At 40.0% G+C, this 262,370-nt stretch overlaps 12 protein-coding genes and 2 long non-coding RNA genes across 27 annotated transcripts in view; 7 read left to right on the top strand and 7 right to left on the bottom strand.

Annotated features, from left to right (window-relative positions):
• The first annotated feature begins 9,079 nt into the window (after nt 1-9,079).
• On the top strand, nt 9,080-16,974 carry LOC112848084 (uncharacterized). Its single transcript, XR_003222029.1, has 3 exons — nt 9,080-9,124; nt 16,445-16,587; nt 16,789-16,974. It is a non-coding gene; the product is annotated as an uncharacterized LOC112848084 (long non-coding RNA).
• A 33,004-nt stretch (nt 16,975-49,978) lies between these two features.
• On the bottom strand, nt 49,979-70,932 carry cxxc5a (CXXC finger protein 5a). Of its 4 annotated transcripts, XM_005472154.4 has the most exons (4): nt 70,593-70,932; nt 62,973-63,075; nt 62,066-62,878; nt 49,979-51,670 (listed from the first exon to the last, which is right to left on the bottom strand). In XM_005472154.4, the coding sequence occupies exons 3-4, from the start codon at nt 62,858-62,860 to the stop codon at nt 51,626-51,628; spliced, it is 840 nt and encodes a 279-aa protein (XP_005472211.1). In that variant the 5' UTR covers nt 62,861-62,878; nt 62,973-63,075; nt 70,593-70,932; the 3' UTR covers nt 49,979-51,625. The 4 variants fall into 4 exon arrangements, with proteins under 4 accessions (XP_005472211.1, XP_005472207.1, XP_005472212.1 ...); XM_005472150.4 differs by having other exon boundaries at nt 62,066-63,075; nt 70,593-70,931; XM_005472155.4 differs by having other exon boundaries at nt 49,979-51,667; nt 62,066-63,075; nt 70,593-70,927.
• A 9,003-nt stretch (nt 70,933-79,935) lies between these two features.
• On the top strand, nt 79,936-112,443 carry ppp3ca (protein phosphatase 3, catalytic subunit, alpha isozyme). 3 transcript variants are annotated; one of them, XM_005472140.4, is made up of 14 exons: nt 79,936-80,222; nt 87,056-87,256; nt 92,107-92,231; nt 92,329-92,440; nt 92,915-93,060; nt 93,151-93,290; nt 102,253-102,330; nt 102,461-102,555; nt 104,562-104,687; nt 104,802-104,879; nt 105,935-106,019; nt 106,181-106,278; nt 108,353-108,403; nt 109,985-112,443. In XM_005472140.4, exons 2-14 carry the CDS (start codon nt 87,088-87,090, stop codon nt 110,161-110,163), a joined length of 1,482 nt encoding a protein of 493 aa, XP_005472197.1. In that variant the 5' UTR covers nt 79,936-80,222; nt 87,056-87,087; the 3' UTR covers nt 110,164-112,443. The 3 variants fall into 3 exon arrangements, with proteins under 3 accessions (XP_005472197.1, XP_019219353.1, XP_003446877.1); XM_003446829.5 differs by lacking the exon at nt 79,936-80,222 and adding an exon at nt 81,776-82,196; XM_019363808.2 differs by lacking the exons at nt 79,936-80,222; nt 108,353-108,403 and adding an exon at nt 81,773-82,196.
• Nucleotides 85,889-92,100, bottom strand: LOC112848042 (uncharacterized). Its single transcript, XR_003221922.1, has 2 exons — nt 87,283-92,100; nt 85,889-87,210 (listed from the first exon to the last, which is right to left on the bottom strand). It is a non-coding gene; the product is annotated as an uncharacterized LOC112848042 (long non-coding RNA).
• Nucleotides 112,444-113,959: 1,516 nt separating the features above from the next.
• dnajc18 (DnaJ (Hsp40) homolog, subfamily C, member 18) lies at nt 113,960-124,126 on the top strand. Of its 2 annotated transcripts, XM_003446830.5 has the most exons (8): nt 113,962-114,479; nt 115,166-115,334; nt 117,448-117,593; nt 118,136-118,342; nt 118,574-118,686; nt 118,960-119,069; nt 119,187-119,359; nt 122,208-124,126. In XM_003446830.5, exons 1-8 carry the CDS (start codon nt 114,353-114,355, stop codon nt 122,330-122,332), a joined length of 1,170 nt encoding a protein of 389 aa, XP_003446878.1. In that variant the 5' UTR covers nt 113,962-114,352; the 3' UTR covers nt 122,333-124,126. The 2 variants fall into 2 exon arrangements, with proteins under 2 accessions (XP_025766654.1, XP_003446878.1); XM_025910869.1 differs by lacking the exon at nt 119,187-119,359 and having other exon boundaries at nt 113,960-114,479; nt 122,208-123,280.
• Nucleotides 123,846-144,988, bottom strand: brd8a (bromodomain containing 8a). 5 transcript variants are annotated; one of them, XR_269527.4, is made up of 21 exons: nt 144,584-144,988; nt 144,247-144,357; nt 144,093-144,159; nt 143,522-143,591; nt 143,298-143,347; nt 143,063-143,185; nt 142,893-142,973; nt 142,704-142,768; nt 140,781-140,923; nt 137,096-137,281; nt 136,583-136,673; nt 136,048-136,197; nt 135,658-135,833; nt 135,102-135,549; nt 134,949-134,992; nt 134,548-134,816; nt 133,920-134,012; nt 133,769-133,837; nt 133,348-133,680; nt 126,621-126,665; nt 123,846-126,475 (listed from the first exon to the last, which is right to left on the bottom strand). XR_269527.4 is itself a non-coding variant. In XM_005472147.4 (21 exons), exons 1-21 carry the CDS (start codon nt 144,600-144,602, stop codon nt 126,416-126,418), a joined length of 2,643 nt encoding a protein of 880 aa, XP_005472204.1. In that variant the 5' UTR covers nt 144,603-144,988; the 3' UTR covers nt 123,846-126,415. The 5 variants fall into 5 exon arrangements, 4 of the variants coding, with proteins under 4 accessions (XP_005472204.1, XP_025766652.1, XP_025766653.1 ...); XM_005472147.4 differs by having other exon boundaries at nt 133,398-133,680; XM_025910867.1 differs by having other exon boundaries at nt 133,398-133,680; nt 135,667-135,833; nt 144,584-144,986.
• Nucleotides 126,666-130,170, bottom strand: LOC112848041 (uncharacterized). Its single transcript, XM_025910870.1, has 2 exons — nt 129,877-130,170; nt 126,666-128,677 (listed from the first exon to the last, which is right to left on the bottom strand). The coding sequence occupies exons 1-2, from the start codon at nt 130,139-130,141 to the stop codon at nt 127,938-127,940; spliced, it is 1,005 nt and encodes a 334-aa protein (XP_025766655.1). The 5' UTR covers nt 130,142-130,170; the 3' UTR covers nt 126,666-127,937.
• On the top strand, nt 144,364-153,065 carry gng8 (guanine nucleotide binding protein (G protein), gamma 8). The gene is made up of 4 exons (XM_003446831.5): nt 144,364-144,509; nt 150,224-150,381; nt 151,118-151,215; nt 152,422-153,065. Exons 3-4 carry the CDS (start codon nt 151,132-151,134, stop codon nt 152,548-152,550), a joined length of 213 nt encoding a protein of 70 aa, XP_003446879.1. The 5' UTR covers nt 144,364-144,509; nt 150,224-150,381; nt 151,118-151,131; the 3' UTR covers nt 152,551-153,065.
• Nucleotides 152,996-157,494, top strand: tmem45b (transmembrane protein 45B). The gene is made up of 6 exons (XM_003446832.5): nt 152,996-153,149; nt 154,865-155,062; nt 155,142-155,348; nt 155,457-155,641; nt 156,210-156,352; nt 157,235-157,494. Exons 2-6 carry the CDS (start codon nt 154,873-154,875, stop codon nt 157,344-157,346), a joined length of 837 nt encoding a protein of 278 aa, XP_003446880.1. The 5' UTR covers nt 152,996-153,149; nt 154,865-154,872; the 3' UTR covers nt 157,347-157,494.
• Nucleotides 157,495-157,529: 35 nt separating this feature from the next.
• Nucleotides 157,530-166,599, bottom strand: nfrkb (nuclear factor related to kappaB binding protein). The gene is made up of 26 exons (XM_003446833.5): nt 166,515-166,599; nt 166,030-166,171; nt 165,718-165,919; nt 165,499-165,626; nt 165,237-165,408; nt 164,947-165,051; nt 164,693-164,766; nt 164,520-164,601; nt 163,915-164,110; nt 163,676-163,787; nt 163,463-163,589; nt 163,280-163,357; nt 163,108-163,184; nt 162,923-162,969; nt 162,718-162,778; nt 162,447-162,621; nt 162,239-162,345; nt 161,798-161,921; nt 161,210-161,289; nt 160,912-161,105; nt 160,523-160,790; nt 160,249-160,428; nt 159,234-159,962; nt 158,574-158,680; nt 158,266-158,401; nt 157,530-158,134 (listed from the first exon to the last, which is right to left on the bottom strand). The coding sequence occupies exons 2-26, from the start codon at nt 166,153-166,155 to the stop codon at nt 157,997-157,999; spliced, it is 3,825 nt and encodes a 1,274-aa protein (XP_003446881.1). The 5' UTR covers nt 166,156-166,171; nt 166,515-166,599; the 3' UTR covers nt 157,530-157,996.
• Nucleotides 166,600-166,670: 71 nt separating this feature from the next.
• Nucleotides 166,671-225,720, top strand: LOC100708262 (ryanodine receptor 1). Its single transcript, XM_025910866.1, has 112 exons — nt 166,671-166,820; nt 168,278-168,350; nt 172,901-173,020; nt 173,111-173,209; nt 173,344-173,364; nt 173,525-173,599; nt 173,691-173,769; nt 173,855-173,967; nt 174,050-174,149; nt 174,218-174,314; nt 175,375-175,449; nt 175,552-175,708; nt 175,813-175,977; nt 176,061-176,182; nt 176,301-176,487; nt 176,608-176,743; nt 176,869-176,964; nt 177,183-177,301; nt 177,431-177,564; nt 177,661-177,902; nt 178,422-178,614; nt 178,731-178,947; nt 179,020-179,124; nt 179,223-179,326; nt 179,410-179,493; nt 179,598-179,757; nt 180,186-180,333; nt 180,460-180,665; nt 180,745-180,919; nt 181,001-181,209; nt 181,300-181,658; nt 181,759-181,888; nt 182,054-182,214; nt 182,318-182,480; nt 182,672-182,758; nt 182,872-183,098; nt 183,183-183,621; nt 183,748-184,317; nt 184,410-184,610; nt 184,849-184,960; nt 185,044-185,187; nt 185,449-185,722; nt 185,829-185,943; nt 186,065-186,197; nt 186,296-186,390; nt 186,464-186,599; nt 186,713-186,899; nt 186,984-187,095; nt 187,175-187,295; nt 187,486-187,655; nt 187,754-187,974; nt 188,057-188,147; nt 188,238-188,378; nt 188,519-188,682; nt 188,772-188,850; nt 189,019-189,108; nt 189,191-189,331; nt 189,429-189,506; nt 189,580-189,655; nt 189,743-189,866; nt 190,402-190,517; nt 190,609-190,676; nt 190,768-190,889; nt 191,034-191,083; nt 191,271-191,331; nt 191,423-191,549; nt 191,628-191,739; nt 192,039-192,120; nt 192,206-192,336; nt 192,427-192,747; nt 192,830-193,070; nt 193,213-193,300; nt 193,389-193,481; nt 193,949-193,963; nt 197,427-197,597; nt 197,705-197,764; nt 197,874-198,008; nt 198,956-199,068; nt 199,267-199,363; nt 199,443-199,552; nt 199,667-199,718; nt 199,824-199,916; nt 202,781-202,880; nt 202,952-203,031; nt 203,123-203,199; nt 203,288-203,361; nt 204,114-204,131; nt 207,438-207,518; nt 207,616-207,704; nt 207,897-208,025; nt 208,107-208,211; nt 212,246-212,327; nt 212,424-213,745; nt 213,852-213,934; nt 214,243-214,402; nt 214,496-214,582; nt 214,697-214,969; nt 216,823-216,953; nt 217,071-217,113; nt 217,194-217,327; nt 217,411-217,471; nt 217,550-217,696; nt 217,778-217,912; nt 217,995-218,151; nt 218,374-218,438; nt 218,511-218,611; nt 220,204-220,255; nt 220,353-222,160; nt 222,928-223,186; nt 223,437-223,470; nt 224,411-224,585; nt 224,675-225,720. The coding sequence occupies exons 2-108, from the start codon at nt 168,303-168,305 to the stop codon at nt 220,446-220,448; spliced, it is 15,267 nt and encodes a 5,088-aa protein (XP_025766651.1). The 5' UTR covers nt 166,671-166,820; nt 168,278-168,302; the 3' UTR covers nt 220,449-222,160; nt 222,928-223,186; nt 223,437-223,470; nt 224,411-224,585; nt 224,675-225,720.
• Nucleotides 225,721-229,205: 3,485 nt separating this feature from the next.
• Nucleotides 229,206-234,731, top strand: sms (spermine synthase). Its single transcript, XM_003446835.5, has 11 exons — nt 229,206-229,361; nt 230,264-230,384; nt 230,955-231,042; nt 231,383-231,447; nt 231,527-231,702; nt 231,862-232,016; nt 232,185-232,274; nt 232,508-232,622; nt 232,717-232,796; nt 233,016-233,131; nt 233,677-234,731. The coding sequence occupies exons 1-11, from the start codon at nt 229,316-229,318 to the stop codon at nt 233,705-233,707; spliced, it is 1,083 nt and encodes a 360-aa protein (XP_003446883.1). The 5' UTR covers nt 229,206-229,315; the 3' UTR covers nt 233,708-234,731.
• A 2,662-nt stretch (nt 234,732-237,393) lies between these two features.
• LOC102078283 (adhesion G-protein coupled receptor G2) lies at nt 237,394-253,506 on the bottom strand. 3 transcript variants are annotated; one of them, XM_013272291.2, is made up of 31 exons: nt 253,121-253,506; nt 252,156-252,235; nt 251,481-251,555; nt 248,464-248,534; nt 248,058-248,376; nt 247,316-247,850; nt 246,512-246,551; nt 246,392-246,429; nt 246,181-246,311; nt 246,016-246,094; nt 245,820-245,878; nt 245,109-245,159; nt 244,932-244,999; nt 244,770-244,813; nt 244,629-244,668; nt 243,997-244,031; nt 243,744-243,877; nt 243,511-243,625; nt 242,962-243,401; nt 242,670-242,871; nt 242,113-242,269; nt 241,343-241,507; nt 241,059-241,181; nt 240,687-240,732; nt 240,495-240,598; nt 240,271-240,395; nt 239,769-240,140; nt 239,364-239,647; nt 238,671-238,772; nt 238,023-238,169; nt 237,394-237,923 (listed from the first exon to the last, which is right to left on the bottom strand). In XM_013272291.2, the coding sequence occupies exons 1-31, from the start codon at nt 253,210-253,212 to the stop codon at nt 237,820-237,822; spliced, it is 4,377 nt and encodes a 1,458-aa protein (XP_013127745.2). In that variant the 5' UTR covers nt 253,213-253,506; the 3' UTR covers nt 237,394-237,819. The 3 variants fall into 3 exon arrangements, with proteins under 3 accessions (XP_013127745.2, XP_025766869.1, XP_019219702.1); XM_025911084.1 differs by having other exon boundaries at nt 237,395-237,923; nt 247,316-247,676; nt 247,746-248,376; XM_019364157.2 differs by having other exon boundaries at nt 237,396-237,923; nt 247,316-248,376.
• Nucleotides 253,507-255,686: 2,180 nt separating this feature from the next.
• gabrr3a (gamma-aminobutyric acid type A receptor subunit rho3a) overlaps nt 255,687-262,370 on the bottom strand; it is a 9,929-nt gene continuing 3,245 nt past the window's right edge. Inside the window, exons 3-9 of one of the 2 annotated variants that reach the window (XM_003446836.5) lie at nt 261,938-262,005; nt 261,616-261,839; nt 260,285-260,367; nt 259,489-259,626; nt 258,520-258,672; nt 256,495-256,688; nt 255,687-256,376 (exon numbers count right to left, since the gene is read on the bottom strand). In XM_003446836.5, the coding sequence (XP_003446884.1) occupies nt 256,080-256,376; nt 256,495-256,688; nt 258,520-258,672; nt 259,489-259,626; nt 260,285-260,367; nt 261,616-261,839; nt 261,938-262,005 (1,157 nt within the window). In that variant the 3' untranslated portion in view covers nt 255,687-256,079. The remainder of the gene's footprint in view (nt 256,377-256,494; nt 256,689-258,519; nt 258,673-259,488; nt 259,627-260,284; nt 260,368-261,615; nt 261,840-261,937; nt 262,006-262,370) is intronic. The other variant, XM_019363465.2, reaches the window with a different exon arrangement.

Below are 262,370 nucleotides of genomic sequence, written 5' to 3'. Positions count from 1 at the left end.
ACATTTGAAATCATTTGATTATTTACTTGTAAAAAAAGAAAAGAAAAAAAACCCTGTTAAAAAAAAATAAAAAATAAAATTCTGTAACATGTAGGTTGCAGCTGGTGAACTGAGAATATCTGCCTTTTTTAGATGTCCAGCCTCAGCAAATATACTTGCATGCTTCACCAGGGTCAGTGTAAAATTTTAATTTCAGCAGCACAACAGATACACCCACACGCTTATTATCGCTGCGCTCAGACATTTCTTGCTTAATTTCCAGTAATGCTCTCCAAGCCTGCAGATGAAATTCAAATCTTTGCAAAAATTGAGGCATATTTTCACATTTGTACCTGCGATTTCCATTGCAGATTGCAGTTGCCTTGGCTAATGTTTGGCACCTGGCTAATCTGTTTAAAGAACATCCCCTGTAACAAATCAGCCAACTGGGGGTGAATAACAGCAACATTCCAGCACCTTTTAAGTTAATGCACCACTCACTTATTAATGGTGAGTTGCAAATTGCCCTCTGATACCCTACAGTGCCATCATTAACAACATTTAGACAGGAAGTGTTTTGTCCAGCAGAATAAAGTCTGGCACTGGATTTTAAGGCAGGAGTCGCAGGAGCACATGAGATGGAAGTAAAATAGCATGCTAGTTTGGGGTGACAGAATTTATGTTTTTGTAATGTCTGGATAGGCAGCAACATGCATGCACAGGTCTACAAAGCAGAGCCCATGACTCAGCATTCGCTCTATACTCTACAAAAGACACAGTGTAAGGGTGTCATGACGCTGCTGATTGATCGAGACTCCTTTCAAACATAAGTGCACACTGGCACCATTTTAACAAGTTTCATTACAAGCTATTGTATTAATTATACTGAATACGTCAGAGTTTTTCACCTGGAACCAGATGTGCCTCAGATCCCTGAACACCTTGGAGAGACCAGCTTCTGCCTTAATGATTGTGATGACTTCAGATAGTAGGGGGGGGTGTGTGTGTGTGTGTGTGTGTGTGGGTTTATTAACTTGAATTTAAAACTGTTACAAAAATGGATAATGTAGGAAGACTGCATTCACTCTGCCTTAAACACTGCTTGGACTTTTAATCACTTAATCTAAGAACAGCAATGCAGTAATCAACAGAAGATAAGAAAATATTGGTGTAGAGCATTGATTACATTAGATAAGCATAGGTAATTTAGATAGTATGTCTATGAAAAAGTGACAATATTAAAGTAAAAAAATATTCTTTATATGTATTTAAAGAATATTTGAAACTAAAGATGATACTTAAAAAACATTTACTGGGGAGACATTTCATAGAGTGATGACTTATATGCTAAGACGATATCATAATAAAATTCGTGTTTACCTAGTCTTGGTCACCCACTGGCAAATGCATTTAATGTCACTGTGTTTGTAGAATGATTTTTGCATCCGTCTAAGATATTATAGGAGAGAAGCATGAATTCCTGAATGGAAGTCTTTTGGAAAACTCTGCGACAGCAAAGATGGCCCTCCCCTCAAAAAGCATGCAACAGCTGAACCAATAAACATGCAAGCCCGCTGTGTTGTTGCGCTGACACATGCACACAGCAGAGGTTAATGACAGTTTCAGCTAAGCAGTGGCAAGCATATCTGCTTGTTTCTGTAGCAAAGAAGTAGCTAAGTTTCCTTCTCATTTTTCTTTGCAGATACGTAGAAAGGCAAAAATGCCTTTTAATCCTTATTATGGGGCAAAATAAGGAAACTTCTGAAACTTATTTTTCCTTCGGATGATCATTCTGTACATAGTCTTTATGCCTGATGACTACTGAAATTTAAGTTATGGCTCTCATCTCATTTATTCAGATAAGGGCTAATATTTATTAGAATGTGACTATTTTGTGAAACCAGATCAAATATAGCCTTAGGCCTTTGCTTATGAATCTGTTCCCACCTGATGTCTTTTGGACCAAACAATTTTTTTTCTCCTGATTATGACTGTAAGATAATTTTCATATGATATGATGGGCTACTCTAATATTCCCATCTGGCACTGCAAAGTCATTGCAAACAAAACACTGCTGTCTAGACTGGTGTGGATCTTGTATCTGTGTAGGCCCACACAGAGGGCAACAGTGTTCTCTCCTGCAGGAAAGTGCTTTATAACTTGACAAACGACCTGCGAGTCCACATCCTCAATCAGGTCTCATCACCGAGGTCTTCTTTTAGGATTTACAGCACAACACGTCATGTAGCATACATAGTAGGTTCTATTGTTCACGCTCTAGGTACTTGTGCAACACAGTGAAAGTGCTGAAGCACGCAACTGTGCAATGCCGCCTATAGATCTCCGTCCCTCAATGAGCCTAACAATGGCTGTGGCTGTTCTCTGATGCGCAGAGACATCGTCGAGCAGTTTCCAGGAGATATCTGTGGCGAGTCCCTTGGTATGCCCCCCACCCCCCTCAGCCCCACACACACACACGCGCGCACACACACTTTTCTCTTCATCCACCGAGCGCGGCCACTGCTGTCGTCAGGGCCCTCCGATGGGAGATAAAAAAGAAGCTGTTGTTGTCTCCTTGCAGGAGAGATGGACGCCTGTTTCTCTCTCTCTTTTTCTTTTTTTTTCTCTGCCTCACTTGTTCCACACTCACACAAGGGGAAGTGAAGAGATGAGAGGAAAGAGAGGGGGAAAAAAACGAACAATGTGGAGGAAAGAAAGAAAGCTATACTGCGTGCTGTGGCGTTCCACCACACCACCAATAACTCCCCCTCTCCTCCAGCACCAGCCCCATCCACAGCAACCCTAGTAGAGAGAGAGAGAGAGTGAGAGAAGAGAGGGGGGCCAGGGCCATGTGATATGGAGAGCATGCGGGCACAGCTTCACCCCCAGGCAGAATGAACGGGGGCCTGCTGTGTCTCTCCTGCATGATTAATCTGGCTGAGGGGCAGGAGGACTGCCACAGCCCTGCCTGCATTAACTCCCTACTCTCCAGGTCTGCACGAACACACACACACACACAAACTCACACACCAGCCTTAGAACCATGGCAGGATACAGGTTGCTAACCACACAATGCAGTATGTGTGCGTGTGTGTGTGTTTGTGAAGAATAGTGAGTGACAGTGAAGCAGATTCCTGTTGAGGTATCTGATTCTGAAAGTTGAACTGTATATTTGTCTGTGGCCAAGGGGCAGCGTCTCACATGTTATTCATGCACTGACATGACACTAAACCTTCTGCCTGTTGCCAAACTGTAAAGACCACCATGATGCAAGGGTCATTGGTTTCTAGGTAGTTCTGGGTTTCCGTGAGTCATAGTCTCATGTGACCTCTGTCTCCCAGGCAACATTGCGGATGTTTCCTGGTGTCGGTCTTGTCTTTTTGTGTAATTCACATGAAGCAGATGGTCCAAGAAATGCGGCTTGCTCTTTAAAATTCTCCCTAAGAGTATCTGGCGTGTAAGTGGTCAAATTTTCAAATAGCCGTGACAGCTTCTTCATGACAGTACAGCAGGTCTGTGTTGTCTCTCAGTACCACACTTTCGGCTAATGTAGACACTGTAACCGTCCTTCCCGAGGTACGCAGCACTTTCTTTCATAGGAATGTTTAAGCCCTGGACTGCTGTAAAGCAGGAAGTGTTGGGGAGGACCGGGTATTGTGCAACAGTGGAGACCAAGTACCAAAAGGCAGGCAGAGGGTTAACATCCTGCAGTACGCTCCACATTAACTGGAAAGGAATGAAGTGTCAAGCATGTTTTCACCACAGCGAGACGGTCAAAACCCTACCCCCTCCTCCTCCCACCAACCAGTCACCCCTCAAACCTTCTCCCCCACATCACCCGCATGCCTCCCACTCCCAACAGCCTCCCACAGCCATGACCAAATTATTTTCCAGCCTCCCGAGATTCGCCTTGCCAGACAAAAATCTGCAGCGCAGTCCTGAATCGGTGCGCGAGCACACTCAGCCTCCCTTGTCTCTTGTTGCCTCTCTGCCACCACGAAGAAAATAGGTCTTCCTTTTGCCAACTTGGTCTGTGCATGTGTTTACTTGCCAGATGTAAACAGCTACCAGCCAAATGAGTAGCCTGCCTGCGCTTTTACTTTGAACAATGACGCGTTCAAAGTGCTGAAGTGTTTTGCAAAGGATTCATTGAATACAGGTATGAAAGTGCTGAATGAGCCGCAGAGACACAGAGAGGGAGGAAGCGCAAGACAGAGAGAAAGGACAGGCGCTCGGTGATTGAGAGAGTAAGTGAAAGGGGGGAGTAGAATGAGAGAGAAGAGAGACAGAACGAGGGAGGGAGAGAGAAAATAAGCCCCACCAGTGAGCAGGCCACACAGCCCTGCCAAACTGCTTGAAAAAAAAGCCCCCTCTGTTTTATTTATAGTGCACTGTATCCATGGCAACCAGAGAGGTCAGGCAAGCTGGGCCTGCGCTTCACCCTGCTCTGGGGATTAGGATTTCACAGAGGTTCTCAGATGTGAGGAAGGTGGGCTAGAGCAGCTTGCTGCTCGCCAACGCAGTCCTCCTGCCTTTTGGTGAAGTCTGGGCCCTTCGCGGGAAGAGAGGGGGAGCAGCAGAGAGTCATGGGAATACTGTGGGAACGGTGGTTTGTGGTGATGGAGCTGGGAAGAAGGAGACTAGCACGGAGAGGAAAAGTACACGCATGTTAGCAGTTGCATGCAGAGGCTGTTTTCACTGAGTACCTTCTGTCACACCAAAGCTCAGCGGAGTTTGTTCTGTTTTTTCGGTTTGCTTCTTAGAGCAGAATATAAAAGGTCATGCAAGGTCATGGGAAACTTCACTTTTGGCAGGATACATAACACTGTTTTATACATTAAATCTGAGTCTCTGGTAATTGGCTAAGGTATTGCAAGATTATTTATTTTGTTAAGATTTGTTTTAAATGTCATCTTTACCCAATTTAATAATGGTTCATGATATAATATTCCTATGCAGTGTGCACCTTTGCCATGTGTACAGGCCACAGGGGGACGTTTACGGTTGCTGTTCTGAGCTCTGTTCTAGTGTTTGTGTTTTTTGGTACAGACTTCTAATAAAGCCCACTGGTTCTGAGGTCGATGCTGTCCCCAGGTTCTTACTTACCTTTGACCTGAAATTGATTTAATTAAGTGCTAGTCAAAAGTAATGTATAAGTACAGGTTAAAAAAAATTTAAAAAGTGAGGCAATGTTGACAAGAACAGCCACCTGTGATCAAAAATAAGAGACTTTAGGCCGGAAAAGCCTGGGCTTTGTATTAGTTATGTTCTTAGCTTTGCTTTTTGTTAATATTTCCCTTTTCCAAAGCTATTTACGAGAAACTAACACAAAAAAATTGTTAGAATGAAGAATATTCACAAGAGAAACACAAAGACATAGGCCAGGAGTGAGGGAGTCAGTGAAGAGATGAGGAAAAAGCCGATTGCCCTCCAGGAAATGCATGGTACAACTACAGCAGAGGCCTCCAGATTCCTCCTGGGGCAGAGGACCTACGTTGCTAGGAAATGGCTCTCGGGCTGGTGTTTTGCCATGTGTGGAGGCTGTTGCCTGCCATATTCGAATGCACAGGAGAACAAGGATTCAGTGCACTTTCAGGCAGCATGCTCAAAAAGACCTTAAGAGCCATGAAAAAACCCCCAAAACAAAACCTGTGGTCCATCGGCATCATCCAAGCGCAGTACTGACTTCCCCTGTCTCTAGGGGGCACCCTCACCACCTGAGTCACAGGACCAATTCAGCCAGATTTTTTCCCCCCTTGGAAATGTGACCAGTCCAATATGTGTGGCTGCAAAAAAAAAATGGATGTCACAGGCACATGATCATTGGTGGTGATCAGTCCATCCTCCATAGACAAGTGTATGGTTCATTAGATGGATGGAGGATGAGGTGTCAATGTGCAAACAAAGAATGAATTCAAGTCGCTTGAAAATTGCCTAATGGGCACGGGCTATGCTGCTATTAGTGGCAATGACAGAGGAAAAACTAGCCGGGCTTGTTTATCACCAGTCATTGGCTCTGGCTTTAGACTGTCATAAAACACACAGCAAGGTAGAAAAGTTCTGGCTCAACAATACGAAAGTTACAAAATACTCGAACATTTAGAAGCCTACGTTATTTTTTAACATGTACCTGTGAATAAACCTCACGCGGAGCAGATAAACTCAATAAAAACCATTTGGGTGAACAAACAACTTGACTGTAGTAAAGATAAACTAGACTTATGCTTATTGTTGTTATTGTCAATTCCGTTACATTTTACTCAAGATTGTATTGCTGTTGTCAAATGAAAATGAGCTGTGAGTCTGTTTTTACCCCATCCATCTCAGGAGGTTTGTGGTTTATCATGCTCACATTCTATATTTAAGGTATATAAAGCTTTTACTTTGTTTCTACAGCAGCAAACAACCTGAGTGTATAATAATCAGTCCAAAACACTGCACCATAGCGTAGCAATGCAGATACGATGGGGTGTCTCTCTGTCCGAAGAGATAATTATTCCATGGGTTGTAATGATATTTACACTCACCCAGGCTCACAGGAACTAAATTATATTGCACATTACTGTAAATAGGTTTTCAGGAGAGTCAGTGTACAGAGTTGGTTGTGAAGCAAGTCTTTCAACCAGAGCAGCCAGGTTCAAGCCCTTCTGCTGTCAAACAGACCGCCTACTGTAGCTAACCCTGTTGTCGAACTTTAACATCAACAAGGATTTCACTTCTCAGTCCATTTTTTATTTAAGTAAAGGGTTTGATATATAGTTCCCATGTAAAAACTATGCACATTTTCTAAATAAAGTAATACTCTGGGAAATCTTGGATCCATCCATCTATCACCATCTAGGTGACCAGTTTAAATGAAGACACCCAGACTTCCCTCTCCTCAACAATCTCCACAAGCTCTTATGAATGGACATAGAGGTGTCCCCAAGCCAGCTGAGAGACACAATTTGTCCAGTGTTTCTTGGTTCTTCCACGGTCTTTCCCCAGGTGGACATTCCTGAAACACCTCACCTAGGAGGAGTCCAGGCGGAATTTGGTTCAGATGCCCAAATTACCTCAAATGGATCCTTTTGATGTTGAGGACAAAGGCTCTATTCTGAGACCCTCCTGAATGACCATCTCCTCTCCCCATCTCAAGCTCACGCTGCTTCAAACTCAGGTGCATAAGAGCTGGAGGTCATCATGATCAATCAAACAGGATCACATCATCTGCAAAAAAGCAGAGCTGAGCTCCTGAGACCACTAACCTCGACACCTCTCACCACTAGGTTACATCTAGAAATTCTTTCAGGCATTCATGTGAATGTGATGTTGACATACCAGCCACTTTAAAGACTTCTGCAAATCAAGAACATCCCAGTGTGTGCCACCATACTGCTCAGGGACAGCTAAAGGAACACGACAATGAAATCTCCCAATCTCCTAAAGTCCCAGTGCCAGACACCACCACTGGCTTTCTGTGTCCAAGCCCTGATGGGTTAGAGTTGTGGCTAATTGTTGTAAATTTTTGCATTTCACTTTTTAAAGGCTGCTTATTTTAACACAACAATAGCCCATTCAGCTAAGCTTTAACCATTGTTTCTTTTGCTGTTCTGAACAAACAACTAATATCCAGTACACAGTTCATGTTTATTTCTGGGAATGATCCTCTCTGTTGCACTAGAACTCTTACATTACCAGAAAAGAAAAAACAGCAGCTGTTTGTTTGAAATCAATACAAGACCTCAGCATGCACACTCATAGACACCTTGAGCAAGCAAATGAACAGACTGGTTACCTGCAGAAAGGTAAGTTTCAACAGCCCCAATACAACAAAAACAATGTCAGTATGGGTCAAATAAGATATTCTTTAAATGCAGTGAGTGGCAAGAACCTTGCAAGCTTTGAGGGAACAATGAGTGAGAGAAAAGTTGTGGCCTGCTTGTCCAAACTGATTCTCGAATGTGTTGCAATAGCAGACTAAATGCTAGGAGGTAACAAAGAGGGGTTGGGGGGCAAACATGGATTTGGTGGGTCAATGGGGTGACAAGGTCATGCAGATCCATTTATGAAAAACTAACAAGATCTTTTATCTACTCAGTCTTTTTCTAATAAGTAGTATTTTTATGATCTACTCTTACTGAAGGCACATAACTCTGTAGAAGTACCGTAATGCAAATAACACTAGCTGTGTCTGAAGAACTGAAAACTTGGACTGTAATCGTAGACAGGAAAAATGCATTGTTACTGGAATATTATCTCAAGAAGTAGTTACTGCAAATATGTGTGCAGATGTGCATCCAGAATAAAGAAGCAAACATGGCACTTGTGAACAATGACAGTACTAACTATAATCACTAACAAATTGTAAGCACTGTCATTAGGCCTGGACTGGGACAAAAATTGGTCCTGGCATTTTTGGTCCACAAGGTGTATGAGCACACAGGGAAGGTGGGAGAGGGGAGAGATTTGAAATTTGATTGGGCAATCCATTGTCAATAATGACAATGAACCAATGGGCTTTTATCAGTGCTTGTGGGGCCAGTGTATAGTGGCCCTTCAAGCCGGCCTGTAGGCTATATAATATATCGACAAAGAAAATAAATGCCCACAAGTGCCCCGGCCCACCGGGCAAATGTCCGGTATGTCAGATTACTAGTCCAGCCCTGACTTTCATCATAGTGCACTTATATAACTATAATCACATTACTGGGATCTCTGTCAGGCATAAACAAACTGAAAATACAATATGAACAATAGTTTCTATAATAGTAGTAACAACAGGCACTGAAGACCAGAGTAAAAGTGAGAAAAAATAAATAAGCCAAGACCAAGACAAGCAAGGAATGTTACAATGTAGAAAAAGGGTTAATTCAGAGCCCGATGTACTGAACTTACAAACACTGAAACATGTTTTAGCAAGTGACCACCTTGGGGCTTAAAATTTAATCCATGAACCAAGTATCAAAGACTGCCAGTTGAGGTAGGCTCAAACCCAATATACGCCCACGTTTTAATACACTTGTACACACTAATATCTTTATAGATTAATACGTTTTTTCATGAAAAAGTGTACAACTATCCCACTTACCAGTTCCAGTTGCACTTGGGCTCCAATCAGCTGATTTCAGTTGTGTGTGGAAGGAGGAGGTCTTCAGTCTACAGCGTGAGTATGGGCATAACCTTTATTTTTATTGCACAAAAGGAGAAGAGCGTGATGGTAAAGTGGAAACTGCATCCAGGACAGAAACAGCTGCTGCTAACACAACTTCAGCTCCTTGTAAGCATCTGCACAGACAGCATGCTAATGCTAAGCTACCTAAGAACCCAGAATGACGTTAAAGATGAGTGAATGGCAGGCTGCTGCCTCTGTTTCTACCTGTTCATGTTTCTACAGTAGAATCACTGTGGGCATTGCTTTAAAGTGTCTTTGTGCTGGTATTCATTTTTGCTTTGTGTTCATACCTAAATACTAAGAGAAAAATTATTTGTGTCCTCATTAGGATAGGCAATTATGTTGGTGTGTGCGGCTGTAGCTTTGGGTTATATTGATGTCTTTCAGCTATTTTACAGAGTAGCATGAAAGTAAATGTGACATTTGTAATAACTGTTTTTGTTGAGTAACGACTCCAACACTGATCACAACAAAGCGGGAAAATACCTCAAAGATGGACAAACATTTCACCCACAGCATGAAGTTAATTTGCATGAGTATAATGTCACTGATATGCTGCTTAGTGATGGTGACCACTCTCAAAACAGAGGCAGTTAGAACATAATGAAAATCGATAGGAGAATCGATATTGGATCAAATTGGTAAGTGATATCAATTTGATATCCATCACTAAATTCATATCAGCTCCCATCCCTAAACAGGACTAAACTCAAGTTGTCATGGCAACACAGGAAACAAAAGTTTCATTATAAACTGCTCAAACAAAACTAACAAAGGACCAAACAAACTAGAGTCAAAGAGAAGCTTGAATCAGACTGAACTAGATAACTCATTACAAAGAATCACGTTTATCTGTTAAATACTTACTTTACAACTTTAAAGCTATAAAATACAAGAAAATAAGAAAATATCTAACTTAAAAGTCAAAGAAAATGAGCAACATAATTTAAGGTAAATAAGTTACCCCACTACCCTCAGTTGTGTAGCAACATTTGGCATGTCCCAATTAACACTTCCTGTTTTGAGTAGCGTTGAAAGGCCCAACTTTGGCTCTTAAGAGGACATCTTCTCAGCTAACAGACCACTCAGCATAGGCAAAACAGCACAGATTTTTTTTTTAAAAAGGTATGAATTAATACAAAATAGAGTAATTTAACAGAGCTGAAAAAACAAGATTTAACAAAAAGTTGACTAAATGTGTGCACTACAGAAATAGGAAATAAGCACAGTACAGAAATACAGTAAGTTGCACAACTTTACCTACTTATTTTTGAGCATATGCATAGATGGATGTCTTATTTATGGTAAATGCCTTGTAATATATACACACACACATATATATATATATATACATTCCACTGTTATGTACTTCTACTGATAACTACAACTAAAAGAAGTAAATAAGGCAATAACTGCTGAAGGTCACTATTCATTCAGTGACTTAACTACACATAAATGTACAAGTCCTTCATCACAAGCAGTTCTGGACAAATTCTTTACCATTTACTTCACTTTTATTTAATTTAACAACTGCCCCAAGAGTTTGTATCATTTGTTTGTTACATATTTGTTTTTACTTCAACTCTGACAAACTTAACTCAACTACAATTTCTGTTTCACTGTTTGAATATTTGTAATATCTATGTTTTTGTGTTTCCGTTCAATTCTCTTTATTTTTGAATAATTTCCTAATTATTTTCCCCCCATCCTCAGACACTATATCTGTCTATTTAAAAAAAATAAGAAGTGAGACATCTTGTCACTGCGTGACTATGTGTAAAATGTCCTGTTTTCCTTGTCATATTGGCCACACTTTTGACCATGCTTTTCCGCTGTCCATCTCTGTTATTGGCATTGTCCAACCATTCTGTTGATGTCTCTCTCTGTATTTTCCTCTCCCAACACTGGGTAACTGGGGACTTGTGTTGGTCTGTGGAGACAGACTGTAGCCAGCACTGTGAGGGGCTCAACTTGGTTCTCCTCTGGTTCTGGTGCTGGCTGACCAGCAGGCCTCCACAGCTCAGGCCCAACTCCAGGACAGGCAGTGGTGAAGCGGACAAAGGACTTCATTCTCTACTGGATGTGCGTGTGTGTGTATGAGGGGGGGTTATAGGATGAGGAGGCGTTAGGAGATGAGGAAAGCAAGAGAGGAAGGGGGGGGACTGGCGCAAGGGTCTTATCCTCCCGGCTCAAACACATGCCACCAGCTGCTGCCCCCTTCCTGTGCTTTCATTAAAAAGCCTCCCTGTGTTTCGCTGGGGTAATCCACATGCTTTACTGAAAAAGTGTGCGGTAAATTCTGTTTGTCTATCCACTGTGCTATTTTGCCATCTCTTTCCCTTTGGTGCTCCCTTTTTCAATCTTTCTATGATGTGCTTTGCTGGCCAGTGGAGAGCGGTCCATTCTCTGCATGTCTGTGTGTGTGTGTGTGTGTGTGTGTGTGTGTGTGTGTGTGTACCTGTATGTGCGCCCATGGAGTCTGTCAGACTCTCAGCATTTCCAGCACTCAGCCCAGAGCCAAGGCAAGCATTGCCAGAGGGAGTGCCTGCAATGTAGGGCGCCCAGCGAGCTGGACGCAGGCAGAATATCAACGCCACACGGCAGACACTCCTCCCAGCAGCCCACCTGCTGACTTACGTGATCCAAATTTGAGGAGGAGGGGGGGGTGTTTTGGGGAGAGAAGGTGGTGGGGGAGGATAGGCTGCAGGAAATTGCCAGGTAGTTTCCAGACCCACTTCCCTGCGTTGCGCCCAATTAATCAGGGCTACATCTGTGTTGGATGGACCTCTACCCCAAGGGGAGGGGGTGGAGCAGAGACGCTGGTGTTTTTTGTCTGTAAATGCACATGCATTTGTGTGAGTGTGTGTATACTACCTGTGAGAGTGCACAGTGTGTATGTTGTATGGAAGCGAAGGGGGTTTTGTGTGTTTTGTATTTACCAGCAGAGATGGGAGGAGGTTGTTGATGCCAGGCTTGTTCTAGCCTTGCAGTCAGAACTAGAGTCATGGGTAACCTTCTTCGGTCCACTGTCCTCTTTATCCACATTATTCTTCCAGTTTCAGTTTCGGCTATACCCCCACTCATTCCCCCCAACGCATACACAGACACACACTACACACATATGCACACTTCCCTGGGTTTCTGTGCCTCACAAGGAAAAGGGTCATTTTTCAGCACCTGCGTAGCTCAGTGTCTGTATGTTTATTTCCTGAAGCTTCTGGCACACCTGGACCTGAGCTACCCCTCCTTCTTTCATCTCTGCTCTCTGTGTTTTTTCCTCTTCTCCCTGTGTTTGGCCGTTATGTCGCAAATCCCTTTCCAGGTTTGTTCATATGTCTAACAAATAAAATAATATAAAGCCAGGCAGTGTGTGCAGGCTTCCACAAAAAAAACAAAAACAACTCATATTCATTTTTTAAAAATCGTCAGTTAAACTGATAAATCCCTCTGTGAGAAATAGAAAAAAGGCTTGTAAAGGGCTTGGAATAGACAGGACAGACTCAGTTTATGAAGATGGATGTATAAGCGTACTCTGCTATTACTGGGGGCTGTTTATATTTTTAAGAAACACCAAATATACATGAGAAAGATTTAATGAGCCCTCGCTTTCACATATGTGTTTCATTTGACTGCAGCCTTTTGAAAGATGCCATCGGAGCAATTCGGTGGTCTGCATCACCTGATTAAACCATTCGTGAAAACCTTTTTGTTTAAAAACTATGAAGACACGTCCCATCGTGTTTTGATGTGTTTTAATGCTAGCGTGCATGTGTGGCTCACGATCCTGTGTGGAGGCCTGGCATAGTGTGGTGCAGTGCAGAGTGGAGAGGAGAGACAGCTGCCCTGACAGATGCCGGGAGGCAGGACCCCACTGGGAAGCAGAGGGAGGGAGCTGGCACTGTCTCACCCCAGCGGAAACACCATAGGCTGCAGAGGAAGTGGGCAGGGGGACAAACCAGGGGCTCAGTGTGTGTGTGTGTGTGTGTGCGTGTGTTTGTGTCTGAGCTACTTTAAGAGGACCTTGGCAGTTGTTCATGTATGTATGTATGTATTTACATCTGATGCACCATAAGAGCAGAAATCCAACTAATCAGGCAGGCTACACACTCCATGCTGCAGCCATGTTATTCCAGCTCACTGTGGCTTTTTGCAAGAAAAATGGATCGCAAGTCAGCTTGCAGCTGCGTGACATTAAAACTGAAAATAACTTAATGAATCCTTAATGAAAGTACATTAACTACATTTATATACTGTGCTATTATGCTAAACGTTGTTATTGTAAGCACCTTTCCTTCTTAATGTTGTATCCTGGACATGTTGCTGAATCGATAATTCAAGATGAGATACATCATTCAGGTGTAACCCAACAGGGTGTGGAAATGGCCCAATTAATTTTAATGGAGGGACACGAGTGTTGGTCGACTTCAAAAACAGAAAGTTGGGATCAGATGACCGTTTTTTGTTTTTTTTTGATGGCCGTGATTCTATTGATGGTATTGCAGTTCTACAAAATCATCCAGGATCAGTTTCTTACGCTCGTTAAAAATAGTTGAAATGGCAGTAAATGTACTATGATGCTTTAATGTCTCTCATAAGCTCTTTAAAGCACGATCAATACTTAGTTTCAAACTTTAAGCCTGGATTAATTAGAATATTTAAAAGAATATATTTGAGCTTTATTTAAATTTCACTTTAAAGTTATACTTTGACCCTTATGTGACCTTTAGGGTCTTTACCTTGCAGTTGCCATTGTGTACAATGAGCCTATTTGGATCAGACAGCGGTGGTGGTTCTTAGTTCTGTAATCCTTGCACTACTGTGTATTTGTGGCATTTTGGATTCACTTGATTCAGTAAACACAGAATATCTCTTTTGACTTTTTTGTGTATTTCAATAAAGACTTTTTTTTTCTTTTTCAATTGATCGCACACAAGACTGCATACACCACTGTGGCTGAGGCACACATTCACATATTTTTCAAGTGACTGTATATGTTACAGAATGAAACAGACAGACCAGTTCAAACCACTGTTGAACCCTGTGCACCTGGCAGAGAGTGCAGCTTTGGCTCGTGATCAATATATTTGGAAAAATGACCTTGTCCCCTGCCTGTCTCATTTGAATAGCTTCTAATATTAGCAATGTGTTTTCAAGAGAAAAAAATGAATCTGAAGAAGTTCAAAGAGGCTTTATAGAAGCATTCATACAAATAGGTTGGCTGAGTTTAGCTGATACTGTGTCACACATGTAGTTAACCAGAATCATGTGTTTTATACAGTTTTCAGTGGTAGTATGAGCTCTCGGAGTGTTCACTATATACAGTCTTCTTTGTGCTGGTTATTTGTTACTTCCTGCGTTATTGTAAGATGCGCTTTACTATTTCTGAGTGTTGTTTTGCTGAGCCATCTCTGAATTATTATTTTGGGAGATGAATGAAAGCATCGTCTTTTAATCAATAGGCAGAGAAGTTGAATTCTTTATCCTGCTAAAAGTGTTGCTTCTGTTGAAATCTCAAACATCAGTCCTATAAATGTGTCACATTTTTTCCATCTGGAACATGCTGAGCATACAGATTTATGGAGGAGAGTGGCTAGTTTGAAGGCGCTGTTTGAAAAATTTCTGTTGACATTTTGACTCTTTCAGTGTGAAAATTTTGGATTTCATGCCTGACATTTATGACTACTTGATGACTCCCTTTCTTCTCTAAAGGAGAGTGAAAGAGGCATGAACAGTAGGATAAATTTGCAAATAAAGACATAGCAGATATGTACGTGCTGTAGGTTAAGGTTTTAAGAAATCTAAGTTGTATTAGGTTTCAATATCATGTGCGTATTTACGTATTCACCAGTTAACTGCAATCAAAGTGCAGTAAATCAAGAGAAACTACATGATCATTACTATTAGTTCTCCAAGTGCACATTTCTTTAGTGTACTTAGCGAGTAGATTGTTCCAAGCTTGTTGGAGAACTGTCCTTTTTTTTAATTTAAGCTTTCTTGCTGTTTCTTGCTGTCTTCTGCCTCTTCACATAATTAGACCCACCCACTGAGTAGACAAGGGGTCTATTTGGATCCATACCATCTGTTCAGAGGACAACTTATTCTTCTTGTTGCTGAAGATAGTTTTCTGTGACTTGCTGCGCGTTCATGCAGCAGAATTCATTTGCGATCAATCAGATTTCTCCCTGATTGTACTAGCAGAGCCTAAGCATCTTGGTCGCCTAAAACCTTTGCACAATACTGCACATTTTTACTCAGAATTTGATCCCAAGATGTATTTTTGGTATTTTCCCCCCTTTTTTCACTGCTAAAATATCTCCTTTGGAAAAAGAAGTCAAATATCTTTGATACAAATTATAGACTTTAAGTCAGGAACACATGTTGTGAGCCATTTGCTGCACAAAATGTTACAAAGCTTTCATGTGGGTGCAATGTGCTCTGCTCTCCAGGTTGTTCTCCGTGTGATTCTGAACAGCTTAGGCGCCATTATAACAATACATTCATATGACAAAACCCAGTAGATAGTGCTCATTTTGTAATTCTACCTATAAAGGCCACAAACATGTACTTGCAATGACATTACTGATTAATGCTATGAAAGAAAAGTGAAGTAGCTCGCTGTTAAAAAGCCAGACTGGTGCATGCAGATACTGTAGTGCATATTTTAGTTCATGTATGGAAGAAGAGTGTAAGACCTGCTGAGCACACACATCTTATAGCCACAGAAGATATAGCACATAATTGAGCTGGTATAGGCTTAAAAATCAGATTTTTAAGATATTGCCACAGCATAGTATGCCACAATATTAAGCAGAATCAAGGCCAAGTACCTTAAAGGTGACTTTATTCGTAATGTTACATTTTTAGAGAAAAAGTATAACGGGTTTTTAATGATTTTCTGGCCAGATAGCAGCAGGTGGCCCCTCTGGTCTGAACCGCAGAGGCAGTAGTATGGCTTGTAGGCAGCTGCTTGTTCAGTGTCACTGACCAAAGACCCCAAGCACTTTGAACAAAGTACAAAGCACTGATTCAACTCTTTATCCTTCATCTTTGACAAGATAAATTCATGAGATTCACAAGATTGAAAACTAAAGCTCTATAAAAGAATTCCTGTTGTTTGATGCTTAAAAAAAACTTCACTCTGAAATTAATTCCACAGAAATAACTCCCGCTCATAATAACTGCCAACAGCAGAGATAAGTATGGAGTTTTGAGAAAACTAAATGTCACTGTAGCCAGCTGTTTTTGTTCTAATTATGTATGTGCATACATACTTGTGAAAAAGATGTGTTTGTGGGTGTATGTATTCTTTAGGGTCTCTTTAGGAATACTGGAGTCCTGGTTTGCATGCTGTGTGCAGAAGACTAATGCAGCTGCAGGGCCTGCACAGTGGGAAGTGTTGCCATGGTGAGCTGGGTTATCGGGCCCTGAGAGAGACCGTCCACACAGTCCTCATGGTCAGTGCAACTGACTTTACTGGTAATGCAAATGGTGTGTGCATGCTGTCTGTGCTAGTGTATTATTCTACACAAATATTCACAAATAGTGAATATGTGTCAGTGTGGTTTAAACCCTTGCAACAGAGAAACAGCCGTAGCGGTAATGTTCAAACCCAATAGCTACTTCAAACTGTGCTTCCTCCTTTTTCCTTTCTTCAGACACAGCAGCTGACAGAGTGAGACGTCCACAGGGATCATGTCCACTGGGAACAGTGCTGTGGAGGCAGAGCCTATGGAGAGCCACAGTGACAGTGTCCAAGAACAATGTGTCTGCTAAAGTCATCCATGTGTGACGGGCTAAGGAAGAGGGATCTTACGAGGTGTTTGTTTCTCTAAGGGCTGTCAAAGAAGGTAGGGTAGTGAGCAAATATGTGCAAATAGTTATAAGATTCATTGGACATTTGGGGAATATCCTCATTTGCTTTTATCTGAAGAGTAGATGTGAAGATTGACACGACTCATAGCTGTGCTAACTATGCAGTTTGACTTAGCAGTCTGTTAGCTTAGCATAACAAAAGACTCCAAATAGTACCTAGCCTGGTTTGTCCAACTTTAACAAACTTCATCTAGCAATATCTTACAGCTGACTAATGAATAAATAACATCTAATTTGTTAAATATGAAAATCTGTTGCTGTTAGGTGGGTGTTGTTGTGTTGTCTTTCGGCCAGCTTTCTCCAGCCAGTTTTTTTCCCTCAAATCGGATCATTGTACATTAGAAAAAAAACATTTGGCTGCAGGTTCTAACTTTATTTTTACTACACATAAACATTAGAGAGGTATCACAAATTTTCATTTAAGTATATATGCCAAAATGTTGAACTGTTAACTTAATGGCTGAGAGTTGTATTTCTGGAAGAGAAAGATTCATTATACAGGATACTAATACAACACTGCTTAAAAAATGAAAATAGATACAAACAAGACTAAAAATCGAAAAGAAAGAAAGAAAAGAGGGACAGAGCTTGTAGTTTAACCTTTTTTACAGAAAGTAATCTGTACTCAAATCTAATGGGTTCTTTCATTCACCCAGCTGCATGTCTCGGCCGGATTTCATGAAATTCAGCTTTTTAAATTTCAGCGTGAGCCACACAAGTATTCATATTATGGACAGGGCAGAATAATTTGGGCCGGGCCTTGTAACTACAGACGTTAATACTTTTAATCCTACACCTTCTATATATTATTGCTGGTAAAAGTGTGTGTGTAAATTAAGAAAACAACAACCAATCTATCATCGTCATTTTTGCTGTGGATTGTGAAGACCAATACACGCTATCTGTTCACTTAAACACTGAAATGCAACGTGTAATTAAGTAGATATCTTATCCGCAGGATTACTGTCACATAGATGAGAGAAACAAAAAGCCTGCTGGATGAGCGACACTGTGTCATATCAACAGAGAGAGAGAGAGAGAGAGTGATGCACTGTGCTGTAAATTCATTAACTTATCTCAATAGAAACCACCTGTGCTTTCAAGGAGAAAGTAAAACAGGCAGACAGCTCTGACTCCTGTCTGTTCTATAAGTTCTTCTACTTTGAACAAAAAAAGACTATTTGCTGCAATCAGTGAGTTCATCCACACTGATTAACCCATTACCCACCTTCTGTGCAGCCAGAAACTGAAGGAATATTTCTACTGTAAAACAAAAATAATAATACATTATAATAATAATTACACAGTGGCCAACAAATGGTGTAAACTGGGGAAAGCCACACAGGTTGAGTACAAAAATCACATCTGTATACAGTGCAAATTAAGCTAAGGAATTTTTCATCCTCAGCCACCTCTGAGCCATGGTGTGTTTGCTCAGATGTAGCAGGTGTTGGTCACTGTGAAACAGCTTGTTGCGATTGGTCAGAATTTGCCTGTGATAACCTAATAGGTTTGCTGTTTACTTATTTAGAAAGACAAACACATTAGTAGTATTTTGCTTACTAATACTACTAATGCTTCTCATGGGCAGTCAGGATGGGCCTGTCGGGTGGTCCCTGGCCCCTTAGGCCCACAAACAATGCTCCAGTATCCATTATCTTGCTGATAGACAAATTCTTGCTTAGCTGGAATAAAAAATATTGAGAATAAAATATTCTCAAATATTGGCATAAAATATTATTTTTCCTCCAGTAAGTGATTCCCAGAGATCTGTTAGCTGAAAACTTAGTATACTGTATCTCAGCATGATGGGCAGCGTGCCGTTAAAACAAGAGGAAATTGGACAAGTAGAGGACAAAAGATGAAGTGGCTATCTACAGAAGATAAACAGTAACTGAAAGTCATGGCTTTAAACAGAAAGAAAATCCATTTGAGTGATGAATCCAAATTTCCAAATTGTCTTCAATATGGACAGAGCAGGTGAGGAGAGAGGTACAACAGTGAGCGTCTACGGTCATCTGTAAAACACGGTGAAGGCTCGGTCATGGCTTGAGACTCCATTTCAGCCACTGGTGTTAGGAATCTTATTTGAACACAGAAAAATACCGTCCAATTTCACCCACCATGCAATACCATCCAGAAAGCATCTGATTAGTTATAGCTGCATTTTTCAACATGACAATAACCACAAACATTCTGTCAGCGTATTATTAAAAGCATACCTGGATAGAAAAACAGACAGTGGAGCACTATCAGTTATAGATCAGCCTCCCCAGAACATCCAACGAAGAGCTTTGAATGTCCTTCAAGAAGCCTGAAGACCTCTTCCTGAATAGATTTTTTTTAATTACAAGAAGCTTGACTAAGAGAGTTTAGGCTGTGTTGAAGAATAAAGGTGGTCATACCAAGAATAGGCTTTCAAGCTTGTAAGAATTGTACAAATTGTGGTTTGTTGTTGCACCTTTCCTAGCTTATATAAGAAAATGAAATGGGGCTCAAGACTTTTGCACAGTATTGTAGGTTTCAAGTACTTTACTTTACTGTAGAACAGCAAACTTGAGGTTAGTTACAGGTGGTGAAAAATATTTCAAACACTTCCTTGCACACTGCTTTTTAAATGCTGTCCTAATCCTTAGATGCAGAGGATAAAATAAAATATATAAAAGATATCAAGTCTGGCTCTCGGTAGCCAGGTCAGTGGAACAGGCTGTGCTCTGCTGAAGTTTGATGATTGAGATTTCTCTAGACATATCTGCTTTCCTCTGAAAAAAGAGCTAAGCGCATACCACCCAACTATTGTGGCTCTGATTGAAAAATAAAATGAACAGCAAGTGGGACTGAAACTTTCACCGGCTTTCAATCAGAAGTCACAAACTTTTGGCGGTCTTGTCACGATATTATGGAACCGCATTGTTTCTCATCGATCAGTCAAAGCCTGTCATTTAGTGTGGAAATTATTTAAGACTTCACAGCCTGAGTGCAAATCGTCTGAAGCTGTAGCTGCTGCTGCTGATGATGCACCCTCTCACAGTATTTCCGTGTAACAGCATGAAGATTTGTCAGATCAGACTCTTTTGTACTGGTGAGCAGCCACAGTGTCCTGTGCGTCAGATTTAGACATGCTACGACAAAGATGCTGAGAACTCAGTACATGACATTATCGCAATTTCAGGTGAAATTTGTCCGTCCTGGCAAGACTTTAAAACATGACTCATGCTGACTCATCCTCTTGCCTCTTTATTCAGCCATGATCTGCAGAGGGTGTAGCCCCAGTGTCTGCAGAACTCCTCTCAGAAATCAGAACATCTCAGTGTAAGTTTGCGTTGTCCTTTTATTCACTTTGCTATGTTTGTCACAAATGTGGAGTCTTCTAAAGGCCTCTGTTAGAGAAAAAAGCCAGTGCCGTGATATAATGTATTGTTTTTTATTAATTATATAAAGACTGAATTTGTGTTACATGTTCGTCATGTTTGTCTCCATGTTTCACTGTTTGTTGTTTGGTCTTTAGGTACTTCCTGTTTTACTTTTTGGAACATGTTTGTAAGGAGAACTGCTTACACATAACCTTGCACGTGTGGTCTTCCTTTTATTCATTTATATGGGCAAAAATTGACATTTGTAGGACTAATAACTTTCACACAGACCTTTAAGTGCATATAAAATCTTGATATACTGTACACCCCACCCCCCACACACACACTTTTTGTTTTTGGTTACCAGTGTCCTGTAGTGTCCAAAGTGTTCTGCCTCTGCTTCCATTTAGCTGAGCTGTGATACGAAGCTCTCAGGTGATGTGACGTGCCTGAGCAACTGGCTACCACCCAAGCTTTCTGATGCGTAAAAATTAACATGGCAACTGCTACCATGTGCAAAATCTTGCAGTGCAGTGCAGCTGGACCGGGAACAAGTAATGACTGAAGGTTCTTCACTAATCATCTCTATTTGCCACATAAGAAAAAAAAAAGAAGCTATAACGATCGAGCATGTCTTCCAATTTTATAAAATCAAGTTTAATAAACTCCAAGAGATCTTTTGATAGCCTCGCTTTTTTGCGGACAACTCATAATATAACAGAATGTGATGATATAGTTACAGTGTTAACAGTGACTCACTGAGGCATCAGCTCTTTTGTAAGCATACAGTGCATCCAGAAAGTATTCAAAGTGCTTCCCTTGCACCACATTTGTTATGTTACAGCCTTATTCCAAAATTTTTCACCTAGAAATTCCTTACTTGAAATTACTGAAAATTTATTAGAAACATGAAACAAATATATAACATATATAATATAATCATTTACAGCTTTGCCTTGACACTCAAAAATGAGATCAGGGGGATTTGGTTTCCACTGATCATCTGTCCAATGTTTCTACAACTTAATTGGAGTCCACCTGTCGAAATTGCACAGTTGTGATTTGGGAAGGCACACACCTGTCTGTATAAGGTCCCACAGGTAACAGTGCAGGCCAAAGCTCAAACCCAGTCATGAAGTCCAAGAGATTGTCTAAAGACCGCCAAAGCAGGATTGTATCCGTACAGATCTAGAGAAGGATACAGGAAATGTTTTCAGTATTGAAGGCCCCAGTGAGCACAATGGCCTCCATCATCCGTAAGTGAAATAAATTTCCAACCACCTGGACTCTTCCTAGAGCCAATCTGAACGAAAGGAATAGAAGGGGTTTAGTCAAAGCTGCAGTGTTGCTCTGTGGAGAGATCCTCCCAAAAGGACAACCATTTCTGTAAAAGTAATCACATGACAGCCCACCTGGTGTTTGCCAAAAGGCACCTGAAGGACTTCCAAACTGTAAGAAACAAAGTTCTCTAGTTTGATTACACAAAGATTAAACTCTTTGGCCTGAATGTCTGGAGGGAACCAGGTACCGCTCATCACCTGACCAATACCATCCCAACAGTGAAGCATGGTGGTGGCAGCATCATGCTGTGGGGATGTTTTTTGGCAGCAGGAACTGGACGACTAGTCAGGCTCTTGAGGAACCTGGTAACCTTGATGATAACCTGCTGTGCAGCACTCTAGATGGTGTGCCAAGCTTGTAGCATCATATTCAAAAACACTTGAGTCTGTAATTGCTGCCAAAAGTGCTTGAAAAACATGTTGAGCAATGGCTGTGTCTTTTTTCACTTTGTCAGTATGGGGTATTGTGATTAAACTCATTTTTATTTGAGAATAAAAATGAGTTTAATCCATTTTGGATTAAATAAAGCTATAACATGACAAAATATGGAACAAGTGAAACAATGCTGTGAATACTTTACTAATGCACTGTATGTGGAACAGCCTTTGACATGAGCTTACAAAAGCAAGTGGAGATTTTTTCACAGGATGCATGAAAATCTGTGTCCCATCATTCTGACTGTTGCTTTTCATGTATTTCTAGTGGTTTCAAAGGTCATAGACACTTTCCAGAGTGATACTGAATACAATTCCACTTAAACTATTAATATAGTGTCAAAAGGCTACACAATGAAAATTATAAGTGAAACAGAAAGCAGACTCCACAAACTGAGCAATGTTGAGATCCAACATATGCATAGCCCAGCATGAGGCTGAGTACTAATTCAACCTGACAAAATCGTTTTTATGCTGATCTCAATTGGAAACAAAGTGCTTGTTTTCTTGAAATCACAGAAATGTCAAACACCCTGCTTCAAGCATCAAAGTAGCCACCTTCTTAATGGTGCCCATTGTGATGTAAAGTTATCCATTGTGATATAGGGGTGCATGCAATCTTGTATGGCCATTTGCTCGTACATTAATATGCAAGAACAAGTACATTTCTTTGTTTTTGTCTTCAGATAGAATGAAATTGAGCCTTCATGACAAAAGGAGAAAAAAAAACAAGACCAGTGGAGCTGGAGTTAAACAGCTGGGTAAAATATATAGTCTCCAATTAATTTGCCAGATGGATGCAAGCGTAACACATGCCAAAATCAAGGTTATTAATACAATTTTACAACATGTAAATTTAAAACAATTATTTACAACATTTAAACTTGCTATATTTTGTTTAATTGCAGACAGTTTAAAAGATTGATGGTACTCTTACATCTGTGAGTAGAATAAACACAACTTAGCCATTTGAGGGTGACACGTCACTCCCTTATGTATCATTTCTTTCACTGGCTAGCTGCTTGTTTTCTGTCTTCATGGTGAGATATAATTATGCCCCTTGTTCTTTTTTTAATTCTCTTTTCTTTTACTTGTCAGCTCTGGAATTGTTACGTTAAAAATATCTGAAAATAAACATAATAAAATCAAACTGGCTAACAAGAGGAGCCTATAGAGATTTTAAAGAGCTCTTCTTGCAAGCAAATGTATTTCGCACAAACATACATGCAGCATACAGACCATGCTTCTGCTTGCTAAAGCTGCCGGACAGGACCTGAATAAAGCAAACGTATAAAGTATATCCTCTTAAAATTTGATATCATATTTAGATTTAGATTTAGATTTATTTGCACTGTTAATTAATGATTAATTAATTAAAAATCAAGCAGTCAATTGCCTCATCTGTATCTGATTTTGAGAAATATATTTGTAGCACTAAATGATTCATGGCAATGTTATCCCCGTATTTATGTTTCTACTGTAGATAGATAGATAGATAGATAGATAGATAGATGTCGTCAATTGCTTGTTCCTAAAGAGTCAACTGATTGTTGAGGTTTTCTCTGTATTATTATAGGATCATTACCTTACAATACAAAGCGCCTTGAGGCGACGGCTGTTGTGATTTGTTGCTATATAAATAAAAATGAATTGAATTGAGTTGAAATGGATCCACATGGGAAATTGTTGTACTGCTCTGTCTTTTGTTGCTCCAGAAGGAGCTGAACAAATCTGATCAGCTGACTAAGTTCACTCAGCGTTTGTCTAAAATGGAAAAAGGAGAGGAGTCAGAAAGGTGTGAGCCTACCAGAACTCTGTTGCCTGCTCCTCTTATCTGCTTGAGGCCAGAGGCTACATTAGGCGCTTCTATCACAGAACAACTGAGTTGTCACTGTGGTCAGGTTGCATTGTGGGTAATGTAGGCCTTAGGTCTTTGAAGCGAAAGAGACTAAGTAGGACAATCTGCAATATGATTTTGATTTTGGCTCTTTTTTTTCTATCATGAAATGAGCGAAACACTTTTTAGACAATCAAATTCTGAATTGTGTCTCATTGCGTCATTAAAGAAATTCCACGTGACCATTGGCGACCGGACATATCAAGTACAAAACCATAATTACGTGTTGCTGTTCACTTGGCGATTCCTTGAGATTTTCGCTGCCAGCCATTCTTTGTTTGACTGTGGACTCATGGATGCCTGACTGTTGTGAGGAAGGACAGACTGCAGCAAAAGTATTGTAGGGACATTCACACGCATCTCCTCCCTGCACTCCTGGGGGAGGATCCATTCCCTTCCAAACACACACCATCGCCTGAGGGGCAGAGTGACCGCTCAAGCAGTGCCTGCCTCAACACTTGCACACACTCAAACACACACACAGACACAGAGGCATGTTCATGTTAGACCGTTGCAACATCCTAGCCAATTGATTAGACAACAATGAATGCCTAACGGACTGACTGCCTATTAATGATTAGCAGCAAACCGAGATATGTGTGAAGGATATGCTGCTCTCCAAACAAAGGGTGATTTTAGTTTGACTGCTGTGAGTGCTCACACTTCTCCTTCTTCTTCTTCTTTCTTTTTTTTTGTATTTTAATGCAACACCCTTATTCTTCCACCCTTTATCTTTTTTTAAGTGAGACCACATGTTCCTGTCTGTATTTCTTTGCTTTATACAACTATCAGTCCTATCAGCCCCCCTCCACACACACACACACACACACACACACACACACACACACACACACCTACTTTAAGAACAATGCTCTACTCTTCTTCCCTGCAGTCTCTCATTACCCTGCTGTTTATATCTTTGTCTTACTTTCACTTTCTAGCTCTATCTTCCTTGTGCCTCGTACTTCTTTTTCATATTATATCCGTGTCCCCGGTCTTTTCTTTACCTCATCCTCACTGGCATGTTCCCTCCTGTCTCCCACCCTTTGTGGGTCTTATGCTTGACACCTTCCCCAGCCCTTTGACATGCTCCACTTCATATTATGAGTGTCACATGCCACCTTGTTAGGTTTTGTGTGTGTGTGCGTGTCTGTATGCACACACTGACTGTTTTCCGCAGAAGGTGAGAGTGAAGCAAAGAAAAAAGAGAATGAACAAGGAGGAAGAGTTTACGCATTTAGCCCGAGTTTGTTAATAATTAATGTGTCACAGGTTTGCAAAATTGCCTCACGCTCCCTCTGCTCAATCCTCCGTTCTCCCTCTCTCCCTCTGGCTTTCCTTTCTCTCCTTCACTCTGTCTTCTTCCTCCACCTCCCTCGTGGCGTTGGCTACCTCGCCCTCTCCATCTCAATCTTTCTCCAAACACAATGCTCACTCTGGTGTTGCTGTGTGCCTCAAGGGAAGATGAAATGTTAATACACTCGTGGGGAAAGAGGCACCAAGCGTCCAGCTAAGATGCCCACCATGACTCCATCTTTCTGACCAAAGTCGTGGGCAGTCCGGGTGACAGTGTGCTGCCATAACAACGGGGGCACATCCAGCTCACAGTGGATTTTGGTAGCACTGTCAGTGAGAATTTACTTGCTTTTACTGCCTCGTATGTTTTGAAGACCCTGCTGATGCACCGCTTGTTGCCTCCCGGTTAATTTTAGACATGAAACGAACCAGTAATTTGTATTATTTTTAAAAGCTGATCAACGAAACTAAACGAAAGACTTTCTTCGCATGTTTCTCCCTTTCTCTCCTCTCACTGCAGTGCCCGTCACTATGCCAGCCGTCTAATGCTTCAGGGTGCTGGACTGCGCAGGCGGCAGGTGACACGGATTTCAATAAAAGGGATTATAGATGTGGGGACTGCAGAGAGGGAAAAACAACACATTCATATACACATTTGGGGCAAAAACATGGCTGCAAATAGGCAGTGTACACACAAGAAAGCATTTTGGCTTAATAATTTTAAGACTTATAGAGAACGGTCTCATTTTAAAAGAAAATCTGGGATAAAAGTGCCACCAAAAAAGCAATATAAGATCCTGGATTCAGTCATTCAATCTGCTGTTGTAGTTACAATATGAATGTAAAAATCTGTGGACAGTTTTAGAACCAGCACCGAATGAATCAATTTCAATGGACCTTTTGTATAACAAAAAGTTTTGTTAAAATCAGGATTTTTTTTTTGCACACAGTGTGAAAACATTTAATTTTTAATGATAGGTACACCATCTTAATTATAGTTCTTAATCCACTGAAAGAGGTGTCTTCCATTTATAGTGGAAGCCAAACATTCAATTATATAAACACAGATGCCAAGTGACAGAAATTTAATAAGAGCCTCTCAAGGTTTTCTCATATTTGAAACCTTTTACAGTGTGTCCATTGTCAGGTGCTGGACGTCTGTGTCTCAGTAGGTGGACAGAGGACCACAGAGTGACCTGCTCAGGACAGCTGCTGACATAATGAGGCCAGTAAACAAGCATCTGTCTCGCCCACTGAAAGGCAAACTCACTCAGACCAGGCCAATTCTCTCCCCTTCTTTCTCATTGTGAGTTTTAAGCTGGGATTCTGCAAATGGTCAGACTGGAGACAGTAAAAACATAGGATCTCCCATAAGCCTATGGCTATAATGTAGAGATGAGAGAGGTCATAGTAGTATTTAAACCCCTCTCCTTACTGTTACACAAATGCAAATATTTAAGATGATTTATCAACTATACAAGGAAAAGATATATCAACTAACGCATGTTCTTTTTTCAGTAATGATCGAATTTGTGTGTACTCAATTATATTCAGTTCATTTCTGCCATGTAGCACTGCCGTCTGATTGGTTGCCCCTGATTTGTCGTTGGTTCGTTAGTGGTTTTTGGTTGTTTATTGGTAAAGTTTTCCAGGATGATTTTTAGAGGCCTGGACAGGACTGATGCTGTCCTCATCTAGAAAACATTCAGTTTTTTGTGTAAGGTCTGTGTAAAGGTTACAATTTAAAACTTAGACCATGTTTTTACACTTAAAAAAAGTGAAATTACAAGAGTCCAACTTGTAATTTGAACAAAAATTTGTAATTTTTATATGGTGAACATAATTATATCATGTAGGATCTGTATAAAATTAAACAGCTTAATTTATTCTTGTTGCAATGATGTGATAAAATCTAGCAAGAGTGGTTACTTGCCTGGACTCGCCATATCACAAGATCACACAAGATTTCAAACCATGGGAGACTTACTGGGGTTATAAGAGGCAGAAACCTGTCGTCACAAAATCTAAAGAGAATTCTCTATCAACCCTGGTAATGATAGTTATCCTTCTTTTTTAAAGTATGGATTGACGTCTCAGTGTCGCAGTGATTAGCACTGTTTCCGTACGGCAAGAAAGATCAAATCAAGAGTTCAACTCCACCAACTAGCCGGGGCCTTTCTCTGTGGAGTTTGCATGTTCTTCCTGTGTTTGCATGGGTTCTCTGGCTTCCTCCAAGAGTCCAAAGACATGCAGTTAGCGTGGTTAGGTTAATGAATGTGAGTGCCTCTCTGTGTTAGCCCTGTGATAAACTGACAACCTGTCCAAGGTGTACCCTGCCTCTGACCCTGTGACAGCTTTTGTGACAAGCAGATGGATGGAGTGACAACTATGTGAATTGTAGAGGGAAAAAAGATCCACATGAGAAGTTTTATGTCAACACAAAATGCACAGGTTTATGAATATTAATAACTTGTGTTAATTTAACTCAAGTTAAAATTGCTTCCAAAGCAAAACATTTGTGTGCAACCAATGTCCACTAATGAATTAAGTAAATCCAACATTCTTTTTTTTTCTTTTTTTCAGTGTAGGTTATAACAAATTTGTATTTTAAACCAAACATTGCTAACCTGGTTAGCAATCTTTTACAAATGCTAACCTGGTTAAAAGTTGGGTGTGTTGGTGTGCTGCTTCTACACTACCTGCTGCTTGATGCTGGCTTTGTCCTTTTAAAGTGGAAACACTCCTATGTGTCCTTTTAGGGGTGCTTACAAAGATGTTTCAGACAGTAGGAACAAACTACCATTGTTATTAATTTATCTGGAGGAATATGCTTTCAGGGAGTATACACTTCTTAGGTGCTTTGGAACAAACAGTTCTGGGGACTACCTGAGAGTAAGTACCCACACGGGAGGTCCCTCATGAACTAAATAATTTCCAAGCCCTTTTTTCCCCTATTTTCTTTTTACACCACTAATAGGAACTTTGAAGTGCAATCTCACCTCTGCTAGTGTTCCTTTATTTTCTTGTTTCGGCTTGTTTCATTTCAAGTCTACATCTCATCGCTGTGTGCTGGATGCCTTGTAGCAAGTTGGGGGAAAATTAGTAAAGAGTTTTATATTGTAATCTAATGAGTTAAAATGGTAGAACTGCATATGGGCCCAGCTGAGCTGAGACTCCAACCAGCTTTTGTGGTGCATTCATTAGAAGCTGGAAGTTCGAATTTCCAAATTTCCAGTCAGGATTTTAAAACTTAAACGCCCCGTTGGAAGATGGACTTTCAGCTCAGAAAGTTAGAGCAGGTAAAGCTTAGTAAAAGTGTAAAATCAGCCACTGTTGTGTATTTGTGACTGGAAAAATGATCCATATGCAAATATTTGACCTGGGTCTATTTGTGAATGCGCTTCTGTATTTTTTTACCGCACAAAAGCAAGCAGTGCACTGTATTGTTAGTAATACATGAATGCCTCTACTTTTCTAAGGAGCAAAATAAATCCTGATTTTTCTTGTCTTTACTTCTTCGCCATGCTCAAATCAGGAGTGACGTCACTCCCGGCTCCGACATTTAGTTAATGGCCTGCTGCTTACACAGCTAATGTTTTACCAATGTTTACACTTTTTAACTCATCTGGCTGAAGGACCGATGAGCTAACGCCACGGAGAGGCATCCGCCTTCCTTCTATCCATTCACACTTCAAGGGAATCACTATTCCTCCGGCTGCGCTCGTCAGATTTTAGTGAAACTTACACAAAGTGATCACCTAATGGTTCTTTACCCAAACAAAGCTCATTGTCAAGGTCACATTTGTGGTTTTACAAGGAATAACCTGTGAATTCTGATTCGTTAGCTGGATGAGCTACTGCAAGATTGATGTCTGAGTATTTAATTAATGGAAATTGCCAGTGCTGTATTTATGTGCGCTTCCCTTCTTATTTAGTCTGATTATCTTGTTGGACGTATGATTTCAAACCTTCTTCCTATATTAACTATGGCCAGTGAGAACCAGTGAGGGATGTAAACTCACAGCGAAAGCAGACTATTGTAAAGTATAAGGGATTGAGTGATATGCCAACATTTCACGACCTAGAGTTTGGTGAGACACACTAAATGTAAAGGAATGAACCATTGGTTGAGAGGTTACAAGCCAGCAAACGCTTAGGTAAAAATGTTTATTTTGGTAATAGCCATAAAATGCAATCCCATATCTATATCTCTATCAAATGGGGGCTTTCAGATTTTTTTAAACATGTAATTTTCTGTATTAAATCAAGGTTATTAAATCTGCTCTCACTATTTCACTCGTGGTCCGACATCTCAAATAACAGCAACCATAAGCTACTTGGAACATTGTAGTATTAGTACAAAGAACAGTATCATCAATGCACCAGATAGCATCTAAAATGACTTGGAAGACAACTTACTAAAGCTAATTTCCATAATCACATTGTCTCAGCTGGGAAACCTCCACCCACATACCCAATGATGCAGTGGCTACAATACATACAAGATTCGGCATTAAAGCTTATCCTAACAATTCATGAAGAAAATAAAACAAAAGGGAAAAAATTAAGAACATTTTAGGAGACAAACATTAATACTTTTCCACAGAGAACAAGTAACTCAGACTACATTAATATTACTCTTAAATGGGGTCTAATGACCACACCCATTTTTGACAATTGCATGTGTTTATATTCCGGGGGGGGGGGGAGAATTGTGAAAATTTATAATCAAAGTCATCAAAATCTTCATCAGCAGGTTTCCTTTATGTTAGCTGGCTCGACAAAACCTAAAACTACAGACAGAGAAAACTTTCTTTGTTAACAGCTGCTTTCTTCCTCAGACTCTGTGCACACTCACATAAATAGGGGGGTGTTTTACAAGTCATTTTACTCTCCTTCCACTGAAAATGAACCGCTTGAGTGCCGCCTACTTCAGTCACAAGGTCATCAAGCGCTATGAAGATATATAGCAATATATATTCCTGAACACTATTAAACTTTAAACTTGATAGATTTAAACACAAGTCTGGAGAAGTGCACGCAGGTCTCGCTCTGTCTAATGAGTGAGACATGGAAATCTCTGAAGGTTCTGGTCAAACCAGAGTAAAATCATTTTTCTTGAATATATCAGTGAACACTAATCCATTTTCTAATGCGCGATTGTGCCGTGATAGCACACAGACAGACTCAAGAGGTGAAAACAATATCAGCCATGCTGTCAGTGCTGGTGAAAACTGTGACAAGACTAGACTAGACCTTCTTTAATGCGACATTTATTGCTCTTCCACAGTTTGCCTTTGCTGTATTTTAACCACTGGTAAGGTTTTATAAGTACTGAAAAGGACTCCCTAAATCACAACATAAATCATTTTGTTTTGTTGCGGAGTGCTACCAAAGCATGTATATAACAGCATGTTATATTCTTACAGCGCAGGTGCTGTCAGTGCAAATGTCAGGCAGCGTCCTGCGGTGGTAAACTGCACTGGAGTTTGCATTTCAGCTACACCTGCATGCCTTTGTATGAAGAAGGCATACGTGTGATACACATGTAAACATGCTGCCACTGATGATACAAATTACATTGTCTGCATTTGCATAGAGAAGGACAGGAATGAGGCAGAGGAGAGATTTATTGCTCCATAAGACAGTAACGGGGGTTGAGGTTGTTGGAGAGTGAGGGTAAGGAGAACTGTTGAGTCTTTTCCTGTAGTATGAGTCATTGTTGGCAACCTGACTCTCCAGTCTGATTGCCTTGTTGAGCTCGCTTTTGGCATGGTGGCGCTCTCACTATATCCTCTCCTGAGCGCCTGATCCATGATATTCATGAGGTTTCTAAGTTCCCCGCTAATAGCTGTTGAAGAAGTGGTGAATGTCACATTTTATCGTCTTTGAAATCGCGTTATGGAGTTTTAAAAATAGTTTCCAAGGTAATTGTATCTTTGTATCAAGACGAGTGCAAATTTGTTTTGATTAAAGCGTATGGTCTATAGTTCCTTAATTTTTAGAGATATGTAGGGTGAGACATTCAACAACAGAAAAAAAAAAATGACGGTGAGGTGTAAAGTAGAAAATATACTGTAGAACAAATCGAAGCTGTTTAGGGTCAATCTTGCTTCCGTAAAATGTCTTTTTTTCCCCCCCCTAAGAACCGAACGCAGGTCGTGGCGGCTGTTCAGACTGTAGAGAGAAGGTTATTTGAGCATTTGAGAAGCAGGATAGAAGAGCCAGGGCTCAGTGGAGTGCTGACCAGAGAAGGAAGGGCCAGGCAAGAGAGGGAAGCAGAGCGTGGAGTACGAGCAGTGTGCAGTGTTGGAGCATTGCCTGGAGGTATGGGGGGTGCGGCTGCCTCGGCAGCACTATGTGCCTGCACCAGGGTTTACAATCCATTACGAACAAACCACAGGCAGCCAGTGGATTGAGTGATGCACAGAAATCGACATCACAGGAAGCAGCGAGGTCTGCCAGTCTACGTTTCACCAAAAATGTGATTATATCTCTGCTATGTACAACATCGTTAGGTATAAGATCTGCAGTGGCCTCTTAACATGTAGTGTTGTTCAAAAAAATTACTCAAATTTTTTTATTATTGACCTTTTTGTTAAATGTTTTTATGTAAAAAATCTGATTTGCAGCTTTCAGCTTCATTTGGGTGCATATTGTAAACAAGGTTTAAACTGCCTGAGGTTCTATACTCCAGCAAATGAATGACGATCCCCCACAAAATCACACATTTCCTATCTTGTTTCAGCAGTACTCCACTTCCCAACGTGACACCAAGTACTATGTGATTGCTTGAGAAGCTCTTCATTCATTTGCTTCATTGCCAAAGCTTGTGCAGTCCTGCAAAGCCCTGCGCATAAAATTTGATGAATTTGGACTTTTTAAAAACATTCTACATGTTCACACAGGAATTGATTGAAACAAAATGTAAAATGTGATATTTATCTAATACACACTATTATTTTTATACCCATAAAGCCTTACTAGACCATATAAATGTTCCTGAAGATTACATTTATCACAGGCTAGTTAAAAGTATATTAGCGAGTATATCATTAGGGCATGAATTGTTGCTACTACAGTGTAACAAGGAGTCTTTTGGGTTTGTTTTGTATCTGAGTGTTTTATCATAAGATAATACCTCACACCTCTGGGAACTTCACTGCACTATTTAATCCTGCTGGGCTCTTCTTGTTAATAAAATTGATTGTGCATATTGCATCATTATTTAAAAAAAATGCTCTGACTCATGCACGTCTCACTTCAAAGCAACAAGTGCAGCATGCACAAGAGAAACTAGAATGGATACATTGTGTGTTATTTGTCATATTGAAAGACTTTATATTCACAATTTTGATTTTAGCACACTTTATTACTTTTTTGTGAAGTCATGTAGTGCTACTAGTCCTAGAGCTGTACAAGTTTAAATACTCATAAAAGGACAATCTAGAAAAGTCCATTGTTTGTCAGTGGTTCATTGTTTGGCGGGCAAGGTAGGACCCAAATACAGGACTCACTCCAGGTTAAGTCCAAAGATACGGACAGATGATAAAATGTTTCATTGTTTTGGGGGGTTTTGTTACAATATATTTGCAACCACAAAAAGCGCAAAGGTGTCTGTAGCATGGCTCTTTTTCATCAAAATCCAAACCATTTTAGTGTGAGGAAATAATAAATACAATGTCTGAAAAAATTCAATTTTCCATGATTTTATCCTTTAAAAGTAAGTCGACACTTAATATTGTGCTATCTAATTTAAACTTCTGACTCATGTGATTCGTTTTGCTGTGACAGAGATGAAAAATAGTTCGATGATGAGTTCTCCTCCTGATGCTGGAATGAACCAGGCCAAGTCTGCCAAAGGGCCAAGGGTTAGAGTCATCAGAAAAATATAATATTTATAATAATAGCAGAAATAAAATGTATTTTATGTTTCTCTTAAATGAAAGAAAATGCTTCAGTAATTTCTCTTCTTGGTCAGTCACAATTTGTGAGTGTATAAATACGTCATATCTTCAAAAATTATTTATCTATTCTGCAAAACACACACTGGAAAAACAGCTAACCTCTTATAATCAGTGCCTACCTCTATAAAGGCCAGTTAGCCATATAGTTGTGCAAAATAGAAACCTTTCCATATATCTGTAGTAGTATTAGTAGTAGTAACTATATTTTTTGCTTGTATATTGTTGTATTTTTACACAAATATCAGCCTAATTCATTTTGTCAGGCATACAAACTGTCTGTACTAAAGTTTATGGGCATGAAAAATGTGTCTGAGATTTCTCAACAGCATAGTGGAAAGGACACTGCCCTCCCCAAAGCCCCGCCATGATCTTGATCTCATTCTTGTTGTGAAATTGACAGAACCTGTTTGTTAGCAAACAAAACAGCAGAACCTCCCAGCAGCCTCTGGCTGTTATTTTTACACCTCAGGTACAATTAGTGCTCCCTTTGCCAAACTAAAAACCTCCATAAGTCTTTCTTCATTCTTCACAGGGCCTTAGTGAGAGTTGCACAGACACGGGGAAAAGGCCAGAGATGCAACACACAGTTTTCCCACTGGAGCGAGACATGGAAAAATAAGTTAGACAGAGCAAGCGAGAAAGGAATTGAAGCGAGTTGAAATGGAGTAGAGAATGATAAAACCCTGTTGGGGACACAAAAAAGAACAGGATAGGGGGCATTTCATCGGGGCATAATTGGCAGTCTTTGTCAAAGGAGGCCCTTGATTTAATAGGCAGGTCTGGTGACTAAACCACTGGAGTGCAAACAGTGGAGAAAAAGCTGTGGCAGATCTGGAGTTTCCTGACCAGCCGCCCCTCCCCTCCCCTCCCCTCCCCTCCCTGTCTCTGTAGACAACCAAGCAAGTAGCTCACAGCCTGTTTTCCTGACTGCTTGCACCCAAACCACACTGCATATCTCACCCTGCCACCATGTGCGGTGCACACTGCTACACACATTCACAACACAGCGCCATTATCAGCTCCCCACCATATTAAGATTTCATCCCTTCATTGACAAGAGGGAGAACTAGAGACCAGAAATTTTATGTGATCAGTGCAGCAGCAGCAGCAGGTGCGTACACCTTAGTGTGGTCTTACCGTGTGACAGAGCAGCCTTTACTCAGTCTACAAATGGGATGTGATACCCTCCAACCTTACAGTAGACTTAGCACAGCACAGATGAAGGAGCGTCTATAACTTCCTTCCTGAAACCTCATCAGGTACATTACAGCATAATACCAGCTATTGCAGAACTATATGGGGCCATGTACTTGCAGCTGTATGCTCACTCCCCATCAAAGCACCTTTTAACTTGAAGAAAGGAAGATCATGGACCTGATATGTAACAAAAGCTGGATTTCACTGCACATGGAGCTGCAGCGGGCTACCTTAGGCTAGCCAAATGCACAGAGTAAGCATACTGTAGTGAGATTTACATATGATGTACAGTACTGCCGGATCACATACAACTTGCTAGACATTGGTCTAGCACAGTCAAAGGCCACAAAAAGATAAGCAGCCGGAGGGCAATTTTCACCTATTCAGCATTAGAAGTGATGACAAAAGAAGTCACACCTTATTAATTTATTTTAAGGGTGTTATCCCCAAATTATCCCCAAAATAATTGCTTCTAACTGTTGCAGATTTAACGCTGCTGAAAAAAAACAGTATCTTTTTCAATTAATTCATGCCATCATTAAAATAGACCCTACATGTCAGGCTTGAAAAGGGTAGATTAATATTACTTGATTCACTACATGCATTTAGTTCAACTAAATGCATGTAGTAAATCAAGAGATAGCGCATGCAAAGCTGCACAGGTCTCATACATGTATTCCACCTCCTCTGGCTGTGGCTCACGTGGTACAGGTTCGATGCCCAGTACCACAACGCGGTGAAGTGTCCTTGGACTGAGGAACAGCTAATGCTAAAAGCTCTGATAAAAGTACAGAGTCATTTACAATTCCAACCAGACCCTGCAGTCAAAAATAGATAGATTTGCTGGTAACTGCTACAGGGGAGATATAAATAAATCCAAATCAATGCACACATTTTCTCACATTACAAAGCTTATATCTAAATCAGGAAATTCCTTGTACCGGGTATTTCCCACAGTACAACTGGTCAGCATTTAGGGGGTTAAACATGGATGTCTATACATTACATAACTTCATCATCTGAAACAGAGAAGCACGTCAAAAATCTTACCTTGTCAGAGTTTTGGTTTCAGTGCACCTTGTGGTCAAAACTGCCGGTCATACATCATTCATTGCACACTCAGTCTTATCTGAAAGGAACTTTCAAAACCACCCACAGGTTATGAAGTCTAGGCCAGTGAATAAAAGCTTGAGGAATAGAAGGAAATGATAGACTGCACCTGAACTGACCCAGTGAAGTTACAAAACCCAAAGCTTTGGTAAATTTGGTCCTTTTTTTCTCCTCCAGACAGCTAAAATATAAGTTACAAATTTACATTTCCTGATTTTATGTAATGTGATGTGACAAAGAACAACATAAAAACAAAAGAAACGATACATAACAACCCCCAAAGATTAAATATGCTTCCAAAATACACAGTTATGATACAAACCCATAATTCTGCATACAAAGCCCTAAAATTTGTTTTAAAAATCCAAAGAAAATAGTGCAGTGTAAGATAAAGATATCACAAAAACTGATTTAAAAATGCTATTATGTTTTGTATGTGCTCTCTATATGTCTGTTTAGTGCTCGGAAGGAATTAAGGTGCTAAAAGGTGTGACAGAGGAAGGTTAGGTGGGGATGTGTGGCGATGGAGGGGGGTGGGAGGGCGTGAGGTTGCGTCAATGCTATGATTAGCGCGGACCAAGCTATGCTGTTATTGATTGGCACAGTGGAGACACTGGGCTGCCTTCCACTACACTCTAATGAGAAGCCCTGACCTCCACTAGTCAGCAAGGTCACCAAAGCCTACTGTAATTGCACTTTCTCTAATGGCGTCAGTCACGCACGCACTCCAACCCCAGTAATGACAATTACCATAATGTCACCAGGCTCTGCGGGGGCCTTCCAATCATCTGTCATTTTGGGAGAGGGGATGTTAGTCAGCTGCTGCCAGAGATTCAAAGGGTGCAACAGTGTATTTGATTATGATACCTTCACACACTGAAACCTGTTTCTTAATCACCAGGGTGCACCAGATTTTATACCGGCCATGCACACACATGGGTGCTGCCTTAAAAAACCAAAAATATATTAATCTCGCATGCAAAATAAATGGCTCGCACTACGTTTAGCTACAAACTCATTTCCACGTGCAGCCTCTGGGAAAGCAGGACACCAGTGATATCGATATTTTTTCTTATTACTAATTATTTTTGTCCTGCATTCTTTGTGTTCTTCTCCTTTGTTTGTTTAATTGTTTCCTTTCTGTAGGTGAAAATGGTTTGTCTCAATGTCAGAGACTTCAAAGACCTCAAAGACTCACAAACTAGCCAAATACTCCTCTTCCATTACATGAAAAACACCCCTATTTTACTATATACTACACTATACTATACTATATTTTATATGTATTTATCGCCCAGACTCATCAGAAAAATGACAGCACTGATCAATTGTTTAAGGGGGTTAAAACAATCAGTGTTGACGTGCATGACCTCTTAAGAGCATGCGGATGCTCTATGCGTCAATAAGCTAAGCTCGGTGCATGTTTTAACCCCTGCTGAAGAGGTCCATGTTACCAAAGAAGTCATCTTGAAACATCAGAAAAGAAATTGCTACATTTATTACTGAGATTTCTTTGGGAGGTGTCAAAAACCTACAAAACAATCCAAACCACAGATGGTCAAGGGCCGCAAACATCATCCACTTTCCCAGTACGAAAGTGTCAGTGAAACCTTTGTCTGACTTAAAAATTCTTTTTTATGTGTTTTTGATGATTAGGCTGGAATTTGAAGAGTATTCTTTGCAAGTTTCCATTGCATTAACTTCAATAGTTACAGTTAGGACCATATGATTCTTGACAATGAAACTTTATTGTGTACTTTTTTTGGGGACACAACCATAGTTAATGTAAAATTTTTCAGTGTGTGATTAAAGTGCAGACTTGTGACCTGTATTGAGAATTTCTAAACACAGTCTCCCATTTTCAGAGGCTCAAAATCAATTGGACAGTTGATTGATAATCAGTTTCATGGTCAGGTGAGGCCTGTTTCCTTCTTATTAAATGACGCTATTAAGCAGATAAAACATGTGGAGCTGATTCTAAGTGTTGATCTTGTTGGTAATTGTTCACTGGAACTCTCGATACAGGAACAATCTAGTGCGCTCTTAAAAAGAATGAATGCACTGGCTAGCTCAGTAACACCAAAAAGGCCTGAAAGAAGACCTCGAAAGCGCATGATGATGGAATTATTTTCATGGTTAAGGAAAACGACTTCACAAATCTATCCAAGTTTCAAACACTCTTGAGGAGGTGGGTGTATCATTGTCTCAATCTACAACCAAGAAACACCTTCATGAATGGAAGTACAAAGGTGATTTATAACAAGGTGCAAATCACTGGTTACACTCAAGAAAAAGAAGGTCACACTTAGACTTTGCCAGAAAACATCTCAAAGAAGCGGCACCGATCTGAGAAAGACCAAGTTGAACTTTTACCAGAATGATGGGAAGAGAAAAGGATGGAGAAGGAGAGAAACAGCTTATGATCCAAAGCACACCACTTCATCTGTCAGACATGGTGGAACCGGTTCACTAGTGTTTATTAATGATGTGACTGCTGATAGAAGTAGCAGGATGAACTGTGAATTGTACAGCGCAATGCTCTCTGCTCATATTCAGCCAAATGCTGTAAAATTGATCAAATGGTGGCTCACAGTCCAAATGTATAATGACCCAAAGCTTACTGTAAAAGCAACCCAAGAGTTTCTTGAGGTAAAGAAATGAGGTATTTTTCAATAGCTAAGCCATTCACCTGATCTCAGCCCAACAAAGCATGCGTTTACTGAAGTTACTCTAGAAACATGAAGACGGAGAGAGACTTAAGTCATTGACTGTTCTTATATTTAAAACAATGCTAATTTGTTCAATTACTTCTAAGCTCTGAAAACTTGTGTCTGTGTATAACAATGGCTGTAATTCCTAAACATTTAATTCAAAACTTGTGTTAAGTCCCTTGAAGTAAAAGTAAAAGTCTGGACTTCAATCACTTCTTGGTTGTTTTTTTGTTTTGTTTTTTAATTATATATCATGCAGAGAGGGAAAATTTTAAAAGGTGTGTCATTGTCCAACAACTTGTTGACCTTACTGAAAATCTGCATGTCTGAAACTGCGAGGTGACTGTGACAAAAACAGAGCACAGATCGCTTAGTGTCGTTATTATTGAGGGGTCAAAATTTGGTCAAAATACAGTTTTAATACAGTTTGTTTGTTTGTTTATCCCCACTTGATTTTTCTCTGCAGAATATTGGGTTTCCAGTAGAACAATGCCAAATGGCTCTGTGGGTGTTTTTAATAGCCTACTGTGTTTGGCTTGTGTTTGCTGTTCAGTGTTGAAAAATCAATCTTCCTTCTACTTTTCCCCGTCTCATGAGTACTGTCGTGCATTACAGTGATTCAGTTTGTTTTAATTAGAAATGCAAAGAATAAACTTTTGTTTTCTAATATTTGTGTTCCCTTTATTTCTTTCTATATGATTAACATCTGGTGGGTAGGTGTGAGCCGCCTGCTGCTGAGATTTTTTCCTACCTCTACAAAGAGTTGCATTGTGGTAAAAACTGTTACTCTTATAATGGAATAAAACTGCTACAGCTAATAATATGATATTTTTTATAAGTAGAGCAGCCAAAGTTAAGACTGTAACACAGGTTTAATCTTAGCTCACTGACCAAATCCTTCTTCATGCGCTCATATCCAGCAGCTATAGTTAGCATTAAAGCTGTAGCATCTTTTTTATAATGACGCTTTTACACCAATATCTCATGTTTTACCCCTTAATAAAAACTAATCAGGCATTGATGTTTTCAATAAGTCACCCTTTAAATTTTGCCTTGGTTGTCTTTTGTCAACCTCAAACTGGACCATTCAACTGTATTTGTTGTCCTTTTGTCTTTAGCAACATTTTAATGCAGTTGACCAGCAAAAACTATGGTTTGATGATTTGTTACTTTTACTCAGACATTATCTAATAAATATCACTTAGCATGAATTTGCATATGCGTTTGTGTCTGTGCGTATGTGTCCGTGCACCCATCTTGGGTAATAACTTAGCACTCCACATGCTCATCCAAATATGGTAACCTCTGGCTCCAACGAAACTGACACAGCACATATCAGTGCTAACAGTGAGGCTTTAGAGTGGGACCTTCACAAACCAGCAGCTACATCTTTTATGTACAGTATATGTATAAGACACGTTCTTGAGATTTAGGTGTCCTTCGCTGTGTATTATACCTGGATTCTTTGCAACGTTATGATGCATAATAAGAGATCCATAATGAGATTTTAAATGGGACCTATTTTGCTTTTCTTTATTTTATTTCAAATACTCATATACAAGCTTGGGCAGCACAGACTGCAGTAGTTAACACTGTCGCCTCACAGCAAGGTCTTGCTGCTAGTGCCTTTATGTGTAGAGTTTATATGTTCTCTAAATTGGCCGTAGGTGTTGTCTGTCTCTCTGTTTTAGCCCCATGATGGATTGGCAATCTATGGACTGTTGTATCCAGGTGTATCACCCTATGAGAGCTGGGACAGACCCTCAATTGGAAAGAAAATGAATGGATGGATGGATACAAGTATTCTTACAGTGTTAGATGTTCATATTAAAAATGGGCAGAAAATAATCCCTGTGAGGCAAAAGCTAATGTTTAACTCTGCTCTAAATGCTCAGTTTCAGACTTCTCCTCTCAGTTGCTCCCTTTAGGGGTCAATGCAGTGGACAATCTGCCCCATCTAACCCTATCCCTATCTTCTTCTGTCACACCCTCTGCATGTCCTCCTACACTACATCCATGAACTGTCTTTGTGGTCTTCTTCGTTTCCTCCTGCCTGGCAGCTCCATGTTTAACATCTTAGCTCTCTTATGTCTGTTAGGATGTTCTGAATATTGCCAACTGAGGCACAAACTCAAGCCCCACTCATATGCTGTTTAAATCTTTTTGCTTGTGAAGCGCGGCCAATCAAAGGAAAGTGACCTTAAATGATGAGGAAGGGAGCTAAAATCTCTTATCTTAGTGACTGAAATGGGAACATTAGAATTATTTTGGACCAGAAAAGCTACTCCAGTAACAACCAAGCATAAAAACATGATGCTGGAAATGAGTATTAAAGACCAGGACCTCCTCTAAAACCCAGTCCCTCTTCCCACTGCAGTATTTTTTGTGCAATCCCTTAAGAAATGGCAAGGGGCTCAAAGCCTTCCAGGATTACAAACAATGTGAAATATATTGTATTGACAAAACTGGTCCAAAAGTCACCAGATACCACCAACAGACTGTTTTTGTGAAATGGTGCAGGAAAGAGTCACAAAAACCGATCATGAGCAGCAGCAGCGTGAATGTGCTTCAGGAATGAGTGTGAGCCACGTTGGCTTAAACAGACCGACTTATTGTCAGTCTGATTGTAACTTGGCTGCTCATGGGTCAGCTGATAGCATGCATGACTGAGTGTCCTATATGAACCGCTTCAAGCTTGACTTTGAGCTTTCAAGAGTGGACTTTTTAAACTCAATCTGGCCCCACCTACACGTGAAGCGAAGCAAAGTTCATTATGTAGTTGGCCTGAGCCAAAGCCATTAAATGCAATAATCACTGAGTAAAGACTGTGTTTAGCTTTAGTTGTACTTCATACTAGTGTGATTCATAGCGTCTCTCTGCAACGTGAAGATGAGAAGACGTTTCCGCAGACAATCGGCCACTATGCGTTCATCTGCATGCGTGATGAGGGGAAAAGGTTTATGCTATCTGGCAGAAAGCGTACGCGCTTTCCTTCAGATTTACTGCAGCGTGTCTCCAGTTTTAGGAGGTTCATGTATTTAAGTGAGAGCTGGGGTCATAAAAAAAAGTGGGAGTGAAAAAGAAAAAGTTAAAAAAAAAAAAAAAGATGGCCAGGGTAGGTGGTTGCTAAATCAGTGAGAGCACAAAGAGGCAGGCGTCTGAGAGGTATTGACCCTCCATTGATCGTCAGAAGCTGCGTGGTGGTATTGACCAGATAGAGGAGAGACCCGGGGAGGCAGCACACAGCTCCACTGCTGAGAGAGAGAGAGAGAGAGGGAAAAAAACAGAGAAAAACAACCATATACACTGCCTACTCTGACCTTGTGGGCCGTCGCTGTCCTACAGCCCACACCACTCTACCCCCACCTCAAACAGAAAATGTGTGTGTGCGTGTGTGTGTGTGAGAGAGAGAGAGAGGCAGTGGCCCCTGCAGAGAACCATGCAGAAAGCTTGGCTTTATCTTACTGAGGCCATTTCCTATCGTGTCTCTCAAGAATCTTCACTGTAACGCCGGGAAACACCGCAGCAGATAACAGTCCGCAAGGGCCTTCTTCTGCTGCCTCTGCTACAAAAACACCCAGTCGTGTCCGTATGTAGAGCTGGACCTCGGAAAAATCGCTGAAATTGGTCAATATACAGTATTTGTTATGATCCTGATTTGATGGTTCATTACTTAGTAGCAGACAGTTTTCACACTGTAAACAGAAGGTGGGGGGCAGTGGATTTTATTCTAATGTGTTACAAAACAAAGCAATGTCTCCAGTCAAATATGAATGCAAGTAATTTAAAGAACACTTATCTTTGCCACAGTTGAAGCAGTAACTGGGAAAATGTGGTGCTCAAAGAGGCAGGCAAAACCGCCCATGGTAACCTGTAGCATAAGCTATAGCATTGTTGATCTCAGCAATGTATGCTTCCAGAGGTGAAGGAGGGTGGAGACGTGTGGTGACAAAGAAAAGGTGCATACAGTATTTTGTCACCGTCGGCTGTGATGTCAGTCAACACAACATTTTTTTAAAAATTTGCATACATGAATGAATAAGATGATATCAGCATCATGCAGGCACAGGACTCTGTGCTCGGGGCTCCAAACTCAGGAAAGTCATGGGGTAAAAAAAAAAAAAAAGGAAAAGGTGGAGGGGGGGGGGTCATTAAAGTGAAAACCAGGAGCCACATGGGAGGCAGAATTTTAAATGACTCCCCTTGTAGCAAGACTAGCCCAACAGAAGGACTAAACCTCTCTCCCTCTCGCTCTCTATCCATCTCACTCTCTCCCTCACAGAGATGCAATTAATTCGGATGGAGCGTGCCAAGTGTGCAGAGATAGAGCGAGCGGGATGCGCCCTCGCACATGCCGGAGGGAGGACAGTTTCACATTCCCCAGAACAAATACAGATTTGGGGGGCTTTCAGCCCAGCGCGTCACGACCAAACTTCATCCCATCATTTCCACCTCGTCTCTCCTGAGTTCCTCCTCACTGCAGCAAGAGCACCACCCAAGCTTGCTTCACATCTATCACGCTCGCGAGCTCGTCAGCTAATAAAAATGCTACACAGCCCAGAGTTTAAACCAACTCTAAAAGAGAGCATGGTGTGGAAACATTTGGGTCGTTCACATGCTTGCTTATACCCCCTCCTCCAGAACACAGTTACCCAGCTGTTGACATTTCTCAAGGCCAGGATCGGAGGACTGCAGGTGGTAAAAGCCCGGGGTTGGAGTGGGTGGGGGTGTTGGACGTGGTTGAGTGTGAGTCATGTCATGGTACACAAAGCACGTACCATGCAAAGTGCAGGAGGGAGTGCAGCTCGGGGCCAGGGAGGCCATCGATACCAGGGAAATTGATTGTAATCAACCAAGTTACAGAGACTGAGCAGGGATTGGCCGACGACCATCTTTCCCCTCTTCTCCTCACAGTCCCTCCTCCTCCTTTCTTTTCTCTCCTCTTCTTCCTCCATCTTATGCTGTGGTTCCTCACGCCGGTTTTACCCAGACTGAAGAATAATTGCTAGTCAGCAGATGGAAACAGGTTGCACAATGTAAACACCAAGAAAAAAAATAAAAACACGTAGGAGCAGGCAGGTATGGTTAACGCAGGCTTTTTATTTAAACGTTCCAACTTGTCTGATAGAATTATCTTTGTCCCGGTCTCTGTGTGGGAGTGCATTTGATCAACCAAATCAAAAAGAAATCACACGGGAAGAAAACAAAGAGTTCTTGAAAATCAGTTGCATCTCCTCTGCTGTGGCTCCACTGTAATTTCTCATTTGAAGACAGTGGCATACCTGGCAGTGCAGCTGCACCGTTAAAAACGCTGCCCCAATTATAGCATAACACCTAGCCTTATGGTTTCCATGGCTGCACGATGCATTTTCCCGCAGGACGCACCGTGGAGAAACGAGTGTCTTATCAACCATCACCCTGGTAATAACACTCCCTCGAGCCTTTGCCGCATGTGTCAGACCTTAACGAGAACCCTGGGTGAAATCTCTCTCCCAGTCCAGCCACAGCCATTGATTTGGACTTAATCTGTTCCTACGTGTTCTCGGGTGTGTGTGTGTGTGTGTCTGTGTGTGTGTGTAAGAAAGAAAGAAAGACTGTCTTTGTGTCTGCTCAAAACTGTGTGTTTATGTGTATATTTCTGTTTGTATATTAGTGGTTGTGCATGCTCAAAAGTATTATATATATATAATACGTGTATAATACATCAGGTGTATATTATAGGCCTGTTATATTGAACTGAATTGTTTCATGTTAAGTGTTAAAATTTTTAAATATACTAAGTTGGTATAAAAAAAATCATAAATACATATCAAGTCCAGTTTTATTATTGCCATTTAGGATTCAATTCTATCTTCAGAGAAAACACCAAAACTACAAAGGGCTTGTGAGGCTCAGACCCAGACTCTGTGGCTGTTGTATCATTGTTGGAGCATGATCTTAGCAGCGTGCACTGCTGCAGGAGTACATCCCAACCTGCCCAAGCATACCAAAAAACTGCGTTTTAAAGCTTTACACAGAGATGGCTTTATCCTCATGCTTGTCCCAAGCAGCGTCCCTATCAGAGTTGACATGGACATGTCTTCAGGGCCTGTTTAATAGGATTTTTTTTTTCAAAGTTAGATAGAAATTGTAATGGGTTGCGCAAGATTGTGTCACTGTGCTCATTCACAGTCATTTATGTGTAAAAAATCTGGCCTAGTGTTGTTCAACTCACATCCTATTCACCCCCAACCTTTTTAATCTCACAGTCTGGCCAGTGTCACAGAGTCATTGGTCTGTGTGTCATCTTAAGAATGTCATACATTTGTAGCCTCAATTGTTTTGTTTTTAACTGTATATGTTTGGAAAAACTTTTTTTTTTTTTAAGTACAAAATGACTTAGAGGTTCCCCTGAGCAAGGTCACTTTAAATTGTGCTGATCCTCTGTAATTTTCCTAATCATGAACATGCCCTTAGTCAGCCCTCTGGTTATCAATAATATATTTAAATCCTAGAAACTGGTGGTGAGATTTTGACAGATGAACTTTACTCAGTTCTTTTGCTTCCCAGTTTTAGATAAATGAAAGCATAAATCTGATGATCAAAATTGCTTTTAGATCATTTATTGCACATAACAATGAACCGTACTTTCATAATCCAATCCATTCTCTGTAATTACTAAGAATGGATTGGATTAGCAGACTCATTTAACAAGTCTCAAGCCTTATATAGAAAATGTGGTGATTTGTCCAAAGGTAGAGTTTATGAATGAAGTTTGATTATATATTACAGCAGAGCAGCATGAAGTATTCTTACAGCTTCTCGCAGCAGCAGCTTTTATTGTAATAATTTCAATAGAAAGGTTTCATTTAGAGCTCAGCGTGGTTTTTTTTTTCTTTTCTTTTTTTTGGTCACCACTTAGAACAGAAGAAGTTAAAAATACTGCACAGTGCTCCATTAAATTCAGCCACCAGCTCATATTTTAACGACATTTGTGCTAAAACACCCACAAACAGACTTTCCCTGATTCCATCTGTGTAGAGTTTCAGGTTAAAAAGTTACAACGGATCTTCAGTCTGACTCCAACAATTGAGACTCTGCTTAACGCATCATTTTTATTTATGAAGACGCAGCTGTTGGCTTTTGTTTAGTTTACTTAGACTTCAGCAGGAAGCACCATAATGCCTTTGGTGAGCGAGTGACTTTTACATACTTGTCGAAGCAGCTCAAAGTAACTTTGTTCCATCCACACGTGTCAAGAGGACAGGGCTGCGGTGGCAAAGGAGAAAGTGACTATTTTCCTCATTTATACCCAAAATGAGGTGAATCCTTTGCTATGCTTGATTCCTCTCTGATCTTATATGTGTTTATTTGTGCAAGTTATTATTTCACACATACGGGTAGTTTGCGAAAGTTTGATTCAGCTGCACTCCCTTGGTGACAAAGCGTTGATTTCATCACATCAGCTTTCTGTAAAAAGCAAAAAATGGGACTAACTTTAAAACCCTTTCTAATCGCTTTTAAGGCAGTTCGGTTTCACCAAATATCAGAAAGCTGCTAAACTGTTTGGGGTTCACGAAGGTTTCTTCTGTGTTATTGCTTCATTGTCTTTGGTGACTTGATTAATACTTATGTAGTTCTACGGCATGGACATAATAATCTATTTTAAAAGAAGCATGATGAAGGAAAAAACTAAGTATAAAATGTATTAACTGTGATTTTCCTTCTTTTGTTGACAGTTTTTGTTCTTCTTCAGTACAAATATGAGCAACGGCTCAAATGGGATGGTGGTTGATGAGCCTTACAACACAAGTGTCATCTGCTATATTTCTTCAGGTTTTCCTACAAAGCTTAGCTCCCCTTTCAATGTAATTGGTTTTCTAAATACCTGAAATAGCTTCTTTATGAGTCCTGTCATAGCTTTGAGTGTTACCATTAAGCCTGTATGTTATATCTTTAATAGACCTCTAGTAAAAATAATCATAGGGCAAAAGACAGTGGAGACAGATAATTAGAAAACATCCAGACTCACATTTAACAACTGGAGCTTCAGCTGGCTGACATAATATCACTTTGATTAATTTCACTATAGCTGTAGTCTGCTCTGATCTATGACCAAGGGTTTCAAGATTAAACTGTAATCATGCGTTGCTTCCTTCATCATGAATTTGTTCCTTGAGGATATATATTAGCACATACATACGTTAGCATTATCACTAAGTTCATGAGGCAGCACTGGAGAAAAAAACATCAGCTTCATCAGACTTCTTGTGTTTTTCTACTTGAATCAGGTGCATCAATGCAAAGGTAGTATTTTATACAAGGTTTTTATTATTGTACCTGTTTTCACACAAGTGAAGAATCGATTTAACTTAGTAAGTTAGTTTATTTACTAATATAAGCTATTCATAACTATAGTAAAAATGGTTGTGTAGTAAAAGACTCAGCGGGGAGCTTTTTTTGAGGATTTTACAAAAAGGCGTGCACGGTCTTTAAATTGTATATCCTATGCAGAAGAATCACAGAGAAAATTCTATGAAGACTATTTTTTCTTTACCTTTACAATTAAAAAGGGTCTTGAGGGAGTGTCGTTGTTGTTGTGACCTGGCACTATATAATTACATCTGAATTTAATTCAATTTTTTTCAATAGCAATCAACAGTTGGAGTAAGGGGAAACAAATGTTTTGGGAGCATCTAACACTGGGATCGTTTTTTCCAGTGAACAAATTTAATATTAATACGTAAAAAGTCGCTGAATATTTTGTAAGGTTGGAGATACAAGTTCTAACACAGCTGTATCATAAATGACCTTTGTTGCTGCTGTAACTGTTCTGCAGAGCATGCAGTGAGACAAAGAAATGGTCTACCCTAATGAGACCAATTTTTCATCCACGTTCCTGCAATACGCCGAAACAGATAAATAGCCTAAGATAGTTAGAATCGCTTTATTAAAACCGTTTACAGTCCCCCTACATTACATTAAGAGAATATAGAAATAGTCCAATTAATGGGGCATCATATTGACTATTTTTTATAAAGGCTAATGTTGTTTTTTTACACCACAGCTCTAAAACAACAATGTTGTTTGGTGAGATTATGCTTAAAAAACAACTTTAAGGACATATGTCTCTTTAAATAGCCTCTTGTACCTCATTCTGCTTTTTACCGTGACTTGACTTACATTCGGTCAATTACTAAAACCAGGGTTGTGCCTTGTACTTACTTGAGGAGCTTGTGTTTTTCTTCCTGTTAGTCACATTTTACAAGCAACATTCCTCCCCTCGTCAACAATTGGACTGCATCAGTCGCTGCTATCTCCCCCGTTCGAAGAAGGTGGCGACTGAGCTGAGAAGGGGCCAGCCTGTGCAGGGGCATTTGGATGGGGGAAGGGCATGTCTGCTGGCAACAAGGGTGAGTAGATCAGTGCGGCTCAGTGTCTGTGAGGCGGTGATAAGATTCCAGGATTTTCCCAATGTGACAGGCCTGCTCACCAGCCGTACACCCCTCTGTATGGAGACAACCGCAACCTCCACCACATGACCCTCTCACCCCAGCCCTTGGGCTGCTACAACTCAGCAGGCAGGAGCCACTGTCACCTGCAACCACACCCAGAACCTCAGCACTCACGGTGAAAAGATGTTAATCTGAAATCTGCTAAATGTAAAATCCAGTTTCTACGTTACACTCAGATGCTTGCACCCTGTACACAAGTCGTGCTGTCTCTTTCTTTCTCTCTGGCTCACTTCTCTTTCTTTATCTCTGCCTTCTCAGTCCCCCCTCCCCACTCCCTCTCCCTTGGATGGCAGGTCAGGCAGTGAGCTGTGCGGGCTCAGAGGAGGTAAGGACGCCGCGGTGCACATTAATAATGAAAGGCCTCAGCCACCACCCCCAGACACACACACACACACATACACACACACTCCCCCCATCGCCATGGCGATGGCACTAGCCCAGCACTGTCACCGGGGGGGAAGCTGGGAATATAGCTATGCTCTCCAAGTCTCTGCTCACCAAGCTGATCACAAGCTCGTACACAAGCCCACCATACTGGGCCTTCCACCATGGATATTTGCTAATTAAAAACACTCCGCACTTTGGCTGTCTGTATCTACTTCCCCACCTGGATAACAGATAGTGAGTATGAAGCTGTAAAAGTAAATTAATCACAGAATCATTGCATAGCAGGGAATGGAAATCAACTCAGTAATTACACTAAGACCAATGTGATCAGCTCTGCCTTCTCTTATCCGTAGATGAGTCTCAGAGTCTCGCATGCTTCCATCGTTATTCTCGCTATCTTTAGTGCATAAGTGTGTTCACACCAAGAGCCAGCCTCTGGGGCTGGAAAGGAAAGCCAACGTGGAAGCTTCATAATCTTGCAGTTCCTGGAATGGCCACTTGAGGCTTACTCAAAAAGCAAGTCAATCCCCGTAGATTTTTGTGTTCACCATCTTCACAGCCTGATATAAAACAAATTCTCTGTAAGCTGTATACATCTTATTTTATCCTAAAAGTTAGACCACGTTGGCTGAGGGACGGGTGTTGACACAGGGAGCTTTCCACTGGGCTTCTACTTCACGAATTTGAGTCACAGAACCAGACCTCTCAGACGGGTTTGTGGTGTTGGTGACTTTTGGAGTTTTAAAGGAATTATCTGCCAAATAATATGGCTCACTGTGAGGTACAGCCCATCCAAGAAATCTGTGCTCCAGTTTTGGAGAGTCTGCTTGGATTTTATTGGATTGTTATTTAACATTAATTAGTAGATAGCTGTGCATTGGAGACAGACAGTCTCTGGATACCGCTTTTAGCCTTACCTGATCAAAATTCAAAACACACACACATATTTGACAACTTGTAAATTTTCAATAAACTAGTCTATGTCCATGCGACAGGTTATTGCTAGGCAACATGTGATCATAATATACCCTTCATAATAAAGGTTTTGTGGATGGATGTTACTGAAGAGAAATTAAAACCATATGTTGGTTTTGTATGGTGTTACAGGTGCATAAATGCTACAAATGGGTCAATTTTGCCTATTGGTAGGTGGTTGCTAGGCAATGTGATGACATCATAATATCTGATAAAGCGCCTTGAGGCGACTTCTGTTGTGATTTGGCGCTATATAAATAAAATTGAATTGAATTGAATTGATATAGATAAGAACCTTCACGAGCATTAGATGTACCTGTGTGCCAATTTCGGTTGCTCAACTCCAACTGTGTATAAAGGAGTTGGGAGACAAGCAAACAGACAGTGAGTTATGTATTATAGTAAAATGCTAGCGCAACAATTCCCATAAAGTGAACAACTTGCTGCATTCAATTTAAGATGACACTAGTGTGTTTAAATTCACATACTGCATGTATGCAGAGTACACAGTGAACTACATGGAAGTGTTGAGATCCAAACTTTTAAACTCTGTGTACACATGATACTATCAGCGTTAAGCACCACAGCCTAAATAGGTCTGGACACAGAGCTTGCAATCATCCATCCGCAAATATCATCAATTTTCAAAACTTCTGTTTGTGTTTTCTGGTTCTAAATGTCAAGAAGTTGGGCAAATGTCACAAAGATCTTGTTGAGAAAGAAAAATCCTCATAGAATTTTAAAAAAAAAACATTTACATGGAGCTTCAAGAGGTCTCATGCAATTTGAAGAAAAACTGCAAACAAAAAGATCTTATTCAAACATCATTTAAATCATTTTGGTTACATTTTAGCATAGCAAGGGTCCATTGTTCCACTGTAGGCAGATACACTATATGGGCAAAAATATTGATATAAAAAGTATAAAGTGTAAGAAGTAAAGTGGGTAAAAGTCACCAATGATCTGCTGGTTCAATAACTTCAGAGCTCCAAAGCTCTTCTGGGTTTAACATCAGCACAAACACTGTGTGCCAGGAGCTTCATGGCATGCGCCTTCACGGCCTAGCCGCTCCTGTAGGGTTCATGTGTAGATTGCCCAGTACTTTTGTCCATATAGTGTATTACATAGGCAGTAAAAAAGAGATCTCAGTCAACCCAAGAACATCTTAGCGATTCATACCACCACCTGATTTACTTTAATGAGCTGTGTTTGAGTCAAAATTATGCTGCAGCGTCCAATTGTAAAAGAAAAGGAAACTTTTTTTTCCTTCTAATTTGTGGAAAATGTATGCTTAATATTTATTTTGTCAGTCCAACCATTTTTTAAAATCAGCTGTTAAAAAAAACAACATGCAAATAGACAAGTAGACAAACATCAGATTTGTAAATTTTGACACGAATACATGCATTCCTTTTTATTCACAAAACCAGTCCAATTTTCTAAACAAATACAAAGATTGGTTATTTTTAAAAGCTGTAGCTACCCAGCAACATAACTAAATCATGAAAATATGACAAATAAACAAATAAATTTAAAAAAAATGCTTGTCCCAGTGCTTTCAGTAGGGTAGACTCAGAGCAAGTGCTGTCTCTTAGTGCTTTTGCCCTGAGCAGTATTGGCACATGCTCAGTAGGGCCACAGTAACAAGGCTGCCAGTTTCACTAAAGGAACAGTTTGGAAATGCAGAGGAGGGCTGATTGAGGAGATTACAGTAGTGACGGCTCTGGCGAACAACATCTTCAAGCCAGCGAAGAATCTCAGGTGATCTGCCCATTAACATGACTTTTTTTTTTCTTTTTTTTAAAAGTTTCATTACAATCCAAAATGGACAGCACCACAATTTGAAACATTTTCTTGACTGTCAAAGGACAACCACTTAAATCTTTCTGGAAAGTAAAATGAAATCATAAAGAAGACGAGGGCTTTGAGTAACATAATGGTGAAGAATTACAATAATGTTTACCATTAGCCACTAGTTTTTAAAATATAGCTGTAAATTTACATTCTCTACACAAGTACTTTATCTTTCCACACATGAACAACATTAACACCAAACACAGAAATTAGTTGATTGTCCACACTCAGTCCGTCATTTCTGTTTCTGGCAATGAGCAGTTCCATGTTTAAGCGACAGAAAAAACCTGCTGGGATAAGGACAAAAGGTACCAAAATGGAAACATAGAAAAGGGAATGAAAGTTGCCATAGATGCTTTTCTTTACGTTTTCATTTTTGGTTCAAGGAATAAGTAGGTGCATCCATTATCCGGCTGATTTTTTTTCCTCTTTTTTTCTGCTTTTATTAGTTTAGTTTTTTTGTTTTTTGTTGTTTTTTTTTTTCTATAATTTTATTTGTTGCTAGCTTGTTTATTAGCCAGTGTCTGTTCTGGAGACAATCCAGGAGTTGGCATTGCACTTCATGGCAGAGCTTTGGGTAGGGAGCGGAGGAGGAGGAGGAGTCCTACTGGAACCACCGGAACGCCGCTCCTGTAGGAAGCATCACCTTCTTGGAGAAACAGAAGACAAAGAGGGAGGAAAAAGGGGGGAAGGGGATGGGAGAGGAGAGGAGCAGAGAGAAGATGCGGGTGTAGTTGTTAATGAAAAGCAGCACATTCTATTTGGCGTTGCAAAGATAATGTCAAATCCACCACTTATCTGCTGAACATTTTTCGAAACTTGAAAATCGAGGCGTGTCTAATGTTTCCCTCCAGTTAACAGAGAGTTCCTCTGCCTCATTTTTGGGCACCAACCAGTGATTAGTTAATGAAACAGTGATTGCTTAATGCATGAAGAAAAACTGTTTGCTACCAGAGGCCATAGTGTGACAACTTGTTGAGATTCAATTAGCAATCTCACACCAGTCATACAAGAGACGAGGACAAAAAACTCGAGATGAAGGTGAAGTATTTCCAATTGACAATCGACTGGAATGATTAATGTAAATTAAGTTTAGCAGCTAATCAGTCGTCCAACACTTCTATCCCCCACCCCTAGATGACTAGGTCTGAAATCTTCACATCTTTATCCTCGGCAGCACCACAGGAAAAGGCTTCAGTCCTGGCTTCACACAAAACCCAATATGCCACATTTATTATTTAGCCACCACACGCGTTGCTCTCCCACACCATCATCAATGATGGTGCCGTTTCCCGTCTCCCCCACCCCTTCACTCTCTCTCGCTCGCTGTGGTTATCTGTGTGCCTGATTGAACTGAGCAGGAGTGGCACACATGCATGCAGCTGCAGGGCTCAGCAGCAGCCTGCCAGTCGGGAGATAGAGAGCAGCTCGGGTCCCTGGAGCCGCAGCACGGCTGGCGTCCTGTAAAGTGCAACTCGATTCTGCAGCACGGATTCTTCCTTTAGGCCGGCTCTGCCTGGAGCGAGGCAGGAGGAGCTCGGGAAACATTTATGCACCCACACACACTCTCGCACCGAACCAATATGTATTCAAGTACAGTCACACACCTCCACACACAGCGGCACGTTAACCGACACTCACAATACACCCCCGAAATCGCACCAAACAGCGAGACTGTTGAACTAAAATTCTCATAAACGCTGGATTCATTTCCACTTCTCCATCAGTACTCAACAGCAGAAGGTTTCATAAGGAATCATGCATACTGCGAGTGCAAACACAAAAACACATGTGCTTGTGATGGCACGGAAAAGTAAACAAAAGATGCACTAAAGGTGTGTACCAGCCTCATATTTATAGTTCCCCTCAGAACAATTTTTTTTTCGATTCTAATGAAATTCAAATGAAAAAATTATTTGTAACCTGAACATAATCAGACTTGATTTTTTATTTATTTTTTTTCAGTAAACTGTTGTGCAGCTCTTTTTCACAGCTGCAGTGAAATTATAAGTTTTTCAACAAAGGCAGCTCGGCAGCAAATGGCCCATTAGTTCAAGAAGGTTGTTTGAAACCAGAAACAATGCCAGCTCTAATTACTTTTCAGGCCCACTTAAACCATTCCTCTACCCTTGAATCAGCAGTACAGTGTTCTTTTGACTGCTATTGTTCATATCTGGACATGAAACTGAATGACAGCAGGGTTCGTGCTCCACAGGTTTCGTGTACTTTCATTTTGAAAGTTAACTCCCGCTGACAAAAATAAAACACTTTTGCTTGGGTAAAAAGAATTCAAACAAGGTAATTATTCTGGTGGTCTCAGCCAAATATAACCCACACTGTGCTTTATTTGTGATGTTGACTCAAACAGGAATAATCTGACAGAATATCACAGCGCTGCTCGTAGCTCGCGCCTGCCTCTCAACGTCTCAACTTCTCATGTTTACGGATGCAGGCTTGAATTAAGTATAGCTTAAATTTTCCCTACAGCTTTCAGTTGATCCTGTCAGGAAATCCTTTTTGGCTCAAATGAATATTAATACAATCCTCAAACCCAGAGGTTAACAGCCAATGTACATCTAAGATGATTTGATGATCCGTGTGTTAAAGTGTGCTAGCCTCTCATCCATCTCCGTGATGACCTTTCTGTGGTGGTACTCAGCTGTTAAGAAGACAGACAGAGGACACAGCAACATCTGGCACTGTCGCAGATGTCAAAAATCTGGTAGGGGCTAGACTGACCATGACGTAATGTGTGTGGAGGGAAAAACAACACATCCCTCGACCGAACTGTAAACGCCGTTTTTCCTCATTATTAAACATGTGCAATCAATGGAAAAATGGCAGCGTTTCAGGAATAGACCCCTTTTTTCACCAACACTGATTGCACAGGTTCAAACAGATGGGATCTGTGGGTGTGAAGTGGCCAATCACTACAAATCGATGGATGTGTTTTTTCAAACAATGCATGCACATTTGTCTTACCGGTGTGGACTATATCACAAAAGTCAAATGAAATTAATGTTTTTTTTAAGCGAGCTCAGGTTACGCTGCTTATTGTTATGTGTTACTGATCCCCGGAAACCAGTTTAACCTATCATGAAATCATGTTTTGGCCCCAGGGCATCGCTGAATGTTCTGGCTATTGTTTTCATTGCTTTATCATCAACAGTTTTCACTACTTTCTTATAGACACCCACAAAAAAAGGAATGAAACACAAAGCATCTCTGCACACAATTGCACATGTGGGATGTTGCAGCGTCTGTAGCTCACAACGACCAGAAAAGAAAAGAACCTTTAAAACAACTGAGTCAAAAACCGCGAATGACCTCCAGCTGGCATAAAGATTCACTGTTTGTCTGGCTGAGGGGATGATGCATTTTCCTAAGCAAGCGCTCTCTTCCAAGAGTCGATTGTGATTGATTGTAAATACATTTGATACGATTCCTCTTACTTGACCACTAAACACATCTTGCAGCCAGGAGCGGAGTAATAACACAAACACAATCTGATCTATTAACCCAAAGACCTTGAATTTATTATTTATTATTAAACCATACACATGCACTGACATAATCAATTGTTGTCTTCATTGATTTGTCTGCCGATTATCATCTCAGTTACTTATTAATTGTATTAATTTTCTTCTTCAGACATGGAATATGGAGTTGCTAACTTCAGTTAAACTGTTATCCTGTCATTTTAATAGTTAATTTTGTTTTATTAGCCATGCCTACAAAAACACTTTACTAGAGTTCAGTAAACACATCAAACCTTAACTGAGGATTGCAATTTAACTGTAGCTAACAGCTGTTTGCTCTGTAACTACACAGTGTCATATTTGTTATTAGATCCTCATCCATCCTGCCTCCACGTCTGGGGTAGACTAATTTATCAAATACTTTCTCAGGTTTGTGCTACATACGAAAATGTGCACCACTCTCATGGTTGGACCCTACAAGTATGTAAAAAAGCCCAGGGGACTCCCGCAAACTGACTGTCTCCTGTCCCGTCTTCATTTTGGTAAAGATGTTACCCTAAAGGTTGTGTTTTACAGATATCTCACTTTAACAGATGTGCAACTACTAAAGCACACCGTCTGGGGGGAAACTTCAAATAGTTGTAATGTATGCCAACTGAATGTATGCTGCTTGGGGCATCCTCCAAAACAATCATGTCTCGTAGTAAGCCGAGCAGCTCATGAGGTGGCGCAGGAGAGATTTGCAGATACCACGACTTATATCTTAATCTTGTGCGTGAATCGTTTCATGCAGTTCACACCTGTGGTTTGTTGAAAATGATATGTAAATGTCACCCGGTCCAAAGTACCGTGGTTAAATTGCCTTTTGTTGCAAAATAGTTGCAGATCACTTTTCTACTCATCATCTCACGTATCACTTTATCATCTTAACTTTAACCCTTCAGACCCACGGCCATTAATCCCAGATCAAAAGACACATGGACATCTATCTTAAAGCTGGGTTCAAACTGAAAGATTTTTAGAGGCCTCTACATATCGTAGCTGTTCAACAGTGTTTCTAAACAATGATACCTGAAGATTTTGTTGTGTTGTTGTGTATAACATATATGTCTTAAAATAGTTTTAACCAGCCAGCATTTATTTTAAAAATATTTAAAACTACTGTATTTAAATTTTTGAGCCGGACATTGGTATAACCAAGGCGACATTACTACTATTACTACGGGCCCTTCAGAAATATCAGCCATGCATAATTTACATTTACAGCCGACTATAACCACAGACGTACTGATCATTCATCGCGAGTTAAAAAATATTAGACCAACATCAAGTTATAAAGTGTCCGATTTTTTTCTGTATGCGATGTGTACAATTTCGACAATATTTATAGAGATCTGATTGCAAAACCATCAATTTAGACGTCAGTCCTCTCTAGCTCAGACATCTCTATTGTTTTTTTTTTTAGACTGATTATAGCACTGAATGCACACAATACTATGCTGCATTGATTAAATCTGTTCTACTTTTTATATCTTATATTAAAAGAATACTCAGTGGGAAATGCTACAGCAGAAGCACTATTATAGATTGACTTAATAAAATGTTAAAATACAGCCTCCATGGCAATCAGACCTTTTTTTTAAGTATGAAAGAAGCCAGCCTGTTGGTCGGGTTATTGCCCATTAGTCAGTCGGGTAGTTGTATTGTGAAGTTAAAGTGAAAGAGAATGCTGCAGTTCAGGGAAAATAAATGTGGCCTAAAGTTGCAGTAACTGGGATATTCTGTGAAATTCAAGATTTTTTTTGGCCCCCCCGGGGCCTCATGGGTCCTTTTCGCTTATAGCAGCAGTGAGTACGACACCTTGGCTGCCTGAAAACCTCGTCTCTCTCGTTGTACCTACCTCTCCCTTGACTGTCCACTCTAACTTGTCCCTCTGCCCGCCCAGCAACTTGCCCACACGTCCATGTGTCTCTGTGTCAGTCTGCATGCCTGTCACTTTGTGTGAGTCGCTGCTGTCCTGACTGCCTGATGTACAGTGTCTGGGAGCCAGGAAAGACCATGAGGGAATATGCTGCTCCCATATCAGCGTCTGATACTGCCAAAGTGGCTCCCAATGGAAAACACTTGTATGTTTAGGTGTTAGCTGCATCTGAAGCACACAACCACTGAATTTCATAACAGAACACGCTCTTCTATGAGTAGACAAAGACAAAAAAACCCAGCTGGTCTTATCTTTTATGTAGTCCCGACACTCCAGTACAATACGTCCCGAGCACACGATGACATTCAAGTAAAAACAAGGTACCTAACCCCGGCTTTCCTTTTACTTTTTTTATGCCAAACAGCATCGCTGAGACTTACATCACTTGAGGGTATTCAGACATAGCGCAGAAAGGAACTGCCTTCCCACTTATTTCTATCAAATGTAACATTCCCAGAATAAATCCAGACACCTTCAGCCAGTGAGCTATGAGGTGGCAAAGGCCTCAGCATACTGACTCCCCCTCACTTGCCAATTTTACGCTCCTCTTTGAGCTGCCATGAGCTTTCAATGGAAACCGTCAACACCCTTAAAATAAGCACACTGCTGCTGGACTGCACTTGTGTACCGACGTGTATACGCTCATAGGCTCGGTACAAACACGAGAAGAAAAACCTTTCAATGCAAATTCAGGGAAGCGAAGCCAGGATATTTCTGCCAGTCTTTTCTAGCTGCAGCTGCGCGCACACATAGACGAGCCGAAAAAACAGTCAAAACCATCTGATAAACTGACCGCGCAACGTGTTAAATAAGACATAATGCTCCTTTAGAAACTGTGCGCCGAGTATTAAAGCCACAGCAGACGGGGATGTGCTGCACTATCTTTGATTGGAAGGAAATGTGACACTTAGGGGCTGTCTGAGCTACAGCTGAGCCTCACTGCAGCTCACTGTGGACTGTGAAAGCCAGGAGGATCTTCTGTTCTGGCGCAGGTGCTTCCCAAGTTGCCCTGAATATGCATTAACGGAAAGTAGAAAGTTCTCTTCTAAAGCCCGTGTTTAAAAAATAAATAAATTCTGCGTGAAACACATTTTCACAGCATCAAGTCGATACAGACATTAGTGAATTACGCTGAGTCTCTGCTCTTTCTTCTGACATGATTCCCCCCTTGTGAATCTCAGTCTCTGAGTGTGATGTACTGATGACATCACACTCTGACAGTGCAGTTCGGGCTTTAATCTGTGATCTCATCACCTGCTAAACAAGATCTGCAGACTTAAGAACAAAGACAGACAAAAATGAAACTTTTGTAGTACTGGCAGAGCTCTGCTCCAAGGGAAAAGATATCAAATAACATTCAGGGCAAAGGCATAACAGCTCGCGGACCTCTTTGAATTAATAAGACCACTAGGTTTATAAAGCAGCATCAGAGGGATTACCTCAAAAAAATGTGAGTTTGTTTCTCGTGTGGGTAGACTGCCAGTCACCTTAACATGAACCTTTCCCACCTTTCCCCAAATGTAGCCTCGCTGCATCAGTGGATCTGCAGGAATACTCATACATCCAAGGTGGCACTGCAGCATTGTTCAACAGAAGTCAGACTTCATCTGTTGCACAACAACAAAGCACTTGTTGTTCTCTTTAATATCTGATGTACCGGCCAACTTTATTGTGGCATATTCAGTGAAGTGAAAAGTGACAACATTTCATGTTTACTCCGGCTACTAATGGATTAGGTCAGGCAATGCTTGACTTTGAAAGCACACGGCTTGCTCTGGTCAACTACGCTGCTCTGCAGATGCTATCATGAGATGATGTAATAGGAGACGCTGACAATATTCATTATTCTTGTATTGCTGTATTATTTTTCACATTTAATTAAGCGGCAATAAAAGATTAGCCTTCCCATATCTGGTCAGAAAAAAAAGAGGAAACAGTTTGACAGGGTTATTAAATAAATTAGTTGCAAGTAATTACTAAAGTCAGTAATCAGGCTGCGATTCTACTTAAAGCTTTGACAGGTTTATGCTGGTGTTTCTTTCATATGAGGTGGTCACTAGGAACATCAGCAGGCTGCGCCCTTCCAGACAACACGATGACCCGTATTACCGTCAACTACCGTGATTATTCCAATCCCCCCGGGTTTGGCATCCGTGGTGTGAACAACTGGTGTTAGGCTAACTGCCATGACAACATCAATTGCAAATCATAAATTAAAATTAAATCCTTTTCTCTAAGAGACATTGAGCCGCACCACCTACATAGCAAGCTGACACATTTCACCATTTTCAGTGAATCATCGACAAAGACAAATGGATCTTCTCATCAATTTGAATCTGAACAATGCGAGAGGCAAAAGCAAACTGATAATATTCATACAGATCAGTCTGATTTTCAGCATCAGGGAACATCTGGCTGTTTTCCCCTAACAATGGTCGTGTCTGACCAGGTTAGTTTCACACTTTCAGCTCACGGAAGGGCCAGTAATAAGTTATGGCGTGTTTGTAAAAGGTTTTTACTCCATTAGCATTTATGTAAACTTTTTAATGTTGCCAGTTATTTCCTTTTTTACATTTATTTACATGCTGCATAAAAACTATTGCCAAGGATGCTGTCAAAGTACAAATTACAGCTCCAAGTCAGTCAAACCAGACACAATCTCCACTCTGACAGAATCAGTTAGTCCTCTAAGGAAAAATAAGATCAAATCAATGCTGAGTCACTATTCTTTCAAATTACACATACAGTAGAAGCCCTTTTTCAGTCTGACATGCTGACAAACATTGCAATGGATAGGATTTTGGGAGGTTTCCGCCTTGTTATGCATGGACTCTGATCTTTTTTCTTTTTTTTAGGTATTTCTATATCATGGCTATAATAAAAAGCACGTGGTTAGGGTTGGGAAAGACTGAGATCATTGGACAGAGACAGCATTACTGACTGTGATGCTCTAAAATAGGAAATGAGTAGTAGTAGTAAGTCTCTGTGCAGACTTAAGGGGGAAGAATGAATAAGAAAAAGATTCCTGAGTTCATCCTTTGCTTTAGACAGACAAAATTAGGGCCACACAATCAATTCAATTCTAATCTTGATCACAGTTTTGGCTTCCCACCATTCAATGAGCATGACCGAGCAATATTATCAGCACTCAACACGTGCCAATCACAGATGTTCCCTGCACCACGTCGCTTGAAGTTACCTGGACTAGTCTGGACGCGTAACAGTGTACGAAAACAGATAAACAACCTCAAAACCTCAAACGTCCAGCAGGCCGTTTTCTGGAAATACTTTTGGCTTTAGCAGAAGTGAAGTTAACTAGGAAGAAATCACATGCACAGAGCGCTGTGTGTCTGCCCCATAAAGACACACAACAAACTTATTGAAGCGCCTGAGAAGCCACCACAAACTGCAGCGTTTAATGCATATAATTAAAGCCAAGAAAAACAACGTATTGTTGCTGCTAACATAAATCGTCCAGCATCAGCTCAGATGTCTGTGAAACCGCAACGATGTGTCAACGTATCCAGCTCACGGAGATGCACTGAAATCACCAAATATCTTTGGCCAAAGCTGTGTGTCCACTAAACACGGTGAGTAACGACTGTTTCCAGAAAATGATCAAGATACTGGACAAAAGCTACATTATCCCTTCGTGCAATTATTTCAAAGTGGTAATAAATGCACTGTATGCAAAAGTTTAATTCACATCCATCATATAGGAACAATGAATGTAGTGCAAGACTTTAAATTATTTGTCAGTAAAGAAATTTTTAAAGAATACTAAAGCACAGTTTATGAATGTAGTACAATGTAAAGATGATGTTAACAGAATTTTGTTCTATGCACTTTTTTATATATATTTTTTTATATATTACTTGGGCGATCGTGGCTCAAGAGTTGGGAGTTCGCCTTGTAATCGGAAGGTTGCCGGTTCGAGCCCCGGCTCGGACAGTCTCGGTCGTTGTGTCCTTGGGCAAGACACTTCACCCGTTGCCTACTGGTGGTGGTCAGAGGGCCCGGTGGCGCCAGTGTCTGGCAGCCTCGCCTCTGTCAGTGCGCCCCAGGGTGGCTGTGGCTACAATGTAGCTTGCCATCACCAGTGTGTGAATGGGTGGATGACTGGACGTGTAAAGCGCTTTGGACTAGGAAAGCGCTATACAAATACAGGCTATTTACCATTTTATATATTATAATGTTGGTTGCTTAGCAAGACATAATCTTAAAGGGCTAAAGAGCTACATTAACCTCCATTAATCAAGCTAAACTAAGCTAATCCCTTTCTAACGTCACATTAAAGTGTACACACAAGCTAAAAAATGTCTGCATTACTCAAAGTGTCCAGTGAACATGCTATCAAGTTTGACCGTGGATGGTCAAAGTCAGAACATGGAGACTGAACACCTTTAGCCTGCTAGGATGAGGCCAAGCTGTCACCCTCAATCAACATCAGAAAGCAAAGCGAAAGTGGTAAAGCTATTAGCAGTTGGAATCATAGATCCAGTTTGTGTCAATTACACCAGCGGCCTCTCCGCTGGTTCACAGGGTTACATATCTGTCAATTCATTATGTAACGGCAAAGCGACACTATTAGGCATTGATCGCAAAAGTTTATTTCCTTTGAGATGGAACATCTGCTGAGATGGATTCCATGCTTGGTCATTCTGTCACCGCAGCCAGAGTTAGTTAGGCCGCTGAGTGTGACGGCGGAAACAGACAGGAAGTTCAGAGTGCCATTTAGATGAACAGGAGTGTCACAGGAGAGAAGGACAGTGGCGGCGAAGGCTGCCGGGGGAGGAGATGGGGGTTAGGTGGGGGTGCATGTGCCACGCTGACACCTGGTGCTCCAGATGACAGCTCTGTAGCCAGATGGACCTTGTTACATGTGTACACATACACAAAAATGCCCACACATGTATGCTTACATGGATACTGTACACATATTCACAATTACTTCCACTCTGCCTCCACACACCATTTTATTTGCATTTCCTGGCAGTTAAACAGAGGAACACACAAGGCAGTTTTATATGGGATCAAATCCAAAGTGCTCTAGTAAAGGGAACTGCATTAAGTAGCATCATTTTAAAATGACATGCTTGTTTTTTAGCCGGTGAATCAGTCTTCCAGTAAAACAAATGTGGACACAGCGCTTGTTAGTTATGGTGAACAGATTAAAGAGACCCCATGGCATGAACTTACCCACCGCACTCTTCACCACCTGTCATTTTCCTGCTTGTGGAGCCATCACCCCACCAAAAAGCCTCCCTGTACTATCCACATTAAAGGGCAAGGACATTCAGGTATGAATCTCATTTGTGCCTTCCAGTGTGATTCTCAGATTTGTTTGTAAAATTTAAAAGCCTTTGTGGCAACTTTTACAGAGGTTTTGGGATTTTCGCTGCTAACTTCCCAGCTACAAATCTTAAAACCAATAATTACAACTGTGTGGCTCATATTTCTTTACCTTTACAGATAATGAATGGTAAATGCATCCAAATAGCTTTTTAGTGACCTTTTGCATCAGACCTTTTGCATCAGAATGGCCCCCTAAAGCAATGGCACATCATAACAAACACTGTCTTACCTCCAGAGCAGCAGAGGGCTTCTTCTTCAGTTCCTCACATTTGCGAAACTTGCAGATCTGGTGGCCCGTTTTTCGATTCCGGCAGCTGCTGCACTGCTCACAATTAATCCGCCGTCGGCAAGGTGGGCACATCCCACAACGTTTTCGCTTCTTTTTACCGGAGTTGATAGCAGAGGCCAGCTCGCTCTGCACTGGGTACTCGGCCAGGCCGGCCATGTGCAGCGCGCTGTCCGCCAGAAACACTCCAGCCGGCGTCATGATGAAAAGCCCCGGGTTGAAGGGGAAGCCACCCCCTACTCCATATGGGAAGTCAACAGGACCACCTACGGCATCCGTGACAGACGTACCCTCCAAATCGCTAGCCCCCGAGCCTGCGTCTCCACCGCCAACTCCCACTCCCATTCCCCCAGGCAGGAGCATGTGCTCCATACCGGCTCGCTTTAACAGTGCTGCTGCCTGGGCAAAGTGCAGCAGGCCATTCTGTCCTTCCAGAACCTGTTCTAGGGTTCGGTCCAACTTGGCTGCTGTCAGTGCAGAGACAGTGGGTTGGGGCTGCGGGGTGGGCTGAGGCTTGGCCGGGTGGCTCTTAGTCTCACTATTGTCTGTGTGTCCATTGGTGGTGGCAGAGGAGACCGCTGTATACTGGGAGAGGGTGCGGGAGTTCTTAAGGCTCTTACTGAGGGGCTCACTGATGATGCCACTGCGGTTTCGGCGCTCTATAACAGGAGAGTCCTGTTTGCAGCTACTCCGCTCCAGGTCCTCTGTCTGGCCACCCTCCGATAGCCCGCTAGACATGGTCCAGAGCGTATGTGCCTGGGTTGGGGGTGAGGGTGGAAAGGGGGCAGGGGTGAGTAAGGAGGGACCTTTCCTCGGTCCGTTCTGTGCCCCAGTGAGAGCGGTACCTCACCTCGATGGAGCAGTCAGCCAGGCGACGACAGGCAGGCCTCGAAGCCCTCTGTCCCCACTACAGCTCAGCCCTCATCCACGCTCTTCCATGAGCCATCTGGAAACTTTAGACAGGAAGAGAAATGTGTACATTATGCATTGATGATCACTTCTCCGAAACACAAATCAACTCAAAAGTACAAAGAACCAGTATATTGGGAGGGAAACAATATTGACATAACAGCACCTTACACTTCATTTCATATCAAGTTTCTTTTTCACTGTAAGACTGGAGTTCATTTGATCGTGCTTCTGACCACTTGATGAAGTTTACTCTGCGCTCAATCAGCGCGCTTTTCCTTTTGTCTGCACCATTTGCATCTCTTCAAACCCAAGATGCTGCACTGCTCACCAGCTAGAAGCTAAGTGTGTTTCTCAGTACTGCACTGAGAGTGCACAGAGAGTTTCTGCTTTAAAAGACAAAAAAACCCAGCTTCCTTGTGTGGACGAAATGATGTTAACAGAAACCAAAACGGCGACACTGTAGGCCACACAGCAGAGTAATGAGATGAAACTCAGCATAAAGCTCCTCAAGGAGAGCAACAGATTTGAGTGGCTTACTCGTGAACGCTTTTAGATTCTTCTGCTCTTTTCACGTTACAATTTTATATTTAATCATTTGTGCTTGTATTAAAAAATTTTATTGTTACATTAAAGATATCAGGTTCACACGAGATCAGCTGAAGATCAATAAATTAGTAAATTAACAAACCCAACATCCTGTTCCAGGCCTCGCAAAACATGATAAAAATTCACAAAATTTAACAGGAAAAAATATTTTATTAATGTTGTATAGTGTAATATTGTGCAAATAATTGAATTAAGTATTGAAATGTGAACTATTTTTGTTAGTCTTCTAATAATTCTGCTGCTTTGATACATAGTAATTAGCTTATGAGACAATAAATAACACTTCTAATAATATATAAATAAATGAATACCTGCAGGGATTAAAACTCGGATAACAAGAGCCAACTCATTTTCAGTTGAGGCAGAAAAAAAAGAAAGAAAACACCCATCGAGAGGGACCAAAATTTCGTCTCAGTAAATCAGCTTTAATTCTGATTCTTTTCTTAACAAACTACAAAAATCAAACCTCGCAGTTTTGGGCTGGTGAAGAAACACCAGCTCCCCTGGAGATTCTCTGATTGGTTAGCGACAAAAAGAAATTACAAGGTAGGGAGCCAAATCTTATTGTTATCTCATTATTGTCCAATTAACTTGTGCTAAGAACAGAAATTTCTTTGGTAAACAACACAAATTGCAACTCAAAGGTTCATTATACCTTCTTGTTTTTTCATTCTCACCTTAAATACTCTGAAGACCTTTGAAAATATATGAAAATATACTCAGCATCATCATGTTGTCATCATTGCCTACAGTGGAACGGTGCTCAGGTGAACTATATTCAAAGTCGACTTGTTGATCTCAATTATTTTATAAATTATTTTATACTTTTAGGTGAAGGTTGTCTTTCCAGAATTAATCATTACCTTTGTTATGTAAGTACAGGTGCATTTAAAGACCAACCTGGCAGTGAAAGTCAAATAGCATGTATTGACCCAAGCGCAGTTTAGTCATTTAAGAAAAGACTGGATTTATTGACAGTTACAGCAATTTGGTACAAAATATGGGAGAAAATAAATATCTGTGTTATTAGACTTTCTCACGCAGCTCAATATCAGGTGTTTCTGCTGATAAAAATAAGACAGAAATCCAGGCTTCTGTCATGACCGTCCTTTTCATCGGAGCATCCCTTCATTTTTTTGGTTTTTTTGTTGTTAAAGACCAAACGTGTGGAGCAATAAAATTTGGCAAAGTGTTATTATCAAACGGGCAGGTAAGAGATATGAGGAGGGTCACTCGCAGCAGACTGCAAAGTGGATGAGTACACATGCATCTAGAAGCTTTTAGTGCAAGACTCCTGTGACTGCTATGAAAAGAGAAAAAAAACTACGCCGCTGTTCTCCTGACCTGTCCGTGTTCACAAACAAGCACACCACCTCCCACAGAAAAGCTGAGGAAATGGCCGGGCAAGTCCTTATAAGGGAAACAAAGGGAAAGGGAGGGGAAGAGGATTGGGGGGGGGTGTCTGTGCAGTGTGTGGAAACTGGAAGGCCAGAATTAGTGGGAGGTAAAGCTTCAAAGGCAAGAGCACAGCCCCCACATTCTCACCAGCTCAGGGGATGTGGCGCCAGCGAACCAGAGCCAGCGCCGCAGCCCCTCAGCCCCATAGTTTCAGTTTCTCCCACTACAGCACTGACCGGGGTCCAGTTTCCCAGAAGCATCCCCTCACCCCCGCTATCTCTGCTCAGCTGTGTGCGAACAGCACGTGAACTCATCAGAGTAGTGCATGGGAGGTTTGTGGCTTTCATGAAATACTGGCACTGAAGAGTTATGATAGAGGTCAGTTGTGACTCTTCAGCGAGAATCTAAACGCATGATCCCGAATTAAATATGAACAGCTTATTGTAAAACTGAAGAGTTTCCTGGTTAATCGGGGCTGATCTGTTTCAACAGTGCTCTAAATACAGTAAATATGCTAAACGACTTGAGTATCCCACATAATTAATGAACTGGCTCATTTTCAATTGCTGGAATAAATGAGTCCTCAAGCTGAAAATCATTACGCATGAAAATGGCTTCTGATCACTCGTGATGCAACCCAACCAGAACACCAGCTCCAGTAACTGGCCTGTCGATGAAACCATTAGTGTGTTGTTTATTTAAGAAAAGGGAAGTCTTTCAGATAACACATTGGCTGTTTCAAACAGGAGCTCAGTCGTATTAGATATACCACGATACCTTTCATAAGTACTTCTGACTTGCTTTGTTTAGCACCCCTATCCCCCAACACCCACATACAGTATGTTGATACTAGAGTCTCAATAAGCTACTTTCAGCTCCTCCTTTGTCACAAGGTGTCGCTCTACGTATTTGATTTGCCAGATTTTTTATGGCGGACGCCCTTCCCGATTCAACCTCCAAGGGATTTGTGTCTCCTCCATGGATCTTTTACGTTTTATGTGAATGTGTAGACAACTACACTACAGAGCCGCCTTTCAGGAAACAGCTAATGATATTTAATAAGAGGGATTCGTAGGTAAGCATAAGTTCTTTTCGTACTCTAGCTCAAACATCACTTTGACAAGTGTGGCTTTGAGCTAAATCGTCTCCCTCGATGAAGCATGGTTAAAACCACAATTCTAGCTCTGGGTGATGCAAACTTTTGGTATGTCTATGGAAGAATAATCAGTAAAATATGAGTTAAATTATTATAATGGACAACAGCTGTCCTAAGATTTGCAACACAGGAATCAATTATTCAACTAATTTTCGGATATGATGGCGTGCAATGGCAAAAAAAAAAGAGAAAAAAATCAATGACGCTAAGGAAACCAACCCGGAATGACAAACACATGTATGTAGATTTATATTTCACATGTTTAAAGGATGTGTGTTGCCCACCAAGGCACATTTATTACTTTGGTCAACCACATTATCTAAGAAATGACAGCAAGGGCACCTATCTAAAGACTCACCCTCATTCTCCTCTACTGTGTGTGTGTGTATATGTGTGTGCGTGTGTATGTGTGTGTCTATATGTGTACACATCTGCCTTCCATCTCACTGCCCTATCAGTCACACTCTTTCCATCACCATAAACCCTGAGCATGGCATATAGTCTTTGGCTAATCATCCTCCTCCACTTCCAGCGTCATGGCTCTTCAGATCCCCTCACCGCATCATTTACAGAAAAGGTTTATGTCCTCATGTGAACTGTCTGCTGAGCCACAGCTGCATCTTCTACTGAGTAACTATGATACTGCTCAACTTCCTGTGATTTTATTGGCCTGTTGCTGTGATTTACATTATGGACGGCTAGTAGGAATAACCCCTGTTTTTCTTTTCTGATCTAACAAGTTTCTGGCACGTTTCAAGCCTGTTTTTAGAACAACATGACCGGGTGTGCATCAGAAGTTAGTAAAGCTGATCTCTGCCTATACAGCTTAGTAGGGATAACCTCCTCTAATGAACATCAAACCACAGATTTATTGACATATACTAAGGTCAAATGTTGTCTTTAAGGGGGAATGAATTAAAACTTTACATCACAAGTTTCTGTGACTTGGCTTGACCCCTAAACTGTAACTGATAGTAACATATTAACGCCAGCATGAGCCAGATTCCTCCTTTCCAGCTCCTTCAGAATAAAAAAGAAGAGTAAAATGTGGCTTGTCATCTTCTCGAGTCACTCTCTTTCTCTTTTTTTTGTTAATTTATCTTCATGCAACACGCTGCACAGGACTTACAGATAAAGGTGTGAACAAAAATGATCAATAAGGTCCGACAACTACCTGTGTCGCCCCTTTCAGCTTAACCGGTGAGGTCTGCGTGAGATTTCAGAGCACACGTTTATCCTGAGAACTTGCATTTAAACCATCCACAAAAATAATTGGTGGCCTTTGTTTAAATACATTCAGACTTCAACAGGACAAGCGTCACTGTACATCAGTGTGTTTTTGAGCTGGTTTTGGTACACCCTCACTGTTATAGTCAAAACCGAATCGCCTTTTTAAGCTCTTCTTGCACAACTGGGGAAGGATACATGAGTGTAGAATAAATTTTGGTTTCAGTGGTCGGTAAATCATTTAGTGCAGCTGACAAAATATTTACTAGCCTGTAAAGGTACGACACGGGGCGCTTAATGTGATTATAAAGGTTGCTGTTTAATCAGAAAAGACGGTAAAAATCTGGACATTAATTAGAGCTATGTGCACGCTTCGTCATCAGCAGCCGATCCAGTCCACTGATTTGAACTCTATACTTTCATACTGTAATAAACATGACAGTGTGATACATAGAGAAGCTGTTGTGCACTGTCACACAGGGCGTCATGTAAAGATGATTTTTTTCTTAATCCAGATATTCCTGATCTAACAATCTTCATTAAATTCACAGCTCAGTATCAGTGACCTTAGATTCACAGTCAGACTAAACATGTTCCAGATCAACTGTATTTCTTGCTGAGAAAAAGCTAAAAATATCCCTCATGGTTGGGTAATTATGAACCTAGGGCAAGGAAATTATTAGCTTAGCATAATGACTGGAAACAGTGGGCAACTTAGTCCAAAGGTTCAAAAAGTGACCTACTTGCACCTTAAGCTGACGACTTAAAACATTACTTCTTTCCAAAAAAAAAGTGGATGTTATCTACCAGGATGATTTTCTAGCCAAGAAATAATAAGGATCAATAACACAGGTTCCTTCTCACCAGTAAGTGGCAAAATAATGACTTTTTGCTAGAGGTAGCTTCATATTTAGGAGTGTGTGTGTGTGTGTGTGTGTGTGTGTGTGTGTGTGAATGATATCAGTCTTCCCATAACTCTTGGCAAGAAAGCAAACAAGTACATTTCTGGAAATGTCAAACTTTTTTTTTCTTCTAGGCCACACATGGTCAGTACAATCCAATCTTACCTGAGGCAAAGCTGGTCATAACACTGTGTCAAAGCGTTGTAAGAACCATTCAAAAGCCCACATGATGTCAGGTGTATGACTGATCAGCAAAAATCTGGTGCACACAAACCAAGTGGAGTTTTTCAGGGTTTTTTGGAGCCTCAAAAAAAGACAACTTTCAGACTTGAAAATCATTTGTGAATGAAGTAGCACTTTAACAGCGCCATAAAAAAGGGAAGACTAGTTGTCAGCACTGCTGTATGAACATAAACAGCTCATTTAACATTCAGATGCTGCTCTCAGCTTGTTACAGCTTAAAACCTGACTGGCTTGTCACCTCAAAGACACAATTTTAAACTGATTTTTCTTCTCCGATTACACACCAGCTGTTGCGAGAGGATACCAAGAGATCCGTGTATATAAATGAAAGCCGGCCCACAAAACATTGACAGCCAGCTGACTGATGGATGAATGGTTGGCTGGTTCAGTCATTGACCAGTTGGATCAATAGGTGATGGGGGAAAGGAAGAGAGCATTTAGGGCCAGTGTGCGTCTCTCTTTTCCGCTATTTCTGGAGCTGCGCCGTGAAATTATCCAGGTGTGAATCTCTACGGCACTTTGCGTCATCCAGTGATCATTCCTGATTTACACATTTAAAAACTGAAGTAAAAAAAACAACTAACCTGGAAAAAAAAAATCACAAAAAGATGACAAAACGAAGCTGTGTGACACATTCAGGGGCACACGTCCGTGTGTAAATCACGGGCTCTGAAGTGGGCTAACTCCCAGGTAAGTTTCCGTCACTGACGTCACTGCTTGCGCACGTGTCAGGTAATCGCGGTGAGCTTTTTGACAGAGGTGGGGGGATATTGTGTGATTTCCTGCATGGTTATGAATCATTTGGTCCCCCCACGAACTCCGGAGCAGCTGACTACACCTCCAGACCTCCAGAGAGACTGCTTAATGCGTTCAAGCGATGCGCGACGCAAATGCACTCCCTCCCTCCCTTACCTCCCCTTTCAGACGCGCTGTCTGCGGACTCTTTATTTGTCCACGGTGAGCTACACACTCTATTTCTCCTACCTCCTATCGACTGACGCGCGCACACGGGCGCACACGCACAAAAAGGCAGAGGGAGTTAGAAAAGCCTGGTGACAATAATTAGACTCAAGGCTTCATCCATTGTCCACAACCTGCTGCGTTTCTATTCTCCCTAATTAGGCAATGCACACAAAAGTTAGAGGAGAAAAACAACCACGCCGCGCACACTGTGACTTCAAATTATTCGCCAGCATATGGAGGACTTGGAGCTGCGATATCATCGGTGGCGGATTGCAGGCGGTGAGGAAGAGAGGAGGAGGGGGGGTTGACTGTAAAATCTGCAGGTAGCTCGAGAAACGCTGCCGGGGAACTTTCTAATGATGCCCGGAGAAGAAGGGAGGGGGGGGGGGGGGGTTAAGAGATATAAGAATAATATATGTTTAAAAAAGAAACAATAGTCTCTTCAGGTCTCAGTGAGAAACTGTGATATTCGTTTTGCGGTTAATGGTTTGGGATGACTGCTGAATAAAAGTTTCGGTTATAAACAGACAGTCTGATGTCAAATATAAGCGTGACCTGACTCCAGGCATTTCTTTCATTAAGTGTAAGCGTCAAGTTTGGCGCGCATCATTAACAGCTGATTCACAATAAACCAGCGGACTTTTTGCTCCGGTGGTGTGGCGATCCGTATCGGCGCTGAGGGCGACTTGTTAAATAAAGACAAATGACGAATCCTATTGACACTGGCTTCTGGGAGAAGCTTGTAAAACATCTCCTTCAACCTATCACATTAAACTCATCAGCTTTTTCCCCCTTCATCATTTAATCACTAAACAGATCCAAATAACTGGCTTCTTCCCGGACTCTGTTTGAGCACAGCCTATCTGCGGTACCAGCATATGCTCTGCAGTCACACAGAAGCTCCCAGGTTCACCCTGCTATAACTTGATCCTATACAAAGATGACATCCCAACTTTCAGCACACTTCAACAAAGTGTGATTCCCCCCTCCATCCAACCCCTCCTCCCTCCTTTTCTATGTATCTGCATATTTGCAAACACGGGCCCATTTTATTCGCACCTACCAAAGCAGATCCGAGCAGAGGGGAGGGCTCCCACAGTCCGAGCGGTCCGTCTCTCAGCCTGCCGTGCAGAATGGTGACAAAAAAAAAGAAGAGGGCAGGGGGAGGAAAAAAAGCTTCTTCTCCGAGAACACAATCCTACAGAGTGCCTCTCTGTTAATGGTAAATGTGAAAAGAAAAAAAAAATATTCACCGTCAGTTATTTCGGAAAAGCGTACTTTCTCAGAGGCTGAACGCGTGGGTTCCCAGAGCTTTCTCGGTCCTTGCAATCCCACCTCTACATCCCCGCTTGCGGAGAGGAACATGCAAACACATTTCATAGATTTTTGGAGCTTCGCGGAAAAACCGACCTGGACTTTTCGGCGGTGCGCGCACTTCAGCCGAGGCAACAACAAAACGAGAGCGAGGGTTTGGTGTGATTTCAGGACAACTGTGGAGAGAGAGCTGTGTCAAAAATAAATAAACACAGCTGACAGCACCAATCTACGCGACTGATTACTGGCTGTGTTTATCCTGTCTTCAGATACTCGGTATTGGTTATGATAGTAGTATTCCGACATTATAACAATTATTATTTGCTTTTTGCCCAAACAGCAGAGACACGTGGGCTTAATTGTCTGATTTAAAGAGTGATCTCTGTTATCACGAAGGATTCGGGGTAGCTGAGAATAAACGGGGTTAACCTCAGTTCACCAGTTGTGTTTATTTGGAGCACAGAGGTTGTGCAGAAATGACGCTGACATAAATCAGTCTCATCCCCGGTTGCTCTTCCTTTCCCTCAGCTCCAGAGTCCAGTCCGCCTTTTTCGACTGTCCTGTCTGCTGGCAGGCGGCCAACCCAAGTGTGTGGAAATGACACCGCCAGGGCGGCAGAGATTTTCCTTCATTTCTCTCCTTCCCGATCGCAGACTGGCTGACATTGGCTAGAAAGTGGAGCAGCTCGTCAGGGACAATCAATGCGAATCGATCGAGCTTTGCGGTTGAGGCTCCAGAGCTGGAAAATATCGCGGCAGCTGAAGAGAGGGAGAGGGAGGGAGGGAGAGGAGAGGAGAGGAGAGGAGGGGGTATTCGCCTAACTCTGCCCGTAGCCAGCCAACCTCCCTGCAAACAAATAACGCTACGGCTTTCATAAACATGACACTCACTTCGTAAACACTGAAGTCAAAAAGCCGACACATGCGTAATTACGCACGGTATTTGTGCTCTAAACTCGGTTACAATAAAGGTGTCCACCCACAGGCTAGTCCATATTCTGTGCGTGCGAAAACATTGACAATAACGACTTTGTTGAAGTTTTTGCGCTTCTTTCCACAGTACTTGCCTCGTGATGAAATGACTCTGACGTGAATACTTCCGAAACACTTTTCTCCGAGCAGGAAACATTTGAAATAAAATGCCAGGAAACGATTGGTTCCTTTAAAAAAGAAAATCTGTTTAAAAGAGCGTCTGACTTTGCATTCTAACTCCTCATAAATTAAATTAAATCCCCTTCAAGAAGTGTTGGGTGAAGCGTGCGTGTCTGTGTGTTATTTTGACATTAACAGCTTCTCCACTTCAGCAAAGAAATGTTAATGCAGCGGGGATTCACCCTAATGTGACTTGGGATTAATATAATTAAAGGCATCTTTAATACATTCCGCTTTTAGTCACTTTCAAAACTACAATGGACCTACTGTGGACACCTGGAAGCGGCACTTAAACGCCACATGTAATCATTTTGCCCAGTACTCACCAAATTTAATTGCAGACACATTTCAACACACGTTTTCTGGTGACACGGGGATTCAAATATATATAAAATTATAAAAGTCTATATTTACACTATATTGTTTACGTTCTGCCTTTTTACACCTGTCATTGAAAGATTATCCCCTCTTTTGAGCATGAACAATTCATCAAAGCAAGCAACATGGTTCAGATCGAGAACTCAAGGCTGTAGCTATGGTGGCAAAAAAAAAAGAAAATCCAGCTCTGGGTGTCTATCTTCTCTGAGGCTGCCCAAAAATGAACTGAATATCCACTGTTCCACGTGCTCATGATTGCACTCACAGTGAATGAAAGTTGGCTTCGATAAACCTGCTTACACTTTCATCAAACACGTGATAGTTATACTGTAGCTACACTCGAGGAGTAGACATTAAATTAAAGAGAGGCCTTTGCTCTCTTCACAAATTATAGTGTTTATGTAGACAGCATTAATGACTCCTTACTCAGACGTGTTTTTTTTATGACTAACAAAATGTAATGCAGATATAAATGTTAGATGAATATACATGTGAGCACGTCAATGTGTGGCTAATTAACTTTCCAGATAACTTAGCAAAGATGGCTCAGATATGGTTCATTAATCTCCACATTTACAGTTCCAGTGCAAAACAATTGATTAGAGCTTCACTTTTCTACATTTTCTGCATTCAGGGTTTCAGACTATGTCACTGCCATTCTACATTCACGTGGGATAAAATGAAGCGACCATGTTCTTTGACTCTTTTGTAGCAGACGTCCTTCCCTTTTAACCTCCTAAAGTCCTCTATTTGTGTCCGGAAAAAGCTGGAACGTTACACGGCAGCCCGCAATCATACGTGCTTTTCTCGGGTTGAAAAGAGGATCAAAGAGAGAAAGCATGGGTTAGGAGAGTCATGCATGGATAGATGGGTAGGAGTGAGCAGCAAGCTGTGACTCTTGGACATGTTCTGGTGGGTGCACTGAACCCCGGAGGCTGCAGCCACACTCAGCCCTTTGTTGTTTTCACTCTGCACAGGGAGGCAGGGTACTTTCCTGAGCTGGGGTGGAGGATTAGCGTTGCATGGCCTCCATCTCCAGCTGCACACATGACCAGAGCTGTAGGAAAGCCCCCAGTGATGGCCCAAAAAGAGGTACGTAAGTGATGACGGGAGCAAGCAAAGCATGAACATCAGCTTTTTCCAATTACAAGCCCTGTAAACTGCCTAAATAATCATTGTAACACACTTCACACATGCCACCTACGGTATTTCTGAAAGACTGGCTTCGTGTTGAGTGTCTCTCCCATGTTACCATATACAAGTTTTTCTTTTTTCTCTCAGTTATGGATTCTTTAACCTCTCACGTATATCCACATCAATACATGTAATCATGCCACCTAATAATCGCAGTTCACATTAGTCGTAAAAGCACACTTTTATGTCTCCATGGGACCCACTGAAAACAAAGCTCTCTCATACTGGCTGGTCTTTGGTGCCAGGTGACGTCACTTAAAATACCACAGATCATCTGTCACCAGAACTAACCAGTTGTTAGAGCGGAGTGTTCCAATAGCTCTTTCTTTTCCCTTGCCAGGAAGTGGAAATGCTTTGAATTATTGTTTTTTTCCAGTTGTTTGGTTTTTCTCACACATGGAAGCAGCTATAAAATGTCACAGACTACTTTATCTATTTAGTAAAAACTCCTATGTGTCAATTGCAGTCTGCCCCTTATCTCTATGCACTAGCTTCAGCAGGCCTGGAGTCCTATCAGAGACTCCAAGAAGTCACCACAGCCATGGTGAGAAGTAGTTCTCTCTGCCAACTCTTCTTGTTGTTTTCCAGTTACAAATGTTTAATTAGTGAGTCGCGGAGATGCAGGTTGGCATATTTTGGGGGCTCGGAGAAAGACAGGTTGGTGGTTTCCCTCTTTCTTCTTGCTCCTGATCGTCGTGTTGAACTAAACTAAGTGCCTTCGGGCTCTGGCTCAAGAGCTGATGCACAAAACAACTCTTGAGCCAGAGCCTGTGGTGTCAACATACTCATGTAATTCATGCTAGAAAAAAAAACCAAAAAAAAAAACCCTAGTGACTATTGGTCAGAGATTTTTTAAGGTACTCCTAAGGCATAATTAAACATTTTTTGGTGTATTTATACTGGTACTGTGGTTTTAGAAAATGGAAGTGAGGAAGTTTAGCCAAATTAAAGGCCAGTTTTTGGAGCATTACATATGGATGACACAGCTTTCTATCAGAAATAAAACAATATGTATATGTATGTATATATTTACATAAGTATTTCTTTAAACTATTTGGGATGACAGTGAGAGAGACAGAGACAGGGGAATCAGCATTTTATTAAACTTGGGAATCAATAGTATTTATGAAGCAAGGCAAGTTTATGATCTGTATGAGTCACATGCAGCATGGCTTGTGATTCGATGAACTGTCTGTGTGGTGACATGACCAAAGATGCTTAACCTCCAGCAACATTTGTAGTATACTGAAAACTTTATTGTACTTTTAGAATATATAATGTCTGAGATGTTGATAAATAGACCCCCTTTTGGTAATTTCCCCTTCTCCTCCCTGCATTTTGATAGTAGTGCCAGAAAGCCCTAGTGATGTGATTGTGAGAAAATGACTTAGAGCAACTTATGTGGGAGCTTACAGCTGGATAAACTCCAGCGCATAATGCAGCTCCTTTCACAGTACCGTTTTCTCCTACTGTTGCGCCAGGACGGCACGCCAGTAAAAATAATATTTAGGTTCTGCACGTCCAAGGATATGTCATTACAAGACCATGTAATGTTTTTAGGCAGTAAATCAGGATTGGCATTAAGTTTCTGAAAAAATATTTTTCATTTTGATGTTGTTTTTATTTGTTAGTTTTTTGTGTTTAAGTGAAGCAAAAACAGGAACATTGGCAGAAAACCGTCTCCACTCTGTTTTTTTTTCTGTCCTGGTAATAATGAAAACTCCAAGGACATCCCATGTGCAAATCCAACATGCAGTGGACTGACTTTTGAAAAAAAAAAATTCAGTTTCTAATGTGGTATGGATTTTGTGTGCCGTGTTTTCCTGTCCTACTGAATAGGCCTAAATCAGTCACACCTTGTGTGAGCCTGACAGCTGCAAAGGCTTTCTGCCTGATGAGCAACACTTGTTCCATTTCTAGAGATTTATTACTCATCCTGCCACTCATCGCATGTTCTGCCTCATCTGTCAGCGAGGAAGTGCCTCTGTTGTCTTGACTGACAGTATTAGGACAAAAAAGCATGACAAAATCACATCAACAACTGTTTAGCTTGTGCCACTAAATAAGCGGTGTCACTGCCTTCTCAAATTATCACGTCTCATAATGCAAAGCAGCAAATGCTGCCCCTCATGTAACAGTACCAGAGAACCAGCTGTTGCTGCTGCTGCTGCTGCAGTTAAAATAAAGGTTAGAGCTCCATCTAGTGGTAAGTCTTCAAAGTGACGACTGTATAAGCAACCATAAAGTTTCACGTCTAAACCAAATAAAACTTGTCTTGGACAGAGATTGGCATCAACATCTATCCAGCTCAAAATGTTATGAATCAAAATGACATCTGTGAACTCTGTTTCTGTTTCTCTGTTTCATCTGAGATTTCTTTACCTTGACTTTCTTCCAGTTTGTTTGTTCCATATTATGTGGATCTCTCAAGTTCACCCTCAACCTTTACAGATAGAAGTTCAGCAAAATACTTACAAATATAAACAATATAATAAAAATACGTGCACCATAATATAAAATATACACTTAACATAGTAGAAGATACATAATGCTGACACTGTCACCATGTCGCATCTTCAACAGATCCCTGGAGCTGTGTGAAGTTCCCTCCTGCTTCAAACGCTCCACTATCATCCCTGTTCCCAAGAAACCCACCATCACAGGACTGAATGACTACAGACCTATCGCCTTGACGTCTGTGGTCATGAAATCCTTCGAACGACTGGTGTTAGCCCATCTGAAGGACATTACAGGCCACCAGCTGGACCCTCTGCAGTTTGCCTACCGGGCAAACAGGTCGGTGGATGATGCAGTGAATATGGGGCTGCATTACATCCTGCAACACCTCGACCACCCGGGAACTTATGCCAGGATCCTGTTTGTGGACTTTAGTTCGGCTTTTAACACCATCATGCCTGAACTTCTCTCTTCCAAACTCTCCCAGCTCAGCGTGTCTCCAGCTACCTGTCAGTGGATCACCAGCTTCCTGACAGACAGAAAGCAACAAGTGAGGCTGGGGGAGATCACCTCTGAAACTCGGTCCCTCAGTACTGGTGCCCCTCAAGGATGTGTCCTCTCACCACTACTGTTCTCCCTCTACACTAATGACTGCACCTCCAAGAACTCGGCTGTTAAACTCCTAAAGTTTGCAGATGACACCACCGTCATTGGCCTCATTCAGGATGGTGATGAGTCTGCATACCGGCAGGAAGTTGAGCGGCTGGTACTCTGGTGCAGTCAGCACAATCTGGAGCTGAACACTCTTAAAACTGTAGAGATGACAGTGGACTTCAGGAGACATCCCCTAACTCTGCCCCCCCTCATCATATCAGACAGCCCTGTGTCGACTGTGAAGATCTTCAAGTTCCTGGGTACCACCATCTCCCAGGACCTGAAGTGGGAGACCAACATCAACTCCATCCTCAAAAAGACCCAGCAGAGGATGTACTTCCTGAGACAACTGGGGAAGTACAGTCTTCCACAGGAGCTGCTGATCCAGTTCTATACTGCGGTCATTGAGTCTGTCCTGTGCTCCTCCATCACAGTCTGGTATGGTGCAGCCACTAAACAGGACAGGAGCAGACTGCAGCGGACTGTACGGGCAGCAGAAAGGATCATCGGTGCCCCCCTGCCCTCCATCCAGGATCTGTACCTCTCAAGAACCAGGAAACGGGCAGGGAAAATCATCACAGACCCCTCACACCCTGGACACAGACTTTTTGACCTGCTGCCCTCTGGCAGACGGTACAGAAGCCTGCAAACCAAGACCACCCGACACAGGAACAGTTTCTTTCCCCTCGCCATCTCCCTTCTAAACAGTTGACCTGTCACACTGCTCCCACTGCCAGTCTGCAACTGCACCTTATGTACATTCTGTAGTATTCATTCCACCTCATTTCATTTCTGTATTTTATGTACATAAGTTTAGTTATTTATAGTTGGTTTACACAGCTTTGTGTATGTATGTGTATGCATGTGTAATGTATATATAGACGTGTGTGTGTGTGTGTGTGTGTGTTTGTTTTACATTGCTGTGCTTGAGAGCCACCATCTACCGGAACCAAATTCCTTGTATTTGTCTGCACATATACTTGGCCAATAAACACGATTCTGATTCTGATTCTGAATCATGGGACCAACAGATTATATCTTGTTCGCTTATCCAACCAAACTGATGAGGTCATGGCACGGCATCTGCTGTCTGTCCATGCATCCACAATTCACAAGACTCACTAGTCCTACAGTACCGGACTGAGGGCAAGCTCACATCTGTCGTTTTACAGACACTTTTCCATTTTCACAGCATCACCTTTATGCTGCACAGGACTACAATGTCAGTTTCTTAATGTATTAAACAATATTAAACTCAAACCATTTAGCAAAGTCATCAACATAAGATTTTTAACGTTGATACGTTTTGCATGCACACAATGTCATGAATGATAATAAAAACTGAAATCTCTCTTTGCTATACGATACATACCGTTTGTATCCTGTTAGATGGTCCTGGTTGGGGCCTTCATTTCACCATTAGCAGTTTGGTCAGTGCTATGAAATGCACCACATATTTTCATGCTTTTTAAGGCTATATGTGGTCATAACAAGGTTAGTTGCAGGTAGCAGTTAACCAAAAGTAGTTAAAAAAAAACATTTTAGTTAACTACAATAAAAAAAACGAGACTTTTAAAATTACTTTAAACTACCTGAAATGATTTTGTAAACTTGGAAAATTACCTAAAAAAATATACTACAACTAATAAAACAAGAAGCACCTCAAGAGTGCCAAGTACTGCTGCCTGGGTAGTATTTACATTTAATGGAATACTGTTGTATTTTGTTTTCTTTGTTCTTTTTAAATGAACTTTGAGATGTTTGTAGTGCATTAGAAACAAATGCAAAGTGTGGGTTTTTCTTATTTGCCCTTTTGAAATTTATTTTAATATACCTGACATAACTGGCAGAAATAAAACGTAAAAGTGAGGTCAGAGGTCAAAGCTGACATGATATATGATATGTGGCAATGTGATATTTAAAAAGCAGATATCCCAGTATCACTAAGTGTTGCCAATACAAACAAAGGTAGTAGAATTTTAACCATAATTTTAAAGATAAAAGATATTTTAGGAAAGTTTGACCTTGAAGAAAAGGTCAGAGGTCCAAAGTGTATATATATATATATATTATATCATTGATTATATGCCTATATGTTGTTAATTCAAACAATGGCTGTAAGAAACAAAGGTTTAAATAGCTCTGTACAGCATTATCCCCTTTGACCTTCAGCTTAATCTACTGACCTTGAAAGGGAGGTCAAATGTGACATGTTATTTTAAATCTTTATACTAACATATTTACCTTTTTTTTTTTTAAGTCATAAGGCTTTTTGTCACTTTTCAACCACTAAATCATTAAGACCTTGAAGACCTCGGTGGATGTATACGTTTCATGTTTACAGACAGAGTGACAGGCACACATGCAAACGCCACCAAAAACATAATCCATCTTGGAGGTAATAAAGCAAAAAAATGTAGAGGAAATATACTTAGGTTTAGTATTTGTTAATTTATTCAAACTAATCACATGAGAACTTGCCTGAAGAGGCGTTGATCTCCGTGTATATTGACACTTTAACTGTTTACAAGACTGTGAGTCAGCTGCTTTGAAAAAATTCTGTTTTCTTTCTTTTTTTTTACTTGTACTGATTTTTCTAAATACACTAACACTTAAAAAGGCTAAAACTGAAACTGGAACTAAATAAAAATTAAACTCAAAACTAAAAGTCAAAAGTAAAACTGATTAGAAAATACAAAACTAGAATAACTCAGAGTCATAGTAATCCTGGCCTGAAACAGTCTCATTTCTGCCAAAATTGTTCACAAGCCTCTTTGACTCATTGGAGTCTTTGGATTTTAGTTCTAATTAGTTTGTGCAGTGTAGCCAAACAATAACATGAAAACGTATCACTTTCTTTATGGACCTCGCACATTATAATAATCTGTGAATTGTGGACTGTGAGCTGGATAAGCTAGGACTAACAACAGTCTATTAAATAGTAACATTATTATGGAATGAAACCATAACTCAAAATCTACAGAGACGACCCTCACTTTGTCACGGATTCACAAGAGAGGACAAAATTGCAGATCAGGTGAACTGAAGAGAAAGTGGAGCTTTTATCTGACTGTTGCAAAAATCCAGAGAAGTACAAAGTCCAAAAAAGAAAAAGGTGAAACAAAACAGGAAACTAAAACAGGAGCAAAGAGAACGCTGGGAGACACGTGAAGTGCAAACAGACACTCTGACAAAGACACAGATAAGATTATATGCACAGAGAGGGCTGATGGCCCAGTGAGGCACGGGCTGGAAGAGGGCACAGGGGGTAAATATTTAAGACAGGGCAAACAACTCACACAGGAGAAACCATAATACAGGTGGAAACTATCAGAGATGTAGTAGAAAGACAGAGAAGGCACATAACGAGAAACCATGGTGAACCAGGAAGAAACTGCACGAACTTAAACATCAACAATGAAATAAAACACTGAATTGGTCTCGTGTTTCAGAAAGCAGAGACCTAACACGATGGATTCAACTAAAGGAATAATCCTCATTCACTCAGGTGAAATCCTTCACTTGATTTCCTATAAAGAAAATAAGTAAGTAACATTTATTTTTAATCACACTATAGTGATTGTGTAGCTTATGTATGCTTGTTTGTACATTCCCTATCAGATTGCTTGCTGACGAGTAAAGTAAAAATGAAGCCCCTTTCCATCTTTGATTTGCTTTTTGTTCGTTTTGGTTTTTTGCTTTTTGCTATGTTATCAGATTTATTGTGATACAATTTAGTATGTAAGTTATAAATAAGTTTATAAATGTTTATTCTTGATTAATAAGCTTGTATATAATGTGCTCATGGTAACATTTCGAAAGTCTAAGTGATTAAGAAAGTATTTAGATCTACATTTATATACATATAATGATTAAGATATGAGATTTGTTTGTAAGCTCAGTGCATCTCTTTCTCTTAAACCCCTCTTACAAACTTGGACTCTGGTCCTACCTAGATTTCAGTATTCTGCAAACCTCCGGTGGCAATAAATATTTGAGTGTTGTGTATCTCTCTGTGCTTTGGGTGACTCGTTTTTCTGTTGTGAAGATAGCTGAGACTTGCTCAGTCTTGGGGTACTTTAATTTTCATTTTTAAATACCTTAAAAGGCAAAAATACTCCTCACTTTAAATGAGGTCACACAAAAATACTTAACAACTAGTAATTGCCTGAATTAACCATGAATTAAAATATGAAATAAGTATTTATAAAACCTTTATTAACTCACTCGCAAACAATTAGTTGATTAATCAAGAACAAAAATATCTATATTTATAAATTACATGCATGCTAATGTACATGCTAATGTGCGCCATAAATGATGCACCCGTGTTAAGTGTTACCAAACTGGAAAATAATTTTAACTCGATTTTCTTAAAACTCTAAATGTTCTGGCTACAATTTGTGCAGAGTTAAATGTGAAACTAGACTAAATTGTGAGATTAGATGAAAATACAGAACCATTATATGTGTCATGGTTGACAGTATGAAGAGTGTGGTGATGTGGGGAGAGCAACAACACACTTGCCCTTACAGTCTGGTATTTTCATGTGAAGAGTTCATATTTATAGATTGATGAATGATTTTTTTTTCTTAAAAACTGAACTAAAATTCATAATAAGCAAATCAGTCTGAGCATCAGACGACTAGTGTTAAATATCATTCATTTTAAAGTGCGCAAAGTGTAATCACCATACAAGGCGCTAATTTACCTTTCCTGTGTCCAAACGTGATTATCTCATCATTAGGATCCATAGTTAACCATATTAAACATTTTCCTTGAAAGATCCGTGGACTAAGTTGCTACTTTGATTGCTTACTTTGCATAAAACCTGATGGTTTGTCGCCACCAAGTGAAAAGTCTCCGCCAACATTTGCACCCGACTGCTGCTTTTGGCGCACACGTGTGCGCGCTGCGGGAATCAAACCGAACCCGTCTGATTGTGATGAACGTCTAACACGTTTAAGCCGAGGTTCACGCGCTGTCATTATCAGGCGTATAAATTTCGAGAATACCGAAACATGGCGCATCGTGCGTGCGTGGGGGCAACCCCGTCTCAGCCTCCATCTGATGGCAGCATCAGGCAGTCCCGTGAAACATTTGCGTGGGAGTTCCCTTCACCGCCATGTCGGGATAGTGCACGTCTCTCTCCCTCTCCCTCTCTCTCTCTCACTCCCTCTCTCTCCGCGCATCCTCCCCCACATTAACAGCTTAGGACAGCAGAAGCAGCTCCTACAGCATCCAGCACCCAGCATCCATCCCTGCCTGGGGAGCAGCAGTCCTACCCGGCGCAGCACCGACGCACGGAGGGGGCGCATCATCTAAGTGATGCCACAGCATCAGCCGCATTTCGACAACAAATACTGAGAGTACATCCTAAAGGAGAGGGAGGACGAGGAAACAGAAGATAAAATAAAATAATTTAAAAAAAAAAAAGCTTCAGCCTCGAAGACAGCAACTGCCCATGAAGATGTCTAACGCTGACATCGTCTTAAACGCCACGGATCGGGTGGTGAAATGTAAGTTAGCCTATATTTTCTGCGTGCTTATGGCTGTATTACATAACACCCCCGGTGTTTAGCTCTCTGCGGATCGGCAGGACGCGGACTTTATGGACGTGTCGCGCATTAATGGTGCATATGCGGCCATCAAGTTGTGTTCGTGGTGGTGTTGGTAGTGGGCAAGTGAAGCTTTGATGTTGATAAACAATCCGGGTTCCTCTGCTGCACAGCCCCCGCGGAGAGCGAGCAGAGCACACGGGCAGCACCAGGAAATATGAAGTGTAATACATTTTTAATTGTGCCCGCTGATTTATGTTTAATCGTATCTGTCATGATTTGACTGTACGCTGGCTTTCGCTCACGACGGGAGGAGAGGGGGAGTGAGGGGGGGAGAAGGAGGAGGAGGAGGAAGGAGGAAAAAACAGCTGAATTGCCGAGCTTGTGGTAGAAGCTGGAGCAGTGATGCAGCAGGATTTCACGGGCTTAGACGGGGGCCAGCAAAAGGAGGGAGAGGGCATGAAATGGACATTTATTGGGGGGTTTATTTTACCGGTCAGGGTTTAATTTGATTAGGAAAAAAAAGGGTGGTGGTGTGTGGGGGGATTCCAAAAGCTGAATCAGTAGATGGATCAATGGAGGATGATAAAGTGCCCACAGTTGTCATAACTCACTTAGCCCTGCTCATTTTTCCCCCTCTCTCTTCTTTACAGTGGAGCAGCCAACAGTCAGCACTCTGCCTGAATATATATATGTGTATATATATATATATATATACACATATATACATATATAGATATATATATATATCCACATTCCGTATATTATCATAATGTCCGAGCAGCTCAGTCAGCATTAACAACTTTGTCCTTTAGCCTCCGGAGTTTTAGAAACACAGTAATCTGCACTGTGAGATGCACTTACATGACAGTGACTGCAGGCGCACAAATGTACTGCGTGCACTAGCAGTTACAAACGAGCCTTAAATTGTCATTGATTACAGAACGTGAACTGTGTCACGTGAAGAAAATTTAAAAAGGAAACAGACAGACTCTTCCTGAGCTGCCTGAACAATATTGTAGCTTTATTTTAAGTGGAGCTTTATCTAACAGGCCATCTGAATAGCCTCCGTCTCATGCTGCGGACACTTTCGTTTCATTATACTTTTACTGTACTTTCACCTTTTTCACAGGCTATTCGGTTTCAAACAGAATTCTGTTTCCGTGCCGTCCATCATAAAAGGGAGAAGTTGGATTTGATTTGCCGTGCTGTTTTCTGCACATTTGAACACGAATTTAAAGCAGTGACAAAACCATTGTGGTTATTTCCTGGCGCGGCTTCACTGACACCCAGGAATTCAAAAATATGTCAAACAGAAGGTTTATATCAGCGAACGTAACGCAGCCAAGAATTCTGACTCAGTTTTCTGCTTTTGTAACATGGTCATGTAACACTTTAGGATTTAGGAGTTGATAAGTATTGTGTATTTTCTTTCATTTTCAGGCTGTGTGCCCTGGATACTTGTTAAATAGCCTCACCTGTGATTTCTAATACAGATTAATTTGGCTGATCATAGAGAAAGAATTATAATTTTTCAAAATCCTCTTTTTTTTCCATGCTCTGAATTGTCAAGGTGCTATAAAGGTTTGTTATTGCTTGGCCGACACTGGATGTTTCTTTTGTCACTTTTATCTGCTCTCCTATTCTTGCATACCACTTTGAAAAAGAAGTAAAAGCCATTTTTACAATCCCCAAAAGACTGAAAATTGGGAGAAAAAAAATACAAAGAAGAAACTGAATCTTGCATCCATCAGGTGATCAAAGGAAGCTATTGAGGTAGTGGCAATTTTGAGCCAGAAGACTGACATTTCCTGCTGTTTTTGTGTGCGCTGCTTGTAGTGAACTACCGAGCACTGACACTACAGGCTACTCGAAGCTATTTTTATCCCTGCTGTGTACATAGCTTCAACTTAAACCACAGCCAGTTTCTCGCTGGTTCTCTTTTAGTCTTACATGTCTTAATCTGACAGAGCATATTTAAAGTGGTACAGTAACAGTAACTGCTGGGCTGTGCAGTTTGCTTGCTACAGTACCGTCACCACAGGCTGTTTAGTGCAGGTGCACTCTTATATTTCACCCCGAGGTTTAATATGTCAGTGTAAAACTTTGTCACATTCATGTCAGCCTTTGGTAACACCATACAAATACTTGTATTGGCATTAGTAATTTATTAATGGCCATGATGCAGCAGTAGTTAGGTTGAGAGAACAGACCTGCTCTGATAGCATCTAAATAAAAACATCAGTCAGGTGGTACATACAGTAAGACACTGAATATCATACAAAGCAAGCTATAGCAGAGAATATGGGTAATAAACCAGAATACTTATGTCATTGTTTTATTTTATTTTATTGATCTTTTAATTGCACTGTTTACTTTTGTGGAACCATCCTGCACTTCACAAGACAAACTATGGTTAACAAACACATAAACCCACCATACACTTATTAATTGAACAGTGCAGAGAGGCAGCTCTTCTTAGCAGAATGCCTTTTAACCCCATACAGACTCTTAAGGTTTGACCACTGTGTGAGCATTTGCATCACTGTATCTACGTGAACCCCCAATGCAAATCCCAGTTTTCTGCGGAGCACAGCTACTGGCTGTACTCCAACAGTTAGCTGCTGCTGCTGCTGTTGCCCGGCAACGTACCGTATTTCATAGTTCAACTCTGCTCGGGTGCTGAGCAGAAGTCAGCTTTTCATCTCTCCACCATACATCTATATCAGGAGACCGCTCACATGTCTGTGTCAACATATGTGTGTTTCTTTAAAATGTGCCGTTGAGGATTATCTCGAAATAATCTCTGTTGGTTTTTCTGATAGTCGGCTAAAAAAAACCCCACAAAAAACAAACAAAAAAAGAAACAAAACAGAAAAAAACAAAGCGTAATGTTCCTTTTAAAGTATCCACATGAGGCTCGTTTCAGCTCATTTTACAGTCAAATTGCTCTGCTAGTTTGAAGTTTAAAATGAAATACGAACAGTTCCTGAGTGATCTGGGCTCCTGAACCACATTTACCTTTTTACGGTTATGTAAGGTACATGATAGCACCTACGCCAATGTATTTCAACACAGGTCATGTTTTCAATCTTTTCCATCTGTCAGATATGCTACGCTGACTTATGGTAATTATCAGCTTTAAATCAAAATGACATATTTTCATCTGGCCTGCCTGTAGCGATGTCTGGCTGTTCTTGTTTAGAAGGCAGTGGATGTAACTCAACTGGTGATTCTCAAAGCACTTCCAACCATCAACTGGTCCTCTGCATGGGCAGTGGATGGGACAGCAGTAGATAGGCATTCCTATTCACCCAAGTGTAGTCTGTGAAAACTGCAGACCAAGACTTCAGAATATCGTTGCAACTTATTACACAGTCGACCCATGCACTGACTTGTAGCACATCAGGCTGTTAATTTTTAAGTACTGCCACGAGCGCAAGCCCCTCATCATGGGTAGATGTTTGCTTTGGCAGTGATGCAGTGCACCTCAGTATAAAAGTAAATAGTTGGTATTTAAAATTGTTCACGCTGAGGTTTGTGGATTTTTCTTTTTTTTAAGTAACTGGGACATTATTTTTTGGAAGGACACATTGTTGCTGAGTTTTTCACCACAAGACAAGTGCTACTTAGTTCCAGTACATTCAGGAGATGCAGACATTTCGACAGCCTGTGGATAAACAGGTAGGGTGTTTAAAGGTACTTTGCGAGCACTGTCCACATACCCCACAGGCTCACTTCACTTCCTCTCCGTGCTGACTGTGCTGAGTTTGTACTTGCTGGTAAAGTGTCAAAGTACACATTGCCGTCACAGATACACGCTGCACACTGTGAAAAATTGGAGTCCCATTAAAAACACTCGCTGGGGCTTGCCTCATTATACCACGAGCGGCGGCTTTAAGATTCCTCTAGTCAAGCATTCATTATTGAAGAGCATGTTGATCATGTTCAGTTTAAGCCTGAGATTTGAGACTCTTCCTTTGTCTTTTTTTCATTTGGCACTGCTGAGTGGCTCTGTTTGCTATGCTCTGCACAAATCTGGCAGGCTTACCTTTACTAGTACGTGTACTACGGCTGACTGCTTATGTTGTGCGCACCTGTTTGCGTGTGTGTTTGTGTCTAGCTTTTCAAATGAATTCTGCCACTGGACCTCATGTGATTTTTGTTAAGCTAGATGAGGCGTAGATTAACGTAAATACACAGGTCCTGATAGCTTGCAGTTAGAGTACACAGAGCTCGGCACCAGATCTAATAAATAACCTTCGCTGCCACTGAAGTAATGATCTGTGGTTGGATTTCACAGTTTCACAGGCTGTCTGTTGGTAGGTGACTGATGCATTTTAATGGCCAAAGGCTTTAGCGATCCAGGGAGAGTGTTGGATGAGTAGATGGCTTAGATATTTTATCTGGCACTCAGAAAATACAAGTAACCACATAAAGGATAGTTTGTCAGTATGCTAAGATAGATAGATAGAGAAGTCCTTGCATTTTCATGGGAGATTCTTTCAGTTTTAAGGAAAACTGTGCTCTTAAGAATGGTCTTCATGCCAAAGTGCACACACCATCAACAAAGATGAAATGAAGCAGCTGTGCAGTATTGCTTGCAGGCGAAACATGGTTGGGGTTTTCTCTTTTATGATTGCTGCATGAGCTCCTTGATAAAATGTTGTCAGTATCATTCCCGAGTGCTGTTTACTATAATAATGCAGCACAGTGGCAACAAAACAGTCGGGAATTGTGTCGATTTCTTTAAGAGTCGCCATAGTGACCGTGATGTCCCTGTGCTTAAATGTCGCTGCGTTCCTGTGCTCTGTCCTCAGCTGTCCCCTTCCCCTTGAGCCACCGCCTTACGATGAAGGAAGTATTTGACTGTGAAGGGAAACCTCGCGTGGATCTCCTGAAGGCCCATCTCACCAAGGAAGGTCGTGTGGAGGAGGCCGTGGCGCTCCGAATCATCAATGAGGGAGCAGCTATCCTGCGTCAGGAGAAAACTATATTAGACATCGAGGCACCGGTCACAGGTATGAAACCTTTCACAGACACTTACCTGAGACTTAAAGTCAAACTGCAGCATGGCGAGCCTGGAACTTGAAACGACTGAGTGTTCAGATTAAAGATGTAGATCTGTTTGGATGCAGATCAGGAAAAGAAACAGGTGTTTTTAATGTTGGCTCATTTCTGCTGAGTGTTGCAGTAAACCACGACAATGAGGCAGCCTGCGCAATAGCCAGGAGCAAGCTCACTTGACTAGAGCACAGTCATTGCTAATTTAGTTTACTTTAGTTTGATGCCAAGCTAAAATGTTTGCTCAGATATAATATGACATGGGGCTGGCATTTGAGCGTGCATATGAAATATTCTAGTTTTAATATCCTTTATATTAGGAAGTTAGAGGATCTGCTCTGTCTTGATTTTATTGGACAGCTGATATTCGAGAAGAACCGGAAGCAAGTGTAGATAAATAGAATTGAATATGTCTTTTTAACTTTCATCATCGCAGTTCATCCATCATTTAGTGATTGACAAAAGTTTTACATTTTTAATTAATTCAGAAAATATTTAAAGAAAGCAGTCAGAAGTAATAAAGCAAAACCAGGGGATATAATGTCTTGTTGTTTTATTTTTTCCATTTCTCTGGCTATTTTTGATCTGGACTACATTTGCCAGGGAAACTGTTCAAATAAAGCGTATAAAAATGAGTCCTGTTTAAGTTAAAACGGTCTTGACTCTGTATAGTAGTATCATATTATTATGTATTACAAAAAACTTTAAGCTTTTTTTAATTAAAAGTCGTATACAAGTAACTGTCAGTGAGACAAAAATGCAGCTCCTAACTTTAATTTCCTAAACATCAGCAGCTCTGTGACAGTAAACTTGAGCTAGCTTAACCAAGTACGTTTACCGTGTTACATGCTAACATTTGCTAGTTAGCATAAAAGACAGCTGATGCTATTACCCTTATTTGTCAGGTAAGTTAAGACATTTTAATAAATTGTAAGGGGGATCGTAGATCAAATTTCTGCTCCTTTATGATCAGTATTTTTTAAAGAGAACAGAGAGCACAAGTGATTTTTAAAAATAGATAAAGGAGAATTCGTGTGAATACAGCAGGAAGCTGTCACTACCAGGCAGAATCATCATTATCTTGTTAAATAAGTTCATGTAAAGTAGTTCAGCGGTATCTCAGAAGCACTGTGTCTCTGCGCAAATTTCTGGTCTGTTAGGAAGATGTTAATCCCATAATGTTTCCTTCTTTGTCTACATTCTGCCACGCAGCCAGTTAATCGTGTTGGAAAACACTAGTTTGAAATATATAAAAATATATAAGTCAAAGCTTCAAACCTATATTTACTTTAGATGTAAGTAGAGAGTATAAAAGTTAAAACAAATGCTGAGTTTCTAAAAGCCTGAAGTATCTCTCATGTATAAACAGATAAAATCGTTTTTCTGCTGAACACCCTGCAGTGTGTCCTAGTTATGCTCTAAAATATTAACATGCCTCAGCCCGACACAAAAGTATCCTGTGTACTCAACCGTGGCTTCCCATCAAGAAAATTTAATTAAGAGACTTAGTTTTATTTCTTTTGCATCATCTATTTAGCCAATTTTATCTTACTAAAGTTGTGAATATAAATGCATTTCAAATTAAAACTCAATATTGTTTCTTGTACTAGTGAAATGTCAGACTCTGTTGTAGCCGGTTGTGTTTCAGCTAAATTTAACATGATTCTGTCGCCAATATGATAAAGGGGTTATTTGGGGCTCTCACTGGTCTACTGCTTACCACACATACCGTATAATTACAACACCCACCACTTCAGCTTTCAACCTTTGTTGCAAGTAATTTCTCTAACTTTCCCTATTTTCCATCTGTCGCTTTCTTACTTCTTAGTTTAAAAAAACAAACACTGTTTTTCGAAAAAGCCATTTATAGGGTTAACAGAAAATGGTCCAAAGAAAAGAAAGAGTTGTCTGAGTGAAAATGCATTGTTGATGCTAGAGGTCAAAGGAGAATGGCCGTACTGCTTTGAGTTGATAGGAAGCATAGTCCAACCTATATAGGATTTTTAACACTGACTCACATGTTTGGTTATTTAAAAAAAATCTAATATATTGGTCATTCTTTTTTTTCCCAGGCATACAAGACACAAACACATTTCCCTAACATTTGTTATGTACGGTCATTTGTTAGTTCGTACTGAGCTAATGTGACAGTGCAGTTTCAAGAGAATCTTGTCACAGAGTACTCGTTTAGGCGCTGGCTGATTCGGCTCACATCAGCTGGTTGTTGTGTTTGTGGCGTTCAAAGCTCTGGAAGCATAGCATGAACGTTCACAGCATTGTTAAAAGGTGTTTCTCTCATCTTTTTCTTCCTTTTTAAATTTCTCCTTTACCGACCTTTATAAATACAGAGACAGATATGTTGACAAATAGCTCAATTTGCCCAGAATAGCAGCAATATTGGGGTCTAATAGGAAGCTAACTCAAAAAACCACTCATGACAACCAAGATTTGCAGAATCAGGTGAGCTACAGCATCAGAAAACCACTCCTGTCAGCTAAGAACAGGAAACTGAGGCTAACATTCACACTGGCACACAAAATTTGGACAGAGAAGACTGAAAAGACTGGCTGGATTGATGAGTCTCAGTTTTCTATATTCAGATGGTAGGGCATGCATACGTCCTACCTTCTGTCAGACTCATCTAATAGTCTAAGTGATTACTTTGGGCCCCTTAGTAACAGCTGAACATCGTTTAAACATAGCAACTTAGCTGAGTTTTGATGCTGAACGTGTTCATGTCCATTTGTGAGCACGGTGTGCCCATCCTCTGGCTGCTCCCAGCAGGATAACTCAACATGTCACAAAGCTTATATCGCCTAAAACTGGTTTCTTGAAAATGACAGTAAGTTCACTGTACTCAAATGGCCTCCACAGTCACATGATCTCAGCCCAATAGCACCTTTGGGATGTGGTGGAACAGGAGATTGACATTATGGACATGCAGCTGACAAATCTGCAGCAACTGTGTGATGTTATCGTGTCGATATGGACCAAAATCTCCTAGGAATGTGTCCAGCACCTTGTTGAATCGATATCTATGGTATAATTGAGGCAGTTCTGAAGGCAAAACAGGGCCCAACCTGGTACTAGCAGGGCAGGGTGTACCTAATAAAGTGGTTGGTGAGTGTATATTGAACATAAATGTGAATGCACATGTAATTATGCATTTACCTAGCTTCCTATCAGCTTAATGTCATCAAAGATGACAAATGCACTTCAGGAGAAGGCCTCAGCTCAACCTGCATCAGCAAAATGGAGGCTTTATGTACTAAGTATGAAATATGTATGACAAACTAAGTATTATGTCTGCACATTTGTTTATATCTGTGTGAGCGCGAGCAGTGTTTGAATGTCTCTGCAGCCGATTATGCATGTGAATCCTTCCTTGCACGCATGTTTTACGGGTGTTTGTGCATGAGCTTGCATGTATGTGCGCATGTGTGCTTTTGATTGCTTTAGTCACACAAGAAGTCTCCCACTCACATTGCTCTAAGCTTTGAGTGGGCGAAGGCCACTGTGGAGCTGATAGGGGAGACGGAAAAGCGAGAGGAGATGGAGGGTGAGTAGGAGAGAAGGAGACAGAGAAAGATGATAATGAAAAATTGAAGGCAGCGAGGAAATGAGATGTAGGTTTGCACTCCAGTGCCACAGTGTTCACTACGGAAAAGTGTATATCTCCCCGGGGGCTCGAGATTTTTCTAACTCTGGGAGGCGTGAGCGTCTCATTTCTCAGAAGCAGAGGACAGAAGCCTTTCAGCTAGAGACCTTAGAAATATCTCAATACAGCGACACCTAAAGAGGGGAGAATTTCTAACATGGCATCCATCAGATCCAGATGCACACGCAAGAATATTATTCTCATAACATGCCGCTCTGCTGACAGGCCGTGCTTTCTCTATATGTGAGCACTAAAGAGTTAAAAGAATGAAGAACACTTCCAGTGACAATGTGAATAATTAAGTGCTTCGAGTTCTCCATGGAAGGAGAGAAGAAAAGTGCACATAGTAGATGGAGTAATGCAGAGAGCTGATAAAGAAATGTGTAAATGCCCATTTGGTGAAACCATATTTTTCACCTTGCACAGAATACGCTCAGATCTTTATGCTTATGGCATAAGTAGTTATTTTTATTTATGCCTTTGTTTATAGTTACATTACATCCATATTTCACTGTACGCAATACTGCATTATTAACAAGAGCCCGTTCTACGGCTACATTCTTAACTGTTGCAAAAGGTATTACACAACACAACAAACGCGAGACATTTTTATCAGATGCAAATAATCAATAGAGTTGCGATACAAACAGCAGCATCTCCATGCAGCTGCACAGCCTGGCTGTCTATTTATGCAGCTAACCTGGACGCAGAAAATGAAGACACACACCTCTGGTACAAAGTGTACTATTCTGTAACGCCATGAGCTCCTGTCACAGTGGTCTCTGCTGTCTGTCTCTCATCTTCTGTTCTTCAAACCTTCGAAAACAATAAATATCAAGCCTGGAAATGCAGGCGATACATATAGAAACTCACACTTCATCACTGTCGTGTGACAAGACAACAGTGATGAAGTCAGAAGTATCGGTCGAATCTTGAATGTTTTGTTTCGTGACAGCACTGCAATGGCTGCAAATGGTTTTACAGGCTACAGTAGGTATGACCGAAATGATAATGTACTGCATTTTTTTTATCCTAGCAGATGGGAAAAAGATGCGTGCACATGTTGGCAAAGAAGAGAAAAGGATTTTCAGTGGGGGGGGTTTTTTCTTTTCGGTTTCATAACATCTGCCTTTTTGGGGTGTTTTTCAGTCTGTGGAGACATCCATGGGCAATTCTTTGATCTTATGAAGCTGTTTGAAGTGGGAGGATCACCAGCTACAACACGGTACCTGTTCCTTGGTGACTATGTTGACCGTGGCTACTTCAGTATTGAGGTAAATCCAAAAGAATATTATTAAGAACGTCACACAGGAATCCAAATAGGAAAAAAAAAACATCACAAGTAACATTTTCTTGTGCTTGTTTCAACAGTGTGTTTTATACCTTTGGTCGCTGAAAATCCTCTATCCAAAGACACTATTTTTACTTCGTGGAAATCATGAATGTAGACATTTGACAGAGTATTTCACCTTCAAACAAGAATGTGAGTACCTCTCAGTTCTTCTTTCTCTGTCTTACTACGGTCCTGTGTAGCCTGGAGCTAATGTTAATGCTATATCAAGGTATATAAGGGAATGGAATTCACCTCACCCCAAACTGGTCATGGCAGATGGTTTCTTCCTGTTGAAAGGGAGTTTTTCTTTCCACTATTGCCAAGTGCTCGCTCATTGTTGGAGGTTTGTCAGTATTGCTGTAAGGCTTTTACCTTACAATATAAAGCACCTTGAGGTGACTGTTGTTGTGATTAGGTGCTATATAAATAAAATTGAATTGGAATTGCCTGTGAGAAGCCGAAAATGAAGAGCTACAAATGCAACAAGTTAAACAAATTAAAACTGAAAGAACTAAAAGCATGCCTACCAGCCAAAGTTAAACCCAAATAATTACCACTTGCTAACATTTCAGTGTTCAAAAGGTGACTCATTGAACCAAATCATTACTTTTTGTGTTGTGCCAGGTAAAATCAAGTACTCTGAGCAGGTGTATGACTCGTGTATGGACGCGTTTGACTGCCTTCCCCTGGCTGCGCTCATGAACCAACAGTTTCTGTGTGTTCACGGCGGACTCTCACCTGAAATACACACCTTAGATGACATTAAAAAGGTAACAGTCCGGTCACGCCTCACCACTACCATATCGCACTCTGCTTTCTTTGTGTGTGCCTGACATCAATTTCTGAATCCGTGTGTAAAGTTGGATCGGTTCAAGGAGCCACCGGCTTTTGGGCCCATGTGTGACCTGCTGTGGTCCGACCCTCTCGAAGACTTTGGCAATGAGAAAACCCAGGAATATTTCAGCCACAACACAGTGCGGGGCTGCTCTTACTTCTACAGGTGAGCTTTTTCTTTTGCTACCTGCAGCAACTTCAGATCATGTTTCATAGTGGAGGGAACTTTATTCCTCGCTTGCTGCAATCGTTTTTTGAGATATTTTATTTTATTCTAGGTCTCAGCGAAGCAGCATAATCTTAAAACAGAGAGCGCTTCAGCTTTATGGCCTTCTTAATGACGTTATGTAAGATTTGCCAGCAGCCTGCTGGTTTGAATAATGTTTAATACAATTTAATACATGTTCATTACTTGCACCCAAGACCATTTAATACAGTTAAGGTTGAAGCTGAAAAAGTTGTAGTAAAATGGTCATAAATGCCATAGAAAAATATTTAAGTCATATAAATATGTAGGAGAATATGTAGTTGTAATTATAGTCACATCTACTTGTGTCTTAATGTGGGGACAGATATAATGATAAGTCTCTTAGCACATCCGTATTTTTGTCTGTCCTGATTGTGGCTGCACCAAATGTATCACTTTCTATCTCTTTTACATATTTTACACTCCTTAAATCTTAGTTTTGGCTTGTACAACCGCAATTCCAAAATTGTGACTCTCATCTCGAAAGTTGGGACAGGGGCAACAAAAAGGCTGGAAAAGTAAGTTTTACTAAAAAGAAAGAGGTGGAGGAAGATTTAGAGGATCTTAGTGAGGCAAAGTTTCTCAGATATAAAGATGGAAAGAGGCCCAATCTATACAAAATTGTGTCTACAAATTGTGGAACAACTTTATGTCAATATTTGTCAATGTGAAATTGTGAATACTTTGGATAACTCATCTTCTACAGTACATAATATCATACAAAAGGAGAAATCTCTGTGCACAAGGCTGAAACTGGGTGTCTGTGATATTTGGGCCCTCAAGTGGCACTGTGTTAAAAAACAGGAGTGACCGTCATGCATGAGCTCAGCATGAGTTCATGGTGCTATCCACAAATGCAGGTTAAAGCTCCATCATGCAAAGAAGGATCCATATGTGAACTTGATCCAGAAGCGCAGTCTTCACTGAGCCTATGTTCATTTAAAATTGAATGAGACAAAGTGGAAAACTGCCCTTTGGTCAGATTAATCAAAATGTTGAATTTTTTCATCTGGACTAAAGAGGAGAGGAACACTATTACACTGGAAAAACAGTGTTAATGCTGAAAGGTATATACAGCAACATATGCCGCCATCCAGACAATGTCTTTTTCAAGAAAGACTGTGGATATTTGAGCCACATACTGCAACTATTACAACAGCATGGCTTCATATTAGAAGAATCCAGGTGCTGATCTGGTCTGCCTGCAGTCCAGACCTTTCACCAACTGAAAACATTTGAACCTTCGCAAAACAAAGAATACACCAAAGAATCTGAGGGAAGGACTGTTGAGCAACTAAAACCTTTATCAGACAAGAATGAGAATACACTCTTCCCCAAAATGCAGCAGCTCAGTTCCCAGATATTTGCTTACTGTTAAAGAGGGGAGGGTGTCCTAAACAGTACTAAAAATGCCCCTGCCCCATCTTTGTTTTTTGAGATATGCTGCTGCTGCCATCAAATTCAAAATGACACATTTTTTTCTTAAAATGTTGCATTTCCTCTGCTTAAGCATTTGATGTTTTCTGTGTTGTATTGTGAATAAAATGTGGGTCTATGAGACTATTTTTTATACAGCATCCCAAGATTTTTGAAACTGGGGTCACAGATTGTTCTTAGAAGAACAGGATATATCTATATTGCTCTAGATTGGTTATCTGCTGCCAGCATCTCCCTATTTGGAGAAATCTCTTAACCGCTTACAGAGTCGTGATCACAGTTGAGGTTTAGCAAAATTAGATAATAAAAAATACATCCTTGGTATGTTGAACATGACTCCCGGTCTCTAATTGTACTTAAGTTTTAAAGGAAAGACTGCAGCTCACACCGTGAAGCTGTCTACAATAAATCCAGGCTGATATAAATAGGGCAAGCTTAAAAAAAAAGAAAGATAGAAGCACATGTGCTTTGATCTTGAAGTAGGTGGCTATTCATCAATTGTGTGTATGTCACACTCTTTCTACTTGGAGTACAGTTAAGAGATGGAAGAAGATGGGAGGACAGGAATGACATGCTTTTAAAGTTAACACCCTTAGTTATCAGTGTTGATGATCTCATTTAATCTTTCGAGGATAATGTTGGGTGAAATTTGACTGTTGCACAGAACCCATGCAAATGAGCTCTTAATAGCAAAAATAGATGTTAGGATTATAAACTATTAATAGATATCAAACATTTTTTTTTTTATACCTGAGCACAAATCAAATACGGACACAGCTAACATGAACACAGATAGATTCAGACAGATAAGCATATCCCTGACCCTTACGGTGTCTATCAGTGAAGGAGTCCCCATGTCCTGAGGTTAACGTGGTGATAAAGGGGTGGTAAATATGTCAAATAAAAGCTGAGGCAGAAAAGATGCCCTGGTAACGTATCAAGACGATAGGAAGTCAGAGGAAGAGTGAGCGCTGTCCTAATGTTGTTGTGAGATGGAAGAAAGCTGTGGAAGTAGGTGGTGGTGAGGAGAAGAGATTAGGTGGCAGTTATGGTGAGAGTTTTCTTAATGAAGGTTCAGAACAGCACAGAGCCATGCGTGGGAGCTGCAGATCTGCTCAAATCACAGAAAGTCATGAAGACTTGCTCCTCCACCAAAGAGTAAATGGCATTCTGGACAGAGTGTGTAGGATAATTGTAGTTCCCATTATAACCCATCTTTAATTTAATTCCTGTGTATTTTCAGGCACCGACACTAATATCTAAGAAAGTGTCCTTTTTGTTCAGTTGTAACAGTTTTAAAGAAGTGTTATCTACTTCTGAGGCCTAACTTAAAACCGTTCTGACAGTTTTGTGTATATGAGTGTGTTAGAGTCCAATTTGCATAGCATTTACAACATTCCCAAAGCATTTTCATTTTTATTTTTTATTTTTGTTTGAGCTTCAAGAACACTGATTTGTGTTTCGGAGATCACCTTGCTGCAGGAGCAGAGGTTTTCAGATTTTTGTATTAATGTTTCCCCGCAGGATAAAACCAACTCCAATTAAACATATGAGATCTCTTTGCAGCAATAAGATAAACTTGTTTACTGTGGTTGAATTCTCTTATAAAGCAAGTTTCAAATGTCTGAAGGTGTTGATTATATTACAAAACTGAGGTGAACTTCAATATATTATTCTTTGGAAAATGGATAGCAGTTGCAGGTGCTTGAGAATAGTGAAGATGAACAAACAGAAGCCAATAAAGTGTTTTAACTTCTCCTTTCACTCCTGTTAAATGGTCACTGATAGCTGTTCACCAGGAGATGGGAGCTCAGTGAGGATTATTCTGTGGATGTGTGGAGGCTGCTGCTATAATAGTCATCTATCTCCCCGTGGCTTAGTTCCTGCCTTCACTCTCAAACGTACCTCTCCATCATTATGACTCTCGCTAAGCATACAGGATGCATGCTACACAGAGAACCTCATTCTGTATTATTGACAAATGACAAAAAATGTAATAGAAATCGAGCAGGTTAAGAAAAGTAGTGTATCGAAGATGCAGTCGGGTACAGATGAGGACAGAATTATTAGCCCCTCTATGAAAATGTCATATTTTCTAAAAGTATTTCCCAAGTGCTGTTAAACTGAGAAAGAAATTTTATGTCACAGCTTTTTCACATTTTTTACATTATGTTACTTACATACACAAAATTATAAAAAAAAAACCAAAAAACTGCCAGGGTTCAAAATTATTATCTCTCCTGATGCTAACAGTTAATTAGATTTGATGGTCATCTGGTATGGACCTTGGTCTTCAGTTCATGCCCGTTCAATGGGATTCAAATCAGGGCTTGAATCACCCCGTCATTTACGTCGACTTTGGTCTTCTGAACAAAGAGCAACATTTGTTTTGGGGCATTGTCATGTTGGGAGACAAAGCGATAACCCAGAGCCAGTTTTGTTGCTGACTGATTGATGTTTTCTTTCAAAAAATTCACGTCCTCCTTTTTTCGAGATCCCTTCTACTTTGTATTCTAGACACATTAAAGCATTCCCACAGCATAATACACCCACCACCGTGCTTCACTGTGGAGCCGGTCTTCTTTTGACCTCTCCCTTCTTTCTCTAAGCATAAGCAGTGTTTTGGCCTGCTCTCTCTGAATTCCTTGATGATGTTTCTCACAAGGTATCTGTGATACCATCTCCTGCTTTGTGAGCATCGACAATTCTTTTTCTCAAGTAAAAACTGATTTCTTTTGTTTTTGGCACGATGCTTTCTCAAGTGACAGCTCAAACATTTACAAGTTTTTATACTCTGTATAAATTGGAAGATAACCCCTCAGTTTTATTTCACAAGCTTTTGAGCATCACAAAGTTAAAGCACATCATTACACAGCAGTGGTTTGTGCAGTTACTCAATAAAAAGGTCAGTTTTTTCAGGGGGGCTAATAAGATTAACTCTGGGGGTTTTTTTTTCCTGAAATCATTCTGTTATTCTTTGCAAATAGAAATAATGCATGCTTTCTAAAGAAAATTAATAAGAAAAAAACAAGAAAAATATCTTTCTCTGTTTAAAATAGGCAGCACGGTGGCATGGTGGTTAGCACTGTTGCCGCACAGCAAGAAGGTCCTGAGTTCAATTCCACCATCAGGCTGGGATCTTTCTGTGTGAAGTTTGCGTGTTCTCCCCGTGTTTGCGTGGGTTCCCTCCGGGTATTCCAGCTTCCTCCCACCGTCCAAAGACATGCGGTTTGTGGGGATAGGTTAATTGATTAATCCAAATTGCCCATAGGTGTGAATGTCCAGGGTGTACCTCGCCTTTCGCCCTATGACAGCTGGGATAGGCTCCAGCGCCCCCTGCGACCCTGAAAAGGATACGCGGAATGGATGGATTTAAAAAATACTTAAAACTTTAGACAAAATCTTTCAGTTTCATGGGGGATCAAATCATTTTGCACATATAATTATTAGACTTCCCCAATGTGTGTTCCATGAACGCAGTTAGCAATTAAATTGTTTTTTTCCCATAGTTTGGAACAGCATGCCTGCCTTTGGCTCTTCTGTGATACAGTTATCACATACAGGGAAATTTGCTTCTTTTTTTTCTTCTGTTGTTTTTGTTGTTGTTGCAGTCGGATCCTTTTTTGTTCCTCAAGTGACCTTTGATGAATTGCAGTTCTTGGCACTTGTACATTGACTTTATTTTTCAGCCTTGGAGGAAATGCATAAGTGCAGGCTTATCTTGTTCAGTAATGTGATGTAGTAATGCTGCATATGATTTAAGGTTCTGCATTAAATCTGCTGTCTCATACAGTATAGGCACTACATCACATCGTATGTTTGTTTACCTTGGCCTTTTATTCTTGTCAGTCTTATTATTATGATATCAAAGCACTAACTAAACATTTCTCATGCGCCAAGGTGCAATCAGAAAAGTGTGAGTCAGCTAAGCGATTATGGATATGTTTATATGATTTCATAGCTTTTATAGTGGGGGGAAATGAGATTAATGACCACCAGCCTGGCAGATGGATTTTCTAAGGTGAAAGGAAAAAAAACTCTTTCACACTCACAACACGCCACTTCCATCTCTCTCTCGGTCTCTTTCGCTCATACTCACTTGTCAGATTCCTCGCGCTCTCTCACTCACAGGCTCACCGACACATTATTGTGTGTTTTCACAAAGGCAAGAAAAAGAATGTGAGCTGCGGGCAAGCATTGTGTGGGTATTCTTTTCCCTTGCAGTAATCAATAGATAGAGCGGACAAAAGAAAAGGAAAAAAACGTACATCAGTGCATGAGGAGTTCTTTATTTTTATCTTGTTACACGACATGGAAAGAAAACAAAACAGAAAAATGCTGTTTGCAGCTGTAACAGGCTTAATCTTCAGTATGTGTGATGCAAAACTGCAGAAATGCATTGTGGATGTGTTTTTTAATAGAATCTGTTATATAACATTTTTTGAGAACAGCGTTTTGCAGATCGGTAACGGTGCAGCAATAAGGGAAAGGGTTTCAACACGTTCAAGCTAATCCTGTGGTTTGTATATTGGCCACTAAAGGAGGGTTGCCCGTGCGACCTACTTACATATGGTGGATGGCATAGTTTCGCCAGGTGCTTAGGGCACAGCAGTCTCCTTGTTGTTTCTTCCGGCACAAACCTTTGAGCGCTTAAATATTTTAAACACTTCTGAAAGTTTGATGGGTCCAAGGATGGCAGAGACTTAAGGGAAGTGCAGGAGGAGAGGATCGTTGCTGTTGTAGAGATTCGGAGAAAGATGAACGCGCTGAAGCGATTATGTTTACATTTTTTGAATCATTTCAATCAAGCTTTTCAAAGCAGCTACTTTTCTGACGATTATCAGTGTAAAGTGAAGATATTTCTATTTTAGACAAAACTAGCTAACTAGTTATATATCAAAGCATAGTGGAGAGATTAACTAACAATATAGATATAACAGTACAACATGGATGTAGCCAACGTCACATTAAATGAAGTCCCATTTTAAGTCCCGGAGATGAGCGTTTTCGCTCTCTCTGTGTTCTGAAACTGGATGTGATGAGCGAGAGCTTGATCTTATTGGCTAATGACTTGTTGATCACAAGTTGTTAGCCAATAAACACACCCGTTCGGACATTTAGAGTAAGGAGATTTTATAAAATGGACTTCATGTTTTATTCAACAGGCCCCAAAATGAGTGACTGAGACCATAAAATCACCAGCAAAGTTTTTTCATTAAGGTCGAAATCTGTTTAGACTTCTATTGAGGTTTCATACCATGACTTTATGTGCACATTGTTTGAGATTTGTTCACCAGATTAGATGCAGTACAACCACTGGTTGCTAGGGAAACATTCCCCAATTGATTTGCAGTAGTTCCCGGAGGTTGTTGGCTCTCAATGGGTGAAATCAGTTGCAAAGAAGGCGGTGAACCAAAAACCTCCCAGCAGATTGCCATGGTTGCCTGCATGTTTGTCTGCAAACACTTTATCTATCAGCCGAGCAATAATAAAACTTGAAAAAGTGCAAGGCAATGTGGAAGTGGAGAAGGATAACATTCAAAGTAAAATTTGTGCTTCAGAGCTTGTGAATGTTTTAAAAAGCACAGCTTTTACTTTAAAGGCAAATAGTTTCCATTTAATGTTACACTTATTCAAGTTTTAATACAGCTCAGCTCGTAGTTTTACTGCTGTTTGTAGACATGCCTTATTCAATTGAGCCTACATTGTCGCCATGGTTGTCATGTTCAAAATGGCCAACAAGTTAGTGGTCACATGTCTACAAAACCTCAATAGGTCAGGATGTCGTTTTCAACTACACCCCTCATCCCCTAGTAGTTGTTTAAAAGAACTGCATTTGGTGAACATTCGTGTATGAAAAGCTGAACCCACCAACATCTGGGGTCCATATATTGGAGCTGTTTTGTAATGTTAGGCCCTTCGGTATCTACAGCTGTTGTCTGTGATAGGTCAGTGGAAGAACATCAGGGTAAGAGAGAGTGAATGCCAATCAATTAAACTGGAAACAGCCTAGTTTGCGATGTGTGCGAGGTGTGTAGCTGGAACTGAGGGACTAAAATATATCATTCTTGTAACTTCTTGAAAGCAGCAGCTGAAATAAAGAGATCACAAAGGACTTTAAAAAAAACTTTTTAGAGAAGTGACAGATTGAGGTGATGTTGAATCGAGGACAGTAATTGTTGCATTTAAAAGGGCTAATTAAACTGTTCTCTAAAATCCCCTTTTCTTTTTTCTTTTTTTCTTTTTTTTTTTTAAATCTACAAGACTCAGTTTGAAGAGATAATGTGATTTTTGAATGACAACCTTTCGGGTGTTACAAATCTCAGGTGATAGCTGCTAAATGTACCCTACTGTGGTTGGTAGCTGAAGGTGATCCACTTCTCATTATTTCTCCCTCCTGTGTTAGGGAGGTCTGATGCACTGCTCCATGATTCATGGCTATGAAACTCTGGCCTGAAGTGTAACACTGGAAGTCGTGTGTTAGCATTGTTAGTCTCCATGGGACAAATCCTTGTCCATCTGGCTAGAAAAAAATACATAAACAAATAAGGAATACCACTATTGCATACAGCCACATTTTAATTAGTTTTTTGGAAATGAACGTGTCATAAGCAGAACTAGAGAGGTTGTGTGACAGTAAAATCAAGGACTGGATCAAGTAGGTTCCATTTGAGATTATACTCATTTAACATGTTTTTTGTTGTTGTTTTTATAGCTGTAGCTGAAACACATACACTAATAGGCTGAACATTATGAGCACTCCTGCCTAATATGCTGTCGGTCTTTTTTGTGCTCTGGCCTGCTTTACAAGACCTCTGAGGACACCTTACCCAGCACCAAAGTGTTTGAAGCAGATCCTTTAAGTCCATTTATAGTTTTTCCCTCACCAACACTGCCTGGGAGACCCCACATTTGTTATCATTTCTGAGATGTTTGGAGTAATGGCAGAGTGAAAATATCAACTCTAGTTGACAGAAACACCTCAAACACTTCCAGTTCAATAAGGTGAGATGATTATAAGGAATTGAACTCTGATATACAGAATAGTGCACACAAAGATACGGAGGTGAAGCAGCCCTTTTTTGCGAAGCACTACATAGACAAACAAAGCAGCCACAGTCTCAGCTGCACGTTTCCTGTCAGGACGGGGCTGAGAGGCAGGAAGGTCTGACTGCCCCTTACTGGTTTTTATATATTTATTTGATCACACCAGGTAGATATCAGATGCTTTTTCACACACTTGCATCACCCGTGCAAAATTCTTAGAAATCTGAGAGTGACAGACCTGGTGAGTGAAACCAGAAATGAATTAGTAAGTCGCACCTTAAATAAAGTTATACCAAGTCACTCCCATTCTCTGTTGCTAGCACCACTCTGTTATTTTTACCTGGTGTTAAAGTTTTGTTGCCGCCTCTTAACACAGTTTTCATTGACTATCTTTCAGTTATCCAGCTGTATGTGAGTTCCTACAGAGCAATAACTTATTATCCATAATCCGAGCGCACGAAGCACAGGATGCTGGGTATGTAATCGCTACAAAAAGCACGGAAAGACACACCTATGCGCACAAACAAAAATAAATGAATGTTTACCTATTTAAGAGCAATGCTCTGCTTTTCTTCTGTCTTCACCTCCACGTAATGGCCTTGAAGCTACCGGATGTACCGTAAAAGTCAGACGACTGGATTCCCATCCCTCATTACCATCTTCTCAGCGCCAAACTACCTGGATGTTTACAATAACAAAGGTCAGAATATCCCTTCATCTGCTTCTGCCCCATTTTTCATCATCATGTGCAGTTCTGTTGGGAGTTTTTTCCCTGTGTGCGATATTGTGTTGCTTTCTTGCTGCTGTTTTTATTCAGAATGACAAATATGGGTCCGAATTATATTACGTTATGTAGAATGAACATGTTCGTTTATTAAATGTTGCAACAGAGAATAGTAAAGTATAGTGCTGCTGGAAAGGAGAGAGATTCCTCCAGTGGAACACCTGCTACCCCGGCATTTTAGCTGAATCTAGATTGCAACTAACTGATGAAAAATAACAACAGATTTGTAGATCATCAAAAGCACATTTTGGCAAACCTTAAAAAGTGGCCCTACATCTGATTAAAAAGATTGCCAATGGGCTCCTCAGACTTACGTATTAAAATGTTTTTAACAATACAAACTGCAGTGCACGAGTTAGTGCAACCGCATGTAGCTGTGTGCAGGCATAAGAATGCATCAGGGAGGCCCCGTTTGTTTGTGTTCTCAGATCTGTGTCTTGGTTGCCATAGGCTATGTTAGATGGGGAACGTGGGAGGGACTGTCGGCATTGCTGACTATCTCCATGTGGCTTTATTCCTCCTGATATAACAATGTCAGCAGTCCCCTGCCTCTACTAGGCCATCTAGTGGCTGACTTTCTTTTATTTTTCTGCCCTCTCTTTAACATCACTGAGTATAAACATGTTATGGTTCCTCTGAGGACACGTCAGAATGAATCTCAAACTGAAGCTTAATAATTCTGGAGAAGGATATTAACACAACAAAAGTATGTAAATTTATCTCCAATAGGCTTATTTAAATCAAATAATACTCAAGATTAAAACTATTCTATGACTGCTTGAGTTGTGGTAAAGATGTGTTACAGTTATTATCATTAAATGATTTTAATCACAACTGTGATATGCTGTAGTTGCTATGCATCAACGGAGATGCAGAGAAATAAAGTTACTACCCTGTCCAGCAGAGCTGCTCCGACTCCATTGTTTACAGTATTGTCAGGGCTGTGAGCAACACATGTAGCAGAGTGTATCACAGCTGAACAGACAGAGGCAGAGTGCCAAGCAGTGTCTTAACTCTAACTCGCTTGTATGTAGCTGGAAAGTTAACAAATGATTACCTCACTCAGTAGAGTTTTAATATACCATATGTTAAATATTGGCCTTCTACTCGCTACATCATGCTTTCACTGGGCAGCAGTGGCACTACTGAATCTGAAATCTGGATAAGCTTGCTATTCTAATCTAGAAATCCTTATCCTCACATACAAGATTATAAATAATCAGGCCCTTTCATACCTTAAAGACCCCGTAGCACTACCCTATCCTAATATAGCACTTTCCCCCTTTGCCTTCTGGCTTACTTGTGATACTAGGATAGTTAAAAGTAGAATGAGAGGCAAAGCCTTTAACTTCTAGTCTCCTCTTCAGTGGAACCAGCTCCCAGTTTGGATTCAGGATGACATATGCACTCTCTAATTTTCCGATTAGGCTTAAAACTTTCCTTTTAGATCAAGCTTACAGTTAGGGTGGACCAGGTGACCCTGAACCGTCCCTTAGTAATGCTGCTGTAGGTTCAGACTGCTGCAGGACTTCCTATGATACACTAAGCATTTCATATCTACTCACCTCTTCTCACATTTATATACCACTGCAGCATGCCATTAAATCACTGCATGCTCACAGAGGTTCATCTGATTTTTGGGGTTTTCTCTCTACCTTGCACTCCTTGAGCTCCTTGAGGCGACCATTTATGTGATTTGATGCTATATAAATAAACTTCAATGGAATTTTATCAAATTATTCGTTAGACATTTTAATGAACTCTAATCTCTTTTATATGAATACTTCATATCTGCTCTATGGATCTATGTAAAAGGAATTTTATGTTGCCTTCATCAGGTCTATAACTACATATTAATGCCATAAAATGTTATGAGACTTTATGGAAAGTTTTCCTCTTCTGTGTCTCGCCTGCCCCAACAGCTGCCGTACTGAAATATGAAAATAATGTCATGAACATCCGACAGTTCAACTGCTCACCCCATCCCTACTGGCTGCCCAACTTCATGGATGTCTTCACCTGGTCTCTGCCGTTTGTTGGAGAAAAAGGTATTTGTATTTGTCTGGGTTTATTTGGTTTTTTTGGAACAACTTGGTCGGTTTTCTCCACGGCTCGTTGCTCAGTGACTTTACCTTTGTTGCACTCTCTATTTTTTATCCTAGTCACAGAAATGCTGGTGAATGTGCTGAGCATTTGCTCTGATGATGAACTCATGAATGATGAAGATGAGATTTTTGATGGTAAGATGTTTTGTAAATAAACATGCCATTTTTCATTTTTTAGTATTTATTATTGTTCATTTAAACTTTTCATACACTAAACTACAGATGTGTGAAATATTGAAGGAAAGGCTAACATATTGTATCTCATTGTGGTAATATTAACATTGATTGATGAACACAGTAATCACAGGTTTGTGGACAAAAACAGCCACACAGAGACGCTTTAGAGGAGGTAGTGTATGTCTGATTTCAAACATACTTGCTTGTCCTCACGTGGTTTGTATTGAGCTAATGCAGTTCGCTTGGAGTTTCCTCTGTGTGAAAAGAAACAAAAACGCAGGTTAAAGGCTACAAGTTTACAAACTCTTCGACTGATTTAAACCACAGTAAACGAATTCCTGGTGTGAAAATGCCCTAACACGTCAATCTTGAATCTCCAGAAAAGGGTTCAAGATGTGGAGACTGTTAAGGCCATTGCAGTTTTACACTATTTTTAAACTTGTCAATACGATGAAGGTGATGACTCTGAGCAGCTGCGTATTGATTTACAGCAACCCTTCTCTAGAAGGCGACAAGTGGACCCAAACCATGCCAGCAAAATGCACCTTCACAGCATAATAAACCCCCTCGTTGTAGGGGTCGAGGATTGAGGCCTTTCTTTGATTTGTCGCCCTTTTGTAAATCTCCCAGTGAAATGTGGACAGTGGCGGTCAATGCTGGCCTTTAGTGACATTTTATGCAGCCCACGACTCTAGAAAGAAATGAATTTACTGGACATTTCATTCCTTTACAGCTCATCATCAAAAGCTATTAGCCAGCAAAAAAACCCATCACATGTACTCAAATGGTTCGAGCATATTTATATGAACGCTCGCTAAAAAATGTGCATTTTTTTCTGTTTTGAAAACTTGAAAGAGCTCGCTGTAAAGCATGACAGTGACCTAGAACCTATTATAATATCAGTTCACAGATAATTAACAGAACATTCTTTGTGTCTAAAGGCTTCAAACAAGTTTTTCATGCACTGTAAAGCTTTATGAGACCAAAGCCCTTAATGACATGTTCCTTTGCAGCCAACGCAGCTGCACAACGCAAGGAGGTGATCAGAAACAAGATCCGCGCTATCGGGAAGATGGCCAAAATGTTCTCTGTTCTCAGGTACATTATTTACACGTGTATGGAGGTATGATTTTCCCCCCCCAAAAAAATTTTCAATCTAGAGTGCACTCTGTATGTATATCTACTGTTAGTGGGGACATCGAGTAAAATCGTTCAGCTGCATTTTCTAATCTGTTTGCTGGCCTCTGTCTGTCCTGCAGAGAGGAGAGTGAAAATGTGTTGACGCTTAAGGGCCTGACGCCCACTGGCATGCTGCCAAGCGGGGTTCTTTCTGGAGGCAGACAGACACTGCAGAGTGGTGAGTACGAGGCCGGGCCTAAGCCTGTTCGCCATCATTCTCTTCATGACCGACATCAATCCCCTCCATGACTCTTATCTCTCAAACTGTCTCTCTTCTGTCTTTTTTTCTTCTCTACCTTAAATTAAGTTAGCTTTGTTTTAGCCTCTGACTGATGTTCTTAACAGAAGAGCCTAAGTTAACGTAAAGGTCCAGTCTTCCAGTTTTTTTAATAGTTTCACATGATGACAGTCGTACAAATACGCAAGACAACTGCATCAGTGCTCAGAACAAGTTGTCTTGAATTCAAAGTTCAGACCTAACATTTAAGCTGCTGTGCTTTTTTGAGACTTATTTATAGGTGGCAGTAAAACTAATTCACAGCAGCACACCACTTTTATTTTATTTATGTGTTTATTTTGTTCAGAACTGATGTGATGCAAATAAAGTTTATAGACAGGGGTGCAGATAAGTGCAGGTGCACATGCGCTGTCAAAATAAAAGACGCACACCAGATAAGAAGTCGCAGCGTGCGTTTGCGTACATATGAAAGGCACTGTTTTTGTCCGCTAGAGTGGGATTTTCACAGCATATTCTGCTCCATATCTCTGTGCGTTCATCATTTGTTTGAAGCCAGCTCACCTCCTGCAACCACTTCTCCGAGAATACGCCTTCTTTTGCGGTTCGGACTCCTTCTGACATTTTTTTGGAGGTTGGGGAACACCAAAGTAATTGCTTAAAGGAGCTTGCTTCTTCGACATCTTTAAGAGTGTTTATAGACATTGCTTATTTCCAAAACAATGTCCCTCTTTGGGCTTTTATGCCCATGAAGCACTGTAAAGATTTACAGCGTGCAATTAAATTAAATGGCAATACAGTACTAGAAAAATATAGTGTAAGACAGATAAATAATTTAAATATATGGATACGTAAATTCCAAAAATATAAATAATTATGAAATTATAGTATAATTAGTCCTAGAAATGCAATTACTTTCCTTCCTTTAAATGTAGCCTATTTATGCAAGATAATTCATAATTTTATTGGGGGGGTTATATTGGTTGGGTCAGATTATTGAGGGGGGGGGGTCATAACCCCCCTGGAAATTACGCCCCTGGTAGAAATACACTTTGGGGCCAGACTGTTTATACATTTAACAATTAATTTAAGAAAACAGACATGAAACTCTCAAAACTAAGTATTATAATTTTTTAGAAATATGACAATGATGCCACCTAACAGGCTTTTTATCCATTATTTTGAAAGTTTGGTTTTATAAAGGTGATGTTTGAGCTCAGATTGTCATATGGCACAGCCAAGCTGTTACAGCAAAGGTATTAGTTCCAGAAACAAAACAACATGCAAATCTATGTGAAGCCTAATGTCTCACTTTTTGAAGTCACTCCTAAACTAACTACTGGCACAGTCTTTGAATTTTTTTTATTTCACAGTGTATGATTACAAATGACCCTACTGGTCTTTTTTTTTCTGTATAAGATGAAAAAGATTTAAACTTTAAAATTCAGTTTTTTAAATCAGGAAAAACAAAGGAATTGAATATAGTGCTAAGCAACTACAAGTTATTTCTGTCATTGTATCTAATATATAGATAGATAGATAGATAGATAGATAGATAGATAGAGAGAGAGAGAGATATATATATATATATATATATATATATATATATATATATATATATATATATATATATATATATATATATATATATATATATATATATATATATATATATATATATATATTATATATATATATATATATATATATATATATATATATATATATATATATATATATATATATATTATTTTTCTTTCTCAGCCTACTACTTCTGCCATCTTATTGTCCCTCACAGTTTCTTTCTTCATGCCTCTGTCTTAATTATTTTTCATACAATTTTTCTAACCCCAGATTGACAGTATTTCTCTCAGTACTAATGCATGGCGCTCCTCTGAGTTTGGCTGCATTGCCAATATCTCATCCGGCCTAACACGAGCTGCCTTTTTCGCTGGGGCTGCATTTTACATTTGCATGGCTTAATCAGGAGTAACCCGATCCCCTCCTCCCCCCTCAGCCACCATTGAAGCCATTGAAGCCACCGAGACGCATGATGAGGACGGAGAAGGTAAACCCCCACCCATCTCCCACCCCTTTCAGTATATCATCAGGTTCTCCTGGAGTAGGAGCCACCTGCCACTAACACGTTCATGTGCACAACAGCCCACAAAATAATTCCTCCACTCTTATAACTCTTTAATATGGTATGGCTGGCACTTTACTTTGCAGAGATTAGATTAAACAGAAAAACCAACTAGATGATTGGATTTAAACTTTTAGAAGAGATGGAACTTTATAAAGGACCGTGAGCTGGATTTTAACACAGTTGTGTGTAATGTAGACTCTTTTATCACAGGGAAATACTGGCAGTGTTTGCTGGGTGGGGGGCTGGTGTGGTATCATGTTCTTGTAACTCTTGAGTCAGTGCGCTAAGGTTGGAGGGAACTGTTTCACACCTAATGCAGTATTCCTGTGGACAGATGAAAAGACGTTGATCCATGAGAAGTATATATCTAGAGGTTCAGCATCCACAGTGGCTGCAGCATACATTTGCATTTAGTAATTAGAAAGTGGGCAAGAAAGGGAAAAACACTACTTAAAAGAAAGGAATTGCTTTTTAAGGTATATAAGGGATATATATTCATGATAAATTAAAACACTGCAAAGTCAAGTGCTGCTAAGAGATGCATGACTAAAGCCCATTATTTTGGGTTTGGCTTGTAAATGGCCTCCATCTGGTACTAAAAAGTGTTGCATGCAGAAAAACAAGAAACGGACCAGCGCATCAACATGAAATATGCATCCCTGTGTCTGAGTTCCTGAGGTAATCTTAACTCATGAACGAAGAGTAAGAGATTTACAGCTTTGTTTATTCGACACATTATTTGTGCACTTTCAACAAAACTAAAGTAGCAGGATGACTGCCAAGGGACATTGTAGCAAGTGTTTAGAAATGGTGTTCATTTTATTGAGAAAAAAGGGCAAGATTACGAACCATTGACTGATGTCACTTTCTCTACCATGCAGTTTATGACTGGATTATTAAAAAAAAGAGGTATATCACAGCTTGAAGTAACAAACATGCAGACTTGTAGACTTTGTAGACATTTTTTTTAATCCTCTAGGTCTGTAGGCCTTGAGACTGGGTGGAAACTGCCTGACAACGATAGCAACCAAAGCAATTGCGAGATGGTTTTTGGTGCAGAAACCATCTTTGTGACTGATTTCATCTAGTGGCACCCACTCACCAATCATGATTTTCCCTAGTAACCAGAGGTTGTCAGGGGGTTGCTGACCAGTCTCTAGGCCTGTGTGACTGAGGTCTAAGGAACATCAGTTGAGGGAAGGGCAGTTTGACTACAAGAAAGCGGCTGTCACTATTGTTAGTCGCAGAGATGAGTGATTAGCTTATATAAACAGCATGTGACCATGTGCACTTTAATAAAAAAGAGTATACTAATCCATTAATGAAATAAGCTCACTGATTCCTAATAGGACTCACGTACTGAATTTACACATCTTCATTAGTTATAATCCCTGGGAAATCACAACAGCATTTCATGTCTTGGGAGGGTACGCATCATATTAAGAACACTCTGGAATTGCGGAGTTACGTGAAGATCCTGATCCCTTTATTTGTGTTTTTCAGCTATCCGTGGGTTCTCCCCCCAGCACAAGATCACCAGCTTTGAGGAGGCTAAGGGCTTGGACCGCATCAATGAGCGTATGCCTCCTCGCAAAGATGGGGTGAACCATGTGGGTCACTCCATCGGAAAGATGAATATGTCAGAGGCAAACGGCACAGAAGATAACAGCAACATCCAGTGATGTGCTGTCTGAGCCTCAGAACTGCCGGTGGCTACGCAGCAAGAACTTTGCTAAATCCTGAATTCAGGCCTCTGAACATAAAATAAAACAGGCCCTCAGATAGAAAATGAAATCTGCAGCAAATCTAAAATGGCAAAAAGGTCATTTCTTTCATGACACTATGTCATTGCACGGTTGGGGGAGGGGGGAGTTGGGTTCACGGCAAAGGGCAGGCATAAGGAGAGATGAGCAGGCTTCAGCTCGACTGAAAAAAAGTCAAGTGATTGAAAGTTGTGTCTGCCTGTTGTTCCCTTTCTCAATTCAATTACAGACTGAATTGTTGGGGGTTGTTTTGTTTTGAGCGCTGACACGTGTCTGCTCCTTCATCACAGGGCCTGACAGCAGACATAATTGCAGTATCCATGCCTCACAAATCCTTTTAACTGTTTTATAAGGTGTTTATTATGAATCACTCACAAATTCACTTGATGAGGAAAACGATCTTGTTTACCTACATGTTTTGCTAGTATTAGGTCACACCACTTCATCAGAAAGAAAGAAAGAAAGAAAAAAGCAAAATGCGTACCTCTTCAAACCTGCAGTGCAATCTTACTGTTGAACTTTAATTTATTGATTTACCTTGTGGTAAGAAGCTGTTATCCTGCATGGGGAAGAGGACAGGGTGCTTTGGCCTGGCCACCAAAGATCAAACTCCACTTTGCGTACGTCTCCGTAATCTCCAGCACTGCTCTTTTCCTCACCTTCCTCGCTGTCAGCCGTCTCCTAGCAAGACATAACTTGGAGGAGATGTGGGAAGAAAAGGGAGGGGGATGAAAAGAGCATTGTGAAATTTTTATTCCACCTCTTACTGTAGATATCCCAGTATCAAAAATTACATACAGTCCGAAAATGTCACACTACCCCAGAAGTTCAGAAAGTGCAACATTTGTAGGTGAATCTCAGAGGGTTTTATTTTATGTGCTTATATCAGAGTTATTTACTTCATCTTCACTGTCTGTTTACACATTTCACATGAGAGAAGGGCAAAAAATTATACAGTTACTTTTTGGGACATTTTACACCTGAGCATCCTCTGCTGCAGGATGCTTAGTGTCACGGGTATTTCATCTCTTCTTCATCGCTATGACTGCCAACATTGTGGAATTAACACTAATTTCTGGACCTCAGAAGAAAGGTTTTTAAATTGTGGGACATACCCTGCTATCAGACACCACCCGACATTTCTCACCTCCTTATTGCTAAAGATAAAATAGTTGGTGCAGTTAAATATGAAACCAGTGCCCTTTGAGTTTGCAAATTCAGTGAGATTTCATGCCACACACTGAACTGTATACGATGAAGAAATTCTGCAAATGTGCTGTTGAAAGCTTCTCTAAAAGCCACACCATTGTGTCACTTAAAACAAGCAGACTTGGAGCTAAACTGAAACATATTGACATGATTAGCTTGGATGACGAATCCTGACCAGAATTTAGTTAACGGATATTAAATTGTTGGACATTAAATATATGAATCTGTTAATCCTTATTTTTGAATCGTTTTTTCTAATTTAAGTAGAGTAGGGAAGCAGGCTGAGAAAATCTTTAATGTGATCTCAATGAAATGGATTCCCATGGCCAACAATAAGTAAGTAAGTAAGTAAATAAGTTTAAGCAGAAACACTTCGAAATCACGCCCAACACCATTTCTACAAATTCCTATCATACATCAATATTTTTTCTACTTTATATTCCATCTTTCTATTTAATGATAAAGGTATGTGAATTAAGGATGAACAAAAAGTGATTTTTACACACAGCATCTATGGTATGGAACGCATCAATGCATGCAGTTAAGTTCCTAATTGTTATGTGAGATTATAATTGTGATCGTTGTGTTTCAAATAGTAAACTTGAATTTATTTATTTTGAAATTCTATTGTTAGTTTTATTTGTCTTGTTTTATACATTTTATAAATAGGCTTCCTTTAGTTGATTTGGTCCATTTTTTTTTCATTCTGTTATTAATTACCACTGCTTTTAATTTTATATTAGTTTTATTGTATGCAGAGATGCCCTTCTAAGGTGTTACGCATTGTGTTTTAAATTTTTTCTGTTGTACTGATGTACAGAACATGTTCAGTAGTGTGAATGAATATAATCTCAGTGAAAAGCAACTTTCAGGCTGCCAAAGCATGATAGCATGGTTTTCAGATGTAAATGAACTGGACACAAAGAAAATCATGTGTCGCACTTACATTTAACAGGAAACATTGTACTCTGGTTATATTTACTGCAGATATTATTATTGTTACAATTTAGCTTATGGTTACTTTCCTTCCTCTGTTTCTGGGTCTTGTATGGTCTACATGCATATTTCAACAAACAAATATAATGGATTTTATCTTGCAGCATTTTTTTATTATTATCTATCAAAATATGTTTTGGCATTTGACCTCCTAATTAATACACACATTGTAAGCATGCCCTATGGGACAAATCACATTTTTTTACTCTTGAATAAAATATGCATGAACAAAATGTGTGATGTCATTTTTTTTTTTACATCTTACCCATGGAAGTACATTTTAACCTGTCAAATCTTTTAAAAGTTTCATTAGGTATATCTGGAAGATACAATTCACGCAGACTCCCCAAAAGTGGACAACAGAAGAGTGGAAAAATGCTGCGTAGTCAGATGAATCTCAATTTCTGCTGCAAAATGCAGATGGTAGGGTCAGAATTTTGGCATGATCATGAAAACAAGGCTCAGTCCTGCTGGTGTATGCAGTGTTGTGGGGGATATTTTCTTTGCACACACTGGGCCCCTAAATATCAACTGAGCATCATTTATACACTAGCCTACCTGAGAATTGTTACTGACCATGTCCATACCTTGATAACCATAATGTATTCACATCATAGATGTGCAGCTGACAAATCAGCAGGAACTGTGTGATCGTATCATGTCAACATGGATCAAAATCTCTGAGGAATATTTCAAGCACCTTGTTGAAATCTGTACAACATAGAATTAAAGCAGTTATGAAAGCAAGAAGAGGTCCAATCCTGTATTAGGAAGGCATACTTTATCACCATAACAGTAATCTAGCATTAAGACTTTCTTTAAAAACTTTAATTTTCCAATATAAGACTGTTATTTTACAGTGTACCCACTGTTATCTACAACATGTTTTTACTGAAAAAATATTACATTACTCTGGTGTAGAATAATATAAACTATAGAAACTATAATAATATCAAATATTTGGTTGCCATGACATTGCTATTGTCAAAAACAGCTCATTACTGTAAAATGTGTTAAAGTACTGTAAAGCTGTTGCAAATGTTAAGGCAGATTCTCAGTATGCCTTTTTATTTCAATGCTCCAGAATGCTGAAGTCAAATTATTTATCTCTATTAACTAGAAAAAATATGTACTGTATGTACAGTACAGTATTTGATTACGCTTCTTTACATCTAATTAAGTGTGCCTTATTTTATGCCATAAACAAAAGCAATCATGATAGTGAGTCATTGTCACAGATATATAGACAATTATATGTAGTTTTGTGCGTTGAAGCTTTTTGTTCAGAACAACGTACAGTTCAATGTACAGTAATTTTAACGCTTACAGCAGGACTTAGAACTAAACTCCCATTTTTTAACCAGGCAAGGGAGGGAGATGGGATTTTACTCAGAATGCAGATTAATCAAAAAGCTCGACTACCAGAAGTTATTTGTTCAGATGCTTTTCCTTGTGCATATATACACTTGCATGTTTTTTTTAAAGGCACATTTTAAACCTTATTACACCGGATATGACGCCACCACGGTCTCGCCTCCGTCGCTTGTCCATCACTGGACGGAGAGATCCCTTTAATTTGATAAGGTGGCTCTTTAAACGCCACTAAAACAGACAAACAGTCAATTTCAAGACTCTCAGCTTAAATAATGGCGCAGCTGCAGGCCTGTTTGCAGCCTCACAACCACCGCCACCGTCTGCTAATCGGATAGAGACGAGGACTTTGAGTGACTGCAGGATTGCGCCTTGCTAATGTTACGCAGCTGCTGTCTGTAACCAAAGCTAGTCGGCTATCTAACGTTAGCTGAAGCGGCTCCGCTTTGCCATATGATATAGACGCTCAGTGTACAGGGACAAACCTGAGCAGAAAGCGACTTGCTCCGCTAAATAGCCCAATACCGCTGACATGGACAAAGAAGAAGCAGACCGGCTGATAGAGAAGGCCAAGCTGTGTTTACGGTCAGGACGGAAAGATCGGGCGTTGCAGCTGCTATATGAGGCGCAGAACATTTACCCCAGCACCCGGGCCAGAGGTAAAATTAGCTGACGCGCATACTGCAGTCACGGCCAGATTATTTGCTAACGTCGGCCCAGTACTTAACATTTTCCAAAAAATAAACTGTAGTAAACATATATTCAGATGGATGGGTGGATGCACAGAACGGCTATTTTAGATTAGGACTCGCCACCTAGCTTTGATATTATTTATATATTGATACATGCTGATTTGGGGCTTCAAACTATGGGACAGCGTTGTGTTTAGAAAAAAAATCTTTGTGTAACTTGTAATTTTCAGTGGAATGATTATGCTGTCATGGATTACTTTAAGCTCATTGAACATAACGTGTAAGACAGCCCATCTTGCAGCATTATGCACGATGCACAGGTAATGTCACCCTACCCTACATACAGACGAAAGAAAAGACCAAGATCAACAAGGTAAGAAACACTGTGAATCAAACACTGTGACCTTCAAGTTCTCCAATTAAAAACCTGTGGCAGATTTTGAAGGGATTCCACTGACAGCACCTTCATTTTTAAAACATCAATTTCAGCAGGAAAGATGGTCTTCCGTCCCCTGGAGTCTTAGAGATAAATTACCATGGCCACTAACAATAATTTTCCTTTCTTGTTTAAACATGTGCCATCTTCTTTCTTCCCTTTTTTTTCCTTTATCTGGATTTTCAGCTGATTGTCAACTGTTGCTGCTGTTTTGTAGTGCTGATAGATGCCATACTGAGAAATGGAGGCGGTGCCGCTCCAGAAACAAACCATGTGCCCCCACCGACAGGATGGCGAGATGAGGACATTGGAACCAGTGAAACAAATAATGCAAGTGGTGACGAGAAGAAGAGCTACACCGAGGAGCAGCGCCAAGGTGTTCTCAGGTGACTGTTTACTATTTTAAACTTCTATATTCATTTCAATTGTCATCAATTGGTCTTAATTTGCAAATGCATGTGAATTTAAATAAATTGTTGTATTTCTGGAAAATAAAATCCTCCTTGGCTTACAACTCAGATTGTTTACCTGCAGGCAGGTGAAGTGTTCTCAAGTATGATTAGTCAGTCAGAAAACAGAACATTTCCAAAACTAAAAATCTTGTCCCTTTGCAGCGAGATCCTGCATATTTTCCTTTTGAAATCTATAGAGATTCCTGGTACCAGAGCTCTTGTTTATACACTAGATTACCAAAAGTGTTCACTCAGCTATTCACACCTATGGGCAATTTAGAATCACCAGTTAACCTAACCCTCCTAACAGCATGTCTTTGGGCTGTGTGAGGAAGCTGAAGTACTCGGAGAAAACAAACACGGGGAGTACATGCAGACTTCGAGCAGAAAGGCCCCAGCCAGATGTTGGATTTAAACCCATGACTTTCTTACTGTGAAGCAACAGTCTAACCACTGTACCACCATTCTGCCTGCCATAGGGTGAGAGGCACTGTACAACCTGGACAGGTCACTAGTCTCCTGCAGGGCTAAGGAGAGATGGACAACCATGGCGGCTGGGATAGGTTCCAGCCTCCCAGCGACCCTGAATTGAAAAAGCGGAAGAGAATGGATGGATGGATTCAGTCGCCCATTCCAATCATTGAATTCAGGTGTTCCAGTTACTTCAATGGCCATAAGTGTATAAAATCAAAGACTCAGGCATGCAGACGACTACTCCAAACATTTATGAAAAAATGCGTTTCTCTCGGTGAATCCCATCATGATACCATGATAGGATGCCACCTGTGCAACAACCCCAGTCATGAAATTTCTTCCTTACTAAATATTCAGCAGTCAGCTGTGTGACTGGGTATGACAGGCAATCAGCCACGAAGTGGAAGGCCCCATAGGGACCATGTAACGTGAGGCGAAGAATCCTCAAAGGTCAACAACTAAAGACTTCCAAACTTCATGTGGCCTTGAGATTAGCTCAAGAACAATGTGTGGAGAGCTTCATGGAATGAGTTTCCATGGAAACAGCTGCATCTAGGCATTACATCACCAAGCTCAATGCATAGCATCAGATGCAGTGACATAAAGCACGCTGCCACTGGACTCTAGAGCAATGGAGATGCGTTCTCTGGAGTGACAAATTGCACTTCTTCTTTTGGCAATCCAAAAGACAAGTCTGGGTTTAGGGGTTGCCAGGACAACAGTACTTGACTAAACACATTGTGCCAAGTGTAAAGTTTGGTGAAGGGGGGGTTATTGTGAGGGATTGCTTTTCACGAGTTGGGCTTGGCCCCTTAGTTTCAGTGAAAGGAACTGTTAACACTTCAGTATTCCAACACATTCTGGACAATTCCATGCTCCCAGCTTTGTGGGAACAGTTTGGTCATGACCCCTCCCTGTTCCACCATGACTGTGCACCAGCGCACAAAGCAAGATCCATAAAGACGTGGATGAACAAGTTTGTTTTGTAAGAACTTGACTGGCCTGGACAGAGTGCTGGCCTCAACCCGTTAGAACACCTCTGGGATGAATTAGAGTGGAGACTTTGAGCCAGGCCTTCTCGTCCAACATCAGTGTCTGACCTCACAAATGTGCTTCTAGAAGAATGGTCAAAAATTCCCTTAAACACTCATAAACCTTGTGGAAAGCCTTCCCAGAAGAATTGAAGCTTTTGCAAAGGGTGTGCCTACAAAATACTAAGTTTTATGGATTAAGAATGGTTTTTCACTCTACTTCATAAGTGTGTGAAGGCAGAGAAGCAAATACTTTTGGCAGTATAGTGTATTTTCCTTCTAAAACTTTATGGAGATTCCCAGTAACAGAGCTCTTGGTTATATGCTCCTCATCAAAGCTTAACCATGCGCCATTGATTGGTCTCCATCCTACAAAACAATGCTCTGTTAGCAAAACATGCCACTACATTCACTGCTGTCACGTTCCTTGACTAAGTATTATGTTTTACTCAAAGCGGAACAGATATGCAGTAACAGAAAGAAGAGGTCATAAGAAGCCTGGAGATATTTGATATGCATTACAATTCTCCCCCCCTTTGCAGGATAAAGAATTGTAAGGACTTTTATGAGATTCTCGGCGTGCACAAAAGTGCCAGCGATGAAGATTTGAAGAAGGCCTACAGGAAGTTGGCCCTGAAATTTCACCCTGACAAGAACTTTGCTCCGGGAGCCACAGATGCTTTCAAAGGTACGAGCTTTGGCGATAAAAAAGCAAAATGAGCTTTTATTGCCCAGTTCATTGTATTCTACCAAATGCAGAAATTTATAAAGGCTCACCAAAGTTAGAGGTTGTGGTCCGCTCAGCAGCTGAAACCTCGTGCGGGTAGTGTCTCATTTAAAATGGATTTTATCAGGGCTTTAAGCTTTCGCAGCTTTGAAATGTTTTTTTTGTGTGTGTGTGTGTTTTTTAGGCAGTTTGTATTCATTTATGACTGTGAGGTGCAGAGGGAGAGACATGAGACACACTGCAGATATTGATCCAAAGATGAACATTAAAGTCCAGTCAAATCTGTTTGGAAATCCAAGAAAATGTTTCTCGGAGCTCTTTGCATGAGAATCAGCACCGATTTTGTTCACTATTAAATCTGGCTGTCATAACAGCCTGTATGGCCATAAGTACAGGAGCTGCTCATTTGAATCCACTGTTTTGCTCTTTTCCTAGCTCTGTTGCTGCTTATTTTTTTGCTTTGGACTTCATGCATCGCAAATTTTTCCCCTCTCTCCCTACAGCAATAGGTAATGCATATGCAGTGCTGAGCAATCCAGAGAAGAGGCGGCAGTATGATCAGTATGGAGATCAGTCTGCAAGTATGAACGCACCCCAGCAATCCACCCACAGTCGGCACGGACACTACCGCAGCTTCCACAGGGACTTCGAGGCTGACATTTCCCCCGAGGAGCTCTTCAACATGTTCTTCGGAGGAAGGTTTCCCACAGGTATGATGGGAGGGAAGGTTACTGAAAAGGTCACTATTCCAGGTGGCTTTTAGTGGGCAATTTGTAATAAATTTGCAATTTAAATATTTCCAATAGAGCTTCCAACAAATGAAAACACAATGAGCAGCAGTATTAGTATTTATGGTTAATTTTGACTGCTTTATTTTAGGTATATTACATGCTTTTTTTTATGTTTAAGTGCCGATTCCATAGAACTGTGTCTCTCTACAGGAAATATCCATGTGTACACCAACCAGGGAGCCTCCTACTCTCAGTTTTATCAGCCTCGTCGTCGACGTGCTCATGAAAGGCGCGAGGAGGTGGTGGAGGAAAATCAGAGTCAGGTCAGTGACTCACTAAGCATGAGGAGAAATCCCTGTTAAACAGCCTCAATATTATGTTGTTGTCGTCTTTAATTCTTTGATCATGAGTCTACAGAAAAGCATTGAAAGGTTCTGGAATTCCTTTTTAACATGACTGTATCCCTTAAGTTACTGTTTCTGCTCGTATTCCAAAGACGTAGAAATACCGCGCTGGCATGAGTGCGGCGTAATCATTGCAGCCTACATACAGTATTGCATGCTTTGTAAACTGCGCTGATTTCTATCTTCCCACAGAACACCTTCACAGCTCTTCTGCAGCTTCTCCCCGTGTTGGTGCTAATCCTCATATCAGTGTTTACTCAGATGATGGCCACTAACCCGCCCTACAGTCTCTTCTATAAGCCGTGAGTCTGTTTGACAACATATGGGTCTCACTGCTGTGATTTTTAGCCATCCTAAGGGTTTTGACATGCTTGACGCTGTAAATCCACTGAATTAATTTGGTTTGGTTTTGGTTTCAGAGCCATGGGGCTAGTGGTGTCCAGGGAAACGCAGCACATGGGTGTACCATACTATGTAGACAAGGGTTTTGAGAAGGAATACCGTGGCGCTGCACTGCAGGAGCTCGAGAAAACCATCGAGAACGACTATATTGAACACCTGCAGAGCAGCTGCTGGAAAGAAAAACAGCAAAGTAAGCAAACAGGTTCTTTGTTTAGATGGGGAGTATAAACTGCTGGGCCAAAAAAAAAAAAATCCCCACCCGCTTAATATTTAATTAGATTGCCTTTAGCTTTGGTGATGGCCTACATTTGCTGTGGCATAAATTTTGATAAGCTTTTACAGTGTTAAGACATTCATTTCCATCCAGAGTTGCATTAATTTTTTTGCCAAAATCTTGGATTGATGATGGTAGAGTCAGACAACTATGTGGGCTTTCTTGAGCCATGCTTTCAAACCTTGAGCCTAACATTGGTATTACCATTTTGGAATATGCCTGTGCCATCATGAAATGGAAAAAAAAAAAAAAGTCCATTGATTGGGGATAAGTGGTTTTCTTAAGGCTACACAGCTAAATAATTATTTGAGCAGTGAGTTCTGTTATTTTTTTTTTTTTTATTAATAATTTCACCTAACACATAAGTAATCTCTGATTAGATTCATTTATTTTATTTTTTTATTTTGACCCCATTCCTTTCTCAAAGATGATGATTCACCACTATGCTTACAGGTTTTAGTAGTCTTGGACAGTTCTTGACCCAATTTTAGATTGTTGTTGTTTTTTTTTTTTTTTAAATTTAGTATATTAGTATGCAGTAGGGATGGGTACCGGTGTCCGGTGCCATGATGGCACCGGTTCTGACATAAACGGTAGTAGCCAGACCGAAAAGCAGTGCACATTTCGGTGCTTTATTTCGGTGCTTTTTTTTTCCTGAGCCAATTCTAGCCAATCATTTTACGTTTCCGAGGATAGTAGGCGGGGCCAGGTACGTACGTTCTTTTAGAGCAGAGCTACAGATTAAAAATGTCCAAGGAGAAGCGATCAAAAGTCTGGCTGTACTTCACAGCCAAAGATGCAAACTCAGCAGCCTGCAACAAGTGCTTTAAGCTGATACTGTGATACTGTCAAAGGAGGTAACACCTCAAATCTGATGAAACACCTGGCGACGCATAGCGGTTTTTTTTAAAGCTGAGAAATTTGCCGTGTTTGATAGCTTGCTGCGAGACCTCACACCGTGCACATCTACTGCGGGTGTGGTGCCTGTTATCGGACCCGGAGTTAGCAACATCCCCCAAAAACCCGAAGAGTAGAGTCCTGGCCCCTAGCCCTGCCAGTGTAGCAGAAATGATGAGGATGATGATGGCAGCAGCAGCCGTTCTCCTCTGCGTGAGTAGCTTCATGTTGTTCGTGTGTAATTAACGTTGAGTACGCTAACCACATTATTACATTAATGCATGTAAGGTGAACTAGCAAACACCGTCGTAGTTACATGCGGCTGTCTTCTTGTTTGATGGTAGATACTCCCTTCACCCTGGCCAAAAAGGCTAAAATGACCAAAGAAAAAGTGGAAAACAGTTAAACATGAGAGGTTTTTGGACAAAGTTTGTGTTTTTTTTCCATTGTTTAAGCACTGCTTCCAGCCAAGAGTGATACCATATATGCCCTATAGCTGCAGAAAAGGCTAACATTGTTATCTTTTTACAAAAAAAACAGCTGAACATGAGAGGCTTTTGGACCAATTTTGTGTTCTCCATTCTTTAAGCACCGGTTTGAGCACCGTTTAAGCACCGGCACCGTTTCAAAAGTACCGGTTTGGCACCGGTATCGGATAAAACCTAAACGATACCCATCCCTAGTATGCAGGGCAATAATTTTCTGAAACTAAGTATCATCTTCTCCACTACCTCAAGATATGTCTTCCAAAGTTGTTATTTAAGAAATAAGAAAATACTCAGTGAAATAGTTTGTTTAATAATCTACTGCAAACTCAAATATACAAATCACTGCAGTAATTATCTGGAAGGCCCCCTTACTTTTTTGTAAGGGAGGGGCAGTGTACATTACTGCTAATTTGTTAAAGTTCAGATCCTTAACATCCTCAACATTGTATTCAGTTTAAATTGTAAAAACAATCTGAAGCCCAGGAAAATGTAGAGTTTGTCTTTTATGGCTGCCCCTCTCTAAGCCTGGTTCTGCTAGAGGTTTCTTTCTGTTAAAAGGAAATTTTTCCTTCCTACTGTTGCCAAGTGCTTAATCAAAGGGTGTTATTTTATTTCTCTATTATTGTATGGTCTTAACTTACAATATAAAGCTCCTTGAGGCGACTGTTGTTGTGATTTGAAACTATATAAATCAAATTGAAAATGGGACTAAATTTCCATATCTGTGTGATGATTCAACTGCTGCAGAGATTTTTGCTGGTAGAGGATTGTACCTGCTTCCCAGAGTTTCTGCCACACTCCCATGCTGTAGATAAAAGATTGACGTAGCTAATGTTAGCTAGCTTGGTGCATCTATAGACGGTGCAGATGCCTCACAGAGACATAGGGTCCTGCTAATTAGTGCTGACATGTAAGATCAATTTCACAGAGACAAAAACTGAGAGCAGGCTTAACCACATTCAGATCCATGTTTTTTGTCACATGACTATTAAAATGATCCAACAGCAAAAACATGGTCCAGAGGGTTCAGAGCAGTGAATCAGATTAGCTTAGGTGATGCTGATCAGTCATACTTAGCTGCTTGTGCCTGTACTTCCCTGTCACTAAAGCAGCCACACCCCTCAACATTCATGAATCTCCCTTACAGTTGTAATAAAGTACGTTTTTGTAGCCAGCCTCAAGTGACCATTTGAGGAACTGCAGTTTTTTGGGTTTTTTTTTTTTTGTTTTTTTTGTTTTTTTTTGGTCCTGCTCTCGATCTTTAGTAGTGTTTCTCACTGCAGGATAAAACCAACTGTTTCCATCTATTTCTCTGTTTATGGTAAGCTACATTACCAGTCTGCTGCAGCTTCATATTTGTCATTCCGTTTCCTTTGCAGAATCAGACCTGGCAAACCTCGGACAGCTGTACCGAGACGATCGCTTAAAGCAGAAGGCGGAGACAATGAGGCTGGAAAACTGTGAGAAACTGCATCGACTGGTTGGGCGTCAGAGAGGAAAATGAGGACTCTCGGAGAGGAGAAAGTGTTTCTTTACAGACTTTACAATAATGTATTTTACCTAAGTGTGTAATTTATCCAATCTGGCCACTTTGTGAGGAAATCTCTTTGGGTACAGCACAACCAGTGGGAGATTATGCCGCTGGGAACGATGTGCCTTCTCTCCTCATTCGATAGTAGAAAGTGAAGTTGCATGTTAGCTGCCGGCCCTAGCTGTGGTGGTAGCTGTGACAGGTGCGGAGTCACTGTGGAAGCGTGTACAACGTCTCAGAGCCTTTAAACTTTCTTATAGAAATGGCATGACATAAGGGGGCTCCCTTTGGGGTTACAAAGGCAGTTGTATGTTCACACATACATGTTTTATCTGGTTGGGTTTTGTAGTTCACCTGTATTTATTTTGGATGTTTCTGTGTCCTTGCTCAAATTTTAGGTGTATTTATTTAGTAGATGATAGAGGAAACATCCAATTTTCTCTCCTGTTAGAAATGAAGTACAGTGTACTGTAGTCTTTTATTTTTAGTCTGCAACATTTTATTTATGATTGAAACATAGACAAATCACTCATTTGGACCTCGAGCAATAGGAGGCACAGTAACATTTTACAGAATATGCTGTTTTCTGTTTGTGCTGCCAAAAAAAGGAGCTGCTTCCTACAGCAGAGCTTCAGGCTCCCTGCGTCAGCGCTTGCATAGGTGTTTATTGTGTTGGTCATTTAGGAATGGCAGTTCAGCCGAAAGAAAAGGCAGTTCAGTGTTTCCTGCTGTATATGGGAATCTTCACTATAAGCAGTTTGTATAGTTTTATGGAGTTTAAATGGCTTGCAATACAGTTTTGTGTTTGTTTTCCTAACTGAAAGCTCAGATGCTTCCAGAAAAATGGGTTTTCAGCTCAAATCTAGATATTTTATAAATCCGATACCCGTAATTTCTTCTGATCTTTTATAACAATAATGATAATTTAAAAATAAACGTTAAAAAAAACCAACCTAATATATAAGAATTGAATGGTTATGATTAGAAAGCCTAATCCGATAGTGGTAGCTTCAGTCAGTAGTGGCTGGGAGTTTTTCAAAGAAACAAGCACGAAGCTGCTTTGTCTCTTTGTGCTAGCAGTCGTAGTCCTCCGATGCACTGCTGCCTCCCGGTGTCATTTTGTAAATAACGGAGACTGTTAAACTCCTTGGAGACTTTGTTTTCCACAGCTAACTTGTGAGTATGATCATTTCATCCAGACAGAAACCAAAATTGGGATTTTTACTTGCCATGTTCTGGTCAAATCACGTCATCATTAATGTGATTCTAACTTATGGAGCCCTTTTTTCTTCAATATATATATATTTTTTAAATAAAAAAGCTCAGCTCACACAAACCCTATACAGACATTAATACTTGTTGCTGCGCACTAGGACTGCCAGACTGCCTTAGCTGTTGTCATACTTGTGAAATATTCAGGTTCACCTCAAGCACTTTTTAAGTTCATATTAACTCCATATTGTTACTGTTGCATGCATCTTTGTGATTTTTTTTTTTTTTTTTTTTTTTTTTTTTTTTTTTTTAAATTAGTTGCAAATTAAATTTTTGGCTAATACATCTTCATGACTGCTGAAATTATAAATGTCAACTGTCAGAATATATTCAGATCCACACTGGAAATCACAAACATGTAAATGATATTATATTTACTGTGATACACACGAGTCAGGGTTTGGTATTAATCAGTGCAGACATACCCCTTGAGTAAGAACTGCAAAGTTAAGCTTTCAGCCAAAAATACCACAAAATTAAAGAATAATCAGAAAATCTTCTCGGTCTGTCTGGTTTCTTTTTCACGGTGGCTCTTTGAATGCATCACTTCATGTTAAGCTGCTATTTAAGAACCAGCTCTTAATTTCTAACTAATAATCATGGATTTCAAAACTATATCACACAAAAAATATCAAACGGTGAGCTTCAGCTTCACTGTTTACTGGGTCTGAACCTAATTTGCATTGTAGCCGTGATGCAAACTGTTCAAACTGGACTCAAAAAGTCTTCAGATGTTTTCACTTTTTTCAAATGATTTCATTGTAATTTAACTTTGAATTGCTGTATTTTTCCTCTCATTCTTCACTCTAACCCTTATACAGAAGCATATACAGTAAAAGGTCCCACAGTTCACTCCATGTCAGGATAAAAACCAAGTCAGTGGATTCAAATAACTCTGTAGTTTTTAGATAAAATTGTGGCGAGGCTTAAATAGTGACAAAGGTATCGAACTGTTTCTCGAGCTGTCGCTTGTGAAATAGAAACATTTTAGAAACTCTAAGATTCTTCCTGGAGTTCGCCCCACAGCCAAACAGAGAAGCCAAGCAAGAAGGGCCTTCATCCAGGTCGTGACCAAGCACCCAATGGTCAACAGTTTCAGACGTAATCTTCACAGATGGGAAAGCCAGAGTTGCTTCAGTCCACTGACTGTCCTTGAGCGGCTGAGCCAGAACCCAGATGTGACGCTCATGACACTGGTAGAGAGAACTAGAGATGGCAGTTATCCAATCTGATAAAGCCTGAAAGGATTTGCCTGGAAAAATGGAATAACCTGCCTTTATCCAGGTGTGCAAAGTCTGTAGACTTAGCCAAACAGATAAAAAGCTTTTAAAGCTATCAACAAAACTTCTGCAGAGCACTGAGTAAAAGATCTAAAGGCTTTTGTAAATCAAATACTTGTGATTTAGACTTTCAGACAAATTTTGGGGGGGAAAAATCTGGCATGCTTTTGCTTGGTTATGGGAAATTTATTGTATATTGATGGGTTTTTGTTTTTTTTTTTAATCTTGAAAATTAAAAGTGTGGAAAAAGTGACAGGGTCTTAAAATCTTCTCAAAGCACTGTAAACGCTTATCTAAGACGAGTTGTTTGTTAAGCAGACCAAATGTACAAACTGAGAACGTCTCGTACTTTGAATTACATAAAAACCAAACATTTGTCTGCTTTTGCATATTTACAAGGAAGAGCGAGGACAGAGTAGCATCATGAGCTACTAAACCTGGAAATATCTTGGCTTGGGTTCTATAAAAGTTACAAGCTTTATTCATTGGGTCATTAATACTGAACATGATTGAAGAAAAGCAAGTGGGAACGCTGTGAAAAACGCTGCATCTCCTTCGGTGTGCGCACAGGGTTTAGTATTAGTGTTCCTTAAAGCCAGTCCTGAAAAATACTACAAGCTTCCAAATTCAATTACGGTGCATGAAACATCAGCCTCGCAGCAAAAAAGGGGAATTTCACTCTGACAAAAACAAAAAAAGCCAACTGTTCTCACCGATTTGTGCGCACATAGCTTGCATGAGAGTTTGTGATTGGCTCTAACAGTGACCGCTGTGGTCGGTTTTGGGTTGGCACAGTGGAAACGTTTTGTGCAAATTCAAGTATAACGTAACAGCTTTTTTTTTTTAACAGACTTTAAAGTAAACAACAGTTTAGAAATGTAACACTTAATCAAAAGCACTGAGTATGTAGTAGAATAAGCATGTAGGTACTGTTTCACAGAAGTGTCACATTGATAAAATAAATCCAACACAAACATTACAGTAATGCTAAAAAAAAAAAAGATATCAAAGTCTTAAAATTAGATTAAAATTTGTTTTACACCTGCAGTGAAAACACTTCTGTTTGAAATCAACATGCCCCTCTGGCCAGACTTTTTGCCCTCTGGACGCTAATCTAGGGATCAACTTCAAGCCCAGTTAATTCAATTTTCAGCCCAACTGTATAATAGGAGCATTTTTTTTAAAACATCTCTACATCCCCATGAACTTCAGAGCAGGTTACGTCTGAGTGATGTGCAGCTATATCTATGAAAGGTCTGACATGGTCTTTCAGGATGCTCCCACTCTAATCTGGGATTATACTTTATGTAATCCACGACTGTATGGCTGTCTCAGAACAAATTAGCATCTCCACACTGCAGTCTATCCTTTTAATCTAGAGTGCAAGCAAAGGTTACACTGCACCATACGCAGAGCCACAATCTGTGCAACTGAGAGACAATGAGATCAGTCTTTTCACTTTATCTCAGGGACACCATACTGGTACAATATCATACTGATGGTTTCATTTCTTCATTTTGAGGTCAGCTTCTATGGCACTACGGCGCCCTCTGGTGCCTCCATCCTGCAGTGGAAGTGGGGAAAAAAACATTTAGTCTGAACTTTAAGAGACTAAATGAAATATTTTAATAAAGTCTTCTTTGTTTGTTTGTCTTCTTTGTTTGAATATATGTAACTGCAGTTTTAAAGGTAGTAAGGAGGGTACTTACAAAAAGAGAAAGAAGGAAGGCAGGGGAAGACATGGACACAGTGTCCTGTAAGAGGAAAATGACAGATAAGAGCTGCAACTCAGTAGTGTGCTGAAAAATCTCAAACAGGAGCAAAATAATACAAAGAGAGAGACAACACGGTACATTCAGCTAGAGGAAAACTGGAGACAAGCTTTCAAAACACACATTAACTGCTATAACACTAGTACTACATTTACTATGTTTTGTTGCTGCCCTGCCATTAGGTTACAGGACGATGGCACATGTTTAGCTCAGGATCTTTATATCATGTAAGCTACGGATATACGGCACTGCAGGAAGCTTTAGTCATCTCCTACCTTTCAGTGATTTCGAGGTTCCCATTAACATCAGTATGCTATGACACATCATTATTTAACTCTTTAAACTTTCCTATCTTCAAATGGGTTATCTGTAATCAGAATATTTAAAGAAACAGAAAAAGACATTCTGCCATACTAGATGACCTGGAGGAAAAATCCTTTATTTCACCAAATACTTTGGGTGTAAGTAACATTGAAAGCCATTGTTAAAAATGAAAAAATACGTATTTTAGATAGTATGGTCTGTAGCATAAGTGTTTTAAAATCATTATTAGTTTAGCAGTTCTTTATGCAGTGCTTTTGTCACGGAAATGTGATACGTCTTTTATAAATCAAACTAAAGCTGATTGAACAGTAGCTTTAATTCATTAGACCTAATATCCAGCAGTCTGCTTTCATAGTAAACACTCATTGAATGCTGTGGATAAACTATAAGCACATAAAGGCTTCAGACAATAACTTGAGGTTACTCTATTCCGTAACCTCTGTTCTCTGATAACATGAGTGAGGCGTCTCACTGTGGGGAACGCTCTCTCAGCGTTGTCCTCAGAAGCCTCTGTCATTACTCCAGCCAGCATTGGCTGGAGTAATGACGCTTGTGTCAGGGAGGGGCCACCCTCCTCCCTATAAAAGGGTGTGACGCAGCGTCACCCGTCATTCAAGATAAGCTCACCTCTTCCTCGCTTCGTGCAAGGAGGGTGATCTGGTGAGACACCTCACTCATGTTATCAAAGATATGCAGACTCCCGTATTGCCAGGTAAGCCCATCTGAACGACTGACTGCCAACTTAGGTCTCGTGGGGACCCAAACATAACACAGTGTGGGCTAGAGATGGTGCAGTGACATCCAACCTGTAAAACCTTGGTCAAGGTCAAAGGTGAAGCCCAGCTCGCTGCTGCACATATCTCCTCTATAGAGACACCCCTAAAAAGGGCCCAAGAGGTTGCTATGCTTGAATAAGCCAATTGGATTGCCTCAACAATCCAGTGGGAAATGCGTATAGGTACATAAAGCCTTAACTGGACAGACAGCATCTAGGCGCTCCTGTTCAGGGGAGGAGAAAGGAGGAGGGCAAAAAGCTTCCAGCTCCAATGGGGTGCATTGGAGATAAGGATTTTGGGGCACAAAGGCCAGATTTGGCCTGAGTATGACTCTAGAGTTATCCCGCGTGAATCGGGTGCACTGTTTGTGTATCGACAGCGCATGAATATCGCTGATATGCTTCGCAGATGCGAGAGCCAGGAGCAATGCAGTCTTCAAAGACAGGATTTTTATTTCCACCTGGCTTAGTGGCTCAAATGGTGGCTGTGAAACTGCCCCCAGCACCAGGGATAAATCCCATGTGGGGACGAGAGGTTTAGAAACCGGGTGGAGTTGTTGTGCCCCTTTCATAAAATAGCGGACTAGCGGGTGATGGCTCACTGGGCCATCCACGAAGCCCACATGACAGGCTGAAATGGCTGCTAGATATACTTTAATTGTGGAAAAGGCCTTTCCTTTATCTAACAGTTCCTGGAGAAAGGAGAGAATTGTTGTCATAGAGCACTGAAAGGAGAGAGTGTGAGACTTTCCATACCACTCCTCAAATACCCACCTTGGGGCGATCAATATTATTGTTAGCCCTCTCTCTCTCACTGTGGTTAGAGTGGGAGAAATTAAAGCCAGTGGAGGGAACGCATAAAGTAGAGCATGTGGCCAATTGTGAGCCAATGCATCTACCGCTAACTTTCTGCTTCTTAATTCAGATAAAACTGAGGTTATTGTACTCGGCCCTGAAAATCTTAGAACTATGGTATCTAAGCAGATTCTTACTCTGGATGGCATTACCTCGGCCTCCAGTAATACTGTGAGGAACCTTGGAGTCATTTTTGACCAGGACATGTCCTTCAATGCACATATTAAACAAATATGTAAGACTGCTTTCTTCCATTTGCGCAACATCTCTAAAATTAGAAATATCCTGTCTCAGAGTGACGCTGAAAAAGTAGTTCATGCATTTATTACTTCCAGGCTGGACTACTGTAATTCTTTATTATCAGGATGTCCTAAAAACTCACTGAAAAGCCTTCAGCTGATCCAAAATGCTGCAGCAAGGGTACTGACAGGGACTAGAAAGAGAGAGCATATTTCTCCTGTTTTGGCTTCCCTTCATTGGCTTCCTGTTAAATCCAGAATTGAATTCAAAATCCTGCTCCTCACATACAAAGTCTTAAATAATCAGGCCCCATCTTATCTTAATGACCTTGTAGTACCATATCACCCCATTAGAGCACTTCGCTCTCGCTCTGCAGGCTTACTTGTTGTTCCTAGAGTATTTAAAAGTAGAATGGGAGGCAGAGCCTTCAGTTTTCAGGCCCCTCTTCTGTGGAACCAGCTTCCAGTTTGGATTCAGGAGACAGACACTATCTCTACTTTCAAGATTAGGCTTAAAACTTTCCTTTTTGCTAAAGCATATAGTTAGGGCTGGACCAGGTGACCCTGAATCCTCCCTTAGTTATGCTGCAATAGACGTAGGCTGCCGGGGATTCCCATGATGCATTGAGTTTTTCCCTTCCACTCACCTTTCTCACTCACTATGTGTTAATAGACCTCTCTGCATCGAATCATATCTGTTATTAATCTCTGTCTCTCTTCCACAGCATGTCTTTATCCTGTTTTCCTTCTTCACCCCAACCGGTCGCAGCAGATGGCCGCCCCTCCCTGAGCCTGGTTCTGCCGGAGGTTTCTTCCTGTTAAAAGGGAGTTTTTCCTTCCCACTGTCGCCAAAGTGCTTGCTCATAGGGGGTCATATGATTGTTGGGCTTTTCTCTGTATTTATTATTGTGCTATCTACTGTACAATATAAAGCGCCTTGAGGCGACTTTTGTTGTGATTTGGCGCTATATAAATAAAATTGAATTGAATTGAATTGAATCTACCCCTAGCGGAGCCTCCTGGTCCCTCAGGGAGAAATACAGTGGACACTGAGCGTTCTCCCTCGAGGCAAACAAGTCGACCTGTGGCTGGCCAAAGCGGGTCCAGATTTGGGTCACCACCTGTGGATGCAGGGTCCAGTCCCCGTACTGCGGGTTCCCCCTGGACATTAAGTCTGCTCCCAAGTTCAGAGCTCCTGGAATGGGAGTAGCTCTCAGTGACAACAGATTGATGCTGCTCCACATGATCAGTTTGCGAGCCAGCATGTGCAAACAACGGGACTGTAACCTGCCCTCTGTTGATGTACATCACAACAGTGGTGTTGTCTGTTCTAATCAGAACATGGTGGTTTCTTAACAGGGGAAGGAAGTGTCTCAGTGCCAGAAACAATTAAAGCCAGTTTATGTGAGCACCCCTCTGTCGTGAGTCCCAGTTGCCGCTCACTGCTCTGCCCTCGTGAGTGGCACCCCAGCCTGTGAGACTCGCGTCCGTGGTCACCACCTTTCTGGCTGTGAAAGCCCCAGTGACACCCCCTGAGTGAGAAATGTGGGATTTCTCCAACAGTGGAGTGCTGGCGCAATATCTGCTGTCACTCTGATATGGTGGTGGGCATGGCGCTTTCGATTCAGTCTCAGTGATGCAACCCATTGCTCAAACTCCCTCATATGCAGTCTGCCTACTGGAATGACCGCCAGTGAAGACACCATTAATCCCAGCATCTGCAGGCATCTTCTGAATGGGAGATATCTTCCCATCTGAAAAATGCCGGCATGTGATAGCATTTTTTTGACTCTATTCACTGAGAGACACGCTATGTGCGAGGTGGAGTTTAGAGCTATTCCTATGAAAGAGATGGCCTGAGCTGGCTGCAGGACACTCTTTTCATAGTTCATGGTGAAACCCAGAGCCATCAGGTGATCCACTGTCAACATGGCGTTTTCTCTTCCCATTATTTCTGACTCTGATAGCAGCAGCCAATCGTCTATGTATGTTGCTATGCAGATGCCCCGCCTCTTCAATGGGGCTATGGCTGCTTCTGTGCATTTGACAAATACCCGAGGGCTCAGTGAGAGACCAAACGGCAGGACCTGGTACTGGTACATTCTGCCCTGAAACACAAATCACAAGAAGTTTCTGTGAGGCGGGTAAATAGGGATGTGAAAATATGCGTCCTTCAGGTCTATTGATGTAAACCAATCGCCTGGGCGAACTACATGCAACAGAGTGGTGGTTGTCAACATCCTGAATTTGTATGACCTCAGATGCTGATTCAGAGCCCGTAGGTCCAGTATCGGACGCAGTCCCCCTCCCCTCTTGGGCACAAGAAAATACTTTGAGTCAAAGCCGCATTGGCTCTGCTCCTGCGGTATTTTTCGTACTGCTCCCTTTGATAGCAAGGTAGATATTTCTTCTTGCAGAATCCTGGCTGATTCGCCTTTTGCAAGAGAGAAAATCACTCTGTGAAATCAGGGAGGGGTGGTTGCAAATGGTAGCCTCGCTCTAATGTCCTCACAATCCATTCTGGCGTAGCAAGAGCTCGCCATCTCTCTTTTCTTGCTGACAGCGGCCCCAAAGTCAGGCACTCCACAGTAGACGGGGCTTTGGTTCTCTCTTGTGGTGGCATCGGGCTTCGCAGCAGTGTGGTCCTGGAGCTCCGCCGAGTAGGCTAGCAGGAGCGATGAAGCGTTCAATGCCCTCACAGTGGTGGCAACAGATTTATACGCCTTGTCAGCCAGGGAGGACTGCAGGAGTTCGGCCTTGGAGGGCAGGGATGGACCAGATGACATGGAAAGTTTCTGGTTTGGGTGGAGATGAGAAGTAACCAGATTCTCCACTGTGAGAATTTGGAAGATGCCCTTCTCCTTCATTCCAGCGCAGTCAAACCCCGACGCTCCCTGCACAGGGTTGGGTGACAAAAATGGCTTTGCCCAGCAGCGTGTGACCTTGTCCATGCATTCGGGGAAAAGCAGCAGTACCTGCTTAGTAGTGCGCTTTGCTCTGGGGAGCCTTTTACCCTCGTATCGTGAGGTGGAGGTCTCCGTTGTCACCTTGGGCCATGGGATTGCCAGCTTTTCAGCTGCCCGTTTTGCAACGTCAAATAGCTCCATGCCTCGGGACTGTGTGCCGGGGTTATCGGCCCCTTGACTCGCAGAATTCCGACCAGAGGGGGCAAAGAAAACGTCGTCATCCTCATCCGAGACTAGATGTTCCAACGCTCCCTCAGAGGATTCGCTGAGTAGCTCGTCTTTAGCCTCGAGGGAATCAGACAACATAGCTTCGCAGCTGGCCTCGGCATTGTCCACCAGCAGGAGGACGATATCCATCTCATCACCCCAGCTGGAGTCTGGTGTGACTGACTCAGTGTGCTCCATCGGTGCACTGATTGGAGACAGGATTGGGTCTGGCTAGCCTATGATGAAGGCTTTTCAGGGTAAAGCGAGCGCAGTGTTCGCATGAACCCGGTGTTGAAATAGCCACTTGGGCGTGTTGCAGCCCAAGGCACATCACACAAGCGTCATGTGTATCTGAGCCTGAGATTTTGCAACCACAGGGGCAAATTCTGAAGAAGCGAAAAGAGGAAACTGAATGACGGGTGACGCTGCGTCACACCCTTTTATCCGGTCTTTAAGTGTGATGTCATTAGCCGTGCCTGGGCCCAAACTCCGCTGCAGGTCCATAAGTCAAACGATCACTGCAGCATTACTGAGAGTTGAAAAACTGTCTAAATTCTTTCATCTGTAATAAAATGATTAGTGTGGCTGCTCTAGCAGGTGTAACAATTAAGTTTAACATCCAGGCATCCACGAAAACAGAATTTATGAAATTTAAGGAGTTAGAAGTTAGCAGGAAGTTAGCTCACTAGTTTCCATCTAAATATAAGATACCATGTTCTGACTGAGGGATTTATGAAATAAATTAAGACGTACAGCTCTGCCATCACTTCCGACATAAATGAAGACAGGAAAGTAAACAGCAGTGACGTTTGTAGGGTTACTGAAGTTTGGCTAGCTGGTATATAATGTGCTACGTGATCGCTAGCAACACAGCTATGTTAGCATAACATAAACAGTGAAGCTGGAGGACGAACGCTAACGAACGTAGGACTTTTTTCCATTTAATAAAAGTTAACATGAGGGTTCCCAAAGGTTAGGGGCAAATGCAGTCGCATGGCAGGATCCTGTAAACGGACCAAACTTCAGTCAGGAGAAAAACTGAGATAATCCATCCACAATACAAAGTTAGTCATTAAAATACTACTGCATGGGCTAAGCTGTAGTTACATGTAAGGTTTTAAAAACTGAGCTTTAAAATGATTAGCGGTAATAAAAACCGAGAGAAATCACTGACTGGTTTTAGGGGCTTGTTGAGCCAATGGCTACCTAAGAAGAACTGATTTAAAATCAAACGTCATGCTTTGGAAAATGGCCATCAAATAGTTTGGCATCACTTTCTTCTACCTTTGTTGTCTCACCCTTTTCTCTTCTTCTGTACTGTGCTTTTGTCAAAACTCTAGTGAAGCACCTTGTCAGTAGAGTCCTGTTTGCGCGTGCTCTCACGGCCTCTCAGGCTCTTGGCGCTGATACCAGATTCTGACGTCTCCATGATGAGCTGGGTAGCTAGAAACTGTTGGATCTGCTCCAGGACGTCACGCTGCATCTCCAGAGCCATGTGGTACACGTCGTGGTCCAGGCTGTTGTACATGACTGCGTTCTGAAACATCAGCATGATGTCCCTCTGGAACTCGGCAGTGGTCCGTATCAGACCGTTCTCGATGTTCTTCTTTATGGTTGCCAGGTCCATGGGCCTGGAGAACAAGAAGAGAAGACAGTTCTGTCTGAGATGTTTTTCTTCTAAAGCTCCAGTAAAGTGATACAAAAATATTCTTTGCTTACCTGTGCACAATACTGTGGTATCCAGGTGCAATCTCTTCTGTTACTGGCTGAAGGAAGACATTTGCATACCTACAACAGGTTTACACGACGCGTTACACAAAAATATCGGAGACTGTGCATTTAGTGTTAAAGTTATGAATCAGATTCTGACCTGTGATTGGCTGCTGCTCGCCACACAAGCATAATGGCTTTCTTCCAGATTTTGTGAGCCTGTAGAGCCTCCAGATCCTCACTGCACACAGAACTGCATGTTGAAGGTCAAAAAAAGGAAGTCGTATGAATGCAGAAACTGATCTGCTGCAAAGTCAGTATTCTTACACCATCAGCACCATCTAGAGCAGGCGTCTGAAACTCGCGGCCGGAGGCCACTTGCCCCACTTGTGTCACCCCTACTTGCAGCCCGTATATTGACAAATGTGTACACTTATGTCTGGATTTTTATTTTGTTAAAAACAAACAAAGTTATAGCAGAAGTGCTGCCATGTGTCTGGCCAGAAAGAGAGTACCAATTTGTTTATTTGGTAGTTTAATGAAAGGCTTCAGTGAGAAAAAAAAATTCATTCGCATTTGCAGTTTTTTCTTGTTATACAATATTTGACATTTAAAAAACAAACAAAACACCACATTTTCGGAAATATTTGTGGGTGTTTTCTTGTTTGTTTGTTTTGTACTACTTGAACACTAAAGTGGTCCTCCAATGAGATGACAGTGCCAGCAGTGGCCCACAGCTCATTTAAGATTGAGACCCCTGATCTAGAGTATAAATGCATTTCACTTACAACTGCGAAGAAGCTGGACTGCTGGGGATGGAGTCTGCAGTTGTATGGAGCTGCAGTGAAGAGGAAGCCGTATGGAGGCTGTATCCATCCTCACTCTCACTGGCCGCCGGTTCTAGCTCAGTTTCGCCGTCTGGCTCTGATAGGAATTCTTCCACCCCATCACCCACTTCTTCTCCACACACCTCTGGCCCATTAACTTTGTTTTGCAGGTTAGTCCCCGAGGCCTTCTCTCCTCCCCCAACAGTTATTGTGTCCTCCCTCTTTGTCTCCTGCAAAAATGTAAAAAGGCACAGACAGATTCAAACAAAACTGAAAGTGCCGGGTTACTGTGGAGCACACTGCACATTTTAGTACAGCAATTACAAGCATCATGCTTGCTTTGTCCTCATACAGTGCTATACCTTTGGATGCCTTTCTGTCAGTGGGTTATCTTCTAATACCGAGTCTGTCAAGATAGTAGAAATGAATAATAAGGTTTGCAAAATGCATAGTTTGATGCAAACTTCATGTTATGTGGCAAGGCAGTACAAATGCTTAAGCATGGATGTTCGTACCTCCGTGGATTTTTTCAGGGATTTGCTGTGCCCACTTCTCACGTTCACATTTTACGGATGACATTTGGGTTTTTGAGTGCACCGCCTCTCCGGTCTCTCTCACTGCTGCAGACTGTGGAGGCGTTCCACTGCGGTAGTGCTCCAAAATCTTTGAGTCGCATCCAGATGAGGAAGAGGGAGGAATGCTCCTCAGTCCCACAGGAAATCCTGCAAGATGGTTATCTTGACTGTTGCGAAAAGAAGAGAGTGAAGCTTCTGTCCTCTCCTCCAAGCTACAGTGAAGAGATGAAGACTGTATAGCCCCAGTGGGCACTGTGGGGTTGTGTGGCTCATGAGGCTGGAAAGGCCCAGAATCCCAGGCAGCAGACAGAGCGTGGCCATTTTCTTCACAAAGGGACAGAGCAGCCTCAACTGCAGCTGCATCCAAAGCATCAGCAGCTTCATCAGCCTACAAAAACGAAACATACAACGAATACTCATATTGTAAAAAATTAAAAAAAATAAAAACAGGTCTCGTAAATTATTTAATGTAACCTAAACAGTAAGGTTTATTGACTTTTAGAACCTTCTCTTCAATGATGGCAATGATGTCCCCCACTGTCTTCAGGTCCAGCTCATCTCCCATGTATGACACAGTCACATCGTCCTCACTGAGCTCTGACACCTTATCTTCTACCATAGAGGAGACAGGCTGGCATCCAGGAGCCACAGATGGCACCATCACATTTACCTCTGCATGAATGCAACAACTGATTTACTATCTGTTTAATATTTCAACACCATGACTCTAAATTCTTATTTGGTATAGCATTATTACATCTTTGCTAGTTTAGAGCAGGTGGCCAAGAACAGATCTGATCAACAGGTCACAATTAAATCCTCTGTATACAATGCAAAGTTTGTGACATTAAGAATGTGAGGGTGTTGGAATAGAAAGTGGACAGACCTGCACTTGCTGAGATGTTTGATTCAGCAGGAACAGGAGTGGTGGCAGAGAGAGGAACGCTGGAGGCAGAATCTGCACTGACCATAAAACCTAATGGAGGGGAAAACTGGGCGGGGCCTGCTTCCAGGAGACGGGACAACATCGGGGCACCTGTCATGCAAGTATTCACGCACGCATTAACACATGAAGTGCAGAGCTCTGACAAAGCACCTCAGGCTATCAGATGGCCAGAGTATTAGCAAACATTTGTGACAATGGCATCACCAGATAGCACCCATGCATTCAGAGTTCAAGAGTAAAACCAACAATTATAAAACATGTTCAAAGAGCTAAAGATAAGAAGACCTCTAGGACGCTTTTTCCTGTGTCAAAGGGGGTTCTACTGAATGCTTTTTTTACTGGTATGGTAATCTGTTGCTTTGTGAGACATTTCTGTTTATCGAAATCCGAAAAGTAAGATTTGCTTTTGTAACAAGACATACAAAACTCAGACATTTTAACAGAGATCAATAGTGATCAAACACAGCATCTGTACCTGCTGCCTGAGAGAGAGGCTGACAAGGTGGAGCCAGCTGCAAGTCATGTGCTCCTGACACATTACCTGTGGACACGTCACCATCTCCAATCTGAGATAAAGATGCATACACAAATCAAACACGTCTAAAACATGAAGCAGTGCTGTTTAATAATAAATCTGTTACTCATTAACAGGCAGGGCAGAGTAGCTGGTGTTTTTTTTATCCCATCAGTGGTGTCTGATCAGTACTGGATTTTTAAGGCCAGTGCCAATAAAGAGAGTAGGCAAAATGGTTTCTTCTTCACACATCACAGTCCAGGATATGTGAAGTGAATTTTATATATACAGTGATTTTAAACAGAATCCAAATCTAAACGATAACAGAGAACTGTAAGGAGACAGAATGGATAGCCAAATTATTAGACACCCTCTAAAGCAGAGGAATTCTTCACGTGATCATATAAAGGTAGACTGCCCTGCAGTCTTATACAAGTTAATTATTGGCATATATATTAAAGCCCTTCAACACACCAATCTGGAATTTGTGGCCAATATACTGCCTTTCTTCAGTAACTCTGACAGGAGGGGAGATGGTGGTGGTGTGGCTTTCTGACACAGTAACTTCTTTTGGGTGGGGTCCTCTAGCAGGGACCCGTGGTTGATGTCATCATTACCAGAAGGCTCAGTAAATGTCATTAGCCTGGCTGTTCCAGAAGCCTAGAGACAGACAGAGGGAAACGTGAAGTTTTATTAGGATTTCAGATGTAGTTATTATCAAAATATGTTTTCTTTTTTGTCTCTGAAGGGAACATTCAAAAGTATTAGACTCATTTCCAAAACAAAAACAGTCATTTTCTATGCCTTACATCCCATATAGCACTCCTGGTAAGTTACTTTAAACACCTAAAGTGAATTTTTTTTTAGGTATTATGAGCCCGACTTTAGCAAATCTAAATTTGTGGCACACAAGAAACGCATTACATTACATCTACTAGGTATATACTGGACATATAATGAAGGACATTATATCTGCTGAGAGTTGTGGTGAAATAGATAGTTTAAATTTGTGACTATTTAGCAATTTTTCTTAATAGCACACTTTGTCTTGGTGTAAACTACATGTGTGTAAATATATAAATATTAGTAACAGACGGATCATAGCATGGGCCAAGCAGGCACATTCCCAGGAAGACATTTGCATATCTACAACATACCAAAGGTGACTCTTCTCAGTAAGATTTCTTTCATGAATACAGTATTATTGTTTTTTTTCTTTAATATTTTTATAAAAGGATTTTAAAATTCTAGTATGATGATAAAATAGATGGAATGTTTTGTAAATTAGCCAATCAAGTCACAATGACAAATCAAATGTCAATTGGGTGGTTAATGAGGAGAAATCGGTCCGTGGGGGAAAAAGACGCATTTAGCAAGTTTGCAAAGTGTTAACTGGCAGGAGCCATCCTGGTGCTACAGTCGTGATTACTGTAGAAGACCTGGATGCTAAAACTATATCTACATTGGAAATGATTTGCCCCTCTTGCATCATTTTGAGGCTGACGGCTGGACGCCTGCAGACATTCAAAATCCGGCTGCCTAGGTAACCCTCTAATCTACAGATAACGACAGGATTATTAGCCCACCAATGAAAATCTATTAGTATTAGTAAATAAGTAAGTATTTCCCAAGTGCTGTTAAACCTGGAAAAGAGTTTTTAGGACTTTTTAAGAATAAAACACCCACGTTTTATTTATGATCCTTACATTATTTTACTTTAACACAGAAACAAAATTATTTCATAAAAACAGAAACTACCAGGGTTAAAATTATTAGCTCCCCTGATGCTAACGGTCAATTGTGTATCCTTGTTGCTAGATAACAGCCTGCAGTCAACTGTTGTAGTTTTCAGCAAGTCTCGCATGCGTCTCCTGAGCAATCTCAGCCCAATTTTCTTTGGTGAATCTCTCAAGATCCTTCAGATTTGATGCTTTCCAGGCACGGACCTTGGTCTTCAGTTCACCCCACAGATTTCCAATAGGATTCAAGTCAGGGCTTCGACATGCCAGTCAGTTATGTTCACTTTGGTCTTCTGGAGGTAGTTCTTCAGAAGAATTGTTTTAGGTTGTGCTGGAAGGTAAAGCAACGACCCAGACTCGGTTTTGTTGCTTGTGGAGGTTTTCTTTCATAATCTTCACATATTCTTCTTCCTTCATGATTCCTTCCACCTTTACAAGATTTCCAGCTCCAGACGCACTGAAATCTCCCCACAGCGTTTCACTGTGGGGACGGTGTTCTTTGGCTTGTATACTTCTCCCTTCTTTCTTCAAAAATAAGCAACATCTCTGTGGCCAAAGAGCTCTACTTTCCTCTCATCTGACCAAAGAATCAGGTTCTCCAGGTTGCCCTTAGCACACTTCAGTCTGGCCTGAAGGTGTCTCTTTTGCAGAAGTTTTCTTATTCTGCAGCCTCACAGTCCATTCCTATGCAGGGTTCTGGTGGTCGTCTTCTTTGAGACTACAATTTCCAACTTCCAACTTTTTGCAGTTGTTCTAAGGTCTTTAGACACGTCTCTCACTAGTTTTCTTTCCCTAGTCTTTGAAATCTTTCGCTTCTACCTCTGCTGGGCTTGTTCAGTACTGTGTTGCCCTATTTGAATTTCTTGATGATCCCTCTCATTTCAGTTCTTGACACTTGGAAAGGCTGTGATAACCTTGTATATACATCTGCTTTGGAAGCAACAACAATTCTTTTTCTCAAGTCTAAACTGTTTTGGGTTTTTTTTTTTTGCCATGATTTTCTCTCCAGTAACAGCTCAAACCCTTGCTGAAGTTTTTATAGTGTGTGTTAATTAGAAGATAACACTCAGTTTTAAATTGATTTAACAAACTTTTAGCACAAATCTGAAGCACATCAAAGTCTGTTACGCATCAGTGGTTTGCACTATGGCTCAATATGAAAGGTTAATAATACTGAATCTGGTAATTGTTGTGTTTTCAGAAATAATTTTGTTATTGTTTCTATATCATTGCTTCTATCTAACATTCACACACATTTATACTCCGATGGATGCACTGGAGAGCAACTTAGGGTTAGGCCTGAGGATATTTGGCATGCAGCCTGGAGCAACCTGAAAATTTTGACACAAACTTGAAATTTCATTAATGCTCCTATCACAGCTAATTACTGAAGCTTGAAAGAGCTTTTGTAATTTGCATTCTAACTAGCCATGTGTTCATTTTGGCTATGCTGTTAGTGCCTGGACTGCAGCTTTGGAACGATTGATGGACCAGCAGCGCTAGCACTAACAGACAAGGTGCAATGCTAAGCTGATGGCCTCTGACATTTCCTCTGAAGGAAAAAGGTACTTGAATGTGGATTACATTCCTTCTATTAAGCATATTTGACACTTCCTGTCCGTGTCTGCCAAAGGGTCTGTTACTGCTGCAATGTTCAGGATGTTATAAACTAATTAAGGATAACACAAAGACACCTAAACAGCCTGTCACTCAAGGCTATTGAATCTGAGCTCTCTGGAAGCAAACGACTTCATCAATGACTTTTCTTGAAAGAATACCAGAAAAAAAAACCCAATGCTTTAGGCAGGAGTTTTTTCATTGTGCCTTAATTTTTTTAAAAGCAACTCTGTGTGTTTGACTCCTCAAGATGTATATATTGAGCCGCACAAGACATATATAGAACATAACAGGATAGCAATAGTTTAACATGTTAAAATAGCAAATATAAGGTCAATGTAATACGAGCTATGTAAGCTATCTTGTGTTCTTGTGCTTATGATAATTCGCTCATGGTATTAGTGATTAAGACAGAGCTTCAGTATTTTGCATTCTAACTAGCCATGTGTTCATTTTGGCTATGATGTTAGCCTGGTTTTAAGATTTATTTTAGTCTGATGAAAGCTGCAATTTTTACAGACTCTATATGTGGAGAGTGAATTGGAAATAAAATAGAATACTAAAGTTTATTTGTAGTCTACAACCCAATCATGATCAAGTGATAATGCCAGGGATAAAAAATAATTTACCAATTATGTTTTTTCTTATTCCCCCTAAAAGAACATGACAGAAACAAAATATAGTTATAGAATCATTACACCATTATTAAATACTAATAAACACTGTTAAATGTCTGAAAATAAGGCAGGATAACTGAAATGTCAGGCATTGTCATAAGTAACTCTGAGTCTTCAGAGACTTACATTCTTTGTAGATGTAAGATCCAGTGTCAAGCACTCGAGTTGGTCACCTGGGGAGAACTCCTGGCTTGGGGAGCTACAGCCTGAGGGCGAATGCATGGTGACACTGGGTATCCGCTTGGGTGTGTTCTTTGCCACCTGTCTGGCTGAAAGAGGGACAGGCAGCACAGAGAGCCTTATCTTGTGAGTCATACAAAAGCAAAGCTGATGATCAAATTTCTTTTCAAAACAGAGCTCCCTACACGGGAAGTCCAATTGGCTCAACCTGAGTATGAAAAATGCTGACATCTCTTTGACAGGTGATCACCTGGAAATGAAGGATATTTTCTTTGTTTATTCCCATGTTTTCTAGTGCCAACAGCAGTTTAAAGTTTCTGGTCAAACAGTACCCTGCAGAGTGCAATACTTCTAAAATACCTAATCAAGTCTTGATGAGCTTTCTGTAAGACCATTCTTAACCCAGTTTAATTGTCAGATACATCTCAGTTTTTCATATTTTCCTTAAAAGAAGCCAGACTTTCTTCTAATTTACAAAAGTTTTCTCGAGCAATATAATCAGTTTAATAAATTTCAAAGGTTTTCTTTGGACATCGCCTGCTTTTTCTCTCATTTTCAGTACCTGACCATTTTTAGACAACTTTTACTTTGTTTGTTTGTGACCCACTTAAAACTGACCAATAAATCATGAAAGCAAAATTATCCCCATTTCTTTAGTTTAATCTATTTAAAAAAAATGACAAAGACAATACAGTTTTTTTATATACTTTTTTGTCATTTGCCTTTATTTGATAGTGGAGACAGACAGGGCCACAGGTCAGAATCGAAACACGGCCACTGCCTTCTGGCCGGTCACCTGCTCACCCATGGAGCTAAGCTGGCAACCAGATAATATAGTTTGAGGCACAGGCATAAAATTGTACTTTTGAACTAACCAGGGGAGCTGGTTGGTTCAAAAAACAAAAAAGCCTAAAAGAAACAAAATTATTTCATAAAAACAGAAACTACCAGGGTTAAAATTATTAGCTCCCCTGATGCTAACGGTCAATTGTGTATCCTTGTTGCTAGATAACAGCCTGCAGTCAACTGTTGTAGTTTTCAGCAAGTCTCGCATGCGTCTCCTGAGCAATCTCAGCCCAATTTTCTTTGGTGAATCTCTCAAGATCCTTCAGATTTGATGCTTTCCAGGCACGGACCTTGGTCTTCAGTTCACCCCACAGATTTCCAATAGGATTCAAGTCAGGGCTTCGACATGCCAGTCAGTTATGTTCACTTTGGTCTTCTGGAGGTAGTTCTTCAGAAGAATTGTTTTAGGTTGTGTTGGAAGGTAAAGCAAAGACCCAGACTTGGTTTTGTTGCTTGTGGAGGTTTTCTTTCATAATCTTCACATATTCTTCTTCCTTCATGATTCCTTCCACCTTTACAAGATTTCCAGCTCCAGACGCACTGAAATCTCCCCACAGCGTTTCACTGTGGGGACGGTGTTCTTTGGCTTGTATACTTCTCCCTTCTTTCTTCAAACATAAGCAACATCTCTGTGGCCAAAGAGCTACTTTCCTCTCATCTGACCAAAGAATCAGGTTCTCCGGGTTGCCCTTAGCACACTTCAGTCTGGCCTGAAGGTGTCTCTTTTGCAGACCCAGACTTTTGCACAGAAGTATATGTTACTTGTATCACAGTGTCTGTTATATGTTTCAGTGGCGCTAAGCACAAATATATCTAAGAAGTTACTTTTCATGTATATTACTAGCAGGCCGACTTAGCTACACAAAATCTCAGTTTAATAATCATGTCTAAAGCAACTGAAAAATTATACTTAATCTCATTGTTTTTTATTTTCATTATTTATGGATGACCCGTGTAATTACTAAAATATAATTCTTTATGGATGTGTTCCTCAAAAAAGACCCTTGAAATTGAAAGAAATACCTTGATAAGCAGCATCTGTGTTTTTTCTTTTCGTCTCTGCTTCCTCCTCCTCCAGTTTCTTCTTCCTAACAGATGCACAACAAAAGATCATTTCCTTTGTTGTTACAGAGAGGCCAGTGTTTAAGGTTTACAAGAGAAAAAGACATGCATGATTGTACAAACAGGGTTGATAGATTTGTTGCTTCTTACTGCAGAATTTCCTCCCATAGCTCTTTCAGTTTGGAATCCAGATGTCCCGCTTGAATCAGTTCAGCCTCTCTCTTCAGCTTCCTACGAAAACAGCAATATGTCAGCTCATCTCACTGATGCAGTTTGAGGTGTGTGTTTTTTTAGATGAATAATGTGTTCGTGCTGGTTACCTGTGCTTCTCCTGCGTTTCTTTGATCAGCTTCTTTAGTTCCTCGATCCTCTCAGCTGTCAGTCTGCGAACTATCACATCCTCCACTGTCTCCACCACCTCACCTTTCTCACCGCGCTTCCGCCTGAAGGTAACAAAGGCATCAGCTCGTAATGCTGCATATCCTGTAGATGCATTCATCAAACAGGGTAAAGCTACATAAGCATGTTTGAAGTTGAAGTCACTTATGTGCTCACTTTGGGGCCTCTGTCGCTTCCAGGAGCTCTGAGTATTTGGAGGCACAGTGCTGTGAAGATCCAAAAGAGTATCAAGAACAACTTCACTCAAATAGAGTGCGTGAAACCTACTGCAGAGATCATGGATTAAGCTTTTAATGTTGTGAAAGCAGCCCTGCGATAGTCTGACAACTGTACAGGGTGTTCTCTGCCTTTCACCCTGTGATAGGGTGCTTTGGTCATACCTTTTGAGAGAACCAGTCAGGTGGTCGCCCAGGTTCTGCAAATGGTTTTATGGCACGACTGACCGATACCCTGATGAAAAAAGCATAAGACAACCCAAGATAAATACAGTTCTAAAGACTTTTAGAGTTAAACAATGTTCTATTTATGCAATGGTTTATTATATTTATATTTCAGGAACAAAATTATATTAAATCTATTTTTTTTCATTTATAATTACTCTTTTATTTGTTACTTCATGCAAACCTGGTACTAAATTAAAGCCAGCCAGCACTGGGCTGCATCATGTATGCCAGTGTAACAGATAAAGAACGACATGGCTAACCATGGTTAAGTCATCCTATTTGTATGTCACTCTGTACTGTAACAGGAAAGCAGACCAGCAACCCTTTTAAGTACTCAGGCACAGGAATACTAACAGAACCACCCTAAGTGACAACATCTTATCTTAAAACCTAACCATAAGAGAAAGGATACATGTGTAACTAACAACATCTAATGTGCCAGATTATGACTCACACTATTGAGCACAATACAGAATCGCTGAAACCAGCTGAAAGAGGCATGCATTACCAGTTCTGGTCCCCACTCTTCATGACAGATGTGGCCAAACACAGCTTCTCCCTCACTGACCATGGTTCTGTTGGTCCAATGACAAGCAGCTTGTGTTCTGCAGACGTGGACGAAACATAATATATACTTTATGCAGTATATTTTTAATACAGACTGTGTTCTGCTGGACTTCTCCGGCCTGGATCTTGTTTCTTCTTCTTCTTCTGTTTCTTTTTTTGCCATTGTGATCGAGCTAACCACCAGTACCGGCACTTTAAGCATGCAACTGCACACACAAAGAGAGAGCCTTTGATATAGCTGATAGCAAACGGTAGCCACCACCAGTGTAAATAGAGCCGTCAACTCGTGATGACAACCAATAATCCGTGCAGGCTGCCACGCAGGGAGCGAAGAGAAGTTAGAGGCGATAAGATCCAAGTACGACACACACAAACACACACACGCTAACGGGTAGCATGTCATGACATTTGCTATTTTCTAACGTTACTCACTTCCAGCCCCGTTTGCCATCTTCCTGTCATCCCGACATCCCGCACATCTTGGTAGATAGAAACCCGGCGATTAACAACGCTGGCGATATGCGAAGGCTATACTCATAGGCTAACATCAATGGATGTTAGGCTGGATGTGGAGGCTCTCAAGATTTTTCTCACTAGCTAGCACGCTGAATCACCGCTGTTGCCCGTTAGTCTCAGTCTGGTATGCCAAAGCTTTTGGTAATTTAAGGATTAACCAGCTTGCTAGAATGCAAAGACTGCGTCTGTAAAAGAGTCACAAAACGGTCTAATTACGTTAGAAAGAGTTTATGCTACCAAGCGACAGGCAGCCAGACGAAGAAAAAATTTTAGCTTACTGTAGCCATAAACCTTATTTCTCATTCTAGCTAGCAGCGAAGTGTTCGTACACGCCCACCACAGTAATAATAATGTACCACCCTGCAGGCGGCTGAGTTTTCATAATTAAGCAGGATAGCTTGTTTTTTATGGAAAGATGGAACTTAACTTGTGTCAGTAGAAAGATAATTATATGTATAAATGTCAGTCCAGCACTTGTTTTTTCCACATAACTGGGTAAAAGCACTAAGCACAAACAACAAGTTTAGGTCACAAGTTGTTTGCAACACAACTAGCTAGGTTCATATGTAGCATGCTGCGCAGATGTGCTACTACTACTACTACTAAAAATAATAATATTAAATTCTCTATTAATTTGTTATCAGTTTCATGTAGCTTAAAATAACATTAGACTTCAAAAATATTTGTGCCAAAAATTAAATTTAATGGAATCCAGTCAAATAAAATGTACTTGTTTTGTATACATTCAGTCCTTTCCAAGCATGTTTTCCTATATTATTAATTATTTGAACAAATACATTATAATTTGATATATCTCAGTTGCATTATACTCAAAATTGCCAAGAATCATTTTTTGAGTGTACTTTTATGAACAAACACGCACAGTCAATAAAAATAATGCTAAGCTATATGATTTCCAAAAAGCTCTCTGAGTTGAAATGTTGAAATTTACGCTTTTTATGCTGTCTCCTATTGAATAAGGACTACATTAACAGCTAGACACAGCAGAAAATAATATCAGAACTTGACACTTGTACTAAACAATAATAATAATAAAATCACTATTTTCCCCAAAAATGCCCTAGATATGAGGAAACCAAATACTAGTTCCCCCTAAATAATGAAATCATTGATTACAGTATGAGCTATACTCTATGAGGAATGTTTCCAGCACCCTGTTGAGTCTATGCAACAAAGTTTGACAGCTTGGAAGGCAAAATGGTGTTCAACTCGGCACTACCAAGGTGTACCTAAAAAGTATCCAGTCAGTGTATAAACAAGCTTTAAGCACATTTAAAACCACCCCAATCCATCGTTTTTAGATTAAACTTAAAAAAAAAAGTGTCCCTCACTTTCCATATAGTATTGTTTCCCCAAAACCTGGGTCCACTCATGAGCGGCATTTGGTCCATCAGAGTAAGTTTGCATAAAATCTTTTCTGGTTTAACTTTAACCCTCGTACAGATACCTTCTCAGTATATTCAAGAGGAATTTGTGGTCAAATCTGAGACTGGCAGTTATCTAGTATTGACTTTCTCTAGTTTTCACAATGGACTTCCTACTGGCTCAACTCCCATGAAGGTAAACTCTGTGCACACGCTTTCTGATTAAGATACGTGCAGATCCTGTGAAGACATTTAGAATTTCTCCTCATTTCTGGTGGACTTACTTTGTCCCCTTTATTCTTGCCATTGAAGTTGTGTTTGGCAGTATACAGCACTTTTAGATGATTTTCACTTAGGTGGGTGAGTTATTCAAAATGATTTACAGATGAGCTGAACCATAACAAGATCAGGAAATTTCATGGAACTGAAAGAAAACAAAAACAAAAAGCCCTAAGAGCCCCAAATGCAATTAAGATGACTTCTAAATTATAATTACAGATACAGTTTACATGTACACAGGAAAACACTAACAAACCCTGCTGAACAGAATTGGGACAGATTTTTATAATCTTGCATCCAGCCCCCAAGAATCCGTCTAATTCAAGGCTCTCCCAGCCTAAGAGATAAGGCCAGAAACAAGCAACCTATGTCAGTTGGTACTGAGACTGTCTGTCTCTAAGAGATATTCTGCCAATCATAATCTGACTTGTCTCACAACACTTCTTTCCAAACACCTATCAGTGTAAACCAAATTCTAACAAAATGAAAAGAAATCTATCTCCGGGAAGAAGAGTTAAAGCCCTAAAAAACAGGTATGAATTAGCAGAATGTCTGTTAGGTGTCAGAAACATAAAAACAGAGTCAAATTCTAACCTAAAAGAAGGACCACAAACTGGCAATTGAAGAAGGAAGACACACAAGGTTGTGGCAACCGAAAGATTAGAAGAACATGTGATCACTGTTTGAGAGGTGAGGTTGAAAGTGAGACATTTCCTCCTGAAATGTAAATCATTCAGTGAAGTAAGGAACACTTACTTTAGCCACTTCAGTTCTGTAATTCCAAATTTCCAAAAGCTGAACATCTCAGTTGACGGGGCATGTCTGAGCCTGCCATATATATATCAACATGCTACAAACGAATGGGTTGTGAATGACCAGCGCGCGTGCACACACACACACACACACACACACACACAAAATTTTATTAATTTCTATTGTTCCTTTTTCTGTTATTGTTATTTAATTGAACTTTTTTTTCAGTGAAAATAATAATAAAAACAAGTACACGAGAACAAAAGAAAAATCTATTTGGTTTCCAAATTTTTCCAAACCTGAAAATGAATCTTTTGTTGGCCTTTACCTGCATTAAAGATGAGTGTGTCACACATGCAGCGGGAGCAACAAACTTGAAAAACCGGTTTGTTTTCAGCATGATATGGCAAAAATAAATTGTGCATGACATCCAGGAGGACTGGGTCTCTTTTTATAAATTGGTCTGGCTTAGATATGTTTACAACAGTCACCATCATGAATTCAAGGTACTCATAAATAGGTCATTTCTGGATCTTCTTCTTGCCTTAGTAAAGACTATATTTTACAGTCTTGTTTCCTAGCCACGCTGACCTTAATGAAGGTTACAAAAGAAAATGAGAATGTGTAACAGAACTGTTTATGTGTACAGCACACCGTAAGTCACCATAAGGACCTCTGTGGACAATCAGCAGACATTGATTCTACAAGAATCAAGCAGACGTTATGACAACAATTTAGACAACAATTTAAAAGGAGAAAACAGCAGCTAGTCCAAAACTCATTACTGTTTGCATAGTGAATGGCACACTCGCTATGTTTGGTTAGCTGGCAATGCATGCTCTTGGCAAAACACATTATAAATATTAACTCTAGATGAGTTTAAAAACATCTTTGTTGAAGCTGTGTATAGATCTCCTCTCTGGTTTCATTCATCCTATGGTGTAGCATCTATTATGAATGAACAGAATGTCAGAAGAGACATGTTGTTTTGTTGACTGGACAGATGGATTGAGTTTACAAATGTTGCCACTGAATTCATAAGAAGCACAACAGAATCTGTCCATCCATCCATTCTCTTCCGCTTGTCCTTATCGGGGTTGCAGGGGAGGCTGGAGTCTATCCCAGCTACTATATTGGGGGGGGCATCCAGCCTGATGCAGGGCTAACACAGAGAGACAGACAACTATTTGCACTCCCATTCAATTTGCAATTGAGATTCACCAGTTAACCTAACTCTACTTACTGCATGTGTTTGGACTGTGGGAGGAAGTTGGAGTGCCCAGAGAGAACCCACGCAAACTAGAAAGCATGCAAGCTCCACTCAGAAAGGCCACAGCCAAGTCAGGGAGTCAGGACCTTCTTGCTGTGATGCAACGTTGATAACCTCTGCTCCACCTTGCTGCCCAGCAAACACTGATTAGCTGCCCAACAGAATCTGATTACATTTTAACACTACAGTACTGTGCAAACATCTTGGGCCTCTCATTTATTTATATTTGGCCAACAAAGAGCCAAGCTTTTATAATTTTTTTTTTTAAAAGTGGTCTTGTTTGCTTTTATTTGTTAGTTATTATTCGGACATTAGCTGCATTTTAAAAAATTTTCAGTCCAGTCCTTAAACTGACCATTTTCAGATAAATATTTTTTTTGTTTGCTTGTTAAGCCACTTAACATTGATCTATAAAACAAATATCTAACTCAAGAGATGAACCAGAACTGTGTGTTTGCACATAAAAGACGGCCAATTTTAAATTTTACCTTCAGGCACTTTGTTACTGGCAGCCTGTCTCAAAAACATGTTATTCCATTCTCAAAAATATTCAAATTTTGTAGCTGAATCTTAAAAATACCAAAGATAACGCAGTTATGTTAAAATTAAAACTGTACTTTTCCACCAAGGGGGTGAGTCCAAAACTTTAGCATCATTGAGCATGGTGTTCAGTGTGCCCTTAAAAATCTGAGGAAACTGGACAAGTGGAGGACAGAAGAAGAATTGTCAGGCCTAAAAAGAAATCTAACTACAGCAGATGAACAATATCTAAAAGTCATGTCCTTAAGTAATAGAAAAAAGTCCAACAAAGACCTAACACAGGACCCAAGAAATGCATCTGGACCTTCAGTTGTTTCAACTACTTTTCACTGAAGCCTCATCAGAAATGATCTCAGTGGGAGGGTGGCTGTCAAGAAGCCATTCTTAAGGAAGGGAAACAGGGAGAAAAGGCTGAGGTGTGAAATTATATAATAACTGGACTGGCAACAGGTCTTACTGAGTCATGAATCCAAATGTGAAATGTTTGGTTCAAGAATAAAGGTGGTCATTTCAAATCATTCACTTTTGGGCTCATCAGAATGGTACAAACTCAGTTTTAGCCTTATAGTCTGTATTTACATGTACCCTATGTTTTCACATTTTGATAAATAGCTGTACCTATTTTCCATTTTTGTAAGAAAAATAAAGAATTGAGTGGTGACTCATGACTTTCACACATTACTGTATAGACTTTTTAAATGACAGAGGAGGGTTAAATGAACCAGAAGCTTTTTTTGCTATAAAGGCTTATATCGTCCATGAAGCAAGACCAATTACTACAGGGAAACAAATGTTAATGAGGCATTTGACATTTAACTCCATCACACTGCCACTTTGCTCCCTGCTGCTCTGTGGAATAATAGTCAGCTCTACCGGAAAGACTGGCAGCCTTGAAGAGGATCGCTAAAATATGAGACAAATAACTCTGTTTCTGAGAAAATCCTCCCCTTGACAAAAACTCTGTCACTGAACATACAAATTTACCAGAGGTTATATTCAAGTGTTCTTGTGTCTGATAGAATTAGTCCAACTCATTTTAATGTACTCAGTAATTCCAAGAATTTAAGGTTTGACATTTTGATATTTTATACACAAGCATGTTATGCAAAGTCATGAAAAATAACTGCCTGTTCTGTTGAGGTGTTATGATCAAATACACTTTATTCTACACATATTATTATTTCAGTCATATTCCATCTTGTTTTAAAAGCTACATTTAACTCTCTTCGGTGTAATCTCAGATGTGTGAGTGATAGAGAGTGTAGAAATGAAGGTCATACCACATGTTGCCTTTAACTGTTGCACTGCTGCACTGAGCCCATCCCATAGGCAGATCCACCGCTAATTATGTGAAGGTTGGAAGCCCAGTGAAGATATCCTCTTCGTCTTTGCCATTCATCTCACTTCATTCGGAGCTACAAGTTGCTGTGGCGGAGGACAAGTGTACTTTCGCTCCAGGAGCCAGTCGTTTGCTGTCGGTCTTTGTTGTGAGTATGTTTGGAACTATTATGAGTGACTGCAAATTTTTCTTTATCATCGTCATCATCTTTTTTGATCTTTTCATGTGCATCATACAGATGCACAGAAGCAGCCTATTTCAAATATTTCCACACATATCTCAGTGTGTGCTGCATGAATTATATAAGCACTAGAAATTACTTATATTGAATTTCCTTTAAATTATTTCTAGCAAAGTTTTTTTTTTTTTAAAAAAAGCCTTCTGTTGCTGTTGCTTTTATTTACTCCCCTATTATGAGGATCATTAAGTTGGTACTTGAATGTGTCTTTTAAACTCAGAAACATAACAGCATCTACTTATAAAGAAAAGCTGAGATTTGAAAAACAACTTTAAATGTGCACTTTATGACAGACATATTCTGCGATAGCAACATGTTAATATTAGGTGTATTTACAATCTCAGCTAGCGGATGCCGCCCCCTTGGGAGGGCTGCGCTACCTCCGCTCCCCTGCCCTTCTCCTTTGAGACCCTCCCTGTTCCTCTTGCAGCTGAGACCCAGGGAGCAGAATTAACAAGCAAATTGAAACAGACTCTAACCAGCACCTCAGATACTTTCAATAATGTCTCACATTGATAATTTGTGACAATGTTCTTTATATTGCTCTTTATAAGAGCAAACTTGTTTTCTACAACCACATTTCTTTATTGGTAATCTGTACTTTTGTGTCTTGTTTTTAAATTTGCTCCATGATGGCTGATCCAAGTGGGAGAGGGCAGGATGTCTAACAACATGGCCAAGATTGCAGATGCTCGAAAAACAGTAGAGCAGTTGAAACTGGAGGTCAACATAGAGAGGATGATGGTGAGTCAGCATAGACAGTGACTGGAAACAAAGCAAGGGCACAAATAAGGCAGCGTGAATTGAAAAGTCTTCCGATGAGCAAGTATTCACTTCAGTTATGGCACCATGTGTTGTTCCTTTGTACTTCACTGTGTCTCGGAAACTTTCAACAAAAAGTTACATTTTATATGCTTTTATTTATCAGATGTATTTATACTTTTGACAAAGAACCGCTTATTTGCAGCAACCACAGATGTGTGAATCTTTATTATCGTAGATATGTGCTCCAGCTTAGGTTAGACCCACAAATGTTCAATCAGGGTTTAGATCTGATGATGGTACTGTCCACTCCTTTAAACAGAATACTAGCTGACAGCTTCCTTTTAAAAAGTTCTTGCATAGTTTGGAGCTATATGCCCTGGTTCAGTAATTTCACTCCAGCCTGGCACTGCACGTACCATCAAATCATCACACTTCCTCATATCAAGCACTCTTCCAGCCCCTCGCTCAAATGTTCTTTTTGACTTAAAGACCTTAGACTTCAGATATCATTGTGTATAGCACTTTTCCAATCTGCCTCTGCCCAATATCTGTGTTTTCCTGCTTATTTGTTATTTCTTACTGTTATTGGCCAGTCTCAGATATCCTGGAGGGACTTCATGAGTGCCATTTAATGAGCCTGCCATTTGATATCGGGAGACTTTAATCGACTTGTCCTCTTGTTCAGTTATGCAGAGGTCCTCCCACTTCTCTTTCTTATTCTGTGTAGTAAGCGAAGTGAAATCACCAGATTTTCAAACATTTTTCTATGGACTAACTTTAGTCCAGAAGAAACACAACTTATTTGGCCACGATGTGACTACAGTTACACCCACAAAGGCTGGCAATCCAGAATATGATAGTAAAATTTATTGCTACCTTAATAAACACAATTTAGGTGTCGGCAATGGTTTTCTCTTTAAAGCAGACTCTGATCATAATAAACATGATAATAAATAAAAAACAGGCTGTGCATTCAAAACACAGCTATTTCACCAAAGTCATCCCCAAACATTTGCGCTATAGAGTCAATTATATATATATATTGTTAATTTCAACACTACACCGAGTTCTTTTGATTCCTCAGAGGCATATACACACACAATTGGAACAGATGAGCTCATACTTAACATCTTATCTTGCACTTTTATGATCACTGACTCACTTTAACACAGTCTGCTTTTACAGGTATCCAAAGCAGCAGCTGAACTGATGGCTTACTGTGAAGCTCATGCCAAAGAGGACCCCCTGGTGACCCCAGTGCCTTCATCTGAGAACCCGTTTCGAGAGAAGAAATTGTTTTGTGAAATCCTATAACTCTCTTGTGCAAAATACACACACACGCACACACACACACACACACACACACACACACACACCAAAACAAAAACAAAAAAACAATGACAAACACTTTCTTTATTGGATTATTTTCCAACAGCATTCAGTTTTTAATTTAGGTAGCGATTTCCTCACATGTCAAATGACTGTGTGTTAAGCACGATAAGAATGGCAATAAAGATTTATTGAAAAGAGTGCAAAGTTCATTTAAACAAGCCACTGCTGCTGCATCTCCCACTGTGCACACAGTTTACATATTAACAAAACTGCATATTTAAGTTGTCACCGGGTTGTTGCTCGGTATTAATCTCGGTTATAATCTTTTTGTTGTCAAATGAATAGCCGAATAAAGCTCACCGTCTTTAAACAGCCTCTGTTTTTCTGCCCGTTTCCCAGGGGGCTGTTACTTGGTCACTGAAACCTATGCAAACTAGGGGTGGGGCTATGTGTGATCCGTCAGTGCAGGTTAGAGGTGCAGGGATCAGGTGTGCACAGTCTCCAAACAGCAGGGAGCTCTCATTCAAGGCGGTTTGCCAGCATTAATTTGTTGTCTTTGGGAATTAGCCGCAGAGATTAAGGTATGTACATTTTATCAAGCATGTACTCAGTTGAAGATTTACCTCGGTACAGGTGCTGATGTGCCACAGGCTGACTGGACTTTAGATAAACACGTATTTATTGTGTCGAAACATTATTTGGAGTTAGCTCTGATGATGTGAAATCAGCTATCTGCCTCCATACACGTCGACAGTTTTGGAAATGTTGGACAATGTTTGAAAAGTGTATAGTAACATCACGCCAGGCAGGGCTGATCAAGAAAAACTTGTCTGACTAACCGAACACGCGGATCTTAAACACACCCGTGTCTCCAATACTAACATTAACAGCAGGGGGAAGAAGTTTTAAAGTCTGTTATAAACCACCGACTCCCCTTTGAACAGTGGAAAAAAGCCCGTGTTACATGTTCATTTTAGATTTCACTTTAATGGGTCAGTGGCAGAATTTAACCTAAAACAATATAATTGCGCTTTCCCATTTTCTTAGTAACTTTCAGTTAGTCGATAAAGTATTACTTGTAAAACTTTTAATACTGTTTGTTTTTTCCGATTTAAAAGGCTGCACATTTTCTATTCTCTTTCATTTGAATTTCAGTTTTGCAAAACAAATGCCATCTGGACCAAATAACACGCTCTGCAGGCGCCGCCTTAATCAGACAGGATTTTAATATAGATTAATCGCTGCTTTTTCCCCATTGTATGTAGAAAGCAGTTTGCAACACTGTATTTGTTTTTATGTAATGCCAGCTGCTTTGAAAAAGCCCTCTGTGAATGTGGCTATCTATTTTGATTTCGTTCCCTTAAATGCCAGGTTCTTATCTTCTCAGTAAAGCGGAACTAAGAGCCTGCACTTTAACCTCAAAGCTAATACCTTTGAACTTTAAACGCTGCATTTCGTATATACTATATTTCCATTCATCCTAATGTATTAATATATTGCATATTTGTCACACTTATTGTTTTAGATCATCAAATTAATTTTAATATTAGTCAAAGATAACTGGAGTGAATACAAAATGCTGTTTGAAAATGATGATTTCATTTATTAAAAGGGGGGAGCTATGCAGCCCAACCTGGCCCTGTGTGAGGAATTGCTCCCCTTGTGAAATCCTGAATTACCTTAATTACAACATTTATTGACTTCAATTTCTTCAGCCACGCCCAGGCCTGTGAGACATGTTAGATCAAGAAACCTCTCGAGTAAATCCTATCTGACAAAGTGAAGCAGGTTAAAAGTTCTCAGAAAACAACAACGCAATCTAAAGAGACAGCTGAGTCATTGATATCCATCAGTCTGGAACAGGTTACAAAGCCATTTCTAAGGCTTTGGGATTCCAGTGAACCACGGTGAGAGCCATTATATACAAATAGAGTAAACTTGGAACAGTGGTTAACCTTCCCAGCAGTGTTACCAAAATTACTCCAAGAGTGCACTCATGAGTCATCCAGGAGGTCACAAAAAGAGCAAGAACAACATGGAAAGAACTGCAGGCCTCACCTGCCTCAGTTAAGATCAGAGTTCATGATTCAGCAATAAGAAAGAGACATCCTTAGGAGGGGAAAAGATCAGCTGCTGAGCAAAATGAACACATAGGCTTGTCTCAAATTTGCCAAGAAACATCTTTATGATCTCCAAGGCTTTTGGGAAATTATTGTGTGGACTGACGAGAGAAACTTTTTGGAACATTTGAGTCCCAATGTATGACATGACTAAGGCACATTTCTTCTTTTTTCAGGCCTAATAATGGCCAACTTTGGAGGACACGCTATTCCTGGCTCTTTTTTCCTGCTCTATGGCTTCTGGCTAACGGTGAAATACGTTCTCCAACACTACTGGAGGACAAACCAGCCTAAAGGAAGGCAGACTTTGCCGCCAATCTTTAAAAGACTGGACTACATTGAAGGAGGGCTCCAGATATTTGCTGCTTTTGTTGGTCAGTTTTTCTGTAAATACATATTCATCAGTTGTGTGCGTCCACTTGTTCTAATTTCACTGATGCTGTCCTGTCACAGGTATTATGGTTGAGCAGTTTGTGGTGGATGGGCCACATGCTCATCTCTACAATGACGGCGGGTGGATTAAGTTGATGAACTGGCAGCACAGCACAATGTATCTGTTCTTTGGGATTTCTGGAATAGCACTGATTTTAAGTACAAAATTCCAACTGGTGCCAAGAGGAATGGGCCGCTTTGCTCTCTCGTTAGCTCTTTTTGTTGAAGGTAAGCTGTAAGAAAGCCAGGTTTTAGTTGTACAATATTTTTCACCATAATTCCTGGTGGCTAACGTGTATTTGAGCTACATTGTGTGTTTGACTCTATTTCACACAGGGTTTCTGTTCTACTACCATGTGCACAATCGACCTCTTCTGGACGCCCACATCCACTCCCTGCTCCTGGTGGCGGTGTTTGGAGGCTCAGCCAGCATCATGCTGGAGATGTTCATAACAGACAACATTATTTTAGAGCTGTTCGGGTCATGCATGTTCATCCTACAGGGCTCGTGGTTCTACCAGGTGATTAGCCAAATGAGATCCTGATGCAGAACACTTTCTTTATACACCCATCAACATCTATCCACCCATCCAGTTCAGCCCATCTGACACAGGATGACAGACAGGGTACACCCTATACAGGCTGCCAGTCCATCACATAGAGACAGTCAACCACAAACACCGACAGGCAAATTACAATCACCAATTAACCTAACAAGCACGTGTTTGGACTGCGGGGAGACCAAGCAAACTATACACAGAAATGCCCCAGGAGGATTAAACCAGGAACCTTCTCATTGTGCTAAACACTGCATCGCCATGCCACTTGAATACTAAAACAAAGACCACTTAGAGGACCAACACCACTTTTTAAAATATTTACTTGTATAGTGTAATCACATTTTCTAGACAAGCAGTAGATTTCATTAATTTCTGTACACTTCAGGACCAGCTCTGTGCCATCTGTGTGGACTGTCCTTAGATCTTGCTATTTGTGAAAACTTTGTTTTTGTTAACTTACGTTTTTTTATTCATTTGCTAATAATGATAATAGGTAGTTGGCTTCTTCATCACACATTTGTCATTTCAGATTGGATTCGTACTTTACCCACTAAGTGGACCGGACTGGGACTTGACCGAGCACGCCAACGTCATGTTCGTCACAATGTGCTTCTGCTGGCATTTAGCTGTGGCCCTGCTTTTAGTCACTTGCACTGCAGCTGTAGTTTGGTTGTAAGTATCTCATCCTTTACATACACAAATTTTACAACCAGATCAGTGTAATAACCGAGTTTGCACAGACTAGGTTAGAAAACAGAACAAGCGGGATTCAGCAAAACAGGTACAATTATAATCTTGTCACAACATGGCAGAACAACATGTGCACCTGCATTTATGATACGTGTACTCGGGTTATTATTCCCTGTAAAATGCAACTTGATCAGGGTTTAGCCTGCATGTTTTGCTCTGAAATGATGTTTCATTATAGCATAATGTGCCTCAATGGGATAATATCACTAGTTCACTTGAGATTTCAGAATAGCTGAAGCAAAGGTTTTCGGGGACGGTTTCAAGGACAAGTAAACTTCCTGATAAATCACTTCCTGAACATTTTGTAAGCTTGGTGAAAGCCACCTTTTTTTCAATTCTGACATTCAAACCTTCTTTTTGAGGTGTTTACAGGTGATGTTTATATAGGCAACATGTTTTTGTTTACATTCAACATTTCTCATAAATACCCAACAGCTAGTGGCAGCTTATTTTAGTAGTTCTTAACCCTTAAGGAGCTGGATATTTACAGGTAACTTTTAATCTGCATTACTTGTGTTCTTTATCTGTTATTAGTGGGTAACATTTTACACTGAGTGCTGTGATGTCTTGCATCTATGGATCCTCTTGCGGTTGTTGGTAGAAAAAGGTTTAGGTTTAAGAGGCACTAATACTGTTTAAACCTTGTCTCGATTTGGAACTTTTGATTAGATTTTACTGTCCTTTGGTAATAATTATCATTAATAATGATAATTAAGTCATTAATAATTCTTTAGCTTTCAGAAGGTAACAATAACAGTGTTAGTTGTGTAATCTTCATGTACACTTTTGTGTTTGTTCCAACAGGATTGTGGTGCAATTCTCGGCAAGGGGACGAGACATAGAGATCGGAATGCGTAACACATCCTCTGAATTGACCTCTCAGAAAGCTTTGCTTCAAGAGTCAGATGAAGAATGAAGGCATGTTTATGGCTCTTTGATTTCATTTTTCAAATGTTGATCTATTTCATCTGTTTTTAAAAACATGTCTAAAGAAAATAAGATTGAAATCCATGTGAATTAACTATGATTATCATGTTTGTAAATATTAAAAAGGACAATTCATATTTGTGTATAGCCTGCTTTTACAAAAAAAATGCAATATATTGAAGTATTTTATTAACAAATCACAACTTGCTTATATTAAACTGAATTAGTACTTTAATACAATCTGACAAGTTGTTGTTTGAGGTTATCAAGAGACCATGTAGACTTTTCAGTTTTCCCACAAACTTGCGCCTGGAATTTCTATGGAAAGATTATAAACAGGCTGAATTTTCTTATGATATATTTTGTTTATAACAATGTGGAGAAACAAATTTGGGAGGTAACATTTTGTTAATAAATGACCAGAATTTGCAGGTAATACTTACAACTTGGAGAAAAAGAAAAGAAAGCCAACAGGGTTTTCAGGGAAGAATTAGGTTTCTGGCTTTTATGTTTTTTAACTTGCAAACTAAACTAAAACTCTGATAAATATCGGACAAAAAGAAAAAAAACGGTAACAACAATCCTGGCACATATATAGCATCCTTGACCTATGAGTCATTATAGTCTGACAGGATGAGATCACTGTTGTGGAGCCGGTGGAGTATCAGGTGTACATTTTGGTGAAGGTGCTGTTGTGACTACGACTGTTGAAACAGATTTCGGGGAGCCTGCAGCCATGTGCTGAACCTGCTGCGCTGGAACTGTCTGGATCCGAACCTGAAGAGGAAAAGATAGTAGACAATTCTCCGTATTTGTTTGAGTCGACTAAAACAGATAATTGATCTGAACAGACAAACTATAAAATGAAATCACTATATGTGCTAAAAATGAAAAGCATCTACAAGAACCTGTGTGGCCTGTCCTTGCTGCTGAAGCTGTTGGAACTGTTGTGCTGTGACAAAACTGACAGGTTTGTTTCCTGCAATCAGCTTCGTGCCAGCAGGCATGGTGGTGAGAATGATGTTTCTGCCCAGGCTGCTAATACTGCTCGCACAGGAGAGAGAAATGTATAAATATAGATCAAGCGACTACAAAAATGTGCACTTCTACTGTTATAATGTCAAGAAAACACAAATTGCTGAAATAACATTTTATCTTAGAGCATTAACCTTCACAATAACATGAAAGCGAAAGGTCTAAATCTGTGCAGCCGTACTTTGTGTTCAGGCTTGTTTTCCCAATGGGTGTCGTCACAACACTCTTGCTCTTCAGTGGCTGATTGAGGACAGACAGGGGGACTGTGATCCGTGTGGGTAACTTCCCCTACAGTGTTCACAAAGAACAGAATGGTTTGGGCCATACTGAGACACTGTTGTTGATGGTTTTACAGTACACTTAAAGCAATCATTTAAATAAGTCAAAATTCCCATTATTGAGAATATCCTATTATAGATTGATCAGTGCTGCACATCACTAAAGGAAAAAAAAAAAAGTAGTCTGCAGTGAAATGACTTGCTGAATGCAAGCAGACTATGTTTGGAGAAAGCGAGGAACAGGTGGATGCATTCCTTGCTTATCAGTTCCTGGTTTTCATTTGAGGAAACCATGCAAATCAATACATTACCAACCTGTTAAAACATTAACTATCTGTTAATACATTAACTGTTTTAGTTTTAACAGATAGTTACACATAGTTGGGATAATCTTTTCAGTAACTGTAAGCTGTTTGGTTAAATCTCACTGCATTCAGATGTTCAGGTCAGATTCTAAAGACAACCACTTAAACCCTTCTTAAGACATGCATTAGATAACATTGTTGGATTCAACAGTGTGTTATAGTGATGACTGACTGAATAACACTGAATATTTCTCTAACCGTTTGTGTGGTGACAACTGTAGTAGGGACCTGTCGCACAGTAGCTGTAGCTGTTCCTAGCGTCAGAGCTGACCCCGAAGCTCCAGAAGCCACTGTGATCCCTTTAGCACCGGCCACAACACTGGCAGGCATGGTCACTACGTTAGCACATGTAGTTGCTGTGAGAGGCTTACTGCCAGTGGTGGTGGTCATTGTGATGGTCTGACCTGGTTTCTGTGGAATTACACCCAGGCCCGGCATTATCCGAATAGTGGCGCCGGCCTTGTCTGGGGAGGTCACAGTGGAGAAAGTCCTAGATTTTTGGTCGGCCACAGTTACGGCCAACGTGGGCATCAAACGAATGGTCGTGTCTCCTGCAGCCTTTAACAAGGTCGAGGCAACGTGTCCTGCTTTAGTGGTCTGTACTTCCCCAGTACAGGATGCAGCACTGGACACCGAAGAAGGTGAAGGGTGGGGTGGTGTCACGTGAAGAGTGGCTGATATGCTCTTGCCGCCTGTGGAGGCAGAGCCCAGAAAGTCAGAAGTGAGCTTGACGGTCGTAACTGGGGATTTGGCAAGTGTAGCCATCATGTCTGGGGTGATCCGCAGCACTGTTTGGCCTTTAGCATCTGTGGTTATGGATGATGGTGGAAGGCGTAGGACATCTTTTCCCTGGATGCGAAGGTTTGTAGCTGTGATAGGAATTCCTGCTCCTGGAGACTTTACTCCCAGTTGTCCTGTGATAGACACCTGCAAATAATAATAATAATGATAATTATACAAATAATAAATCATGGGATCATTAAATGGTAAACTGCCTTCAAGGATTTTTCTCCTGTCACCATCCTCTTCCTGTATACTACTCAGTTAAACTACATTTCAACTATAGTTTTTGCTCTGAGATCGGAAGGAGTGAAATTTGTTTATTCAAGTGTACATCTGTAAGCATCTGACATTTAAGGGAACATCTCTCCTATACGGTTAATAACTATTCACCAAAAATGATCTTATTATCAGTTAAAAGAAAATGCTCGACCTGTTTGATGTTCGGGCTGGTGACTCCTTGCAGCACAGCTGGAGAAGCAGGGTTGTTAGCTGGGCTACCAGGTGATCCAGATTGAGGTTTGGCCACAGTCACAGCTGACACAGACAATGTAGTTGGAACCTGGACTGGACTGCTAGCAGGTTGACTTCTTAAAGGCACAGACACCACAGCCTGTTGACATACACGACAAACACAGACAGAATTAATTGTACATTTGCAACAAGCATCCATCCATCTTTTAAAAATTATTAGTTGTTTTTGGTACCTGTGAAATTCCTTTAGCTGCCACTGACACTGGCATCCGGATCTGGTGAGGGGTCTGATGTACCAGTGTGGCTTGCTGACTTCCTGCCGATGACCCAAGGCCAGGCTGAGCAGGAACGACTCGTACTTGTGGGAGAGAACCTGCCGCCAAGTGACTCACTAAACGAGCTGCGTGGGATGTAACTGGCTGTGAAGCTGGTGGACAAGCCTGACTTGTGGGCAAAATGGTTCCCAGCTGGGGCAACGATGGAGGGGACACAAGAAGAACACTAGGAGTACAAGAGGGAGCAGAAGCAACAGACAAGAGTTGATTTGAAATTGCACAAATGAATCACAGTGTATGTTCTAGACAATATAAATTAGAAAAAAAAAATCATATTCGACACTGACCCTGGGCTGGTTTTGATTGTATCTGGGACTCCGGTTTTTGTTGGTGTGGTGGCTGTGGAGGGTAAGGGTGATTTGGGGGTTCCAGGTGTGTTCGGAGTGGGTGTCGTCGGGATTGGTGACATGGGATTAGAACTTATATCCTGTCCTGCTTCCAAAAATCCAGTTTTGTTGCTTCCATCTTTGCTTCCAGACTTCTAAACCATTAAAAAAAAAGATTAATCAAAACAATAAGTGGTAAATGGTTATTTCCCCCAGTAAATGCTGTTGGGTGTTTGATTTTTTTTTCCTGTGGACTTACAGGTTTAGCTGCTGGTTTCGGTTTTTGCTGTAGAGCTTTTCTGGCTTTAGCAGCTGCAGCTTGAGCCTGGTGGATCCTCTCTGGATAGGACAAATAAACCAAAGAATATGGTTTTTTTTTCTCCACTGCTCGGTGATTAAGTCATTTTCTGTATCTAACCGAGCTAAAGAGGCTTTTACAAATGAAACATGTCTTTTCTTCACATGGAAAGAGATGATAAAAGTAGTTCATTTTGCTTGATGCTAACGTTAAATGTGCCATGACTCACGCACACAACAGGAGCAGAATCAAGCAGGAAATAAAACAGTTAATGTTAGTTGAGCTGAGGACAACAAGTGCAATAAAGGTGATAATTAGAGTTAATGTGTAACACCTCATGGAGACGTGGACAGGGCCAAGAGCCAGCAAACCAACCAAGTAAGATATTGTGCAAGAAAGGGTAAGATTTTAGTAGGCTCCTAATATCTTCTGATAATGTCCTTCATACAGAGCAGAGTACTGTATTCTGACGTTGAGTAAAAACAAGACACTGTTCTTTAAGGCAGCTCCATAAACCAGAAATATTTTGAAATAAGCTTTGTGGCTTACCAAACTCTTCCTGGCTGCGATTGCGGTGCAGGTAAATCCACAGTTTGCGGCCAATGTCATACTTCACACAGGGGTCTTTCTCATAGTGAAGTCTATCCAGAGCCCCACTGACAACAGTATTCACCTAAATGGAAAGCAAAGCTCCTTACTCATGGTAAATGGTAAATGGCCTGTATTTGTATAGCGCTTTACTAGTCCCTAAGGACCCCAAAGCGCTTTACACATCCAGTCATCCACACACACATTCACACACTGGTGTGTGAATGTGTGTGTGGGAAATGTCACTAAAAGGCAAAAGCTTAAAGCCAGTCTCTGTCTCTGAAAAGTGGTCAAATCATAATCAAACACAACAAAGAAGTCATCTATAATTATGAAAAATGACAAGGGACACAGAGAAAAAACTAAATGAAGGGGAAAAAAGAAGGGAAAACTCTTTCATGCCTGTGCACTTGTGACATCTGGAGCAAGAAACTGTGAGTCTTTCAGCAGTTCACAGATCTCTGCCCTCGTTCCTTCCCCATTGGGTAATCTGGCTGCTGCATCCCGTACTAGAAAAAACAGAAAAGAGGCAAAAGTCATACTAATGGCTTTGCTGCTAAAGCAGTGGGTCCCCACATCAATGGAATCCACGTAAAACAGAAGCTCTAACCCAGAGAAAGAATGGTGACATATGGTGGTCGGTCTGAGCGCAGCAGCGTGTGCTCCCTGGCTTTGTTTAGTGACATCTCCTTATCGAACACGCCTTTAACTGGACCCACCACAGATTCAAAGCCGTGCATCCTAAACGTGAAAGCCTTATGTGGCTGGTTGTACCGTTGCTGCTCCTAATAATTAAAAAGAAAAAAAGTATGTGGACTTCAGAGAGGGCATGTCAGGTCAGATGTGCAGATCACTTTAAACGTTGCAACACAAAAGCAAACCTGGACTTGAAACACTTGTCTCTCATCTCCAGTGCTGGGACGCACAACATAATCAGTTGAACTGTGTGAAAGGGGGACAAAAAAAATTAAAAACTTACATATATGTATATTACACTTCTTAAGAATAACTTTAATGTCACAATAATTCAAGAAACAAGCAGAAAACATGAAATTAGCAATAAAATCATAAATTGCTGAAGCTTACAGTCTCGGTGTGGGAGAGGTCATCTCTAACGTTTCTTCATTTTCTGTCTGTTGAAGATAAAAAGCCTTTTTAAATATTGTCAGAGATAAAACTGATAAAACACAAAAAAAGTACAGCATTGAACAAACTGTAAAGTCACACTTTACACTGCATTTTTCGTAGTATATATATGTTTTTTGTTTTACCTTGACAATGAAATCTTTGGAGTCTAACCACAACTGACAGAGTGCACTCAAATCCTTCTCTGTATCCTGAGTGGGACCTAAAAGAAATTGTGAATGTTAATCTCCTTTAATGACCACCCGGAACACCAAGCACTACTTCAGGTCAGGTATTACTGCGTTTGAACGTGCTTACCGATCCACTTCCACTGTTGACATTCATCAGAAAATTCCACAAATGGAGAAAAGCCACTGGGCAGTGCCATCATGCCATCTGATTTACAAACAGAAGAGTGCAGAGGAAAATACTTGGATATTTCTTCCCACTCCAACACGGCAGAAAAATAACATTTTAGTGTGAGTGACCATTGCTACTTACCTTTAGTCTCGCCTGCAAGAAACTGCAGGGCTTGAACAACCAAGTCAGACCAGCACGAGGCTGAAGAAAACCATGCATTAATGGGACCTGCTGGAGATGACTGCCATATTTGAACTTTCTCCTCCAACTGAGGGGTTAAATTAATGGTGTTAAATTCTCTACAGGGATGTTACAAAATTTAAAACATGTATGCAGGCTGAAATTAGCGCTTACCACTGAAGTACTGGCAGGACCTTCTGTCCTCAAGATGTTTTCCAGCAAGCTGAAAAAACTGGCGACTATTTCCTCAGCTGGAACGGGACTGCTTAGACACTCCTCCACAACTCTGCAACAATAATAATAATAATAATGATAATAATATTAATGATGATAAGTAGAAGAAGAAGAAGAGGATCCATCATCTAGCCAGACTTTACAGTTAATTTTTGATGCCAGCAATTTGCTAGACTCACTCCTCCTTAATGTTGGTTAGCGGGGTAGACGGTGTATCTGGCATGGAGTTGATTATGTTTGCTGGTGGAGCTGATGGGGTGTCTGGAGGCGCAATAGTGTCACAGGTGTCCTCCGATTCAACTTTTATCGTCCTCATTTTCTTCTTCCTTCTCTCATCTCTGATCTTCTTCTTAGGCAAAGACAGATCGAAGAGTGCTAGACAATTAAAAGAAAACAACAATATCACCACAGTGTCACAGTGTAATCTGAAAGTACTGACATTCTGTATCAAAGTTTCCACATTCCAATGCTCTCCCTTTTAAGAAAGATGGATGACATAAAGGTTTTCATTACTTTTTTTGTATACCTCCCCAGACGTTCACTATTACATAAGTCTTTCTTGAAGCTCGAGGTACAACTCATGTTTTTCATTATAGACATAAGCTGTGAAAGCTGAGGTGGACTGTATATGAGTATTTAAGGCCTTCTATTCCCATATATTTTTAAACCCCTATTTGTTGTTGTTTTTAAATTTTGGAGTTGTCTTTGTAGATTTCTAACAAAAAAGGTCATCAATTTTTTTAATGTTTCATTAAAACATTTAAAAAGTGGATATTTTACTCACGCATAGTCCCTTTACGACCCATGTTTGCTCTTGAAAGTATGTCTCCAAGGTGGATATCAGAGGTTATCAAGTCTGGATGGTCCTAGGAATTTTTTTTTTTTTTAAGTCATTAATGATTTAGTGAACAAACGTTATCAGAATCATATGTTTTGTCTCCTTCTCTTGCAACTTACCGGTTGTCGCTTCCTCTTCTCACGATGATTCTGCAGCATGACTTTCAAGTCCTGCTCACCAAGTTCTATTTTTTCTGTTATGATAATAATAATAATAATAATAATAATAATAATAATGATGATGATGATGATGATGATGATGATGATGATAATAATAATAATAACAAATGATGTAACAAAGAAAAAAAAAAATCACACTTCCTGTGCTTAAACAACACAGTAACATTATTCAGGGTACACGACAAATCACGTACCAGTACTCTTCATGTCTTGGGTGGAGAGGCTTGGTAGTACTCTGATTGAGACCGTGGGTGTTGGAGAAGAGGGTGACTGAGGTGCCGGAGTCCATGGTGATATATCTGGAAGGCATCCAAAGCAACTGGTATGGTCAGTCTTGTAATGATTCAAACTGATGTATCAATCAATCTGTATGTTTAAGTTTCCTCTCAATTTTTCATATTCATATTATCTGTCAGTGAAGTGCTTCATAGATTACAAAAGAATGTTATTAGCATTAGAAACACTCATCCAAGACCAGACAAACCATCATCATCAGATGAAGCATTGCTGTCCCCACACTCAGTTTTGACCTCCTTCATTATGCGGCTCAATCTTCTTCTCACCCTTGCCTCCCGCATTTCAGCATGGGTTTTGGTTGGTAACCTTCTTTTATGTGGAAAGTCCTGACCATTTTGTACTGCAAAGTCCAGCAGCTCCTGCAAAAAGAAATACATCAAAACTCACAGACACAGACAGAAGCTAAGAGGCTGTGTGCAATCTTCCACAAACTTAAAAAACAAAAATACCTTTCTGGAGACAAGGATCTGCTTCAGCAGCCTGTGGTAATACTGCTGAAGGCAGTGCACCTGTCGTTTCCTCTGGGACTTGGCACACAGCTGTCTGTACTTGACCACCTCAGGATTGAAGTAACCATCTGGGTTGGGATAACAAGAGATGTGATGAGTAACTGCTTCAAAAATCAATTCAGCATCATTCACTCTTCTCAGCAGTAAATTGGTAAGCACCTCTGAATAGTTTTTGTGCAAGATGAAGGGGGTTCCCAAAGTTAAAATTTTTATCGTTGAATAGGTCACTGATGGTACTGCCCTGCTCCACACTATTGTTCTCAGGAAACTGCGGCAGAAACTGACAAAGGTGCTGCCGCTGTGAATCTGACAGTACTTCACGCCAGGTGCTTTCACTCAGCACAGAGAAGAAAATTTCAGGCTGTCGTAAAAAGAAGTGAACAGCAACATATGAAGATATGTGAAGCAAAATATGAACCGTGAAACAGCAGAAAAGAGGATAATTTCGCAACTAAATGGCAAACAACTCACGTCCTCCAGGAGGTCCTCTGGAAGGCTCACTCTGCAGTTCCCCAGCATGCACTCCTCGGTGATTTGCTCATCGTTCTCTTCTTTTGGATCAAGAGGGTCCGAAAGCATGTGTGCAAGTGCGTCCATTCTCCTCTGTTCCCACCTTCAAGTATTTCACATGACCACAAATTCTCAGAAACCCTCGGAATACGTCTTTTCACTTATTCACGTTGTTCATTAAATAGTTTTGGGGTAGTGTTGTAGCGCAAGCAAGCAAAACCATCCACAGCAACAAAACACCTCTTCACAAACTACGCTAAGGTGCTAAGCTAAGCTAGCAGGAAGCTCAATATGACGCGTCTATATACGATCTCTGTTCACTAAGCTGGTATTTAGCTTAGCCACCAATGATAGTACTCTGTGCAGTATGCTGGCTAATAGAATAACATGTAAGAATACTGTGCTCATATAGATGCAAGTGATTAAAAACTGTTGGTAGCTCTTACCTGACTTTGCTTTATGTTTTGAAATGAAGAGGGAACTATTTTACCGACGCACGGTTTTCTTCTTCTATTGATATTTGATGACATACTCACCCCCAAGGATTTGCCGCCCTCTGAAGGAAATGAGTAGGTATGTGCTTGGTCTGTAGCTGTACCAAACATAAAACTTAACTCTGCCAAATTGTAATTTCAGTAACATATTTACTGTTATTCATTATTTGTGCAGAATTAGCTGTCTAATTTTATGGAAGTGTTCGAATTAATAATACGGCTTATAAAATCGGCTGGGTCTAATTTCATTGCATGCAGGTAAGTCTATAAAGGAGCTAAAGGCTAACTCCTAAAAATTCCTATGAAGCTAATTCCTAAGTAACAATTAACAAGAGTAACTATTAAAAACTTAGTTGGTATCCCTTTCGTGTATTATATTCCCGAAAGACACCTCTTCATTTTCAGTTTAGCCTCATGACAGTGTTATATAAACTTATTACATAAGCTAATGTATGGCTTATAATAATAAATCAGTGTAACATTATAGCTTTATAACTTATGTGCGTGTTTCGTTAACAGAGTCATTCTCCAATTGCAGGACACTTTCTGTTCCACCCAAAAATGTAAAAATAACTCTAAAACAATAGTTGTGTAAATTACACCTGTCCTGAGGCAACATGTAAACCTATTTGTTGAAAAAGTAGATCCAAAATATTCTTTAAAATACAAAATAGCTCTTGAGAACTCCCGCAAAATGGCGTTTTTCTCTTCCTAGTCAAATTGCATGATAAATATGACAATTATAATAAGTTGTAAATTAACTATTATGGTTTCAATACATACCTCTTATAATTGTTTCAGTCTAAGTTGTGACCCACATCTGTGCAATCCTGTCACTGAAACCTGTTTAGTCTGGAAAAAGAAGTGACAAAACACATGATCACATGATGTGCTAACACCATAGGTAGACCAAAGTTTAGTCCTGTTTGACGTATTTTGTATTTTTCCAATCTTTTATGACCAGTTTGAGTGTGTTACTGTAACCCATGTAACGCTCATTTTTTAAATAAGGCTAATTAATTTCACTTTTTATTTATTTATGTAACTACATTCTTTTCACAGTCCTTAACATTCCATGGTTAACATCTTCTTCTGGGAAAACACTAATACTGGCACTGATTGTTGTGTCAAACATAGATATTCAAGAAAAAGTGCAGCTTTGATGCCTGAGCTGAACAAAATCAATTTTTTTAAGGTTTATTTATCATTTTCTTTAAATACATAACAGCTATTTATAAAATAAAGGGTATGGGTTTTTGTTTTTTGTTTTTTTACAGTTTATAAATTGTATTCTAGTTGTAGAATGACCCAACAGATAAACACTTAACATAATTGTATCTCCCCTGTAACTTGTGAAGAATCCTCCTTTTTATTGAACGTACAGAAGGAGAAAAGAAAAAAAAATAATGGTGAAAAAATAAATAAGGGGTCACGTCTGATGAACTCTTGTCTGACTTCTTCCTCTTTTATATTCAGTTTTTATTTTAGTGTCCTTGCATTGATATATGAACATCTGAAATGCTGCTTCGGTTTTTGCTCCACCTCTTTTTGATGCTGTAATGAACAGACAATCCCTCTGCCTCATAACTCAGCCCGGGAGAGGCAGGGGACACACTCTGTCCTTCAGAAGTCTTCACCAGCATTGTCCTGCCATATGTGGCTGGCACAACGAGTGGCAGAGCTGTGAAACCAACACTTTCTCATTTCTCTCAAAGGTTTTGCCTTTAATTCCTTGGGAGGATGGCAGAAGCTGCAGACGGAGAGGAAGAGATTCAATTTCTGCGTACGGTAAGTGATGCTCCTTATCTCTTCTCGATTAGTTGTCAACTGTTGGTAAACTTATTCATCAACAACGAATGGTAGTGGCTATGCTTGTCCATGATGTGGTTGCTTATAACAGATAGTTAGACAAGCGTTCAGTGTGTTCGGTAGCTTTCTTTACATAGCACAGATAGACAGGCACAGGTGGCTGGTTTTGTTAGCATTGTTTCCTATTTATATCCCATCGGCTACTTGATATACAACTGTTTTGTCACAGAGAAGAAAATGTCTGGTGCCAGTTGACAGTTAACACGTAGACATATCGGTCTCATTGCCCCATTCCCACTGGCTTTATGGGAATGTTTATGTTTTTGTTATTTAATTGGCTGTAGAGCTACAAGAACTGATTCATGACTCCCGTGTGATACAGAGGCATGAAACATCAATTGTTACTTCTTCCTGTTGCACTTTCATTTTATTTTTGCCCAGTATCCTTCAAGATTAAATCCTTCTTTAGTCCTCCTACAGAGTAAATAAATAAATAAATAAATAACACCCAATGCTCTTCTGCCAGTTGACAGATTTCAGTTTTTTAAACATGAGTTGCTTAATTGTTGATTATTATTACATTATGAAGTATAATCTCTTAGTATAATCTCTGCTGTGTGGATATAAATGAATCCCACTCAGAAATTGAATTTTGTTTTGTTTTTATTACATTACAAGTTTTTTAGTATATTTTACTTAAAGTTTCTTACATAATTGACTGTACTATAGTTATATCAAGTATTTAGTTTAAACGAGTTTATCTTTGCTACAGTACTCTCTGCTGGGCTATCAGATTTCCTTCTTAGATCTCTGGGCCAAAGCTGACTGCAGAAGGGCATTGTGGCCTTGCAATCAGACAACTCAATGTAACACTCTTTATTTGGATGGTCGGTCTATGTTGCACATGTTCAACATAGTGGTTGAACATGTGCAGTGTAGTAACTCTAGCCTTCAAAATAGCACAAACCAGACGCTGATTATCCAAAGCTGTGTTATGAGAATTTCTCATCTTTACAGTTTTTTGTTCCTTCTCGATTAAATGTGTGTGTTCTGCAGTCTGCTACTTTGTGCTTAAACAGGTGCCCTTAACGGATAATTAGAACAGTGTGAGCTCTTTGAAATTTAAATGTGTTTTCTTGTAAATATTTAACCTTGAAGCTGCTATACATAATTCTAAGAAGCACACATTTTCACTTGACATTGTCTCTCGGCTTGAAACAGAGCACTAAGTAAAATATGTCAACAATGTGTCACTGTCAGTCTGCTGCTTTTCGTCTTGAACTCAGCTGGGGTCTAAATTTACTGCGTGAGGATTAACAGTTTCAAAGCTTGGCCCATTTCAGCACCTGCTTACTTCAGTCCATTTGAGAACTGCATTACTGCAGTAGTGCTGGCTCTTTAGTGGAGTGTTTTACCACTGCGTTTTCAAAGAGAAGTAGAGAAGCTGAATCGCAACACCTCTCACACCGACAACTGCCAAGGTTGACTGAGATATAGCTGTCACTGTCACTGTAGCTACGACTGAACTTTGGTTGTTAAAATGAAGGCTGAGACACATCAGACAGAAGTGCTTCCTAGATCGAATAGTTTCAGATTCAACCAAAAATACAACCAAAAGTGAAGTAAAATCATCCACAACTTCACCCACACAGCCAGGCAGAAACTCGTCCTTCTAAAAGGAATAATAAGCAATAAATGCATCACTTAAAGGTTTACAGTGTCCTTCTTTATGTGTCTGGAGAGCATTCTTTGACTGTTGAGTATTTTAGAAACTGCTGACCTAAGGGGATTTTCCCACCATCTGTAGGGTTTACAGAGTGGTCCAAAAAAGAAAAAATATCCTGTGAGCAGTAGTTCTGCCAGCAAAACTGTCTTGCTGAGGAGACTGCTTTGAGCTGATAGGAGAATAACAGTTACTCAGATAACCATTCATTACAAAAGAAGATGCTCTTCTGCATGTAGCATACTGAACCTAAAAGCAGATCGGCTATAGTGGAAGAAGACCACACTGTGACCTTTAGCAGGGTAACGTGCCATATCACGAAGCTCATATAAAAAAGCTCATATCATCTTAGTCTGGTTTCCTGATAGTGACAGTGAGTTACTTGTACTCAAATTGTCTCCACAGTGACCAGATCATCAATCCAGATTCACATCATAGAAGTGCAGCCAACAAATCCACGGCAACTGTGTGATGCTATCCTGTCAATATCGACCAAAATCTTTGAGGAATGTTTCCAACACCTTCCTTGAATCTATTCCATGAAGAATTAGGGCAGTTCTGAAGGCAAAAGGGGGAGCAAACTGATAACTGAAGCAGGGTGTACCTAATAAAATGACTAGTGAGTGTAGGTATATTACTACATTGAGGGGAAATGCATAATAGCTGCCCTGATCAAAACTGCTGTTGTGATCCTGTAGGGTTCCCGTAGGACTGTCAGTTTATGAAGGCTCTATAATATTTTGCTGGTCTTTAAGGTCAACTGCAAGATGTACAGTATTTTTTGCTTTAAGGTTGTAAATGATAGACTTGACTTGACTATGCCAAAGGTTAAAGATATGAAAAGACTGTGATCAGATCATAAAATTAATTGACAATAATAACACTGTAGTTTTATGTTAATATGATATTACGTTATAATTATCTTAAAGTCATGCTAAAACTGAGTAATATAAAAAAAGAAAACGTAGAATTACAGTGTTAGAGCTGCGTCGCGGTACTGGACTATTAATACCAACAGACTTTATTAACTTTATTCAAGATCTGAAAAACTAAGACTGGAATATGTCATTTCTGGGTTGTATTTCATTGATTTATGTTTTTAGTTTAAATTGCTTTGTTTTTTTTTTTCAGAATTCACCATAAATGAAAATTTAACTTGAGCCAGGGTAATCCAACACTACAGTAGATGTATAGTAGTGTAAATACCAGTATCAATTTTCAGACTTTTTTTTTTACGTTCTGACAATCAATAAATTCCTTTTAGTATTCTTTGTTGGGTGTGAGCACGTGCTATGATTAAGGGGGAGAAAGAAATAAGATATTTAGCAATTTTTAAATACAACAGTGTGTGAAATTTTGAGTTGTGTTGCCTCAAAGTAAGGTTTTATATATTTCTCTCCTTTGAAAACATGAGTAATTGCATTACTGGACAAGTGCAATGTGGGGAGATTTTCTTCCTGGCTGTCAAATCCTAAATATCTTTCGCTTTCCGGAAAGGGATGTGTGAACAGCAGGTGCAGCCGCCTGAAATAGATAACTGTGCTGGGGTCTCAGAGCCAAGGGAAGGGGCTTAGGGATCTGTGGCCAGTGACATGCACTGAAAAGTAACACAACACAGAGGCTCAAACTTGGGGAGTAGCTTGAAAAATCACAGGTTGATTCATTTGTCTCAACTTTATTATTCATGTTGTTAAGCAAGTTCTTTGTTAAATTAAAACAGTACATGCCTGTGCTACAGTGTTGTTCAGCCTGTTTGTGCTGTTGGCCATTAAATTAAAAGGACATGATGCTTTTATAAGTTGTAATAGCCACATAAATGCTTAAAGTTACCCATTTTTACTATTTTTGTACCTATAACACCTTATAAAAGCATGTACCTAATATACTTAATACTTTATACTTAATATATGAAGTATAAATCAGCTTTTGTAGTTGAAAATGACACGATAATAAAACAGTAGGATGCTTTAATAAGAAATTCTAGCCATGTAAAGGCAAAAAACAGGCCATTTTAGCCTGCTGCCAGGTGGTTTCTAGGCAGCCTGATGGTGTTAATAGTTTTTTTTTCATGCGTAACTGAGGTTTATGGAAAGAAATTAGCTGCAATTATTGTATAAAAAAGGTACTACAAATGTTCTATAAGGTGTTAAAGTGATTAAAAGCAGGTTATTTTAGCCTGCTGCTAGGCAATATGATGATGTCATAAAAACCGATATAAATAAGAACTCATGATGCACCGATGTGCCAAGTTTGGTTGCACAACTTCTGATGGTGTTGGAGGAGTTGGGGGTCAAAGAAAACATATAGATATAAATTTTTAGATAGTGTTAAAAATCAAGCATTTACATTATGTTACGTTGCTTCTTAATATGTTTGACACCTCTTGTTTTGGTTGTTACGTCACTGTTTATAAATATAGTACAGTCAATATGGACCGATCAGTGTGACTAATTAAAAGTTAAATATGTTTACCCATGAAAAGTAAGATGCACCATGAAATCTAAGATTTGCTTAAATGCATTTGAGGTTATAGATTTCTGTTACATCAATATCAGAACACTAAACTAGCTGTTACTAGCATAACTGAAAATTAGGCAATCTCAAAAGACTCATTTGTAATATTTTTCTATATAAACAAAAATGTTTCAGAATAAACAGAAAGGTTAATCCGAAACACTTTGCTTTTGTATTTGTTCGTTTGAAATCCAAACTTTTCTGTGATTCAAAGGCTATTTTGACAGACCCCTCTGTGCATGTTTTTCTGTCAAAATGCCTACTCTGCTTCAAGCTTATTTTATCCTTGTAGGATGACCATGTAGTGCTGCAGTGCACTGCATCTATTCTTAAGGAACAGATCAAGCTGTGCCTGTCATGTGAAGGTTTTGGAAATCGTCTGTGCTTTCTCGAGACCACGTCGAATGCTCAGGTATTTAAAGGACATAATGCAATGATACAATTTCTTTGAGAGCTTGCATTGCTGCTGTTCACCAAGCTGACTGGTTGTTGTGTGTTTCAGAATGTCCCTCCAGACCTCGCCATCTGCTGCTTCATTTTGGAGCAATCCCTGTCTGTGCGAGCATTACAGGAGATGTTGTCCAACTCCTCTGTGGATGAGGTAAGATTTAGAGGTTACAAGGTTACACGTGATATAATACATACAAGTTCTTTGATTTAATCTTTTGCTGCAATGAACTTATATTCACGTTGTTTCTTTTCTGACTTTATACATCTCCCACCTGGCAACCATAGGCAGTCGATTTGGACAAATGGGTAGGTTTGCTCAGGTTTCCTTTTGTCCGGTACTTAAATCTGAGTTTTCAGTGTGTCATAATTTATTGAAGTTGTTTCTAATAACCTGCTCACAATATTACAATCAACTTATCTCATTAATACATTAAACACTGAATCTTCTTCTACCTTCTCCACTCAGTCGTCACAAGGTGGGGGTCATCGAACCCTCCTGTATGGACATGCCATCCTCCTGAAACACACCCACTCCAGCATGGTGAGTACATTTGCAGTTACTGTGGTTGCTTTTCCATCATATCGTCTTCTTAAAGCTGATTGGAAGTGTTATCTCTGTCTTTCCACTGCAGTACTTGAGCTGTTTGACTACGTCGCGCTCACTGACAGACAAACTGGCTTTTGATGTGGGCTTGCAGGAAGACTCCACAGGTGACTACGAACATTTTTGCTCAACATGTCCATCACACTCCGATGTAGATTTTTAATTTTTTTTAAATCTGTATATCCACTATAGGAGAGGCCTGCTGGTGGACCATCCATCCAGCCTCTAAGCAAAGGTCTGAAGGAGAGAAGGTCAGAGTGGGAGATGACCTCATTCTTGTCAGTGTTTCTTCAGAGCGATACCTGGTAACCACAACTGCGTTTACTTCCATCAAAAGTAAGAGCTTACAGTCTGTCTTACTAATATTACCATCTGCACTCTTTGCAGCACCTGTCCTATGCCAGTGGTGATTTAATGGTAGATGCTTCCTTCATGCAAACTCTGTGGACCATGACCCCTGTAATGTCTGGATGTGAACTAGCTGAAGGTATGTAATTTTCTTTCTGCTAAAGTAAAAACAATAAACCTAACCTTAACCTAGCTCTTTGTCTCTAGGTTTTCTGACTGGAGGGTATGTGCTCCGGCTGTTCCACGGTCACATGGACGAGTGTTTGGCAATCCCAGCAGCTGACCAAGGGGACGACCAGCGCAGGTGACCAGTGTCTTTCATGGCAGTACATGCAATCCGATATTAACTACATAAATACCACACTCGTAGGTTTTGATTGTTTTAGCTTTACATGTCTGTATTTCTGTCACAGACATTTTTAAATGTTTTTAGGACTTGCTGTTTTTTAGTAGCGTGTGGCGTTATAGGACTGTATCGAAAGCCCCAATGTGGGTCTTTCTTATGGCTAATGTTAGCTAACATTGTCTCTCCTGCTAAGACGGATGAACTGCTAACTTCACAGGATAACAGCTAGCTAGCTAACATTGTTGGTAGAAAAATATTATTTGTATTGAGCTTTTGGCCATATGTGAAGTTTTGCTTGTCATCCATTGCTTCGTCTCTGACAGATGGTCAATCCAGGTTCTGGTTGCCTAGGTAATCCTCTAAACTATCTACTACACAGCTAAATGCCAATCAATGGTATCCTGTGTTCTTATTGGTAGCCTCTTAAATTGCTGATCTCAAACTTAACCAAAAATGTAAATATAGATTGCCTATTTCCCGTCGCTGACTTTCAGTGGTCTTTGGTTGCACTGTCACTGCTAGTTGCTTCCTGTGTGGATGCCCCTTTACAGTCTATCGTGTGCTGGAACAGCTTTTGTTGTTAGGGAGCTGCTTTTAGGTTCTGGGGCAAGGTATTGATGAGTCGGAATAAATGTGACATCCACTGTATAGGCAAATTTGAGCACCTTTAATATAAATCAGTCCACAGTCAGTCAGAGGAAACTTGGATTGTGGGAACTTCAGTCAGTTTTAACATTTCCCTTTAAGTGTAGTTTTTATGTGTTGGCAATAGTAAAGCATTTACATGAAAAATGCTTCATAGTACACTTTAAAATTGCACTATGAAGTCAAGGCCGCATTGGTCTGAACTTATGATCTGTGATCTTGAAATGATTTAATAAAGCTCTTAAATTGTCATAGTGTGCACATGAACTAAAATTATTGCTGCATATAAGAAAAATCCTAATATTTTGGAATTTTCACGCTTGACATTTCCTGATGCACATTGCACATCATTGACTGGCATGTTTTTTTCCAGAGTTGCTCACTATGAAGGAGGGCCAGTATGCAGTCATGCTCGATCCTTATGGAGACTTGAGCCACTACGTATTGCGTAAGTATGATGATTCCTTCGCAGGAATGACTTCATGTTGACGGAATGACTAGAGTGACTTCATGTTGTGGCTGATGCTCATTTGTTTGTGCCCGTTGGTAGCTGGAGTGGAGGCCACATTAAGTGGGGCCAGTCTTTCCGGATACGTCACATAACAACAGGCCGATACCTTTGTCTGGATGAGGAGAAAGGACTTCTGTTGGTGGACCCAGAGAAGGCAAATTCCAAGATGTCAGCCTTCTGCTTCAGGATTTCAAAGGTCATTGTACAAAGTGAAATCTATAAAAGGCAGTGTCTATCTCTTAGCACAAGTGTAGATATTCATAACAGTCTTAAAGGGAACACTTTTTATTTAAACTACAGGAAAAAATTGAAGTGACCCAGAAACGAGATGTGGAGGGCATGGGCATACCTGAGATCAAGTATGGAGAGTCCATGTGCTTTGTACAGCATGTTTCATCTGGCCTGTGGCTTACATATGCTGCTGTTGATGCCAAATCTGCACGTCTAGGTCCTCTGAAGAGAAAGGTAAAGCAGAAAGCATTTACTCTTCTATTTATGAGTGTTGAGTATATATTTATGTTTGAAGAACACCCGTGTTTGATTCGTAGGCCATACTCCACAAAGAAGGTCACATGGATGATGCCCTCACGGTTGCTCGATCTCAGACTGAAGAGTCTCAAGCTGCCAGGATGATTTACAGCACAACAGGCCTCTTCAACCAGTTCATCAAGTAGCATTTTATATGTTATTTCAATCTTTTATATTAGTCATTTTCTTGTTTTTTTAAAAATATATGTCATATTTGTTGTGGTATTCTCATGTCTTCTGTATTCTCTATATGTTCCCAGAGGACTTGATGCTCTAAGTGGAAAAAATAAGTCTGCCAATGCCCCGTCTCTGCCTATGGACGCAGTGGTGCTCTCGTTGCAGGATCTCATTTTCTACTTCCGACCCCCTGAAGAGGAACTGGAGCACGAGGACAAGCAGTTCAAGCTCCGCTCCTTAAAAAACAGACAGAACCTTTTTCAGGAAGAGGTTAGTTTGGATAATGAGAACTCACTGTTCATGAGAACAGCTGAATTCTGGATGAACATTTTATTTGATAGATTTAATTTTTGGTCAGTGCTTTTATTTCAGTTTTTATTTCTGTAACAGGGAATGATTACGCTTGTTCTGGACTGCGTTGATCGCCTCAATGTGTACAACACAGCAGCCCATTTCTCAGAGTATGCTGGGGAAGAAGCTGCTGAGTCATGGAAAGAGATTGTGAATTTACTGTATGAATTGCTAGGTATGTCCAAATGATGGTTTATTTCACTCATTCACTGTTTTAGACTAGTAATCATTAGTGTTACCACATCTGGACACTTTTCTTGTTTGTGATTCTGTTGCATTTCTAATCTTTTCTTTGATCAGCTTCTTTGATCAGAGGTAACCGTGCCAACTGCGCCCTCTTCTGTGACAACCTTGACTGGCTGGTCAGTAAACTGGATCGTTTGGAAGCATCTTCAGGTATCTAGGACATGAATTTGTTTATTAGCTGATGGAAACTGGTTTTGTTTTATAACGACAGAGGGTTGATAAAACTGAACTTATTGTGCTGTGTTCATTTGCATTATATATTTTTTTCTGAGAACATATGCATTTACTATGTTAGTCTTCTACAATTTGATATAAAGCCCAAAACTTTACAGTGTATTCATATATTGTCATATTTTTTACAACAATAGGAATCCTGGAGGTGTTATATTGCGTCCTGATTGAGAGTCCAGAGGTTTTGAATATTATTCAAGAGAATCACATCAAATCAATCATCTCTCTGCTGGATAAGCATGGACGCAATCACAAGGTCAGAAACGCTGCAACGATGTTTTCTGAGCATGCTGCAAAAACCTGCAGCATGTGAACTTATTGCTTTCGACATATTTACTGTATAAAATGCAGTGAGTCTTAGATTCTATAAACCTTTTCCTGACAGGTCTTGGATGTGCTTTGTTCCCTCTGTGTGTGTAATGGGGTCGCTGTAAGGTCAAATCAGAATCTCATCACAGAGAATCTGTTACCAGGACGTGACCTTCTACTTCAAACTAACATCATCAACTATGTAACCAGGTGGGTCAGATTATAGTGAATGCTTCATCTTTGTAGATTTCACGAAAGTATCTAAACAACTCCTCTGACTCCTCCTTTATTGTAATCTTACCTCAGCATGAGACCCAATGTTTTCCTTGGAACTTGCGAAGGATCCACTCAGTATAAGAAGTGGTATTTTGAGGTGATGGTGGACCACGTGGAGCCGTTCCTTACAGCTCAGCCATATCATCTCCGTGTAGGTTGGGCTCTGACAGAGGGCTACAGTCCTTATCCTGGCGGAGGAGAAGGCTGGGGGGGTAACGGGGTTGGAGATGATCTCTACTCTTATGGTTTTGACGGGCTTCACCTCTGGTCAGGTAAAATCTACTATGGTTTATGGTAAATGTACACAGGATTGTTAATTTCCCTTCCAGCCATTGTTCATGTTGTATTTCGACTTCCAGTTGCCCGATCCTTGTTTACTTAAAATTGAGGTTTCAAAAACTTTGCCTTATTTCTAATCTTTTTCATGAACGTTTTGGTAGATTGTTCTTGGATATTAACAGAAAGTTTCCAAATAAGCTTCCATTTTGGTTTTCTCTTAAAATCCAAGAGGAGCCTCCACAAGGCTTTCATTTGTGCAGTCATGTGCAGCTCCTTATAGGAATGGAAGAACACCATTCAGTTGTCTCTCTGGTGGCACTCCTGTCAAGAGTCTAATGAAGGGAAGCAGCTTAATCCCTTATGTGTAAAAACATCCCCATACACACACTTTCAGAAGTTTTTTGCATCTTCAGCACCAACTCTAGTGCAGACTTTTGCTGATTAGTCTTCTGTATGAATTTTGGAAATAGTAAACGGTAAAATATAATTTTACTCACTTCATGTGTCTGCAGGACGTGTTCCACGTCATGTCGCCACAACAAATCAGCACCTCCTGGCAGCAGAGGATGTGGTCAGCTGCTGCTTGGATCTGAGCGTACCCAGCATTTCCTTTCGTATAAATGGCCATCCTGTTCAGGGAATGTTTGAGAACTTCAACCTAGATGGACTGTTCTTTCCAGTTGTGAGCTTCTCTGCAGGCATAAGGTAGGATATTGTGCATTTATCGAGTAGATATTATGATTTTATTTATTAATAATTGCATTACAGGTATTTAAATAATTGTTTTGTAAACCAATAATGTCATTTTTTTTTTCCAAAAGACTGCGATTTCTTCTTGGAGGTCGTCATGGGCATTTCAAGTTTCTCCCACCTCCCGGCTATGCTCCGTGCTATGAAGCAGTGCTGCCCAGGGACCGTTTGCGGATCGAGCCCATCAAAGAGTATAAGCATGATTTTGATGGTGTTCGGAATCTGCTGGGTCCAACTCAGTCCCTTTCACATACGGCCTTCACACCTTGCCCAGTCGACACTATACAGGTAAAATCCAGTTTTAACTGCTTTCATTTTCTTTTCTTCATGCTGTGCTGATTTTTTTGAGTATTATTTCAGATTGTGCTTCCACCTCATTTGGAGCGCATTCGAGAGAAGCTCGCAGAAAACAGCCACGAGTTATGGGCTGTTACCCGCATTGAACAAGGGTGGACGTATGGACCAGTGAGTGATTCAGTCCTGGTTATGTTTCCCACAGAACATATTGTTGTATACATCAGCTGTTTTGTTTTAAAAATCTTTGCACTTTTTGTTGTTAAAAGTTTCGCGATGATAACAAGAAGCTGCACCCCTGCCTGGTAGATTTCCAGAGTCTGCCTGAACCTGAGAAGAACTATAATTTAGCAATGTCTGGAGAGACACTGAAGTACGGTGGATTCTTCACTTAATTAACAGCACTGGGCTTTCATCTGTTTGTGTTTCTAATGTTTTGTGTGATTCATTTCACAGGACTCTGTTGGCACTAGGCTGTCATGTAGGAATGGGAGATGAGAAAGCAGAAGAGAATCTCAAAAGGACCAAACTCCCTAAAACGTGAGCTACAGAAACATTAATAACCTTAACTCGTGAAGTTATTTTTATAACACTCTGTAAAGGCTCTCCAGGACCCATTTTGATCACATAGCATTGTTAATTAGGTACATGCAGAGTAACGGATACAAGCCAGCCCCTTTGGACCTTAACCATGTCAAGCTGACTCCTAATCAAAACACTCTAGTGGAGAGACTGGCAGAAAATGGACACAATGTTTGGGCAAGAGACCGAGTCCGCCAGGGATGGACATACAGTATTGTCCAGGTACCACCATCCTTTCTATGGAGTCACAAAAATGATAATCATCACTATCATCATACTAGTATGGTTGAAGCATATGTGTGCGGATGTGTGTGTGTTCCCAATCTCCTCCCAGACGAGTAAATCAATCCTGATGCCAACATGTCTGTGGCATCTATTTTCAAATATTTTATAGAAATTCCAAAATCATTTATATTTGTGCTTTTGAGAGATAAGTTGCAACAAATTCTCCTGACTGACTCTAAAAAAAATGCCAGATGTGTCACAATATAATGTTCCATATCATCGTACTATAATGGTCATAGCATATGCATGCTAGAATGCCCCCCTTCTCCCACATGTAACACAGGGATTTGCTGGTAATAATAAATATAATTATAATGTGTGTGATTATATTTTAATGTATAATCACACATTATTTTTTTGTAAAGGACATTATGAACAAGCGCAATCCTCGTCTGGTTCCTTATAACCTCCTGGATGAAAAGACAAAAAAGACCAACAGAGACACGGTTTGTGCCGCTGTTCGCACTCTGATTGGTTACGGTTACAACATAGAACCACCTGATCAGGAGAGCAGTAAGTTTCCACCATTTAAAGGCAGTAAATCATGTTTTTAACGTCATCTTGGAAGATCCTTAATTAAAGTAATGTACAAGGTTTTTAATTGTTGAAGTGTTCATTAGTGGGTTTGTGCTTTTATAGGTGGACATGGACCAGGCAGCTCCCGTGGAGATAAAATCAGAGTGTTCAGAGCAGAGAAATCTTACGCTGTTACACAGGGGAAGTGGTACTTTGAGTTTGAAGCTGTGACAGTTGGAGAGATGAGAGTGGGCTGGTCCAGGCCCAATGTTCGTGCAGACACTGAACTTGGTGCAGATGAGTTGGCGTATGTCTTCAATGGCTTTAAGGTGGGAGACCGTAGTTTCTACACTGTGATGCGTGCCTACATCTGTCTGGTATTAAACTACAAAGTTATAATGTTTTTAGGCCCAACGCTGGCACATAGGAAATGAGCCATTTGGCCGTCAGTGGCAATCTGGTGATGTGGTGGGTTGTATGATTGACCTCACTGAGATGAACATCATGTTCACACTCAATGGAGAAATGCTGATCAGTGATTCGGGCTCAGAGATGGCCTTTAAGGATATCGAGATAGGAGAAGGTAGGTACAATAAAAAGTGAGTACCTTTGCATGTGTATTCCATGTTTCATGTGTGTTCATGCATGTTTCAAACACCTCCAGGCTTCATACCTGTGTGCAGTCTGGGCCTGTCTCAGGTAGGCAGGATCAACCTGGGTCAGAACGTCAGCAGTCTTCGATACTTTACCATCTGTGGCCTACAGGAAGGGTTTGAACCCTTTGCTATCAACATGAAAAGAGACATTACCATGTGGTTCAGCAAGAGCCTTCCCCAGTTTATTCCTGTCCCAGCTGATCATCCTCACATTGAGGTACTGTACATCATCTGTTACAATGGTTTGCTTCCATGCTGAATACGTAACTTCCAGATCACAATCAAGACCTGTTTGTCTGTGCACTAGGTGTCACGCGTTGATGGGACAGTTGATACCCCCCCTTGTATTAAAGCGACCCACAAGACATTTGGATCTCAGAATGCCAACACAGATCTGCTCTTCTTCAGACTCAGCATGCCAGTTGAGTTTCATGAGACCTTTAAAATCCCAGCAGGGACCACTCTTCTTACTCGCACTTTGACCATCCCGGAGGATGAAGTGTTGGAGGTGGACCCAGGCTCTGATTTTGAAATACTCAAAAAGTCTGCTACTCGCAAGGAGCAGGAGGAAGAGAAGAAGGAAACCTCAGTTCCTAAAGAGACGCCTGCTATCAAAAATGGAGAAAACGAGAAGGATGCCTCCACTGAGAAAAGCAAAAAGAAAGGGTATGAATCACATAGCACCACTTTAGAAGTGGATGTGTCAAATCTACCGATGGGATACTGTGTTTGTGAGCTTTAGTGTAATTGCTGTTGTTCTTTGCAGTTTCCTTTTCAAGGCTAAAAAGGCAGCGTTAATAACTCCACCCCCTGTTGTACCCACCATGCCCCGCTTAGTGGAAGATGTAGTACCAGATGACAGGGATGACATGGACATCATCCTCAATACCACTACAGTATGTCTGAACTTATGTAGTTATTATATTCATAAACATATAAAGTTTATGCCTAAACTTCCCATTTATGGCTCTACTGCCAGTATGAAATCATTAACAAACTATATAAAAAAACTGCCTCTTTAAACATTTTTTTTGTGCTTCTTTTTCTCCTTCGGTCACCAGTACTATTACTCAGTACGAGTGTTTGCTGGACAGGAGCTTAATGGCGTGTGGGTTGGCTGGATAACACCTGACTATCACCAGTACGACCTTCATTTTGATATCAGCAAAGTCAGAAATGTAACTGTCACTGTAGGTGATGATAAAGGCAACATTCATGACAGGTATGTTACCTATGGAAAGACCCCCAAAAACCTGTGTTTCCAATTGAATATGATAAACATACACAAACAACTGGTTTCTTGGTTCTTCTTTGTGTTTTTTCAGTATCAAACGCAGCAATTGCTATATTGTATGGGGAGGGGAGTTCAGTAGCTCCCAGCAGACCCGAGTCAGTCAGGAGGATTTTGTGATTGGCTGTCTCATTGATTTGGACACTGGACTAATGACTTTCACTGGAAATGGAAAAGAGATCAATACATTTTATCAGGTTAGATAATTCTCAGTCTGATATTATGCCTTCCTCTTGCTTGTATATATTGTTGTTTATTCCTGCTGTCTTACTATTTATATTGGCATGGAGCACCCACAATTTCATTGTACATGGACAATGACAATAAAGAGCTATTCTATTCTATTCCTGGTTAAATTCTGTATGTGTGTTAAATTATCTTCCTTCAGGTAGAGCCAACCACAAAATTGTTTCCGGCTGTCTTTGTTCTGCCTTCCAGTCAGAATATGGTTCAGTTGGAATTAGGCAAGCTCAAGGTCAGTCGCAAAGAATTGCTGCATTTAATCAACCTTCAAAATAGGAAATACAGTTTCCAGTTATCGGCTGTGTTGTGTAACAGCCTTTCTTAATGCCTCATTTGTCTTGCTAGAACATCATGCCGATCTCAGCCGCGATGTTTCGAAGTGAACGCAAAAATCCAGTCCCCCAGTGTCCTCCTAGACTGGATGTCCAGATGTTAACTCCAGTTATCTGGAGCCGAATGCCTAACAACTTCCTAGCTCCAGAGATGGGACGTGTTAGTGAGAGACTAGGCTGGATGGTGGAGTGTACGGAGCCACTCACTATGATGGCCCTTCACATCCCCGAGGAAAACAGGTCAGCATCTCTGCTGTATTCATCTTCTATTCTTAGAAGATGCTAAGATGTGTTTTTTTCAGCAAATCTCTTTACTTTAAATAGGTGTATTGACATCTTGGAGCTGTCTGAACGGATGGATTTGCTGAAGTTCCACTACCATACTCTAAAGCTATACAGCTCAGTTTGTGCACTGGGAAACAACCGTGTGGCACATGCTTTGTGCAGCCACGTGGATGAATCGCAGCTCTTTTACGCCATAGAGAACACCTACCTACCTGGACCAATGAGGAGCGGCTTTTATGACCTGCTCATCAGCATGCACCTGGAGTCAGCTAAAAGGAATCGGCTGGGGACCAACAAGGAATTCATAGTTCCAATGACAGAAGAAACACGTAGTATCACTCTGTACTCCGACAAATCTCACGCTTTACCTGGCGTCGGCCTAACTACATGTCTGCGTCCAAAACTTCATTTCTCTTCTGTTGGGTTTGTGGGAACAGATCAAGATATTTACACACTTAGTCCAGTCATTCCCCTACAGGTAAGACTGAGGTGACTTTGCACTTAATGGCAACTCTGAATTTACTAATAATCACATTTTTACATGCATTATACTGTATATTATATACATTATACCTTACATTTAATCAACATATTGTATTTTTAGGTGCTAAAGACCAAAGCTCTGAACATGCTGACTGAGGCAGTGCAGGATGGAGGTCAAGCCATGAGAGATCCTGTGGGAGGCAGTGTTGAGTTTCATTTCGTTCCAATCCTAAAGCTCATCAGTACCCTTCTCATAATGGGTGTGTTTGATGATGAAGATGTCACACACATCCTGAAGATGATTGAGCCCACAGTCTTTAGAGGCAAGCAAGCGGAGGAGCCTGGTGAGGGGGATGCCAAGGTGCAAGAAGAGAAGGATCTTCCTAAAGTAGCAGCGATTAAAGAAGGGGAGCAGGAAGCCCTGGGGGAAGAAGAAGAGGAATTTGAGGATGATGGGTTGGGTTATGAAGAAGAGGAGGAAGAACTGGAGGAAGAAGAAGCAATAGAGGAGGGTGAATCTATCGTGCAACATGAGGAAACAGTGGTTGAGACAGACCCGGTAAATGGTGAGAAAGGAGCTGAGGAAACAGAGAAAGAGGGGAAACCTTTAGAGACGGGCGGGGAGGGAAAAGAAGAACATCTAGAGCAAGGACTTTTCCAGATGAAGCTACCAGAGTCTGTGAAACTGCAGGTGTGACAGTTTGTGTATTTAAAGGAACTCTCTTTCCGAATGCTTGATATCTAACTTTATTAATGCTGATTCACTTTGCTTTTGTCCTTTAGATGTGCACTCTGCTGCAGTATTTCTGTGACTGTGAGCTACGTCATAGAGTGGAGGCCATCATTGCATTTTCTGACCAGTTTGTCAGCCAGATACAGTCCAACCAGAGGCAGCGCTACAATGAACTCATGCAGGCCTTCACCATGAGTGCTGCCGAGACTGCTCGCAAGACCCGTGAATTTCGCTCCCCACCACAGGAGCAAGTACGAAGAAAACAGAGTACATTTGTTAACTGTTAAACTGGATAAATAAATGCTAAAAATATTTTTTAAAAACTGGCTACATTTCTACACATTTTTCTTCGTCTGTGTTTTATTTCAACAGAAAAGTGGAAAAATAATTGTGCCTGATATAAAATGGACTTAGCTACTCATGTACTACCATGAAACATCCCTTAAAGTAAAAAATGATCATACTTGCCTGTTCCTAACCTCACTGTAGGTCAACATGCTCATGAACTTCAAGAACTCTTTTGAGGATGAAGAGTCCCCAATTCCTGATGAAGTCCGCGAATCTCTGCTCGCCTTTCACAACACTTTGCTGGCACACTGTGGTCAGTTTTCACTTCCTGTATCAAGTGTGCATTGAAAAACTGTCCCTACCATTACATTGACTTACTTAAAACATCGATCTCAGGTGTTCACATTGAAGAGGAGGAACAAGAGGAAGAAGTGGATAATTCTGTCCGTGGACGGCTCCTTCGATTGCTGGAAAGGGTGAAAAAGTTTCGTGAGAAGAAGGAGGAGGTGGAGTCTGAGCCACAAGAAGACAAAAAACCAAGTAAGCCTTTTTTGCTTTTAACAAGCAATTTAGTATTTATTACCAAGTTAAACATGTTTTAATGCAAAATGATGATTATTGCCCATAAAGATAACCAGTTTTTGTATTTGTGGTCTGTCATTTGTCGATAATGTATTTTATTAAAACAGTTTTTCCCAGGAGTTTTATTATATATATAGTATCGTCTTCCAAAATTAAATCTAACTAGGGTCACTTTAATACAGGACCATTCTTATTCTCACTTCTGTCTTTTTGCACCAGGCACATTGCAGGAGTTGATTTCACATACTATGATCCACTGGGCGCAGGAGTCATTTATCCAGAACCCTGAGCTCGTGCGTATGATGTTCAGCCTCCTTCACAGGCAGTATGATGGACTCGGTGAGCTCATGCGTGCCCTTCCTAAGGCCTACACCATCAATGCAGTTTCCATTCAGGACACCATGGACCTCTTGGAGTGCTTGGGCCAGATCCGCTCACTGCTTATTGTCCAGATGGGTCCAGAAGAGGAGAGACTTATAATTCAAAGCATTGGGTTTGATGACATTTAAATTTTCATTCTCATTTCTCAGTATCTTGCATTAAAATAAATGATTGATAAGTTCGTGTGATACAAGCTAAATTTAATTGGTCTTCCTTAGGAACATCATGAGTAACAAAGTTTTCTATCAGCACCCCAACTTGATGCGAGCTCTGGGCATGCATGAAACTGTCATGGAGGTCATGGTCAATGTACTTGGCGGTGGGGACTCAAAAGTATGTTTTTTAATTAATTCATCATCATTGTAAACATCTTCTTGGGGAAAGACAAATGTATAAAATAAATAAAATCTACTGTTTTATTTAACTTACTTCTTCTGTTGCTTTATCCCTACAGGAGATCAGATTTCCTCGGGTGGTGACAAACTGCTGCCGTTTCCTCTGCTACTTCTGTCGCATCAGTCGTCAAAATCAGCGTTCCATGTTTGACCATCTCAGCTACCTTCTCCAGAACAGTGGCATTGGCCTTGGTGATTGTCTTTGTTGAAATCCAACGTTAGTCTCGATGATTTCTTTCTCATATATGGACTGTGATAAACCTGGACACTGTGTTTGTTGTATTCTTTAGGAATGCGTGGCTCCACCCCCTTGGATGTGGCTGCAGCGTCTTGTATTGACAATAACGAGCTGGCATTGGCTCTTCAAGAGCAGGATCTTGAAATGGTAAAACAAAGTTTATCTGCTCAAAATTCTACAGCTTTTAAACCTGACTTGAATACACTCATAATCTTTCCAGGTAGTGAAGTATTTAGCCGGATGTGGACTTCAGAGCTGTCCAATGCTACTGGCTAAAGGATACCCTGACATCGGGTGGAATCCTTGTGGTGGAGAGAAATATCTTGATTTTCTTCGTTTTGCTGTTTTTGTCAATGGTCAGATGTTTTTTTCAACATTTCATTGCAACATTTCATTTTAATTTCCTCATTATTTCTGATTCTCGATCTTATCAATAACCTATAAGAACTATGGTCTCTATTTCCTGTAGGAGAAAGCGTAGAGGAGAATGCAAATGTGGTGGTGCGTCTCCTCATCCGTAGGCCTGAGTGCTTTGGTCCAGCCTTGAGAGGGGAGGGTGGTAATGGACTCCTGGCTGCAATTGAGGAGGCAATCAAAATATCAGAGGACCCTGCAAGGGATGGCCCTAGTGTTAAGAAAGATAGACGCTTTCCCATGTAAGAGCTTTTTGGCTTCATTGGAAGGATTTTATTATCTGCTCTAGTGTTGCAGAAAGATAGAGACATGTTTTTTACCGACAGGTTTGGAGGAGAGGAACAGCATGAGGAGAACAGGGTTCACCTGGGAAATGCCATTATGTCTTTTTACTCTGCTCTTATTGACCTGCTGGGAAGATGTGCTCCAGAGATGCATGTAAGCTGCCATGCTAAACTTATCCAAATGTTTTAGTTTTATAGAAAAAAAAACATTTATAGTGTGTTTGTCTCTACAGTTGATCCAGGCTGGTAAAGGTGAGGCTCTCAGGATCAGGGCCATTCTGAGGTCTCTGGTCCCTATAGAAGATCTGGTGGGAGTCATCAGTCTTCCTCTTCAGATTCCAGCTTTTGGAAAAGGTGAAAATTCCTAATAAATTAGTTATATATTCAATCAGTCAACAAATTATCCCAATATCCCAGTAAAACCATTATTGGTTTTACTGGTTGTCCTACATTGTACACAGCTGTGTGCTGATAGATCCTTTCTCTCTGGGTTTTCAGTCATTTTAATTACTTTCCCCAAATGTTTTCTTCATGTTGTGCTTAGACAACAGCGTTATTGAACCAAAGATGTCTGCTAGCTTTGTGCCAGATCACAAGGCTCCCATGGTTCTGTTCTTGGACAGAGTTTATGGTATTGACAACCAAGATTTCCTTCTCCATGTGCTGGAGGTCGGCTTTTTGCCTGACATGAGAGCTGCTGCCTCCCTGGATACGGTAAGGCTCAAACAGTTCACACTGTTTTTGTTTGTTTCTCTGGGAGCAGTGCAAAGCTTATACAGACTAAGATAACTGCTAAGATTTCTTGCCAACAGGTTGCTTTTAGCACCACTGAGATGGCTCTGGCTTTGAACCGCTACCTCTGCTCTGCTGTGTTGCCACTCATCACCAAGTGTGCCCCGCTCTTTGCTGGCAGTGACCATCGAGCCATAATGATTGACTCCATGTTGCACACAATCTACAGGCTGTCTCGTGGACGAGCCTTCACAAAAGCCCAAAGAGACATTATTGAAGAGTGCCTCATGGCTCTGTGCAAGTGAGTTTAACGTGATAGGATGCCTTACATGTCATTTAATACTGCCAGGTTTGGATTAGGTGTTAATTTATTTTTTCTTCAGGCATCTACGTCCATCTATGCTTCAGCATCTGCTAAGGCGGCTGGTGTTTGATGTGCCCATTCTCAATGAGTATGCCAAAATGCCTCTAAAGGTATGAGGACCCTGTAAAATGTTTTCACTATTAACAGAATATTTTCCTTTCAGTTTAGCTGTTTCACTTTTGTTATGTTGCATTCTGCAGCTTTTAACCAATCACTATGAGCGTTGTTGGAAATATTATTGCCTCCCTAATGGTTGGGCTAATTTTGGAGTTGCATCAGAAGAGGAGCTGCATCTTACACGCAAACTGTTTTGGGGGATCTTTGAATCACTAGCTCACAAGGTAACTCCTGCAAATTATTTTGCTTTTTCAGTTTATTAGTTGGCTTATTAAATGACAGCTAGGATGGGCTCCAGCTGCCCTAAGTCCTGGATGGATGGATGGATGGATGGATATTGTAATCTTTTTTATTGTGATTCCAGAAATTTGATGCTGAAATTTTCAAAATTTCAATGCCATGCATCTGCGCCATTGCTGGAGCCATTCCTCCTGACTATGTAGATGCCAGCTACTCCTCCAAGACAGAGAAAAAGGCATCAGTAGATGCAGAGGGAAACTTTGATCCTAAACCTGTGGATACAACAAAGTGAGGCGCTTTTTACTTCGCTAGAAATTAATCATCTCTCTGTTTCGTAGTTAAAGCAAATTTTACTCTGATGCTTCTTCCAACCATAGCACTATCATCCCTGAGAGATTGGATCCCTTTATCAACAGATATGCCGAATACACTCATGACAAATGGGCCTTTGAAAAGGTAAAGTTTTGTTTATAAATCTTTAGCTAAATCTAGACCAACAAATTAGGTTAATTTGATACAGCTATACATTCATCCGTATATATAACTCTAAAGAAATACAAAGGGATCCTAGTAAGCATGACTGGAAGCTGTAATTCATGCTGTATATGGCCATGTATGTTTCAGATTCAGAATAACTGGTCATACGGTGAGACACTGGATGAAAATGCAAAAACCCACCCCATGCTTAGACCGTACAAGACATTCTCAGAGAAGGTACGTTCACAGACATAGTGATCATCTTGAATCTTGATGTAATGTGTGTATTTGTTTCTGCTCACACTGACTTTTCTCAAAGGACAAAGAGATCTACCGATGGCCAATTAAAGAGTCAATCAAAGCCATGATTGCATGGGAATGGAACATTGAGAAAGCTAGAGAGGAGGAAGAGTCAGAGAAGAAGAAGGCAACATCACGAAAAATCTCACAGACTGCACAGGTATACAGCTGTTTAGAGCCCTTGACTGACTGCATTAATACTTAATAATATTGTTGCTTGTTGTACAGCAGAGTGCATAACAATCTTTCTGTTCTAGGCAACTTATGATCCAAGCCATGGCTATAGTCCACAGCCCATTGATATCTCCCATATGGCTCTTTCGAGAGATCTGCAGGTATGGGGTTAAAATGTTGCATCCTTCTATTGTGCAATCTTAGCATCTTACTAATATTTATATCTGCTTATAGTCAATGGCAGAACAACTGGCAGAAAATTACCATAACACCTGGGGAAGAAAGAAAAAATTGGAGCTGCAAGCAAAAGGTGATTTCATTTCTTTTGAGCGTGGAATATAGAGAAAGAAAGATTTGTCTTTTCCAAATAGTTCTGGATGCGCTTTTGTTTGTGCAGGAGGTGGAACACATCCTCTGCTCGTGCCCTACGATACCCTGACAGCTAAAGAAAAGGCACGAGACAGAGAGAAGGCTTATGAGCTGCTGAAGTTCTTGCAGCTTAATGGATATGCTGTCACAAGGTAATAACAGAATAGTTGAGAATGGACAACATTGAAGATTGGTTCAAAATAAAGTAAATTTATCAAAGCTACTCAAAAGACTTTTTGAATCAGTAGTTCCTAAAAATGCATGGATTTGTATGGTATTACATGCAATAGCAAAGAGTTTACTATTGCTGTTGCTAAAAATTCAACTTTGTGGGTTTTTTTTGGTGTTGATTGATAAAAATAATAGATAGGGCACGTGAACATCCTTTGGCATACCAGAAAAAGTTTAACCACTGACTTCGATCTTCTGTCTTTTCAACATGAAACAAACATTAATTCCAGGCTTCATCTCGACTGAAATAAACTGATGCATAACAGCCTGACTGTATTATGATGTACGACCAAGAGCTTGAGCATTATGAGCATTAATTCTTTCACTATAAGAAACCAGTATGGCTTTTATGCTGCGTCCTTAAATAGTGTTTTATTATGGCACAAATTCTGAACAGGAAGTCTTTTATTGTTATCATATATCAATTTCTGAGATATAAACTCTCCCCGACTTTAGAGGCCTTAAAGACATGGAGTCGGACATATCATCCATTGAAAAGAGGTTTGCGTATGGTTTCCTTCAGAAACTGCTGAAATGGATGGAAATCGCACAGGAGTTCATCGCACATCTTGGTATTGTGGGGCAAAGATGAAAAATAATGTGGTGTACATTCAAGTTTTGCCACTGTTTCCGTGCTATTGTATATTGCAATCTGTTTTACAGAGGCTGTGGTTAGCAGCGGACGAGTGGAAAAGTCTCCCCATGAGCAGGAAATCAAATTCTTTGCCAAGGTGAGACTATTGTGTGAATGTAAAATGTAAAATACTTGTACTTGTTATTTCTGTACTAAATGTGGAAAACCCTCTGAATTCTTTCTCTCAGATCTTGATGCCTCTAATAAATCAGTATTTCAAAAATCACTGCCTCTACTTTTTGTCTACACCTGCAAAAGTCCTGGGTAGTGGCGGGCATTCTTCCAATAAGGAGAAGGAGATGATTGCAAGGTGATGTCTCCGTTTTATAGATATGACACAGAAATATATATATTTGTGTATCTTTTTTTTCAAATATTATGTTTCTCCTTTTATGAGCTTTTGAGTTCTTCTTGAGTTTTCTTTTTCTTCCTTTTCCTTTCTTTCGCTTTGTAGTATCTTCTGTAAAATGTCTGCTTTGGTGAGGCACAGAGTTTCTCTCTTTGGTAAGATGGCAAACTTGCAGCACCCCTCTTTCTGAATCTTTTCACTCTCTTCTCTGTTTATGTGTGTTTCTGTATTTTGTGAGCTGTAATGCACCATTCTGTCACCCGGGTTAGCCTAAGTGCCATTGCTCCATGTTTTTATGGATATACAGTAGGTGATGATGTGGATTTATTTCTATATTTGCAGGAACGGATGCCCCAGCAATTGTTAACTGTCTTCACATTCTGGCTCGATCACTGGATGCAAGGTTTGGTGTTTTTTTCTTAATAACAGTATAAAACTGTATTATATTTATGTGTCATGTTTTTCCTTTTAACCTTTTGTGTTTACCTCATTAGGACGGTAATGAAGTCAGGACCTGAGATTGTTAAAGCAGGGCTACGATCGTTCTTTGAGAGTGCTGCTGATGATATTGAGAAGATGGTTGAAAATCTCAAACTGGGCAAAGTATCGAAAGGCAATCAGGTACATGATATTTAATATTCACAAATTAGAACTCATATATCCGAGTCCGTAATCATATGCTGCTTCTCTTTTTTCCAGCAAGTGAAAGGCGTCTCTCAGAACATCAACTACACCACCATTGCACTGCTCCCAGTACTTACCTCCCTGTTTGATCACATTGCTCAGCATCAATTTGGAGATGATGTCATCTGTGAGTGCTTATTCATGCTTTATATTCCATCCATCTGTTCTTTTAACCACTTATCCAATTCCAGTGACCAATTCAAGCGACACTGCACAGGTTGCCAGTCTATCACAGGACTACTAAAGAAAGACAGACAACTACTCACCTACAGCCACTTTAAAATCTTTATTGGATAGTGAGAGGAAGTTAAGACAGAACTCACACAGGCCAAGGAAGAACATTCAAACTCGACATGTGTTTTGTATCCTCGTTGTTATTTATTAATCATTCTGACACTCTCGGTCTCTCTGTGTTTTTGCATACAGTGGATGATCTGCAGATGTCATGCTATCGGATCATGTGCAGCATCTACTCCCTGGGGACTGTGAAGAATCTACATGTTGAGAGGTGACTCCATATTTTTTAAGGTGTAAAGTAATTTACTACTGATCATTTTGGAGTATTTGCTGCACTCGTCCTTTTACCTTTACAGGCAGAGGCCAGCTCTTGGAGAGTGTTTGGCACACCTTGCAGCAGCTATGCCGGTGGCCTACTTAGAACCCCATCTAAATGAATTTAATGCTTTCTCTGTATACACCACAAAGACTCCCAGAGAGAGAGCCAGTGAGTGCAATACTGTTGTCACACTTTTTTTTAAATCTAGCAAAGTCTTGTTTTTCAATTATCTTTCAATATTTCTCTTCTGGATTAAAGTCTTGGGCCTTCCCAATGAGGTCCAGGAATTATGTCCAGACATCCCAGAGCTGGATACTCTGCTGAAGGAGATCGGGGACTTGGCAGAGTCGGGGGCTCGTTACACTGAGATGCCTCATGTGATTGAAATTACTTTACCCATGCTTTGTAACTACCTCATTCGCTGGTGGGAGAGAGGACCTGAAAATTTTCCTGAGATGGAGGGCCGACTGTGCACTGAGGTCACGTCAGAACACCTTAATCAGCTGCTAGGAAGCATCATGAAAATTGTAGTGAACAACCTGGGAATAGATGAAGCCTCCTGGATGAAGAGATTGGCTGGTGGGAGCTGTTTTAAACTCTGCCAGTGTTTTTTTTTGGTTTCTTTTGCAAGGAAGTTAAAACCAGTTCTTTTCTCCACTAGTGTTTTCACAGCCCATTGTTAGCAGAGCAAAGCCAGAAATGCTCAAGTCTCACTTTATCCCAACAATGGAGAAACTAAAGAAACGCACATCAAAGGTGGTGGCTGAGGAGGACCACTTAAGGATGGAGGGAAAATCAGAGGGAGATGAGGAAGATGGTACTATACGTGATGAGTTTGCTGTCCTCTGTAGAGACTTGTATGCCCTTTACCCTCTACTTATTCGTTATGTGGACAATAACAGGTAGAATAATGTTACAGTCACCAAGCTATGAATCCTGCCTCATATTGACAAAATTGAAATATATAAATCTTTTTATATACTGTTAATTATCAAAACTTGTGATAAAGAGAGCTTAGCCTTATAATAATTTATTCTGCTACAGAGCGAGGTGGCTGACATGTCCTGACCCAGATGCAGAAGAGCTCTTCCGAATGGTTGGAGAAGTCTTTATTTTCTGGTCCAAATCTCATGTGAGTATGTTCACTTGGCCTTTTTGTTTGCAAGCGTTTATAAAAACTTAATCCATCCAATAATTATGCTTCTGTTTCTCTCCTGCAGAACTTCAAGCGAGAGGAACAAAACTTTGTGGTGATGAATGAGATCAATAACATGTCATTCCTCACCGCTGACAGCAAGAGTAAAATGAGCAAGGTGAGTTAGTGAAAGGCAGCACATGCTAGTGTAGACCACATGTCACATTAGGCAACTTTACGACTCTATTACAGACATATTGTTTAACAACTGTATGTCTTCCTTCCCTTGTGGCCATATTTTATGGTATAATTTGAAGATTTCATGACACTACCAACCAGTTTCAGCCACTTATAATTCATTCATGGCTCCAGTCATGTAATAAGCATTTTGTTATTCTTAGCATGATGGTAATAGCTTTAGGGGAAAAAAATTATTTGAAAGCCGGGGAAGCAGTCTAATACAAAAACACACTTACGCACCATTTTTTGTTTTTTGTTTTTATTTAAACACAGTGAAAGCTGCTGTAACCTCTTTGAGATTTGATTTTTAATTCAGATCTTTGCGAAGGCTCGCAGTTGTGTTAATGATATTCTCTCTTTGGCTGTCCATTGTTCTCTTCTTTCGTGTTGCGGCTGGGTTTCCAGGGCGGGGACACAGAGGTTAGACTTTGTTTTTGCACGACCGCTGTGCTGACCGCATGGCACCTCACTTTGGGGGAGCTTTTCATCAACCTCCCCAGCACACTGGCACATCTGATCCACACAAGTACAGTCTACAGTCGCTACATATCCACAAACAAATGTGAACACAAGTAACTCGTGTACACAGAAACACACAAAAAATCCTGCAGATTTTAATCAGCGAGATGTGGAATTAATTCACTGCCAGTGACAAGGACCTCTATGTGTAGTTGTTTCTGCAAAGTCTTGATTTGCAGCCTCTTAACGATGAAGCAAAACTCTGCTGTGAATTTATTACTACACATATCTGGTAATTTATATTAATTAAAAGTCAAGGTCTTAGCCATATATTTCATTAACGATTGGTTTGGATACACTTACACTGGCATTAGTTTTATTATATTGAGATTAAAGTCTACACTGACACAATGTCAGCACAATGTACTATATCTTACACAAAATCGTTCATTTATATTGTATCTCTCCATAGACTTTAGTGCAGAATTGTTCATAAGGGAATCTGGGAAAAGATACTCATATAGTTCTCATAAAGGATCACTGGACTAATGGGCAGGCCCCACCTGCGGGCTTTCCCCAGTCCTGCCAGTGTGTGTGGGGGGGAGTCTGGAGGCGTTTGATGAAAGTACTCAGCTGTAGAGTTGGGCTCATGGCACTGGGCTTTACACAAATATCAATGTGGAAGTGGGAGCACAGTGCCATCATGCTGTCACTGAGTTTGCTCTTTTTTGATCATAGCTGAGTTGGAGTCTTCTAGTATGCCTTTTGTTTCTCTTCATGGAAGATGGTTTAGCTGTAGGTATTTGTAATGTAGCTTTTTGTCCACTAGGGGATGATGTTAGTCTTCTCTGTGCTCTTTCTTATCTCCTCCCTTAAAATGCCACGGTACATCATTGTTTTAGTTTCTTTTATGCTCCCTAGTACCCACACTAACACACAGCTTGACGCTAAATGTTACTGAAGCAGATTTACTGAAACATTTGTTAGGTTCTCTTTTTAAAAGTGCTCAAAGTACCATGAACCTAACCAACATATTAATTCACACTTATTTCCTAAAATATTCCCCAAAATGCTTTGCACCCTCTAAACTACTTCACCATAACAAACATACACCTTACACTGAGTTTTTTATTTCATTAAAAAAGAAAAAAATGGGTCATCTGGGACCACTTTAATGTCTAACAGTGATGCCTCAGCAAAACGCCTTTAATACAAAGATTTAAGCTTTTATGTATAGTACTGTGCAAAAGTCCCGAGCCACCCCTCAGTTCTATGTATTTTGCTAGGAAAATAGGTGATTAATATTTGTGTAAACATGGAAATACAGTTTATGAGGCAAAAAAAGAGTCTGTGCAATTCTAACAAGCTTGAAAATCCATATTTGACATGACCACCTTTATTCTTCAGCACAGCCTGAACTCTCTTAGGCAAACTTTCTTGTCATTTCTTTAATTAGTCTTCAGGAATAGTTCTCCAGGCTTCTTGAAGGACATTCAAAGCTCTTCTTTGGATGTTGGCTGCCTTTTTGTTCCATTCTCTGTCAAGATGATCCCACACTGCTTCAATAATGTTGAGATCTGGGCTCTGGGGAGGTCAGTCCAAGACTGTTGGTCTTCCACTGTGTGTTTTTTTTTTTTTTTTTTTTTTTTACACAGATATGCTTTTACTGCATTGGCAGTGTGTTTGGGATCATTGTGATGTTAAAAAATGAAACTCATGCTTGAGATGCTTGCAAGATAATATTGCAGATGGTGCTTTTCTGTGTTTGTAATTCCATCAGTTCTACAAGATCCCCAACATCACTGGGTCAAATGCAGCCCAAAACCATGACAGAGCCTCCACCATGTTTTGCACATGGCTATAGATACTGTTGTGCCTCTCTCCTGACCTCCATATGCATCTACATACAATAGATTGATTAACCGAAGGATAAAATGCATCTCTCAGGTTCTGCGTCAGCTCTTTGCTGAATGTTTTCCTATTTCTTAAGGACATGACATTTACATAGTGTTATTATACAGTAGATAGCTTTTTTTAGGCCTACCAGTTTTTCTGAAAATATGTGAAAAAGCACCCACTGCCCCCCCCCCCCCCCCCCCCAAAAAATTGGACGACCTTCAGATGATTGTTAGAGAATTATTATTCCAGACCACTTACAATAAATTACAAGAAAGTCTGTCATCTTGAAAGTAAAATAGAAAGAAATGAAGGATGGCTCAAGTCTTTTGAATCAATCGTTTATTTTCACAAGGCAAGATAAGGGTTTACATAAATAATCACCAGCACCATGATAGCGGTCTTCCTAGAAACAGATTCTATAATATGGGTAGGATCAATATGAATCATGTACATAGTTCAGTTTTGTTGTTCAAATAGAAATACCCTGTAAAGTAGAATTCTTAGAGCAAATATGTAATAGAGTAAACATTAATATTATGAAAGGTATTTATATACTTTATGCAATAGCATCCATTTGCACATTTTGGAGGACTCTAGAAAGAGCAGCTAACAGAAGGACTGAACTCTCACAGAAGCAGAGCATGAGCTCAGAAGTCAAATACAGGGAAGAGACATTTCCTTTAGTTTGTTTAATTGTAGCTGTGTGATTTTAACAGCATGCTACTAATAAGTCTAACTCTGAGGATCTTGTTCTTTAACATCATCTAATATTTTGAGCTTTCACCAAGGGCTACAGTTCCTAGAAAATCTCATTTTCAATTACAGTATAAAGTGAATTTGTTTTGTTTAGCTGTCCTTTTCATGGAATTTTGAATGGATTGTGACTTGAATGAAATATTTTCTCTTGCACGTTGTTAATGCAATGTGACTGATTTACTTTATTCTACGACCCATTTCCTTTCAGCCTCCCCTTCAAAAAAGCAGCAATATTCCCACTTTCTTATCATATTTTCACTCTCTCCTCTACTTAACAGTCTGGGCTCAGAGAAAAAATAACTCTATAGTCGGGGAACAACCGGATTCTGACCTTTAAATATGGACACTTGTCTTTTTAGTGCCGATTGTTGACTGTAACATGTTTATTAGTTATATTATTAGTAGATGTAGTAGTGTGTTTCTACTTGGAGAGACCTACTGTGCATAATAAAAACGTTTGCAGCACTGTGCATTGCTCAGCTGGTGCTAATGTTGAATGACTTTCAGTATTTAGTATTAATACAGTCACATCACGAGTTGTAAAGAATACTGGCTGTATCATCATAATCATTTTATATATTTTTATTCAAGCTTATATTCAGAATATTTTGTAATTTTTCAAGACAGTATTTTAAATCAGTTTGTTAAGTTAGTGTCAATCCTAACAGGACATAAATATTCAAACTTATCAGTCCTTGTCTGAGCTGTTGTACTGCTGGCACGTTATTAGATATTGTTTATGCTCTCTGCCTTATCGTCCTTTTCACAGGGTGGAGGCTCAGATACTGAGCGTACCAAGAAGAAGAAACGGGGAGATCGTTACTCAGTCCAGACTTCACTTATTGTGGCTGCCTTGAAAAAGATGCTCCCCATAGGCCTAAACATGTGCTCTCCTGCTGATCAGGAGCTTATCAACTTGGCCAAGATCCGATACTCTTTGGTAGTTTTTTTTCTCACTTTGAACTTGGTTCTAGTAAACATCTGAAGTATGATTTGTATTATGTTATACACGGAGGAAAACAAACGCTAAAATGTTTTACTTTACAGAGAGACACAGATGAAGAAGTAAGAGAGTTCCTGCAGAATAACCTGCATCTACAGGGCAAGGTATACTTAAAGAACCGGTAGTAAAATAGCTGCAGGGATGAGATTTGTAACTACAGATAATCAGTCTCAAGATATTTCAGAAAACTCTGTATCCATATGTTGTGAAAAGGTGGACAACCCATCCATGCGCTGGCAGATGGCGCTGTACAAGGAGATGGCAGGGAAGGCTGAAGATGCAGATGCCCCACCGAAAGTTGTTAAGAGAGTGCAGGAGGTTTCTGCGGTCCTCTACCACCTTGAAGTGGTGAGTGCTGATAATTTATAGTGCAGCAGGTGCACTATGTCTCAATCATAGATATTCAAAAATACACACAACAAAGATGTCTACACAGCATGTACTACATAGATATGAATACAGGGATAACAGAGGCAGCATGTCCTAACAGAAAAGAAAGGATAAGGCTTGAAACAATTTTAGGTGTTACTAGTCTAAGTAGTTTTTAGCTTATGTGGGTGAAAGACTGGTAAGCTTATGGCATGGCATTGCGGGTTTCCATCTATCCTTTCATAAGTAAAAAGAATTGCTACTCCTCCTGTAGCGGTGGTGTCAGACATAATCGGTCTGGCAAAGACTGCAAACTACACCAATATAAGGAAGTAAAAGACGAACAATTAAATTACAGAAAAGTTCCATTTTTTTCATTATCTGCTATAGGAATTACAGTTTTTAGAATACATCCACAGTAAGATAAATAAATAAAATGGGACATTTTCTGTAACTTAAAAAGAAAACTTTTATAATTACAGGTCAGTCTAGGCCAGAGGTGTCAGACTTTTACTTAGAACTTAAGTTGTGCTAACAGATTTCTTTCATTTGCTACAGCAGCACCTATCATGTAGACAAACTGAGACATACTGTTGAAATTTCATTTTCTTCTGTTGAAATATTGCAGAGATTAAATACGCAGTTGAAATTCTGAGAGAAAAGGGATTATCACCAATCTGGCCCAATTAATATCAAAGTGGGATGCATGCGGTCCACAATGTGAAATGAGTTGTATATTCCCGCCCTGCAGCATTGGTCAGAATTTAGAAGAGATTCTGTCAGACTCAGAATGAGGTTAGATACCTTAGAAATTTCTATGTTATGGAAAAAAGCAAAAAGTATATTGTTAATATAAATCAATTGGAAGTGTCAGATACCATTAGAAATTTTTTGATCACTTTACAAATGCATGTCTTTTCTGATAGACGGAGCATCCGTTTAAATCCAAGAAGATGGTGTGGCACAAACTGTTGTCCAAGCAACGACGCAGAGCTGTGGTCGCTTGCTTTAGGATGACACCACTATATAACATTCCAAGGTAAGAAATCAACTGCTATGGTGGCATGTATGTAAAAAAAAGCTCAGTATAAATACAATAAATATCTTAAAGTCCATCCAAGTCATCTCTATGTTTGTGAATCTGAACAGACCCAGGTCTAAATCTGAGTGATTGGAGAAGGCATACAACCAAAAGGGAATATATCTAGTCTATTTTGTTTTGCTTTTTGCTTTTCAGGCACAGAGCTTCAAACATGTTCCTTGAGGGATACAGGCGCAACTGGCTTCATCCTGAAGGCTTCTCATTTGAAGACAGAATGATAGATGACTTATCTGTGAGTGCCATATGTAGTTTCATCTACAGATGTTTTCCCTTTAGCGTTACTCACACTTTTGTTTTATTGAACATCCCAGAAAGCAATGGAGCAAGAGGAGGGAGATGAGGAAGAGGAGAAGGAAACAAAGCCAGATCCCCTTCATCAGCTAATTCTCCATTTTAGTCGTACTGCTCTTACAGAGAAGAGGTTAGATCCTCACTGATACAACAGCAGTGAACTGCAGAGACGTGGTGTACCTGTGGGAAAAAAATCAGCATGTTATTTCAAATTTCCTTGTGATCTGCACTTCTGTCATTTCAGTAAACTGGATACTGATCATCTTTATATGGCATATGCGGATATTATGGCAAAGGTAAGTCATCGCAGAAGGTGTTGAAGTGCGCTGAAGTTTGCAGAGAACTACAGCATTGTGTACTCTGAAACACTCATGTTTATTCTCCCCTCTTTGTGTATTTAGAGTTGTCATATTGGTGAGGAAGAAGAAGGTGGAGAGGAAATGGGGGAAAATGCTGAGGATGAGATGTCCTTTGAGGTGCGACAGTCAGAACTGGTAATGGGCGGCCAGGGGCTGGGGACCAGGAACACATTGGAGCGGTAGCTCTCGACGCATTGAGTGACCTCATCATTGGAGCATTTATTCACAACCACATCTCTCTCTCTCTCTGTCTCTCTCTCTGTCTCTGTGTCTCTCTCGTATCGTCTTGTTGCTTCTTTATGTTCTGTCTCTGCTGTTTTTTTTGTTTGTATGCTAAGCTTCATTCATTCTGAGTTTCTTTACTTAGAAACTCAAAGCTCCAATCCAGGTATGCTGTAATTGTGTAAATTACTGTATACTCCCTAAATTCAAAATGTTATTATGCTTCAACTTAAAACAGCATTCGACTGCAGTCATTTTCATGCACCATTTACTATTTATTGCGCCTGGATTGGAGTCTGGATTGGATCTAATTAGATTTAATAAATGTAAAATTAACATCAACAATAATAATAACTGTAACTCAAATTAACAATCATGATGTTAATTAATCTATTTTTAAATCATTATCAGCTCAGGTTGATGAACAATTCCTCCTATTTTAGATCAAGTAAAGAAGTAAAGTGTAGCTTTTTCTGATTTTCTGGTACTCTATAAAGGCTACAGTGTTAGAGTAGGCTAGTGGGGATTTTTTTTTAAACATTGACAGGCAGTAGCAGCTGCTCTGCGCAGGCTTTACTACATTAATTGCGTCCAGTTGTGCACAGCGTCTCAGACACAGTAGTTCATTGTATACCCCAGTGCTGATTGTGCTCTTAGAAGAAACTGCCACTGAACCATTAAATACTTCCAGTGAGCTGTGTTTGTTTGCTCATTGATGTTGTGCTTCGTCATTATGTATCATTGCTTTAAACTACTAAAATATTGTATATAATATTCAAAAATGCCTTCCAAAACATTTGTGAGGGGTTATATGAAACTGGGGAGTCAGACATGCAGAAACTGGACCTAAAATTACATTGGATATCCTGTTAAAGTCCACTTAAATTCCAATGGCTATTAAAAAAAACATATACTCATTTTATAATGTCATTCCTCCCAGTTTATATAGCTGTTTTGTCTCTCTCTGTCTCTCTTTCCTCATTGTTCCATCTAATTAGTCTCACCTTCATAACACCAGTCTTTGCTAACTGAATGCTTGTGTTCAATGTTCCCTTCCCCCACTCACATAGCATACTGACAGACTACAGTGAAAGCCAGTGTAGAATATACAACACTAAAAGCTGTATCTACGTACACATAGTCGTAGCTTTAAAGTTTAATTCACGTAGTGCACAAGTCAGGCTTCACTAGAGAGTCAGGGACTGCAGGGTAAGTTTGAGGTCCAACTGCACGACACATAGCGGGTAGAGCTCGGCTAGGCATACGTGGGTGGTGGGAGGGTGGTTGGGAGTGGGGAGGGAGGGAGGGGGGCTTGGGAGCAGTGGTTGTTGTTGTTTTAGGCCCACTATGATACAAGTTGATATACAACGTGGCTGAACAGAGGAATGTCAATTTGCCTTCTGGATTCAGAGATATTCATTTGCTGTTTTTCCTTTCCATAAATGGCATTTAATATGCGATTGGCTCAGTGCTAAGAATAAAGATGAATATTGAAAGCCATTTAGATTTAAAAAAGAAAAGAGAGAAGAAGAAGAAGGGCTGAAGAAAAATGTTGTTTTTATTTTGCATGAATATTTGAAGTCATTTGTCAAAGTAAGCACAGACTGCTATGGAAAGCCAAAGAATTATCTCTGATACAGAAGAATAAAGGCTTTGATCCAAAGTATCTTCTTTGCAGGACCGCTGCATTTAAGAAACTTTGGGTGTCTACATGGCTGAAATGCTAAGCCAGTGGAAATGTTTCCTGTAGTCTAACGCTTGCTCCAGCCAGCAAACGTGAAGAAGTAGTGTAACAACCCTGTGACTAATGAAGTGAATTGAAAAAATGTGTGCAAGAGTCAGGTTTTGAATTGACACTGAAAATCTGAATCTTGATAAAATTATTGTAAAATCCATGAAAGGACATTAATAATTAATTGGTAATTCACAACGGTTAATGATTAATGTAGATTTTCTTTTTGAGGTACGTTCATTTTTCTACAAACATAGAGTGAAAAAAACTGTTAAACTGATTGGTGATGATGATTTAAAGCGGTAGGGATTTGTGTGAAAGGCAAGTGAATGTGAAATTAAATTTTAAATCTTAATTGATAGAATGGACTTTTTTTGATGAACCACTTTTTTAGCAAATATATACAGCACTTAACAAATTTATTAGCACCTCTTACACAAACAAGACAACACAAATATTTTAAAAATCTGTCAAAAAAATTGTTTAAAACTAAAAATTATGTGGTCATTTATTAATCAAAAAACAAACTGAATTATCAGATATTAATCAAGAATGACAGTCAATCAGTAAAACTACTTTTTCTTTTCAGTACTGCAATATAACAATTTGGCATCTTAGTAAAAAAAAAAATTCTAATAACAATTTACAATTCTTTCTGCTTTTCTATGAAAACGTGCATTTAAAAAAAAAGTCGATTGAAAACAACAATAATGATAATTTTGTATTAAAAATGTAATTTCAGTTTAAGAGCTTGTGCATACTGGTAAATGGTAAATGGCCTGCATTTGTATAGCGCTTTACTCAGTCCCTAAGGACCCCAAAGCGCTGGTGGATTAACCATTATAGAAACATAAAAAATATTTTGGTAATTAATAATACTGTTGATTTAGAGCAGCTGTGGCATAAATCCTACATTGGGTGTAAGAGATTTGTTCAGCACTGCATATATATTTGTAATTTGATTCTATAGTCCATCCTACCGTTTTACCTTCTCTCTGTGACATAAAATGGGAGCAAAGCCTCATAATGTTTGTGTTGACCGCAGGAAAAAGAAATGGAGAAACAAAGACTCTTGTACCAGCAGTCTAGACTGCATAATCGTGGCGCTGCAGAAATGGTCCTGCAAATGATCAGTGCCTGCAAAGGTAGTCTTTATCCTTATGTTTGGTTAGCTTTGTTTACCCGCATTGTGTTCATGGCTTATTGTTTCCTGCAGGTGAAACGGGCCCAATGGTGTCTACAACCCTCAAGCTGGGTATTTCTATCCTTAACGGTGGGAACAGTGAGGTTCAGCGGGTATGCCTTTTTAAAATAAACACATGTAATTATAAATTTGGAGATACCTCTAAAGAAGACCCTTTATTGAATTACCCTTATTTGTTGACAGAAAATGCTGGAGTACTTAAAGGACAAGAAGGATGTGGGCTTCTTTTTGAGTGTCCAGGCATTGATGCAGACTTGCTGGTCAGTGTTCAAATACTCAACAAAAGTGTAAATGTGGTTTATAATTTTTAATAGTAAACAGGAAAAAAAAGCTTTCTATTCTGTGCAGTGTCCTGGATCTAAATGCCTTTGAGAGGCAGAACAAGGCAGAGGGGCTGGGCATGGTTTCAGAGGAAGGCACCAGTAAGTCTTCATGCTGTTTTTCTTAAGCATCACCTTTTCACATTGAACAGCAGAAAAGGTGTTACACTGCAGCTGCTGTTATATAGTCGATGATCAGAATCATTTATAAATGCAGATTATGGTGTTGGCTGTTAAACCATCGCATTACACAGTAATATACGCTTTGAGTAGTAAAAAGACACTGGAGGAATCAAATGCATATACTTTAGACTCTTTTCCTGTGTAAACCACAATAGCAAAGTAAAAAGATTCAAAGGAGTTTTGAAAGGTCAAGAGAAATCACTTTCTGTAATTCAACTGAAGAATAAGTGAGTACCTATTCATGCCATTGTTCATTTTATCACATGAATGATGAGATTTAAGACATTTTAAGCATCTATTAATTCATCTTTGTTTAAATCCATCTGTGCCATTACTGTACAAATTTTCATTTATTGAGTGATTAGTTCCTAACATAAAGTATTATTAACCCTTGGATAACTGTTAAAGAATTACATATTCATGATTTAACTTAAATTGGTTCAAATGTTTCCCTCTGTATGTTTAGTAGTTTGTCTATTGGGCTTCACCTACTTTTTTCATCTAATTCTGGAGGTTAATTTAAAGTTCTAGCTGAATGAATTTGCCATGGAATGTTGTTAATCTCCCCCTCCTCATCTCTTAGTCCTCTTCTGTTGTCAACACACTGATCCTCTCTCCCTTCCCCACGATCACTGCCACCTCTCCCTTGTCCCTCCTTTCATGGCCCTCAGACTTGAACCTAGATCGGGGTAAATCATGTTTCTGTCCATCTGCCTCTCTGTCCTACTGCTGCTCCTCTTTCACTCCCCTGTCCTTTTTTGCTCCCTCATTTCTCTTTCTAACATTGAAGAGAGGATTGGATGCCTCTCCATCTTTCATGCTCACAGCTCGCGCCCTTCCTCACGTGTCTTGTTCATTCCAAAAAGCCTTGGATGGAATCCGGTCTTTTCTGCTCATGAACGACTATTGAAACTGGGAATGAAACTTTCATGAACGATATTTGTTATGAATAGTGATAGAGCTCCTCATTTCTCAACCCTAATACCTTCTTGCACATTTCTTAATCACATGACTTATAAAGAGGCTGTTCTTATCTTGAAACATGGCCACAAATGATGCTATAAACTAAACTATATAGAGCTAAAGTTTTGAAAGTCTCCTCGATTGTTATTTATTTCAATTTGTGAAATTATGAATAAATGTGGCACATCCAAATATACATCTCCTTCAAATTAAGTTTCATGTGACAAGAAATGTGTGGTTTCTCGGATGTACTCTATCATGCACTGGATTCCCTTCAGCCTTTTGTTGGACAAAACCCCAACCTCTCTGACATTTACGTCAAAAGCTTGTATATGCTGCACGATACTGCGTTTGTGTGCTTGTTCCATGTAGCCAGCGGTGAACGGGGAATTGAAAAGAAAAGAGAAAATTAATCAATCAAGTAATATCGCGGGTTCACCTCTGACTGCTGCTAACATTTCACTTTACTGCTTTGTTTCTGTCTGTACAAGAGTCCTTTATCATTGTCTCAGTTTATACATGTTGTGACCAAATGTTTGTTACTGTCTCAGTTTTTTTGTTTTTTTTCTCTTTAAATTTAGTGTATGCATGTGATGCTGATGCCTCGTGTATGGTGCCTGACATGTGCTTGTATGTCAGACTTTGTCAAACCGCAGTCATTTGTATTTCTTTGATTTATATTAAAACCCTGTTTCCCAAAAAATTGGGACATTGTGCACAATATTGTTAAACACTGAAACAAAAGGAGTGCAACGTATCAAATTTTGGAACTGAGAAATTGTATTCTTTTTTTAAAATCCTCACTGTGAATCTTATTTTAGCAATAAGTACATTAAGAAGTTGGGATACGACAATAAACAGCTGAAAAAGATGCATAATATCACTAAAGAAACTTAAAGAAAATGGAGATATGGTTTAAAACTGAAAGAATTTTATCAGAAAAAGATTTTATCATCCGCAGTACTTAATGTTATTCAAAGATTTGAAGCATCAAGAGAACACAAGGGAAAGCACTGAAACTCGCAACTCTCCACACAACTCTGTGCACAGGGGTCAAAACTGTGATTGAATGGACGTGATCTTCAGTCCCTCGATGACAATGGATTACACAACACTGCTTTAATAGCAGGCGTGATTATGTAATGAAAGTCACTACAAGGGCTCAGAAGCATTTCTGAAAACAATTGTCAGAACCTACAAATGCGAGTTATAACCCGACCATGTTTAAAAAAAACCCCCAATAAAACAAAGATTTAAGAAGGCCTCAATATGGAGTTTAGTTAAAAACTGTCCTCGATCTATCGAGTTAAAATTAGAAACTGTTTTTGGAGCTAAGGAAGCAGAGTCCTCCGGGCTAAAGAGGAGAGCAACCGTCTGGCTTGTTTCAGCACAAAATTATAAAGCTAGCATCTGTGAGGGTTTGGGGGGGGGGGGGGGGGGGGGGGGGTACAATAAGGAATGTGGAAACCAAAAATTTTCCACATTACAAAGCCTCAGCTCTAACATGGAACAATATTTACAAATTTTGAGCAGCAAATGCTGCCAACTAGACAGCAGTGTTTTTTAGATGTTCCTTTTCAGTTTCAGTTTTAGAGTCTGGTGAACTTCAGTGAAAGCATGTTATGAAAAAAGAAAAGCTTTATAGACAATCAAAGGAGATCCTGAACTGGTAATGCAAGATTATTTATGTTATCAGTTCCCAAACTCAAACTGTTAACATTAAATCTGTTACTTGTGGCAAACATTTCTGCTAAACTGTATCAAAGCTTTTACAGTCATGACATCCAAAAGTCTGGTGGCTCTGAGAGGTCAAACACACTACAACTAATTACCATTAAATAGAAAAACGATGAAAAAGCATATAAAAACAATGGAAATTTTAAAAAAAACACACACACAAGCTGCAAAAGTGCACAAAACAAACCTCACAAAATTCACAGAAGTGTGAAGCAAAACACACATTTCGTTATGGCAGGTGTGTCAAACATAAGGCTCGGGGCCCAGAATTGGCCCAGCAAAGACTCCAGTTCGGCCCGCTGGACAACTTTAAGAATATAAAGAAGTTTGTAGATTTAGAACTTTTTATTTTACAGCTTTTCCTATTGATAAGGCCATCCCCATTGCCCCTCATAACACACCAAAGCAATTACCTAACAGACAAACAATGACAATAAGGTCAGAGGTCAAGTTTTCTGAAAATCTTGTGAATCCGATAACTCGAGAACAATGTGAAGCAGAATTTTGAAATGGATACCACACATGTATCTGCTAGTACACTGAGGTGTAGAACTGACGGCCACCAGTATTTTTCTACTTCCACTGTGCTTTATTAAATGTTTTGTAAATGGTAAATGGCCTGTATTTATATAGCGCTTTACTAGTCCCTAAGGACCCCAAAGCGCTTTACATATCTAGTCATCCACCCATTCACACGCGAGGCTGCCGGACACTGGCGCCACCGGGCCCCCTGACCACCACCAGTAGGCAACGGGTGAAGTGTCTTGCCCAAGGACACAATGACCGAGACTGTCCAAGCCGGGGATCGAACCGGCAACCTTCCGATTACAAAGCAAACTCCCAACTCTTGAGCCACGATGTGTGCTTTTGCATTGTTTTTCTATTTTCTGGTGTTTTCTTAAGTTGAAGTGCTCTATAAAAATGATGTTTAAAAAAAAATCTCAGTTTCAACATTTCGTATGTTTTGTAAAGTAAACCAGTTAAATAGTATAGGGTCTTTTTTCCTGACATTTTAAAAAGCTTCCCACGTTTTTTAGGAAATGGGGTTGAATTTGAAAAAAAAAAAGAGTCATCCTTAATTTTATTGAAACGAGCAGCACTCAGTCAGAGGTGGTTATTGAGGTGCCTGATACTAAAATCCTTGTATTCATGATGGTAAGTTGAGTAATGAATTTTAGTTATTATCCTCACATTTCTTATACTCAGATAAGTTGTTAGACTTTTTTAACGTTATGTGTAATCTGATTTAGCTCGAATGTATCTCTTTGATTCATTCATTTGTCTTATCTTTTTAGATGAGAAAGTGATGGCAGATGATGAGTTCACCTGTGACCTCTTCCGTTTCTTGCAGTTGCTTTGTGAAGGTCACAATAATGGTGGGAATTACTCATGTGTCAAATGAGAGTAACAATAAACTGAGCCACTCATGAATCACATATCTTCTTATTCAAAATTATGTCAATTTTAATGCAGATTTTCAGAACTACTTGCGGACTCAAACAGGCAGCACAACCACCATCAATGTCATCATCTGTACAGTGGACTACCTTCTCCGTCTCCAGGTACACTGGCTGCAGTTAGTGCACCATATACAGATTGAAAATAAAGGTTTTAAGGCTATGGTGGGGCTTGTGATATTGCAAAGCTACACATATAGTAAAAGGAGTTTCTCTTTTAAACATTTTAAAACTATGCAAGTGTTTTCGCAGTATGGTATCAAAATTTCTCTAATGACCCCTTATTTTTCATTCAAGGAGTCTATAAGTGACTTCTACTGGTATTACTCTGGGAAGGATGTCATCGATGAACCAGGCAAAAAAAATTTCTCCAAAGCTATGACAGTGGCAAAACAGATTTTCAACAGTCTAACTGAATATATCCAGGTAACACTGGAGCAAATCAGGCCTTTATACAGAGTGGATGCTTTTGCTGTTTTGCGTAAAACACATAGTCTCTCGTTTCAGGGTCCATGCAATGGCAACCAACAGTCCCTGGCCCACAGCAGGCTGTGGGATGCTATTGTTGGCTTTCTTCATGTCTTTGCCCACATGATGATGAAGCTGGCACAGGTATGTACATATAATTCAATCAATCGAATTAATTCCAAATTAAATGTATTTATTTCTTTGTAGACGTGAAGACAGTGTTGTCTCTGTTCTGTAACATCATCAATTCACCTCCTGACCTCTCATGCTGCATTTTATTTTCAGTGACCATGAAAGAAAGTCAGTGGTAAACATAAAAGGTGTGATGCCCATTACATGTGAATTATACCTCTGCATCACATCTATGCTGTAACTTATGCCATGAAATGCAACCGCATTTTAACCCTACGCCACAACTTTCTGCGTAACCTGACGTGCGCCTTTCAAGAAATGTAGCTACACGTCTGCTTGATGCGTACTACAACGAGTTAAATGACGTGGAAGGTTGCAGTGTAGGGATGAATATGAGTTTCTGGTTACTACCTAAGTTAGGACGTAGATTTTCTGCATAAATCCAAATCAAGCTTCAGCTTTACAAAAAAAAAAGCTTTAGCTTTACACTGATGGTGTTTGTATAGCATGTTAAACTACTCAGTGTAGACGTGGTATCAAGAAAATCTTTTTGAAGTACCTCCACTGGTTTTATACTTTACAATGGTTCTTTCCTTTACTTGCACATGAAAAAGCTCTGTTGTTATAAACCTGACAGTAAACACATAAACTTTTCTGTTAAACAATTGACAGAAGCACCTTACAGTACACCTCAATATTACAGAAAATATTACAATTTCTATTTTTTTAAATATTTATTTTATTTCATTTTGTATTTGATTGGTCATTTCAGTCATATTTTGACATGTTGCCTAAGTACTAGTGTAAAAGATTAAATTATAATTTTGTGAGTTTCATGTTACTGCTTAAATATCAGTTTTATGGTATTATTTATGCAGGCTCTCCGTGACAATGGTTTCCCTTTCTGGGAGATCATTGTTATTTGACTACCTGCACCTTTTCCTGTTGTGAATTGCCTTGTGTAAAAAATAGAGTTCATCAGCATTTAATATAATACACATTAAGAGATTTAATAATAAGACTTGCCCAGTTGATTCTATACCATTTACTATTTTAATTTAAAACTATACCATATAGTTATACTTTAAGATGAACTCAGTTACCTATTTATGAATTCATTACTAAAAAGTTGAACTACTGTTCAAAACATGGGAAAAGGGAACTGTAAATCAATTACTATGGTTAAAAAAAATATTTATAATATTTATTTAATTTGTATGTTGTCCGACAAAGAAAAAGAAATGCTTTACAGAAAGTGTTCCTTAAGTCTTTCAGACTTTAATAAGTTAGAGAAAGGTTCAACAGTCAGTGAAATGGTTGGTGTGTAAATAGTCTGTTAAAATGTGGTGATTTCATCATCAACAGAAAATAATGGCATTAAAAGTTTTAGAGAATCCAAAGACATCTCTGTACACTAGAGACAAAGCTGAAAACCAGTCGTGTGGTGAAGATCTTTGGGTCCTTAAGCAGCTCTGCATTTAAAAATGTATCGGGTTATGTCATGTATTAGTGCTTCAGTGCTTAGGAGCAGTGGAGTACAGGCAGGCCTCTGGTCCAAACCTGTGTGGTTTATGAAGGAGGCTCAAAACTGTTGAGTATCAAAAATCTCAAACCAAACAAAAATTCTTATATACACTTGACCACATAAATAGCAAACTATTGTTTATTGCCAGAGGTATGTTTAGCACCAGGAGTTTTAAATGAAATATTATATAATAATGAGCAAACATGATTTTTTTCTTTGTTGCTTTCAATTATTATAACTATACACAGTGTTAAAGCGTTTTCTAATTGGATGATTTTTAAAATACAGAAAGCTATTTGTGATGCTCGTGCTATAAACAAAAGGTCAAAATATTTACATATGTTGACATTTCCATTCTGTTTAGTGCATTAATCCTCTGCAGATAACTGAGGCTAATAACATTTATCATTGATAGCTTTTGCATGCATAATCTTTTTAAACATGTGGCCAGATTAAGAGATGACCTATGCTTGATCTGTAAGTTCCCAGCTCAGCATATTTTAACAAATATTACACACCTAAAACAAATTACCTTACCGTGTGCTTTTGCTCTTTAGCTGATAGTCTCACAGTCAGCTTCTCTGTTTTACATTTATCATTGTGTTTCAAAGTCTACATTAAACTTGCATTGTTTTGCTGTCAAATGAAAGAAAGCACACACGCAAAATGTAAAAAACAAATGTGAGTGTATTTTGTTTAACACCTGAATAATTTATTTATTATTGAAATTGTCTTCCACATGGTCAATGCAGGGTAAAGTATGTATCTACTTTTTTTATTTATTAATGCAGTATTGTGTTTACTAGTGTTTCATTTATTCAATGTTGGTTTCTCTTATCAGGCTGTTTTATATCCACCTGCTTTTAACAGAACTCAGTAAGAGTCAGTATTTACTTAATGCTGATTACAGTGTATTTCCAAACAAAACTGACATACTAGCATGTTGAGTCATTTGAGGAAATAGAAAAAAAGTTTCATATATATATCAGATTTTATTTTATTTTTTATTTTTTTCAGTACACTATACAGTGAACTAACCCTTTCTGTAGCACATTAGGCCTCATGAACAGCAAACTGTATATTTTCAGACACTGCAATAGTCTTTTTGGGTTTTTTTAGTTTTTTTAGTTTTTACCCTATAAAGCAATTTTCAGAATTATGTTAGCACCATGAGTTTTAAAGCAACAGCCTTATAATTAAAAACAAACACAGTTTATACTTAGTCAGTTTGTGACAAAGAAGCAGGTGACTACAAAACTTCCTGAGGGAGGGCCTGACTTTTAACCTCAACTGTTGGAGTATACACTTTAATATGAAATTATTTTGTCTTTGAAAATACACTTTAATGTGACATCCACTTCGTGTGCACACATTTAACAGAGATTACAATTTTTTAACATCTTTTTTTTTTCCATTTATGGTGTGTTGAGCTGTGGCTTGTGTGTTGCTTCGATTTAAAATAACTATAAATCTATGAATTTTTTGTAGTTTTTCCTCTGTACACCACCATAGTGCAGTTTAAATCAAACAGGCTTTCAGCTTTAATTCAAGGGGTTTTACAACAATTTGGAATTACCTCTTGATGAATTACACAGTCCCGACCTTGTCTCAAAATTTACTGGATAATTAAAAAAAATAAACATATCAGAGAAATAACATAATACTTTAGGAGAATCCAAATCAAATATCTGGTACAAACCTACAAAGAAGGAATGCAGTGGTGAGCTCAGCAACACCAAAAGGCCTGAGAGACCACAAAAGACAACTGATGTGAATGATGATAGAATTTCCTTATTGATGAAGAAAAACAACTTTACAACATCTAACCATATCAAGAACACTCACAGTCAGTGCATTATTCCTAAGCTCTGCAATCAAGAGATGCCTTCATGAATGTAAATACAGAGAGTTTACAACTAAGTGCAAACCACTAGTTACACTCAAGAACAGTGCAACATAGTCATTGTCTGCAAATTATTTTAATCCAGGTATCATAATCAATCGTTAAATTTTAAATTATATCCCTTAGTTCTGTTACTTTTGAGTATCTGAGTAGCTGTGTATAAAACTGGTAATTCTCTGTGGTGGTACACAGAGGCAGAACTACAAAAATGGTATCTTTGTCCAGTAAATTATGGACCTAACTCTACATTTACACACAAGCTTCTGCTTTAACTTCTAATGCTCACTGTCATAGAAATATAATATTCACAAAGGGGTACATGAGATTTAAGCACTGTTTTATCACAAAAATGGGAAACAAAGTGTTCACATTATGGCATTGTTTCATAAATTCTCTCAGCATGACGATTTGGTTCATTAACATCCTCCTTTGTTATGAATGTGATTGTATACAACACACGGTACTTTGAATGTCCACTTCTTATCATAACAAGGTTTTGGGTTCCTGACACTTACAGTATAACTTGTGCTTTCAACTTTGCCAAAGACTGTGTCTTTATGTTTCAAGACAGTATTGTTGTCATTACTGTAAGGTCTTGTTCTTCTTTCATGGTCACAGGACTCCAGCCAGATTGGTCTGCTGAAGGAGCTTCTTGACCTACAGAAAGATATGGTTGTTATGTTGCTGTCTTTATTGGAGGGTAAAATAACTTTCTCATCGCTTTCATGTCAGTTTTCATCTTTTTATCCTTTTCCAGTTTGTTTGTTTTTTTAAATTCTGCTTTGTATTTATTCAGGAAATGTGGTAAATGGTACAATCGCTCGCCAGATGGTAGACATGTTGGTAGAGTCCTCCAGCAATGTGGAGATGATACTCAAGTTCTTTGACATGTTCCTCAAACTGAAAGATATCGTGGCCTCAGATGCTTTCCGTGATTATGTGACAGACCCTCGAGGGCTGATCTCAAAGAAGGACTTCCAGAAGGCGATGGACAGTCAAAAGCAGTACTCCCCCTCTGAGATTCAGTTTCTTTTGTCCTGCTCAGAAGCAGATGAAAATGACATGATCAATTATGAAGAGTTTGCCAGTCGCTTCCAGGAACCCGCCAAAGACATTGGCTTCAACATTGCTGTGCTGCTCACCAATCTGTCTGAGCATGTCCCTCATGACACCAGGCTACAGAACTTCCTGGAACAAGCAGAGAGTGTGCTGAACTACTTCCGTCCGTTCTTGGGGCGTATTGAAATAATGGGAGCCAGCAGAAAAATTGAACGCATCTACTTTGAAATCAGTGAGGTTAACCGCAGACAGTGGGAGATGCCTCAAGTAAGAGAGTCCAAACGGCAGTTCATCTTTGATGTCGTCAATGAGGGTGGCGAATCAGAGAAGATGGAGATGTTTGTCAACTTCTGTGAAGACACCATCTTTGAGATGAATATAGCCTCACAAATTTCAGAGCAGGAGGAAGAGGAAAAGGGGGAAGAAGAAGATGAAGGGGAAGAAGGGGGAGGTGAGGGTGGAGGAGGTGGGGAAGGAAATGGAGGAGGAGATGAGGATAATAATGGAAGGGAAGGGCCACATGAATCAACCTCTGCCTTTGCAGATTTTATAAACAGCATGTTAAGCTTCCTCGGCATTTTCACCTTCCGTAACCTTCGCAGACAGTATCGTAGAGTGAGAAAGATGACCTTCAAGGAGATTGTAGTGGCCTTGTCCACTTTTTTCTGGACCATACTGATGAGTATACTACACTTCATTTACAATGTATGCAAAGGTATCTTTATGATCATCTGGCAAACACTGTTTGGAGGTGGCTTGGTAGAGGGAGCCAAAAATATCACAGTCACTGAGATTTTAGCCAGCATGCCAGATCCCACCCAGGACGATGTGCATGGCGATGGACCAGGGGAGCCAAGGACAGGGGAGGAACAGGACACTGGAGGTGTAACAGATACTGGTGAGACTGGGAGTGGAGAGGAAGAAGAGGAGGATACCCAAGAAAAAGAGGGTGGGAGGATACCAGGAATGGATGCTCCAGGTGGACTTGGAGATATGGGTGTGGAGGCACCAGTTGAACCTCCAACTCCTGAAGGAACTCCCATAACAAAGAGAAAAATGGTAAGGAGTAGCTTAGTCTTATTCATCAGTTGTTTGTGATTATACATCTACCAAAAATGTGGATAGAAAAAATCAAGTCTTGTGCAGTAGATTCTTTTGTCTACAGGCACCAGAAGAGACTGATGCTAGTCAGAAACCACCAGAACCTCCTCCTGTAGAAGAACCTCCTACGGAGCCTGAAAAGGCTGAGTAAGACTCTTTAGTTGGTGATGTGTCTATACTAATTTGCTTCAAGCATTTCTCTCTCCTTTCCATGGATCTAAATCAGATTATACTTTTTAGCCAGGACAGTCTAGGAGGATAACAAAAAGCAACTATGAACAGTTTGAGGTTAATGATTATCTGAATGCACATTTTTATGAAATGGGTTGGTTTTCATTGCATTGAAGCAACTTCCCGAGCTAAGAAAAAGACCGTGGACGTTTTAGTGCACTGTGATTTTTAAATTGATGGAATGAACTGATATGACATTAACTCAAGACTGTTTATTTTTTTAGTGCTGAAACTGGAGAGAAAACAGAGAAAGAATGTGAGAGCAAAGAAGAAGTAGAACCAGAAAAACCAAAGAAATCAGCAGCCAAAAAAGACAAGAAGCTGAAAAAGGGTGGAGGTTTTCAAATCTGGACTGAGCTGGAAACCCAAAGGAATAAATTTATGGTAGTATTTGTGTCAAAAGTGATTTTGTTGTGCAATTTTAATGTCAGTATGAAGTGATTGATCAGCTGAAGAATATTTATCTGTCTTTTATAGAACTATCTTTCCAGAAACTTCTACAACCTGCGTTTTTTGGCTCTGTTCCTTGCATTTGCCCTGAACTTCATTCTTCTTTTCTATAAGGTAAAAAGAAATACCTTTAATTTAATCTATCCCTTTTTTACCTGGAGACTGGGATGAGTCTGTTTAATGTGGCTACTGTCTGTTCATTGATCATTTTACCCTGTCAACTCTTAGGTGTCGGACAGCCCGCCTGAGGGTGAAGAGATGGAAGGCTCTGGACTATCTGAGGGAAGCGGGCTGTTCGAAGGGTCTGCGTTGTTTGAAGGTTCAGGCGAAGAGCTTGAAGGATCCGGAATTAATGGTGGAGGAGATGAAGATGAGGAAGATGTTCCAGTTTATTACTATTTAGAGGAGAGCACTGGATACATGCAGCCTACTTTGTCCTTTCTTGCGATGCTTCACACAGTCATTTCATTCATCTGTATCATTGGCTACAACTGCCTGAAGGTAAGCTGGACAAACATTTTAAAATGTACTAGTACATAGTAAAAAATGATTTCATAGAAAAAAATAAATTTATGTTTAATTCAGAAAGGCAAATTTTCAAATTTTTATAATCATTACATGTAAAATAAATTTTTCAGGTTTTATGAATCACAAAGGTCAGAAATCCAGTATCTCAAATTATTAGAATATTTCCTAAAATGAATTACAATATAGAAATGTCCATCAAAAAGTATGTTCATTTATTTACTCAATATTTGTCTGAGACTCATTTATAAATATCTGCATCAGTACGGCTGAGGTCTTTTTTGAAGCCCAGGTTGCTCTGATAGTTCCCTTCCTCTCATCTGTATTTTTGGTTCAGGTGTTTCTCATCTTCCTCCTAACAGTAAGGTCAGGAGAGCATTGGGTAGCCGAACCATAACATGATCAGAAAACCCTGGTACTTCTGGTACTATGTGTAGGTGTTAGGTGTTGGAAATCGGTGTCTTCATAAAGCTTGTCAGCAGATGGAAACATGAATTACTCCAAAAACTTCTAGATGCCTAAATTGACTTTGGACTAGATGAAACACAGTGGACCAACCACCAAAAACACCAGCAAATATCACGGTACCCCAAATCATCATAGATAGCAGAAGCTACACTGGACTTCACACATCCTGGTTTCTGTGCCTCTGCATTCTTCCTACAGACTTTGGATCCAATTTCCAAATGAAATACAACATTTATTTTCATCTGAGACAATTCAAGCAGTTCAAACAATTCTGACGATGTCTCTAGTTCATGAGTGGCTTGATATTAGGAAGGCGACAGTTATAGCTCATTACCAAGCCTGACAGCAGCCTCAGTTAACTCGTTATGAAGTTCTCCTAAGTTTCTGAGTGGACTTTTATTAACAGTTCTCTCAAGGCTTCAGTGATTGCAGTTGCTTGTGCGTTTCTTCCTAGCATATTATCAATAATAGGCTTTGGCACAGTCCGCTGCAAAATATCAGCCTTTTCAGCACTGACCTTATGCAGCTTACCCTTCCTGTGGAGGGTGTTGATGTTTGTTATCTGCAGAACTGTCACTAGTCTTCTCCATGATTGTTGTTGCATTTACTTAGCCAGTCTAGGAGAAGGCAGTAGTTTGAATAGTATTTAATTAAACATTATAATACGCAAAATTACATATAAGAATTTGAAATACTGGATCTCATGGTCTAAGGTCCATAATAATCAACGCTAATGCTAAGCTAGCCAAGAACCCAGAGTGATGATAAAGCTGTGTTTGCTGACCCCAGCCCAGTAACTAGACCCTAAACTTCAACAGGTAACAAACAGATGAGTAGTCAGGCTGATGCCTCCGTTATTACCCGTTCATGTTTTTACAGCAGAAATACTGTGGCGATGGCTTTAAAGTCTCTTGATGCTGGTTTTCAACTTTGCTTTGTGCTGTCAGCTTTGCGTTCATACCTAAATAATGAGATCATGTATGTGTCCTCATTAGGATTGGGATTTGTGTTGGTGTATGGGGCTGTATGTTGTTAGGTCTGTTGTTAAGTAGTAATTATGATCCAGCACGTTTCAGGTCATTTGAAAGAGAAAGCAAAGTAATATAAAGAGTAGTATAATAAATAATTTTAACCTGGGAGTAATTAATTATGCTGCTTAGCAATTGTGGTGACTCTCAAAGCAAAGCCAGGGAGAATCAAATGAGAATCAGAGAGTCGATAATGAAAAAGAATGGAATGGAATTGCTAAATTTTTATCAATTTCCATCTCTATTTCTTCATCAATATTGACAGATTTTGATAAATCTTATTGAATCATCTGCATACCTCAGTGAAACAGCACTTCCTATCGTTTCTGCCAGATTCCTCTGGTCATTTTTAAAAGAGAGAAAGAACTTGCGAGAAAGCTGGAATTTGATGGCCTCTACATCACTGAGCAACCGGAGGATGATGACATCAAGGGGCAGTGGGACAGATTAGTCCTGAATACACCGTACGTAGATAAAGATCTAGAAATTTTTTAATAGTGAGAAGATAAAGCAGGTTCACAAGAAAATTCTGAAAAGCTTTTTTCTTAATGTAATTGACAAATGATCCTATTTCCCTACAGCTCTTTCCCAAACAACTACTGGGATAAATTTGTCAAGCGAAAGGTGAGTTAAGATTGACTCAGGTGGTCTTAACTTTGAGCTCAGTACAGCATGTTCACATGTAATGGCATGTCCATGTCCAGGTTCTTGATAAATACGGAGACATTTATGGAAGAGAAAGAATTGCTGAGCTCCTGGGGGTTGATTTAGCTTCCCTGGATGTGAGTCAACAACATGAGAAGAAACAGGAAGAACCAGATAACTCTGTGTTTGCATGGTATCGTATACAGTCAGATGCACATTTGGCATGATTTCTGAAAACTAAAACAAGCACATTAAAGAGAATGTTGTCTCTTTTAGGGCGACTTCTATTGACATCAAGTACCAGATCTGGAAATTTGGTGTGGTGTTCACAGATGGTGTAAGCAAACCTATATACTATATCATACTATACTATTTCTGCACTACATTGTACTAAATTATACACATCTCTTTGTAGACTTTTCTTTACCTCTGTTGGTACTTGGTGATGTCTTTGCTTGGGCATTACAACAACTTCTTCTTCGCCTGTCATTTGCTGGATATTGCGATGGGTGTCAAGACTCTTCGCACTATCTTGTCCTCAGTCACACACAATGGCAAACAGGCAAGAGCAGGAAATACTCACTAGCACTAATGTTGTTTAAGCTTCACTTTGCTCACTCTTCTTTCTTCTTCTCCCCGCTAGCTCATGATGACAGTGGGCTTGCTGGCCGTGGTTGTGTATCTTTACACCGTAGTTGCCTTCAATTTCTTCCGCAAGTTTTACAACAAGAGTGAAGATGAAGACGAACCAGATATGAAATGTGACGATATGATGACTGTACGTGATTGTGGATGATAAACAAACTTTGTACTTCCTCTCACAACTTTGCCACTTCCCACATTTTTTTTTTACTTTACAGTGTTATCTGTTCCACATGTATGTGGGTGTCCGAGCAGGCGGAGGCATTGGAGATGAGATTGAAGACCCAGCTGGAGATGAATACGAGCTTTATCGAGTGGTCTTTGATATTACTTTCTTTTTCTTCGTCATTGTTATCCTGCTGGCCATCATTCAGGGTACAGAAAATCCTCTCCTGGGAGACATTTATCAAATCCCTCATTACTCATCAAATGTTATAGTTGTATAATTGGTTTGAACTAAAAGTAAAGAAACACAATGGGACAGTGTGAGGAACATCTGGATAATTACTGTTGGCACAGAAAAGTGATTTTAGGACATGTTCGGCTCTTGACAGATTTTATACACACGTGTGATGATTGTGTTATTGTGTACTGCAGGTCTGATCATTGACGCCTTTGGAGAACTCAGAGACCAACAAGAGCAAGTCAAGGAAGACATGGAGGTACAGTCGTGTTCAGTGTTTATATTTTGCACACATTTATCATGCCACACTGAACACTGTTTTTTTGTGCAGACGAAATGCTTCATATGTGGCATTGGAAGTGACTACTTTGATACAACGCCGCATGGCTTTGAGACTCACACTTTTGATGAACACAACCTGGCCAATTACATGTGAGTGCCCCTCTTCTGTCTTATGGGTGTGGTGGACATAATGTGTAAACTATCTGCTTTCACTTGAGAGTATCAACATTTAAATTGAGTGGAGGGTTTAGGAGTTTCAGCTGTTTAGCATGCGCTACTCTCTTTTTAAAGGGAGGGTGTCCAAAAGTAATTGGACAGTTGACTCAAAGGCTATTTTATGGGCAGAGGTGGGCAATTCTTTTGTTATGTAAATATCAATCAAGCAGATAAAAGGGCTGAAGTTGATTTGAGGTGAGGTGTTTGCATTAGGAAGATTTTGCTTTGAACAGACAACATGCGGTCAAAGGAGCTCTCCATTCAGGTGAAACAAGCCATTCTTCAGCTGCAAAAACAGAAAAAACCCATCTGAGAAATGACTACAATATTAGGAGTAAGAAAAAGAAGAGAAAGAAAGAAATCACTGGTGAAGTCAGCAATGCAACAAAACCTGGATGTCCATGTAAGACAACTGTTGTGGATTATTGCAGAATCATTTCAATGTTAAAGAGAAACTCCTTCACTCCTTCCCAGGACATAGGCGTATCAATAGTCTACCATAAAGAGAAGACTGCATCAAAGTAAATACAGAGAGTTCACTGCAAGGTGCAAGCCACTCATAAGCCTTAAGACGGCTATATTTGACTTTGCTAAAAATATCTAAAAAAGGAAGCACAGATCTGGAAAAACATTATTTGGACAAATGAAACCTTTACCAGAATGATGGCATGAAAAAAGTATAGAGATGGTATGGAACGGCTCATGATCCAAAGCATATCACATCATCTTAAACACGGCTAAGGCAGTGTGGGCATGCATGGCTGCCAGTGGCCCTGGGACACTAGTGTTTATTGATGATGTGACACAGGACAGGACAGAAGCAGCCGAATGAATTCAGAGGTGTTCAGAGACATATTGTTTAATCAAATCCAGCTAAATGCAGTCAAATTGATAGGGCGGTGTTTCGTAATACAGATGGACAATGACCCAAAACATATAGGCAATGCAACCAAGCAGTTTATTAAAGCAAAGAACTAAAATATACTTGAATTACCAAGTCAGTCGCCTGATGTTAACCCAGTTGAGCATACATTTTACTTGTTGAAGACTAAACTTTGGACAGAAAAGGCCACAAACAAACAGCAACTGAAAGCTGCTGCAGCAAAGGCCTGGCAGAGCATTAAAAAGGAGGAAACCCAGCATCTGGTGATATCTATGAGTTCAAGACTTCAGGCTGTCATTGCCAGCAAAGGGTTTCCAACCAAGTATTAGAAATGAACATTTTATTCTTAGTTATTTAATTTGTCCAATTACTTTTGAGCCCCTGAAATGAAGGGATTGTGCTAAAAAATGCTTTGGTTTCTCACATTTTTATGCAATCTTTTTGTTCAACCCACTGAATTACAGCTGAAAGTCTGCACTTCAACTACATTTGAGTTGTTTCATTTAAAATTCATTGTGGTAATGTACAGAAGCAAAATTTTAAAAAAAGTTGTCTCTGTCCAAATATTTATGGGCTTAACTATAGTATATCTGTACATGGATGCACAAATGAGAAAATATTAACAGGATCTTTTTTTTTCCAGGTTCTTTTTAATGTACCTTATCAACAAAGATGAGACCGAGCACACTGGGCCGGTCAGTCTGAATGTTTTTATTACAGTTTTTCTTTAGTTAGTGTTTCCCATTCATTGTCTCACACTACCTCTTGTTTTCTTATATTATGTCTTTTCAGGAGTCATATGTGTGGAAGATGTACCAGGAGCGCTGTTGGGACTTCTTCCCAGCTGGAGACTGTTTCAGAAAACAGTTTGAGGATCAGCTCTCTTAAAATATTTCCTTCAAATATTTTACAAATGAGGTTGTCATGTCACTCATATCACAGCAAACTGGAATTGTCTAGAAAAATCAGGAAAATCCTGTTTGTGAACTATTAAGATGACTATTAATAAAAACTTTAATAATTTATATGGATAAATAGGAATAAGAAGGGATAAGAATTTGCCCTAGAAGGGAAATTCATGCCAGTCTTTTTGTAAAGTTTAGTCATTTAGCTACTTATTTGTAAAGTATTGCCTCTGACACAAATTTAGAGAATTTATGGATTTTGCTCATTAGTTTTCTAATGTCACTCACAGTTAACCTGTTTCAAAGAAAGCAACTTACTAGTTAATGTGCAGTAACTCAAGTAGACTACCACACATATCACAAATGCATATTAATTGTACTTACATACTATTCAATTCAATTATATGCTATGGTGGTTGTGGCATCATTGGAATTTTAGCATATTATTTGTTAGAACAGCTGATTTTTTCAGTTTTCATTTCTTCACATACAGTGTTTATGTTGAATTTTATTTACTGTGTTTTTTCCTAAATTAATGTAAAAGTCTGGGATAGTGAAAACATTAGGGTACATTACATTAGGGTAAGCTTGACTGTAATATCACTATTAGTTGATCTTGGACTTGGCATTAAACAGTATGTGTAATGCAGATGAGTTTGATCAGCGGTGGCTCAAGTAGCCTTATACACAATTAATAAACACACACAAAAAATGCAGCAAGCAAAAGCTGCAACTCAAAAAGAATGAAAAAGACAGAAAAATTAAAACCAGGTTAATGTTCACTTCAACCATTTTTAAGCTTTTAAAGTTTCTCAGTTTTATCAGGCACTCCACCATTCATTAGACAGTAATCCTCTTTAGCCTGAAACGATAAATGCATTTATTCACTGTCACCGAATCCCCAAGTGTGCATTCCACCAGTTAACCTTTACTCAACTATTTTTCAATGGATGCATTTTACTAGATTATATAATAATAGTTGATTAAAGGATATCTTCATTTAGATTATTTGTTGGTAACTTTGAAAAGTCATTGCAAGTTAGTTTGCATTTCAGCTACATTTACAACCCTGATAGGTTCCAATAAACCTACAATTTTTTAAATGTGGACTTATTTTTTTTTAAGTAAATGTAAGTGCACTATTGTCTGATTAGACACGGGTTGATAAATATTCACAGTTTAAGATAACAATGCACTAAATTGTCCCCAAAAAACCCCAAAATGTCATTATTTTTATTTTCATGACAGCAACAAAACTTCTGAAAGATTAATTATATTGTTGGCTTACTATTCATGGTGTGCATTTAATAAAAGAAATGGATGTCTGGTGATGGTTTGATGATTTCAAATGACTTTCAGTTGTAATATCCATTTGGTGTATGTAAAAGCAAATGGGTATTAAAAACAAACATTCAAAAACAATCAAATCATCCTGATTTACACAGTATCTCTGCACGCACTACAGCACTCTTTGTGTCATCACAGCCCATTTTCATACCATGCTGCTGAACTTTGACTCTGTGGAGCGTCCCAGCTGACTGGGGATTAAAGCTGAGCATTAAAAACTCACATTGAGCCTCGTGTGCTTTTTGGCCATTCTGTCTGCAAACATTTCTCTCTCAGCCCGTTGGAGTCACACATCGACTGTAAACATGAACATCTCGGGGATACATCAGGGGATGCTCAGGATGTATGGTGAGTTGGATCTTTACTTCAGGTGTGGATGTTTCTAGTGGTAGGCAAGTGTTGCTTTTTATAGGGCTTACGGTAATTTCCCAGTTTGTTGTGTACTTCCTGTCATGCTATTGCAAATGCAGATTTTGTTTATATATTTATGTATAATTTCCATTACATTGTCTATCTAACATGGAGATGGTGTTAAACAAAAGGATGATAAATAGGATAAGTTAGCAGTGCTCTTGAGTACAATTTTAATAGGAGAAACCTATCAGTTTTCTCATCTTTGTATCCATTAGCAACCATATTATGAGTTTTTCCTCAAATAGGTACAGACAAATCTATATATACATTGTTTCACTCAAGATTCAAAGCTGTGACAAATGCTGATAGAAACATGACCTAAAGCTGTAGTTTGAAAAAAAATGTTAAAAAGATGCTTAGACAGTTGGTATTTTAATACCCATATGTTGTTTACCATTGGCATATAGAACAAGTAAACACAAAGTGTGCGTGCGATTACACTATATGATGTGCACACGGTGGTCAACAGGATCTGATTCATGCTTGATCCTCCAACCATCTGACTGCCTTTAATCTGCTGGGATGATGGAATGACACAGTGTTCATTCTTTAATCCACATGTACAATGCTCCCTCTGCTATCTTGATCACTCTCAGTATGCTCTGGGGGTTTGTGGTTCTGATTGGAATTGTTTATCACATTGTCATTTTGTCAACAAGCATTTTCTACAGTTCAGCTTTCTCTCTGTATTTCTGGTTCAGGTGGATTTATTTTCAAACAGTGGAAGAAAAGATTTCTCCTTATAACTGCTGAAGGCAGTCTCCTGGTGTGCCATGATGCATCATCCCCTCCCAGCCAGCTGGTACTCTTGCAAAACAGTTGTGAGGCGATTGTGGAAGGCAAGGAGATCTTGGACCTACCTAAATTACCCTCCGGCGGGAGCAGAGATTGCTGCTTTGCTCTGATCCTGCCCCAGAATAAATATCTGCTTTTGCTGGCGGAAACCTCTGCAGAGTGCAGGTGTTCTGGGGCTTTCTCTGCTAACTCTTGGGCTTTGTTTTAGATTAATTCTGCACGCATTTTAGTTTAATATAACAAAGTTTGAGTGGTTTGGGAATTATGCCTTTTTGGCTATTTTGAAACATATATGTCAGGTGAAAGATACTTTAGCTACACATTCCAAAATTTCCAGGTATTCCATTGTTGTACATGAATTTATGTACATTATGTCTTGCATAAAGGTAATAACAATCGCTTTTTTCACTTTCAGCCAGTGGGTGAATGTGCTGAAAAAAGTGAAAAGGGTAAGTTAATAACATATTTATATTATTTATAATTATGTGTAATTATTTAGCAATAATGTTTACTATGTTCACCATCTATGTTTACCATCATTATTCAAATTGTAATTTGTTATCATACAAAACAGATGAACTCGATAGGACTGTCAGCAGCTTTTTTTTTTCTCACATTAATGCTGGCTATTATAGTAGAAGGGTCAAAGAACATGGGGCATCACACCATGCTTTGTATGGCAGATTGGTCAGAGTAGCCATGGTGACCCCATCTACTTTGATGCATACCACCTATCAAACCTTCTTGCAGACTATTTACACTCCTGGATGCTGCAGGATTTCCTTAGCCACACTGAAAAAAATGATGAGAAACTTAAAAACGAGTTCAATGTGCTGACTTGTCCTTAAAATTCCCCTAATCAGGATTCCTGAAGTCAAGTATGTATCTGCAAGCGCTGAAAAAACTAGAGCTTAGAGATACATACTGAAAGCGCCTGCTAGGGCACCTCTGTAAACAGTCCATGTCACAAAGGTCAAAGCTTTTGGCATCAAAAGGGAGACCTACACAATAGACAGGTAGTTTAAATGAATCTGACTGGTGCATGTCATTGCTATTCATTAAATGTGTGTACCCAAGAGATGCTTCACATAAAACAATGAATGTAGACCTTGTAATGGTGTTAGAAAGAGGGCTGTGAATCACCAGAGTCAGTAGGGCGAAAAAGTGTGAATATATTTTAAGAAAAATCCCTATTAGCATGTAAAATCACTATACACTACACTATAGACTCTTTGGAAATTAGATTAATTTATTCACATAAAGAATGTGCTCTGCACATTTTTTTGTGTGTTTTAATCAATCAATTAATTAATTCCTTTGAATTCCTGGCAGGCATTGTGTTGGGAACATTATTTTTCTTTAACAGCATCTTCATTTTCTTTTCCACAGAGTCTCTCATCACCTCTCAGTCCTTGCAAGCGACATCAGATGCCACAACCACGTATTACTCTTCAAGATCTTGTGCCTGAGCAAATCCTGGATAAAGATCCACCAACTCCACCTGTCAGCGACACAGAGTCATCCTCCCCTGGGCCGATGACTGGCGCTTCCCCGAAGGAGAAAGGTGAACACTGGTGTTTCTTCTATTTTCATGTAAAAATGTTGCATAGATAGTTTATTAAAACATGTTTTTCAAACTGTTCATTTCAACAGGCAGGAATTCTTCCCGTACTAAGTATCATAAAGGAGGTGCATATTCAGCAGGCTGTTTGCGTCACGGCACTATCAATAATGCCCAAGCAATGAAGGCAGTTTATCTGCTGATGGGAGGGGCCGCTGCTTCATCTGCCATGGGTTATTTAGGCGCATGCTCATCTTCTAATCTGGAAGCCAAAGCCCCGGATCTGCCACTCAACACAGATTTCTCCAGCATAGGACCAGCAGGAGGGTACCACACTGGCACTCCTGCACTCAACTCCCCCCACTTTAACAGCTTTGACTTTGAAGTGGCAGACTCTGATTTTGACGCTTTTGATTGTGGTGGATTTACTTTCTAATAATCTGCTTGTTGGAGACTGTGGATACGGATATATTTAATGGTACTGAACAAGTTGTTCCCACATATTTTGTCAAAATGACAAAACCACGTGAGGATATTTTATTAAGGGATCAAAGAAATAACCCTGAATGTCAGTCAGTAAACCTGCAGTAATAGAATTGTTGCTCATGGGTGTAGTGGCAATGAGTGTGAATTCAACACTGACAGAAATGTGATGTGCATTTGGGCAGTAATACTGAGGTTCATCATTTTATTGTTGTGTTGTTTTGTCACTATCATTTATCATACAAAATATCAATTACAGCAATTTTAATAACACACGTGACTCCATCCTGTGGAAGAATATTGTGTGTTGTTTTGGTTTAAATGTTCCTCTGTGTTTAATGGAGGCTCTGGATATTATGGGTACTAATTGAAGACTGGTAGCATGATACACTTAAGTACCATTTGTGCGTAGTGTTGAGAGAGTCTTAAAAATTATGTAATAACCCAGATTGGATTCAAATCCATCTGTAATAGAAACATTGACAGTGTTCAGCTTCTGACCGAGGACAAACTACTAGAGCTCCTCTTAATCTTTTTTCAGGTACTGTGTTCCTTTCAAACATTCAGCTGTTAATTTTCCTTGGATTTATGTTACATTCAAAGTAATTCTGTCTGAGTTCATTTCCTTTAAATGAATAAAAGCATTGTGTGGAAATGTATTCTACTTGTTCTCTTTGTGCTGACAAACGTGCAGTTAGTTACTAACCACCTAAACTTAATTTCTTGCAAATACTTTTAATAGAGAATATCCATTTTTGCATTAAACTGAAACCAAAAAACTCAATAAAAGCCAAATTAAATTGAAATTAAAACAAAAAAAAGGAGCAGGGAATGAAAAAAAACAAAAAAAAACAAAAAAAAATGGGGATGTGTATTTTTAAAAAGTTTAAAAAAAAAAAAAAAAGTAACTAAACATCATCAGTACCTCTCTCCTGCTTGCAGTGGAGTGAAATCTGTGAGCATTCTCCGCACAAGATCAGTCAGGTTTTCAGCATGTGCTTGGAGTTTGCCAAACTTTCCACTTGTCTCTGCTCCTGTTTGTGATATGAACCCAGGCCACGGCCAGGGTGAGAAGAGTGTCCAGTTTAAGAACAAAATCATGCCTCTGTTTTTTTAAGGGTTTTTTTTGTTGTAGTGGAAATTATTCTATTTGCTTACAGTATTTAGGTATGAAAGTGAGCGTTAAGTCTGAAAGTAGTGTTAACCCTGAGGCCATGGTTCACTGCTGGAAAATGGTGGACTGCTTCCTCTGAGTTGTGAGTGAGTTGCTGCCTTCTCAGAGGCCTTTGGACAGCCAGATCAGAGAGGCACTCAAAACTTTCACAGAAAGGATGCTGAGCAGGAGGCAAGGCTTTTGATTTAGCAGTCAATCTGCCTTCCAAACGTCAACTTTACTAATTAGGTCTGGGTGGACTCCTAAACAGTTTACCTGGCTTTGGTGGTTGGACCCAGCCTCACAAATAGTCTATGGATCTGGCACATCCACAGCTCAGGATAGAGCTGCTTTTCCTTTGCTCAGGAAGAGTTTGACGAGGTGGCTCGGGCGTCTGATTAGAATACCATCTGGGAGACTTTCTTTTGGAGGTTTTCCAGGCATGACCAGCTGGAGCTGTAGATTGCTTGAGGGATTACTATTTGCTCAAGTTATGGATCAACTGGAAAATCCTCCCCATCGATGTTTCCAGCAAACTGAAATCTATTGCTGGGGAGAAACAACAGACCCCCAGTGTGCCCACATAGTCTCCTGCAACTGTGAGCTGACCTGGGAAGACTGGAGGAAGATGAAAAAAATTAATAAACAAACTATTAACTAATCTAGTCCCTCAAATATTTCAAAATAAAAGTACTTTCATCATGAATCAATAAAAACAATTATTTACAGTTGGTGGTAGCAACCACAATCTTTTCTTTCTTTCTTTTTTAACAAAGTTAAAAAGTCACAGAAGAATCAGGATTCAGGTACTTTAGATTTTCTATGCCAGCCATACAGTCATAAGTCAGCCAGGTTAGCCTGCATTTAAAGAGATTTAAGGGTTAGCTTACTAATTTAGCAGCATTACTTAGTGAAAAAAGTTTGGCTTAAAAAACCTTATATCTTCCAGTTTCAGCACTGCCTTTGAACCAGGTGCTAGTGAACCCTGAATACATATCTGTGCACACGTGACCATGGTTTCTTAACGTCTACAAACAGAAATATCTTCAGAGAGAGGTGTGGGCACTTATAAACAGTATCAGTATCACAGCAGTTTGTGTAACTTAAGTACACAACAAAATAGACACTATAAATAACAATAAAATGTCTAAAACCCCCACCAAAAACAAACATAGCAAAGAAAGCAAAGTTGGTAGCTAAAATCTCTAAAACAAGACAGAAAACATGTGAAAATGATATCAATAAAATCATTTTTATGACAGCAAAAGAAAATTAGGAGTCATTTTGATGATCACCACTGCGAAACCAGTTAGACAACCTTTAAGAGGAAAAGGCCAGAAGGCTTTTTTTTTTAAAATAAATTGTTGGAGGCTGAAAGCTAACAAGATGTGCAACTGTCTCTCCCCCTGTTACACTAAGGACTCATTTAGCCCTTTTGACAAACTTTAGAAAAGAGTGAACGTGCACACACACACACACACACACACACACACACACACACACACACACACACACACACACATTCCTTCAAATTCATGAATGCTGTGTACATTTTCTAACTAAATATTGCCTTTTTAAGGTGTGTAAAGTGACAAAGAAGAGACTTCTTGTTTAATCTTAGGATTGTACTGCATGTGCGTGAATTTACATTGTGTAATCATATATGTATAATACCAGTAATATAAAGGTAATATAATATAAAGTAATATAATAACATAATATAAATGACATATACTGGCTGAACAAGCATTGACAAAGGTCTTTTTCATTCACATCCTTTTTTCTGAACATACAATAACAATATTATTTTATTATTTTAGAGGCTTGACATTCAAGTAGTGCTTAACAAATTTATTAGACCGCCTGTCACAAAAACAAGAAAAGAAATCTTTTACAAATCTGTCAAAAACTTGTTTAAAACTAAAAAGTTAATTTGAAACATCATAATTGAAATTGCAGCAACAAAAAAAAAAATATTTTTAGCAATTACCAGTGCTGTCAATTCAGGGCAGCTGTGGCATAAGCCTCACATTAGGTGATGGTCTTTTAAATTTGTTTAGCACTGTAAATTATGACGGGAGTCCATCTTAAAAGGAATGTGTCAATAGTCATATGCAGCTTTGCTGACAAGTACAGTCTTCTTGGCAGCCAGTTAGAGCCTATACAAAGTCTTGTCCTACAACATTCTGAGGAAGTATTCCAAGTACAATACCCCGCATCTGTTTACTTATATCTGCCCTCATGATGGAAATGGAAATTTGTAACACGAAACAGCATGTGCAACAGTTTCTCCACCCCGGGCTGTCTAAATATCTCAGATCAGCCCTCTTTACAGACTTGTAAAGAAAGAATAAACATGCGTGCACGCACATTTTCATATGCAATACCTTTAGGTAGGAGTCCTGTGTATATTTTGTGTTGTGTTTTTATGATGTATAAAGTGACAAAGAAGAAATATATCTTTTAAACTAGTCACTGTACTTCATTTGCATGAAATTGTTGAACAGAACATACAAAAAAATAAAGATAAAAAGAAAGTTAAAAAAAAATATGGAATAATCATAAGAGTACAAGAGTGATCCCTTATAGTCCAGGGCCTTGTTCCAGAGGGCTTGCTGGCTGTACTTTGCAGATCTGGAAGCTATATCCATCTTTCATGTATGAGACTCCACTTTTGTAAACTAGAACCAGTTAAAAACCAAGATACTGTTTCATTATGTGTTATAGGACATGACAAAGGAGAAAAGTTCTGTGCAGTCACACATGAAGTCGGACAGATGGTAACAATATCTGCAGATTTGTTTGATTAAAGGATGTGTAACATCATGCGCTGAATGCAATGACTGTGAAATGTTTTAACAGTCGCTGACTGAATGAGATTAAAATCAAAATTCCCACTTGTCCTGATTAACACATAGTGATGTAGTGAATCCCCACCTTCCCGTGAGCCGCAGCCAATAGAACTTCACGGTCATCGCAGAAGCCCTGCCCACTTTAGCAAGTGCAGTCTGTATCGGTAGCAGGGTCCGCCCCCTGTCTCTGCAGATAAAGGTTCGCAGTCTGCTATCCCAGGCATGGATGACGGTTGTAGTGAGACATGGCAGTGCGACATTACACTCTCGACTTCAACGTCTCTACAGCAGGTAGGAGGAAGATGATCCATAGCTGACTGTAGGAGCGTCTGTCGTTACATTTCTGCATCAGGGCTGCATGCTTTGCTAGCCTGCTAATTTTGGCCTGCTAATTTATAGTCAATACCGCCGGGATTATAAAGTGCCACTGGTATGTTACCCATGTTTAGGCGCTGTATGCATGTGCCCTAGTGCTATGTTGCTTGTGCCCACCAGTACAACCCCCTGTCCGCAGGCAGGTACGGCTTGACACTGGTAGGCCACTATTAGCTCGTGAACTGTCACATCAGTATGCATATTTAATGTGAATGGCACATATTTACAGGCCAGCGTAAATGTCTGTTTAGCGGGTATCTTTGTGGATAATGCAGCGCAAGAAACTACGGTTGAAACCAAAGTCGCATCACTGTCAGTGCAGCATAAGCTTCTAATGAAGCTCAGTTAGCTTTGGCTAACATGGCTATGATTAGCCTAGCCGTGTTAGCAAGTCTCTATAATCAATAACAGAGGGCCTGAGCGAGCTCATCAAATAGTTGCGAAGAGTACAGCTTGAATTAATATAATACGGATATGTTTTATGACGTATAGGACTTAAACAGGTGTGTGTATTTCATAAGTATAAATTATAACGTCAAGTGTGAGTAATGGTTGTTTAATCATGCAGCACGCGCTTTTCGTCGACCTAAGGCTGTGACCCCGTTGTCACTCCGTATTCAGTAAACATATGTAATAAGTGGGCACCCGTGCGCTTTGAGGGCTCTGCCAGGCATTTATAGTCCAATAAAGTGGTGCATTTCTGCCATTTTTGTAGTTTTGTGCTTGGATGATCAGTAAGTGATAGTGGTGTGAGAATGAAGCTATGAAGATGCTCTCAAACTGTCATAAGATCAGTTTTATTTGCTCCCCTCTTTCAGTTGACCCTACCTCGACGGTGTCTGGTCTGCTGTCTATATTTCATGAACAGGAACTGACAGAGACTATTCATGATACAGCCGGGCATGGTTACCTTGCTACCTTTGTGGGCAAGAATGGCAGGTAAGGTCAATATTTGTCACAAATAAGTGACTCTTTAGGTCTAATTATAGCTCTTTAGCAGTAAAACTTGATTACTAAATCCTAATTGGGCAAAACATTTTGTGTATTAGGAAGTGACAACTTGAAGCTAATCTGGCTAGAGTAATGTACTTGTCAGCTCTTGCTTTTGAGTAGTTTACAACAGGGAAATGTCTTCAGATTTGTGTCTGTATAAATAAGTGTACCAATTATCCCAAAGCAAGGATGTGTTTTTACCAAATGTGGGTCTTTGAGGAGGTCTAAAACGTCTATGTTTAAGTGCTAGGGAATGTGTAATGCTTCATGATGGACTTCCTCGTAAATGCTAGGCATGCTTCTAGTCAACATAGTTGGACAGCATTCCAGGAATGTTTCAGTTAATTCTTCAAACTCAAAATATATTACCCTTCAAACTTCTCTGCAACAGAGGAACTTTTCACAGCTTCCTCTGATTGATTGAGGTTTTGCGTTGCACATGTTGTGGCTTTTTTTAGTTTTGGGTTCCTCTAACTTTGTTTTGCATCATCTTCTCTTTCCCACATCAATTCTCAGGTTTGTTGTCCTGCGCGTGCACTCCCACGGGCTGGTCACAGTTGATTTGCAGTGTTACGAAGAAGATGACATTGCACAGCTAGACAATGTAAGAGCATACACAGTACTATTGTTTTTACCAACGTTGAAACTAATAAGGGTTGAACATCTCTGGGACTATATAATGATAACCCAACCCTTGTTGACCTTAAATATCTTTTGACAGACAGTAAAGATGCCTATCAGTTACTGTCTGTGTACTAGCTTCCTGTATTCAAACAACTGCACATCCCTAATCGCAAGTGCATAGATGGAGGGTTAAATTACACAAACTATGGTGTTGTTTACTCCCTGCGTGTTTTGCATTAGGGCTGTCTGTGTAGCAATATGAAACCTTTCAGAAGTTTGGTGAAAGTGGCGTTTAAGCTGCATCTGTTCTTACTCCACAGCTTTTGAATGCACTGGAAAATAAGCTAAAAGTTCTCTTAAACGGCAATATTACAAGGATTAAAAAGTAAGTATCACTATTTTGTTCTCGTAAATGTATTTTACTTCATGGTGCAGTATTATTTATCCCCCCCACCTCCCAAAAGGCTTCCAGCCCTTTTGCGAGGAGCAAAAGTTGACCGCTACTGGCCCACAGCCGATGGCAGACTAATTGAGTATGACATTGACAAGGTGGTGTACGAAGAGGATTCTGAATACCAAAACATAAAGATTTTGCACTCACAGCAGTATGGGAATATTCTAGTTCTGGATGGAGACGTTAGTAAGTATATAAATCATGGCATGTTGCTTGCACACAAGATTTGTTTTTTTGTTTTTTGTTTTTTTTGTTTTTTTTTTTTCAAAATGACTGTTTAATATAGTAGATTCAGTCTAATAAGAATTATTTGTTTTGCCTTTTAAAAACAAATTTTTCTTGCAGACCTTGCAGAAAGTGACTCTGCCTACACCCGGGCCATCACAGGCAGTGGAAAAGAGAACTATGCTGGAAAAGAAGTGCTAATTTTAGGAGGAGGTGATGGAGGAATTCTTGCTGAGTTGGTCAAACAAAAGCCAAAGATGATCACCATGGTGGAGATATCCTTCACTGAGCTTTTATTAGTTACTTTGTTCATATTAAAGCAAACATTCACTTTTTTAGATTGCGCCAAATCACAACAGTAGCTACCTCAAGGCGCTTAGATTTGCATTATTCTCAGTGTAATTCTGTGTGTGCACCTGACTTTTCCTTAATAAAACTTCTACATTGACCAGAAGGTGATAGATGGGTGCAAAAAATACATGAGGAAGACTTGTGGTGATATCCTGGACAACCTGAAGGGAGACTGTTACCAAGTGAGTGCTCTATGGATTTTTTTTTTTTTTTTTTTTTTTGTATTTGCTAAAAACGTATTTTCTGTGACTATACCATGCACAAAAACTTGTTGCTTGCATAGTCTTTAATCTGTTATGTGGAGTGCGTTATTAATTATTTATTTTTAAAGCAGCAATAGGCAGTGACAAAAGTTTTGAAGCAGGGGTAAATTGAAGATGCATTTTGAATAATCTCCTCGTCTCATGGATTGCAGATATTAATTCAGGACTGCGTTCCCTTGCTGAAGAAGTATGTCCAAGAAGGAAGGACATTTGATTATGTTATTAATGACCTCACTGCAATCCCAATATCCACCTCGCCAGAAGAAGGTATTGATAACAATAGCCATAGATCAGGAAAGTCGGCACACAGGTGCAGTGTGAAGAAATGTTTAACTTGCCACATGCTGTCTGGTTTCTGTAGACTCTACATGGGAGTTCCTGCGTCTCATCTTAGATCTATCTATACAAGTGCTGCATCCCAGTGGGAAGTATTTCACACAGGTGAGTCTGCTCCTAATTTTACCATACAGTTCATCATTGGGGGATTTTGTCAATACTGTTTTTAAAGGTGAACTAAATATTAATTTATTTGAAACACTGTGTGAGAAAGTGGATAATGGGGGAACAATGACCAAGCATTAGAACGCATCATTTCTACTGTGTCAGGGCCTAATATTTATCTGTATGAGTCTCATGAATCTTTCTGCTACTGGCCATCAGGGCAACAGCGCAAATCTGACCGAGGCACTGAATCTGTTTGAGGAACGGCTGGGAAGGCTCTCGTGTCCAGTGGACTTCCGCAAAGAGGTGGTGTGTGTTCCATCCTACCTGGAGCAGTATCCTTTCTATCAAGTCCCATAATTTATAAAAATGTTTACTGAATTGAAGTATTAAGGCTAGGTTATCATTTCTGCTTCCATTAGTAGAGAAATTAAATAATGGTGTTTTTGTTCTTATACTGTGAGGGAGAAATTCAAAGTCTGCTTTAAAAAAAAACAAAAAAAAACAAACAAAACAAAACAAAAAAACCCAGACATTCAGGCGCTGTCATAGGTCACCTTTGCATATGGGCTGATTATTAAAATTGGGATATTTGTTTGCTGTGGTCACCTGATCCTGCCAGTGTAGTTTAGTTAGCAGGCACATTAGGACCATCTGATTTTCATAATCCAGTCAAAGCGTCTGTCTGCAGGTGCAGCTTGCACACACTGCAGCACTATGCACTCTAAACACCACTGATCTAATTGAAAGACGGTCTAACACACCGAAGCCACATGCAGGTGAATAAAGATGGTCCTCCCAGCTATCTAGCTCAGTTTCAATTCCAGTCTGACATTTATTTATTTTTGTGTACATGTGTAGTCCTTAACTCGACTATCAGATGGGTTTTTTACACCGCTTGGAAAAAGTAAACAAGTTATCTCCTGAGATTCTCAGCAGCTGGAACGTGAAGGCTCCTAATTTCTCCTGTACCCCTCAGTTGTATGCAAATTGAATGCAGCCTGAAAATTGGAGGCCACACAAAATTCAGTTTAGTTTTAAATGTTTTAAAATGTCTGAATTGTTCACCTGCCTCTGTGTACATTATTGGTGAGCTGCAGCTGACTGTTTAACACGAGTAATTTAATTTGCCGTTTTCAGTTAACAAACACTGACTGCAAAACACTCCAGCTTAAACCAGTCATGTTGGTGTGGATAAGTTATGAGAATATATATGTACAGGTTTCTTTTTCTTTTTTTTTTTTCTTTTTTTTTTTCTATAGGTAACTGAGTTCAGAGTTCACCTCGAGGCATAATTGGAGTTTTATCATCCCCATTCTTTTAATTTTACAACTTGTCAGTTGTATTGTCTGTTACTTGAGTTTTTTTTGAATGTCCACTTGCATGTGCTCTGAAGGAACTGTTGGAACACTGATTTTTATACACTGATAATGTGGATTAACTCATTTTCCCATAGGTATGTACTCATTTTCTGTAATCTTGAGTTACGAAGTTGAATGAACGTGCCTCTGCATGAGCCAGTGCACAGGTGCAGCATACCCAAAGTGTCACTTTTATGCTTCATTTTTGTTGCTGCCTTTAAAATGTGATTTCTTTCAGGTTGTATTAAGGTGGTCATGCCCAGTGGGACTGAGGGGCTTAAATCAAAGTGTTTTAAAAGGGAAACGATTCCTCCAAATTTACTGCCACCTCTGCTTGTGCTGTTTTGTCATGTTTTATCGGCACCTTTTTGTTTTTTCCTGATATAAAGTTTTTGTTAAGACTGTATTAGGTGCACGTAAAGGACGGTGAATGTAGCTTGCATATACAGTACAATGCACATTTGATCTACCCTGTGGGACATTTATTTATTCGTTATTTCACCAAATGCTGTCCTTTCCTGCTTGAGATGATTTTGACCATCATCGATTAAACTGTTTTTTGGGGGGAAACGTACCTGTGGTGTTTGACTCATTCCTCTCGATCACTGTTATCTTAAGAATAATGCAAGAGACAGGAAACGTGACTGTTTTTCTCATAAGAACTAATATTTGTCCAAAACTTAAAGTAACAGTTTGTTAGCCAAAATCTTAAAGCTGAAGTAATAAAATAAGGCGGTAGAGGCTAAAAATGTCAAACTGAGCTTAACGCCCCTGCTGCAGCTCTCTGCATTTGCGCCACTTTCCCACAAGTTTACACAGATGCCATACTAGTGACGCTGTGTGGTGTGTTAGGAAAACCCAGGTAAATAAGATCAGTGACCACCAACTGGTTTAATTTAATTGGTGTACCATTTAAACTTCACTAGTTAACTACTGGGTTCTCAGTCTTTTGACTCTAGAGTACTCTGGTACTGTATACAGAATAGATTGTTGTTCCAGAACTCTTATTATTCATTCAAATGCAACTTTGCAGCACATGGTAGGTTTGCATATTCTTTTTATAGAAAAAGCTTTCTGTTAGCAATGTTTCCAAACAAGCCATAGTTGTTCAGTCTTTGCAGGCCTCAGCATGTTAAATGCTAGAGTCTGAGATGTAGCTTTTTTGGTTTTCTCACAGTTTGAGTATTGCATGGTCTGATACTGGGAGGTCCCTCCTGGGAACGTTTACTTCTGCTACCATCTTTGCTGTTGCTGAATACTTCCTTAGATTTGATTTCAATTCATTATTCTATTGTCTATTTTATTGTCCTGAACATATGCAGAGGATATAATAGTTGATTCAAAGGTACTGTGGCTGCAAAACAAGCCCAAATCATCACCCTTCCACCACCGTCCTTGACAGTGGGTATGAGTTATTTGGCCATAACACACAGTGCCATCTCTGGTGAAAACCAAACACAGCGTATTAGCACCAAAGGACAGAAATCTTGGGGGGTTTTGGGGGGTTTTTCCCCAGATGCAACTTTGCAAACCTAAGCTGTGTTGCCGTATTCTTTTTCTAGAGAAGACGTTTCCTCTCAGCAACTCTTCCAAACAAGTCATACTGGTTCAGACATTTTTCTAACTGTACTGTCGTTACCTGAACATACCGAGGCCTGTAGAGTCTTGAGTGTTTTTGCCCCACCAGCAAAGAGCCATAGCTTCTGCTTTAATAGAGTTGCTCACACTTTCTGATGACCAGTTAATCAAGTGCATTTGATTCGTAGCATCTGGCTGCTATTTGCCCTATTAGCTTCTTTGGAAGCAGTAAGGTTGGACTTGGTTTTTCACAGCACTGCATAGAGACCAGTGAAAACTAATTTCACTTGAATGTAAAAGACAGTATGTGTGCCACCAAATATCCGATCAGTGGAGGAATCTAAAGTCTTGTATCAAGGGTAAACGCTCCAATGGCCTTTCCAGACATCGTGCTTTAGTGCATACTCAATTCAATTCAATTCAATCTTTATTGTGTGCATTGACATGGTTGTGACACATCAAAACATCTTACTTTACTTTAGGTGCTTTTAAATTTGTATGTTAGTCCATCAGAGCAGAGGTTCCCAAAGTGGGGGGCGCGGTATGAAAAGAAAAAAAAAAAAAGAGCGCTTGGACACTGTGGACAGGTTTTTGACGGGGCTCCCACACAAACGCAAAGCAGGAGATGAAGCATCGCCAAATATGTTTCCAAACCAACTTCCTTCCAAGCCAAAGACAGGAAAATATGGTGAAGCATATCTTCCCTTTGGCTTCACCTGCACAAGTGCCAAGGTAGGTCTCCCCTGCAAAATTAGTTTCCCTGCGTCGGGAGCAGCGCTGTGCTCTCCAAATCACGGACAAGCAGTATCCCACATTCTTGATCTTTAGTTCACAAACACTTCTTGTAATAACTAACTACTCCTGACATTTGTTAGTTATTACAAGAAGTGTTTGTGAACTAAAAATCAAGAGCTAACATGATGTTAGCTCTTTATGCAGTAAAGTTACAGTGGGATACAAATAATATCAGGCTGATCCTGCCGTAATTTGTTCCCCCGGTTCAAATCACGGACAAACAGTATCCCACAGCTGTTTATGTGTTTAAACCCATTTTGCACAGAGAGGCATTTTTTGAAAAATGTATTGATAGCAATGTTGAATATTATTACACAGGAAAAAAAACAACTACACATAAAATAATTACACCGTGACGCCTCTGCCTTTCTAAATGGAGGGACAGTAACTGCGTGTGTATATGCAAGCGTGTAAAACCTGAAGACAGTCAGATTAACAGTATTTTGTCTCTATCTGCCATTCTGCAATTCATCTCATGTAAACAATAACGTGGCGCACAGCGTGACGTGAAAAAAGGCACATGCCTTTGACGTTGCGTGACGAACTCTGTTATCCTCGTCCACACGTAAACGCAAAAAAGGAGTTTTAAATAATCTCCGTTTTCGGTGAATCGCAACGCCGTTTACGTGTTGACGAAAGGCCCAAACGCATAGAAACAGCTGAGTTTTCAAAAATACCCGTGTAGGTGTGGACGTAGCGTAAAAGAGTTAGTAGTATATTTTATTACTGCCTGTAATTTATTGCCGTTTACTTGTATTTGCTTAATTGTTTACTAAATGTTTGAGGTGTGAAATAAACCGCAATGGAGTTTGTAAACAAAATATGGGTGTGTGTGTTTGGAGGATGTGTTTGTGCGGGGGGCGAACATTTTTCTTGTAAAAAAGGGGGGCCTGGCAAAAAAAGTTTGGGAACCACTGCATTAGAGCAACTATGTAAGCATACATACATTTCAACACTGTTTTAAAAGTGAAATCTTTGTTATTAACTTAATGTTTTTTATTAGAAATGTAGGTCTGTGTGAAAGATTTAGTGGGTTACATTAGTGAAAGCAATTTACTTTTTGAATATAAATAATATATAATACTTTAGTGTTCAGAATATCTGTAAGAATACAATAGGGGAAAGAAGATGTTAAAACAGTAAGTTTCATTTATAAAGTCATTTAGCTAATACATATGGCCTGCAGATAGCTTGTACATAAATTACTCTGTTCATTTACATTATACTGTACAAATATTTTTTTATATAAAAAAAAGAGCGCTGAGAGAGGCGGCTTTGTCCCTCCACTATCAAGATGTTTGTGAGTGTCTGTGCCGCATGTTGATCTCGTTGAGGACCACATCCATATTTGAATCTTCATCTGCTGTGATTACTCTGTCTGCATATGGACTACCTGTAAGACAACCCTACTGTCATTATTTCTAAAAGGGAAATCGATATATTCTAAGAGTTGCAGCAATGACAGAAGAAATGCAAAAATGTCAGTTCGTACCAATCCCATCACTCTGTTCTGAAAAGTCACTGTTGAGGAAAGAGGAGCTGGAAGAGTTATTGCCACGTGAGGTACTGGAATGAAGAGATGTGTTGTTGGTCAGCGATGACTTCTTTGCAGTCTTCTGTGTTGCAGTGCGACTCCATTCTGTTAAAAAAAAAAAGACCCACATGAGGAAGGTAAACGTGATTGTGAATTGCAATCATCACACAGTCCATCCATTCTCTTCCGCTGGAGCCTATCCCAGCTGTCTTAGGGCGGGAGGCAGGGTATGGACAGGTCACCAGTCTGTTGCATGACTAACACATAGAGACAGGCAACCATTTGAACTCACATTCACACCTATGGACAAGTTAGTTACCAATTAAGCTAACCCCACTAACTGCATGTCTACCTGTACCCGGAGAGAACCCACGCGATCACACAGTCGATATCGATCGATGCTCAGACACTGAGCGGGGACAAAAAACGCTAACACTGGGAAGAGGACATGTCACGGGAGTCGGGAACGCACTGAGCAGTTATTGTTATTTTCCATTCACTGTAAATAAACGCACTGCTTGCATTCAGAGCTCCGCGCCTGGGTCCTCCTTCCTCACATCACCTTCACCAGTTTAAAGCACACAGTATAAAATGAACACCGCTAACCTGAGTTCTCTGATAGTCTCATTTTGCCGCAGCACAGATAGATCCTCCACTGCCTCCTCACGGTTTCCTTCACTGCACAGTGGAACACGAATATAAAGAAACCTACAAAACAAGCATGTTTGTTAATGCCACGTTTCACAGTGCAGTACATTGTTACTTAGAGGAGCATTTAAAACCAATTAGACAAAAAGATGTGATTGTATTTTTGTTGTTAAAATAAGAGAAGAGGATGACGTCAGTAAAAACAGTGGTTAAAATCGAGGACAAAAGAAAGGAAAACAGCAGAATTACTATGTAAACTCTCCAGTACAGCATGATTTTGCTCTTTAAATTTAGCCCACTGTTAATTTGTAGGCATCGCTACTGACATTTTACAGCATGTGCCTTATTTCCAAACACTGGAAATTCCCTGTTTTAAAATAGTTAGGTATAGAAAATGCATCCACTCAATGTTAGTTTTAATGCATTACTATTTGGGATTATTTACCAAAGCCAAAAAAAGGGATGGTTACAAATACTTAGTTGTACAACATGATATGCACGCGACACTGAAAACTGCATATTGATAATAACGTATAGTCACATAGTGCACAATAGGTATTCATCCCAGGTATTTGTTGCAGAGTAAAAACTGACCAGATTTTAGTGAAATCACCATTATTTCACAAACCAGCTCAGAAAATGTCAGCTCACCTTGCAGGGAGTTAAAGATGGCAAAGAGGTACATGAACGCCAGGTTAACCGGCCCCCAGGCAAAAAAGGCAAAGCCCCACGTGAGGCCTAGCAGGATGGTTATCCCCAACACACTGCGCACATCCTGCAGTGTGCTGCGGTGCTGCAGATTTTGAGGGTTTTGTCTTTTTATCCGGCACAGCTGGACCATAACTACAATAAACATGATGAAGTTAAATAGAAAAATGACGCAGAAATAGGCCACCACTGCCACGTAGAACGCGATGTCATTTTTCAGCCAGCAGCTGTGGGAGAGTCGGAGGAGAATTAAAGGTTGGCTTATTGTTCTGAGGTTTTATTTCATGGATTTTGTATTACTTTATGTAGAATAATGTGAAATAATGAGATTACGAATAAAGCACTCACAACTCATCAGTAGTTCCATCACTAAACCTTCCATAGGAAACAAGACCGTAGTTGTTTTTGTCAATTGCAATGACAATAATGACCACGATCATCGGGATACCCCAGCCAGCCAGCGAGAACTTCAGCATGTAGTGCGATACATTGACGTTGAAGACTTTCACAAGTGCCACATACATATGGACGGCCTCAAGTCCCATCCATGTGAAGGCAGCTAGCAAGAAGTAGTGAAGGAACCAGGCAGTGGAAATGCAAAGGCCCACGGCGTCTGGGTAGAGCGCCAGCCAGGCGTCCACCAGGAAGACCAGATTCAGCAGGAGCAGTGCAAAGCACAGCTGGATCAGGATTTTGGATGGGATGTCTTTGCGCAACTTGCTGTGGATGCGAAATTATGATGACAACATGTAAAAAATACCTCAGTGAGCAAACAAAAATGCATAGAGCTTTAGTAATAAGCAATGAATAACAGATCTAGATCATCTATTTGCTGGATTTCTATACTTACCCAAAGGCCAAGTAGGTGAGGAGGGTGATGGCCAGGAAGATAGCAGAGATTCCACAGCCGATGTATGTGATGAAGGTAAGGATGGTGCTCTGGACACGACTGGTTATAGGCTGCCTGGAGAGGTCCTTTATGAAGGAGATGCCCCCCAAAAGTGTTATTATTCTAATCAGCAATATAACCAAACATGACAACATACATGACAAAATGCATTTTGATGATCTTACCAGCAGGATGGCAAAACTGGTTAAATGGTTGCAGCCACAAATTGTCTCACTGTCCGTGCTATTTTGGACAGAACAGCCATTTGAACTCCAGCCACCGGATCTATCTGTGGGCAGAAAACAAAAACGAGTCGTGATTTCACACGTGTCTGTTTATGTTCACTGGAGTTCTTAACTCATGGCTGGACAACTTACTATTTAATGCAAAGTCCCAGAAAACACATGTCGCCACAAAATTTGCCTGTAATTTGAGAAAAAGAGTTTATCATCTCTAATTGCACATGATAGTTTTCTCTCTCTCTCTGTGTGTTAAGGGTGTGTTGCTTTTACAGCATGTTTGTGGCCAATTGCTGCTACATTTAACCACACATACATGTGTAGCTCGGTCGTAAAGCTCTGGCACGTGTAGCTCCGGCATGTGTGCGCTGCTACAAACTGGCTTGGTTTGTCTGGTTAAACCTGTAGCTGAAGTCCTTAATGCTTCCTCCAGAAGTAAATTTCTCTATGAGGACACAACTGTTGCCTTTTTATTTCCCTTTAAATAACAGTTGGTGAAACCAGGCTTACCGGAATAGGCTCTTGGTTTTTTAGGGTGATTATAACATTGTCTTGCAGTCCTGTGATTGACAGGTTGGCGACACTTGCTCCTAGGATCCCGCTATTAAGCCTGCGTACTCCCAGGGATTGGTCCTGTGTAGCCATTTAGAGACAACAAAACAAGTTTATAAAGAGTGTGTAAGTATCAGATTTAAAACACTACATTAAAAATAAACATATTTCAGCCTTTTTTTTTAAGTAGGTGTTTTTGTTATTGGTGAATAAGAAGGGGGCTGCTGGTTGAACTGTCAGACCTGGAATACGGTGCTCTTCTGGTAGAAATTGAACTGAACTCTGGAGACCTGCTGCTGTTGTTGAGATGTGAGATTCTGAGTGAGAGAGGCAGGCAGCGTGATGGAGCCCTGAGGGATCGAGGAGTTTGTTGTCACGCTCCTTCTCAGTCTGGGATTCCCACGGACCTGTAGCAAACATGGGACTCGAGCTTAACAGACTCGATCATCCGAGAGTTGTTTTTTTTTTCTTTCTATTTGGGGCAACTGGCGTCTGTCTACTAGAGATCACTAGTGACACAATGGCTGCTTATTCTTCGAAACAGTATTACACCCACATTAACAAGTGTAATCCAGGGATGTACTGACAAATCATGTCATGTCATTGTGAGGAAAAGAATTTCTGACCTAGATCACCTGGTTGTGTTTTTAAAAGGAAAAACAGGTCACATGATTAAACCTATTTGTTGTATTTTATGAGTTGATTCTGGTTTTGAATGAACCATTTTACTCTGAAAAGCTGAAAAAAATAAATTTAGTTTAATCTGAACTACACATGCAAGTACACAAAATACAAAAAATCTGAGTTAGTATATTCTTCTTCTTCTTTTAAATATGCCAATTACAACCTAAAACAATTACTCCAACCTCCCTATTAAAATAACCATAAAAAATTAATTCGACAGTAAAAAGGCACTAAATATCTTCTATAGGCTTTTCTAAACAGAAGTTGAAATGCTGCGTTATATGAGACACAAAGCACTTGTACAAAAGTGAAAGTTATTCTTCCCTACCTCTACACTGGTGGGGCTTGAGATGGAAAAACTTGTTTTCTGAAAGTTGGCGCCATCTACTGGTTTCACAGACAGCGCAACAGCCGGGGAGAAAATGGTCTGAGTCGTACCTCCAACAACCAGCTTGAGCCCCACTGTGTCAACGATCCCTATTATCCTGGTGAAAATGAATTAATAAATAATAGTACATTTCATGTCTTTAATTACAACAAGAAGCAATATTATTGGGTAAAAAAAGATGAAAATAAGAGTTGCAATTGAGGTGTTTTGTCCTCCTATGGATGAAAGAGGAAAACTGGGGTTTTGTTGGTTTTCTTTAGAGCCTATTTCTGGTTATTGTTGTGAAAATGTTCTTGAACCTTGTATTGATTTGTTTGTTTCATAATGAGTTGATTATCACACGATTTCAACTTTTAACAGTGAATAAAAACTGTACAGGTGTACTTGCAAATATTCCAAAGCAAGATCCTGTCTAGCTTTATGTTTCAGTTCATGTAGTTTTTATGCACCGCATGCATTAATAATGTAAAACCAAAATAAAAATGAAAATCTGTAACCTGTTGGAGGACTCTGACAGCACAGATGGAGAAGCACCCAGGAGATTGCTGACAATGTTGACTGATGTGTTCCCCAGCCCTATGCTGACATTTGGGCCTGACAACAGCTTCTCCAGGTCAGACACCAGCTGATTCACCTGGCTGGAGTTCAGTTTGGACACGTCTTTCGTCAGGTCAAGCAGTGCGTTGGCTCGAGCTTCAGCTGCAGTCAACACAATTTGAGGAGACGGTGACGCTATGATAAGGAAAGCATTACAACAGAGTTGTGCACGCAACTGAGGTGATCACAAACCTGACGAATTTGTTGTTGGACTTCCAGTCGTGGTCACAGAAGCATTCTGATTTGTGGTGGTTGTAGTAGTGGTGAGTGTAGGAGACTTGGTTGTAGTTGTGTTACCCGTACTTGAGTTGTTAGCGGTAGTGATAGTTGTAGTTGTAGTAGTGTTGACTGTTGTTGGCACTGAGACATTAGCAGCACTGGTGGTAGTGGTTAGATTCACTCCTTGTGTTGTATTCAGCGGCGTTGAAGTTGCATTTACAGCAATAGAAGTGCTATTAGCAGTGCTGGTGGTAGTGGTGCTGTTGGTGGTGGTGGTGGTGCTGTTGTTGTTGGTGGTGGTGGTGGTGCTGTTTGGTTGCATGGTTGTCACATTTGGGTTGGCTGTGGTGGTAGACACGTTTTGAAGATCACAGCTGTCCTTCAGCTGCACAACCACATTGTTTCCATTTTGACTATTAAAAAGAAATAAAGAAGTAACATTTTACTTTGGATCCTTTTGATCTGCTGCAGCACATTTTGCATAAATTTGGTTAGTGTGCAGGATATTAAGGTCATACAAACCAAGTGAGGCTGCTAGACTGTGCTGCAGGACAGAAATCTGCGGGCTTTATGTCAGTGCTGACCCATGTGAACTCAGACTGCAGGCTGACATTGGCTTGTAAATTTCCACAAATTGCTGTGGAAACACAAAAGCACCAATGAGAAGCTTTGCAGCACAAGTCGACACTTATTTTTTGACTGCTTGAGCTGATATTTCAGTCCTCATCTTGTTTCCTTTTGGTTAGTATACACACCCGCTCGGATCACGTGCCCGTTGAAACTGATTTGTTTCTCAGACCGAAGCACATACATCACAGCATTTGCTACATCACAGACGGGGACCTCATGGGCAAAGGCCAAAATCACGCTACAGCTTTGAAGGCTATAACTGAAAAAACAAAAAAACAACAACAACAATTTCAGCTTAGTGTTCAAATGCAACAGATGCATCAGCGAGATTTAATGTGAGTTTAGACAAATGTTCTGAAATAACATAACTGGACTCACTTTGTTGATGTGTTTGCACATGCCACGTTTGCGTCCTGTGTAGAAATGTCGGTTTTAGTGAAATAACTTTAAATGACTGTAATAAAAGAAACTACTAAAACATTTTAACATGTTAGTTTAATAATAACACATGAAATGCAAATTCCTTCAGACATAAAGTATATTTTTCCTGTGGGATGCCATTACATGGTGAGTTTCTTGTCATGTGTAAATGCACACTCGCTTTCTTCTTTCTATGAGCTTGGAAAGTGAAGTTTTGTAGACAGAGAATAGTTCCTACGTGAAACTGCAGTATTTTGTGTATTTTGTATTTTCCTGTATTTTCCTCAAAAATGAACAACTCAAAAGACGTTAATCTAGATGAATACATAACAATATTTTTACTGTATCTCCTTTAAGTCAAATAAAAAAAATCAGTTCAGTTTAATTCATTTTTTTTAGCGCTCCGATTTAAAACAAGGTTCGCCTGAAGGTGACTAAGATGATATTTCTGATCCTACCCACTTTATCTTTTTCCCTAATACAACCTAAATGCCTTACTTACATTTTAGAAACTTGCTTTTGCTCTAAATCATCATAACAGAGACAGAAAAACATAAAGGCAATAATATCATAATTTGGTGGTTGAATACCTTGTACTCAGATGCATTAATGGACACTGGACATAGACCTCTGCAAGGGAATATTACAAGATTATTATTATTTTTTGTATTTTACATGTGATAAAAAGGTATTTATTTATTTAAAAACTGGTGACAAAAAACAAAACTTACACTGCACTTGGGGAGCAAGGTGGAAGCTGTCGCAGCTGAGAAATCTGTTAAAGTTGAAGATATTAACAATGAATTGATACTCCAAGAATTTATTCATAGAATTTTTACATTAGTCATTTGTTTATTTCTATGTATTTGTGTTCTGTGTGAATGGAAGATTACCAGGTTGGTGACATTTAAATAGTTTATATTGGGATCTTGTATGGAAATGTTAAAAGTGTAGTATGCATCTAAAAAACAAAGAAACAAAAAAAGGAAAGATGATCAAGTCACCAAGCTTTCAGACTGTGTGATTTACGTCATAATGCAAATGGTTTTGATAGGTGACATCACACTAACCTGATCCACTGCAGTAATCGGAGCAGTTGCAGTTGGTTGTGGTGATGTTGCCTGAAACAAAGTCAAAGCATGATGGTTTACAGCGTGGATCAAATCAAGGCACCTTCAAAACTCTACTTTTACATTTTAGGGGAAAAATGCATTTAGAAAAAATATTTAGAAGAATCTTGTGCATTTTGCTTTTTTACAATTTTATTTATTCATTTATTCGTTTTTTAATTGGCACAGTTTATATTGCAAGTATGAAGCAACCCCGAGCTGCTGGCTAACCTGGCATACAATCAAAGGCTTAATGAGTTTCCTTATGTTTCCAGTTATTATGATAAGCTAAATTAACAAGATGCTTTGTACAGAACAGGGTTTTTAATCATTTTCTATTTTTAGGCATCGTCTAAAACACTCACAGAACAATTAATCCTATATAATCCTGAAGTGCTCTGTAGCGTGTTCACATGATTTGGTATCCAGGTATAATGTTAACTGTAATGGAACTGAGACTTAATTAATATTATTCTTTTGAAATGTGTGTTTCCTGACATGCCCTGAAGTACTTCCTGGTGTCTTTTAACACAAGTGCATTGCTTCATCAGGTTTCAGTAACAGTAACAGTCTAATTCATGTATTGATGCAATGATGTTTTTTGTTTGTTTTCATGGTTGGTCCATTTAAACTGAGCTTAACTATGCTTACATTGAATAGTTTAGAGCTCACCTGCACTGCAGTTAGTTGAATTACTTGGTGGAACCACATATGCAGCTGCAGACTCGTTACTGTAAAAAACAAACAAACAAAACCATGAACTTTCGCAAAAGTAAAGTATGAATTTAAAAAGTATAATTTATCTTTAATTAATCAGTTAACATTTAGCACTTGGGAAAGCACAGACTGCCTGTACTGAGGATCTTACCATGCTGCGTTGTCTTGACCAGTATAAATGCAGCTGTTTTCCACTGCGCTGCTGTTATTGCACGCATTTTGGAGCTGACCTGTTAAGCGACACAGAGGATTTATTACATTGCTACTTTTATAACATCCTGCAGACGTATCAGGTAGGTAACTATGCATCACTCACCCACTCTATCTGCCTTTTTCCCCAGCACGTAAAAATCAGATGAAGTGTTAGTGGCTGCACAGAGAGTGCGGAGGATACAGCATGAAGACACCGCCTGACTCAGCTTCAGCGTCACAGAGCACGTGGTGTTTCTGCAGCATAAGATCAGTGTTAATGTCGGGATCGCGAGATAAGCTTATTTCGATGACTTGAATGTCTTTACTTCACTTACCTTATTTCAGTTTTTGTCGCGCATGACACTTCCATTCCCTGGTAAAACACAAATCAGGCTAAATTCATGTGATCTTTTTAATTTACAGAAACCTACAGATACAATTAAGTGCTCACTCACTTGAAATAGGCCCGTTGTATTTATGACATTAGTGTTCGAACTGAAAAGTAAATGGAGATAACGTTAATGGGTGTCAGGACTAACTGATATGATTAGTCATCTCAGTGGCATTAGGACTGATTGTGCAACTGCGCATATGATCTCCAGCTTTATGAAAAAGTCAAACAAGCGTTGCTTATTTTGCTTAATGCTTGTTCAAGGGGATTCAAGAGGGGAAAAATACTGGAAATTCAGTGTTTGGCTGCTGTCAGCAAAGGAAATAATCAAAGTTAAAACTAAACTAAAACTAAAGTAAAGGCAGGTGTGAAAAAACCTTTTTGTTAACAATAATAAACTATAACATGACTAGAATAAAAGTAAAAAATGTGAAAAAATGAAACACTAGCTGAAAAGATTTTGTTAAGTTGGAAAACTAACTGAAATAACATAAAAAATATCCTTAGTTTGAGCTTTTTTTAGTTTGGTAAAAATGTTAAACTAGCAATGAAATTAATAAAAACTAAACTAAAACTAAATATTTTTACAAAAACTAAACTGAAATGAAAAAAACAAAGAAACTAAGTGAAACTAAACTGATTTAAAACAAAAAGTCAAAAATGAAATAACAATGAAAACAAATTTTAAAAAATACAAAACTACAATAACTCTGGATATAATCTCACCTTAAATGATAAACGTAACAAATCCTCACAGTGTGGATCAACAACACAGTTGCCACAATATATTACAGAAAATGCTCGATGAAAATTCATAATCTCATTTTCCATCTTTTCATTTATTTGATAGAAATAGTTGCACTCATACCTGCTTTGTGTCCCATTGACACTAACGTCCCGAGCTACACGTATCAAGCTTCTTTTCTGCTTTGAAGCCACTATTGTGCTGTTGCTTAGTAATGTTGTTGCAGTGGCTGTGAAGTTGCCTCCCGTAGGTGTGGCTGCTGTAGTTGTCGTGTTGCTTTGTAATGTTGTTGCAGTGGTTATGAAGTTGCCTCCCGTAGGTGTGGCTGCTGTAGTTGTCGTGTTGCTTTGTAATGTTGTTGCAGTGGTTATGAAGTTGCCTCCCGTAGGTGTGGCTGCTGTAGTTGTCGTGTTGCCTTGTAATGTTGTTGCAGTGGTTGTGAAGTTGCCTCCCGTAGGTGTGGCTGCTGTAGTTGTCGTGTTGCCTTGTAATGTTGTTGCAGTGGTTGTGAAGTTGCCTCCTGCTGGTGTTGCTGCTGAGGTTGTCCCATTGCCTTGTAATGTTGTTGCAGTGGTTGTGAAGTTGCCTCCTGCTGGTGTTGCTGCTGTAGTTGTTGTGTTGCCTTGTAATGTTGTTGCAGTGGTTGTGAAGTTGCCTCCTGTGGGTGTTGCTGCTGTAGTTGTCCCATTGCCTTGTAATGTTGTTGCAGTGGTTGTGAAGTTGCCTCCTGCTGGTGTTGCTGCTGTAGTTGTTGTGTTGCCTTGTAATGTTGTTGCAGTGGTTGTGAAGTTGCCTCCTGCTGGTGTTGCTGCTGTAGTTGTCGTGTTGCCTTGTAATGTTGTTGCAGTGGTTGTGAAGTTGCCTCCTGTGGGTGTTGCTGCTGTAGTTGTCCCATTGCCTTGTAATGTTGTTGCAGTGGTTGTGAAGTTGTTGCCTCCCGTGGGTGTCGCTGCTGTAGTGCTGTTGCCTTCTAAGGTTGTGGATCTTGCACCTGTACTATTGCTCTGTAATGTGGTTACTGCAGTTGCTGTGCTGTTGTAAGTGTTCAGTGTTGATGACGCCACTTGTGTTGTCTCATTGACAGTACTTGCAGGTGTAGTCTGTGGGGAGGTCGGTGTGGCAGTAGTTTCTGGAGGGTTTGGAGGCACGCAGTTCTCCAGCTTGGAGCTGAAAACCTGCTTGAGCTGAGGAAAAGAGCATACGGTTTGCTGACAGGATTTAAGCATTACATCTGGTGTTTTAATAAGCCTGCTGTCGTACATGTTACATACCCAGGCAGAGATTTCAGATTCATTCTTGCTCTGTCCAGTGACATCCACCGTAATGTCAACAAAGTAGTATACTGCATTAGAAAGCAAAGAGAATCATTGGCAAAAAGTTGCTAAACTCTATAACAGAGGCCAAGATACCAGCTGCTGTAACAAAGAAGCAATCTAAGGGCTGAAAAGGGAGACAAAAATAGAAGTGACTCACATGGCCACTTGAAGCTGGCTGCTCATTTTAAAATGCCAAACTATATGATTAATTTCCGTGGCTAATATTCTCCTCTGTGGTAATTGTAACAGGGGTGGAGTTTAAGATAGTTAGCTTGTTTTTGTGTTGTTCTTGCCATTTGGAGCACTTTTGTTCTGTTCCAAATTATACGGCTTTCATGGTGGTTAATTTTAACAGGCCATTCAAAAATGTGCCCCAGTTTTGAGAAATGTTTGTATTTTTATTTAGCCTAATTTACTTAAATACTATTAGCTGTACAAGTCAACTACAGTGGGGGAAATAATTATTTGATCCCCTGCTGGAAGTGTAAGTTTGCTCACTTGCAAAAAAAAAAAAAAAGAACAGCCTCGAATTTTTAAATAAATAAATAAATTTAAAAATTACATAAAAGTTATGAATTCATTTGTATGTCATTTAGAGAAATAAACATTTTTTCTACTACCCAACCAGAATTCTGGCTCCCGCAGACTCACTGCGTTCCCATGTGACACACAGATTTCAATACATCAATCAATCAAGTGCAGATTCATCTGCTCTCAATTCATTATATGTATAAAGCGCACAGAATCAGTTTCTTTCATTTTAACCTCTCCACCATCATGAGCACAACCAAAGAACGGTCAAAGGATGTCAGGGACAAGATTGTAGACCTGCATGATCATCCTGGGGGAGGATAAGCACCTAAATCATTTAGAAAAGCCTTGGGAGAAAGTGCTGTGGTCAGATGAAGCCAAAAGGGAAGAGAAATGCTGAGTATGACCCAAAGAACATCTTCCCACAGTCAAGCACGGAGGCGGAAACATCATGTGTTGTGCTAGGTACAGGAGGACTTCGTTGCATTGAGTGGCTATAGACAGGGTCATGTACCATAAAACCTAGGTTGATAACCTTCTTCCCTGAGCCAGAATACTGAAGACGGGTCATGGATGGATCTTCCAACATGACAGTGACTTAAAATATGCTGCCAGAGGAACAAAGGTGTGGCTAAAGAAGCATATTAAGGTCACGGAGTGGCATAGCTGGGCTCCAGACCTCAGTCCTTAAGAAAATCTTTAGAGGGAGTTGAAGCTTTGAGTTCTCAAGCAGCAGCTAAGAAACCTAAAGGATTTAGAAAGTTTCTGTAAAAGAGAAGTGTGTCATGGTTCTGGGTGTTTTGTCCCATCATGTTGAGTTTCATGTCCCTTTTGTATTGTGATGTTCTAGTTTATATAGTTTAAGCTTCACTTATTTCTGTTTGAATCCTCTGTGTTTCCCTTTTTCGTGCTTTTCTGTTTAGGTTCCTGCCATGTCTGCTTCTTCCACGCTATGTTGGTTATAGTGTCGTCCCTTCAGAGTATGAGTCTGTCATGCCCCCTGCGTTTAAGTCTCCCTCCCCCTTTGTGTGTCTCAATGATGTCTTTGTCTCCCGTCATGTCCTCTGTATGTGTTTCATAGTTATGTCCATGTCTCGTCTCTCATTGCCACTTCCCTGTTCCTTGTTAAGTCTGAGTGTTTTAGTCTGTCTTTTTGCTGTTTTATTTTGAAAGACTCGTGGTCTATGATCAGTGTGTTCAGTTTTGCTTCCCCTTTGGCGACATGTTCATTTGTATCAACTGTTTTCCGCATGTGTTTCCACTTCTCCTGATCACCTCCTGTCTGTATATACTGTGTGTGTCATGGTCTCGTGGCTCAGCGTCCGGGGAACCACGGGATGCTGCGGTGGCCACACCCTCGGGCTGCGCCATCTCCTACACACCTGCATCCCATTCGAGGCAATCACTGGGGGACTATTTCCCCCAGATGGCTGCTCCTCGCCAGTCCGTTAGTCACCCCTCGGTGGTAACTAGGCTCTTCGTAAGTTCTGCATTTACTGGAGAATTTCGGAATTCATCTTAATATTGTGTCCGTGTACTTAGAGAACGACGTTCGGCGCTGGAATCCTGCCACCTACTTGTCCCCCTGCTTGTTCGCCTCCCATCCTCGTTCCTGCCTCCTCGGACTCCCTCCACAGACTCTTCCCCCTCCGAGTTTCATGGTCCAGCTCTAATCGTAAGCCCTGACGTTTAACTTTGTCTGGCTGTTACGCGCCATTCCTCAGTACTCTAGTAATTGTGTTTCTCCTGTTGCAGTTTTCCCACGGTCCAGATTATGGCGCTCCAGGGCTTTGTGTTCCCAGTTTTTCCCTGGCTTGAGTTTGTAGTTTTGGTTCCCTTGTTTTCATCAAGTTGCTTTGTTTATTAATAAACCTGTACATAGTTCTAAGTGGCTGCACATTGAGTCTGCTTCTGGGTCCTTATCGTAAGTGTACACTGAGGTCTTTGACAGTGTGAGTTTTCCCCTGACCTTTGTTGTTGCGTCTGCTTCCCCCCCATAGCTCTTCTGTGTTCCTGCCGTGTTTCCAAGGTTTATCTAGCGTTTCTGGTTTTGTCTTGTTTTCTTAGTTTCCCCCCTGTTTAGTTTTTTATTAATAAATTTCACACTTAAAATTAATTCCCGTTTTCGTCTTACTGTGGTCTGCATATGGGTCCTCACATAAAAGAATCCACACAATCTGCCTCCGCATATCGTGCGGAGTCGGCCCAAATCCTTCCTGAGGTGTGTGCAAACCTTGTGACCAGCTATCAGTAAACTTGTTATCTCTGTGCTTGCCAACAAGGGGTTTCTCAACCAAGTACTAAGTCAACCAAGTATTCTAGTTTTGCTTGAAGATCAAACACTTATCTCACTGAGTGACATTCAAATCAGTAACACAGATAAAACAAACGTTTTTCCTAAAAAGCCAAGGGGTGAGCAGATTTTATCAGGGTTCATTTACCTGATATTTGTGGAGCTGTAGTAGAAACAGTGAAAGGGGAAGGAGTTGTAGTGGTCTGGTTGCAGGAAGCTTGCCCTGATTGGAAAAGAAAAAAGTTCTCAGTTACCACTGTTGACAACTTAATTTTGGTACCAAAAGCCAATCGTGTGTATTGAACACTAGACACCACGTCAGTGTTGATGGACATTAATATGATCCAGTTTCAGTGTACGCACTCAGAGTTCATAATGTGGTTTTTAAATCCTACACGCTGGAAAATAGGAATTCTGAAATCACTCTATTTTTCAGTTTTTAAAAAAACAGAACACTTCTTTAAAAATCAGTGCACTTTATGGTAGTTGTACAAAGTCTTTGAAATACATTTCCATTCCCTCACTTCCTGTTCTCTGTGTGGTCTTTTTTAGTCTTCTCCATTTGTGCCTTTCTCAGAATAGCAGTCTTTTGTATGACTAATAAGCAAAACTAGACTAACAGGTTACAGTATATTATGAAAGAGTTCAAGGTATTTGTGTGCGTACTGTATGTGTGTGTGCGCGCGCATGCCATGCATTGCAGGTTATAATTAGAGGTTCAAAGCTGTCGGTCCACTAAACAGCCGCCTCCGCTCAATTGTCTGTCTCAATTGTCTTCGTGTTTTTTCATGTCTTCTGTGTCACAGCTGATGTCAGAGCATACCTGCTAAGAGGACAACGATGACCACCAGGTGTGTCTGCAACAAGTGGAAACATCTGATAAGGGAGCCTGGCTTCTTCACCCTGTTACATAACAAATAAAACTGTTCTTAATAAATAAGTTTAGTAAAGAAACACAGGGGGCTAAAGCTTTATTCTATTTATTCTGACATATGACAGAAGAAAGAGTCAGACTGAGTCATACAATAAGCCCACGCTAATCACCATCACACCCATGTTAACAAATGCTGAAAGGCTGTAATTAAAATGTGTCTTAAAGGTTTTATCTCCAGTTCTGGTTGGTACAGATGAGTAATGCCAAATGAAACACTTGAACGATTTCAAGATAGTGAGGGTGGTCTGACAGAACAAACTCATTACCTTCAAAGTGCACATTATGTATGGAGTACATACACCACGAACAAATAGCTATTTGTTCATGCTCATTTTAATCTCTTATTATTAGGCAGCAAATAATTTGCATGTACAACTCTCTAAACTTTGCTTCCTATTTTTTAAAATAACAAGCAGAATAACAGTGAGTAAGTGGACTGACTGTATAACTAAATGTCTTCTTTCACATCCATGGAAAGCGTCATTGTTAGTGGCACATCAGGTGCATCCTCTTCTATATTCTTATATAACCAGTAACATCAGTCCTTAAAAAAATGTGTGAATACTTTGCAAATACAGAATAACAACAAATAAAAAATGTAAATAATTCAATTATGTGATTGAAAAAATGACTTTAATGTTATTTGATGTAGATCAGAGGTTTGCAGCCGCATAAGGAAGTGATTTATAGATATGAGCGTATCTGTATGAACGATCTGGATTAATAATCCTTACTGAAACCAGATCCAGCTGCTGTTTCTGAGTTAAGATGTGTTTCCCTCCACATTAAGGAAAAGGTGATACACCGCCACTTCCACCACCTCCACCACCACCACCGCCACCATCTCACTTTACCTGACTAAAGGAGCAGATATTTGCTGGCAAAGAAATCTGCCTGAAGAAATCCTTGGATCCTTCATGACTCTGTCTTCATTTTCGTGGAACATAGCTTCCCATAGGCGAAGTAAAACGTTCAACAACAAACATTAATCTAGCCAGTGCTCTCGGCTGTGTGCTTTGTCAATTCTCCACCACTTTCTCATGCACAATCAATAGCTGACACACGTGGCACGCCCCTGAGACGTCAAGGTGAGCGGGTGGACGTCACATACATTCTCTTCAGCTCTGGCACCTTTGGTTCAACATTTCAACACCTTCAAAAGAGGAAGCCGTCCGATTGTACAACTAGACTCAAAAATAATAACAGGGTCCGATCGTCTGCCTTTAAAGTTCCCTGTAGGTTTTTGGAAGGAAGAGATTTGTGTGTTTCTTTTTCTTTTTTGTTTGTCAGTACAGGTGTGCCTCAGGGTGTGTCATAAACCTGTGTTTTCAGTAATAGACATGACTGAAAGTGTTTCCAGGGCAACACTGCAGGGCTCTAAGATTGTGGCCCTGACTGCGACGAAAGAAAAAAAAAAAAAGTCACGCACCATTACACTGTAAGTGCCTGTGTTTCAGGACTGTGAGCAGTCTGTCAGAGTCTGTCTGTCACACACCACCACATTTATTTCCTTCTCTGTTCTGCCGCTTACGCTTGTATTTAAACAAGGAAACGCACCGCGAAATACAGTTACACCCTCAAAATGTGGGTGAAAGCACTGTACAATATTCATGGTATAGCTTTAAAACGCTGACATTGTCAGAGATTCTGTTTCTGATCTGAATAATATAAGGCTGTGAGGACTGTGGACAGATAGATAGATAGATGGATAGATAGATAGATAGATAGATAGATAGATAGATAGATAGATAGATAGAAAATTCATACATACAATAAATGGGTTTAATTCCAACACGGTTCACATATTTCTTTTCAATATAGCTGGAACCACAAAAAGAAGCTGTAGAGTTGTTGGTGTGTGTAGCTTGGATGGGGTTTAGGTATTTTCTCTAAGCCTGGGTTTTGTCCAGGTGCTCTGCTGTCCTCCCAGCTCTATTTCTATCTCTTTGGTTAGGCTCCAGCTGCCCAGTGATACTAGTTGGATAAGCTTGTAAGAGAGTGGCTATATGATTAGAGATGTTGCTAGCCAGATTTTTTTTTTTTTTTTATCCTTTAGCTACTTCCCCCTGTTTTTAATGTCTTTGCTTAGCTAGATAATCATTTCCTAGCTGCGGTATCGTGCTAAAGATACAGAAATGAGCAGTTTCTATGTTGCTCCTCACCAAAACAAGAAAATTAGTGCATATTTCTCAAGATGTTTAACTGCAAAAACAAAGCCCTTTTTTTTTTTTTTTTTTTTTTTTTAGAAATTGCTTTGGCTGTTACGTTAAAGCTTTAATATCTAATGGTCACATTTAGACATAATTTGAATTAAGATGCCTCCCGCTGAGCTCTTCCATTGCAGGTATTATCAGTCTGGTATCCTGCTGGCTTTCTGTTCCACAGCACGCTGTTATGCAACTGAGTGAACCTTTTCCATTTCCCCCCTCACATTCTACATCCACTAATAAATTTAACATATTTCCATGCCATTGCCTTGGAGACTCAAAGCCCTTTGGGGTTGCGTCAGGTAGTCAGGTAAATTGCACCAAAATAAGCATGCGGTATGGCTCACTGTTGTGACCCCTTGTGAATAAGGGAGTGGCTGAAAATTTCTTTCTTTTATTTCCATGCAGTTATTGTGTACCAAGATATTTCATTTTGTATAGAAAAACCTATGTTGCTTTCAGGACTATGTGCAGCCTGCAACTTATTTGCATGTAAGGTCAGATGTGTCTATTTTATAATTCGTGTCAACCTGTGAAGACCATTAGGTTTCATATTGTGGTCATGAGAAGGTGTAGGTATGATTGCATGATTTTGATACCAAGTCGCTAACACAGGGCAAACATTTGACACCTGAAGAGCCAGGAATTCTGAGGAAAAACAAATGCTGTGTTCTCCTGAACATGCTGTAGTGTTTTTGGTTTGATCTGCAAAGAGTGTTCAAGATATTCACAGTGGTCAGTAATAAAACACACTACTATCAAATAGATATGGATCTAAAGCAGTATCCCTTTTCCCCACTGTGAATCCATAGAAAAAACATAATGTTCTACAGTAGATACTGCAAAAAGGGAAATTTCCTTTCATTGTACTGTTTATCTGCTACTTAATTTCTTTGGTGTGGTATGAATGGCCCTGGGGGAAATACAATTAAAAGTCCAAACTTTATGACCTTTTTCACATTTTCCCATTGGGCTAGATTGGGGTGTTAGCCAGGCTGATTAAGCCCCCCGAGTCTTATCTCTGAAACCATTTAAACTAAATCTTTTTGAAATTCAACATATTCAGCAAAACACACCATTTTCTGTCCGGTGATGATGATATTAAACATGAACTTGTTTATAAGCGCTCCACTGGGCCCTTTCAGTTGAAAGTGTGATGCACTAAATATCAATAAAGTTCAAGGCAAAGAGAATGTGAAGCCTGAGACAGACATTTAAGAGCATACACATATTTATTTTCAACATGTACAGTATTTAAAGAATTTGCCATTTTGTATCTGATCCAGCAATAAAATAAAATCCTAAAAATGTTTATATATTTTGGATTAAAACTCTTTCTGTTATAAATCAGGCATGCCAGAAACACACATAAACATTCATTAAAATATCAGCCGTTCACTTCCACAGCCGCTCTCAGATTTTCTCCAAGTTACAGCCAAACACTTTTTCATTAGACATCATGAAGGACATCTATACTCAGCAGACTCGAGGTTATGTCATTAGTTATTATTATTATTATCCATCTGTTTTTGTTAATTTGTGCAATTGTGACAAGAGTCAAAAAAGGAACAGTTCTTTTGTTTTTTTCTGCTGCTCACTTAATGCGCTATGCATACATGCTCCAGTAAATGATGTTGAAGAGCAGGTAAGCCAGTGGGAATAATACCCTGGAGTATGAGTCGATCATGTAGCTGTTGCTCATAATGAAGCTGAGGTTTTGTTTTAAAGGGTGCTTGCGACGTAGCCTGGTGCCTTCTGTGGGTGCGGAGACAGTCGAGTTTCGAGACTGGATGTTCCTTTCTGTATTTGGGGTGCTGGCGGGGAGGGAGGCCAGGTCAATTTCATTGTCGTGGAAACACCCATCAAAGGCCATAGCCTCAGCAGCATTGTAAGAGGTGGGCATCTGCAGAGAGAGGAGAGCAGATCACTGTTAGTTTCTGGGGATTGCCTTATGGCTGCACACCGGCTTCTGTGGGCTAAATAGGACAGGAGATTTGAGAAGATTTTAGAAAGAAGTTGACCTTTGCTCTCTTCAGCTTCTTCATCTCCTCCACTGTGGTGAAATAGTTGACCGCAGCATACTCGATGACTGACAGAAAGACAAACAGGAAGCTCGCCCATAGATAGATGTCTACAGCTTTTACGTAAGACACCTGTGGCATAGAGGCCGACACACCGGTGATGATGGTGGACATTGTCAGTACGGTGGTGATGCCTGAATACAGAAAGACCAGTTGTGACTGTTGCTGTAGAAACATTGCAGAGAATAATGTGTCTTACAAACAAGTAATAACAAGAAATTATCCTTTGAAGACCTTTTATGTACCAATGTGAATTCAGTGTATGAACAATTATGCCATAAAAATCACAGCAAATGTGATAATGTAATCGAAATAATTTAGTTGTGGTAAAGGGCAGTGGGCTTGAAAGGGCATATCCTTTATCATCATCCTCAGGGTTTTGACAAGCATATAACCATGCAAGTGTATTTATGTTCACTAATTACAGTAGGCAAAGTCATTATTACATCATTGCTGGATGCAAACTAGCTTAACTCTGATTTAGTGCTCTTTTGCTCGTAAAGCTTTTAGAATTGGAATTTGGATCGGAGTCTGATTCCAAAAATAGCCCAGGCGTAATGATGGCGTCTCCTTGCGTAAGCTAACTGTGTAGGAGGGGGAAAACATAGATGGTGAACCAGCAGACACCCTTGGATACACTTATTTGCTTTCTTGCTGAGCGGCAGATCAGAACAGTGACACTCATCTCTCCTATCCATAAGCCAGGAAATATCTACTGTTTGGCTGCTGGGAACTTCACTATCATTGTCATTGCAGGTCATTGCACCCAAGTGAGAACCTATTGTAAAACAATGATGTGAGGTTTTTTTTAAAGTAATGATATTGCAAGTGGATGGATGGATGGCTGGATGGATGGCTGGATGGATGGATGGATGGATGGCTGGACGGATGAATGGATGGACGGACGGATGGACGGATGAATGGATGGACGGATGAACGGATGGATGGATGGATGGACGGATGGATGGATGGACGGATGGATGGATGGATGAATGGATGGACAGATGAATGGATGGACAGATGAATGGCTGGATGGATGGATGGATGGATGGCTGGATGGATGGATGGATGGACGGATGAATGGATGGATGGACGGATGGACGGATGGATGGATGGACGGATGAATGGATGGACGGATGGACGGATGAATGGATGGATGGACGGATGGATGGATGGATGGATGGATGGACGGATGAATGGATGGACGGATGGAAGGATGGATGGATGGACGGATGGATGGATGGATGGACGGATGGATGGATGGACCGATGAATGGATGGACAGATGGACGGATGAATGGATGGACGGATGGATGGATGGATGGATGGATGGATGGATGGACGGATGGGTGGGCTGTTACCTGTATTAAACAAATGAGATCAAAATCGGTGCTCAGAAGAACTGCTGCAACTGGTTCGTATTCCTTTATTGCAAGGTGTCTTTTGGGCATGATTTTGCAACAATGATGTGAGTTTCACTAACTTATAACATAAGAATCTTGTGAACAGGATATTTTAACCCAAACCACACTACTTTCCTGAACTTTAACCAAATAGCAATTGGAAAGAGAAAGAAAATAACAAATGAAATCATAACAAAATGTGCAAAGCACGAAGCTACCAAAATACCAAGCAAACTGGGGTCTCCTGGTTGACAAACTTCCTCCACCCCTTCCTCCTTATGGGGAATTTCTCACAGTTTAAATATGGGCAATTAGATCTCAAAAACAAGATGTAATTATTTGATGAGACGATGTGCTTCCTGACTGACCTATGCCTAATCTCTCCAGTATTTGGCAAACAAGAGAGTGGAATCAATCTTACCATTTCACTCTCAAAAAGTTAATCAATGGAAAGATGAATTTAAAGTAAAAATTAGGCATGGTGATATTTTCTTATCAGTCCGGATGAAAATACAATTTCGGTAATTATTTATGTGGGTTGTATTGGCTCAATGGCTTAGTACCCAGAGAGACACGGGCAGGTACGGCCCTCCTGTCTATCCAGAAAGACACCCAGGACAGCATCACCATCAGCATTGTGGGAAAGTACGTCTGAAGCATGAAGAAGAAGATATGCCGCCTTAGAATGAAGTTTATGTAGAGCCGATTGTACCAACCTGAAACAGATAAATGGACACAGTGGAGGTGGGGCAGGCAGGTGGAAAGCAGGGTGATATCAATAACTGACAGGAGAAAATAAGCTTGCACAAGACTGTGTAAGTTGTCCTTATTAAAAATAAAATTGCAACATGAACCTACGGGGAGAACCTAGAACTCAAATGAGAGAGTAAATCTCTTTAATGCTGGAGTTATATAACATCTTCATAGATTTGTGTGGAAACCTACAGTATCCAGATTGTTTAAATCTCTCTGGCTCCAATTCTAGCTTTTCTTTCTACACAGACAACAATAAACGGAAACTGGGTTTCAAAAAGTAGACCCCGCAGTCATACAATTCTAAAACACCTTGAATAATCAATACCTTTCTGCTTTGCAGAGAGGCATTGATTCCCATGTCATCATTTTGGAAAATGTTGTTATTTTCTTTCTCACAGAGAACTTGAACAATCAATAGCACTCAGTCATGTCTGTGTACATATAAAAGCTTTTGCCTGTACACAGTTACTGTAGCAAAGCATTATGACTGGAAATGGGAATAATGTGTTCATTGGTAAACTGTTCAGATGCCGGTTATTGGATTTTGTAGCCTTTGCCGGGTAAGCTGTTTCCACAAGCTTGGACAAGTTAATCAACTGCTGGCTGCATCTCCATAGAAAACGACTGTAAGAGTGGTGTCAAATCTTTTTATGTAATGCGTATTTTCCAAAATGTTAAACTGTTCCTATTTAGAAAAACAGTAGGGGTCTGGAGCACTCTGGTTGTTTTCAAAATGAATACATCTCAGAGTGTCCGCAGACTCCTGCCGGACATACCAGTGCTGCTGTAGAAGGCAAGCCCAAAGGAAGGCTGGAAGTCTTCAATAAAAAACTGAGAGAGCACAATCTCGTCAGTCCTTAATGAATCGTTCCCGTTCTTCCAGTAGAGCATTAGGTCGTTCTCATTGTAAGCATCTTCAAGAGAGGAGAGAAAGAGGGTGGGCGTTTGGGGTTGGACACCTTCACGTATTGCCTCTCTTAGAAGTTTCATGGATGTTTCTCTCAGAGGAGAGGAGAGAGCTGCCAAAAATGGAACTACCAACTCTCCCCTGAGATCAGGATCCATGATTGAGACACACAGAGTGAGAGAGAGAGGTAAAGACAGAAAAACAGGATGGAAAGACGAAAGAATTCCCAAACATTGCAGTAAATCCTGCATCATGAGGATAGACAAGCATAATGCACAGAGGCTGACTTGAATGACCTGAGGATTATAAATCATTTGTGCAAAAGGGGGATGGTGATGTTTACTGTGAGTATGAAGTAAGGTAATGCACTCTGAGCTGTCTCTGTCCCAACTATATAACATTCAAGCATATCCAGTTGCGTTTTTGTGCGTAAAATAGATAGTGTTTGAAAATTTAACAAGCTAAAAGCTTTCTCTAGCCCAAATTTTTTAAATTACATAATAGTGCATCAAATGTTGTGTAACATGTTTACCAGCGAAACATGTCAACACAAGAACAAGTACATTTAATGTAGGAATTAACATTATTACTCTGCAAACAACACTGAATATCCTATTAGGTATTTGCAAGCAACCACGATGTCCCAACTGCAGCTTAATACTCACAGCTCTCCAGCTCCAGAGAGCAGTTCTGTGTGTCCAGAGGGAAACTGCTGAAGTCCATTGAGCAAAGAGCCGTCACAGTGATCCTGAAACACAGCTTTCAGTTAAATAAATACCTACATAAATATTGCAGTAATCTCAGTGTAACAGTGTAAAATAAAACTACTGGATTGAATTGATCTGTTCATTCAGTAACAGCATCTGTGCCTGACACAGTTTGTGGCCGCTGTGGGCCATTTGGGAATTTGCGCCATATTGTCATCATCTGTGACTGAAATGGATATGTTGAATGCCGTCTGGGAGCTTACAGTCCACCTTCTCATATTCACTTCATACCCTGTCCACTAAACTTGGCTGTGGTGATGTTCATGCTCATCAAACAGTCTTAGTAAAATTTAAGCCATAACTCATCGTATTAGGACATGTAAGCTTAAAACTTGATGGTTTAACAGTCCTTGCTAATTTGTATATACTGTGCAAGGGGTTTTGGTGCAAATGCCTTACTTGGTCCGGTTTTTGGCAAACAGCACCCCTCAGGGCTGAAAACTGAAACCAGCTGGAGCAAACACCAATACAGTTTCTCTAATGGCCATTTGAGCCTGGCCCCAAAAGTAAATCGATACCACAGGCTGTGTGTAAAACACAGATGTAGCCACTGTGACGTCACCGATTGGTGGTCTCATTTTGAAACTGTGTGTTTGTGTTGTGTTTTGAAGCCTGATGTCACAAGCTTCAGCTCGACAGAGAAATCAATACACTATGCTCATAAGGTAACAATATGCCAATCACAACCCCACCCTAAAACATACCCAAGTTCATCCTCCTTTTTGACTTGAGTGGTGACCATAATTCACAAAGATAATATTTAGAGGAAGCAGTAGGCTCCTTTTCCTATAGACTTCACAAGAATTCCTTAAAGAGTTGCCCCCTGCTGGCCACTAGTAAGAAAGCTGAATTAATGCATGTCTGCATTATCTATATTGGCACATCTTCACGTGCAGGTAATTGTCCTAACACTTATTCAAAAAAGAATGAAATCCTTTAATAATTAATGTTAATGTTAATCAGTGTTAATGTTAACATTTTTTTTATTTTAATGTTGACACTATTTATCAGAGACTGGAGTCTGTGGATGCACCTTACTAGCTAGTGTTAGCTAATACTTTAGCATCCCAATCAATTTCATCAAATTTAGGCCCTTCTAATTTCAAAAAGACAAGATAATGACAGCCAGTATTAGCCATTATTTTCGCTACTGGCTAATGACAGAAAATGCAATTATAGTGATCTCTCTGTGAATACAATGAGACATATATTATCTTTTTTTTTTTTACCTAACACTGTAGAGAATATTTCCATCTGGATAAACCCTCAGCATGATGTTCTCCATGGTTGTATCATGGATAAAAGAACGCTTAGAGTGGACAAAAAACACATCTGGAACCCAGATTTTCTTCACCAGACGTGCATCGAAGGTCCGACTCTTGTTGTTGCTGGAGGGGAAGGCCAGCCGATCATCTTGCCAGTAATGCCTCAGGTAGAGAGTCATGGTGAAGTCCTACAAAAAGAAAAAAAAAAATACCGCTCATGTTCAACAGAGAAAACAAGTCGGTTTCTTTTGATTTGATTAACTACTGAAATCTAAAAGGTGCGTACCATGTTTACTTCAGAAATGCTGTCAATGCTCTCCACCTGGACATCGATACCAACAGGCAGGGCTGAACCTGGACAGATGTTGTAATGGATCAGTTGGATAACATCTGTTTGTACATCTGTCAGAGATTACCAATGTGTAAATCCCACTTCTGAGCTATATGCAGAGATAACCCTAGTTTATACAGTCATGATACACAGTACAGTATAAATATCTGTGACTGAAGCAAACATTTTTATGTTCACATTCTACATTTTTGAATGTCAAAGGAACCATTACCTTACACTAGAAATCTTTGTAAATGCACAACCTCACCTTTTATTTATTTATTTTTTTTGGTTCACAGTAAAAATCAACTCCTCAAAATGTCGCTTTACTTGAAATGCATGTTTCAGTGACTTTTCTTTACAGTATTTGATTTAGACAAAGGTGTCG

The sequence above is a fragment of the Oreochromis niloticus genome, linkage group LG10 (genome assembly GCF_001858045.2).
Source record: "Oreochromis niloticus isolate F11D_XX linkage group LG10, O_niloticus_UMD_NMBU, whole genome shotgun sequence".
Classification (NCBI taxonomy): Eukaryota; Metazoa; Chordata; class Actinopteri; order Cichliformes; family Cichlidae; genus Oreochromis; species Oreochromis niloticus.
This window is presented reverse-complemented; position numbering and strand designations above follow the sequence as displayed.

Excerpts from the sequence above, each read along its gene's own strand:
- cxxc5a (XM_005472154.4), bottom strand. The coding sequence starts at position 62,860 with ATGTCTAGCGGGCTATCGGAGGGTGGCCAGACAGAGGACCTGGAGCGG. Across the intron at positions 51,671-62,065 it reads AGCCCTCTGCTGCTCTGGAG|AAGGTGATGCTTCCTACAGG; the intron begins GTAAGACAGTGT and ends TGTTTCTCCAAG.
- ppp3ca (XM_003446829.5), top strand. The coding sequence starts at position 82,142 with ATGAAGATGTCTAACGCTGACATCGTCTTAAACGCCACGGATCGGGTG. Across the intron at positions 102,331-102,460 it reads CACGAAGCACAGGATGCTGG|CTACCGGATGTACCGTAAAA; the intron begins GTATGTAATCGC and ends ATGGCCTTGAAG. Across the intron at positions 106,279-108,352 it reads CAGACAGACACTGCAGAGTG|CCACCATTGAAGCCATTGAA; the intron begins GTGAGTACGAGG and ends CTCCCCCCTCAG.
- dnajc18 (XM_003446830.5), top strand. The coding sequence starts at position 114,353 with ATGGACAAAGAAGAAGCAGACCGGCTGATAGAGAAGGCCAAGCTGTGT. Across the intron at positions 114,480-115,165 it reads CCCCAGCACCCGGGCCAGAG|TGCTGATAGATGCCATACTG; the intron begins GTAAAATTAGCT and ends GCTGTTTTGTAG. Across the intron at positions 118,687-118,959 it reads TGGAGGAAAATCAGAGTCAG|AACACCTTCACAGCTCTTCT; the intron begins GTCAGTGACTCA and ends ATCTTCCCACAG.
- LOC112848041 (XM_025910870.1), bottom strand. The coding sequence starts at position 130,141 with ATGCTGGCTCGCAAACTGATCATGTGGAGCAGCATCAATCTGTTGTCA. Across the intron at positions 128,678-129,876 it reads GGAGGCTCCGCTAGGGGTAG|ATGCATTGGCTCACAATTGG; the intron begins ATTCAATTCAAT and ends AGTTAGCGGTAG.
- brd8a (XM_005472147.4), bottom strand. Across the intron at positions 142,974-143,062 it reads GAAACGCAGGAGAAGCACAG|GAAGCTGAAGAGAGAGGCTG; the intron begins GTAACCAGCACG and ends CTGTTTTCGTAG. Across the intron at positions 126,666-133,397 it reads AACAGGACTCTACTGACAAG|GACACTGTGTCCATGTCTTC; the intron begins GTGCTTCACTAG and ends TTCCTCTTACAG.
- gng8 (XM_003446831.5), top strand. The coding sequence starts at position 151,132 with ATGTCTAACAACATGGCCAAGATTGCAGATGCTCGAAAAACAGTAGAG. Across the intron at positions 151,216-152,421 it reads TCAACATAGAGAGGATGATG|GTATCCAAAGCAGCAGCTGA; the intron begins GTGAGTCAGCAT and ends CTGCTTTTACAG.
- tmem45b (XM_003446832.5), top strand. The coding sequence starts at position 154,873 with ATGGCCAACTTTGGAGGACACGCTATTCCTGGCTCTTTTTTCCTGCTC. Across the intron at positions 155,349-155,456 it reads GTTAGCTCTTTTTGTTGAAG|GGTTTCTGTTCTACTACCAT; the intron begins GTAAGCTGTAAG and ends TATTTCACACAG. Across the intron at positions 155,642-156,209 it reads AGGGCTCGTGGTTCTACCAG|ATTGGATTCGTACTTTACCC; the intron begins GTGATTAGCCAA and ends TTGTCATTTCAG.
- nfrkb (XM_003446833.5), bottom strand. The coding sequence starts at position 166,155 with ATGGACGCACTTGCACACATGCTTTCGGACCCTCTTGATCCAAAAGAA. Across the intron at positions 165,409-165,498 it reads AGATCCTTGTCTCCAGAAAG|GAGCTGCTGGACTTTGCAGT; the intron begins GTATTTTTGTTT and ends TTCTTTTTGCAG. Across the intron at positions 160,791-160,911 it reads ACAATCAAAACCAGCCCAGG|TGTTCTTCTTGTGTCCCCTC; the intron begins GTCAGTGTCGAA and ends TTGTACTCCTAG.
- LOC100708262 (XM_025910866.1), top strand. The coding sequence starts at position 168,303 with ATGGCAGAAGCTGCAGACGGAGAGGAAGAGATTCAATTTCTGCGTACG. Across the intron at positions 180,334-180,459 it reads ACCACCTGATCAGGAGAGCA|GTGGACATGGACCAGGCAGC; the intron begins GTAAGTTTCCAC and ends GTGCTTTTATAG. Across the intron at positions 191,332-191,422 it reads GCTCGATCACTGGATGCAAG|GACGGTAATGAAGTCAGGAC; the intron begins GTTTGGTGTTTT and ends TTACCTCATTAG.
- sms (XM_003446835.5), top strand. The coding sequence starts at position 229,316 with ATGGCAGTGCGACATTACACTCTCGACTTCAACGTCTCTACAGCAG. Across the intron at positions 232,623-232,716 it reads ATCCACCTCGCCAGAAGAAG|ACTCTACATGGGAGTTCCTG; the intron begins GTATTGATAACA and ends TGGTTTCTGTAG. Across the intron at positions 232,797-233,015 it reads GTGGGAAGTATTTCACACAG|GGCAACAGCGCAAATCTGAC; the intron begins GTGAGTCTGCTC and ends ACTGGCCATCAG.
- LOC102078283 (XM_019364157.2), bottom strand. The coding sequence starts at position 253,212 with ATGTTCCACGAAAATGAAGACAGAGTCATGAAGGATCCAAGGATTTCT. Across the intron at positions 251,556-252,155 it reads CATCGTTGTCCTCTTAGCAG|GGCAAGCTTCCTGCAACCAG; the intron begins GTATGCTCTGAC and ends TTTTCCAATCAG. Across the intron at positions 244,669-244,769 it reads CCTTGCTCCCCAAGTGCAGT|AGGTCTATGTCCAGTGTCCA; the intron begins GTAAGTTTTGTT and ends ATTCCCTTGCAG.